General features: G+C 39.7%; 4 protein-coding genes, 1 long non-coding RNA gene and 1 pseudogene across 13 annotated transcripts; 4 read left to right on the forward strand and 2 right to left on the reverse strand.

Annotated features, from left to right (window-relative positions):
- Positions 1-36,745: 36,745 nt before the first annotated feature.
- DCBLD1 (discoidin, CUB and LCCL domain containing 1) lies at positions 36,746-93,350 on the forward strand. Of its 2 annotated transcripts, XM_042987063.1 has the most exons (16): positions 36,746-37,063; positions 38,018-38,197; positions 48,036-48,248; positions 64,202-64,336; positions 65,775-65,826; positions 68,200-68,272; positions 75,396-75,529; positions 81,230-81,270; positions 82,622-82,831; positions 83,446-83,570; positions 83,843-83,990; positions 84,091-84,198; positions 86,339-86,423; positions 86,659-86,708; positions 87,590-87,709; positions 90,648-93,350. In XM_042987063.1, exons 2-16 carry the CDS (start codon positions 38,077-38,079, stop codon positions 91,136-91,138), a joined length of 2,106 nt encoding a protein of 701 aa, XP_042842997.1. In that variant the 5' UTR covers positions 36,746-37,063; positions 38,018-38,076; the 3' UTR covers positions 91,139-93,350. The 2 variants fall into 2 exon arrangements, with proteins under 2 accessions (XP_042842997.1, XP_042842998.1); XM_042987064.1 differs by lacking the exons at positions 36,746-37,063; positions 38,018-38,197 and having other exon boundaries at positions 48,161-48,248; positions 64,186-64,336.
- Positions 93,351-95,913: 2,563 nt separating this feature from the next.
- Positions 95,914-103,648, reverse strand: LOC122238721. The gene is made up of 3 exons (XR_006217835.1): positions 103,340-103,648; positions 99,368-99,533; positions 95,914-96,292 (listed from the first exon to the last, which is right to left on the reverse strand). It is a non-coding gene; the product is annotated as an uncharacterized LOC122238721 (long non-coding RNA).
- Positions 103,649-105,096: 1,448 nt separating this feature from the next.
- Positions 105,097-145,115, reverse strand: GOPC (golgi associated PDZ and coiled-coil motif containing). Of its 2 annotated transcripts, XM_015536011.2 has the most exons (9): positions 144,633-145,115; positions 125,099-125,263; positions 123,537-123,560; positions 120,185-120,360; positions 118,988-119,153; positions 115,801-115,896; positions 113,833-113,997; positions 111,473-111,653; positions 105,097-108,137 (listed from the first exon to the last, which is right to left on the reverse strand). In XM_015536011.2, exons 1-9 carry the CDS (start codon positions 144,918-144,920, stop codon positions 108,007-108,009), a joined length of 1,392 nt encoding a protein of 463 aa, XP_015391497.2. In that variant the 5' UTR covers positions 144,921-145,115; the 3' UTR covers positions 105,097-108,006. The 2 variants fall into 2 exon arrangements, with proteins under 2 accessions (XP_015391497.2, XP_042843008.1); XM_042987074.1 differs by lacking the exon at positions 123,537-123,560.
- Positions 128,501-129,772, forward strand: LOC107179305 (annotated as a pseudogene).
- An 80-nt stretch (positions 145,116-145,195) lies between the features above and the next one.
- LOC102970014 (nephrocan-like) lies at positions 145,196-175,072 on the forward strand. Of its 7 annotated transcripts, none has more exons than XM_042987069.1 (6): positions 145,196-145,386; positions 145,768-145,797; positions 152,352-152,497; positions 153,054-153,341; positions 163,782-164,683; positions 174,173-175,072. In XM_042987069.1, exons 4-6 carry the CDS (start codon positions 153,153-153,155, stop codon positions 174,618-174,620), a joined length of 1,539 nt encoding a protein of 512 aa, XP_042843003.1. In that variant the 5' UTR covers positions 145,196-145,386; positions 145,768-145,797; positions 152,352-152,497; positions 153,054-153,152; the 3' UTR covers positions 174,621-175,072. The 7 variants fall into 7 exon arrangements, with proteins under 7 accessions (XP_042843003.1, XP_042843001.1, XP_042843000.1 ...); XM_042987067.1 differs by having other exon boundaries at positions 152,355-152,497; XM_042987066.1 differs by lacking the exon at positions 145,768-145,797 and having other exon boundaries at positions 145,196-145,550; positions 152,355-152,497.
- Positions 175,073-185,426: 10,354 nt separating this feature from the next.
- NUS1 (NUS1 dehydrodolichyl diphosphate synthase subunit) lies at positions 185,427-215,811 on the forward strand. Its single transcript, XM_042987075.1, has 5 exons — positions 185,427-185,981; positions 202,763-202,888; positions 203,803-203,952; positions 210,347-210,446; positions 214,255-215,811. Exons 1-5 carry the CDS (start codon positions 185,567-185,569, stop codon positions 214,343-214,345), a joined length of 882 nt encoding a protein of 293 aa, XP_042843009.1. The 5' UTR covers positions 185,427-185,566; the 3' UTR covers positions 214,346-215,811.
- The last annotated feature ends 72,547 nt before the right edge of the window (positions 215,812-288,358 follow it).

Below are 288,358 nucleotides of genomic sequence, written 5' to 3' on the forward strand. Positions count from 1 at the left end.
TTTCTTCCTGTTTAAGAATTTTGTCACCTGAGATACTCTGGTTGGTCCAGTTGAAATGGTCATAATGATTTGTTAAATGAATACTCGACAGTTACTGGGTACTTACTATTTGCCAAAGAATCTGCAAGGCACTATGAAGACAACAGTAAACCAAACAGATCAAAATCCTTGCCCTTATTTGGATAGGGGCCAGAGAAGGACAAAACAGATGTACACAGGTAAAACGTGTGCACAGTTGTTATATGGTAATAAATTCTAAAGAGAAAAAGGACAGGTTTGCAGGAATAGAGGGCTAAGTTTGCAGGTTGCTAGTTTAGATATTATAGCATTATGTGAACTCTACATAAGTTTGTTTATTATTAAGTGAGATATAAATTTGTTATTTTAATTGGAATGGTGAACTAGCCTTTGCTGATATAAAATGGGTTATCTGCTCACAAATTATGAACGTTTGCACATTGTTTTCTTTAGCTATTTATATAACTCAAAAGGTTTCTCAATCTCCTCAACTACTTTCAAAGAGAGTACTTTGACCACTTACAAGTCAAGATTACAGCTGAGAGCCAAGTGCTTTCTTTCAGAAGCTCTCACGGCTGCTAGGATGATATAGGCAGTTTAAACTCAGGGAGGATGAAGAAACAGGAAACCATGACTTCAGATTTAGTTCTTCATTAAATCACCTGATCTGCATTTGCAAATATTGCACAAGTCTGTCAGACAAAGTTTCCAATTGTATCCTTCACTACAAAGAAAGAAAGTTTACAATGCAAAATGATTGCAAACCCCTTCTAAAAGGGGGGTTTATAATAATACAACTTACATTTAAAATAATTAATATTTATTGGGGCGCCTGGGTGGCTCAGTCGGTTAAGCATTTGACTTCAGCTCAGGTCATGATCTCACAGTTTGTGGGTTTGAACCCTGCATCATGCTCTGCACTCAGTGTGGAGCCTGCTTGGGATTCTCTCTCTCTCTCTCTCTCTCTCTCTCTCTCTCTCTCTCCCTGGCTCTCTGCTCCTCCCCCCACCTGCACTCTTTTTCTCTCTCTCTCAAAATAAATAAATAGACTTTAAAAAAATAAACAAAATAATTCATATTTATATAAATTGCTGTTATCTGTAAATCATTATGTTTAAATTCTTAATTCTTATATTTAAATTGTTGAATTTTGAGTTGAATTGTTGAATTGTTTAATTATTACTAAAATATAATTTATGATATATTATTTTAACTCAATAATATAATATATAATATACTCAAATATTATTAAATATATTAAATAGTACAATTTAGAATTACTAAAAATATATTTCACAACATAATTTAGACCACCACGTTCCCAAGATCTCCATGCCCTGTGTTTTTTAATCTTCTCCCTGGGAGAACCCTGATAGCAAAGCAGAATTAATGAGTTAAGTGGGGGATAATGGCCATCACTGGACTTAAGCTTTGAGTTTTGAGCTTCTTATGAGCTCAAATTTTCTTTGTATCTCCAATTTTGGTTTTAAAATTCATGTCAAATTAGCATTTTACTCCATAACATGTTTTAATATAAACAGCAGTGAAAAATTGAGGGAACACTGGACCTACCTAGTTGCAGATTTCTTCAAGCGAGATCATATTTGTGTTAAGACATTTTCAGTTTTCAGTTTCTTATTCTGATTCTTAGTCAAGAGCTTCTAAACTGATACAGTGTAATAAAAGTCAGAATGTAGGGGTGCCTGGGTGGCTCAGTCGGTTAAGCGGCCGACTTCGGCTTGGGTCATGATCTCGCGGTCCGTGGGTTCGAGCCCCATGTCAGGCTCTGTGCTGACAGCTCAGAGCCTGGAGCCTGTTTCAGATTCTGTGTCTCCCTCTCTCTGACCCTCCCCTGTTCATGCTCTGTCTCTCCCTGTCTCAAAAATAAAACGTTAAAAAAATTAAAAAAAAAAAAGTCAGAATGTAAACTGATAACAGATAATATGAAACCCTCGCTCCACTCACATCTTGCAGGTGATACAGAAATGTTTGTGGGTGATGACTATGGGTATCAAACGGGAAAAGTTTTGATGTCAAAAATTCACAGTAAGAACTCAGTATTTTCCCTGGTAGTTTGTTCCACCCACATGGGAAGGATGGGTCCTAATTAAGCCTCAGGAGCACAGGGCTGTTATTTACTAGTAAGATTTGTTCCAGATATTAAACATTCTTATCCAACACAGTGCACCATATTCAGCCAAGATGGCCGTGTGTTCTAATATTACAGGTAGTGTGATTGCACAAAGCAGAGCAGCTCCTGTAGGCATTATTGTGCTTTTCCAGTTGCTTTCATATCTGCCTTGAATTCTCACTGAAATAGTCACTCCAAAACCCCGACCCAGATGTTTTCAGGGTTCTGCTCAAGAGCCCAGCAATCCACTCCAAGCGATTTATTTCAAGCGTGTCACAAAAGAACTGTGATGTCTTCCTTATGCAACCTCCATTCCGAATCTCTACTTCCATCTGTTCCTCTGGAAACTGAATAGTCAGAGTTGCTCAGAGGAACCAGAAAGCCAGTAAATGAATCTCAAGTGACCCAGCTGGGAGGGCTGTGGTAAGAAAGCTGCCTCCCTGTTCACCAGGACAAGTGCTGCCCTGGTCAGGAGCGGACAGTCTGCCTGGAGGAACAGGTGCACAGCTTCTCTACTCCCGACATGTGGGTCGCCGGATGCCAGTTCAGACTTCAGACACTTCAGTCTGTTCAGATCTTATTGCAGCACTTGGAAATGTGGACAAGACAGTCTACTGAAAACTAATTCTATACCAATACGCAGTGTAAAACTCTGTTGCTCCCCTGCTTACGTCACTTTGGTGCCTTCCCATTTCCCTTGGGATTGTTAAATTAATTGAATAAGAAAGCCATTAGACTGAAGTGGCTCTAAGGCTTTAGTTGCTTAAATAAGCAAACCAAAACCAAAGCCTGTAAATGCCTCAAGTTTAAGAAACTGAAACCTAGGAGCAACCAGTCACGAACGAACGGCCGGCTAGTCTTTTCCCAAATAAGGCAACTGTTTAATCAGATAATTTCCTTGCTTTGCTCCTACACCTTCTCTACATAAGGACTTTCCCTAACTCCTGTTGGCAGAGTGCTCCTACCTGCTTCCAGCTCAGCACGGCCTGATTAGAATCTATATTTACTCCAATAAACTCTTAAAATTGTTGATATGCCTCAGTTTACCTTTTGATAGTTCCAGGTTTAAAGTCCCTAAAATGTACGTGTTAGCAAAGATCTCCTCAGTCTACCTGCTCAGCTTTTCTCCCTCTGCTTTCCTTCTCCTACCTCACCCTCCAAGTAGCCAGAACTCCTTCTGGTTTCTTCTCTTTCCCTTGGGCCTTCCCTCATCAGTCTTCACTGCCCAGGAGACCCATACCTGTCTCCATCGGACTTATCCCACCCATCCTTCCATATCACTTTCCCAGGGGCACCTTCACTGACCCCTGAGACTAGGTTTGATTTCTTCATTTAACAGGCCTGTGGCTCCTTGTATGTTTTTGGTTTATTTTTGGTTTTGTTTTGTTTTTGTGGGGTTTTTTTTCTTCTTCTTTTTTTTTTTTTTTTTTTTTTTTTTTTTTTTGCTTAGAGTCGACACACGTGTAGTTATTTGTTGACTGATTACTCTTTATTTGTATAAAGGTTGTATTCCATAGTAGATTATAAATCCCTTGAGGGTAGGAGAGTTTTTTTTTTTGTTTTGTTTTGTTTTGTTTTGTTTTGTTTTGTTTTTGTTTTCACTGCTGATTCCTTGAACAATTTTAACCATAGGTTCAACCATGTGGAATGGCTGATATTTGAATATTTTGACCTTAAAAAAATACCAGTTTCAGTTGCTTCAATCTAGTACCTGTTCAATAAATATTTATTTAAAACTGTGTCAAAAAGGCCTCCATGTGAGGGGCACCTGGATGACTCAGTCGATTAAGCGTCCCGCTCTTAATTTTGGCTCAGGTGATGATCTCACAGTTTGTGGGACTGAGCTCCGCATCGGGCTCTGTGCTGACAGTGAGAAGCCTGCTTGGGATTCTCTCTCTCCCTCTCTCTCTGCCCCTTCCCCTTCAAAAATAAAGAAATAAACTTAAAAAGACTTTTTAAAGTGATTCATGTGTTTTTTAGGCTCTGTGTGTGTGTGTGTGTGTGTGTGTGTGTGTGTGTGTGTGACAGAGACAGATATGAGAGAGAGAGAGAGAGAGAGAGATCAGCTATTAGTATAACTGTTACTAGAAGAATCTTTTAAGTACCACTATTTTTAAAAAATTTCATTGGGTTTTACAGAGATTTTTCAAAGATAAATATAATAACAAATTCCAAAAATGGGTCCTATTTGAAATACAATTTCAGCAGTTTCCCTCTGCCGCTTTGATCTTAGGTCAATTTTCTATTTGCCTAAATTTTTCCCCTTCCGTGAGTTCAAACTCCCAACAGTCATCACTTGAGCTCCCTGGAGCCTCGTAGGTGAGTTCTGTGTGATTTCCTCCTGACCTGTGGAAGACGACCCAGGACCAGATGGAGATTTTTCACTGCCCTCCCCAACTCCCATGCTGAGCCTCAGGACAGATGGTAGGGCCAGAAGCCCTACTTCATTGTCCCCTCCTGAAATTGAACTGTTTAAATCCGTGACTGGTTCTCCCACACGGGAGCTCCCCTCCAGAAACGCCTTATAAATCCCCGTAACATTTATAACTCTCCAGAATGCCTCTGGTTCAAGCACAACAACAAAAAATTAGTGGCACAGTAACACCAAGTCTAAGGCATCTGAGTTAAAGTCACTCTAAGGCATTTTTAAAAATATTCAGTTTTATTCCCCTCATAAATTCACCACCTCAGAGACTCTGGATAAGGGGAATTTTGAGGGAAGAAATCATTGAGGAGAATGAAAAAAGGCAGTAACAGGGGACATGACAAATACTGCATAGAAGCCTGTCCCCCAGCCCAAAGGCCCATCGTTGTAAATTAAACGGTTTGTTCATCTCAAGTAAGCATTCAAGAGCTTACTCTTGCCAGCTCTGTGATAGTCGGTGCTTTAGAGGCACTGGCTTCCTGCCTTATGAATAAATCTTCCTGAAGGAGCTGCTTCCTTCTGCTTACAATAATTTGTTATTCCTTCATCTTTGTTTTCTTGTAAACAGCCACTAGTGTTATTTTATGATTTATACCACTATCTTTTGCCTTATATTTAAAATGAGATTGTTTCTCTCAGGAGCTACTCCTCCAGGAGCTCTTTCTCACAGAAAGTTTGGGACGAACAGCTGTCTTCAGTGGCAATCTACTGATTTGAACTTTTTATTTTTATTTTTTTTATTTTGAGAGAGAGCGCAAGCAGGGAAGGGGCAGAGAGGAAGAGAGAGAATCCCAAGCAGGCTCTGCACTGTTAGTGCAAAGCCCGATGTGGGGCTTGAACTCATGAACTGCAAGATCATGACCTGAGCTGAAATCAAGAGTTGGGCCCTTAAATGGGGCGCCTGGGTGGCTCAGTCCGTTAAGCGTCTGACTTCAGCTCAGGTCATGATTTCACAGTTTGTGAGTTCTAGCCCCACATCGGGCTCTGTGCTGACAGCTCGGAGCCTGGAGCCTGCTTCAGATTCTGTCTCCCTCTCTCTCTGCCCCTCCCCTGCTTATGCTCTCTCTGTCTCTCACAGATACATAAACATTAAAAATTTTTTTTTTAAGAGTTGGGCACTTAACTGACTGAGCCACCCAGGCGCCCCATTGATTTGAATTTCTGATGAATGGCAACTCTGAGGAGCTTATCAACATACTCAGACCACAGCCATCCACCCCCTTAAAGGACAAAAGCCCTGTGTGGCCTGAAAGGGGAGGCTTTCCTGCCTTCCCCAAGACTCAGCACTTGGTTGCACCTGGGGTGACAACAACAGTAGGAAAGGTAGGATGATCGTAAAAGACAGCCGTGAGAATCCCGCCTCAGGAGGTCAACCACCTCACTCAACACCCACACTTCTTTACTCCTCACAGCTCAACTTGGTGAACATGTTGTATCTGATGCTAAATCTCCAAATTTCCACACAGGTAAAGGTTGCATCTGAAATTGATGGCTTCTTTACTCTCTTAAACCATTTAAAAGCTCATCGATTCCATAGTTTATAGACCTGAAAGGAGTTAATCATGGAAACTTACATATAAATTGGGTTTTCGTGTTTCCAAACCACTCATCATACTTTTTGCCAACAGTCTACTGCAGTAGAGCCCTGACACCAAGGATCTATTTACTTTTTTCAAAAAACAGCTTTACTGAAATATGATTCACCTACCATGCAACTCGCCCATTTAAAGTGTGCTATTGAATGGCTTTTAGTATATTTACAGAACTGTGCTATCATTACCACTATCTAATCTGAGAACATTTTATTATCCAAAAAAGAAACTCCTATCTTTTTTCCCTTCATTCTCCCTGCCTCCAGCCCCCAGCAACCACTGATCTACCTTCTATTTCTATGGATTTGCCTAGTCTGAATATTTCATATAAATGGAAATAATACATGTGGCTTTTTGTGACCGTTTTTATTGACTTAGAATCCTGTCTTCAAGGTTTATCCATTTTGTAACATGTATCAGTAGTTCATTACTTTTATTGCTGAGTAATATTCCATTGTATGAATATAACACATTCATTTATCCACTCAGCAGCTGACAGACTTTTGGATTGCTTCCACTTTGGGGCAATTGTGAATAATGCTTCTCAAGACATTGGCCCTATTTACTTTTAATTCATCAGAATCTCCTTTTACCCTAAAGAGGGCACTGTGAACTCCCATAATTCTGTGACAAATAGCTAGAAACAAAGAAGACTGCAATCCTTAGGCAAGACAGCAATCTGTGTGTCATACTTAGTGTGATCCATTCTTCCTGGTTTCTCTAGAACTTTCCCAGTTTTAGCGCTGAATGTACTGTGATCCGGGAAAACTTTTAGTCGCAAGCAAACCAGGACAGTTGGTCTTCCTAGACTGGAACTTAGTCAGAAGGCAATTCTAGAAAAGCCCATCTTTGAGTTTTATGGTTTCTGGTGAAGGTATAGTTATATTTTTAAAAACTGGCTCATGCAGTATCTCTTTACAGAGTTTCATTTTAGTGAGAAACAATTATTGTTTTATTTCCTACATAATAAACAATGTCTGAAATTTCACATATATTAATTTTAAGCTTAAAGCATACATATATTATGTATTAAGTTTAAAGCATATATGAAGCACATTTATATACATTATATATAATGCATTATATATAATGCAGGGTGTGTGTGTGTGTGTGTGTGTGTGGGCATACGATATTTTTAAGACTTTGTGTTTTGGAGCCATTTTAGGTTCACAGCAAAATTAAGTGGAAGGTACAGAGATTTCTCATATACTGTCTGCCCACACACATGTATTGCCTCCCACATTATCAAAATCCCCAACCAGAGCGGTACATTTGTTACAATGCATAAGCCCTGCCTATGTTTTAGATGGAGTACTAGTTAATTATGAAGACCTCCCTAGAAGCTGAAAAGTCTCATGTCCACAGGGTGGCAGTGTGACACCCATAAACCCAAATAGAATTGGCGTAAAAGCTGTGTTCATAAAACCTAATCTTTGGTTGGAACTATGTAGTTTGATAGGAAAATGAGTAAGTCCAACCAACTACTTGTGAGATCTATGGCTTTGGTTTATACTGGTGAACAGCCTCACATGGTTTAACCATCGATGTCTCCAAACCATAAGTTTAAGATAAAAAATGCAAATTCAATCAAATAGTTCAAAGGCTATTGATTCCAGCATTCTTTAAAGTTTTTTTAATTGCAGCTGAAAGAAGTATAGAATAGGAGCCTTAGAAATCACAAGATTCAATGTTTTATGCATTTTTCCACTGAAAAATTGAACAGGTCACATTTTCAGATACTATGCCTATGGTATTTTTCATGGAATGTAACTTTACCCCTTTTCCTCCTCTTCAGCAAGGTATTTAAAATTCAGGTGAGTGATAGGAATGTAATAAGGATAATATCAAATCTCCTTTTTAAGTCATTCACTAGCTTCAATACTTGATTTTTAGAAATAAATTACTTTAACATGCTCTACACCCCATCTGGACACATGAGTGTGTTAAAATTCTTAAACTGAAAAAATGTGATTCTAGTACGACCTTTCATTGAATGCTGAACTTGTCTTCCAGAATGTTCTTAACCGTTACCTATCTGGGAAATAGGCACATTTAACTTGCATTGGCTTCCTTAACAAAATCCCACTGTTTACAGGCCTGATATTCATAAATTATATGTGTTTCTGCATTCATATTAAAAAAGGAAAATGAAGAAAATATATAATTTTTCCTACAAAAAAACAACAGACTTGGAATTTGGAAACTGTCTTCTTTATTCACATCATTAAAGGTGAGGGTACAGGGAAGTGTGGGCTAGTTTCTTTTCCATGAAAATAAAGGACACTTTCTCCTTCATGAAAATATTGAAATTGCTGTGAAAAACAGCTTTCCTGTTACAGGTTCTAACTGGCACATTAGGCCAGTGTTCACCTTCTTCTGTTAATAAGGAGGCATTATAGACTCAACAGCTGAGTAAAGATAAATTAGCAAAGGAGGAAAAAAGAAAATGCAGTCTCCATATGAATCTAGTGACATATATACATAGTTTCTTCTTTTTTGATGTCAGGTCACAATATCTATGGAACAAAAAACAGTCTGATCTCCAAGTGCTATTCATGCTGGAATCTGTCTTTTTCTAGGAGTCTTTGGTCTAATCTTAGTTGTTTGTCTTCTGTCTGTCCATGTTGACTCAGCCATTTATCATGGTATTGCTGAAGTTCAAATATGTAGACAGTAAGACTCTAATCTAAGAGAGAATAAGATAGCATATGTTTAAATTCTTATCCTGTTCTATGAACTTTTGTTTTGAGATTCTAAATGCCCACTTCTACGACTTTTCTAAACACAACCACTGAATAATTGTAATTAGATTGAACAGTCATTTTTGTTTGTTTGTAATATTATTTTTAGTATTAACAAGTGCCCTCCAGGACTGCAATCCACTTGTTGCAGAGGATCTTTGGGACATAAAATGTATACCTAGGATGTGAAAAGTGCTTTCCTGAAAAAATAAATGTATTGTCTGCACTAAATGATATATTCTCTACATCGTATTGCCTGATGCATGTGAAGTGATGGATTGCTATTTAGTTGACCCAATTACTCTCTCTTCTATAAGAGGCCAGGAACTTCCTTCTTACAGAGTTAGTTTCCCAATAGATCCTGAAGTTTATATAGTAACTTCCTGTTTGATAGACTAGGAGGTACAAGCACTCTTCTGATATGAATGATGCTTTGGAGAGCTATGTCTTTGAAGTTTCTTACAGGGATGGTTGCCCACCTTCATAACAGATTTCAAAGGCCCATTAAGACACTTTGCCTGCTAAGATAATTTGGTTGCTCTGAAATGCAAAGCCAGCCTTCTGAGCTCATGTGGGTTTGTCCCCAGGAACCCTCCCTGGCATTGCCTGTTCCCACCACTAAGAATCTGTGTTGCATTTAGAGAGACCCTCGATGTCAAACTAGAATTGCCTGAAGGTGTCAGTCATAATAGCTACCACTTATTGAATTCTTTATTAACAAGGCTAGCCTTCTAATCCTCCAAGCACTGAAAAGCAGATATTACCCACAGGTGCAGATGAAGAAATTGAGACTTGGAGACTCAGTAACCTACCCAGTGCAGAATGTGGATTGACCCAATCCTAATTCTCCTGTAGCACATGGCTGTCCTGGGACTCCTCACACCAGGGGTGATGGCCACTTATATCTCTACCCCAAGAGGCAGCATGGCAGAGTGACATAGGTCCTACCTCCCAAGGTGGAGTAGCCTCAGCCCTGAGATACTAAGACAGAACACTTGCCCTCCATTAAAATAAAATCATTGGGGATTTTTTGTTGTTGTTTTAAGGTATCTGGGTTTCACTTATTTACCTTTTTATGGCGGTAACATAAAATTGACCATCTTAACTGCTTGTAAGTGAACAGTGCAGTAGTGTTATCTGTTGTGCAACAGACCTCTAGCATTTTTTCATCTTGCAGAACTGAAACTCTGTACCCATTAAACAACAACTTCCCTTTCCTTTTCTGCCCCAACCCCTGGCAGCCACCATTGCACTTTCTGTTTCGAAGAATTTGACTACTTTAGATACCCCATATAATAGAATCATACAGTATTTGTCTTTTTGTAGCTGGTTTATTTCACTTAGCATAATGTCCTCAAGGTCCATCTATGTTGTAATATATGATAGGATTTTCTTCTTTTTAAAGGCTGAATAATATGCTATTGTATGATTATCCCACATTTTCTTTTTTTTTTAATTGAGATATAATTGACACATAACATGGTATTTAATTGACATCACAAGGTGTACACAACATGTTGATTTGATACGTTTATACGTTGCAGTATGATTTCCATCATAGTGTTAGCTAACATCTCTTTCATGTCACATTTTCTTTATCTAGTCATCTGTCGATGGACATTTAGGTTGCTTCCACCTCTTGGCTGTTGGGAATGATGCTGCCATGAACATGGGTGTGCAACTATCTCTTCAAGATCCTGTTTTCAATTCTTTTGGGTACGTACCCAGAAGTGGGATTGCTGGATCACACGGTAATTCTGGTTTTTTATTTTCTGAAGAAACTCCATACTGCTTATGGAGCAGTGGCTCCACCATTTTGCATTTCTATCAACAGGGCACAAGGATTCCAATTTCTCCACATCCTCACCCAAACTTGTTATTTTTTTGTTGTTGTTGTTCTTTTTTTTTTTAACGTTTATTTATTTTTGAGACAGAGAAAGACAGAGCATGAACGGGGGAGGGGCAGAGAGAGAGGGAGACACAGAATCGGAAGCAGGCTCCAGGCTCTGAGCCATCAGCCCAGAGCCCGACACGGGGCTCGAACTCACGGACCGCGAGCTCACGGACCGAGAGATCGTGACCTGAGCTGAAGTCGGACGCTTAACCGACTGAGCCACCCAGGCGCCCCTGTTCTTGTTCTTTATAGTAGCCATATTATTTTTTCTTATGGATATCCCTGACTCATCCTTTTCTAACTCTGCCCTATTTCAAGGCTCTTTCTACTTTATTCATTTCTATGTTGTTGTTCGAATTTTTATAAATCTATTGCTTTTATATTTTTAAGGCAGTAAAGATACTTTTTTAAAAAACGTGTTGCAAGAAGCTTGGCCAAAACCAACTTAAAGTGGTGTTTGTTAGTTTTAAGTATAATATATGTCACCAAATACTGAGAGAAGTGATGGCATTGAATTGTGGATTTTCTGAACAGTCTGGAACTAAGGGATCAGAGTGTGGTCCAGATATCCCTCCCACCATCATCCATCTTCTCTATATCCAATCCAGTAAGGTAACCATTGTTAGTAAGGCAGGCATTGGAATGCCAAATGAAAATTAGAGTGGCTTCCTTTGTGAAGCAGACAAATACATTCATTAATTGAAGGTAAATAAAAATATTGTGACTTAAAAAGTGAAATAGTGGAATGTGAGATGTAGCCTATTGGAGAGATAAGAGAGTTCCCACAGAATGAGGGCCATTCTTGGAGAAGCAAGTGTGGTCAACATTACTAGTGCTGGTCACGTGTTCTGGCAGCAAGTGCCTAAGCCCCACCCACACCAGCTCCTCACTGATCTTGACACCAGGGTGATTCAGGCATAGGATGAGCCCCAAGTCTGTTGTACAAATCATTTAAAAATAAGAACAGATAGGGGCGCCTGGGTGGCTCAGTCGGTTGAGCGTGGGACTTCAGCTCAGGTCATGATCTCGCGGTCCGTGAGTTCGAGCCCTGTGTCGGGCTCTGTGCAGACCGCTCAGAGCCTGGAGCCTGTTTCAGATTCTGTGTCTCCCTCTCTCTCTCTGCCCCTCCCCCATTCATGCTCTGTCTCTCTCTGTCTCAAAAATAAATAAACGTTAAAAAATTAAAAAATAAATAAATTAAAAAAATAATAAAAATAAGAACAGATAAAAGTTGAGTAATGTAGTTTTTAGAATTCTAAGATGGCCCCATGTCAAATCAACTTATGTCAAACTATCATATGCCCCTGCCACCAACAGGCTCTGTGACTTTGACCAAGTGACTTTAACCTGTCTATACTACTTCCTGTTCCAAAAATGGGGAGGTTAGAATGGATAACCGTGCATTTTCTTCTAGAACTAATGTTCTGGGATTTTAAAGTGTCCTTTCAAAATGTCCATGGGCTCTCAAGATTACTGACAGGATCAGCCTCAAAAGGATCATGAGCATAATACTATCCAGGGTAAGAACAACTCCATTCAAGATACCACTCCACACCATCTCATAGTATCCACTCCCGGTTTCTCACCCCACATCTCTGCACCTCCTCTCTCCTCTGCCCATCCTTCCCCTCACTCCACACTTGAATCAAATAAAAAGGATTGTTACATATGAATTTATCTTGACTCATGAAAATTGACTATTCACCTTAGAGCAGAATGCCATTAGCACTTAGCAGTGTTTGCAAAAACTGAGAAAAACTCTCTATACCTCTGAACATATTTTTACCTCATTGACATATATTAATAGTCACTAACACCTTACAACTGTATCACACTTTGGAATTGCAGAGGCTCTCATGTGCAGTATCTCACTTAATATTCCTGAATAAGCTTTGGCAGGTAGGTTTCATTGTATCTCTATTATCGATGAGAAATACAGCATTGAAAAATAGAGCAGTCTGATCAAGAACTCATAGTGATTGGCAGATTCAGACCTATTTAATCAAGATCTCCCAGGGTGGGGTATACATTTCTACCTCTTATTTTAGTTCCTGAGGCAATTCTCTTCCGGCCTATATAAATCCATTTTTTTGACCTTTTTTTTTTTTTTTTTTTTAGAAACATTACCCAAAAATCCACTCGAAGAATTTTAACTAGAATGTTGATGTTTAGCTTTTTGGGGATGCCATTGACGTTTTATGTGATTTTTTTTGTCTGTTATTTAATTCCCTCACAAGGTCATCTCCAGAGAAGGTGTTCAAAAAGTATGTTTTGAGAAGATGGTAGATGGACAGATGGATAGATGGATGAATGGTTGGATGCTCTAACAAAACAACAACTGAGTGAATGAATGAATGAATGAATGAACTTAGAACCATTTGTCTTTTTGATTGTTGATGAGAAAATATTATAACATCCTTGTTAGAACCATTTATTTATTGATTCATTTAATGAGCACTTTCATCCATTTATTATTTTCTCACTTCAATTAAGCGTTGATAATTAGAAATTGAAAATTGAAAACTACTGTCCTACTTATATGTACCCATCCCCATTTGATATGCCAAGAATTTTGGTTACAAATCAACAGAGATCGATTATCTACCTCGTTAATCCACTGGAAAGTATAATATGGCAAACTGTTGAGGTTTTGTTATCTATCCAGGACAAAAAGAACTAACCATCCTCAAAGCTTTTCTTACTTTGACAAAAGCAGCTATTGCTTTCATCAAAGTTTAAATAACCAGAACCTATACTAGCTCACGCTTTTCCTACACATTACAGAAGTCAACAAGTAGCTTATCTTAGAATTATTAAAAGTAAAAGCATTCAGGTAGTGCAAAAGTAAGTTTTAACTGGGTGTATAACAATTTTGCGCAAAGCTGGATTGAGCCAGTGAGACTGTGGGAACCGAGAAAAACAGGCCTAACCAGCTCTTCTTGTAGAAAAGAATGGGATCCAAAATGATTCAAGTCTAATGCTATAAAATGATTCCTCAAAGTCTTGTTCATAACTTTACACATGTTACATCAAATTTATCAACATTTAGAAAGTTTACCTATCAGGTGGTCAATAGAGTCATGATATAATAACCATACTTAAATAGCCACGTTCCTGTGGCAAAATGAAGGCTCAATTTTGGAAGTTCTGAAGGAGTCCGAAAATGTCACCATGGTTATCTGGTGAGGAAAAGAAATTAAAAAGACAGAAAACATTCTGTCTTATGCTTCTGAAATGTTTTATCTTTTTATAATAATCGCATATTGCATTTTAAGCAGAAAAAAATAATCTAAAATTTTGTTTATGTTTGGCTTCTGGAGTTTATGTGACAAATCGCTCCCAGAAGATTTCTAGTCTATAGTATAAAGATGATTATTCATATTCATATCAATTCCTTCTAATTCAGTGTGCAGAAAGACGTGAGCATCTCAGCTGATATCAGAGCACAGACGCTACAAGATGTATGTTTTTACCATACTAGAAATATTACTGCCAGCCAAAGATTCATAAAGCCACAGTTCCCTCAAACTGGAGCTGTAGAAGTTAAAAGTCATTATTATTCTAAGTTGCGAAGAAATTCTGGGAACCTAGCTATATGTGTAATACAAATTTATTACAGATTACTATTTCACTGTGTTTCTGACCAGTCTGCAATTACATACTACAAAACACACACACTGCAAATTCCCAACATTCTGTCAGGCAATAGAGTATTCAAAATAATGGCTTGAGTTGAAGACACTTCTTTGTTTGAAGCACTTAACCTGTTTAACTAGTTTTAGAAAAGACCTTGGAACTCATAATAATAACTTGGGTTTATTGCTTAGATAACTGCAGAGAGGAATAAGGTGCACATTTTTAAAGAGTACAAGAAATAGACTTTGTAAATATACTAATTATTTTTAAATAGTAATATCGAATCATAACTCATTTATTGAACAACACTGGAGAATTGGGTGTGACGCATTAGTGATTTTTTAAACGGCTGTGGTTAACCATTTTAAATGTTTTTTATTTTTAATGACAACCTATTAAAATTGCATCAGATATGTTCTCACCTAGTTGAACAGAATATATGGAGCAGATATCACCTTTGTCCCGAGATTCAGGGACATCAGTCATTGCAGTGCATGAGGCACTTCACAATTACTAAGGTATTTGTATGCTACCTCCTTTGCGATCTGTTTTTCCCAGCATGCCTGCAGCCCCCTTTCCATTTTTTTCTAAAATACCACACCCTAGGAACTTAGTAATAATTGAAAGTAACCAGTGAGACCTGATAAGCAAGCTTGCTTAATCTGTACCCTTCATTTTACACACAAACCGCAGTCAAAAGGCTCTGATAGGAAACTCTGATAATGACTTCATTCCACTCCGATGGTTTACTTTTACTCCTCAAGTCAGTATGCTACTCTGCCAAAGTCCAGTCTCTACCTTGATCTAGGCAAGTAATATAGAAGGAAAATTGGTTGCCAAATAATAAAAACAACACAGTCCAGGCTATTTGTGCATCTGTGACAGCTGCAGCCACCTAGAGTGACCTCAATAAATTGTACCCCTCTCCCCTCCGGTTTTAAACAATTTGAGTAATAAAGTAAACATGGAACCATTACCAGTAGACTTTGGTTGGAAGTGTGAGACCTAACTGGGTCTACTAACTAAACGACAGTATTAGGAAGATTTTCCCACTTGATCCTTGACAGCCCTGAACCTGAGCAGACCTTTGGGATAAGGGCTCCCTCCTAAGAAAAAAGGAAAGTGCTGAGCTGTGCATTCCTTAATGTGTTTTTGTTTTTTTAATTTACCAGTTCCACTAAGCTGATGCTTACAGCTCTCAATTTCATGTACCACCAGCCTTCTATTACTTCCTCATCTCGGCTTCTTTAGTTACCTCAGGTACAGAAGATTGAACTCTGTACTACTCATTTCAAGGCATAATCTCATCAATGTCAAGAGTCTATACAAAGCCCCTTTTTGCTTATTTATTTACACACTACCCCTGTTTTCTTTCTCACCCCAGGCAATAACACAAATGTAGTTTATAGTTTTCTTGAGTTTGTATACAACGTTGTAGAAAATATTGTTGTTGGAGTGTATATTTTAAAACTTTATATAAATGTGTATACTCATGGTCCCATTCTATAACTTACTTTTCTTACTCAATATCATGTTTGTAAGATCTGTCTGTGCTATTATATGTAGCATTATAGGTAGTATTATTATATTACTATTATAGAATACATATATATTACATATATAATACATTACATACTATTATATGTAGTATTGTATGAACTTGATGTATATCAACTTCATCGCTTCCAAATGTTGCACAGTGCTCCAAGATGTGCAACCATCACATTCCACTTCTCATTCCCCCAAGTGATGGACATTCTGATTCCTCTACATCCTCATGAATACCCATTATGGTCCTGGCGGGATCATTGAGCTGTGAGTACCTAATTTGGTTGAGCACAGCCAAATCATTGTCTGGTTGGTTGTACCAATCTACATTCCCTCTAGCAATACAAGAGGGCTCATGTTACCCAAAATTCCCACCAAATTTTATATTATCTTTCTATTTTTGCCGTTCTCATGGGTATAAACTGGTATCTCATTGATTTAAAATTCACATTTCTCTCCAATTACTAATAAGTTTGGACAGCTCTTTATATATGTGTTAGCCATTAAGGCTTCTGTAAGTAGAATGTCATATCCTTTGCTCATCTTCTGTACATTCCCTGGAATTTTCTGAGTGATTTGTAAACACAAATGTATTCCAAATGTTCGTTCCTTGTCTGTTTAGTTTAGTAAACTAACAGTTTAGTCTGTTTAGTAGTTGCAAATATCTTCCTTTAGTCCTTCATCTACCTCTACATTTTGTTCAGTATGTCCTTTGCAAAATAGAAATCTTTCTCTTTTTTTTCAATCAAATTCTTAAATCATTTTGCCTCATGGTTGTCCTTTTGTTCTCTCTGACATCTAAATGAACCCATACTTCTTCTTATGACAGTTTAGGGGAAGCTGCTCACAGGTATTGTTTCCCACACAATCAAGTTGAAAAGATTCATATGACCTATTTTATCTATATATAAAGATCACTTTTTGCTTCCAATCAAAGTTGTTTTGTTTTAGTACTGGGTGGTGTGGGCCAACAGATTTATTAACAATATAAATTGAACAAAAACATTCCTCTAATCCTACAGTGAATATAAACCAAATTCTCTGGGCAGTAGACTAGTAAATGGGAAGAGAGGAAGTGGGATGTCTAGAACTGTCCAAAAACTCACACATTCAAGCCACCCCTAAATAAGCCTAAGCCAAAATCTTGAATGTGAGGGTCCAAACTGATTTATACAGTTGGCATGGAAGTCAAAAGTTCCTTTACTGTGGACCTGCTTTATTGCGGACTTTTGGCGCAGTTTATATCCTCAATAGTTTGTTGTTTTTTTTTTTTTCACTTTTTGAGATAGTTGTGGATTCACATATGGTTGTAAGGAAAAATACAGAGAGATCTGGTATACTCTTTTCCCAGCATTCCCTAATGGTAACAACTTGTACAACTACAGTGTAATATCACAATCAGGATATTAACTTTGATTCTATGTATGTATGTCAGTGTGCTCTCCATTTCTATAATTTTGTCATTTCAAGAATGTTATATTAATGAAATCATACAACATGTGACCTTTTGAGCTTGCATTTTTTCACTTAGAATAATCTGCAATGAATATGGAGATCCATCCCAGTTGTTGTGTATATCGATAGTCTCTTCCCTTTTCTTGCTGAACAATATTTCATGGTACAGAAGTAGACTGTTTAACCATTCATTCACTGCAAGACACCTGGGTTGTTTTTAGTTTTTGACTATTATAAATCAAGCTAGTATAAGCATTTGTGTATGGGTTTTCGTGTGGTCATAAGTCTTCATTTCTCTGGGAAATGTGATTAGTAAGTTGCATAGTGGTTGTATATTTAGTACATTAAGAAATTTGCAAATGATTTTCCAGAGTGGCCATACCACATCCCACCAGGAATGGATGGGGGATTCAGTTCTTCTATTTCCTCACCTGTGTTTGGTGTTGTCACTATTTTTATTTTAGCTATTCTGATAGGCGTGTACTGATAGCTCATAGTTTTAACTTGCATTTCCCTAATAGCTAATGATGTTGAATATCTTCTCAAGTGCTTATTTATTATCCAAATATTGTGCTTGGTGAACGTCTCTTCATGTCTTTCTCATTTTCTAATTGGAGTGTTTGGGTTTTATACTTTTTTTTAAAGTTTATTTATTTATTTGGGGGGGAGGGGCAGAGAGAGAGGGAGAGAGAATTCCAAGTAGTCTCCGCACTGTCAGATGCGGGGCTTGAACCCTGAACTGTGAGATCATAACCTGAGCTAAAGTCAAGACTTGGACGCTTTTTTTTAAATTTTTTTTTTTTAACATTTGTTTATTTTTGGGAGACAGAGAATGAGTGGGGGAAGAACAGAGAGAAAGGGAGACACAGAATCCAAAGCAGGCTCCAGGCTCGGAGCTGTCAGCCCAGAGCTGGACACAGGGCTTGAATGCAAGAACTGTAAGATCATGACCCGAGCTGAAGTCGGACACTTAACCAACTGAGCCACCCTGGGTTGTATACTGTTAAATATTAAGAGTTCTTTATTCATTCTAGATACTAGTCCTTTGTCAGATGCGTGGTTTGCAAATATGTTCTTCTACTCTGTAACATATGTTTTCATTCTCTTAGCTGTTTTTTTACCCCCAGAACAAAAGGTTTTAATTTTAAAGTAGTTTAACTTATCAGGTTTTCCTTTTATAGATTGTGCTTTTAGTGCCAAGTATAAGAACTTGCTACCTAGCCCTACATTCAAAAGGTTTTCTCTTTTATTTTTTCCTAAGGCTTCATAGTTTTTATGTTTGATATTTAAGACCATGATCCATTTTGAGTTAATTTTTAATTTTCATATAAGATGTAAAACTTGGATTTAGGTTCTCTTTTTTCCCTGTGGATGTTTAGTTGCCCCAGCACATCATTTGTTGGATTCTCCACTTATTTAGATCCCCTTTTTGATTTCGTTTATCAGTGTTTTTGTAATTTTCAGCATACGGGTCATATACATGTTTTAATAGATTTACCCCATGTATTTCATTTTTGAGCAACTGTAAATTGTATTTTACTTTATTTTTAATTATTTTAACATTTATTTATTTTTGAGAGACAGACAGAGCATGAGCAGGGGAGGGGCGGAGAGAGAGGGAGACAGAACCTGAAGCAGGCTCCAGGCTCTGACCTGTCAGCACAGAGCCCAATACAGGGCTTGAACTCACAAACCACAAGATCATGACCTGAGCCGAAGTTGGACACTTAACTGATTGAGCTACCCAGGCACCCCAATGGAATTTTATTTTTAATTTTGACATCCACATTCACTGCTAGTATATAGAAACACAACTGATTTTTGTATGTTTATATTGCATTCTGCAATCTCGCTAACCTTGATATGTTGTAAAAGTTTTGGTAGATTTCTTGGGACTTTCTATATAGACAGTCATATCATCTACAAACAGAAACAGTTTTAATTCTTCCTTTCTGATCTGTATGTCCTTTATTTCCTTTTTTTGAGGGGACGGTTCCTTATTGAATTGACTATAATTTTCAGCATTATGTTGAATAAAAATGGAAGAGCAGGGAGAGCAGACATTCTTACCTGTTTCCAATGTCAGTGGGAAAGCATCAGGGTTTCACGTTAACTATGATGTTAGCTGTAGGTTTTTACTAGATGTTCCTTATAAAGTTGAGGAACTTTCTATTTCTATTTTCCAGTTGTTTTCATGAATGACTGCTGAATTTTGCCAAGTGTTTTCTCTGCATCAATTAATGGATAGTATGTAATTCAAAGTCTTACTGTTAATGAGGAAGAGAGTTGAGTATGTTCCAGTTTTCAGGGTATATATACCTCAGGAATAAAGCCAACTGGGTTTACCTTCAAGAAGGGACAGAAAACATTGGCCTGAGAAAGTGGAGCTGAAGTTGTTTTTCAATAGCCCCTCTGCTATGGACTGACAAATAGGGACAGGGTAGAAAGGGTAGAAACTGTTTAGCTAATATTTCAACCAAAGTCTGCGAAACCTGTAGTCTTAAAGATTTCATTTGGCACGTTTGAGAAGGCAGCAGAGTGGCTAAGAGCAGGGAGGGGGCGAGGAGGGGAAAGACGAGACAGCCTGGTGTCAGACTGCTGGGCTCTCTATGGGAGTTCTGCTAACAAAGTAGCAAGTCTTTTGGATTCCTTTTAACCTGCCTCTCAATCTCCTCATTCTATGTTCTCTATTCAAATAAAAATTCCATTAACTAAGAGAATTGTTGTCTAAATAAAGACTTCAGAATCAAACCCATAAAAGCCTCTCTGTGTACTTAGAAATTTCTGTGCTAAGAAAAGATTACTCAACTTCTTAATTTCAAGATTTTTATCTCTCTTTTTTTCCAACCTATGATCATCTCCATGTGGTCTGGAATCATGATTTTTTTTTTTTAAGTCATATGACATAAACATTCAGATCTTTTAGGGAAAATGGAAAACATCCTCTTTGAAAAGGCAAAGTCTGTCTCTTAAACAAGCCGAAATTCTATCCTTCACTTGTTTAACTAAATGAAGACCTTTTCTTGAGATGAAGCCCATGAAGTAGGAGATAAAAGGCTGTAGAAAAGAAAAGCAGATTCTAGTTTTTAATAGTAGTCTCATTTCCTACTCATCGTTAGGACTTTTTATTTTAAATTTCACTGAGTTTCTGCATTCAAGATGTTTATTAGGATACAAATTAGTAGGTTTGTATGGAATTTACAAACCCCTGTTTGGAGACAGAGCTGAGGGGATCTTAGGGATGGCCAGCCACCTCGGTCAAGGTCTTCCTCCTCCAACACTTATCCTGTTGCTGAAGAGAAATGCATCTCCTGCTTAAATGGACTGGTGACTGCAATGGTCTTTGTTTTCTTCAAAATATAAAGTCAAATCATGTGTAGGGATGTGGGGGAAGGAACGAAGATAAAAATCAGTACCTAATCTCTTAGCAGAAGCTGAGATAAATGGCCCAGGCTTTTGGATGGAGAGCCCTCATTTTTCCCAAGCTTCATGATTTCCCTCACTGTCAGCACAGGTGAGGTGTTTGTGGATGCTCTACTCCATCCACAGCAGATGTCTGTTTTACGAAACCCTCAGCCCTCAGGTATATGAGAATCACATGGGCAGCCCAAGGGATGGGGTCAATTCTCCTTTAAAGTTTTTGTTTGTTTTCAGCTTCCAAGAATGCTTTCCAGAGAGCCCAAGGGATCACCTCCACTCTCCCAATGGCTCACATTAACATCAAGACAGTATCCTGGATGTCTAAGCAGGAAGTATCACAGACTGTCTGGTCCTCTGAGCTCCATTTTTCAACTAGGTCTTACCGTTGGGCTCTCTTCTGCCTGCCAAGTCAGTTTAGGGAGAATCCTCCACCATATTGGACCACCTTGGATCTTCCTCACCCTTGAAACTTGATCAAGTTTCTCATCCTCCACCTTTAATGTAGGAGTCCTTGACCTGTCTTAACCCTGTTAAGTGAGTTTAGCAAGAATGCCCCTATTCTTGATGTCTCCTCTTAATTATTTTCCATCTATGCCCCCCTTACCCTGTTCATCCTGGAAATCCCAGGATGTCTTTGCTGTATTCAGAGTTAAGCCTGATCTCTCTTCCCTCTTGCCATAGTCTTGACCCCTGTTGCAATATTCCCATAGAAAGTCTTCCTTACTGAGTGTCAGAATATATATATATATTTTTTACTTTAATAGGGATGAGGAATGGGAATGATCCCGCACTCCTACTTGTTGCCTTCACACATGAGAACCACTAAAATAATCAGCCTTGTTTTTCTTCCATGTTTATCTAATAACCTCTGCTGGTTTCTACCTTCCTAAGTTGTTTTAAAGCTGAAGAAAATATCCCTCACCATTTTATAGTTCTCAGTGTCAATAAATTGACATTGGTGCTGTCTTTTATAATTCCTGTGATTAAGTTAATTATAGAGCAGTATCCCAAGTTCAAAGAAATTGACAAAAATCAACTTTCTGGAGCTGCAAAAGGGAGGACCAGAATGTGAGATCTGACCACAGTGAGCTACAACATTTAAGAATCCATGCTAGATCTTAGATGACACAGCTACCTACCGAACACCAGCAACCAAAAGTCAATAGGGAGTTAGAGAGGAGGAAAGAACGTGTGTGATGCAAACTATCTGGGCTGTTGCATTCAGAATTTAATCTTCCTTCTCCCTCAATGCCTACACCTAAGACTCACCTGTTTCTAATGTCTATCTTTCAGATCTACCAATGGCTTTATCCTGACCTGGAGATCTTACTAAAATGCAGATTCTGCTCAGAGGTCTAGGCAGAGGTGTGGACAGGAGTCTGCATTTCTAAAAAGCTCACAGGTGTTTTGATGCTGCTGGTCCAGTGGTCCCCTGCCCCTTTGAGCACAAGAGGCAGGTGCCATCATCCCTAGGCTTGGAGTATTGCCACAAACTCCTAATTGGTCTCTCTGTCTCTTTCCAATCCATTTCCCGCCCCACAGCCAGTGTGCTCTTCCAAAAATCAAATCTGAACAAGTTCCTCCACTTTCCTTGCTTCCCATTGCCCTGGGCACCCTCAGATCCACCCCTGCCTCCTGCCACAACTTCAGGCGCCTACTCCTGTCTCACGCTCACTGTTCCAGCCACAATGAATTCGGCTCAGTTCCTATGAGCACCCTATGATCTCTATCTCTGAGCTTTCTCACAAATTCTTCTCATTTGACAAACAATATTTCCCTTCTAATTCCCATCTTCACTCCTCCCAACTCTTCCAGGCTTTTGAAACCCCAGCTATATACCTTTCCTTCCTTGGTGATTCTCTAACACTCTGGACTTTTCCCATCATTGTACTTATGAGCCCATGTAATTACTTTTCTCAAGTTTCTACCATTGTATTATGAATGGAGAGAGAGAAGCACCTGTATTTGTTTTCATTGTATCTCCATCAGATTGTTTTGCATACAGAAAAGTTCAAAATGTATTTCTAGGGTTGAGTTTATTGAATAACTGAAAAAGAGGGAGCATTCAGGAAGTAGCAGCCTACTTGGGTTTCAAATTTATATCCCATTTGGTCTTCTTCATAGATCACAACAGGGTTACCAAATGTTAAGGATACAATTGATGAGGTTGTCAAATTGAAGCGCAATCTAAAGCTTTCTAAATACTTTAGAATAATAGGCTTGCAGTTCTGTTTAAGTTCTGTCTTGCCTAAGCAATACAGAATACATATTATGTATGCAAAACAAGGCATCTCTGACCAGCTAGCTGCCCCCTAGTTTTACAGAAGAGCTGGCAAATGTAAACATAAACTGCAGTAAGATATGCAAAATATGGAAAGACTGGATGGTAAATGAGGAGACAGGTTAAATGTGGAGTTGCTCTGTGAGAAACCCTTCCAGAGAGGTTTCACATGATAAGCAGTTCTTTCATCTTAATATGTGAGATGCTATACGTGGATCCTAAGAATTATAACTTCAATAGAATCTCCAAACTTTAAGTTCTGAGATTCCACGATGCATTATTTAAAAAATCATAGTGGAATCTTCTCAAGAGTAAAACAGACACACATGCTGAACATGAAAGTCTATATGATTGAAGTAGATCAATTTGGTAAGGTCTATGTATTTCATTACATACAAAACTATAATTGACTATCTGTTGTATTTTCATAGTTTTCTTTCATTATGCTTTGCTTCTATTTTTTCAAGAAAAGCATGGCATAATGAAAGCCCTAGGATCTAGTTGGCCTTCTTGTCTGGTCATCGTTACCAGATCCTAAACCTCGCCTCTGATCTGGCTCAGGATTCTGTTGTAGAATAGATTAATTCATTCCCATGAAAGTATTACCTGAGATGGAAACGGTCACCTCTGGGAGCCCACCTGGCTCACCCTGTGAATTCCTCACTTGTAAACAATACTCTCATTGTCTTCATTCATTGCTCACAGATCCTCACCTGTTGGAGGGCAGCAGCAGCTGCCCCAACTCACTTCCTTAGAAGGAATGAAGAGAAAAAAGAAACAGGGAAAGCCGGAGTTAGGGGGTAATTCAATGTTTTAAAGTATCCTTTTTGTTTATTGTGTGAGAATATTCAACATTTTCATGGGTGTGAAGTTACTTTTAAATATATATTTTTTAATATTTATTTTGAGAGAGAGAGCACAGGAGCAGGGAAGGGGCAGAGAGAGGGAGGGAGAGAATCCCAAGCAGGCTCCCTGCTGTCAGCAAGGAGACCCACGCTGTGGGGGTGGGAGCTGGATCTCACAAATGTGAGATTATAACCTGAGCCAAAATCCAGAGCCCCTTGCTTAACTGACTGAGCCACCAAGGTACCCCTGAATTTACTTTTAATACCAATGTGATAAACCTATTTATTGAGTACTTCTTACATGCTAGAACTGTATATACATACTTTATGTCCTCACTGTGACAGCCAGGACAATTACGTATTCTATTCCCCCAAAAAACTGAGGCCCAGAGAGGATCAATCCTAGTCAGTGGCTGATCCGGGATTCAGGCTTGGACCAGCCTCATTTCTAAAGTCCAAGCTCTTTCCCGTAGGCTCTAAGTCCAAGCTCTTTCCCGTAGGCTCTGCCGTCTTTGAGAAAGCAAAGCCCAAAGACAAACTCATTGGAAATTTCAACAGGGTTTTTACCTGGTTAAAAAATAATGACAGACGAAAAAATGAATGCATGTATAAACAGAGTCTAGCTGGGTATCCAAAGAGCATGCGGCTGGCGAATATTGGACCTCAGCGGGGACTAGCAGGTGTTAACTATGGCTGCGTGTTACCTAGGAAAATTGCAGGGTGCAGCAGTGGAGGAAGCACGGGAGACCTGCAAGCAGGCTGAAGATATCACAGTCTTTAAAATATGTATTTAATCTGTCCACGTTCATTTGCACTGCCACTTCCCCATTCAACTACTCGGTAATAGCCTTGTAAATCTCCACTCTTCATGCTTGCCCTCCCCCAGCCCCGCCCCAGCCCTTCTCCACACCCCCGGAGAATCAGTTCGCTCGTCCGAACCTTCCGTGGCTGCTCTCTAGTCCGAGGGTCAAGTTAAACAGCCTTTACGTGGCCTTCCATGCCCTCCACGTTCTGGCGCCTGCTGCGTGCACGGGCTTCCACCTCTTGCCATGTAACCACCTGTGCACCCTGCTCCAGACACCCTGGCCTCTTCCTCCCTCAGTTCCTTCGCACTCTGCGGCTGTCTTCCAGTCCCCCGCCCTCTGCTTTCCCAAATCCCACTCAGTCTCAGTTTAGAAGCCACTTTTTAAGTGAGGCCTCTCCTGGCTGATTGCTCCCCCGCGGTCTCTTCACCCGCCATCTAATTAGATCTTCCTGAATGTGCTCCCCAAGTAGTCTTCATGTTACCTATTGCAATTTGCATTATACACTTGCCTGATTATTTTTAACGTCTGCAAGTGTCACAAGGGTTTATTTAGCACTGTGCCTGCCTGCCACACTGCTGGAACTTAATAACTTTTGAATGAATGAATGGAGGGACTTGAATTACATTTTAATTGTCACCATCATCAGCCTATCAAACAACATTTCGAGTTCTCCAGTGCTGCTCTCCTGGCTTTCCCGCCCCCGTGGGGTTGGCAAAGCCCTGGTGGAGAGCAGCCTTTCTGACGCACCCACCGCGCGCTCCGGAACTCTGGGGAGGACCTAGGCACAGCGGGGCTCAGGGCAGGTCCTCAGGCCAGGTGTCCCTCTGTCTCCCAGGTTCACGTGCATTGGGGGAAGAGCGGCGGAAGAAAAGGGGAGAGTGAAGCGAGGAGCGCCGGGTACCTACTGGAGACCGCGGGCCGAGTCTGGTGCGCCTCCGGCCTCTCGGCCAGCAGCCGCCAGGGAGCTCGACTTCCTCCTTTGGGGGCCGGCGCGCGGGGCTGGGCTGGGCTGGGCTGGGCGGGGCGGGCGACGCCCCCGCCGGGCTGGGCTCCCAGCCGCCCCAATGGGATTCGGTGCGGGGCCGCGGCTGCGCCCAGTCCCGGCGGCGCGCTCGGCCGCGGAGGAGGCGGCCCGGCCGGGGCAGCGGAGCCTCTGCGCCCGCGGAGGGGAGGCCGAGCGAGCCAGGCTGGCGCCCGGGGGGGCCATGGTGGCGGGCGCCCGCGGTCTCCTGGCCCTCCTGCTTGTGGTCTCCGCCCCGCTCCGGCTGCAGGCGGGCGAGCTGGGTGAGTGGAGCGCGGCCGGCGGGGGTGGGCCGGGCCGGGCCTGGAGGGACCAGGCGCGGGAGGAAGTGGGGTCTCCGCCTGCACCCCGAGGAGTCCTGCCCTTTCTGGCCGACGGCGGCTCGAGTATAAAATAGTTACTGAATTTCGGATCGTCCCCCCACCCAACTCCTTCCTTCTCCACTCAACGAGAGAAGCAACTCGACGCCTGCCCGCGTTCGCTCTTCTTGCCCCGAAGCCGGGCTCACTCGGCTCCCAGACTTCCTGACTCCGCCGGCCCCGGGAGAAGTGACATGGCCCCGAGGTGGCGACCCCGGCCGCCACAGGGGAGAGCCGTGTATGGGGACGCTGCGCCCAAGCCTCCCTTGACAAGGCTGCCGAGCTGCTGGGCGGCCGGGGCGCTCCGTGCGCGGCTGCGATCCTAGCGGGTGCGTTCGCGGCTTGTAGGAACCGGGGGCAGATGTTTCCCCGGGGTTGTGGCCAGGGGGCCGGCGGGCCGCCCTGCCGCTCCTCACTCGTGTGCCGCCTGCGCCCCAAGTTGGAGTCCTGTGGCTCCTTCTTGGGTGTTTGAGCGAGTCGACTCCCGACCAGGCTGCTCTTTCTGTGGACCTGGTCCTTGGTTTCAGGTTGGACGTAATTAATTAATCCACAGCCCAGTTTGCCTCTGCGCATCCACCTGATTAAAACAGTAAGCCGTTTCACCAGCCCTAGACAAATCCTTGTTAATTAGTTCTTTCCTGATAGGGCAGCTTTCTGCGGCTTTGCAGTTCATGTTTCTTTCCTTCCCTACTTCTGCCCCTATACAACCGAGGTTATTGAATAGCACTAACCATCTAGAATATTTTGACAGCTCTCCCACCCCCACCCGTGTTTTCTAATGAAGCAAGTTTCACTGCTAAACCAAATGCTGGCGCTTTTTTTTTCCCCCACTGAACCACATATCCATTCCCAGTCTGAAGCATGGCTACTTAAGATGTGACTGGTGGTTCCTAAGTTTGCTTACATACCAATTTATTTGTTTCAAAGCTGAAGTTTAGACAAAATATGCCTTGGCACTAATAGAATGCTATGCATATCCTAAAAATTTAATAAATATGTACGCTTTGGGGGCGCCTGGGTGCCTTAGTCGGTTAAGGGTTGGACTTTGGCTCAGGTCATGATCTCACGGTTGGTGGGTTCCAGACCCAAGTCTGGTTCTGTGCTGACAGCTCTGAGCCTGGAGCCTGCTTCAGATTCTGTGTCTCCCTCTCTCTGCCCCACCCACTCTCACACTCTGTCTCTCAAAAATGAATAAACGTTATAAAATTTAAAAAACATGGGGGCGCCTGGGTGGCTCAGTCGGTTAAGCGTCCGACTTCGGCTCAGGTCATGATCTCACGGTCCGTGAGTTCCAGCCCCGCGTCCGGCTCTGTGCTGACGGCTCAGAGCCTGGAGCCTCTTTCCGATTCTGTGTCTCCCTCTCTCTCTGACCCTCCCCCGTTCATGCTCTGTCACTCTCTGTCTCAAAAATAAATAAACATTAAAAAAAAATTTTTTTTTTTAAATTTAAAAAACATGTATGCTTTTATTGAATATGTAGAATTTTGATCACAGGTATCTTTAGCACTTAAAAAATGTTTCTCATCACTGTTTGAAGATGCAACTTTCTCTTTTTAAGTTTATTTATTTATTTTAGAGAGAGAGAGAGAGGGAAAGAGTGGGAGAGGGATAGAGAGAGAGAAAGAGAGAAAGAGAATCCCAAGCAGGCTCCACCCAGCAGGGAGCTGGATCCTGGGCTTGATCTTACCAACCATGAGATCGGGTCCTGAGCGCCAAAAATCAAGAGTCAGTTGCTGAACCAACAGAGCCACCCAGGTGCTTCCCGAAGATGCAACTTTAATACTGCAGGTCTGTGAATCCCTGTGACACTGTGGCCCTGTACTAATCTGGCCAAAACTGCCATCCATCTTTACAAAGAAGTTTCAGATGTGCAAGATCATCCAGGCTGGTGAACAGGTGCTTGGTTCTCAGGGAACAAGTGTGATTGCTTAGATTTTTTATTGAGCTTCAAATTTGAGATTTTATAGCAGTTGACTGGTGGAAGATGATGGTGTCATTCGAGTTTCCATGAAACATCCTATATGTTTAGGATGTTAAAAGAACCAGTAAAGGCATACGTATTCAATCACACAAAAAAAGCAAAACTTAGATTTGGGACATTTACTAAAAAAAAAAAAAAAATCTCCTAGGAACTCTGGTTCTGATACCTCTTGAATGAAGCAATAATCAGTGATTTTTTTTTTTTTTGATTATTTCTCACATCTGTGATGTTCCCAATTAGCCCTGGGTCACCTGTTTGGCAAGTGTCCCTAAGTTTAAGCAGGCACACCCATTTGGTCTTGAGATACACTACTGGCTGTGGTTGGATGGTGGTCATAGGTGTGATTAGCCATCTTCATGTTTACAAGAGGGCAGCCCTGGCATAACGGTCTGTTTTTGATGAGAAGAGGACCGTTTATTCCATTTTACCTTCATTATTCTGGGAGTCAGCCTAGTCTGGTGCTTCTCGGGTCCCAACCTGCCTGATCACGACTGTCTCGGGAAGTTTTGTAAAGCCCCAGCTCCGGATTGTGAATCAGAATCGCCCATGGGGTGGGGCCTGGGAATATGCACTTACAAAAAAATTCCCCCAGGTAATTCTGATTCAAATCAGCTTTGAGATGGCGGAAACATTTTATAATGTAAGGATGATGATAAATGGCTACCATCTGTGTCATGGACAATTTAATATTACACTTTCATTCATTGTGTTCTGTTTCAGGAAACGAATGTGATGCTTTAATCTGAATATTTATAAGCCTAGTCAGTGAAATTATTCCAGTTTTTTATGTCAGAGTCTGGAGAAGCTATACTGGTTCCTTTGTAGGGCTGACGCTTGCCTATCTGGTGCTTTTGCTCTATTTATTTATTTATTTATTTATTTTTTTTTTAAGTGGCCACATGTTTATAGCCTGCCAGGCCCCAGACAGTAGGACTTGATGAGCAACATTTGGTCTGACGTCTGCTGCTGCTTCTGCCCTGCTCCTCTGGACCTAGTTAACTAAATTGAGATATTTATACAGATTGTTTCACATGGTTTTTGAACTTCATAACACCACATATAAGTTAATCTTTAGTATTGATTCAATTATTATAAATCTGTAGGCTTAGACTTAAGTCTTCTTACCTTTATTATAATTTTTGAGAATAAAATACCCTAATTCATGTGAAGATTTTGTGCTAACTAAACATCCCTGATTCTCCCTTCCCCAAAATATTTGGAGATGTGTATGAGAAAGATTTCCTTTTTGTGATCGAAGTGTTAGTGAAGAGTAAAAATAAGCAGTGTCTAAGGAAACTTGTAAGCATAGAACTGGATACTTAAAAATTGCCTTAAAAATTCTGCCCAACTCTTATTTGTTACTATTGGAAGGTTTATTCTTAAGTCATCACTTGTGTATATTTGGTTAGAGATGGGACAGCAGATGTCTGATGTTCTAGGTGAGTGGCTTCTTAAAAGGTAAGCACAAGTTTATTTGGGTAGCTTCTGTATCAGTGTTTGCATCCACCCCAGACTTTCCATCATCTCTGAGGTCTGGGGTTCTGTCTGCCCTTTAGTCTGTAAGTTCTTGAGGGAGTGACTGGGATTGTCGTCATCATCCTGGCACCTGACAGAGGTGCTCAGTAAATGTTTCTTGGGTTGAACTGAACAATCTCTTCATGTTTAGGAGATTATCTTCAAATTGTTTCCTAATTAGTAGAAACTAAGTAATAGAGAATCTACTGAAGTTCTTTATGAAGGTTCATCTGGTGCTTCCATTAATTAATTTGGTTAGCAAGCCCAGCCCCCTTGGAATGCTTTATTTCTGTATGTAAGGATGCCTTTTTTTTTTTAATGTTTATTTATTTATTTTTGAGAGAAAGAGAGCACAAGCACAGGTGGGGGGTGGGGGCAGAGAGAGAGGGAGACAGAATCTAAAGCAGAGAATCTGAAGCAGGCTCCAGGCTCTGAGCTGTCAGCACAGAGCCCGATGTGGGACTCAAACCCACAAATCGTAAGACCATGAGCTGAGCCAAAGTTGGACACTTAACCAACTGAGGCACCCAGATGCCCTGTCAGCTGGGTGGCAAGGATGCCTTTTAAATGAAAGAACATCAGAAAGAAGGGAACATGCCAGCAGAACATAGACGGTGCCTTTTGGCTACAGTAGATGTAATTTGTACCACTCAGAAACATTAAGTTGCACCATATAGTTCAGAAAGGAAGTTGTGTTAAAGGATTCATTAAACCAAAGGATGCTATTATGATTTGAACTCTGAATAGTGTCCTGAACTGTATTTATTAACTTTTTATTTTATAAGTTGAACTCCTTAAACTTGTGGTACTGAAACAGACTTGAAAATCACATACAAAACATAACTTGGAAATAGGCTAGACATCTGACATTTATAAGGAATTATGTTTTTATTTTTAAGACGCATGGGAAAGTGAAATTAACTGCACCATTTATCAAAGGTTTTAGTCATGTTAAGGCAGAAAGAACAAAACAAAACCAAAAAAGCTTGTTCAGGGAAATATGGAAATATTTCCTGTAAAGTTTTGGATTTACTGCTATGTGTGTCCTATAGCATAAAGTCTACCCTATACATATTAGAGTAACAAATTTCGTGTTTTTTAAGGAGATAATAACATAACCTCTCCGGAGTTGCACTTAGCACATGGTAAAAGCTCAATGAATGCCAGCTATCTTACTTTTCATTTCTGTTTATTACTACTAATTTGACAAATATGGGGTCCCTTTGTTCTGCCTCCCCCACTGCTTCTAGGACCTCATTTTCTTCCATGCTCCCCCATACTCCCAGCCATACTGGATTTCTTGCCATTTTTCAAAGATAGCAGACATTCTTCTGCCTCAGAGCCTTCGCACATGTTGCCTAAAATAGGCCTGCCCCAAATATCTACATCACTCCCTCCCCCTTCAGTCTTTGTTCAGATGTTCCTTTCTCAGGGAGAATGTCCCTAATCACCTGTAACCCTCCTGCCATCCCCCAGGACTCCTTCTCCCCACCTTCCCTGCTTTCATTTTTCTTGGGAGCACTACCATCTTCCAACAGAATATGTCATTTACCCTTTTATTTAATTTGTCTGACTTCCCCCTAGAAGAATGTCAGGTCTGGGAGGAACTTTGTGCTTTGAACAGTGGCCACCACATGATGGGGCTCAGGAGGGGATGTGTGCTCCCTGAGGACAGGGCGGGTGGGGGGGAGAATGCAGTGGAAACACAGTTCCTGCCCTGTTGTTAAAGACTCAAAGCTGTGACTCTAGCTGAGACTCAAAACCAGAACAAGACAAAGTAATAAAATTCTATGTCTAGTCCCATTGTTATTTATAGACAAAAAGTCTGAAATATGGGTTTAAAATAGAAGAATTCATTCTGGTATATTTGAAGTTTGGCTTTGAGGATAAACCCATAAATATCACCAGACCTTCAGATTTCTTTTTTCTTTAGACTATGGCGTAATCTTGTCTTTTTGCAACTGAAGAGTCATGTTGATGTCATTTTCCAGATGTTCCCTGCTTTGTATATATATAAAAAAATAGTTGTTTGCCGTGGGGGTAGGGAAGTGGGAGAGACTTAATTGTTGGGAAAAACCCACATGGCGATTTCTAGCCCAATGTAGAAATAAATTTTAACTGTGAGCTCTAGTATGCTGAATCCAGACCAACTGTCAAACTTGCCTTTCAGTTGGATTGAAGAGAGTTTATTTTTGTTTTTTGGTTTTGTTGTTGTTTGTTTTTTGGCCAGGGGTAAGGGGGAGGGGAGGATAATAGGGGAGAGTAGAGATGAAAGGAGCTTTTTATAGTCTCCAGCAGCACCTGGTACAGTTCCTGTTAGAGAAGGGGTTCCAGATAACTATTTCCTAGTCGGTGCATGAATGGTGTGGCTGAGGTTTGAGAGAATGAAGTGAATGGTGATATTCACTAAGTTGTTGTAAACAGAATTGCATACATGACTATTGTGATGACTTAGGAAACACTCTGAACGTATTCAAGAAAATAATTAAATTCAACTCTGAAAAGGTTTGAGAATCTTTGAGACTCCTTTACAGGCAGCACCAGGAAAGCTTCCATGAGTTAGGCACTGGCAGTCTTAAGAATATTGCAGCAGGTGGTATTGGAGCAGGTGAGTCGGAGGTCCCCAAGATCTCCAGATGCTTATACATTGAGGGCATCAGGGGCCTATTTTACCTTGAAAATCACTGGGACAGTGTTTAGACATTTGTGACATTATCACTGTACTAAACCACATTGTTACGTATGCCTTGAGTGTTTACTGCCATTTCAACTTGATCTATTAATCTAGCCTTTGTGAACTATCTCTCTGGGAGCTTTTATGCTGTGTGAAATTGTACCTAATATGTGCAGAAATGTCTTGTGTCTTATGTGTGGTAATTTTAGCTTAGATGGATTTTTTTGTAAGAAAAGCTGCAAAGAATAACCTTGAAACAAGGTATTAGCTAAGTGGTTTTATTTTACCCCATTTCTCCCTTTTTATAAAGCTACACTGGAGCTTCACCCCCCCCCCGAAAAAACCCACAAAAAACAAAATCAAAAACAAACAAAAAACTTTCTCTTAGGATGGGACTTTCTTTCCTGACTGCTTTCCCAAACATATTCCCCAATGCTTACAAGGCACAACAGTTGTGGAATAAAGCAGGGTGTCGATAAATAATATTGTACCGACATACTGTAATCCTGCAAGGAAACTGTTACACAGAGAACCAGTAAGGACAAGTTTTTGGCGCACACACACACACACACACACATAAATACAAATATATATCCCCACAACCAATGTACATATGCACACACACACTTATATACTATCTACTTTTTTTTTTTTTTACTATAAATTGGGTAATAAAATTTCATCTATAAATATGTGTAAGGTGTAAAGAACAACAATAAAACTAATACCTGGGTACTCATTCTACTACCTGGTCTGTACGTGCTTTTATAATCTGCTTCTTTTTCAACTTCACATTTTATTAAAAGCTTTCACCATACTGTTTGGGGAAAAAATTCTAAGTTTATATTTAGAATTAGCCTTCAGGGAAACCAAAAATTCATTTTCAAGTCCTTTACTGCTACTGAGGAATATCTAATGGGAAAATGGAATTTTTGTCTTGTCCAATCAGCTATGGGTCTTGTCCAGATTTTTGTCTTTTGTGTGTTTCAAATAATCTTCTTTGCTTTTGGAGTCAGAAGAAATTTGCCCATACTATATTTGAGAAAATTATTACTCTGAATGTAGTAAGTATCAGAAAGGTAAGATTTCTTGGTCCTTCCTGGATGAGATTCTTAATTCATACTTAAAGGACTCAACTTTGTCAATGATTAGACTATTTGGAGTTTATCTTTACTGATAACCACATTTGTTTTATATGGTTTTATATTCATTTTCCAACTCAAATTACAACCACTATTATGGCCTTTTAATTCAGTGGCCAACATATTTACATTTTACAGGACGGGAAAAGAACAGTCTCTTTCATCACAAAATTAAAATCCTTGGAAATTAGTACTAATCTAGTTCCATTTCATGATTAAGTCTGTTTAGTGGATATGCCTAAAAGTTGTGTATGAATTATTTTTTAAAGAGCACTCTTATTCTTGAAAAAAGGGAAAGAAAACTATATTTTGCTATTCTGTCAAAGTACAAGGCCAATGGATATTAAAAGTTAAGAAGTACAGTAAATTTGAATTACTAGTGCATAAAACTTCCTACAGGAAATGTAGGTAAAATCTCTGTGAGACTCACTTAATTTTTAAATGGCTGAATGGATTTAATTCAGCCTTCTTATGGCTCTTCACAAAAGCAAGCTTGCCTCATATTGAAATGTGGTTGATTTCAGCCCAGAAGAAGAAACTTTTGAGACTTAATAGTCCATAGGACCACTGAAACATGAGAGCTGTTTATTGAATTACTCCCATTCTGAGGAGTTTAGAACAGAGGCTGCTTATTTTGAGAATTACATGGACCATGATTTGCCTTTTTTCCCCCTGAAAAAGCCCTTGCTTTGCCAAGAGACTAAAATTGAAGATAGCCTCCAGATAGAGAAATGCCCCAGTATCTACTGTTGCTCCTAGCTCCCTAGGGTCTAAAAATCTATGAAACCGTCTTGCCTTGTGGGTAGGAAATTCTTTTCTCTTTTGGTTTTTCATCTTCTTCCCCCCCCCCCCCTTTTTCATCCTCTTTGCTACAGTTGCTGTGCTGTATTACTAAGATCTTAACAGAAACACTTCCCCTCCCTGAGGTATTTGACATCTGTTAAAGACCAAATGGCATTTCTCTCCCAAATATTTCATTTGCGTTTCTAAATAGTCTCTTATATTACTACAGTGCACTGAACACCCCTAAAAATATTGATGGTGCCGTCTTAATATCATCTAATAGTCAAATCATATTCAAATTTACCCAGTTGATCTAAACATGTCTTTTTACTGCTGCTTTATACGAAGAAAGACCCAAACGAGGTCCACACATTACAGTTATTCTATCTCTTAAGTCACTTTTTAGGTACCAGTGACCGCTACACACATGTGTTTTGTTTTCCTGCAAGGAAATCAGGTTCAGCTATTTTGTGACACAGATCAATCTTAAATTAGACCAACTGGCTTCTGAGTTTTGTGTTTTTTACTTGGTGCGCTAGCCACTGTAATTCTCTATAACCTTGAAATTAGACCTAAAGACTTGATTAGATTAATGCTAAGTGTTTTTGGTGAAAGTACCACAAAGGTGTCATGTGCTGCTGATTGTGTCTCAAGATGCATACATTATTATTGTTATTATTGTCCCACTTTCTATCATGCTAAAAATGATCAGTGACTTCAGGAAGTGACAGCTTGATCCCTCCCTTGTGAAGCTGCCTTTTTCCTTTATGACCTGTAAATAGTCTGTGAAATGATAGTTTCTTACTCAGGAAAATTACTCTTCCCCATCAACATTTCATTTGGTGGTGTAAGCATCCATCGATCATTGCTTTTCCATGTAGATTTTTTTATGTCAATAAAAATTTAAAACCCTACCTTCATAGGTATGTTGATTTATCAAGTGGTTTTTGCATCTAATTGCATCCCAACAGTTCTGAGAGCTATGAAAGAAAGGAACTGAGATCAGAAAGATTGAATCATTTACCCCAGGCACACTCACTTTTTTAAAAAAATTTTTTTTTAACTTTTATTCAGCTTTTGAGAGAGAGAGAGAGACAGAGTGAGAACAGGGGAAGGACAGAGAGAGAGGGAGACACAGAATCCAAAGCAGGCTTCAGGCTCCAAGCTGTTAGAGCCCAACATGGGGCTCGAACTCACAAATGATGAGATCATGACTTGAGCCAAAGTCGGATGCCTAACTGACCGCCTGAGCCACCCAGGCTTCCCGAGACACACTCACTTTGAGTGTCCATAATGGGATACAGGTGCATGTCCTACAATCCTAGATACCTTAGGATGGTCTCCTGTCCTTCATCTTCTAGGAAAGCTCTTGTCCTGGGGAGATCAAGTTAAAGAAGTCTTAGAGAAATATATTTTCAGGAAGCTATTTATGCAATAAATCTTTAATAGTCTTTGGTTTCTCTTAGAGGTGATCACATTTGCCCCAGAAATATTAAGACTTTTTCAAGTCTCAATTAGTAGTTAACCATGTGTTTTTATTGCATTGTGATAAAGTCTGTGGTACAAGATGTGGAATGTACAAAGGCAGTATACTTTTTGGGGACTGCGCAATGTGATATGAGCTTGTAAAGTTTATTTTTTCCTCCATCAACTCTTAATGTTTCATACTTCAGTAGATGTATGATAAGATACCATTTCTTTCCTAACTGAGATTTGCTATTTTCTGGTCAGTTAACATTGATTGCTTTTTACTTCTATATGGTACATATGTGTATGTTCCTATAAAATTTCTCATCCTATTTCTTTGTGTATTTTCTACCATATGCTCAAATAATTTCTTTAAAAAAATTTTTTTAATGTTTATTTTTGAGAGAGAGAGAGAGAGAGAGACAGAGACAGAGACAGAGAGCAAGCAGGGAAGGGGCAAAGAGAGAGGGAGACATAGAATCAGAAGCAGGCACCAAGCTCTGAGCTGTCAGCACAGAGCCTGACGTGGGACTCGAACTCTCATACTATGAGGTCATGACCTGAGCTGAAGTTGGTCTCTTAACAGACTGAACCACCCAGTTACCCCTAAATAATTTCTAAATTGACACTTTTTTCCAGGTGTCAGAAATGTCACCCTGGCTTAAATGTAGATCCTGAAATTTATTATTGCCTGTTCTAGACTTACAAATGAAATCATGAAAATAAGTGTCAAAGAGTTAAGAATATAGACTTGTTCCAATTTTAGGAATAGATATTAAAATAAAACCATATAAAACTGGTATCTCAAGAATTTTTCATTTTTGAAAAGGTTCACTGCAAGATCCCTATCTATTTTTTTTTTAATTTTTTAACATTTTTGAGAGATAGAGTGTGAGCGGGGGAGGGGCAGAGAGAGGGAGACACAAAATCCGAAGCAGTCTCCAGGCTGCGAGCTGTCAGCACAGAACCAGACGTGGGGCTCAAACCCACCAACTGTGTGATCCTGACCTAAGCTAAAGTCTGATGCTTAACTGACTGAGCCATCCAGGAACCCCTGGTCCCTATCTATTAATAGGAATTAATTAATAAGGGCTCTTTAAGTCTCTTGCTATTCAGAGTATATCTTTCAGGCATCAGCAAAATAGTCATTACCAAGAACCTTTTGAACGCACAGAATTTCCAGGCCCTGCCTATTACCCAGATCCCAAGATGACTGGTGTGCCCACAGAAGGTTAAGAAGCAGCACTTTGATCCACTGAAAACTTCATTTACAGAGCATCTTTTAGGAGCCACCTTGGTGCTAAGAAAAGTGAACAACCTTTGTTGGAGGTAAAATAGTCACCTCTCATTAGACTGTCCCTTAATAGTGTGGTAAAAAGTACTTGCTTAAATAATTAAAGAGAGAGGGTGATAGAGTTTCTCATAAGTTTTACAAGAATCCCTGAATTAACCATGGCTACTTTCCTCATGTTAATTTTGAGACAAGAAGAGTAAGACTATAAAAGAATAATGTGGGTTTTAATACTAATTGTGCTGCTCAGCAGTAATGTGAGCATGGGCAAGTCTTAAGTCTGTCTGCCTCAGTTTCCTCACCTCCACATTGGGTGACTTTAGCAGCTGCAGCCTTAAAGCGCAGGGACTGAGGTCCGTGGTTTCTGGAATTCAGGAGAGGTTCAGGTGCCAGCTCAGCCACCTGGGCCAAGTTACCCGGCTTCTCAGAGCCTCTTCTTCACACATAGAACAGGGGCAATAACAAGAGGGGTGTGGGATGGAAAAGGGGTGTTGGGGTCTTCAGTTGTGCTCTATTGGAAATGGCCTATCTTACAAGCTATGGGGTATATTCTTGGATGTTTGAGATATTACTTTCTATATGTCTGTATGTGTATGTATGAAATGTTTCATAATTTTAAAAAGGGAACTAATATTTATTATCGGTAGAATACACTTATAAGAAGATTCAGTAACATAAAGTCCTGTAGAATACTCTATCTGCCACATTTTATAATAAATGTTTAGTAAATGCCAGGTGTTATTAGCATTTTCACAATATTATGGCGATTTTTTTTTAACTATTCCAATAACATTTTGGTTCTTGCTGAGGTTTTGAAAAATGTATCTGGAAAAGTGACAACGTGTGTGTGTACGTGTGTGTGTGTGTGTGTGTGTGTGTGTGTGAGAGAGAGAGAGAGAGAGAGAGAGAGAAAGAGATGTTTATAGTTTTAATGAAATGAGATTAACTTTATCCACACTTGGTATACTGGATTTTTTTTTTTTTTACTCCAGAGAGAAAATTCAATGTCCATTTACACTTTATCTGAATATTGGCGGTGTGTATATTTAACATGGAACCAAGGTTAGAAAATATAGCGCGTGGTAGAGACAGGAAAGATTTCCCGCGTTTATCTTCACCCCCAGCAATTGCAACTTGGACATTACATCAACATCCTGACATTATTGGTAAAGGTCAGCAGCTGCTTTTCTCTAACTTCCTTATCCTAAGCATCTATTCAACAGAGATAAAATAGTTGTCTTAGACTTGTTTTGCTGTACAAACAAGTTTTTTCCCCTTTTTATCTCTGAAATTAAGCAACTTCTCCTAAAGAATGCATCCAATTTGTTACAAATTTCCCCCACAGCACTTGTGAGTTCACAACAGTGGGAAAATTCTTCCTTTTGAATTATCAGATTCACATAGTATAATTTTAGTATTGTTCTTTAAAGTCTCAAGGCCAGAATCCACTTCTCTGCATCTCAGCCTTAATCCCAGAAGCCCCATCATGGAATCCCAGTGTGCATCCCATTTTTGAGAGCCTAGCCCAGGAGTTGGCTGGCCATGTGCCCTATGGAACACTACATCAGGAGACACCCACTGAGGAAGGGGTTCCCTGAGAATATTCCAACCTGTGTCTGCTGTGAGAACGTCACTGTGCACTCTAAGGGCTGTGAGATGGCCCGTGGCAAAGAAAAAGGTAAAATTCTACTGGTGAAATTTATCTTGCAGATCTTTTTTGGAGATGAAGGCTTGACCTCCTTTTAAGTTTCCCAAGGACTCAAAAGCATACAGTGCCCACTTTGGGAGACGCTGTCCTAGCAGTCAGTGGGGCCCTGGATACATAATGGGGCAGGGAGCATTCTAATTAGAGCTTCTGACAGACTCTAACCCTTAACACAGGCTCACTCATCTTTACCATGCCCAATTGTGGTCAGGCTCTTTTTTAATGTTTATTTATTTAGAGAGGAAGAGAGAGAATCCAAAGCAGGCTCCACGCTCAGTGTGGAGCCTGACATGGGGCTTGATCTCATAACTGTGAGATCATAACCTGAGCTGAAATCAAGAGTCGGACGCTTAACTGACTAAGCCACCCAGGCACATATGTGGTTAGGCTTTTCAAAGATGAGGAAAACTGATACACAAAAAAATGGTAATTTCTTAAGATCATGGAGCCAGTGAGTGAGGGAATTTGGACAAAGTCAGCGAACCCAAAGCAATATTCTTGCTACTTTAATATGTGTGGTAGTTTTAAATAAAAATATGGCAGTTAAAATATTTTGAATTCTTACTGTATGCTAGCCTTTATGCTTAATACTTTACTACCATTATCTCACTTAATGCTCATGATAACCCTGTGTGTCGAGGGAGGGGGACGCTATCATTGTCTCTATGATGATGAATTGTAGCTCTTTAAGAGAGGTAAAGGGACTTATCTAAGGTCAAACAGCCAGTACTGGGCAGGAGCCCAGTGTCCTAACCATTGTCATCTGTCACCTCTTAAGTGTATGGAAATAATTTATGAAATTAGAAAAGCAATAGGTGTGCAAGCCCTCTTCCCCCACACCCACACCCCTTCTGTGATCTTTAACTTTCCCTTGGGAATCACAGAACAGGAGAGTGACCAAGAACTATGCAGTTCTTGCAGTTCTATGTGGTTTTACTTATAGCACATTAAAGGGTAGCATTAAATTAGGTTTTGAATTTTTTTTTTTTTTTACTGTTAGGTATGCTTCTTATGTGAACACTTAAAATTTTTGATGCCCTTGCACCCTGATGGAAACAGCCTCACATTATGTAAGGAGTCTTGGATAGGACCTCTTGAAATGACTCGTTTCGGGGCGCCTGGGTGGCTCAGTCGGTTAAGCGTCCGACTTCAGCTCAGGTCATGATCTCGTGGTCTGTGAGTTCGAGCCCCGCATCGGGCTCGGTGCTGACAGCTCGGAGCCTGGAGCCTGTTTCGGATTCTGTGTCTCCCTCTCTCTCTGACCCTCCCTTGTTCATGCTCTCTCTCTGTCTCAAAAATAAATAAATGTTAAAAAAAAAAAATTAAAAAAAAAAAAAAGAAATGACTCGTTTCACTTTCATGCATTCAAATTGATTTATTTTAAGTGGTTCTTTCAGCTGATAGGAAACACCATCTTGGGAGTTTACATGGAGAGACTTTTTGACAATATGTACCTTGTGTTTCCTTTTATTTTACTGCCAAATGTCTTTCATCTGCTGAGGCAAAAGTATCATCTTCTTTAGATCATTAGTCCTATCATTAGCTTCCATTATTATACTTGGTGGCAATAAGGTCTAAAGAGATTCTAAAACAGTTTTGCAGAACTCGGTCCTGTGCTTCTAATCTATAGCTGTGTCTTCTGTCAGCATAGTATTATCCATTTTCCTTTCAGTAAAATGAAAAATTTTGAATAATTGAAGTCACCATCACAACTTCATTCTTACTAGCTTTATTCTCACATAACCACTTAGACCCTCCTGCTCTTATTTTTCCATTCCAGGCAACACACAACATAAAAAAGTTAAACACAGCTGAAAAGAGCAAAATTTATGAGAGAGTATGGCTGACAATGAAATTAGTAATACCTTGGGAAATCTGTTCACATTGCCATCAGACAAAGAACTCTGTAATAATTGCAAACTCCCCTTTGTGGTTGAAAAGATTGTAGTCATCAAGAGCTCACTTGATCTTAGACATGGGAAAAGATGTTCTCACACCCACACACAGGTGATTGTATATGGGTTGAGACCTGTTATAACTTGAATATTAGAAGAGCAATGATACAACAGGAATGAAATCATGTTTCTAGAAATGGTTTCACTCTTGTGATATTTTAGAGCACTATTTCTCAAATTGCAGGTGGTGACCCATTAGTAGGCAATAAAATTAATTCAGTTGACACAACCAGCATGCTTTCAATTTAAAAAAATGAAGTGGAATAGGAAAATCATAATGCATTACATACGCTAAAAAGAATTGTAACGTTAGACTTCTGTTTGTTTCTACGTGTGTGTATGTGTGCTTACTTAGATTGTAATGAAAAATCTTTTTTTTTTTTTAATGTTTATTCATTCTTGAGAGAGAGAGTGACAGAGACAGAGACAGACAGAGCACAAGTGGGGGAGGGGCAGAGAGAGAGGGAGACACAGAATCCAAAGCAGATTCCAGGCTCTGAGCTGTCAGCACAGAGCCTGATGCAGGGCTTCAACTCACAAACTGTGAGATCATGACCTGAGCCGAAGTTGGATGCCCAACTGACTGAGCCCCCTGAGCACCCCAAAAAATCTATGTTCTAACTATGGGTCATAAATTTTTTAAATGTTTGAGGTCTGTTGTTTTCTTGTATGGATTAGTTAATAATTAATCTTAAAGGAATTTTTGCGTTATGTATTTTATGTCATCCAATTTTCCACAAGTGCAATTCAGTTGAAAGTTTTCTTCTGAAGCCTAATTCTTGCTTTGTAGTATTACAGAACTTAGTTCATACTAGGTATGTCTTAATTTCACTTTTCTGTTAGTGGAACGTGATTTCTTATCAAAGGGAAATAGTCTTTTAAGGAAGTTATTGTTTTCCTTTCTTAGTGGGTGGAATTAGAGTAGACTAAATAAACAGTTGACGCGTGTAGACAAGCATCTGGGATTTGTTTTAAGCTTATTTAGAAAATACCCTGTATATCCATACTTCCAGAACAGCTGATATTAAAAGCATAGAGACATATGCATTCATTTCAGGCATTTGGAGAATAGATATTGAGCCCATACCTCTGGGAGCTGTCACTATACTCTCAGGAATTACTTGTTAGCACACCCCTCTCCTCTTGCCTGTGAGCTCCTTCAAGTGAGATCTGCATTATTCTAAATTCCTAGCTGTTGAGTGAGTTTTTAATGACAGTCTGTGCGTATTGGTTTAAAGAGACTTCTTTCAGTCTGTACCTTAAGGCTAATGCTAAAAGTAGCTTATGTTACACAGAATATTAGGTAAATTTGGTATCTTTCATTATACTATTTTTCTGATATCTACATTATGCTTTCATATTGTAGAGAATTTAGAAAATAAATGTATCAATAAAGTGAAAATCACTTGTAATCCTACATCGTAACACTTCAAACGTTTTCCCTTTATATCTGTTAGTACACTATATCGCGTTTTTAAGTTAAAGAGAATTCTAAACCATGACTTTAACTTTTCCTTATTACCACATGGCTTGGAGATATAGTTTGACCATCCTTTTCTAATTTAGATTGTTTCCAAATGTTCACAAATCAAATACTTAAATTTTGTGTAGAGGTCACTTGGGGATCTATAAACTACTGAGTACTTAGCAGCTTTTTCCAAAATCTCAACTTCATCCAGTTTTGTTTTTTAAGTTGTTTTGAGAAGGGGTTTGATCAGTCTCACAAGTCGGCTATGGCTCCAAGCAAACCCCAGGTTTTAGGCCCATCATGGAGTGACCACTCTTCACATATTCTGCAGAGGAGAGGAGGAAATGACGGATAGTTTAGTCATCATGTGCTTTGGCCATTAAATTACAGTTCAAAGGAAGAAAAAGATAAACACTGGGTGGTAGCCACTTTTGAAGACTAGACAAGTTCCCTGTGGCAAAGCTTCCTCCTTCCCCTTTATTTCCATGTCCCCCCCCCCCCCCCCGTTTGATGTTAGGTAGGTGACACTTGAACCTAGCGGTCTCACCCCACACTCCTGTATCACTGTGGCTCACTACCCATCAGGCCTCCCAACAGCATATGGAGCTTAATCCTCAAAACCAAGGTGATATTTTTTCCCCTAAAGACTGACCTTCATTTCTTTTCATTTCAGTTTTTTTTTTTAAACCAAACCCTCATCCATAGCAGCCATCAACCTTCCCCCATCTCTTTTTTCTTATCCTGCTTCCTCCCTTTTTTTACTCGAGTATTTTAAGGCAAATCCCAGACTTCATGTTATCATGCCATTTCAGCCCAAATATGTCAGTAGGCCTCCCTAAAAAAAGACATTTCTTACACAGCCTCAACATCATTATCACACCTAATAAAATGAATAATACTTTCCTGATATCAGTACCCCACTTACCTTCTTGAAACAGTTTTATAAGGTTGGTATTTCAAATCAGGATCCAAATGAGATTCACTGGGTTGCTGTGGTTCTTCAGTTTCCTTTAGTTTAAAATAAATACATTCTTTTATGCCTCTTTATACAATTCATTGTTGAAGAAACTAGGTCAGTTGCACTAGCATATTCCAGCCTAGATTTGGCTAATGGCTTCCTTACGGTGTCCATAAACTTGTGCATTTCCTGTAGCCTGGAAGTTAGGTGTAAAGGCTTGGTGAGATTTGGAGTCAATTATTGATTCACGTTTTGCTTTTTGGCAAGAGTGCTTCATAGGTGTTGGTGCACAGAGCACATTTTATCCAACCTGGAGACACCTAGTATCTGATTGCCTTACTTGTAGTCATGCTGGGATCCATCAGTGAGTTTAGATGGTAACACATCTGGCACTTAAATTTTGAAGTTCTTCCTCAACCTTCTACCCAATGGTTTTCCATCTGTTTATGACTTGCAGGAGTCAGCTTTCTCTTATTAGGGAACTGTTCATTTTAATAAGAGGGTGTCATCAAAGTATCCAAAGGAAGGTCTGATAGGGCAGCAGTTCAGATGTTTTTTAAAGATTAAGCATAAGTATTTGTTACAAAATCAAAGAAGAGAGACAAAAATGTTTTTTAAAATCCTAGAGCCATTGCTAAATCACCTGGGAATTGCAGTCTGGGATCCACCATCAGTAAAGCAGCCTTAAGGAAAGTCAGTGTACATTGTGTTTTCTCATCTGTAAACTGGAACATGTATAGCCCCCCCCCCCGCCGCCGCAGACATAACACCCCATGATTCTTAGACAAATATGAGGAAGATGGATAATGAATTTGTTACAGAAAGATTTTCAAATAAAAGTGGCCTCCTTTATTGGTTGGCATTCCATATATACTTTTTCAATGTAAATTTGTATATTTTATTTAAGCATAGTTTAAATGGGAGAAACATACAGAATAACAAAACCAAATAGTGTAGAAAAGTATAAAGTAGAAAATGAAAGCCCCCTCATTTTCACCCTCATCAGCCAAAATTAACTACACTGACAGATTTTTTTTCAATTTTTTTAATGAAACTTTTTCTGAGATAACTGTAGATTATATACAATTGCAAGAAATAACACAGAGAAATGTCCTGTACCCTTTACCTAGTTACCCTCAATGATAACATCTTGCAAATCACAACCAGGAAATTGACATTGACACACAAGAAATGGAACAAAGACTGATAGATTTTTAAATAATTTTTGTTGTCTTCCCTGTCAGTGATTCTTAACTACAGTCAGGTGATGAGTTAAACTACCAGAGTGTTAGGATGAGGTCATGGGAATATTGCTTCTCTATTGTTGATTATTTGCATGAATCTACCTTATACAATCCATGATATGGTAGCCATTTTCTCTCCCTACCAGTTCTCTATTCTCCCCTTTGGCATATTTCTAGTGCTTTTTTCCTCCAGCTTTATTGAGATATAATCGATATATGACATTGTGTTAGTTCAAATCTACAATGTATTGACTTGACACACTTCCATATTGCAAAATTATTACCACGACAACGTTAGCTAACCCCTCCGTCCCCTCACAAAATTACCATTTCTTTTTTTGTGGTGAGAACATTTAACATCTACTCTCTCATCCGCTTTCAAGTATGTATTACAGTATTATTATTCTATCTAGTTTTCTTAATCACGCTATGGGAGGACAATAGGGTGAAAATTCCTGATGTAGTTAATACCCTGGGATAAATGTATTATATTAGTGTTTGCCACAGAAAACTCTAGAAATAGTCTCTGTCCACAGGCAGAGGTGAAATTACAACTTCTAATGACAGCTTGCTTTTTAACGAATTAGGACTCAGCAGCTCCTTTCAGGGGTTTTTTTTTGTTTTTTTTTTGTTTTTTTTTGTTTTTTGGCAGAACAAAGACTCCTAGAGTTTCATTCTGATAGTTAATGGAAAAGAGAAATTTTTCCAAGGAGGCACAGATCCCCCAGGCAGAATAACAGGGGAGTGTTGGAGACAAACCTGCTCACTTTCTGCCCCGTATCACCCGGTAAAATTAGCTTCCTCTTGGGCTTTAGAGTGAAAGTGATTGGTAAGAAATGTAATTACAGGGTTGGATAAACGTGATACCCTGGGATTTTCCTTTGTCATGACATGTCACTTAAAATCAAGAATACAATAATGATATGAAAGTTGATTCACATATAATTACCCTTCATTTTATATTTTTTAGTTGTGTTTTCCAAAAGAGTTTGCTTTTTCTTTTCTTATTAAAGCAGAGAATTTCATAGTAATAAAAGGCATTGACATGTTTGACCAGGTGAACTCTTGGCGGCATAGAGAGGGTTAGTTATGTGTGTAATTGTATGCATGATTTTTTGTACACTAGCTTCCCTAGTGTTGCCCTAGCAGCATGCTCAAAATCATTGCCTCCCAAGGTGGGACGTGTCATAGAAATGAGCAGTCAGGGTCTGGTGGGGAGCTAGGGCACCTGTCTCCTTTAAAGGGGCAGCCACTGTGTCACTAGCCCCATAAGAATGCCTGCTGGCATGATTGCCATGTCTTTCCAGTTTTCAAGAGAAACTGTAAATTGGATTTTTAAACTGATTTTGTATGTTTATTTTTGAGAGACAGAGTGCCAGTGGGGGAGGCACAGAGAGAGAGAGAGAGAGAGAGTGGGGGGGTGGGGAGAGGGACAGAGAATCCCAGGCAGGCTCTGAGCTGACAGTAGAGAGCCGGACACGGGGCTTGAACTCCCAAACCGCAAGATCATGACCTGAGCTGAACTTGAACGCTTACCCGACTAAGCCCCCCAGGCTCCCCAAAATTGGATTTTTTAAACCAAAGCCTTTACAAGCAGGCAAATAATTCAAATTTTAAGTCAAAGCCCTGTTCACTATGTGCTTCTGCACCACATGCTTCATTCTAGTATAATTTTCATTTAATTTTTAACTATTTTGTGCTCACTGCCAGAGATGTCAAGAAATAGAGCTGTCACCTCAGCCTTAACCAGACTTACAACGTCTGCCCCCAGACCTGCTCACTCGCTCTCTCTCTCTCTGGGCTTCTCTTTCTATTTATATTAGCCTCAGTGTTCCAGTCATTTCTAGACTCACAATCTCAGTGGTTGTTTTTTTTTTTCTCCCTCCTCTTGTCTTTCCCACTATAAGTAGCCAAGACCCAAGTCCAGTAATTTTTTTTTTCTTGTGAATATCTGTTTTTCTTTCCCTTCCCTTTCTAGCTGCCCCATTCCTAGCCTTTGTCCTGCTCCTCTGATCCAGATTCTCTTTACATCCTAATTCCTGTAGCATTGCCAAACCAGACTATCTTTTTTACAAATACTTCTTTCATTATCTCCTTTCTCAAAAACTTGTATGGGTCTCTATCATCTTCCAGATAAATTGCACAGTTTCTCCCTAGGTGCCCAGGTTTCATAGTAGTTTATCTTGGTGTCCACCTGTGTTTCTGTTGGTTTTCTCTGACCCATCGCTTGGTAAGGTTAATTCTTCTCTCCCCATCCATCCGCCTGTCTGGGGCCCTGGGAATTTTGTGGCAGTTTCTGGATTATGGGTGGATCTTCTCCTTAGACTTGTCTGCTGATAATGGAGTAGATTCTGGAGTTCTGTGCCTCCCCCTCTTTCCCCCCCCCCCCCCCCCCCCCCGCTTTATTTTATTTTATTTTATTTTTAACTAAGCCTCCATTATCATTTAGGCTGGGAGCCTCAGGGTCAGAAGAGAGTGGGATAAACGAAGGCCCCAGGCCAATCCTTCTCTAGCTCAGGAAGAGGCTAGAGGAGGAAGAAGGCTGCTCAAGTTGGGGCTTCTCTGTGGGAGACTTTGGGATGCAGAGGCCTCGTTTTATTACTACTCCGAGAATTCTTTCTTCAGTCAATTTCTGCTTTCTCTCTCTCCAGCTAAGGGCAGAAATTCTTGCTTTTATGTGAAGCCAAACTAACCACAGGAATTTTGCAATTTGAATGCAATGTATGCTAATTTAACTTGCAACCCACCCAATTGTGCATGCACTTAGATATCTGAGTGAATGATTTAGTCTTTTTCATCTACTGGAGCAACGAGTTGGTCAATTGATGTTTTTTCCTACTCAGAAAAGTCTTAAGAAAATTTATTTTAGTGAAGTGTGATAATTCACTGAAATCGATTCTCTCCTACCTTCCTCAGCACTTTAAGTTCCCGATATGGCACATAGCACCTAGTATTATATTAGTTGAACATGTGACCGTCTCCCGTTTTGCTCTTAGTTCTGCGAAGCTGCCCTTGCTGCTTTTTTTGTGTCTCTGTCAATACCAGGTCTGGTTACATGGCAAGCGCTCAGTGCACTAGACCCTCGACAATCTCTAATGACACATCCTGGGTCTATCAGGAACCTTCACAACTGTGACTGCCATTAACTGAGATACGAATGTCAAATGGCTGCTAGCCTCCTACAGGTTCTCACTCTCCTCTCAGCCTGGGTCTCAGATTCTACCAGCAGCATGTGGCGCACATTTTCTTGTGTAGCAGTATGATGACCCTCTAAAGCGTGTCAGATTATTTTCTCCATCACAAATTATTGCGTGGCGTTGCCACAAATGGCAAATGTGTGAGTGTCGAGGGCCTACTCTGCCAGTTTCAGTGAGTAGATAAATAGATGGTTAGAAAAAGTAGTGTGATTAAATGATGTGTTTGCCAAGGGCTTTCCATTCTAGTATCGGAAACATTTTGATCAATATTCAGAATATTAAACTGGGAAACCAGATGAAATACCCTGAAATAATAAATAATTTCTTCTTCTTCTTCTTCTTTTTTTTTTTTTTTTTTTTTTTTTTTAGCTTTTCTCTCTCTGCAAAGAAGGAATAAATACATGACTTGGAGATTGTACTAGACTCTCTCAATGCTCAATAAGAATTAATTTCACTTCTTTCATTCTTTTTTTTCTTTACCAGGTGATGGCTGTGGGCACATAGTGACCTATCAGGACAGCGGCACAATGACGTCTAAGAATTATCCAGGGACTTACCCCAATCACACTGTTTGTGAAAAGACTATCAGAGTACCAAAGGGGAAGAGACTGATTCTGAGGTTAGGAGATTTGGATATTGAATCCCAGACCTGTGCCTCTGACTACCTTCTCTTCACCACCAATTCCGATCAGTATGGTAAGAAAGATATCTAGGTTTCTGTGAGCATGAAATGATTTGAAACTTGGGAGGGAGGGCAAGTTGTGTGTTCATTAGTATTATAGCCTGGGAAGATTAGAAGAGAAGCTTGCTTTTTATAAATTCTTAGCGTAGCTCATATGGATACACTTGCTTTGTAAGTTGCAACAAAGACATCTAAGGAGATTTAGTGTTAGCCTTACATGTATTCCAGGAGCTTTGTTTGCATTTATATCTTGCTGGGAAGAGAATTGGAGATGTATGGCATTTGGCTGAAACATCTACAAGTCATTCATTCATGTGGCAAATATTTATTGAACAGTAATGGGGTATTCACGAACTCTGTGGGATATAGCAGTGAAAAAACAAAGTTCCTCCTTTCATGGAGCTTGCATTGCTGGGGAGGGGAGGTGGAAAATCAAATGCATCTATAATATGAGAGGTAGGGAGAAAGAAAAATAAGAATAAGAGGGGAGCCTGGGTGGCTCAGTCAATTGAGCATCCAACTCTTGGTTTTGGCTCGGGTCATGATCTCATAGTTCATGAGTTCAAGCCTGGCATCGGGCTTGGTACTTACAACACAGAGCCTACTTGGGATGCTTGCTCTCCCTCTCTCTCTCTGCCCCTCCCCTGCTCATTCTCCATCTCTCCCTCAAATAAACTTAAAAAAAGATTTTTTTTAAAGAAAAATAAGAGTAAGAAAAATAAGGCATCCTAAGGTGATACAGGGCCTGTTTTTGAGTGGGTTTCTACTACTTCACAAGGGACGGTCAGGAAGATTTCTCCAGTAAGAGAACATTTGACCAGAGACCCAAGTGACTCGAGGGGATGGACCGTGCATGTCTGAGGTCAGAGTTTTCAGGGTAACGGAACGGCAAAAGCAAAGGACAGTTTTCAAAACAATCTTTTGAAACTAAGCTTTTTTTGTGCTTTGTGGTGTGCGGTTAGTACATTGGAGTCTGCAGTCACTGTAACAGTGACCCTGTGATCCTGAGCCCAAGGAAACAGCGTGGATTTAGACAATTCAAAAACAAAGACAGAATCTTATGTACAGGGTCTATTGAGGTTAGAGGTTTTCTGAAATTCCCTATGCATACAACTCCAAAAATGATGCAAGTTTTGTCTACCTCCTAGCTCTATAGGCAACGTCTCAAACACACACAACTTTCAATGTTGTATTTACCTTTGCACACAGATGTGTTTCCTCTCTCCTGGCTTCTCCTCCCAGCGTGGAGGCCCAGACTAGCCTGGAGACCATTCAGATATGTGTGTTTATCTAACCCCCATGGGGGGAAGAAAAATCCAAGATTTTTGTATCCCTGGGAATATTATGTCTATTTTAATGATGACTGAATTGCTCTGACAGAGTAAAGATAGTTGATTTCATGTGATTGGTTGCAACTTTTTAACTCCACAGTTTGATTCAAATGGGAAAAATGAGAATTCCAGGGTTGCTTAAGGCCCCTGGGAACACTTACTGGTGACCAAATGTGTATTATTTTTTGGAAGCACTCTTCAGGGAAACCCTCATTAGCCAGGAAATTTCATTCACATTCAGAGGAGAGGGTTGAGTGTCAGAGCTCTCCTGTAAAATATGAGGCAAAGCACTGCAGGGCCAGAATCAGCTTTTCCACACTGGTGTCTCCAGGGGAACATCTACTTTCTTGAAAGGTGAGCAGTTAATTCCACCTGCTGATAGAGCAGCAGAGTAGTCCTGTCCTCTGTTGTTTTGGGGCTCTCTCAAATCAGAGGCGAGGTGAGAAGAACTAGAAAGGGGAGCAAATCATTCCGGAGCAGGATTGGACAGTGGAAGTGGCTTTCCCACACTGTGACTTTACTTCATCATCTCCTATGTGTATTCGCGAATATACAGAAAGGAGGAAAAGCATGGGATGAACTACATATTAGGAGGTAGATTCCCAGGTGCTCATGGTCAGCTTCTGGGCACCGACCTCTACATTTCTAGACTCTTGAATTTTCAAGACTAGACCCTTCACTAGGAAATGAGTAATGCCTTACAATTCACCTGTAGCAGTAAAGCCAAGTAAATAAAATTTTCTCTTTATGTTTTATTATATATGGTTAGGTTTATCTTTTTTTTTTTTAATTTTTTTTAACGTTTTATTTATTTTTGAGACAGGGAGAGACAGAGCAAGAACATGGGAGGGTCAGAGAGAGGGAGACACAGAATCCGAAACAGGCTCCAGGATCTGAGCTGTCAGCACAGAGCCCGACGCGGGGCTTGAACTCACAGACCGCGAGATCATGACCTGAGCCGAAGTCGGCCGCTTAACCGACTGAGCCACCCAGGCGCCCCTAGGTTTATCTTTTAAAAACAGAATATATGCTCATTGTGGAAATAAGCATATTCAGTGTCTGTTGTGTGCCAGGCACATGCTTGACCTTTACATAGGTTTTCTAGAACGCTTACATCCACCTTGGAGGTAAATGTTATTTTCTTACCTCCTTTCTACAAGTAGGGAAACTGAAGCACAATGAGTTGGGGTTTTTTGCTGGATTTTTGTTTTCTGTTTTTGACTAACATGCCAAAAATCACACAGCTCAGTAAGGGATGAGAGGAGGATTTATATCGATGTCTTTGTGGCTCTAAGACCTCCGTTTCCAGATGTCTGCTTCTCTGTTCCAGGACCACCCCTCAGAGAAAACCACAACAAAGTCTCAGCCCAGTATTACATCATACAGCAGTTTTGTCTGACATGCAGGTGTAGTTAATGTTTTTGGCTAGGGATTTTTTTTAATCTTTATTTATTTTTGAGAAAGAGAGACAGAATGTGAATGGGAGAGGAGCAGAGAGAGAGGGAGACAGAATCCGAAGCAGGCTCCAGGCTCCAAGCTGTCAGCACAGAGCCCGATGCAGGGCTCCAACTCACGAACCACGAGATCGTGACCTGAGCCAAAGTTGGAGGCTTAACTGACTGAGCCACCCAGGCGCCCAAATTGGCTAGGGATGTTCTTAAGATGAAACATTTAAAGATGCTCAGTATTTTTCTTCTGTGGCTACTTTAGAGATTTCCTGATCAGTCGTGCTAAGGCAAACCCAGTAGACAAGGATTACAGAAATCAGCAATAAAAGAAATACCTGGAAAGAAAATTAGGATATTTCCATCCTGTAAGAATATTTTTTTTTAAATTAAATGCTTAGGGCCACATATAGAAAGTGTAGACATGCATATGCTATATGTGTTGTGTGCATGTTTGTATCTTTTGTAGTTTTGAAAAGCATTCTGAGAGGAGCCACTGACTCCTATCTATGTGCTTATAATATTGAATCCAGTGACGTGAATGTAGTAGATCGACTCAGTGAATCAATGATTTTTTTAAAAGTGAATCAACAAGTTCAATGATAAGGAACCAGTTCACTAAGACATGTTACAGTTAGTTGGCATATTAAACACATATTTGTTTAAAAGACTATTAATATGGGAAGATGCTTATGATATACTATTAGGTAAAATATGAATATACACTAATATTATATCAATTGGGAAAAAAAACCTTCGCATCAACTAAGACAACATAACTTCAGGAGAATCTTTTTTTTCTTAAGTTTATTTCTTACGTTTATTATTATGTCTGAGAGAGACAGAGTGTGAGCAGGGTAGGGGCTGAGAGAGTGGGAGACATAGAATCCGAAGCAGGCTCCAGGCTCCGACCTGTCAGCACAGAGCCTGACACGGGCCTTGAACTCACAAACCGCAAGATCATGACCTGAGGTGAAGTTGGACACTTAACCAACTGAGCCACCCAGGGGCCCAAACTTCTAGAGAATCTTAAAGTGAGACTTTAGAAGTTTTAACTATGGGTATTGTTATATCTTCTCTCCACTTTCTATTTTTTCTTTAACAATCAGATGTTAATATGTTAATAAACAATAGATTTCCTTTGACCAAAAATACTAACTAGACCAATATTTTAACTTAGTTAAAATAGTCCCCTGGTCAGTTTGAACTTCCCTAAGGAGTGCAGGCATCTGCAAAGGAGGAGGAGGAGGAGGAGGAGGGGGAGGAGGAGGAGGAGGAGGAGGAAGGAAGGGAGGGAGGGACGGACGGACGGACAAGTGCTTTGTCATCCTGTGTCCAGCTGGGGGTGGGCATTCCTGTGGGGCTGTTGCCCAGGTCCCTGGGAGAGTGGGAGGTTACTCTGCAGCCAGTGTAGCTACAGGACCTGGCATGACCATGGAGGGAGAGCCCTAGTAGTGCAGGGTCTCCAGGATCCATAACACTTGTCTGGGCTGGTGGTGATGGCACAAAGTGCCTGCCCAAGGGCAGCAGTGGAGAATGTATGTTCTGGAATACCTCTTTGAAATCCCCATATATGACAGCTCTAACAATTACATGCGTGACTGAAATAGCTGAGTAGTTTTCGTTTATCCAACTCAGTTTTTTTCATTAACCAATGAATTGTTAAAACCCATGCCAAGAGATTTTAAGGCTCAACACTATCAGAATTTTGAATGTGGAGTTAATGTTTTGAAAAAGAATAATGTTTTCTGGCATTAGTGTTAGTAAGCTTTGCCAAGAATGGAAGTACTTGGAAAGCCGATTGCATTAACAATTGTGAGTATGCTGAAGTTCTGCACTTTTAATCATGATGCAGTTCATTTTTAATATGCCAATTTTGTTTTAAATGTTTGGTTCATATACTTTGGGCACTTTTGTAATCCATACTCATGGTAGTAAAATGCATTGTAAACAAGTGTAAACCACACCAACTATCACAGTAATCAGGCAAAACATGCACTTGATCTCATTGCTTTTAAAAGGCCTAATAGAGACAAGGTGGGATTATTCTTCTTCTGTTTGTCACATATTATAATTATAGTTGATATTTCAGGTTCAATATCAGTTAGAAGAATTCCATATGTATTTATCACTGAATTAAGACACTGATTATTCCTTTCAAAATACCCTTGAAACAGCCAGGATGCAGCAAAATTGACAAAGTAAAGGTATATCAACCTTTTTTTGGGAAAACAAATTTTAAGGGCAAAATAAGTTTTTAAAGATATCTTTAGGGGCGCCTGGGTGGCTCAGTCGGTTAAGCGGCCGACTTTGGCTCAGGTCATGATCTCTCGGTCCGTGAGTTCAAGCCCCACGTTGGGCTCTGTGCTGACAGCTCAGAGCCTGGAGCCTGTTTCAGATTCTGTGTCTCCCTCTCTCTGACCCTCCCCCGTTCATGCTCAGTCTCTCTCTGTCTCAAAAATAAATAAACGTTAAAAAAATTAAAAAAAAAAAAAAAAAAAAGATATCTTTTTTTTTTTTTTTAAAGATATATTTAAATACAAGTTTTGCTTTTAAACTTACAAAGCATTTGGATCTAAAATATATATATATACACTGACTTTCAAGATCATGTGTGCTAATATCCTGACCACGCCCCCACCCCCCCCCCCCCAAAGTAACAAGTATAGTTTGCTTAGTAGAGGTTGTTTTCACTCTAACTGTGGAAATTCTGGGTTTCTGTTCAAGAGACCAAAGAAACTGAGACTACCTTCCAAAGAAACACGATCGTCTCATGAGCATCTCTTTTCTGTTCCAGGATTCAGCTAGGGTCACAAAGCATTCAGTTATCATGACTCCTCCATCTGCTTTAATCTGGGAAAGTTCCTCAGTCTTACTTTGTCCTTGTCCAGTTTTGAAGAGTTCCAGCTACTTATTCTGTAGAATGTTGATTTGGGTTGGTTTGTTGTTCCTTCATGATTGAAGTCAGATTATGCATTTTTGGCAAATATAACATTATACCTTTTTAAAGTGATCTTTGAGGGGCACCTGGGTGGCTCATTCGGTATGAGTGCCCAACTTCAGCTCAGGTCAGGATCTCCCAGTTGGAGAATTCGAGCCCCACATCGCGTGGGGTCTGCTTCAGAATCTGTCTTCCTATCTCTCTGCCCTTCCTTCACTCGCCCTCTCAAAAATAAATAAACACTTTTTAAAAACTGAAATAAAATGATCTTTGAAAGGCCTGTTTGCAAAAACTTCCAGCATTAGAAATTGTGAGGTCATATGTTCCCCCCCTCCCCAGGAATGCAAACTAAGACTGCATTGTTTTCTTTGTTTCTTTTCACAGCTCTTTGTCAGGTGGGCTCTTTTTGGCATTCAAAACTACATTCATTTAAGTATTTCTAGTGTCTTCCCAAAACAATTCGATTCCTTGTTGTTCAAAGAGGTCAGTGTACTAGGAGACTTTGAAAAACACAAATCTAAGGTGGCACCTTTTCAGAGGAAACTCATCTTATATTTGGGCACATAAGACCACAGAACCTTCACTGAGGTAGCCAACACTGCTCTAGGGTTGAACAGGTTCACTTTTAAGCCTGGATTTGAAGATTAAAACAGAGAGTCTATTTAAATAATATATCTTAAAATTTAGAATTGTTTCATAGTACAGTTCAGAGTGCTGCTTTGGTACTGATTCTCCATCTCTGGACTTTTATATTCACAATGTAAAAAAATAATAGAGGTTAATTATATAAAACATTAAAATATCTTGAACTTTGGGAAAACGTAGATGCTGCTTCAGATACTGTGTTATACCAAAATACCTACATTTAAAGTATGAAATATCTAACTTTTATTTATGACACTAAAGAGGGAGGGCTGTGAATGCATACTAAAGGTCATTATTCTCAACTTTAAAACTCTTCATGACTCATCCGATGGCTAAGTTCCATTTCCGGTCTTGCTGACCAGAAAGGACCTGGAGATTTGAATTCACTCAAGAGTTTTGTTTCTGCTGCCACTGCCCTCAGGGACCCCAGAGGAATTGTCATTTCTGTTTTCCTGATGTTTCAGGAAGATTGACTGGGTCCCAGTTTCCCTTGAAATTTGGCCTTCCCTGGATGTGTGAAGTTTAGGGTTGTTCTTGGACAATGGACTTGCTGGAAGAATCTGGGTGGAAACCAGATAGTGGCTCCTCAGGATCTCAAATGACCTTGCTCTGATGGAGTCTCATAGGCTTCCCCACCCGGGTCACTGTGGATCAATAAAACCAGGCTGGCCTTCAGCATTGATTGAGATTAAGGCTGTCATTTCTGCCTAGATTTCTCACTTGTGCTGAAGAGTGTGGACTCTGGAATTAGACTGCCTGCCTTCACATTCCTGCCATACTGCTTATTTTTTAATTGCTTAACCTTGAGCAAGTTATGTAGTCTTTCTCTGTCTCTATCCCCCATGTTTAAAATGGGCAAAACAGTACTATCTAGCTGTATATGGGTAATCGAGGCACATATGTATAACTTAAACAAATGAGGCCTGGCACACAGGAAGCACTCAGCAGGTGTGAGCCATCATCCTCATCGCTCCCACCGGGCCACTCTCAGCACCCTGAATACTCCCCTTCCACCCAGTAGAGGCTGAGCTGCCGCACCCTACCCTCCTGGTGCATTCCTGGTCAAATCATTTTGCCCAAAGCATTCCAAGCACGTGACAAGGGTTCCCCAAGCCAGAAACAGCTCCCTCTACAGATTTTCTCCATCCAGCCTTGTGAGATGAACCAAGAACACATATTCTGCAAGCCCACAGTTGGTTGTGTTTCTGTTTGGCTTTTTTATTCTCACTGCCAGGCTACATCTTTGTTTCTTGTGGAAAGAGCCTCCCCATGTTTCCCTCTCTCCTTTCACCAGCCTCTCTTCCCTCCAGGCTAGCCAAGCTATCTTGTTGAATAGAATTATAATTTCTTTCTTTCCGTATTTTGAAAGTTATTAATTGTATCCCCCTGGTGACAGAAACTTGTCAGGGTGGCATTCAAGGCTCACTCACTCTCTTCCCCACCTTCATTTCCAGCTCATTTCTGGGTCTCCCCATGTCTGTGTCTTTTCCACATCACATTGTACACATCACATTGTACAACTTTATGCCATTGTACATTTGTTGACGGTGTTCCTTCTATGGGTCTCCTTTCCTTCCCCTGTGTTTCCCACCCCTTCTAACACACACATACACACATGCGCATGCATACGAACTAAATCCAATGCAATTTACCCGACAGCCTTCTCAGATGTCCAATAGCCCCGCTTACTCTCTCTCTGAGGCTTGTGTTGATTTTCTAAGCCTTTACTAGAGCACGAATCTCAGATTGAGATCATTATGTTAGCTTCTTTACACAAGGTACAGGGTTCCTTGAGCAAGAAATTGCATTATATTCTTTTTTTTTTTTTTTTTCAGTAGCCCTGATACTTAACATAGTCTTGCAATTGCTGATGCTTATTGAACATTTAATGAATCTGACTGCATGTAGCTTGGTTTTGGCAAACATATATTTAAAAATCTGGATTTTTACAAAAGCTCTGCAAATATCCCCTCTGCATTTTCAAAAAGACTCGATTTACATAAAATTTTAGGACTCTGCTTATTATATAGAAAAGACCATAAAGTACTGTAGAAGGTGCTTACACGTGAACATTCAGTTATATGCTGTACCCTGGGCTTAGTTCTTTAGAGTCACTATCCTCTTTCACTGTCATGATGGCCCTAAGGACAGGGCCTATTATTAACATCCACAGTTAAGAAAACTGAAGCTCAAAGACCTCAAGTAACTCGCTTATCACTCTACTAGATCTGGGTGGGATTCAAGTCTGGGCATCTGATTACAGAGACTCCACTCTTAAACCCTGTAATGTCCCAATTCTGCATGACAAAAACCATCCGATCCAGTGGTTTGTGTAGAAGAAAACCTGAGCTGTAGTTTTGTCATTTGCTGGAAGAGATGGAAACTTCTCCAGGCCTCCCCATAGAGGTATCCTGAGGAGAAGACGGAGTTCTGAGAAATCACTCACAGAGTACCAGTATAAAGTTAAGGTTTAAACGAAAATGCTTCCTAGTCAGCATGCTTAAGGAGGCATTGTGGTTAGAGGTAGAAAGAAACCAGCTTACCACAGGAGCCTCACGGTAAATTGATTAAATCAGTTGTGGTCTGCTAAATGATTTGCGATATAGAAAAACTCAGAACCCCAAGAATTGTTCTCTTACATTTCTGGCACTTCCACCTCCACTCCCAATATTTTTTTTAACCGTTGTCCGTGATCTAGAAGTACAGTGATGGGAAGCCAACTGGTAATATTTATATTACACTAGGAACAAGAGAAACGGGAAAAGTGGGAAATGATACTAAGCGTTTTAATTCCTAACTGCAACACAACTTCTATGATAATTTTTAGAAAGATACACATCTGGCATACTGCATTATACCCTGTCTGTTGATTTTTTAAAAATCCTAAATAGGGAGAAAGCACAAGATTAGTAACTTCTATTTTATAAATGGTTTATGTCTCCCAGCCAATATTATGAAGCATGCAAAACTCTTACAACTTTTGAAAATAAAACAAAAGCCTTCGAAGAAATTTCTAGCTTGTGCAAAGTTGTTTTGGGCTTCAAGTCTATTTTGTTCTGATTGGGTCTGCGTTTTGGACATTCTTGGGAAAGACTACTTTTTGTTTATTTGTTTTTTTATTTTGTTTGTCTTTTATGCCATGATAGAATTCAAAAAGAAACTTATTAAGAAAGGTTATATTGGGGTACCTTCCACACAAGGTACCTCATTGACATAACTGTAAGCCTCAGGGAGAAAAAGCTATGGGCCTCCTCCTCCTCCTTTTCCCCAGATCCTTCTTCCCTGGAGACACTGTGATGAGTTTCAGTAACTGCCATCTTTTGTTGGGAGAGAGGGAATGGCCTAGGTGGGTTGTGAGCCCTGGTGTTCCAGCATCTCTTGACCTGCGTCTCATAGCCCCAAGGAAAGCTGCACCTTTGTCTTGGAATCTGCCTGGTTCATTTATCATCTGTCACTGATTTTTGTCTGGGAACCAGAGACCAAAACTCTCCAGGGATACGTATCCACTTACATTCTTACGTGACTATGGTTTTAATAGCATAGTCCAGGAATATCCTTTTTTATGCTAATTTCTCTCCTTTTCAAAGAAAATGGCCCTGAAAATTCTGTAATTTTGTACGATGACCCTACTGCAATTGGCAGGCGAGGACAACCGTGCCATCTGACTGCACTGAAAAAGCAAACGGAAACCGGTCGCAAGTGTGAAGGCGTTTGCAGCTTCAGCATTTCTAGAGGTTGCTTTATCAGCACGCCTCCGAGCACAAATCCGCCGCTCCAGCTACCACCTTCCTGGCAGCCAGCAGCGTATGATGTGGCTGGCTCCTCCCGTGACACTCCCTTGGAAGGGTCACTTCGACTCATCGGCATGTTCTTATCTGTCATGAGAAATTAAATGTGTGTTTCAGAGGGTGTTCATCAGGTTAATGAAAGTTTTCAGGAGGTTGTTTTGTTGTTGCTTAATTTGATTTATGACAGAGCTCTCAGGAGTTAGGTTTCTCTTTGGTCTCTGGTTTTTGTATGGTTATGGGTGGGCAGGAGTCTTTTTTTTTTTTTTAATGGCATACCCACCATTTTTAAAACACACCCTTTCACAGAGGAAACAAAAGCTTAGTTTCATCAGTTTCAAAGTGAAATGCATATGCCCACCCAAAATGGCTTGGAGCAGTTATCAACCACACTATTATTGCCTTGTAATGTAGAGTCCCAGACAGTCCTCAGAGAATGTAGCAGTAGCATAAATTGTAGTACAGAACAGATTGTCAGATTGCCAGACAAGCAAGAGGATTCTGGGCTTGGCTCGGGGCAGTTTATTCTTCCTTGTAGGACAGTTTTCTTTTATTCACACGAGGAAAGATAAAGGGTTTCCCTCTCAGCTGCTCATGGAACAGTAGCTCCAGACAAGGGATGTGTTGAGAGGAACTGGCCTACTGTGCTCAATGAAGGCAGCTCCTACGGTTCCTGGCCTTTTATCCTTTTGTCCAAGAAATCAGCCCATTGTCTGCCAGGTCTTGGTCTCCTGTCTGGTGCCAGATGCCACGGTGCTATTCCGTTTGGTGTCACTGATAGCCCTTCCCACCATCCAGGGCTACCAATTCAGTTTCACAAAAGGGAGAGGTGTTTATCTTTCCTGATTTGTCTGCCTACTTGATGAACTAACTGCTTTTCTGCTGTGCCCCAGTCTGGTGGGAACTGGGGATGGCGAAGTAAGAAATCTGCTTCGCCGACAAGGTCAGAGGTGAGGGAGAGTGGGAGCTACCAAGTCCAAGGGCTGCAAAGCACACAGCACCGCCGCTTGTGAAGCAAACGCCCGTGCAGAACTGTGAGTCCTATATGGAGGTCTGCTCATGTTCTTAAGACCCCCTCAAGAAAGACTAGTTCAGTCTGTGAACTGAGACAGGTTTACCAGTCCAGGAACACTGCCCAGGACAGAGACGGTAACCATGGACAGAGTCACCACGCTTTCATTTGGGTTTCCATTGGAATTGTCTTTGTGAATGTTTAAGTATAGGCGTAGACCCTTTTTAAATTTTTTTTTCAACGTTTTTTATTTATTTTTGGGACAGAGAGAGACAGAGCATGAACGGGGGAGGGGCAGAGAGAGAGGGAGACACAGAATCGGAAACAGGCTCCAGGCTCCGAGCCATCAGCCCAGAGCCCGATGCGGGGCTCGAACCCACGGACCGCGAGATCGTGACCTGGCTGAAGTCGGATGCCTAACCGACTACGCCACCCAGGCGCCCCTGTAGACCCTTTTTAAAAGTCGGGATGGAGACTACTAACAGTGACATATATTGTCTGGCCAGCTGAGGGTGGAGACAGGCTTTTTCATAAGAAAAGGTATAATCCTCCACAGAGTTTGGCTGAGAACTGAAAACATTGCTTGGCACAAACTGGTAGGACCCTTCAGTGCTTTCCCATTATTTTTCCCTCTCACAGCCAGTCACATTTTTTCTGTTTTCATCTCTTTCCCCTTTTAACTCTAGGAATGCAGTTGTTAACTTTCATTCTGTGAAAGGCAATCTATCTGTCAGGCCTTCAGACAGGAAATAATGTGGATGTTTTGCCATAGGCAGTACCACCGTCAGTATTCCACTTCCAGCCTCCACGCGGGACTGAAGCTGCCTTCTGCTGTTGTGAGGGTTGTGCTGTGATGAACCCATCAAAATAACTTCTAATGCTGTGCTCGCTTCGGCAGCACATATACTAAAATAACTTCTAATGCTGCGTTGATAGAGGGAGGGTCCATTCCATCCCCTGTAGGTCTTAGTTGCATTTTTGCAATCCATCCGTAAGAAGAGGAGAAGGTCTGGAGCCTGGGGGGCACAGGTGATTAAAGGAATGTATGTGTTTACATTTTATCTTTGAACTTCTCCCAACTCACATTCCTATCATGACTTTGGGAGGATACAACCGAATTAGAGTTTTACTGTATTTATGTGTTTTTTTGGTGTAGGAAATGATACACATTGCGCGACAGCTTAGCATGATGATATACGCTCTTTTCTCTGTAAAATATATGCAGTGTTGCAACCGTTACTTTCAACTGTTCCATAAAAATCTGAAAAAAAAAAATCCAGTTGTTGAGGCAAGAGAAAGGACATCCTGCCATTTGCAACTACATGGATGGACCAGGAGCACATTATGCTAAGTGGGATAAATCAGACAGAGAAAGACAAGTACTATAAGATATTGCTTATATATGGAATCTAAAAAAGCCAAGCTCATAAAAACAGAGTAAAATGGCATGGGTACCAGGGGATGGGGATGGGGTGGGGTGGATAAGCCAGATGTTGTTTAAGGGTACAAGCTTGTAACAAGTAGTAAATAAACCCTAATCTAATTCACAGTATAGTGAGTATAGGCAACAGTATTGAATTAAAGTTGACCCTTGAGCAATGCAGGTTTGAATTATGCAGATCACTTACATATGAATTGTTTTTTTAATACGGTACTGTAAATGTGTTTTCATGATTTTCTTAATACTTTCTTTTCTTTAGCTTTATTATAAAATATAGTATGTAATACATATAAAATATGTGTTCATTGGCTCTTTATATTATTGGTAAGGCTTCTGATCAACAGTAGGTATTAGTATGAAAATTAAAAAAAACAGGCTATTAGTAGTCAACTTTTTGGAGACTCAAAAGGTACACACAGGTTTTCAGCTGCACAGGGGTTGGCGCCCCTAACCACTACATGGTTCAAGGGTCCACTGTATAATCACCAAACTTTCTAAGAGACTAATAATTCCAGTTATGTAACATGATGGAAGTGCTAATTATCTTTCCAGTGACAATCACATTAAAGTACATAAATATATCAAATGAATATATAGTATACCTTAGATTTAGAGTGTTATATATCAAATATATTTCAACTAAAAAGAATTCAAACAAATTCTCATTGATGATCAATTTAGACTTGCTTGCCTCACTGTTTTTATTAGGACTCATTGGAATGCTATAGAAATTTGAGAGATCAGTATCATTATCACCATTTGGAGAGGAGGATATACGTTCTTATTTTGTATTGGAAAAGATAAGTTTGGTTAGAAAAATACTCTCATTTATGAGTAGCAAGAAGTTACTAGTTATTTCATTGTTATTAGATTTGCAAAGCAAGTCTCTTCACTCATCTGCACAAAAAAGGAATTTCAAGTATATGTGAACTAAGAAAGAGTTGCAAAAGTGAAGCACAATAACCTGACTCACTTTAATTTTTAAAAAATGTTCATCCTTCAACTTTATTATACAAAAATGGATTTAGTGTAAATTGCTTATCTACCATGCTGTGAGCACTATTAAAGTTCATAAACATCTATATATTTATTACACGAATGATTTTCTTTCCTCCCTTGCTTTTCCACATTTCTTTTCCTGACCTTTTCATGATATTTTAAAATGCCAGGATTAGGGGTGCCTGGGTGGCTCAGACAGTTAAGCCCCAGACTTTGGCTCAGGTCATGATCTCATGGTTCATGGGTTCGAACCCTGTGTCAGGCTCTGTGCTGACAGCTCAGAGCCTGGAGCCTGCTTGGGATTCTGTTTCTCCCTCTCTCTCTCTGCCCCTCCCCTGCTCACACTCGCTCTTGTGCATTCTCTCTCTCTCTCTCAAAAATAAACATTAAAAAATATTTTTAATGCCAGGATTAAATCTTTTATGCATCTTTATAATCAGGTGTGGCTTTTAAAAACTGTTGCAAATAAAAGAACATTTAGGGGGCGCCTGGGTGGCTCAGTCGGTTGGGCGGCTGATTTCGGCTCAGGTCATGATCTCACAGCTCGTGAGTTCAAGCCCCGCGTCGGGCTCTGTGCTGACAGCTCAGAGCCTGGAGCCTGCTTCAGATTCTGTGTCTCCCTCTCTCTCTACCCCTCCCACGCTCATGCTCTGTCTCTCTTTCTCTCAAAAATAAATAAACATTAAAAAAAAAAAATAAAAGAACATTTAGCTTCATTTCAATTCTAACAATATTTGGAAGGCCACCACGTGCCAGGTATTGTACAAGCTGCTGGATAGAAAAAGTGATGGGATAGAAAAGTTTCTAACTCCATGGGACGTAGTCTAAAAGGAAAACAAGCATTGTTTATTTGTTTTAATAGATTTATTTATTTACTCACTACTAACTATGAAGTACTTCTATAGCCCTCATGCGAGGTACTGTTCTAAGCAGTTTGCTAGTATTAACTCATGTATAAGTAATTATATATGATGATTGTCTCTAAGTAACCTTTTTCTATTTGGATTTCACTCTCATTCAATAATAGGGAATAACAGAGATTCGAGGCACAAAGGTAAACACATAGCATTTCTCTTTTATTCTGTTACATCTTCTGAAGCTGAAACCTGGAAGGACAGTGGAGAAATCTGGTCCCTTATGGCAGGAGAGGAGTGCCTAGTTGGGTTCATGATCCTTTCCTGGACCTTTTTCTTTCCTTCCTCCTCCTTCCTTACCTGATGTTGGCACTGCTGTCTCTTGCCTATTACCTGATGTTGCTGTCGACTCTTCCCATCCTGTTTTATTTGGTTAATGAAGAATACCTGTTGTCAAAATTGGCTTTTGCTAATCCCTATTTTCTTAGGATTATTATGTCTTGCATACGTGACTTAAAATTTTTTTTATGTTTATTTATTTTTGAGACCGAGAGAGACAGAGCATGAGTTGGGGAGGGGCAGAGAGAGAGGGAGACACAGAATATGAAGCAGGCTCCGGGCTCCAGGCTCCGAGCTGTCAGCACAGAGCCCGATGCAGGGCTCGAACCCACGAGCTGTGAGATCATGACTTGAGCTGAAGTCGGTCGTTTCACTGACTCTGCCACTCAGGTGCCCCAACATACATGACTTTTAAGATGACCGTTTACAAGCTAAACTTGAACTTGAGTAGCCTTATGAAGATCTGTTTTTCTTGTTCAGTTCAAAATCTAATTTTGTCCTTTGAGAGTTCATTGAGCTTCCTATTGCTTTTCAAGCAACTCAATCTAGAAAACAGTGTGTTATGTTCTAATTGCATAACTTATACTATGGTATTTCAAAAGCCTTTAGAGATTCCTCTGCCTTTTTATAAACTTCATTTTGCAAATCAAAATAAATTATATGGGTTAACCATAAGGTACTGTAAGAGAGAGATAAATGTGTAAATTGCATGAAAACAAGATTGTTACCACGCATTGGCAGTCTTTTAGTTCTGGAACCTTCTTTTAGTTCTGGAACCTCCTTGGAAAAATATTTGTGAGTTTCTTTGAGCAAATTTAGGAGGTCCCTAGAACATCACTTTTATGATAACATTTTCTTCACTACCTAATGTGTTTAACCTTTGTTAGTCGTCTTTTACAAAAACTAGAACCTATCTCTTGGGTTGTTCACAATTAACTGGGTCTAGCCTATTGCTTATCTGGAGTTAGCCACTTCCCCCCTTGGCTTGTCAGTACAATCAAGTCCACATTCAGGCACTAATCAGCAGTTCCACTATTAAGCAAAACTTCAGTTGGGTGAAGATTACCATCTCATATATGTGTTGTCTGCTAAATTTCACCTTTAAGGAAAGAAATATGCCCATTCTTTGTGCTGGCCTAAATTTTGAATGTGCCAAAAGTGTGCTTTGTTTTTAGGACCATATTGTGGAAGTATGCCTGTTCCCAAAGAACTCCTACTGAACACAAACGAAGTCACTGTTCACTTTGAGAGTGGATCCCACATTTCCGGGCGGGGATTTTTGCTGACCTATGCCAGCAGCGACCATCCAGGTATAGCAAAAGAATCAACACAAATCTGTAAACGTGTGTCTGTCTATGAATTCCTCTTGCTACTTATAACCGTCTCTGGATAGAATTGTGACCTCAGGTACCGAGTATGTGTAGGAAGAGAAGAATGTTATGTCCTTGTAAGCAGTTAGATCTGAACTCAGAATACTTGTATCAAGCTTGTTAGATTGATCAGCTGACCTATATGAGAAAGGGTTGATCTCGTTTTCCTAGAAACCTTGGATGGTACATTTTCAGGTCTATTTTAAGGTCTGGCTGCTAAGGTCTGCCTATTCTCTGGAGCCCTCCACCAACCCTTCTTAGCTTAGGGGACACACTATTTAACCAGCGGCACCTCTGCCCTCTGCCCCACCCTCATTCGCATATACCAGTACACCAGCATAGAAGAGGCATGTGAGTGTGAGTCACATGTGGAGTCACTGTCACAGTGTGCCTTAACCATGGAGCTGATACTTGAGCAGGAGAGAAGGGAGCATGAATACTGACAAGGGAGGAAAGCATGGCCTCCTGTCCAGGCCTCTCGTGCCCCGGAGTGATGACTATGCAGTGCACTCCACGTCTGCCCAGGGTCACAGACGTGCCCAGAGTTTCTGCGCTCAGTCCCGTCTGGCCAGAAATGCTCTGGGAAGGGGGTGCACCATTCATTTCCCTCTCAGCCAATCAAATCTGGCCAATCCCAGCATGGCTAGTGTTCACCATATGTTGTTCCCTAAGAACTATTGAAAATATTAAGGAAAGAAAGAACTATTGCAGCAAGTGTGGAATATTGTGGAAACTATACTAGGTTGAACTAAATGCATCAAAATCCACAGTACCTTAACATCTCTGTTGCTGAGTGTCCATTCAGTTCTATACTCCAAAAGAAAAGAACATCCTCTTTTTAAGTCCTTGGTCCTGACTGATCAAAGTGAAATGTTGTATTCTCAGTAAACATGAGGTTCCATGGTCACTCAGATGCCACTAGCTAAATTGCTAAATTAAAATGTTCCCGAATCTTCTCTGTGAACTAAGTCAGGCTTTTGAAATTGTTTTCCTCCTGCCAAGAGAGGTTATGCACATGATCTTTGTAGGCATTTGGTAGACAGTAATGAGTCAATGTTGGTTTTTCTGTTTGAAATAGTTTCTGTTATCATCCATTGGGCAGTTGCTGAAAAACCATCGTTGGTGGTAGAAAAGCGAAATGGAGGAGACTGATTAAATCCTGAAGATAGTGTTCTCAGTGTTAATTTATTTTTAAATGGAAAAAATTCAGATAATAACTAGATAGTGGATAAACACTTTTTAAAAGTTCTTTTTTATTTAAAATTATTAAATTCTTTTATTTAAAATTCTTTCAAGTTCTTTATTATTTTTTTTTTTTAGCATGAGTGTCCTAACTTCCATTCAGGCTCCTAATTGCAATTACCTTTATTTACGACAGATTTAATAACATGTTTGGAACGAGCTAACCATTATTTGAAGCCAGAATACAGGTAAGTACAGTGTCCTAGCTGTGCTGCAGTCCTATGTTGCTGAACATTTTGTTTTCCTTCACATTAAACCAGATAAAGTACCTTATTTGTATTTAATTTTTTTACAGCATTTATGTTCTTTTTTTTTTTTTTTTAATTTATTTATTTTGAGAGAGAGAGAGAGAGAGCAAATGCAAGTGAGCAGAGTAGGGGCAGAGAGAGAGGGAGAGAGAGAATACCAAGTAGACTCCACACTGTCAGTGCAGACCGCAGCACGGGGCTCAGTCTCACAAATTGTGAGATCATGACCTGAGCTGAAGTCAGGAGTCCCATGCTCAACCTACTGAGGCACCCAAGCACCCATACAGTGTTAATATTCTAACTAATGAGGAATACTTGAAATGATTTCTTATATAGCAGAGATCAGCAGACCTTTTGTCCAGGGCCAGATAGTAAATATTTTAGATTGTGCAGGTCATCCAGTCTCTTTTGCATCCATTTATAGTTTCTGTTGTTGCTGTAATGCAAAAGCAGTCATAGACAATATGTAAACAAATGTGTAAATAAAACTTTATTTACAAAAAGAAGCAGCAGCACAGATTTGGCCCATGAGCCACAGTTTGCTGACTCCTGAGCTCTACTTTGATACCAATGAGCATAATGGAGCCCAGAGTGTGTATTTTTTTAACCCGGCCAGCATTTGCAAGTGACTTTTAGAATTTCTTCACTTTCAGAGGGAGCTGATCTTGTCTTTCCCACAGAGGAGAAACCTACTGAGAATAGGAGATGAAATATTTGATCCCAGCTTTACTTTAACTGGAAAAATTATTCAATCTCTTTGATGTACCTTTCCTCATCTATAAAGTAAGAGTCTAGAGCAGGATTTCTCAGCCTTGGCACTATGGTGTTTTGGGTTAGACGATTCTTTGTTGTGGAGAGCTGTTCTGTGCATTGTTGGATATTTACCAGTATCCCTGCCCTCTACCCTGTACGTTCAAGTTGTGATAACCAAAAATGTTTCTAGACATTGCCAGATGTCTTCCAGGGTGGGCAAAATTCACTCCCTGTTGCGAACCAATGTTCTAGAGAGGATTGTCAACAACACTAACTCCAGCTATAACTCCTTTGAGTGCTTTGTTAATGCCAGTCATAGCTCCCTGGCCTTTGCATATATAACTCATGTGAATGTTCCAGCATCCCTGCGAGGTAGGTTCTGTTAGATCCTGCAAATAGAGGCACAAACTAGTGAAGTAGCTTGCCCAGGGAGGCCCAAGGGTCTATGGTCCTGACCATCTTAGACATTCTAATAAATAAGATTATTTTATATGCAGAATCTGTTCTAGTGTTATCTATTATTAAGTCTAGTAGAGAAACAAAAATGAAAATGGTCAATAATTTAAATAATTAGAAAACAAAATTGAAAAAAAAACAGTAATTAATTACAGCTGCCCTGTAAGGTTGCCATTCATTCAATATAAACACATGCCAGCATTCTCTGAGATCTTTCCAGCTGTACCTATAGAGTCCCAGTGGTGAGAGGGCCTGTAGGCATCAATGTTCATTTCCTGTCCTACAGAAAAGAATACATTCGGGCCTACAGAGTGACGTTATGGTGCCAGATCATCTAGGCTGTAACTCAGTTGTTTTGTAGTATTTAAAGATGAGGTATGGTGATATACACGTCCACACTCCCTCACCTATAATCGTGAAATGTAGAAAGCTTTGAAAGTCAAAAGGTTTTTGTAACTCATTTGGTGGCAGTACCTGATTAGTGTGACCTTAAATTCATTTGACAGCAAAACTGAACTAAATTAACGAGTCTATTCAGTCTTTGTGTTGACTTAATATGACTATTCATGTATTTGATACAGAGATATTAATGTTTTTGATTAATGTATGCAGCCATAAGATGAATCTAATGTGTAACCTGACTACGCTGACAGCGCTATATTATATAATTAAAATTTGCTGAGAGTAGAACTTAAATGTTCTCACCAAAAATATATGCATTACATACATTTTAAATGTTTATATATTTAGATATTACAATATGTGAGGTGATGGATATGCTAATTTACTAGTTGGGAAACATAAATCATCACGATATACACTTGAAATACCTTACAGTTTCTTAATTATACCACAATGAATTACTTCCAATTGCAAAAGTAATCTGTAACTAATGTAGACCGTCACTGTCCAATACTAGCCATGTGTGAATATTAAGCACTTAGGCTGTGGCTAGTCCAAATTTAGATGTGCTATCAGTATCAAATAAACAGCATAATTCCCTCCTGCATGTTCTATAGAGGAGAAATATGTTTAAGTGTAATTTATACTTTTTAGTTTAATTATAATTCAATAAAATACAAATTCTTTATTTTATTTTTCCAGTAAATTCTGCCCGGCTGGTTGTAGAGACATAGCAGGAGACATTTCTGGGAATCTGGTGGATGGATACAGAGATGTAAGTACCTGAGAGTAATTATAGGGCATGGTAGAAATTGAGAAGTACTTATTGCTCTGCCTAAATGCATCCTGAAGTAAAGTCAAATAAGATCTCAAACCCCATAGATAAATGTACAAGTTTCTATTTTCTGAAAATAAATGAAATAATGAGTATAAAAACCAAGGTTATTCATGCATTCATTCCTGTTTTTCCATGCATTTCCACTTAAGCATGCTGTAAATGAAATGGTAAACAAAGCCCTTTTCAACCCTAAGAGTATAATTCCATCTATTTTCTTTATTTTAATGCTCCAGCTGATTCATATAGCATAGCCAAGGACATGAACATTCACATCACAGGATAACAACATTGTGTCTGGGAGCAGTGAAGCCATCTGCCCTGCACTTACATAGTATTCCTTCCTTCCTCACACCCCAGTTTCTTATGCAGAATGAGACTCTCTGGTTACACACATTGTTCCCAGAGAAAAATAAATTCACAAGACATTTTCCCTAAAGTATATGTCCTGTCTCCATATACACAGTCCTTTATTTCTTATTATTTGCAGATCTCTATCCTGGAAATTTGATATCTGATTTTTGAATATTAACATTGCTATTTAAAATAGTTTCATTCAGGAGCTGGGTGGTTCAGTCGGTTAAGCATCCAACTCTTGGTTTCGGCTCAGGTCATGATCTCACAGTTTGTGAGATTGAGCCCCACACCCGGCTCTGTGCTGTCAGCACAGAATAGAAATGCTGACAGCACAGAGCCTGCTTGGGATTCTCTTTTTCTCTCTCTCTCTCTCTCTCTGCCCTTCCTTCTCTCCCTCTCTCTCTCTCTCTCCCTCAAAAATAAATAAATATTAAAAAAATAAAATAGTTGAGTTTACAGCATCTGGGAATTGGCTTCAGTTATGAAATGTGAAAATCTGTGTAGTGTTGGAACTTTCCTGAGAGTTACTGACATGTGTCTTCAAGCATGGAAAAAACCATACATGTTCCAGGTGATTGATAATTTTATCTCTAGCAGGGGAAAAACAAACTTGGCTTTAATTTTTGCTTTTAGTATATCCTGATTCTGGAAGCAGCAGATTGTGCTCTTTGTTTTCCTTTATCGTGTAGTGTCTTTATTTACAAGATTGGCATAGGATATTCATTTGGCCTATAAATTGTTTGAATCTTAAAATGTTTTACAATACCTCGATTTAAGATATACTTGGCACAGGCTATTTCTAAATGACTTCAGGAGATTGAGAGAAACAAACAGTCGAAGTGTAGTGTTTCCCTCAGCAATAAAGAGTTTCTATTTGTTATTTTAACATCCCATGCAAGAAACTTCAGAATTATGTGCAGTAAGAGAGAGAGCATCACTTATTTTCTTATTTTAGTTGTTTATCTTTCTCCTCTTGACAGAGTTCTGTTTTTAGTATAACAGGTAAATGGTTTCTTATCGATCTGAGTACGCCAACTTTAGGTGCTTGCACACAGGTGGCCTATTTGACTCTGTAGCTAGTTTCATATCATTTGCTTTTAGGATGACTTCATCTGGAGGGAAAATTTATATTTTGAAAACTCTTCAAAGAAGTCTTATCAGTGCCTTTTTGGTATATGTTGATCTCGTGGGTGTATTCCATATCTATTGCTACATAACAATATTACTACCAATTTAAAAGATTAAAACAACACATGTGTTACCTCTCGTGTTCTCTGGGTTTGGGCACAGCTTAGCCGAGTTCTCTGCTTCAGGATCTCACAGGGGTGCATCCAAGCTGTCAGCTGGGGCTGCATTTCATCTGAGGCTCAACTTGGCTTTGAAGCTCACATGGTGTGGGCCGCATTCAGTTACACATGGATTGTTGAACAGAACACCTCAGTTTCTTCCTGGATTTTGGCTGGAGGCTCTCCTCAGCTCCTTGCCATTCAGGCCTATCTGACATCACTGCTTTCTTCTTCAAACCCACCCAGGGAGAATTTCCCGACAAAGGAGTCTCCTAGTAAGACAGGTTACAACCTTGTGTAATGTTATCATGGGAGTAGCATCCTACCACTTTTGCTATTGTTCTCTTAATTAGAAGAAGGCCACAGCTCCCACCTAAACCCAGAGGGATTATGCAGTGGGGGAATGCCAGGAGGCAGAGATCCTGGAGGTTATCATAGAGTCTGTCCTCCGTGGTGCCTTCATCTTAGGGAATGTGTTCAGTTGTAGCAAGTTCTTCCTAGAAGGGTCTTTGCAAAACCGAAGCATATTTTGTAGGTCAGGACAACAGAATCTGTAAAACAAGTTACAAGAGAAAATGTTGAAGAAACAGGTTCTCCGCGTCAGAAAAGAAGTATGTTGTCTTAAAGAACAATTACAGAAAAGGAACTGGTTCATTCTATGTTGTTCCCGAAGGCAGAACTAGGGTCAGAGGGTGAAAGTTACAGAGTACCCGGTTTTAGTTACATGTAAGGAATAATTGAGCAGTGCAAAATGGAGTCGGGTGTCTCAAGAAATGGTGAGCCCTAGTCCCAGGAAGTGTCAGGTGTAGGCGTTAAACCATTTGTCAGACATGGCCTATGTATGTGTAGGAAGGTGCTGTGGGGCGGAGAAAGTGACAGTCTGTCAGGAAGTATCAGCGGAGAACTTTAAAGGTCTTTTTGAATTCTTAAGGTTCTGTGAATCTGTCTCCTTGACTGATGAATTAAGGCATCTGTATTGGTATATGCTTACCACGCTAGCTAAGTAGGATGAGCTTCTCTTTGAGATCTGCTTTACCCAGAAACCAGAAATAAAAAAGCCCTAGAATAGTTTCTCTCTTGGCACCTTCTCCCAAGTCTGCTGACTATACCATCTGCTTTTAAGACATCACTTAATAACTTGTTTCAGTAAATTCTCCATACCCCCAGAATATTCAAGAAAGACTGTAGAATAATGGAAGACAGTATATGCAGTGCACCCCTGGTTTAGGAGGAGACGGGGAGAAACCAGGCCTTTGTACACACCCACAAAAAGCCATTACACAGGGAAATACATTATAATAGCGTGTGATTGTTTCCAGGTGATGGCAAGCAGTGTGAGTGATTTTTTTCATATTTTCCAACATTTCTAAAATGAATTCAAATAACTTTTGCAAAGAAAATGTTGCCGGGGTGCATGGGTGGCTCAGTTGGTTAAGCGTCTAACTTTGACTCAGGTCATGATCTCGTGTTTCATGTGTTCAAGCCCCACATTCGGCTCTGTGCTGACAGCCTGGAGCCTGCTTCGAATTCTGTGTCTTCCTCTCTCTCTCTGCCCCTCCCCTGCTCGTGTTCTGTCTCTCAAAAATAAATAAACATTAAAAAAAAAAATAAGAAAATGTTGCCAATATGGTAATTACGAAGACTGTACCAACATAGGAACAATTCATAGGATAGACCGTGGAACATATATATTTAACATTTTACTATCATTTTAAAACATGAGCTTTATTCATGTTTTATTAAATTCAATATGAAGCGTTTACTTTTTTTAAAGTTTTCTTTATTTTGAGAGAGAGAAAGAGCATGAGCAGGGGAGGGACAAAGAGAGAGAAAGAGTGGGGGGAGAGAGAGAGGGAGAGAGGGAGGGAGGAAGAAAGGGAGAGAGAGAGGAAGGGAGGAAGGGAGAGACAGAGAGAGAGAAAGAGAATCCCAAGCCCCAAGGCAGGGCTCAAACTCATAAACCATGAGATCATGTCCTGAGTCAAAATCAAGAGTTGGACGCATAACTGACTGAGCCACCAAGCACCCCTGAAGTGTTTACTTTTATATTAAATTTTATTTTAATACTTTGTCAATACTTTCCAGTACAAGATGACTTTTCCTAAAGGAAGACATAAGAAAATACTCCAATTCTGGCATGATTTGATAATCACTTTGAAAGTTGATGTAGTCTTGACATTGTCTTGAGACTGTACACTCACAAGCTCTCTCTCTCTCTCTCTCTCTCTCAAAATAAATAAACATTAAAAAAAAAAGGTTGACGTAGTCTTCATGCTGATCTATTTAGCCATGTTTTATGGTTTAATGAACTTTAGAAATGTTTGATACCATCACCTGCAATTTTGTGAGCCATGTAGGTGTTCTCAGATGTCTGAGAAAATGTAAATGAAAAATTAGGTTTAAATTATTCTGTTTGAGTTGAAGCCAGTTCACCATTTAACATAGGCCAGTGATGTGACTTTCCTATATTTACATTTCAGTGAGGCTTAGACTTTGAAAATTGCTAGAAAATCAAAGTATAAATTTCCTCTTCCAAAGGAAATTTATAAAAATCAAGTTCAGTGAAAGTAAAAATTTAAAATCAACACCCAAAAGCCCCAATTTAAGTAAACATTTATTTAAGTTGATTGAGTGAGCGAGTAATTTTGTTTTTCTTAAAGAAAATAATCCTGTGATAATTTTATAAAAATGTAACAGCCAGATTTGGTGGTTATTCTCCTGGAGTTGTATCCTGTGGCCTGCATTGAATATCATGGAAAAATGTGAGCTGCAGTTGAATAAATTCCATAAAATGGGTATATACTGCTGGGGTCCCTCAACGCTGATTACTATGGAAAATGGGAATGTATGTTGGCCAATGATGCTGGTAGGTTCTATTGCTAATTGACCTGTGAACCTGTTCTCTTGTAACCAAGGAGTCCTTGGGACATGCCAAGTCCAGTGAGAGCTCTCCACTAGGCAGCTCTTGGGATAAAGACTACCCCATCCACCGAACAAATTCCAAGGAACAAACTTCAAATGATCTCAGGGACAGGGGATTATCTACCCAGTAGACCACTGAACCAATTGCTTTTCATCTTGGGGCTGAGAGACCTAGGCAGGCCGGCAGGGATGTCATAGTAGGTACATAGGGTGCCTATTAGAATCACAAGGTAATAGGCCATTAGAAAAGATACTAGACATCATGCAGTCCAGGTTTTTCATTGTACAGAGGAATTGGGGAGCTGGATCCACAGCAGTGACATGACTTACGCACACCTAGTAGAGTTAGACACAAAGCCAAGACGATGAGCTAAATTGCCAAATTTAAATTCAAGGCTTTTCTGTTATAACTGGCTGCTCCATTTTGTGCTCCAAGAATCTACAACAATGATAACAAACCTTTTTAAAGAAGGAACATTCAGAAAAAATAAAAACACAAGCTGCCTATTTAATTTAAAGATCACTATCTTGGGGGCACCTTGTTGACTCAGCTCGTTGAACATCTGACTCTTGCTTTGGGCTCAGATCATGATCCCAGGGTGGTAGGATCAAGCCCTTCATTGGGCTCTGTGCTAAGAGTGGAGCCTGCTTCAGATTCTCTCTGTCCTTCTGCCTGTCCCCAGCTCGCACTCACTCCCTCTTTCTAAAAATTAATAAATAAAATAGGGGCTCCTGGGTGGCTCAGTCAGTTAAGCGTCTGACTCTTGATTTTGGCTCAGGTCATGATCTCGCAGTTCCTGAATTTGAGCCCCGCATCAGGCTCTGTGCTGACAGTGTGGAGCCTGCTTAGGATTCTCTCTCCATCTCTGCCCCTCCTGCACTCTCTCTCTCCCTCTCTCTCTCTCAAATAAATAAACTTAAAAAGAATAAAAACAAAATAAAATAAAACACTGTCTTTTTCTCATCTTCTAGTATTTCTGTTTTTGTCCAAAATCAAGGAGGGCAATAACCACATCTGTCTTTCAACATTCTCTTATTTCTTCTCTGTCAGGAACTGTCCTTCTCTTTTGTTTCTGAGAGCCATTATTGCAAGACTGACTCATTTTCCCAAATCTAACCTAGTTTGGGAAATATGCACTCTCTAAATTAAAGATCACAGAAGTTCTCAATTTTATTGCAACCACAATTATTATAAAATATTGTTGGTCTGCTTGGTCCCCCAGATATTGTAACCAAAATCCAAGAAATTTTTTCCACTGACAATAAAGTAACAATGTTGTCAACACAAAGAGAAATTCCCAAGTCCGGTTATCGAGACATAATTTCATGAGCTGCTCTTCCCATGTTGGCATTAGCCATCATGGAGAAGTGGGGCATTGCTAAAGATGATTTGGAAAATGATGTTTCTCAGCCCCTCAGTCCTGGGCTCACTGCCTAACCACCCTCCCAGGCAGGTCTGTGCCCATGGGGACCTAAGAGCCTGGGCACCCGATGGAAAAGTTTCAGTCCTTCCTCCAGCCCCACTTATGTGCCAGTGCCAATCCCAAGGCCACCTGCTAATCAGCCAGTCAGGTGGTCCTGCTCAGTCTGTCACTCCAGGCAGCAGACTTGGAGGCCTGGGCAGGTGCCAGCTGTCTGACCCTCCCAGAGGAGACTCAGGAAATGAGGTGGAGGCTGTGGGCCCTGGGTTGCTCATCGTCATTGCCCTAAGACCTTTATGAAGTCTTTTGTTCCATTTCATATTCTGTTCTGTTTTTAATGCCTTGTTCAGTCTCTAAATCAATTGTAAAATGAAGCTATGGTATAGAAGATTCACCTTCTCAAAGGATCCTTAGTATGTGTATCTGCTAAAGCAGATGTAAGAAACTGATTAGTTATTTCTATTTCTGTTTGAAAAGCCACCCCCAAATTGAGTGGCTTAAAATAACAACCGTTTTATTTGCTGATGAGTTTGAGGGTCAGCATTTGGGCTAGTCAGTTCTTAATCTCCCTTTGCCTAGAATAGCCCCTGTAACCATGTGGGGGATCATCTGGGGGCAGAGTGTCGAAGGTGGCCACGGTGACATGTGTGGCGGTTGGTTGTGCCATGTTCTCTGCAGCAGAACAAACAAGCTACCTGGCCCAGTGCAGTCAGTAGGAGGTGCCTACACAAGGGCATGACCATGGGGAGGCGTTTGTTATTCACTGGGGGGTCGCCACTACTAAATTACCTACTTCCTCTCTAGTGGATGGGTTCCCAAGTTAGCATAAAATTGGTGACTCTGATGTCATTTTGAGATCTGCTGCAGAGAACATGGCCCAACCAACTGCTACACATGTCACACGTGTCATAGTTATGTAATAATTTTCCCCTCCTCTTTTTATTTAATAAGTTACAGTGTAGCAATGTCATGGGTCAACTAGGGATCCTGACCACGTGTTATAACAAAATGGAAACTCCCACCATATTTTAAACGTGTTCTTGAGTAGCTGTGAGTGATGATGTTGCTGTATTTCAGACCTCTGTATTGTGCAAAGCCGCCATCCATGCAGGAATAATTGCAGATGAGTTGGGAGGTCAGATCAGCGTGCTTCAGCTCAAAGGGATAAGTCGATATGAAGGAATCCTTGCCAATGGTGTGCTTTCAAAAGAGTAAGTACTTTGTTTTCTGTTTTGAGTGGAAGGTAACCCCAAAAGCATAATTTATCACCCCCAGTTTTGAAAGGACAGTGGGTGTATGATACCAAGGGTTTGTCAGCTGGGAAGAATGTGTGTGAATGCTTAAAGCAGCATTTATGGTGTGTTTGTAGAAGATAAATGCAGCAATGTAAGAGCTCACTGGTTATGCTGACAAGTAAATTAAAATTAAAATGGCACGCATCTGAAGTTCTAGGACAGAGGAGTGTTTCTACTCTCAGGTGCTTTAGTAGGAGAGGACAAAGCCTGTTCCTTTTCAGTTTTTCCAATTGTAAATTACCTGTTATCTCCAATGTTACCAAAGGTACTGAAGGAGACAGAGAACTGAAATAAGCCCCCATAGAACCACCAAGCTCCCCTAGAAGATCCTTGGAGAGAAGCTCTTAGTGATGAGTAATAGTTGGGAAGTGAAGGAAGGTTGTTAATTAGCATTAACCTCTCTGTTCGCTGTTATCCTCTGCTCTTTTAGCTTTATGAGAAAAAAGTATGTCAGTTGTTCAATTGTTTAAACATTCAACCTGGGCTTTTAATGCGTTTAGGTTTCTTCAGCTTCTGGAGTGGAAAACAAGAGCTAAATATAAGCCCCCCTTGTGGTCCAGGTGTCCATGCATTGAAACAGGCAGCTTGGAGTGGGCCAGAGGGAGGCTTTCCTTGGGTGGATGCCTTATGAGAAAGTGATCCTCAAGCCACGTGTTTATCTCTTGCTTCCTCCCTCCCTGTCTGCCTCAGAAATGTCTTCCTGCTACCATGACCCTGTGTTTTTGGGACAGGTTGTCACATAGTCTTGGCTCAAGGATATGGCACAGGACAGAGACTGCAGACATTTCAGGATCCAAAAGTAGGAAAAAGTAGGTTATGGCCTGTATTGTCTACTCCTCCCTAGTGTGTATGTGGATCCCCCCGGCCCTGTCCTGCCATTTTGGTGTGGTCCCTGCTTGTGTGAAGCAAGAACATGATCATCATACTTCCCTGTTCTGTTCTCCCAGTGGATGTAGACCATTTCATCTGGTTAAAAACATAAGGGGGTAGATAGCTTCCCTAGTTAGCATAAATATAGTACCTCTGATGTCATGTTGAAAAAGTTATGCAATAATTTTTTCTCTTCCCCTCCTACTTTTTATTTACATGTATTCTAGCTTAGTTTAGCTATCTTGTGCTTCACATAGGGATTCTGACCACAAGTTATAGTATTATTTTTATAGGAAAAAGTATCTTAAGTTCCAAAGAACCAATCGATGAACTCACAAGTAAACTTAAAGAGACTAAAACTCACTTCTGGATTGAAGCGTTGGCCTAAGCTCACAAGGGAGGGGATTTAGAAGCAGTGACTGAAGTTGGTTAGGTCACCTTCATGAAGGAAGCAAACCTTGGGTTTGGTGGAAGGCAGGAACAAAGCATCTGGGGACCTGGGAGCAGAGCCAAGGCCCAGGGAGGGACACCAGAGGAGTTGTGGTCAGCTCACCATGCTCATGTCCAGGGCCCTGGCTGGTGGGTGGCTGAGGAGAAAAGGCAGAGCCCCCACTGGTAATTCCGAGTCGGGGATGCAGGTGGGGGTAACCAGAAAGGGTGTTTGGTCCAAGTCTTTCACAGGCAATGCAAGTGACCCTGTATGCAATCTGTAAAAGGCAGTCATCCTCACACCCTGATGTGCAGGCTCACCGCAGTGTTTGTGCTCTCTGCTTGCTATGGATAAGACTTCCCTCTACTTTCCCTCTGGATAGGACTTGTAACTTTGACAGGCCCCAAAGTGTTCTTTTAATATTGTTTGAATATTCAAAGGCAAATTACACCCAAATTTGTGCCACAGTTTAAGATCTAAAAGCTTAGTAACAGAGTGCCTTTAGAAACTAAAATCCTTAAATAAATAACATATATATACATGTGTCATAAATTCATTTTTATGTATGCACACACATGTATTTTATACATGCATATATGTACACACACATGTACTATATGTAAATAAAAGTATATACATGTATTGTGTGTGTGTATATATATATGTATGTATGTATATACATTTTTTTTCACTTATGTATTTGCCTCAGACTTTTTGGAACATAAATATTATACCTGATTTATAGTAAAAGTGATGCTTATGCAATCACATGGAGACCTGAGAAATCTCCTGGTGATTCTACTCCAAGAACATCCCATGGGGTAGCCATGGCATCTCGCCATTGGATCACCACCACCATTTGTCCTACACTTGACTCTCAGAAAGGACACCCTCTCCTACAGTTCCTCAAGCTCCCCCTTCACTATGTTGTACAACTCTTTTTCAAACCCAACCTTCTATTGCTTGCATGTTGACTTTTTCAAGGCCTTCCACAATATGTTGACTCCTCTGGGCTCCAAGTCATTCCCCAAAAGGTTCAGGTTAAACAGGTTTTAATGCTTTTGAGAACAGAGGAGAGATACTGGCAGCAAGCAGGCGTCAGATTGCGTGTCTCCAGCCCGAGTATGTTCAATGCACAATTTGGATGCTTTAGGACCTCACACAGGTGTTTCACTCCATCCTCCTGAACATCATTGCCCCCGATATCCAATATTTCACGTTATGATTGTGCTTGAGGGCATTAGCAAGCTCCTGACAGCCCTCCGCTGTGAAAGAACAATCTGGCAAATCCAGGTTCTGGAGGCTGCAGTCTGGACAACCCAGGGCCTTACACAGAAACTTCACTCCCTCATCTCTCAGGTTATTCCTCCTCAGGTTCAGGTGGGTCAATCTCGTGTTCTCAAGGAGCAATCTGACAGGTACTGCAACTGGGTACACCGAGCTGGCAGCACCAGAGCACCAATCTCTCCAAGGCACACAGTAAGCACAGTGATCAAAAACCAGCATGATCTTGACCCTTGAGGATCTGTTTCTGTTGACATTTTTTATGGTTTGATGCTACTTCAGGAAGGTATTAGGCTGTGGCCCAGATTTGTTGGGTGCTACATCTCCAAATCGGAGTGAAGAATTAACCTCTGGTGTTAAATCTGCTTTTTGGACTCTCTTGCCTATGTTTGTATACATTGCAGTGCTTCCTTTGTAGAAGAATGGGACTGCAAAAAGTTTAACTTGTACTACCAGGGTTTTATTTTACTGTTGAAAAAAAAAAAATTTAAACTGTTGCACAAAAGTAGACATGTTCTGAGTTACTTCTGGGCTGAATATAGATGAAGTCGCTTTATGGTCATCTGAAATTAGACGTTGATGCAAAGATAAGAGTAGGGAAATCGAAACCATTAATGGCTTAGGAAGAGTTTCGTTCCGCATTCCATGTAGTTATTGGAACACATTGTCCGATTTTTGTTTTGGTGCGAATAGATAGAAAGTCCAGAATTATATCAAGGTCCCTTCTTTCTAGCTCTGATTTTGCTTTGACTTTTGGTACTGAGCAGAGAAGAGTCCACCACATGCGAATACATCTCCTCCACTCATTTCGATTCCCAAATCTTCAGGGAGCAGTTGTTTTCATCTGCGCTGTTTTGCTGTTGGGGAACCACTGTACGTGTGGTCATTGAACTTCTGTTCCCACACATGATTGTTTGGTGTTCAGGAAAAAACACAGAAGGAAGCAGTACAGCTGAGGAAGGAGTCCCTAAAGTAAATATCTAAGGTTCTTCTGGGATTCATCCGGGTCAGGTCACTTCCTTGATTTGAGGAGACCAGAATGGAATCAGGAAGAGAAGCTGACCTCATACAGAGGGCGAAGGCTCAGACCATCAGCGGGGAAGGCTTTTCTTTCAGTTTGCATCAGACTGTTCTCGATTGCTTCTCTAGTTCTCTGGGAAGGCTGGCAGTACTTATAATCTGATGGAATTCGTGCACCCTGATGTGTGACTGCCTCAGAACTCCAGCCTCCTGGGGTGTTTTCATTTTTGAAAGAGGAGGCTCATTTACCAATAGAATTCTCTAAGTGATTGTGTTTAGTTAGTTTACTAGAGTGAAATGGAAAAGCATATTCCAGCTGGTAATGGAGAAAAGCCAGGCAGAGGGCCGTTAGGAGCAGCGCCTCCCCTGGCGGCATCTTCCTGGGGTTAACTCCAGTTATCCTTCTTTCCGTAACTTCTCTTTTTCAGCAACGGCGAAATAAATATTTTAGTGTCTCATGACAGTGGGAGTGAGTTTAGGTCCTCTGGGTTGCCGCAGCATTTTATGCACTTCTTTGGGTAAAATTTCAAGTGTAATACTTAGTGCAGGAACATTATAAAAAAAAAAGGAAAAAATCAAATAGAGGCTCTAAATACATTAATAAAACTTTAAATTGTGAATTGCAACAATGTGCATCTTTTTTTTCAAAGTTAGGAGAGCTGGATTTTCACCCAGGCTTGGCCACCCACTGAATTCAGGCAAGTCCTGCGACCCCAGTGGGTCTGCATTTTCATGTCAGAAATGATCGGTGCCTGCATTATATTCAGGATATCGCAGAACCTTTATGTGGAATAGCAGGGCTGTGAAGTCTGCTTGAGAGTGGACAAAGAATGTGAAAGAAAAAGTCCATTCCAGGGAATTTGACTACCTGCTACTTCTAATCAACAACAGCAACCAAGCTTTGATGGAAAGATTCTTATACTCGTGTCCAGTCTGGGTTTTCTGTGGATTTCACAGCTCAGTAGTCTCTCTGTCCATTGTTGCCACATATAATGCAGACTTAAACATTTAAAATTATAAGCAGTACTCTCAGATTGTAAAATAATTGAACACAAAAGTGACATCTATCTCTGTGTGTTTATCTCTAGTATCTAATATAATACTATGCACATAAGATTAATCTTGAGAACTCTAGATTTTCTATTTATTCTATGTATTTTTACACTGCCAGGTTGGTAAGGGATTTATAGAGGGTAAATATGGTCTCAGGCCTTCGGAATCTCTTCTCCACTGAAGGAGAGAAGTGCGGAGCGAGGTTGATGTGATAAGTTTGCCTGTGTGAATAATACAAGCTGTGAGAGCACTAGAGTCCACAGGCCCAGGGATGAATGCCAGATCAGCAGTGACGCCCAGGCCAGGGCCAGCTCAGTGAGATGTTATGAGTTTTCTCCAGCTGTACCTTGTCATCCGGACGCAGGAGCTGGTTCACGGCTTGGCCTTAGTTGCTACAGTAGGTAGGAGTGTGACTGGGAGAGAGAATGAGCTGAGGCTGTCCCCAGAGCAGTAGTGCTGGGGCAGAAGCCGTGGTCATTTTTCTAAAAGTGGCCAGTCTTCTTCATGTCTCTCAGTGGTCCTTGATGATCGACAACGATTGGGATGCTTTAAGGTGACTACTGAAGCAAAGGGAATATTCAGGGCAGTCATTCCTTCTGCTTCCGTTGCTGGGTATCAGTTAGTTGGGATTTCAGGCTGCTCCTAAGACGGTGTATGTGCACTTTCCTTCCCAACACAGTGTGGCATGATGGAATCCACACAAGATTTTGATCCAACAGCAGTGACTCAGAGTCCTGGCCACTTGTCACCTGGGTGACTTGAGGAAAGTTGCTCACCTTCAGTGGGCCTGAGTTCTTGATCTAGAAAACACCAGTGACAAAGATAATAACAGCCTTGCTGGGGTGCTGTGAGGATCAGATGAGGTGAGGGGAGGCTCTGAACCCTGTGCTTGGTGCTGTGTCAGTCATTAAGATCCAGGTAAGCAACTCACCTCCTCATGTTTGTGTTTATTATTTCAGTGGTTCCCTGTCAGACAAGCGATTTCTCTTTACCTCCGATGGTAAGGATCACATTTTCCTTAAGAACTTGATATTTTAGGGGCACCGGGGTGGCTCAGTCAGTGGCTAAGTGTCTGACTTGATTTCCGCTCAGGTCGTGATCTCATGGTCATGAGATCAAGCCCTGCATCAGGCTCCACGCTCAGTGTGGAGCCTGCTTGGGATTCTTTCTCTCTCCCTCTGTCTCTGCCCCTCCCCTGCTCTCAATCTGTCTCTCTCTCTTTTTCTTTCTCTTTCAAAATAAATAAATACACATTAAAAAAGAGAATTTGTGGGGCACCTGGGTGGCTTAGTCAGTTAGGCATCCGACTCTGTCTCAGGTCATGATCTCTCGGTTTGTAAGTTCGAGCCCCACATCAGGTGAGCTCGAGCCCTGCTTCGGGCTCCCCACTCTCTCTCCCTTTCTCTCTGCCCCTTATGGGATTCTCTCTCTCTCTCTCTCTCTCTCTCTCTCTCTCTGCCCCTTGCTCACGCTCTCTCTCCAAAACTAAAAATAAATAATAAAAAAAAAGAATTTGATATTTTAAAATCTTCAGTGCTAGTTTATTCTTCCATACCCCTCCAATGATGTAGTTTAAAGGATTTTCTTTTTCTTTTTCCACAGGTCAGGCAGCACCAAGTATGCTGTGACTTAAAAATACCCAATATTAAAAATACAAAATAGTTCAATTATCATTAAGCAGAAAATATTTTTCTTTATAATCTAAGCTATCTCAAACTTTTGCCAGAAAAGAATGAAAATTTGAAATGACACTTATTTTAAGATAAATTCCTTCATGTTAGATTTTAACAGAAAAACCTTTTGAATATTACAGTTTAATTTGTGGGGTTTTTTGAATAAAGTGATTAAACAGAAGTATGTAAAATAAAGGCTTTTTAGTCCCTCTGTCATGAAATACATTCTACGTAAATATTCTCTCAGCATAAAGGAAAGTATTTCAAGGAGAACAGTCTGTGTCTGTCCTCTTTGTCCAGGGAGAGGATTGTGGCCTTTATTTGCTAATGTCCATATTGCCTTTACAACACATATCACTTTGCTGAAATGAGGGTGAATTTAGAAGTTTAGAAAGGAAAAGCTGTGGTGGGAACAAGGATGTCATTTGTAGGGGAAGTGACTTCACTGAAGTCCATTAAAAAAAGAAACCAATAATTTCAAGATACTGCAGTACAAATGAATCAAATGAGAGTCTGAGTCATTAAAATACTAGTAATTAAGCAGTCAATTTGATATCAGAATGGTAAATAAATCAACTGAATAATTCTAGGCGAGGTGAAGTACTACTTTTTTTTTTTTTGCTTTCATTTCGTGTTTATATCTAAAGGACTTTTTCTGGCTTTTTTTTTTTTTTTAAGGTTGCAGCAGATCATTGAGTTTGGAGCCTGATACGCAAATCAGAACTACTTGGCAGTGGGTCAGTGAGATGGGAGAACAGCTTCATTGGTCTCCTGGCCAAGCCCAGCTTCAGGACCAAGACCTATCATGGGCTTCGGGGGACAGCAGCAAGAACCGCAAACAGCGAGAATGGCTGGAGACCGATTTGGGAGAGAAAAAGAAAATAACAGGTGATGACACAGTGCAGTTTTACAAATGCACAATGACTTGCTGTTCAGATTATGTTTTTGAGTTACATAGGTGCCGCTCTCTCTTCCTCAAAGTACTCTGTCTTTTCTAAAAGTAACTACCAAACCTTCTCATTGTCTCTATGGGCAGAACCTGTGTGCAGATTGTAAGTATGGATATACGGAGTAGAAAGCCCACACAGCGGGGTGCCTGGGTAGCTCAGTTGCTTAGGTTAAGCGTCTGACTCTTGATTTTGGCTCAGGTCATGATCCCAGGGTCATGGGATCGAGCCCCACATAGGGCTCTGCACTGATAATAGCACGTAGTCTGCTTGAGATTTTCCCTCTCTCTCTCTGCCCTTCCCCCACTCATACTCTCTCTCACTCAGAAATAAATAAACTAAAAAAAAAATCCACACTGCAATGAGGAAACCTTTGTATGGTATATTGTCAGTGTGGAAACACTCATGTGTGATCAGGTTTCTAAATGCAAATAAGGAAATTTGGCTTGTAAAATGATTTGAGATTTCAAGTGAGAAAAGGAAAAGAAACCTAAGATTATAATACATGCTATATATATTTTAAAAACTAACCTGTCAATAATATTTTCTTACCAGGAATTATGACCACAGGATCCACACAGTCGAATTTCAACTTTTACGTTAAGAGTTTTGTGATGAAGTTCAAAAACAACAACTCCAAGTGGAGGACCTATAAAGGAATTGCAAATAATAAAGAGAAGGTAAGAGAAACTTTGGAGGAAAGAACTGAGTAGGAGAGCAGGTCTCTAGCTATTCTTATCACTGCGTTTCCAGAAAGCAGATTCGCAGCACCGCCTTAGGTAACTCAGCCGTGGTTGGCAAAACCTTGTAAATTCACTCTCAAGTATGTCTACAAAACTACAACAGACATAGAATCCTGGCTTTGGTGTCATATATCCAGGTATGAGTGGGTGGAGAAAGACCTAGGAACTAACTAGTAGCACCTTCAGGTAAAAGTTCTTTGTTTCCACAGGTGTTTCAGGGCAACTCTAATTTTCGGGATCCAGTGAGGAATAATTTTATCCCTCCCATCGTGGCCAGATACGTGCGGGTTGTCCCCCAGACATGGCACCAGAGGATCGCCTTGAACGTGGAGCTCTTTGGTTGCCAGATTACACAAGGTAGGACTCAGGGCAAGTCAGCGAGTTATTTGATTCTGATCGTGTCCTTTCACAAATTGTTGTTACTAATGTGGTTTTTCCAATATCTCCTCTACCTCAGATAATGATTCACTGGTGTGGCGCAAAACAAGTCCAAATACTGTTAGTTCAACTAAAAGAGAAGATGAGATCATCACAAGCTCCATCCCCTCAGAAGAAATCCCCACAGGTAGAGCAGTTTGCTGTTTCGTGCTTTCCTAAGGAGTATGACCGGACTCCATGTGATATTACAGTGACTTCGACGAAAACTTTTCTCTGTCATATCAATGTCTGAAGTCAGATGGTTCAGAGGTAGCTGGATATGTGTTAAAGGATGTATATCTGCAACTATTAATTGCAATATTGTAAGTAGAAAAAGTAGCATTTGCCCTTCAAACACTGAGTGAATGTTTTATGGAAAAATAATAGCACATGCATGAATTAGAATACCCTGGGGCGCCTGGGTGGCTCAGTCGGTTAAGCCTCCGACTTCAGCTCAGGTCACAATCTCACGGTCCGTGAGTTCGAGCCCCGCATCGGGCTCTGGGCTGATGGCCTGGAGCCTGCTTCCGATTCTGTGTCTCCCTCTCTCTCTGCCCCTCCCCCATTCATGCTCTGTCTCTCTCTGTCTCAAAAATAAATAAACGTTAAAAAAAAATTAAAAAAAAAAAAAAAAGAATACCCTGCAGCCATGAAAAAGAAACGTGTTTGTAATATAGGAAGCTCTCGGAGATGTACTGACAAACTTAAAAAAATAAGCAAGGTATAGGACAGTCTGTATAGCCTACCATGTGTGTAAAAAATGAGGAATAAAGAATGAATATATATGTATAATCATTCCAGCATCTCCAGAAGAATGTCAAGAAATATAATTTGGCTTCCTCTAGAGAAGGAACAGAGGTAGGAGGGAGGCTTTTTTATACTTTTTGAAGTTTGAACATGTAAATGTATCGTCAGTTCAAGCAATAAACATTAAAAGTACATTTACTTTTTCAGAATATAAAATAATATACATATTAATTTTATAAAATTCAGTAAGATTAGAGATAAATAAGAAAATAAAAAGCCATAAATCAGCATTTGTAGATAATCACCATATCCCACTATATCCAGTCAACTATATTTATGTAAATCACCTTGAGGAAAACCTGTAATTTGTTCTGTAGCAAGTATTTTTCACTTAACATTGTATTATGATGATCTTCCAAGGTTATTAAATCATTGCAAAACACAATTGTTAATATCTTTATAATATTTTCTCATACGGCTATACCATCATTTAGTTAACCATTCCCCTATTGTTGGATGTTTAAATTGTTAGATTTTTCCCAAATTTCCACTCTTGTAAATAACACCAGTGTTAGTCACATAACTTTTGTTCCTTTCTAAGGTCCTTATCTCCCCCTTTCACAAACTGCACATTTCCACTACCGATCATCCCGTTGTTTTCTTCCCAGGGATCAAAGATAAAGAAGGGTGAAGAACAAATCTTTCTCCTTTAGTTTGCCTAGTTTCTACAAACTTGGGGCCTGCTTTAGCGGCCGTTCAAGTGATTTCCTTTTTTAAAGTAGGAAGACACGGTGTTCCGTGCGGCAGAGTGGAAGTGCTGTTTGAGGTCATCAGGCTGCATTTCCTCTCGGTCCACAGCTCCAAAGCCCTGGTAACGGGAAGCATGGGGCTTCTCTTCCCTTCCCCCTCCCCAGCTGCTGTTATTGTACAAGTGCAAACGTGCCCACCATCTGGGGGAGACTGGGTACTTGAGCTCCACCCTGTGCTTAAGTCCTTCACCTCTCTGAGTAGCTCCTGTAAACCTTCCCCCTCAATTCTGATTTGGGAGTCTAATATCGTCCAAACAACAAGCTTAGAGTAAGTGTTAATCCCTGAGGACCATCAAAAATCGCCTTTTTGGGAAAAAAAAATTTTATTTTCTTTAACTTTCGCCATGATTTTATTTTATTTATTTATTTATTTTTTTAAATGTTATCTATTTTGAGAGCGGGAGAGGGAGAGAGAAAAATTCCCAAACAGGCTCTGCGCTTGTCAGCACAGAGCCCGATGCAGGCAGGGCTCGATCTCATGAACCGTGAGATCACAACCTGAGCCGAAATCAAGAGTAGATGCTTAACCGACTGAGCCACCCAGGCGCCCCTTTAGCCAGGATTTGGAAATCCTCTCTTTTTGCTGTCTGACATCAGTAAATGCCTAGCACATATTCATTTTCCCCGTGTATTAAACTGTGGAAGACCTTTCAAATCAGTGTTCAGTTTTAGATTGAGCAATTCGGTTGCACTTCCTTTCTGTTGTAATGTGTGGCTTTTCCCCCTTCTCAGGAATAAATGTCACAACTGTTGTTATTCCACTGGTGCTCCTGGCTCTGCTGGTTGCTGGAATGGGAATCGTTGCCGCCTTTAGAAAGTATGTGACTTGACATTTTTAAATTTCTCCTCTAATCATGCAACTAATTACAAAACCAAAATGTTTGCTTTTCAGATGCTCATGCATAGAAAAGCAGCATTACTTTGGCCAAGATAAAATGCTAATTTATGTGTTAAAAACAAGTTGTGTAGAGGTAGAAAGTATCAAGTATTATTTTATAAACAGTACTCCTCACTTAGAAACCTTTTCAAGTAGGATTTTTTTGTTTCTGTAGGAGGAAGAAGAAAGGAAATCCATATGGATCAGCTCAGGCCCAGAAAACAGGTTGGTTGACAGAAAACTCCACAGTTTTATTCTGTCTTCGAGAAGGGACAGGGTCTGCTGGTTAAAATTATGTGGCTCACACTTACATCGTCAAAAAATGAAGATATGCAGCCTTTAAGTTAGCAAGTCTAAAAGGAATGGAATATTGTGGCCTATCTCTTTATTTTAATGGAGAGTTCTCATGGCCAGTGACCTTTACTTTTGTTCAGCATTATCCCATCACAACATTCTTTTTTTTTTTTTTTTTTTTTTTTTTGGCCACTGGAGTTTAAGCCACCACACTGCTTGTCATCCGGGAGAAGTTATAAAAGCTGCATCTGTGAACTGAACTTTGTCCGGTACTGCTCTGCATCTCCAGGCTTCCACTGTATTTTCCACTCCGGGAGAGCGAAGGAAGAACCGGGCAGGGTTCATGTTCAGGTTTCAGAGAATCCTTAGGACACAGGGTACCCCAAGCAATGAGTCAGCTGTAGTCCAGAGAGGGCAGCAGGGCAGGACCCCTCAGAATCTCAGGGGCAGCTTGGGACCCCACCTGCACAGGGTCTCAGCAGCCAGCTGTGTTGACTCCTCTGAGACATGAATGCTGTATCTGTGTAGATTACGGAAAACCATGCCCAGGTGGTGTAACAGAGGCATAATCTGGGACCTGCCCTGGTGGCAACCTAGATACAAGTGGAAAACATGCATGGAACAGTGTTTGCTGTTGTCCTAACAACCTCAGCATGCTGTTTCCCTACACATAATCTGGGAGCCATGCCACACACTCATCACGGTCAGCCGGCAAAAGGCGGCCTGACGTCCAGCCCATCGAGGAACACGTCAGAGACTATGTGCGTTACACTTCTGAGATACATGTTGGTTTCGTGTTATCTTTATTCCAGACTGTTGGAAGCAGATCAAGTATCCCTTTGCCAGACACCAGTCGGCTGAATTTACCATCAGCTATGATAATGAAAAGGAGGTGACACAAAAGTTAGATCTCATCACAAGTGATATGGCAGGTACGTGTCAGGCCTCTGTGACGGTGTTACGAGGCAGCAAGTGCTGCCCATGGGAGTGAGGAGACCAGGAGGGAAATATGACTAAAACCTGGTGTGGAGATGGGGCCCAAGGAATCAGCAATGTGTACGGTCCTCTCTTTCCTCTGCAAAGTGTTACAAATGAACACTGAGAGAGCTACAGCATAGCTATAGCAATGGCCCTGAGGGACCACGAAAATCTGGAAGCCCTTAAATAATCTGTTGCTAAGATTTTGGTTAAGGCACTAAGGAAGGGAGACTGGAAAGATGAATTAAGCCCAGTTCCTGCCCTTGAGAAAAGAGGAGACAGGAGATGAAAGAACCTGTCCAGTGTTCGAATGACCTCTGTGTTCCTGATAAGCCATCACTGAGGGTCAGGCTTCTCAAACTGTCTGTGGAGAGGGATCCATTTTTTGCCTTTGAAAAAATTATTTCTAATCTGTCAGAAACCACTGCTTTTGTAAAATACAATGCAGTTGACCCTTGAACAACAAGGGGTTTAAGGATGCCCACCCCCTGCACAAAAATCCATGTATAACTTGACTCCCCCAAAGCTTAACTACTAACAGCCTATTGCTGACCAAAACAACCACTGTTGCCTCCACCCTTACCAGTAACATAAACAGTGGGTCGACACACATTTTGCATGTGATTTGCATTATACATTATATTCTTACAATAAAGTAAGTTAGAGAAAATGTTACTAAGAAAATCCTAAGGAAGAGGGCCACTTGGGTGGCTCAGTCAGTTGAGTGTCTGACTCTTGATTTCAGCTCAGGTCATGACCTCCCGATTCATGGGATCCAGCCATGAGTTGGGCTCTGTGCTGACAGCACGGAGCCTGCTTGGGATTCTCTATCTCCCTCTCTCTCTTTCTGCCCCGCCCCTGCCTGCATGCATACGTGCACATGCTCTCTTTCACTCTCTCTCAACATAAAGAAAAAAGAAAATCACAGGAAGGAGAAAAATATGTTTCCAGTACTATATACTATATTGAAAAAAACTCACCTATAAGTGGACACACACCGTTCCACCCCTTTGTTTAAGGGTCAGTTGTATAAAGTGGAAGTAATGACATTTTATTTTTTGTTTTTATTTTTTTTTAATTTTTTTTTTAACGTTTATTTATTTTTGAGACAGAGAGAGACAGAACATGAACGGGGGAGGGGCGGAGAGAGGGAGACACAGAATCGGAAGCAGGCTCCAGGCTCTGAGCCATCAGCCCAGAGCCCGATGCGGGGCTCGAACTCACCGACCGTGAGATCGTGACCTGAGCTGAAGTCGGACGCTTAACCGACTGAGCCACCCAGGCACCCCAGTAATGACATTTTAAAAAAGACATACAAAATACAAAGCTCTAATTCTTTTATTAGATTCAACGGACATAAGTATACTCTCTCAAGCTGCTGGGAGTTGCTAAACACTTGCTCTCAATTTGTGTGCTTGTCTTTTTGCAGACCTGTCTCGGTTCTCAGATACATAGGCATCTGTGGACCACACTCTGGGTCGCCCCACTTAGCTTCTCATGACCCAGAGTGCATTCTGAGGACCAGAAGCATCAGGGAACTTGCTAGAAGTGTGGGCTTTCAGGCCATGCCCCAGGCCTACTGACCCAGAAGTTCATGAATATATCAAAGTCAGAAAGCTACCAGTGGAAAGGTTGCTTGAGCTGCTGCAGAACAAAGAGCATCTCTCCACCCAAAATCCATCCTCTTAATTCCTTTCCTGCTGACAGTCTAGTGCTGCCTTGCAGACAAAACAGGGGAGAAAAGGCCCCCATGTCTATCCTTTTCTTCCTTTCTTTTTTCTTTAGCTTCTGGTGCAGCATGCCCTCCTTCCCCACTGTGTGGTCCTTCTCCAACACCTTGACTGTGTAAGGCCCCCCTAGGGTCTCGCTCTTGCCCTCACTCAGCCACAGTCTCTCTCCTCAGTAGCTGCACCCACCCTGCTCCAGAGCTCCCAATAGAGAGCCCTTCTTTGCACTTTGTCTGCTAAGCCCAGACTTCCCTCCCTGTCCCTGAGAAGTCATTCTCACCTGCTAGACACCTCTGCCTGTCAGTGTCACCAGTTCCTCAGTGTGTCCAAAATTGAACCTGTTGTTCCTAACCCTCCCCAAGAACGCTCCATATGTTTCCTCTCCCAAGTGGCTTCCGGACTGTGAATCCCAGGCTTCTGGGCTTAACATCCGGGAAGGGACCTTGGTTCCCCTCTAGCCTCATGACTGACATCGTTGGTAATAACTTTCTCTGATTCCTGTCTCCAAAGTGTGACCTTTCCAAGGCTGCTGCCAGACCCCTAGTGTGTGACTGCTTGATTTTGTTTGTTTCTCATTTTTCCATCTTTACTTTTTTTTTTTAAGTTTATTGGCGGGGGGGGGGGGGTGGACTGGGGAGGGACAGAGAGAGGGAGAGAGAATTGCAAGCAGGCCCAGGGCTGTCTACGCAGAACCCCACTGGTGGGCTCTATCTCTCCAAAGATGAGATCATGACCAGAGCAGAAATCAAGAGTCCAAGCTACACCCACTGAGCCACCCAGGCGCCCCTCTTTCCAGGTTATTTAATCACTGTTGCCTTTTCTCACAGCAACCACCACCCCCCCCCCAAATTTGGCATTTCAAGGGCCAGTTTAAGAGCTCCAGGAGGTATTTCCCCTCTCATTCCCTAGGTGTGGGGAAGCGTAATCTCTGTCTTCTCCGGGTTCTAGTGACCCACCGAGGCTTCCTAAAGCAGCAGTATGGTTGCGCAAGTCCGTGTGTGTGCCATGTACGTCTTTCCCATTCTCGGGCTTTCTCATCCTGCCTGCTACCGGTTAGGCGCTCAGCCGAGTTGGTTCCGCAGAGCACCTCCGTCTGCAAACAACCGGCTTGCCCTCGCATCCGTGTGACACACACGTGGTGTGTCTCCTGCGCTTTTGATTGCAGATTACCAGCCTCCGCTCATGATTGGCACCGGGACGGTGGCGAGGAAGGGCTCCACCTTCCGTCCCATGGACACGGAGGAGGAGACCCCGCCTAGCGCCGAAGCCTGCGGCCACTACGACCGCCCCCTGCTGGCCGGCCGCCACGAGTACGCCCTGCCCTTGACCAACCCCGAGCCCGAGTACGCCACGCCCATCGTAGAGCGCCACGCGGCGCGCGCGCACACTTTCTCCGGCTACAGGGTGCCCGGGCCCCGGCCGGCGCACACGCACTCGCTATCTTCCGGCGGCGCGCCCTACCAGAGGCCGCCTCACCCCGCGCCCGCAGCCGCACGCCCGGGCTACGATCGGCCCACGGCCGGCGGCCAGGCCGCGGACCGCGCCCACCCCGACTACCAGGAGCCGCGGGCAAAGCCAGCCGCCAGCGCCGCCTACGCGGCCCCCAGAGACTGCCTCCGACCCCTCAGCCCCACGGCCATGACCGCTCTTTTGTGAGCACACTGTGAAAGCAACCTGCTGCGGTACCGAGCGGCGGGCTGTGTGCGGCCCTGGAAGAGGGGAGATGTTCAAGTGCGCGTGTGTGAGCGTGTGTGTGAGCGTGTGTGTGTGTGTGATTTCATAGGATCCTGCGGTGGAGTCCGAGGGACCACCTCTCCTACTGTTTACAAAGTGGTGCATCTGGTGTTGTTCTGACCCTTAGGGCAGGGGTCTGTTGGTTTTTGTTGGGCTAGAAAAATGAAAATTTCCAGATAGCATTTTCATTTGTCTGTGATATTGAGCTGCTTTGGTATAAAATGTGCAATCTGTACAGAGTTGTATTTAACATGAATTAAAGTAACTTAAGTTCGCTTTATCAGAGTTTTAGTTCTGCACAGTGGTTAAGTGGGAGAATGCAGCTGTTGCGAAATCGTATATAATAGTATGTTCACTTTTTAAGTATATTTTATCCGATACTGTGTTAGCAGCAGGTCTGTTTAAACTGAATCTTGTTATTGTGGCTCATTTCCTCTCCTTTGGTGACTAGAACTAAAAGCATTGCTAACATTCTTCCGGAAGGAATGAAATTACTTGAAGCATGAGAAGCGCACCAGGGTGGTGGTTAGCAATTAGGATTGTAGATTAAAACGGAACACAACACAGCCACCTCAGCAGCTGCCTGTTCCTTAGACTCCACTTCAGATGGGACTTGTGGAGGCCAGTAGGGGCGCGCTAGGAGCAGGAGGTCTCTGTGGCCCCCAGGGGGCCTCCCTGCCCGAGTGGGACAAAGGCCAGGTCCCACTTTGCCTCTTCCTCACCTCAGGCCTAGCAGATACTGTGCAGCTTTCACGTGCAAATCCACCTCTTGAAACTCTGCAAAGCCAAGTGCTGAGACCTAACAACAACCAAAACTGCTCTCCCCACAAACTGAACGAAGGCAGCACAGCGATTGTAGTCTGAATTACTGTGACAGATGCTTTTGTACCTCAGATCGAAAATACGGCTGAGGTCAGATGCCCACACTTTTCATGACTTTCTTTAGAAACAGCACATTGTACTCTGAAGCACAAAGTTATTTAAAGTGTGTTCTTACGAAAGTGACAAAGGCAAAATCCGTGTTGAGCTTTTCTACTGAGATGGTTGGGAAGTGAACTGATTTTGTAAGAAACCGTGTTTCCCTTGAGTGTGTGTCTCTAATTCCAGATTAGTCCGGACCTCAGCTGTACCTCATGTTCAGTGCTTTTTGTCTGTTTGCTTTGGGTTCCCTGGGGCAGGGGGGGAGTTGACCTCTTTTGCCAAAGAGGAAAGTGTGTGCTTAACAAAATGTGGACCAAAAAATCCTTGACCTAAAAAACGTATTATAATCCTATTTGTATGACTATGACTCTCTGTGAAAGTATAAATATTAAAATAGTGAGGGTGCTGGAAGTTCACGGCAGACTTTTTGGTTATTTTAGGGGATAAACCGTTTACTTTGTGGAGTTTACATGGTTTTATATGCATACTAAGTGTAAAAATAAACTATGCCAAATCACAGAGCCCTGCCCCTTATTGGTGCCCTGCCTGCCAGGCTATTGAAGGCATTTGAGAGGCTCAGCCTCCACAAAAGAGCAAGTGGTACGGTGGAAAGAGGCTGGGTTTGGAGTCAGGTAGATCTTGGTTCCAGGCCCTGATCTGCCACGATAGCGGAGTTATTTTGGAAATAAGTGAAGCCCGACCAAACCAGCAGAGTCTGTTCAAGCTTGCTATAGCAGGGGAGTCGACCACCATCACTTGCCTTTTGGCCGAGAGAGACTGAAAGGCAGCAGAGGGGGGTGCAAAGCTTTATCATGGAAAAGAAAGGAGGGAGGCTGATGACCTAGGGAAGCTGTTGGATGGATTAACTAGATCATTGGTTAGGGATGCGTATTTGGCTTTCTCGGGTTGGCCCTAAGTTGGAAGTGGGGACAGAAATTATGGAGGCTGTCAGCTATTAATCAAAACTTAGTGATCCGGGGTTGATGTAGGCATTATTGCTTGGCTTCCTGGATTGTTAACTAGAAGTAGCGGTCTGACCTCCTACAAGTCTGACTTAACAGCAAGACTGGCTTTCTGGGCTGGTTACTGTGGATAAAATGGGTTGCTTTTCTGCACTTAACGGCTGTGGGTTGTGAGTCAGAGTTCAGTTTTTATTTACCCATTTGTATATTCAGTCTGTTCCATATAACCCTTGGCTTCAGTTTCCTCGTGTGTAAAAATATTAATGCAGGGCACCTGGGTGGCTCAGTCAGTTACGTGTCTGACTTCGGTTCAGGTCATGATTTCATGGTTCATGAGTTCGAGCCCTGCATCGGGCTCTGCACCGACAGTGTGGAGCCTGCTTGGGATTCTCCCTCCCTCCATCTCTCTCTCTCTCTCTCTCTCTCTCTCAAATATATAAAACAAATGTTATTGAAGACTTACAAGTAAGAATTAATTGGGACAACATTTATCAAAGTGTTTGTTCTACATGTAGGCCATTTTTCTAATCCAGGCTCTCAGCGGGCTGCATATAGCCTTCTAACATTAAAATATTAGTCCATAAGAATAGAATTCTTTACATTTTCCTCCCTCACACTTCTTCCCTGTACTCGTGATGTAATCACAACAGAAAGAGAACGGGACTTTGTTTTGGGACAGCACTTCCTCCGGGTGGCCTCACTGTGTAGACCGGGTGGGTTGAGTGGAAAGGTCTGATAAAAACCCTACACTGCCCACCTTAAACTAAAGGATAAGAGGAGGAAAATAGTATGCCTTTCTTTTTCAGTGTTTTGCAACATTGGCACATGTGATAAGGTGAGAATGAGATCATTCTAATTGTCTGGTGTCTTCTATGTTATCAAATCCTATTGGGAGACAAAGATTGCATTCTATCATGTACAGCTGTGGCTGCAACACATCTCCAACAAACAAGACGACACAGACCACAGAAGCTGCTGAAACTTTCCTCTGGGCTTTATTACGATCGAAACTTTCATTAATGTTTATAATCAGCCTAGAAAACCTCTAGACAGAACGTGAGAGATTGTTCTGTGTTTATTACACTTGCTCTCAAGTCTTAGAAAATGCAATCACAATTAGAGACACAACTGTAGACACCATGAATAGCCTTTCGTAAGTATATCGCTGTAAGGCCTTCTATAAATACATCAGTTCAGTAGCCCAAGTGTAGGCACCACGTTGGCCTCACTTTTCTCAAAACGCCTCGCTTTCATTCATTCATGCACCAAACAGTTCCCAGGATTCACCCTGTACTTACTTGAAAGAGCGTGTACTCGAGACAGCATACCTAAGCTCGCTGCAACCTTGGGACAATGGAGTGCGCTAATGGGAAGCTAGGATTGAATACAATCCTGCTAGTGGTCTTTGCTGCAAACAGCCCAGCCCAGCCCCTCACCCAGCGCTCTCCCTGCACCCACACTACTGTGCGCACCGCCAGCCCCCAGATCTCTCCTCTCCCACTCTACAGGTCTCTTTCCCAGCCTCCCGGTTCTACAAATAAATTCCCCTCGCGGCTTTAAAGATGTCTGCTCTGTTTCTTGGTATTCTGCGGTCTTAACTACTATGTGTTCAACTGTGAATTCTGTGAATTCATTTGTATTCACGTTACTTGGGACTCCTGCGTCTTGAATGCTAGGATTCGTCTTTCTCAACCATGACAAATTCTCAGCTATCCTGTTTGCCTCTGCTGTTTTCTTTTCTCACTCCTGGAACTCCTATTGGATTCATTGGACCTTCTCATCCCATCCCCCCAGGTCTCTTAGCCCCTCTTCTTTTCCGGCTCTTTGTCTTCTGTGCTGCGTTCTGGGTCAGTTCCTTAGGTACAATATGGCATAGTGGTTGGGTGCACAGACTTGGGATTGCCTGGACAAGGAGCCATAGTCTCTCGGTGCCTGTTTCCATGCTTGTTATGTGGGGAGAAAATACTATCCACCTGCCCATGCCTGCTGTGAAGATTAAACGAAGATTCTCAAGCATCGCGTGGCTCACATGAAACACTGTGTAAGATTCCACGTTATATTCCAGTTTACTAATTCCTTCTCCTGCTATCTAATCTGCTTCATTTAGCCATTGCGGTTTTAATTTCAATTTTTAAAAAATTTCTATGTTGATTCTTTTTCAAATATGCCTTTTTTTTAAAACACTTGCGGTATTTTCTTGGGCTTTGATTCCTTCGTTTAATCATTTGAAACACTAATTTCATATCCTCTTTCTGATTGTCTTGTTTCCTTCATCTCTGAGTAAGAGCCACAGTGTACGATGATTTATAAGGCTCGGTCAGTGCCGTGCAGTAGAACTTTCATAATGAAGGAAACATTCTCTGAGTCGTTCAGTGTGGTTCTCGTTAACTACACATGGCCATCGAGCACTTGAATGTGGCTGGACTGAGTGAGGAAGACATTTTTGGTTTCCTTGAACTTCAGTTTATTTGAATGTAAATAGCCGCATGTGGCTACCGGCTGCTGTATTGGACAGGACACGTCTGTGACATGCACCCCCCCCACCCCATCATGTTGCCACCCGTCAGACCTTATCTCCTACTTCTTTGTTCGCCCCACTCCAGCCACACAGGCCTCTTAGCTGTCACTGGAACATACCAGGGACACACCAGTCCTGAAACCTTTGCATGTGCTGCTCTCTCTTCCTGGAAAGCTCTTCCCCCAGATATCTGCATGCATTCACTTCCTGCTAGTCTGCACTCAGACATAATCTCCATGGGGTCCTCTTCCCCCCCCCCCCCCCCCGCCGTGTAAAAACTACAGAGTTCTCCCCCGCACAGTTCGTATCTCCCTTCCTGCTTTACTTTTCTTCCGAACATTTATCGCTGTCTAACACAGTGCACATTTGTGTTTATTGTTCTCAGTCTCCTGCACCAGGTGATATCCCGTGAGGGACAGGAGTTTTGTTTTGTTCCCTGCAAGTCCCCAGCACCTAGAACAGTGCCCGATAAATATTTGCTCAATGAACGAATGAGAATTCTTGAGGCTCTGTCCTGTTGTTCCTACTGATCTCGTTCATGATGGTTTCTGTCTTTGGTTTCACGTTTCTTCTTGTGACCCTTCCCGTAGCAGGGCTTTTTCCTCCTTGTGAAAAACCTCATGATACTGTCCTGGCTGGGTGGTTTTGCATCTCTGGCAGGTACACAGGGTGGGGCTGCCAGATAAAATACAGGATATCCAGTTAAATTTGAATTTCAGAGAAACAACAAACAATTTTTTAGTGTATGTTCTGTGTAATATTTGGGGCATATCTATACTAAAAATTATTCATGTCCTGTACTTAAAACAATTTTTTTTAACGTTTATTTTTGAGAAAGAAAGAGTGCGGGCAAGGGAGGGGCAGAGAGAGGAGACACAGAATCTGAAGCAGGCTCCCGGCTCCAGCCCCCTACGCGGGGCTCGAACCCAGGAACCGTGAGATTATAACCTGAGCCAAAGTCGGACGCTTAACCGACTGAACCACCCAGGTGCCCCACGTGTCCTGTATTCTTATTTGCTAAATCTGCCAACACTAACACCAGGAATATCAACCCTGCACCAGTTTTTAGTTTAACTTTTGGGTTGGTGGTTCCTAGACTGTGCCAAAAACTTAGACCCAAACCTGTGTGAGGCACAGGCCCTGGGTTTTAGTCTCTCAGAGTAGACTTCCTTGTCCTCCAGGGCCATTCATCCTTTGTTGTCTGTTTTATCGGGCAGATTTTTTTAGGTTCACCCTTTCACTGTTCCAACTCCTGTCATGCCTAACCCCAAATCTTGTCTGCTATCCCTTCAAGGAGGTTAAATAGCACCTGACTGACCAAAAACCTCCCACCATCTGGGGATGTCCAGAGCCTCCACTCCAGTGTTTGTCACTCTGTTTTAAAGTTTCTTCTCTGAGTAATTCCCTTCTTTCTTTTCCTTTTCTCCTTTTCCTTTTTTTCCCTTCCTTCCTTCCTTTCTTCCTTCCTCCCTCCCTTCCTTCCTTTCTTCCTTCCAGGTTTATTTATTTTGAGAGAGAGAGAAAAAGCATGAGTGGGGGAGGGGCAGAAACAGAGAGAGAGAGAGAGAGAGAATCCCCAGCAGGCTCCGCACTGTCAGCTCAGAGCCCAGTGTGGGGCTCGAACTCAGGCACCGTGAGATCATGACCTGTGCCGAAATCAAGAGTTGGCCGCTTAACCAACTGAGCCATCCAAGGCAGCGTCCCCTTATTTTTAAAAATTAGCTGGACCTTCTAGAGAATTTTGGTTTTCTTTTCTCTAACATCCCTAGGAACTTATAGACAGGTTTTCATCTCATCTTGCTTGGAATGATGCCTCCCCAACAGGTAGGGAATACCATGTTTATTTCAAACAGTACAGGATTTAGAACTCAGGTCTAACCTGGGATTTAATCTTTTTAACCACATGATTTCAAGCGCATTTTTGGTGCTCTGTTGAACAAGCCCATTAGTGAGGTGGCTGTAATGCTATGGTGGCCTACGTATGCAAACCAAAGTCTAAACCTGTAAGTGCCCCAAGGTTTCAAAATCAAATGCTAAGGACAACCGGTGACGAGCAGCCAACTAAGATGTAAGCTACAGCCAATGAAATAATGTCCTTTCTTTGCTCCCACACGTCCTCTCGGTCTTTCCCCTGGTTTCTTTGGTGGAGTGCTCCTAAGCACTCCTGGTTTGGCACCCCCCCGACCAGCAGCTAGAAATGATCAAACTTAAAATTTTTAGTGGGGCCCCAGTTCACCTCTTAACATTTGTGATTTCTGAACCCACTTCTTAATCCCAAAGTAGAAATGATGACACAAGGGCTGCCGGGAAGACTAATTTATGTCGGTCTTTTGCGTACAGCAGGTGATCAATACCTATTAACTCCTTTCTCCCCACCCAATTTGAAGCCTAAATGCCCTCCGACACCATTTCCCTTAGAGTCCTTTTCAAGCGGAGGTCACCTTGTCTCCTCAACAGTTGGCTGCACTCGCTGTGGCCAGGGGGCATTACATGCCTTCCTCTGACACCCACTTCCGATCCATTCACCCTCTCTCTCCGGCGTGCAAAATCCTCTCCCTTTGTGACACCCATGCCCCCCAGCTCTGCCACCTTCTTCCCTCCCCCCCCACCCCCCCGCTGTGGCATCTAATATCTTCCAAACCAGGTGCCCCATTCACTGAGGACTTTTGCCTCGCTCACGGTCTTCCCCGCTCCTTCCCTATAGTCACACTGAGAGGTCAGTGTCCAGCATGGTCACTTGCATGGTTTTCTGACGTCTCCTCTAGTAACCTCCACTCCATTGAAACTACCTCCACACATGTCCACACTCTTGTTGTCGGATCTGAACTCTTACTAATTCTGTCTGCCCCAAATCTCCTATTCTTCGGATTCCTCACCTTTCCTCCTACTTATTCGTGGACCTCATGAAGATATTGGATGCCCAGATATCATTTGCCTCTGGTTGTTAAACTTTTTTTTAATATTTATTTTTGAGAGAGAGAGAACATAAGTAGGGGAGGGGCAGAGAGAAAGGGAGACAGAGGATCCAAAGTGGGCTCTGTGCTGACAGCAGAGAGCCCAGACCGATGAGGGGCTCGAACTCACAAACTTGAGATTGTGACCTGAGCCGAAGTCAGACGCTCAACTGAGCCACCCAGGCGCCCCTGGTTGTTAAACTTTTTAAGTTGCATTTCCTTTCCATCCGTCACTTGAACTGTTCTGTCTTAGCATTTTCACTCTGTTGTCTTCCCAGAAACCCCAATCCTTCAGGACCCCTCAACATACCATCCCCACATGTCCACAGCAGCAGGAAAAGATTCGCACGGACTCTTACCAACTCCTAGTTTCCTCAACCTTATCCAACTGATCTTTGATCCGCTTTTCCCATCCCCCTCAGCAACTGTTCCAAAGCAGTGCCACTCTCCGCACCTTCCCCTTACTGAGGCCTCGCCACGCTCCTTCACCTAGTGGCCATTAAAATCTGATCCTATAACTGCCTCTCCATCCCTCCTCCCACAGAAAACTGCGTCCAATCCAGTCCTTTTCTTCTCCCCTCCGTGTCCACGGGAAAGGCGTTCAAAACCTTCACCGGTGACCTAATCCCCATTGCCTTCTCCCTCACCTCAGACTTTGCTCCAGTTATCTATCCCCCTTTCCCTTGTCTTCATCTTCTCCCTCTCAACCGATGACTTCCTCTTGGCCTATAAACTTGTTCAAATCTCTCTCAAGTGTAAAGCATTCTCCCTTAACATCCCAAGCCCATTTCATTACCTGTCCCCTTTCTTCCCAGAATGATCTCTTTGACTTAGAATTTCCATGTGTCTCAGCTTCATTCATTCTTCATCTGATGTAATCGTTGGCCACACACGGCTATACACTGGTTATATGTCCAAAACGTAGTAATCTTGTCCATTTGTCCAAGGCTTCTTTTGCATCCCTTCGGGGCATTTTAAATGGTTCTCATGTAAGTACTGCACACTTTTTGTTTAAATTATGTTCAGGTGATTTTTGTTGTCGTTACCATCGTGAATGGTAGCACGCCCCTCCTTTTATAGATCGAGGACCAATATGGCTTTAGAGGGGAAAAGTATGAATTCTGGAACTGGACTGCCTGCGTTCAAATTCTGCTGTAGTTATATGACCAAGAAAGCATTATTTTACCTGTCTCTGACTCCATATCCTTATTTCTAAATGGAGATGGTAATAGAATATACCCCCATGGAGTTGTGAAGATTACACTGGTTCTTACATGTAAAACCCTGAAAACAGTGCCTGACCCATAGTAGGCACCATGTTGGTATTAGCTATTGTATATATATGGGTATTTTTTTAATTAAAAATACCTTAAATTATTAATTTTTTTTCTTCCTCTGATATTTTTTAACATTAAAAATTTTTTTTTTCATAGTGCGAGCAGGGGAGAGGGGCAGAGAGACAGAGAGAGAGAGAGAGAGAGAGAGAGAGAGAGAGAGAGAGAGGGAGAATCTCAAGCAGGCTCCATGCTCAGCACAAAGCCCGACACAGGGCTCCATCCCATGACCCTGGGATCGTGACCTGAGCTGAAATCAAGAGTCAGATGCTCAACCAACTGAGCCACCCAGGTGTCCCATGATTTCTGCTTATATTCTCCTTTACTAAATTTCCTTGTTTCCAGTAGTATTTAGCTAATGCTCTTTGTTTTTCTGGGAATGTGATCACATTTGCCAATAGGGTTATTGCAGCCTCCTTTACAACATGACATGTACACTTAGTTCCATTGGCAATACCTCCCCTACCATGATATTCAATGCTTCTAGTATCTCCCTACTCGGTATGATGCTGGCTTAGGGGTAGTAATAGATGATGTTGAGGTGTATATTAAAAATGCATCCATTCATTCCTTTTTTTCCTCACCAAGAATTCGTGTCGGATTTTTATCAATGACTTTTTGGCATCTATGGAATTGGAAGCAAATGATTTTCTTGCCTAGAATCCCTTTCTAGATGCAGCCATATGATTAATTATATCATTGGATGTCCTACATAGTTATGGCATGTGTGTCTATGCTGAATTCACATCGGTAACATTTTATTTAGGATTTTTACATGAATGTTCTTTTGAGAGATGGGTCTTCTCATTTTCTTTGTATCAAGCTTTATCGGGTTTTATTAGCTTGACAAAAACAATTTCATTTTCTTCTTTTAGGTTCTTCTCTTGCTAGGCACTGAAATTATCTGCTCTTCAAACATTTGGTAGCATTGCCCCATGAAACCATATATTTGTGGTACTGGGGGGAGGCAAGCACTGACCATTTTTTTCCACGGAGATCTGTTTAGATTTTAAAACTTCGGTTTTGGAGAATGATAAATCACACTATCTTAGAAAAATTTTCAAATTTGTTCATGTGGAATTGAACAAAATAGTTTTTTATTATCTTTTCATTTTCTGCTTTTGTTATGGTGATTTCTCCCTTCCTATTTTGTACATTTGCCTTTACTCTCTTTTTGCATTATTAGTTTAGCCAGCAGTTCATCTATTTGTCTTTTTCCCTGGAAAATTCGTTTTTGATTTTTTTTTTTTTAGTTCTATTTTTCTGCTTTCAGAAGCAGACAACTCATTTGTTACAGCCCTAGGCAGATGTAAAAATGCCCTTAACAATGGTGAGAATGACACAAATTGTCACAAATACCCTGTTGCCACCTTGCTCCCTAGAGATGGTGGGAACCCTGTGCAGAAGAGCAAAGAGCAGGGGAGGAAATGCTGGAGTCTGAAGGGTCTGTGGCTCTGCTGTGTAATGTGAGGATTTCCTGCATTCTAACAGCCACTCAACTGCAGAAAAGCTATTTCTAGTGAAATTCAAATCCAGTTCAACCATCACTCTTAAAAATCAAAACTGAATCAATCCTGGGCTCCATCAAACCTTGCACCATTTTTAAAAAATAGAAATAGGGGCCCCTGGGTGCCTCAGTCAGTTAAGCATCTGACTTTGCTCAGGTCATGATCTCCATGAGTTCAAGCCCCACATCCAGCTCTCTGCTGTCTGCACACAGCCTGCTTTGGATCCTTTGTCTCCTCTCTCACTCTCTCTCTGTCTTCCCCTCTCCTGCTCATGTTCTCTCTCGAAAACAAATAAACACTTTTTAAAAAGAAGAAATAATTATTGGGGGAGAAAGACTGAAAAGCCAACAATTTTACCTGTATTTCCCTTTCTCCCTTTCCACGTGGCCTATTAAATTAGAATCAAGAGAGGGGTTTGCCTCTGACCCTTACTAGCTATATAACCCTGCACAAATAATATAACTTCTCTAGTTCTCACTTTATTCATCCTCCCAAGAGTATTTTATTTGGCAATCTTCATAAAGCCTTCCAGCTCTAATAGGCAGTAGAATATCACATTTGGAATCTGCTGCCCCCTGCTGGCATTTTGACAAATTGCAGCCTTTACCGTTCCAAGGCATAGAATCCCAAGTTTGTGTCTATGTAGTTTACACTTCGTGGATCTAATTTTCTTTCTTACAGTTCCATTCATTCATCTCCCTACTTATAAGCCAGAAGTCTTTTACAATCACATAGTGTCTTAACTTGAACTTTAAAACAATCTTGTTACTTTTGCTGTTCAAATCTTACTTCCTTCCTGAATTCTTTGGAAGTTTTGTTGCAACCTCCCACTGCTGTGATGGCTTTTTAGAATTTTCTAGTGGTTGTTAATTTTTGTTTTATATATTTTGAGGCATTTTTAAATTTGTATATACAAGTTAGAATTATTTTAACTTTGTACTGAGAGTTGATTCTTTAAGAATTTAAGTAGATTTCTCTATCACTGATAATGCTTTTTGTTCCCTTGAAGCCTATTTTCTCTGATATGAATAATTATCTAAACTGGCCTCTGGAATATATGCCCAGTGTTATCTTCTTGATCATTTCACTTTCAAATGTTCCGTATCCTTATGTTTTAGGTGTGGATTATTTTTTTCAATTTGAATTCTTTTAACAGTTTAGTCTTTGATCAAGCAGTCTCAAAATCCAACCCCAGTAGCACATCCTTGGCACCTGCCAGTATATGCGAGCTAATTCCTACACTTTTGATTTCTAGTCTCTTTTCTCCCTTACCAGACCCAGCACATCCACAGCCAGGCTATGCTAGGATTTAAGCCTGTTACTGACCAAGCAGCCAAGAGTAACAGTTACGGTCTGAGGGGGAGGGGGCGCTTAGAGGGGCCCACAGCACTAAGCATGGAACTACACTCGCAACTATATTACAAAGAAAGAACACCAACCAAAATCAGCAAAGGGAAAAGGCATATGAACAAAGTCCAGAGGAAACCAGGCACAGGCTCCAAGAATCTCCTTCCAGTTAAGTCACGCAGGATGAGCTTAATTCTCCAGCAGTGACATGTAACACATAAAATACTGTCCATCAGGGAAGCTTACCTGAGCCTGGGCATGGAGTCCAGGGTTTTTATTTGGCTCAGTTACATAGGCACTGCCTAGCATGTATCAAAATTCCAGATTCCCAGAAGGAAAGCTGGTGTTCAACCTAAGTCTTATTGTTTGTATAAAGGTTTCAGGCACAGTTCTTACCAGTTACGGAATGGGGGTGAAAGTGGGGGGTACGCTCCTGAAATCCAAATTGCTGGACACTAGCCAAAGGTGAACTTTGCAGGTAGGCCTTTCTAAGGATAACAGGTTCAGGCACACCATCTAAGAAATACTTAGTAACTGAGCCATGACCTCATGCCAAGGACTATATGTAGCCCCACTTACCGAGCAGGTCATTCTCTTCATCCTCTGGGTGGGAGATGAGCCAGTTCCTAATCTATTAGCCTGTTTCCTCAGATCTCACTCCTGGTCCACTTGTGTTAGCCGGGGGTCCTCCAAGAAGCAGACACCAAGACCAAGAAGGGGTCCACTGTGTAACAGATTAGGGGCAACACTGGTGAGAAAAACTAGAACAGAAGCTGGGTTTAGGGGGAAGCTGGAAGCAACTAGACTCTGATGCAGTTATGAGCTCAACTGAATGAAAGGAAGGAAGGAAGGAAGGTTGGGTGAAAGCAATTCAGGGGCACCTGGGTGGCTCAGTCGGTTAAGCATCCAACTTCGGCTCAGGTCATGGTCTTGCGGTTTGTTGAGTTCGAGTCCCACATAGGGCTCCATGCTGACAGCTCAGAGCCTGGAGCCTGCTTCAGATTCTGTGTCTCCCCCCTCTCTGCCCCTACCCTGCTCATGCTCTGTCTCAAAAATAAACAAACATTAAAAAAAATTAAAAAAAAAAAAAAAAGCACTTCAGATGATCATGTAATTCCACAGGAGTCTGGCAAGACCGTCAGGGAGTCCTCAAGCCAAAGTCAAGGGCTCATGATACCGGCGTCATGGCAGCAGCTGGAGAAGCGGGAGTCTCGGTGTTAAGGCAGGACTGGATTTCAGAGCCCAGCAGCCGGCAGGGCGGCCTGGAGTCGCTGTGCTCCTCTTGCTGGAGATCCAGGAGACACATTCTCCTGGCTGCCATCACAGGGCTACAGCTCTCCAAATACACCTGAAAAAGATTTATCATCAAATATTTAGCACCAACAGCACATGGTAACTAGCAACACTTTCAGTTTAAAAAAAAAAGTTGTAAAACCACCTAGAATAGAACACTGGTTAAGAATGAAAAGGTAAATAATCTTTTACCTTTCATAAACTAAACATGCTATGCAGATGAATTCTGGGGAAAAGACTTCCAAACTGCTTAGTGAACTGGGAGTTTAAGCTGACAGACAGCGTATTGTATTAGAACTAAATCAAGGTTAGTCAACGACCAAAAATACGTATTTCCAAATGTTCATAACTCAAGTAATTTTCCGAAATATGATTTGTATTCATTAACACTTAGAGGAAAATATCATTTGTAAGTTTATCTTCCTGATTGACCTCAAAAACCCTTTAGCAAAGAAAAGGTATTTTACCCCCAGTTCTTAGGCTGACTGTAAGCGACCACATGTAAAACTTCTGAGACAAGGAAACGGAATAATGTTTCCAGAGGTTTCTAAAGGTTATTTTACACATAATTTGGGAACTTCCAAACCTGTAGGCTCAGGTGATAAAATGGAAGACTGTCCTCTTACATGGTGTATCTAAGAGGATTGGTTTTCTAGTTTGTTTCAATGTTATCCTCTGAGATAACCGTTGACTATCAAGATTTGCAACACAAAACTAACCCAAGGAGGCTGGAGTATTTGCCATCTGCTAAGTTTCAACAAAACACTGGTCCCACAGTTGCTCTGACAGATCTGACAGATCCTGCCAACCAACATGTTTTTAACTAAGCCAGAGTAAACAGTTCCTAAGATCAAACAGTTAACTACTACAAAAAGAAAAAAGAAAAAAAAAAACATTTCAATATAGGAACTGGGTTTCATCCTTTACATGGACTTTAGGACCTCTTGGTGCAAATGACAGAAGTTACTAGAAGTAAAGAAACCAAAATATTGAATGTGAAAGAAACTTAAAATGTTTATTTTTTTAAAAATGAGATCAACACATTTTAATGTAGAAGATGCCATCTTTATTTACAGGCTAATAAAAAAATATTAAACTCAACTTAACTAGATATAATACATTTGTCATAAATCCTATAGATCTGAGGCCAACCGTAAGTGGAAGACTGAACAGGTGGAATAGTGGATTACATAATAAAGATGTCAAATAATGTGCGGCTTACACACGAATCAATATATTTTGTTTTTAACAGGAAAACAAAGTAAGTCCACCGTGTGGGGAATAAAACCAGCACCAGGCACAGGCTGTGTTACCTTGTGACAACTATTCAGTTGTAATTACCGAGACTCACAACGTTTTCATCTCTCTTAAACCTGCTTTAACAAGCCTCAAGACCCAAATGGTTTTGCTCCATCATATTCACAACAGATACCACCGAAGAGAATTTTAGAGGCGAAAGTGTAAACATATATACGCACATACACACAAGCCTCACGTTCTGTCGAACATTTTTTCTCAGCTATTCCGCTTGTGAATGTGTATATTTTTCTTTTTCCTTTTAACCGTGATGGCTTTGCAACAGTTCTTTTCTGTTTGGTTTTGCCCTAGAAACTTGAGTGTTAGAGATTTCTTCCCTATAAATGTGAAAATATAAAAGCCGCTTCTCATTAGTTTATAATTCTTAGCTCACCCCCCAGAGACCATATATTCTAAAATGAACTTTTAACTGGGTACTTTCTAAACACCTGCCAGGAAGCTCACGATAGCATCTGAGCAACAGGGCTCTCACGTAGACTTTGCAAACCAAGGTGAAGCAGGAATGAAAAGGGACGGACTTGTGCAATTTTAAACTATCGGGGAAAATTTTCATTCTGCTCTTCAATCCTTGAAAGGAGTTTATGTCATAACCACCCCATAGGATTCCTATTAAGCAGCGTCTAAGTAGAAATGTCAATTGAAGGTTCTTAGAAAAACTCTTTGTGGACTTTCTAGATTGTTCTTGAAAATCAAAAGGTTTCAGCTAATATATCCTAAGGATTCTACCTAGTGGATAAAGGATATTCTCCAAAAAAAATGCCATGGTCATCCCATCCCAGGCTGCATTTTAAAAAAATAAGAATATGGTTTTGAGTCACAACAAAAATGTTTTCAGATACGCTACAATGTAATTTTTTTTGGCTAAATGAATATACCGGCTGAAATCTAGTTTGCAGATCCCATGTCAGTCCTGGGGTATGTGTTTGGTACAGGGGGAAATGCATAAGGGAAAAACTCTTCTTCTTTTAAGAGGCCTAGCCTGTCAGGAACAAACAATAACATATAGCTTGCTTATTTGGTTGTACAATTAAATACTAGCTTCCGCTTGGAGGCAACGTTACACTATAAGGTATTTTAATATTAGTAACAACATACACTAGGAAGTGCATTTCTATTATAAACTAACATGGTGATATACAGATGAACAAAACCACCCAAAACAAACCATAAAGGAGCAATAGTTAAAACATCAAATTTATAAATAGCAAAACCACCAAATAAAGTATATACATTGTAAAGATTTACCTATGAACAAATATATAGTGCATCTAGGAAAGAAAAAAAAATGTGTTTTACATCACATAACATCTGACTATTAGACATGAAGGTACTGATAATACTCTAAAGCCTGCAGGCTTTCCTCCACTTAATATTCCCTTAAACATACATCCTTTAAAACTGTGATATTGGCAAAACTATCACCTCTTTAAATGCAATGTTTTCACTTTCCCCAGCAAGGTACAGTGTGGCCTCCAAGAGCAGTAACTAAGAGAACAGGCCCTCCATGCTTAATCCTGGGATAAGAGAAACAAATCTGTAGTTTGCATATGAGAGCACTTCAGTCAAACACTGAGATGAAAAGCCAACCAAAACAATTCCGGTATTGAAATGTCTTCGCCTTATCTTGCCCACCAGTGCCTTGGCTTTTTAGATGACTGGCAAATTAGTTACTCTGAGAGAAAACTGCTGTTTGAATGAAATGCACTTCACGGACAAATAAATTTGAGCTTTTACTGCCAGAAAAATGTATCTGTAAGTGCCAAGACTATTACAACAAGACAAACTTTATGAACAACTCAAAATGTAGAAAACTGTCTTTCGTGGATTCCAGAAAAAAAAAAAATCTGACTCTAAACATTAATAATGTAATGCTCCAATACCATGCACACAGATCAACATAATTGAGAACAGATATTTTATACTCATCTGCATTTCTTTTAAAAACCAGGAAAAGTACAATGTACAATAACTTTTCAGGAAGTATTTCTAGTGCAGCATTGATTGATAAAGGATTGCTTAAAGAAAACTATTTTGTACTGCATTGAATAAAGCTGAAAGGCAAACTCATTACAATAAATGATCATTAAGAACTGATTTAGATATCAGGATGCACAATAAATTAAATAAAAAAACTAAAACCATTCTTCTAGTTTAAAAAAAAATTAAGTCAAGCCTACATTTCTGCAATTCATTGAGTTAAGTTCTGTCCTCTGAAATACCACACTTAACATTCTGGAATATATAATATGGATTCATTTATTCTTGTATTTAAAGGCTATTTCTTATAAATGCCGGTTAGCACGGTCCTTCTACTAACTAGAAAAGGAGCCAAATAAAACAGTAGTGCTTCATTTGGTACTTAAGAGCCTAGTAATATCCCTTTGGGAAACACATGCTTTGGTGCTTTACAATTTTAGGAAAATCAAAATCGCTTTACATGCAATAGCTAATTATGGTATACCACAGAAAACAGGAGTTTTATGCATTTAGAATTGTTCACATGAAGCCCTGAGGTACCCGCCTTTCATTTAGGCTACAAGCCTCCCTTGATCTTGTATAGTCTCTGTCACCGTCTTCCCTAGTGCCCCAAACTCAGAAGAGTCTGATTAAGAATCTTGTCTGGAGAGACAGTCAATTTAGTAAGATTTTTTGTGATACAGACTGTGCAGATCGTCTAGTTTAGAAGCACTGTCTTCTACAGGAGGTTCACTTGAAGTTCCTAGATCTCCATTTTCATGTCCATCAGTTACTGCCTTCTTATTAAATCCTGAAAGAAAGAGAAAAAAAAAAAAAAAAGATAGAAACTTTCTATCTAATCTGAAAGGAGTCTTGCAATTTTACTGAGCAAAAACAAAGGAGTACCCACTATAACTAGTAATAGTAATGAGGTAAATAATGGGGCCTAAATTAGTCAAGTTAGCAATTTCTGACAGAGGGATTCTTTCTTCTTACAGCAGATATCAAACACTGTACAGATTTTGCATATTATTTATTGGACCTATCAAAAAATTGTATAAAATGTCCTACCAGAATTTCCGTGAAACTTGGAAATGATACAAACAATTGTAAAATTCAGTTAATTCCACTTATACAAATATATATTGAACAGTAAGTTATATGTTTCTTTTACATTTTGCTTTCAGATTATTTAACTACAGTGCACTAAGGCACAGGCTAGCCTACTGCTAAAAATCTAGGTTGTTGGCAAGACAACGTCCAGATAACATTTAAAACAAATTTTGGTAAATCTAAAAAATACATACTTGGCTTGCAAATAAATCAGAGTTGATTATGTCATCTACTTAGTGAGCTATGAAGTCTGGACATGTGCTAAACAGTAACCAATGGATATATTTTGTGGTTTGAGTCCGTTAATAGTAATATATCATAAGAGCATACATTTTAGTTATATGAGTCACATTTTCAGTGGTCTGCAATTCACACAGGTGACAGAGAAGTCTTTTAGCCTCAGCTGCAAAAAAGGGAGGGACAAAGCCTTCTAATCCCAACAGATAGTAGAAAGGATAAAAGACAATGAAATCATAGGGAAAGCAGACCAACAGTGTAAAGTTTTGACATACTGCCACAATAGTTTTGATCAAGATGCACGGGGAGAACACAACTGCTACTGCTGTGTCCACGTAGAGAATTCACAAGATCCAGGCTTATCAGAAGGGCATCCGTTCATCAGTTCACTACAGAACTCTATACCAGACGTTCTCAATTTTTTCTTGGTGTTAGGATGCCTTTCCACTCTTAATAGGTCCTGAGGGCTCCAAAGACTTTTGTTCATGTGGTTTATTAATGTTATGTGGGTTAATAGCGTTTACCATATTAGTAATTAAAACTGAGAAATCTAAAAAAATTATTACTTTGTTAAAAATGAAAATAAGCCCAACAAATGTTAACATGAACAGCATTTGCCTTAGGGAAAATAACTCCATTTTCTAAAAATTCAGTCAGAAGAGGAGCATAATTTTCAATTCTACAAATATCGTTAAAGTCTGGCTTTCTAGAAGCTGGACTTTCTTATTTGCCTCTGTTCCATCTGTAACAAGTGTATAAAAAGTTCATCCTCACACAGATATATAGCTGGAAGAGAAGACTAGGTTTGGTTTTTTTTAATGTTTGTTTATTTTTGAAAGAGAGAGACAGAGCATGAGTGGGGGAGGGGCAGAGAGAGGGGGAGACACAATACGAAGCAGGTTCCAGGCTCTGAGCCCAACGCAGAACTCAAACCCACAAACTGCGAGATCATGACCTGAGCTGAAGTCGGACGCTTAACCAACTAAGCCACACAGGCACCTGGAGAAGACTAGTTTTAATAGCCTTTTCAGATAACTGTCAATATTCTTTGATATTATACCAAAATTTGACACCATAGACTTGAAACCATATCAGTAAACTGTTCACATTCTGTTACATCAAAATCCATTGGTCTATCTTGCAATTTGAATGGCTTTTACCCATGCAGGATTTTGTAACATCATACACTGGTCATTTGAGAAATATTAGATCACTGAGTCATGTAGCAATTCTAAAGGTTGACAAATTTCATTTCACTATATCAAAAAAAAATCACATTTATTAACATTACCACCAATCTTACTTTACAAGTTAAGCACTGGAAAGCTATCAAGCTTATGGTGGGGTGATGCATGTTTTACAAAATTCTAATTGTCACTTGAAAGCTGACATTTTATCATTGGCAATAAATACTGTCAGCTGTTTTCCCTGAAGTGATGGACTCGCTTTGTTCCTTTGAAAGAAAATGGCTGCCAAATAGCCTGAACAACCATAATTTATCATTCTTCAAGTAAAAAATCATCTTCCATGAAATAAATGGCTACTTCAGCTAGCTACTTAATCACTAAGTGCTCTTCTTTGAGACCAGCATCCTAGTTCAGCGTGCAGACTCGGTGCTTTATGCATCCTTCCCATCTTGTAACACATGGTATTAAAAAAGACATGTACTCAAGGGTCAAGATTTAATAAAATGAACAGTTAATTTTACTATTTCATGAAACTGTCACTGTCTTTTTTTTTTTCTTACTCAGAGTAGATGGCAAGGAAGAAAACGATTCCTATAGTAGTAGAACCACTGCCTTGATTCGTACTAAGGCAAAAGTAGCTTTACTCCCATTGCTTTTGCACCATCAGTGCAAATATCGATTCAAAAAACCCACAAATAATGTTTTAGCATTATTATTAACAGTTTTTATCTCACGAATCCCCTAGAAGGGTCTCGGGGACCCCCAGAGATCCATGGATCACAATTTAAGAACCACTGCTCTACGTAAAAAAAAAAAAAGAAAAAAATTCTCTATGTAGAATTTTTCTTTAAAATATGTGTAAATAATAGCAAAGGAATTAACCCAAAAATCCTCAAGATCACATATCTGGATTCTAATAACAATCACCACAGTCTAATAACATATTCATATTTAGTCTATAAATCACTGTATTATGAGAGAAGAATCTGCATTAAGACAGCAAGATGACACTAAGATAAATCTATTCTAAAAGGCATATTGGTTTTTACTTCAGTCCCGAAAACTTGAATTTTTTTTATTTTTCCAGGATCTCATGTAGTTCAGTAACTGGTAATACACTTGTCTTAAAGTCCAAAAAGAATCCAGAAGAACTTCTATGTAAATAAAATTTTGGCATAGTGACCAGTGTACAATAAAACTATAAGCAAAGTTTCTGTTTGCTTATAGTTTTCTGTTCATTCTGTTCATTCATTCATTCTGTTAATGATGGCTTCCCCATCATTAAAACAGTGTTACCAAAGAAATCTAAAATCTGTATTTTAAAAGTTTATTAATAATAGGGATGCCTGGGTGGCTCAGTCGGTTAAGTGTCCGACTTTGGCTCAGGTCATGATCTCATGAACCGTGGGTTCAAGCCCCACATCGGGCTCTGTGCTGAAAGCTCGAAGCCTGGAGCCTGCTGCGGATTCTGTGTCTCCTTCTCTCTCTCTCTCTGCTCCTTTCCCACTTGTGCTCTCTCTCTCTTTCAAAAATAAGTAAACATTTAAAAAACTTATTTAAGTTTACTAACAATAAATATATTAAAAATAACTTTTAGAGTAATTTTTACCTTGCAACACTTTGATTTCCCCGCTTGTGTCCTTGCAACTAGCACCAGGATTACTACCTCCCTCTAATTCATCAAGGTACAAACGGTAGCGATGTCCACTCTCATCTTCGTACTCTACATTTTCATCATCAGAATCCACTTCAGGAGCCACATAAACTACTTCAAATTCAATCTCTCCTCTCTAAAATGAGGAAAGAAAATGAGGAAGTTATTTTAATTGTACTCAAAAAGGATTTCCAAATTCCTTGGGGTAACAGGCATGAGGAGAAAGAGAGTTCAGATGTAGCTCCCTTTCAAGACAACAAATAATGAAATTCTAGACTCTCAAGAGGTGGAAGAGAACACAGAGGTCATCATGTCCAGACCAACCCCGTGAATCCTAAGTAATTTCCTTTTAATATTACAGTAGCTCTTTTTACTGATGACAGTATTTTTGCTAACAGATCTAAACTAAAAAAAGGATGCTGAACTACTCAACTTACAAAATTCTGGAACAAATATTCACCTGAATAGTCATTTTGCCATATTGTACTTTACACAGCAATTTGGCAAATCCATCTAAGTAGGCAGATAGTAAAGTTGCAGTTAAGGGCATCACACAAACTTTTCCTTGACTAATTCAAGAAACCTTTACATGACGATTTCCTGGTTGTTACTGAACAGGTCTTGAACCTTTTCTTAACTTTCACTGAGTACCAAAGTGTTAAGGTAATCTGGTCACTAATAATAGTAATTATCATATTTATTATACGAAACTATATCCTTCAATCTTCAGAATAACCCTATTGTAGTATAGTCTCCTTTACATGAATGAGAAACCTGAGTGAGTCTGGAAAGAGCAGATAATTCTCCCAATATGATGAACAAGTAAAACAAAAAATAGAAATTTGACTCCAAAGTCCTTGCTTTTTCTACTAGACTAAATGTGTAATATCTGTACCCCTATTCTTGAATAAAACCTTGCATATGAGAAAAAGTTACAGATTATTTTATGTTTAAAAAACATTCCAAGTCATTTAATAAGAGACTATAACCACTATACGCAAGTCTGGTATTTGCAATTCTGAAAATTATGTCCTGCCTTTGCTCCAAAGAAAGTATGTCATTTTTTACTGCCACTCACTAAGTCAGTCTCTTTGGTTCTCCTCTTAATTATAGTCTTAATATAGTCTTAATATAGTCTTAATAATAATCTCCTGCTTCAGAATTTTAAAATGTGCTTGGCATTTCCTTAAAAGTTTATGACTGCCTGTCTGTATTTCCTTTATCACAGCTGCCATTCATCTCATTCTTACACTACTGGATATAGCCAAGTTTGGTTAAGAAAACACTAACAAAGAGGATAGGGTTGCATTCTTAGATCTCTCTTAGCAGATAAGCTTTAAAAATACCATTTTCGGAGGATAGATGGGTAATTCAGTGGTCTTCAGTAAAGTTCTAGATTAAAGAATTAGGTCTGTGCATAATAGTCATGAAAATGGATTCTAGGCTTAATATGAGGAAGAGCTTTCTAAAAATCAGCAATATACAGCAACAGAATGGACTACTTTATCATCAATAGGTCCCCCTCTAATGTAAATATTCGATTAGTGATATCATAGAAATTTACACCACATGTATGGTTGGACCAAACAAGCTATAAATTCACTTTCAACTTTCAGATTCAATTCCGTACTGATGACCCAACAAAAATCTCAATGTACTGTCAACACCTAATTTCTTCAGCTCTATTCTTGAAGGAAAAAACAGAACAACAACAACAACAACAACCCACCTTAAATTAACCTGGTAACAAATATGACTTGTGGATATGAATCCAAAGTCTACAATTTATTTGCTCTGCAACCTTGAGCAAATTATTTAAATCCTAAGAACCTTAGTTTACTCATTTTAAATAAGAGGGATAGGCTAAATGATTTCTAAGGACTCTTTCAGTTCTAACATTTATGACTGTGAAACCAATCTATGTCTAGCATATTGTTTTTTCTATAATACCTTCTATTTGTATAGTGTTTTTTAGTCATTAATGATGTTTTGCTTCCTAAGTACCAGGTCCTATTCTGAGCATCCTAAATGAATCAACATACTTAATCCTGACAGTTCTCAGATAAGGACACTGCAGCAGGGGACTTAACAAACTTGCTAAAAGTTACACAACTGTGGAAAAAGGCAAATAAAAGCTTTTTATTCAGTAAATCTGGATGAATGTGTTCTATAAAAGGCCCAAAGCAAAGGAACCTAGTATCCATATATGAACACTTTTATGACTGGAGAAGCCTCCTAAGGAAGTACAAAATATTCAATAGATTCAAAAGGAACCAATTGATAGATCCAATTTTCATTACATAAAGGGAACTTACCTGCTGGGAAAGAATGGTTACAGCTTCTTTATGCTTTGTGTCCCTTAGGTTGACTCCATTAACAGCCAGAATAGCATCTCCAACATGCAGCCCTCCACATCTATCAGCAGGTTGCCCTGGGTGGATCTCAGAAATGAGGATTGGAACACCATGTTCTTTCCCACCCTGGCCAAAAAAAAAAAAAAAGCGGGGGGGTGGGTGGTGAAGGGCAGTCAATTAGTTTACTCTTTGTATAGTCACATACCATTCTAACAATAAAATATCTTCTTAAAAATGCATTTCAATAAGTATACTGTATAAATGCTGAGTGAAATATTACTTGCTACTAGCACTCTCAACAATAGCCAAATTATGGAAAGAGCCTAAATGTCCATCAACTGATGAATGGATAAAGAAATTGTGGTTTATATACACAATGGAATACTACGTGGCAATGAGAAAGAATGAAATATGGCCTTTTGTAGCAACGTGGATGGAACTGGAGAGTGTGATGCTAAGTGAAATAAGCCATACAGAGAAAGACAGATACCATATGGTTTCACTCTTATGTGGATCCTGAGAAACTTAACAGAAACCCATGGGGGAGGGGAAGGGAAGAAAAAAAAAAAAGAGGTTAAGAGTGGGAGAGAGCCAAAGCATAGGAGACTGTTAAAAACTGAGAACAAACTGAGGGTTGATGGGGGGTGGGAGGGAGGGGAGGGTGGGGGATGGGTATTGAGGAGGGCACCTTTTGGGATGAGCACTGGGTGTTGTATGGAAACCAATTTGACAATAAATTTCATATATTGAAAAAAAAAATATTACTTGCTACTTAGGTAATGGTAAATATATTATTACAAGTATCAAAAAGTTTTCTCTGAATAAAACAGTAACATGCATGTGGTTTCTTAAACACATTCCAAAGCCAAAATATTGGCTAAACTCTTTTAAACATAAATAAAAATATTCTATGTATTAATATTCCACAGCACTGTTAGATTTTATCAACTCTACATCACTATGAATGGTAAGACATACCATTATTTTATGTACTACAAAAATCATTCTAAGAGTGTAATCTCAATTTCAGAGATACTAAAATGTGAAAAAAATATGCAACAAAGAATTGATGAAATGCAGTTATTTGGTGCCTTTCATTTTCTAGCTTATTGTGTGTGTATGTATATATATGTATTATATTTGTATATATGTGTATTACTTCTCCTAAAATTTATGCTCTTTGAGGGCAGTGCATTCAAAAAGGTAGGTAGGTAATCAATAAATCCTTAACAGATAAACTTGTTATTATAAAAATAATTTCTACATTAAGCAATACCAAAAAGCAAATGAACTTATATAGTTCTAAGTGTCTAAGTATTATACAGTGCCTAAGTATTACCAAATCAAAGATAGTTGTAAAGCCATCTTATTCATTCATCTGGAACAAAGCACTAAACAACAGCAAATGACTCCAAATATATTACTTTTTCCTAACAGGTTGCTCTCAGAAATGTTGCCCAAGATAAATGTTTGTAAAGGCATCAGATTTAGAAAGGATATTTGGACCCAAGAGCCAGTGAAATCTGACAGCAAAGAAATGAGACAAGAGAAAGATAACACATACACTCCAGAGAAAAGAACAATACAATATGGAGCCATTTAACACAGAAGAAAACAGATCCATTCCCAAAGGCTCCTAGAGGCAATAATAGGATATTGTATAGAACTATGACCCAAGGCATAATGAAAATGTTAAATTACACTGAAAAAAGTAATAATTTTACTAAAGTAGTACTTAATGGTCATTAGGAAGATTTACATACCAAAAAAAAAAAAAAAAGTTTACACAAAAGTGTTGGTGCCCAGGGGGATAAACTTATTTACTTAGAGAATATATCCAGAACGCTTTGTTTCCCAAGGATGTCCAACACAGAAGCATGATTAGACTACATAACTATAGAAAAGGAGACTGGAAGCACTACTTCTTACTGTAATTGAAATGCCAAGGCCTTCATGATCTTCCTTAAGGAGGAGAACTTTTCTAATTGGACCAACGCCTTGGCTTTTCTTTAAAGAGTCTTGATCCTTATTAGGGGAAAAAAAGAAGAAAAATTAGTACTATTTAAAAGATATATCAAATAGAATAAACCCATGCTATATAAGTTGCTTTTAGAAATCTTTATTAATTTCTTGGAATGGATACACAGTAAAGTGTTAAGAAATTAATTACTAGGTAAAATGGGAAAATGAAAACAGTTGTTCTGTTAATATAGTGAAATGTATAGATGATTTTCTCACTCTTAGGGTAATTTTTTTATACTGCTCATCTTTTATTTTTTTATTTTATTTTATTTTTTTTTAACGTTTTATTTATTTTTGAGATAGAGAGAGACAGAGCATAAACCGGGGAGGGGCAGAGAGAGAGGGAGACACAGAATCGGAAGCAGGCTCCAGGCTCTGAGCCATCAGCCCAGAGCCCGACGCGGGGCTCGAACTCACGGACCGCGAGATCGTGACCTGAGCTGAAGTCGGACGCTTAACCGACTGAGCCACCCAGGCGCCCCTACACTGCTCATCTTTTAAATGGTAGGACATTACAAAGGAAACTATTGCCAGGAATGAACTGATGAGCACATATCTTCAAGAAATAAAAGTTGATAAAATGTTTATTTTCATTATAAAAATATCATAAAGATCTACAACCATTTTAACTAATGGTTCCTCACTGACAGTGCGGAGCCTGCTTGGGATTCTCTCCCTCTCCCTCTCTCTCTGCCCTTCCCACTCTCTCTCAAAATAAATAAATAAACTTAAAATATATTGGAAAAAGAAAGAAAAGACAAGAAAAGAAAAAGAATAGGAGGCCAAGGATGGAAAGAAACTTTTATGGAGTGAGGGAAAGAAATGGATCATTTAAAGGGAGGATTCTGAGATGGACCTGAAGAACTGAAAAACAAATTCCTAATTGGTTCACTAATTACTTTTCCATTCTACTGAGCTCTGGAGTCTACTTCTTAAATAAAGGACTTTACTCCATTAATAATTCTTTCTCTGGTACCTTTATTCTTTCCTTTCTGTTAAGCTCCAGCCCTGTTCTGCATATAAACAAATTCTAAGCCTTTTCCAGCTTTAAAACACTATCCACGTAAAAACATGAAACAAAACAAAATAAAAACCCTGCAATCACCTATTATTTTTATTATCTGCCTTCCATCTTTCCTTAACCTTCACACGAAGTCAAACCTAACTACATCTACTTCCTTGCCTCTCACATTCACTATTCCAGTCACTGTAATTAGGGTTTTGCCCCCACCTGCTCCATTAATTAAAACTGTCTTCTCTACAGTCACTGGCAACCAACATGGCTATATCTAATAATGCACACTTTTTAGTTACTACCCTACTTAAACCTTGCACAAAATTGATACTGTTCATCACCCTACCTCCTTGGAACCCTCTTTTCCTTGGTTTCTATTATAGTACTTTCCCAGATGGCTTATATCTGACAGGTCCATCTCAGAATCCTCCCTTTAAATGATCCATTTCTTTCCCTCACTCCATAAAAGTTTCTTTCCATCCTTGGCCTTCTATTCTTTTTCTTTTCTTGTCTTTTCTTTCTTTTTCCAATATATTTTAAGTTTATTTATTTATTTTGAGAGAGAGTGGGAAGGGCAGAGAGAGAGGGAGAGGGAGAGAATCCCAAGCAGGCTCCACACTGTCAGTGAGGAACCCTATATGTGGGGCTCGAGCTCATGAACTGTGAGATCATGACCTGAGCCAAAATCAAGAGTCGGGCGCTTAACCGAATGAGCCACCCAAGAACCCCTATTCTTTTTATTTTCCACACATTTCCCTGGGTTAATCAATTCCATTGTTTTGATTATAACAGATAGATGATTTCCCTCATATTTCTTCAACTCAGACTTCTCCTAAATTCCAGAGTCATATATCCAATGGGACACATTTTGTTTGACCCAATAGGACCTCAAACACTACATGCTAAAACAAATCTCATCATATTTCCCCCCAAATCTTCCTTTCTTCTGTTTGCTTTATTAAACGAATGCCATCATCTCACTGAACTGCCCACACCAAATACCTAGACTACTCTTCCTTCTCATTCACCTACTTAACCAAAAGCAGTTAATCACCAAGTCCTCTTGATGCTATTTCTCTCAAACCTGTCCTTCCTCTCAAATACACTTCCTCTTTGTCCATCACTCTCTCCTCAGCTTACTAAAGTATCTTCCTAACGTATCTCCTCGACTCTAATTAGGCCCTCTCCCGGTATATCCTCTTCACTATACCAAAGTAATTTGTCAAAATAATGTTAAATCTTCAGTCCACCATTTTATTAAAAAATCCCATGTTTATCAGATTAAATTTCATAAGCCTTTATTTAGCATAATTTTTGTCATTTGGCCACTGCCTAGAAGTTAATGGTCCCCAATGTCTGACATTGTAATTCTCACTCTTTGCCCACCAAGTTCACGTACATATCAATTCTTCTTATGATAATCTTTGCAGAGGCAACAAATACTTTAACTGTTTAAGGCCATGCTTTATCTGGTATGAAGATATGCAAGCCATTGGGTAGGAGTCAGACATGCATAAATTTTATTATGGTAAGGCTTTTATTATCAGGCAGCTGTAGTAATGAAATTTAATAAAGATTTATCCAGATAGAAAAGCTCTTGTACAATGGTAGCTACAGAAACAGACGATTGGACACAGATCTCAAATTCCACCTTAATTCAAGACCAAACAGGTGTAAATGTTAGTTCAAAAACTACAGTTAAATCTAGTTACCAAAAACTATTTTATAAACCACCCCCCAAATACTTGCCAATTTATTAATACGACCACAAGTTCTCTGCTAAGCTTGAAAAACAAACTTAAACATGCCTAATTATGATCCAGGAAAACTCTGAAATATGAGCCAAAGTAAAAGTAATATATATTTGCTAGCAACAGTTAAGTTTTCAGAAACATCACTTTTAGGGCATTTCAGGATAAGTCAGAAAAGAACTATATGTATCTGCTCTAAGTAAGTTTAATTCCGCTTTTACTTTTTAAGTAATGGTTTTAAATACTACTAGAATAAAAAAAAATGGAAAGGATTTCTGACTAAAGAAAAGAAGAGGCTAAGTAAGAAACAGGAACAGAGCAAACATACGTGGCCTGGAGGAGCTTGCATTGGTCGTTTCAGATCATTACGTCCTCTACAGGCTCTGATCACAGTTTTGTGACGATGCAAATGTATTTCGGCTTCCAACTGGTTCCAAAGCTTATCATGAGCTGGTCCCTTCATATCTCGTCCTAGTAATTGTATTTGTTGGACCCTTTATATTGGGAAAAGAGTTAATTCAGTTAGTTTTTCATTACTATAATTTTTATTACAGAGAGAATTCACAAGAATTACTGAATGCAAGTAGCTTTTACATATACCTAAGTTAGTATTAAAACTACTATTCAGGAACCTCCTGATGGCTTTCAGATTTGTAAAATATGAAAACTCTGAAAAGAACAGATGTCTTCAAGGGAAAACCAGTTTTAAAAACAAAGAATGAATGAGACCTTTTCTAATCACATACTTCATTCAAATGCATCTAAAAAACAACTTTTGAGACTAATGTCAGTGAACATGTTTCATGTCTTGCGTGCAGTCAGGGCAGGGCAATAAAATCAGATACTACTGACTACTAGTCTTCACATGAAACTAACCGTACAAAAACATTTCTTTTAATGATAGCTTCTTTTTACAAAATGATTATTTTAAATATGGTAAAAGTTACTAGAAAATCTTCAACATGACAGAAATTATTTTTATTTGCTCCACATCAGTTCTTAACATGATATCAAAACAAGGAGTAAAAAATTATTTACCAACAATAATAAATCACCAAAGTTTGTGAGTAGTTATTTGTAAAAAAATTAATGCAAGCAGAACTGTTTTATTATAATAAAATCACTGCCATTCAAACATGTTTTAAAGGGTCAAGAAAGACTGGGTTTCAACGATCACAGAAAAAATTTCTTATGGAAGTCATGCTGTATATGTGAACATCATCTTTTATGGTTTCAAGGCACGAAATGGCTGAAAAGTGCAGATCTGGAGTTATTAGCATTTCATAGTAAGTTCCTATCAAGTGTGTGTGTGTGCGTGTAAACCAGAAATATTTATGTAGTACAGTGAAATAAATCTGCAATTTTTAATGCTATCAATATTAAGTTAACAGTAAGCTATAACAAACTGTAAAATAAGTCTTAAGGTAAAGATTAATGTTTCATTTATCACAAGAGGTTAAGAGTCAACCTCATTAAATACCCAATTCATTACCTAAGAATATAAGGATACCCGTTTTTTACACACCTTCCTGCCAGTTCCTTATCTAAGTACTTGGCAGCCAGTCTTGCCCCATAAACTTCAGCCTGGAGAACAGCTATATGTCTACGAAGGGCTTCATTCTCTTTTCTCAACAACTTCACTTCAGCTTCAAGTTGAGCTTCTTTCATTTTTTCTTTTTTGTTTGCTTCAAGCTCTCTCTCCTAATTAAAAAAATAAAAAAACCAGCACAATGTAATGAAAATACACTTAAGGCTTTTTAACAACAGACCAATTTCCTCAGAATACATAAAAGCGCACAATCTACAATACCAACAATGAAAGCATATGGTAAAAGTTACCACTTTGTTTCTGTAAAATGGAACAAAGATTTGGACACAGTTCTTTTTAACTAGTACCAGAAGGTACTGGGACCACTTCCACATAAGATAATTGCATGCCTTGGAGTACTTTGACACTGAGGATACTAAGAGAGTTAGTCTTCTCTAAGCTAATATCATATACTAATAGGAGTGGTTTCAATGAATAATTGAATCTGCTCTCTATTTACTTTCTAAGAATGATGCAAGAACCTAGACTAAAATAAGAATAGTCACACTGGTGGTTGTACCCAAACATTTATTTAACTTTAATGCAACAATTCTATAAACAAGTCAAAATCCTTCAGCGGTGGAATAGATTCCACAGCTAATTTACCTGAGAGGACTACAAGAAAGTTGCACTGCTTAAATTAGAACACATATTCTAATTTTTTAAAGAACATTTGATGGAAAAAATAAATAAATAAAGAACATTTGGTGGTCATGGAAAAATGCTGGTAACAACTGCATTGAAACATACGTTAAAAAATTTCTCTACATAAGCATATGTATGGTACAGATTATCACTGAATTGGGGGATCTGACTCATCTATTTGTCCATATGTTAAAGTGAATGAAGAACTGTTTGCTGAGGAAAACAGGGCCCCACTTGCCTATTATGAGGTAGGACGGACATCCATTTTTAGCTCTCATAAAAGGATACCATCGTATGCTCCACTTGGTAAACAGCCCATATATGTGAATTACAAGTGTTAGCCAGAGTATAAAACCTCAAGATCTTTGCCATCAAATTTTTATCACAAGCTCACATGTGAGAAATAATGTTCAATTTACCTTAAAATTATATAAAGTACAGTATGTCTATTCCTATAAATCAGGAGTTACTAATGTAAATGCCTTCAGGACCCAAACACAAAACAGACAGGCCGATACAAAACAAAGTAGAATGGAAAACAGAAGGTACAAAATCTAAAGGCAGTCAAGTTCAAATACACACACAAACTCTGTGGCCAAACAAAACTCTTCTGAGAGTTTAATAATGGCCCTGATAGATATTTTAAGTGTTACTTTTGGATCAAGAAAACTATCCAAACACTGTAAACTTCCATTTATTTATCCTAAGTAGAAGTGTTTTTACTGCCTTACAGAACTGTTTTTACCAACTCACTGATTCACAGAATCAGTGACAATGTGGCTATATTTGTTGACGAGCTGTGAAGACACTGTTTACTATGTCCCCTTTGTGAGACTTAAAAATCTAGGGGCACCTGGGCGGTCCAGTCAGTTAAGCATCTGACTCTTGATTTCAGCTCAGGTCACGATCTCACGGTTATGACATCAAGCCTCACGTCGGGCTCTTCGAGGAGTACAGAGCCTCTCTCCACACCCCCTCTCTCTGCCCCTCCCCATGCACGCGTGCACTCTCTCTCTCTCTGAAAATAAACTTAAAAAAAAAATCTTATTAAAAAAAAAATCTACCTCAGCACCAGAAAGATTTTTATCTTGAGCAAATGGCAAGTGATAGTTTCTACTGTATGGGTACTGATTATTGTAATTATTTCCCTTTTTATTCTGGATATTAAGAAGCTGAGAAATAAATTCTAAAAACTTTTAACAACTCATGGAATATATTTTGGTACTAATTTAACTGTCTGCTTTGGTCAACTGTTCTGACAATAGTATATCAATAAATGATATAAACATCACTATATGATATATTCAAATACAAGGCTGTGAGTACCACAAACTTAAAACACAAAAACATAATATACAAGCTAAAATGAGTAACTACCAAATGTTGGATATACTTATCACGTCTTTGATTAAAAATACTTGTTATTATTATAAACAGAAGAAAATTAATTAGCAGCCTTTTTCAGCTTCTGTAAAAAAAAAAATGTAACCATTAAAACCTAACTTCCAGATACTGTTTTTAAAGAATTTGAAGAATAATCTAGAATCCTCCTTTTATAACAACTTTGGAATTACTAAAATTGCAATTTATTTCAGAACCTATTTCCTAAAAGGCAAGTATCAATTCCAAAAAACCCCCCAAAGTTTGGATAACATGAACAAAAATCTTTTTTATGACATTTACTGGGGTTAATGCTGTTTGTGTCAGAAAAAAGAGTTCTTAGAAGACCAGGTACTCTTTGGTTTATGGGCTAAATAAACTTTATGTTAAGAATTACCTACTTAACAATTACTTCAATGATCTATTTACATAATATTTATTGAATGTGAGAAACACATATTAAGCCACCACTTTGTCTTCACAATTCAAACACCTAATGAATCTGGCAAACTCTTAGGCCTAAAAATAACATTTGCAAGCATGAAAAGGACAAAGAAAACTGAAGTTAATCACTTTTAGATTTAAAAAAAAAAAAAAAATTTTTGTTAGCCTGTTTATTATTAGGTAACAACCAAGAAACTCATGTTGTATTTAGATAGTCAAACACTGTATTTTGAAAAGAAATAAAACCATAAGATAAATTGGAGGCTGATTAGATTGGGAGAGTGGGAAAAATATTAAGAACTTACATATTGTTATTTTCTAAAATAAATTCTGACAAGGAGTTTCAAAATTCAGTTGTTTCAAAGGCCACACAATTATTCCAAGACTACTAAAAGGTTATGGCACATGCAGTAGATGAGTAAGAAACCAACATGCACATTCTTTTCCTGGGGATAAACTCAAATAGAAGAAGAGGAAAAAGCTATTTCTGCTTAATGTATCTTTGAAATATTCAAGTGAGGAAACCAACTGCTCTTTTGAAGTAGAGGTTTGAGCAAGTTACAAGGCTCAGGAGTTGTCAAACATTGATGGGCTCTGCAAATAATGGTTATAAAATTACAAACAAAAGAAAAATCTTTAACAACATGTAGCGAAAAAGAACGAAGGGCCACCAACTGAACTTTTCAGGTACTGGCACATGAAAAAATCACCATCATGACCATCGTTTTCAAATACAAAATGACAACACTCAATATGCAAATAAGACACTAAGAACACTTCAGCATGACATATTAAAGCAAAACAGAAACGGGACACTTACCAGCTCCTCCACAGAGGGGACAGACTTAAGATATAAGAAAAAAGTTTCATAATTAGAAAAATGTCAAACAAATGAATTTATCTAGCGGTATAATCATTATAAGGAAAATTCCCATATGTTGAATATCATTTGGATGAAGTTCATTAGAACAAATATATTTGCAAATCCATAAGCAATAGTAACTATATAGCATTAAAATTTTTTGTTTTACCAAAATTAGTCAACTCAACTAGTTCAGTGACTTTTGACTATAGCACCCTGATTAAGATCTAATGTTAACACTTCAATTCTTTTCTACTGAAAATGTACATTGTTGCTCAATGTTAATATCAAACATCCCAAAGAAGCAGTTACAAATCTAAGTCACTTCAGTTAAACAAAACAAGACTACCAACTTAGATCCATAGAATTTCTGAATTGTAAAGGTTTAAGGAGCATGTAAACATTCATTTAAATAAATTCTAACCCATCAGTATTAGAAACTAATCAACCAATCAAATGGAATTAACTGAAAACAGGGAAAACTTAAAAATGTATTACTATCATCATCCCATTTCACCTCTCCCAAGCTGTACCTGTCTTACTGCTGTGTCCCCTGTGGTCAACAAAGTGGCACATAGTGCACACTTAATATATGAGAGATTAAGCCGACATGAGACTTAAAAAAATTTTTCTATTTAAACAACCTATATTATGAAGGCAAAGGTTAATTATGGAAAATTTATGTAATGAGTATTATACAAACATTACAAAACGTTTAGTGACAGGAAAAGTGCTTCTATGAAGAGCAACAGAAAAAATGTGCCACTGGTTGGCACCCAATTCCATTTTCCCCTTCATCCTTATTAACAGAACTCCAGTTTTACTGGAGGGGGTCATGTGACCAAATAAGAGGCCGAAATGCAAGTCTCAATAGCCAACGAGATGGCTAAACTGATTGGCAAAAATCGCTGAGGAGGGTTTCATGAAGAGTTCCTTAAAGAAGGCTAATGAAGCCTGGAAGCATCCTTTTGCCCTTTTCTTAGATTCTTCCTTCTTCCTGCCTGGAATAAAGAAATCCTAAAGATGGAAACTATGAGCTAAAAATGGCAGAACACAAGAGTAAAAAGAACCTGGACACCCAGTCTCTGTAGAGCTATCATACCAGCTCTAGACTACCTACCTCGGGGCTTGAGAGAAAACAGTTTGTACTATTCAAGAATAATCCTAGTGTTACTTGGATTTCTGTTATATGCAGCTGAACTTAATCCTAACTGATCCAACAGGGGAAAAAAATGTTTATGTGTTATAATCACAAATATCTTTTAAATGTATGTACACAGAGATTTTTCAAAGAAGAAAACAAAATCCTATTCTAAGTATCAGTTGCTTACTGATGTTATCACTTATCACCCCCAGGTGATGAGACAGTGGATGATCACGAAGATCTTTACATCTCCTGTGTTTTCTGAATTTCCCACCATGAGCACATATTACCTTTTATAGTCAAAAGCCTCATTAAAAACCGTGCTCTTTGCCCTCTAAAATATATGTAAGTATATGTTACCTTCTAAACTACTTACCAGTTTTGCCTTAATGGTACCAGAGTCAACACTCTGGCCAGTTTGAGCATGAAGCTGCAGCTGAATAGAGTGCAACTGTAAAAGCTGATCGTGGACTTCCTTCTCCAGCACGACTTTTTCTGCCTGGGTCTCTGTCAGTTCAGATTTCAGATCTACCAACTGTGCCTTATGAAACAACAACAAAAAACATCAAGTAAGCTTAATTTTATTTTGACTCAAATAATAATTATTCAAAAAGGACACAGGCTACCTGTAAAATGAACAGAGGAACACCAGAATGAAGAGATGAAGTGACTGAGCTCTAAGACATCCATCTAAATAGTCATAAATGCAATAGCACAGGTAAGATACTGGAGTGGTAAGAGAACTAACTCTACCATCAACAGCATCTTCTTTTATTTTATTTTTTTTTTCAGTAATCTCGACACCCAACGTGGGACTCAAACTCACAACTCCAAGATCAAGAGTTACATGTTCTTCTGACGGAGCCAGCCAGGTGCTCCCATAAACAGTATCTTCCAATACAGAATGTTACTTCCATTTTACTTTGCTTACTTTAAGAGGGCTTTTCACTGTTTCACCTTTACCTACAAAGTTTATGAAAATATAAAGGTATGGGATGGCTCATCATCCTTAGCGATAACATGTTTTACAGTGGTTCACTAACATTAATGGTGTATTAGAGGAGAGACCAGGAAGTAGCCACCCCAGAGAATACTAGCTCATATGAGCCCATCCACTATCTATCTAGTAATTATTTTAGGTGCTGAGGTGTGAACCACTGAGGTCACAATGGGCCTAAATATCAGAGTTAACTATAAGCTACAGTTAACTGTTACAACGTAGCAGAACAACCCCTCAAAACCACTTATTCATTCAAGTTGGAAGTTTTTCATTTTTTACACTTAAATGTTTTATAGTTGTGCACGGGATGTCTCGTGTGTCTGATCTTCCCAATCACCAGTAGATCAAAGATTAAGAAAAAGGCCTTAGTTTTCTATTTAATTCAACGTAACTGTACTAAGCATCAAGGGGCTCAGAACTATATTAGCTCAAGGAGAAAAAAATTGTGGAAAATACTTTTAGAATTATAGATTATAATTATTTATGTCTTGGAGAAGCTTTCTTATTTATTAACTGAGGTAATATATATGCAAACCAACTAAAGAAAAATGTGGCAAGTTACGGGCGTATTTAGAATCGGTCATCCCAAGGAATTCAAAGCAAAGGAAGATTTAAAGAGGGTTAGTGAAGGAAAAAGAGTCTAGAGGTGCTTTGAAGTTAAGTGACAAGGACAAAATTGTAGTAGTAAAACAGTCTAGAGATGGAACGACCAGAAGAGGCAGAAAGAGACCAGAAGCAACTGAGGGAAATTCTCTGGGTATAAGCGACCAAAGGACTAATATACATCTCTACACCCCAACTGCACCAATCAGTGCCTAGGACATAAAAGATGCTCAATAAATATCTTTAAGTTGAGATGAATTCTAATACTGTAGAAGTGCTCTTGCATGCACACTCTCTCTCTCTCCCCTTCCCTCCAAACATACACATATACACACAGGCGCACTTCTTATCGTGAGTAGGAGAATGGGCACAAAGGGGTAAAGGGGACTGGAAGCTACAGGCTTTTAGTTACAGAATTTAAGTAAGTCATGGGATGGAAGGTACAGAATAGGGAACATAATCAATTGGTATTACCATAGCAATGTATGGTGAGAGATGATAGCTACACTTGTGATGAGCATAGCACATAAGAGTTGTTCAATCACTACACCTGATACTAATGTAATATAGTGTGACAACTATACTCCCATTAAAAGAAAAATTTAAATGCGAGGCACCTGGGTGGCTCAGTCGGTTAAGCGTCCAACTTCAGCTCAGGTCATGATCTTGCAGTCTGTGAGTTCAAGCCCAGCATCGGACTCTGTGCTGACAGCTCAGAGCTCGGAGCCTGTTTCAGATTTTGTGTCTCCCTCTCTCTCTGTCCCTCCCCCCTTTGTGCTCTGTCTCTCTTGCTCTCAAAAATAAATAAAACATTAAAAAAAAATTTTTAATGTAAATGCTAAAAGAAATAATTACATTAGTAGTTGACTCTGTTCTTTAAATGTAATGAACATATACAAGAGATTACAGAAGAACTTCATTTCCATTGCCTTCTAAAAGAGTGTGTAATACTTTTACAAATACTCCTAATTGAAAAACGTAGAAAAAAAAAACCTTACATGTATGATAAATGTGTTACAGATCTTCTTCCCTTTAACAAAAAAAAATGCCCACCAAAGAAAATTATAAACATTTATAATCACCTCTTACCAGACAATGTTCAGTACATTTTGAAGACTGCTCCTTTAAAGTACAACTAAGTCTTGCCTAAAAAGTTCTTCTTAGTCAAAACAAAACAACCTACAGGTTTTTACAGTGTTTGAAACAAGATAACCATAAAAGGAAAACAAAGATTTGAATAATATGCACTCTTTTTAAGCAATATGAAACTTATGCTAGAGTGAACCTATATGCAGAAAAGGTTTAACATAAGTCATTTACTCTATAACAACCCTCACCTATTTTTTCATTACATTCACTTTCAGTCTGCATTTACCTTATTATAATATACTCCTCTATTCCTTACATTTCCTATAAACTGGAAGTTAGATCTAAAGGTTTAATTAGAGGCACCTGGCTGGCTCAGTCAGTAACACATGGGGCTCTCAATCTTGGAGTTAGAAAGTCAAGCCCCACGTTGGGTATAGAGAATACTTAAAAATTAAAAAAAAAAAAATCTTTAAAGGTTTAATTAGATTTACTTACTAATTAAATCTTTGTGGCAAGGGATATACTGTATGTTTCAAAAGGCATACACTGCCTGGTAGTCCCACAATGATTTACCTTTCAAATCAAATATCTCATGAATCATTAACAATGGAGTAAAACTTCTGGAGTTAAGAGATTGAAGAGGCATAAGTGGTATTCATTAATTAATTCGGCAGATTAATATTCAAGTCAAAAATGATTTTAGGGGTGCCTGAGTGGCTCAGTCGGTTGAGCCTCCGACTTCAGCTCAGATCATGATCTCACGGTTCGTGAGTTCAAGCCCCACATCGGGCTCTGCGCTGACAGCTCAGAGCCTAGAGGCTGCTTCGGATTCTGTGTCTCCCTCTCTCTGCCCCTTCCTCGCTCATGCTCTATCTTTGTCTCTCAAAGATGAATAAACGTTAAAAAAAATTTTTTTTAATGATTTTATTCTAAAAGGGAAAACAAAAACAAAAACAGGGTAGTACACAGGTTTTTTGAATGTGGCCCATTACAAATATGGACTCTTCATTAAGTCCGTTAATTTCTCAAGAGGTTGCTCAACTTAAAAAGTAAGAAAAAATTCTTTACAAGGAGAACATGCAGATATTAAAATTCGAAGCCCAGTTTCTCTGTTCCTCCTTGTTCAACTAACAGTCACATCTCCTTGTGCAGTGCCAGCCAGATCCCTGAGAAAGGATGGTTAAGGTCAGAGAAAATGGATTTGGCCACATAGGACACCTGGTCACCAGGGCGGCTTTTAACTCTGGCAAAGTTAATATTGTTGACATCAATGACCCCTTCACTGACCTCAAATACATGGTCTACATGTTCCAGTATGATTCCACCCATGCAAATTCAATGGCACAGTCAAGGCTGGAAACAGAAAACCTGTCATCAGTGGAAAGCCTATCTCCATCTTCCTGGAGGGAGATCCTTCCAGCATCAAACAAGGTGATGCTGGTGCTGAATATGTTGTAGAATCCACTGGTTTCTTCCCTACCATGGAGAAGACTAGGGCTCACTGGAGGGTGGGGCCAAGAGGATCATCATCTCTACCCCTTTTGCTGATACCCCCATGTCTGTGATGGGCATGAACCATGAGAAGTATGACAACTCCTTCAAGATTGTCAGCAATGCCTCCTGTACCACCAACTGTTCAGCTCCTTCAGCCAAGATCATCCATGAAAACTTTGGAATCATGAAAATACTAATGACACAGTCCAGGCCATCAATGACACCCAGAAGACTTTAGGTGGCCCCAATGGGAAGCTGTGGCATGATGGTTAAGGGGCTGCCCAGGTCATCATCTTTGCTTCTACAGCCAAGGATGTGGGCAAAGTCATCCAAGAGCTGAACAGGAAACTCACTAGTTTGGCCTTCCATGACCCTACCGTCAATGTGTCAGCCATGGACACCAGACCTGCTGCCTAAAGAAAGCTGCCAAACATGATGACATCAAGAAGATGGTGAAGCAGGCATTAGAGGTCCCCCTCAAGAGCATTCTGGGCTCCACTGGGGACCAGGCTGTCTCCTGTAACTTTAACAGTGATACCCACTCTTCCACCTTTGATACCTGCGCTGGCACCGCCCTCAATGACCACTGTATCAAGCTCATTTCCTGGTATGACAATGAATTTGGCTATAGCAACCAGGCAATAGATTTTATGTTCCATATGGCCTCCAAGAAATAAGAGTCCCCTGGACCAGCCCCATTGAAAGCATAAGAGAGAGAGGGAAGCCCTCATCTGCTAACGAGTCCTTGCCACAAATCATCCCCTAACACAACAAGACCCCTCTTGACCTTGACACAGTTTCCATCCCAGACCCTCTGAAGAAGAAGGGCTTAGGGAGCCCCATTTTGTCATCCACATCAATAAAGTACACTGTATCCTCCCAACAAAACAAATAAATACAGTAAAATTAAATTAAATTAAATTAAAAGCCAATCTTATTTTTAAAACAAGTGTTTCAAATTTACTTTAAATTTTGTAATAGTTAAGTAACTCTTTTCTAGTCCATGATATAAGCATTTTAGCTAAGAAAACTTAGTCACTGATAAATTTTATGTCAAAATTAGAAATTTACATATTTTATATAATGGTTATCTTTCTAATACCACCAAATTTTAGAATTCAAAGAGAACATAAAGACTACAATTATGACAGTTACTATTTACATAATGAAACCAAGGCCAATCAAAGTTGCTTTTATATCCAGGGCTACCCCACTGGTCAGCAGCAAAACAGCACTTTGAACCCAATTACTCCCAGAACAAGGTAGTGGAAGTGTTATCAAGCAGCTGGTCATAAGGAAAATAAAACTGTTTCTATAGCGACAATACATATGTTTAACTTACTAACAATATTCACAGCTACCACAAAGCAAGCATCTATATACCATATGGCAGGTATATACACACCACACATGATCTGTAATTCTTACCATACTCTCCAACTTTTTCTTAATAGTTAAGGAAACTGGAACTCATAGTTTAAGCAATTTACCAGAATCACACAGCTAGTAAGTAATAGACTCCAAATCGTTCTGACCATAGAAAAAGCCTAAGCATCTTTTACCTCGCTGTCTTACCCTGGCCACACTGTAACTCGTAAAGAGCCAAAGTTTAAAGGAAACAGGTGATTTCAACCTTCAACTCTTATTTAAATTTTCAAGTGATATACCAAAAATGTTTTTTTTTTTTTAATATTTTTATCTTAGAGAGATAGCATGAGTGCACAAGCTGGGAGAGGGGAAGAAGGAGAGACAGAGAGAATATTAAGCAGGTTGCACATGCAGCGCAGAGCCCCACACGGGGCTAGATCCCACGACCCAGGGATCACAACCTGAGTGGATTCAAAAGTTGATGCGCAATTGACTGAGCCACCCAGGCACCCCCAAAAGTATTTTAAAAAGCAAAACCAAAATAGTTAAAAACCATGTTACATACAGACTTAATTTGGGATACGATCTTTTCCCCTTCCTGCACTTGATCTTGGGAGATTCATTTAGAGAAAAAATAAAACAAAAGCTGATCATCAAGATACTCTATCCCTACACAGTAAGGAAAAAACGATCTCATTCTAGGAGGGTCTCTGGGTCTTAAGACCATAGCCTTGGGGCACCTGGGTGGCTCAGTCAGTTAAGCATCCAACTCTTAATTCAGCTCAGGTCATGATCTCATGGTGAGATCGAGCCCTCTGTGGGGCTCTGTGCTGTTTGCAGGGAGCCTGTTTGGGATTCTCTTTCTCTCTCTCTGTCCCTCCCCAGCTCATTCCCCCTCTCTCTCTCTCTCTCTCTCTCTCAAAATAAACACATAAACATTAAAACAAATAAACATGGGGGCACCTGGGTGGCTCAGTCAGTTGAACGGGCGATTCTCGATTTTGGCTCCAGTCACAATCTCACAGTTTGTGAGTATGGCCTTCACTTCACGTGAACCAAGCCATTTAAATCAACCACTGGTGAGATTTTCTAAAGCAGTGATTCTTAGCATGTGGTCCAGCTGGAATGGAGTCTGGAGATAGATGAAAATTTGAGGCATATTTTGCAAAGTAGGAATGAAGTATTCCCCAAAATGAAAAAGACAGGCAGTCTATCTAAATAACACTAGAGTATTATCATCACCACTTATTTGTATTTAATGCAGCCATTACTACTCTATTCTCATCTCATACTCTTTCGAAACATCCAAACTTTTCCAACAAGGTAATTCCTTTCTAAAATAATCCTTTATTACTAGATTCCACTGTGCAGCACCAAAACCAAAGGAATTTTTTGTTCAGTTTCCATTTTGTCCAGACCTTAATCCTCTATGTTATCTGCTAAAAATACACAACACTTGCATTTTTCTTTCTAAACATAAGCTAATTTTTATTTAACAGTCTTATGGAGAAAAATGACAATTACTTTAACTTAAGCACCCTTCAAAAACCTCTTTGGGAGAGGATCAGACTAAGACAAGAAATTAGCAAACATCAAGTTGTATGGCAGGGAACTTGGATGTAGCTCAGTCATTCGTTTCAGTACATCATTCAGCTCTTTTAGTAACATTTTAAAAGGGCCAATCTAGGAACCTAAAAAACCCTGGTAAAATATCTTTATTTTGCACATGAGGAAACTGAGGCTCAAAGATATTGAGTGGCCCCAAATTACAAATCGCATGGCATTAAAACTCAGACCTCCTGACATCTTTTGTAATCCGGCAGTAATAGGGACATGGTGACCAAGCAGTCCAGGGCCCCCAAATAAGATCACATCCCCAGACCTCAGACAGGGCTTTAAGCAAGAGACTCAGAACATTCCTCATCTAGCTAGCAACTCCTTCCCCGCGCCCAACAGTGGAACTCATGTGTGTGCACAGATAGACACACATGCAGGAACAGAGACACGCATACACATAAAAACATACATTCCCCAAATTGTTTAAGAATTACAAAAAAAAATAGCTGACTCCAAATAGCAGTTGACCTGTAATGAACTGTAGCACAGAAAGCTGCTGATAAAGTAAATATAATCTCACCTACAAATTTACCTACAAATGTTTCTACACATTCTGTTTTAAAGTACGTGCACAAAAGGTAATCACTTCACTAAAAAGAAACAAGTATGCTTTTAAAAGTCTGTATGTTTTTTTATGTTTGAAAATGCAGTTTAGGATGAAAGTACAGATTAGAATTTAAATCTCTAGCAATTATACCATTTAATGTCAATATCTAAGACTTATCATCTATACCCACCTATTTCCCGAAAGGCTGTAAAGCTCACAAGATAAATAAAAGAAATGTAAAAAATAAAAAAAGGCTGTAAAGCTCACAAGATAAATAAAAGAAATGTAAAAAATAAAAAATAAAAATGTAAAAAAAAAAAAACTGCGCCTGGGTGGCTCAGTTGGTTAAGTGTCCGACTTCGGCTCAGGTCATAATCTCGCGGTTCATGAGTTCAAGCTCCATATCCGGCTTGCTGCTGTTAGCATGGAGCCTGCTTCGGATCCTCTGTTCCTCCTCTCTCTGCCCTTCCCCCATGCTCTCTCTTTCTCTCTCTGTTTCTCTCTCTCTCTCAAAAATAAACAGTCAAAAAATAAAAATAAAAACATATAGAGATGGCAAGGTTTCACTAAAAAAATCCACCTCAATACAGTTTATTGTGTATTAAATTTAATACTGAGTTTCCTATCAATAGGAAAACCTTTATATATTATATAATTCTCCTTGACTCATTAAAAGAAGCAATGCCATTTTATCTGGTGAGACTCCTTCTTTCCTGGAACTAAACTTTTAAAAAAAAGTATCATAGGAATTGTTATATATATAGGATCCTGAGCGACAGCAAAAGCAGAACAGAGCCATTCCTCACAGGGACTTTTCTCCTGTGAAAAAAAGTCACAGGGAAAATGCAACTCATGAAAGCATTTTGATCCATTCCGTTTTTTCCTTCTACTCCTTCAACAGAGCAGAACAACGTCTCAGCCCTAATCTGAGTTAACCCATACCTCTTATAAAGAATCTCCCTCTGCCTTCCTGTTCCCCACTGTGCCTGAAGTACTTAGCATTGCTCCAACCACCCAAGAGTACAGAAAGACAACAGATCCGATTCTAAAACAAAGACTGTGACCAAACAGAAAATATGTTCAGAGGTCAAATATAAAAACCTCTGCCACCCCTCAAGATAGGAAATAATATTCCTCGTTATTACAAGTCAGCTCCTGAAAGAGCCTGCACATCTGGCTTACAAAAGTTCTGTGAGAAAACTGCCTATTCGCTCCAATTCCCTCTATACAAGCATAAAAGACCACTAACTTCATCTGTCATCATTCTTCTCCAAACTGCTCTGCAGTTTAAGACCAGCAAACTTGTTTTTGTTTCTAAACTACATTCATTCAGCAAGTATTTATCAACTACCAACCACATGCCAGGCACAGGCTGGGCTCTAGGGAGACACTGGTAGGTGAAACAAATGGGGATCCCGGCCTGCAAAGCGTGTAGTAGCCTTGTGCAGGAGGCGGCTTGTGAAGAAAATGAGTGGCATATGTAACAGCACTAATGGCATTATATGCCAGGTACTTTTTGGAACATATTCATACTTTAATTGTCTTAATCCTCATGATAATCCTCTGAGAGACACATTTTTTGTACAGAGAAGGAAACTGAGGTGCAGAGAAGTCAGGTAACTTGTCCAAGGTCATTACAAAGCAAGTAACATAATATATACTTACCAAGTGTAAGCTGTATGAAAGAAACTAAAAGAAGGGGATTCGTGGGGTGGGAGAGTACACTTACTCTTCTGAGAAGTGTTCCAGTTGTTGTCAGAGCAGCAATTCTCACAGGCCTGTGGGACCTTTTCAGGGCATCCACAAGGTCAAAACTATTTTAATACTAATAAAGCATTATTTGCCTTTTTCACCATGATGACATTTGTACTGAAGGTGCAAAAAGCAATGAGTAAAATGTGTTTGCAGTTAAAGAACAAAAAGCTCATTTAAGAATGCCCGTGATGAAGCAATAAAAATTATAAATTTTGGGGGGACGCCTGGGTGGCTCAGTCAGTTAAGTGTCCGACTTCAGCCCAGGTCATGATCTCACAGTTCGTGAGTTCCAGCCCCGCGTCAGGCTCTGTGCTGACAGCTTGGAGCCTGGAGCCTGCTTGGGATTCTGTGTCTCCCTCTCTCTCTGCCCCTCCCCAGCTCATGCTCACACTCTGTCTCTGTCAAAAGTAAGTAAACTTTAAAAAAAAAATTATAAATTTTTAAAAATCTCAACCCTTGAGTACTTCCTTTTAATATTCTGTGTGATGAAATGGGAAGTGTGCATAAAGCATACATGCTACATATCAAATCATGTTGTCCCAAGAAAAAGCACTTACGCAATTGCTTGAGTTGCAAAACCAAACTGTTTGCATGGAACACCATTTTTACATGAAAGAAGAACAGGGATCCTTGGGTGGCTCAGTTGGTTAAGTGTCCAACTTGAGTTCAGGTCATGAGCTCGCCTTTCGTGAGTCTGAGCCCTGCATGGGGCTCTGTGCTGACAGCTTGGAGCCTGGAGCCTGTTTCAAATTCTGTGTCTCCCTCTCTCTCTGCTCCTCACCTGCTCGTGTTTTGTCTCTCTCTCTCAAAAATAAATAAACATTAAAAATTTTTAAAAAAGAAAGAAGAACAAATACATTACTATTGGTAGACATATTCTTGACAACGATTAAGTGAATCTGTTACTTCAAGGCAAACAACTGAGAGTATTATTGCCAATGATAAGAATTTGTGTTTTCAAATGAAAATTAGAATTCTGGAAAAACTGAAGCTTGACAGCTTCCAAACACTTAAAGGATTTTCTGATGAGGCTAGTGATATTAACAAATAGGACTTAAAAAAAAATTTTTTTTAATGTTTATTTATTTTTGAGACAGAGAGCAAGCAGGGGAGAGGCAGAGAGAGAGGGAGACACAGAATCCAAAGTAGTTCCAGATTCTGAGCGGTGAGCACAGAGCCTGACACAGGGCTCAACCCCAGGAACCATGAGATCATGACCTGAGTCAAAGTCGGACCCTTAACTGACTGAGTCACCCAGGCACCCCAACAAATGTGTTTTTTTTAAATATTGTACAATGTGGTGTACCCACATTTAGAAAATCTGCATAACTCAGCAAACCAGTATTTTCAAATGACCAATCCATAATGTTAACATCAGGACTCAGTAAGAGATCCATTCAATGACTACATACATAGACCAATGTATTTTACTTTAACAGTGGATGAAAACTTCATTGATTAGAGTTTCAGACTCCACATTGTAACTAACCTTTAAGAAATTACTTTTTAAAAAAAAAAAAAAAGTTTATTTATTTTGAGAGAGAGTGAGGGCACAAGCAGGGGAGGGGCAGAAAGAAAAAGAGAGAAAATCCCAAGCAGGCTCCACACTATTAGTGTGGAGCCCGAAGTAGGGCTCAAACTCATGAGCTGTGAGATCATGATCTGAGTTGAAACCAAGAGCCAGACACTTAACTGACTGAGCCACCCAGGCACCCCAAGAAATTACCTTTTAATATCAAAGAAAAATCTCCACAACTATCTGAAAAGGTTATTAAGATACTCCTCCCTTCTCTAACTATATATCTCTGTGAGGTCAAACTTTCTAGGCTACAACCCACGCCTCATATCACAAATGTTTGAATGCAGAAGCAGATGTAAGAATCCAGCTGTCTTTTAGTAAGCCAGATATTTAAAGATTATTCTTAAATGTAAAACAGGGCTACTTTTTTTTGGAAAGTTATTTTCTCATTAAAAATGATATCTATATGAACATATAATAGACTTACTGTTACTATTTTCAGCTGATACAGGAAATATTTAAAGTTTTCTCAGTTTTAATTTCTAATACAGTAAATGCCTATAGACCTAATCCACATTTTGGGGACTTCATAATTTGTAGAGTGGAAAGGGGTCCTGAGACCAAAAGCTTGTTGTCTTGAAGTGTGAAGGGAGGCCCATGTGGCTGCACCATATACAAAAGAGAAAAGAATGGTAAGATATGTCATTGAAGAGATATCCAGAGGTCAGATCATACAGCTTGACAGCCATAAGAAGTTTGAATTTTACTCATAGTATAATTGAGGCATTTTAAGCAAAATGACATGATCAAATTTATGTTTTAAAAAAGGGCAGCTGTGTATAATACAGGAAACAAAGTGAATGAATTATGACTGGAGGACTTTCAAAAAGAAACGGATAAATCTGTGATGTATTTTTGAAAGTTAAATTACTTTGATGTTAAGCTCAAAATGAAGTTCCAAGCAACATAAAATGTTTCCTGTTTCCATTTGCATGTTAACGCAGTTGGTTCTATGATCAAACTGGAGGTAGGGTGAAGAGAATCAAGCTACCCTATATTCTAGAAATGTCACAAGTACACTAAGTCCATACACGATATGAATGCTTACACGATATGAATGTTTAATGTTACTTTTAGTCACAGTTTCAAATTTTTCTTAAAATGGAATACCATGAAATATTAACTTACAAATCCTATCCTTGTGGATCACATACCAGGGGAAAAAATGAACCTGCAGATTTAGTCATTCAACAATGTAGTGGACACTGTGTTAGATACCACGGATATAGACAGAAACCATCCCAGCCCTCCTGAAACTTGTATTATAGAATGATTACTGGTAATCTTTGAGGATTCATGGTAGAACACTAAAAGTGTTTCAAATAATTTATTCATTTAAATAAATATTTATTGAGTACACACTGTGTGCCAGGATCTGGAGACAAAAAAGATGAGTAAGACATGGATTCTGCCCTTCAGAATTTCACTGTCTGGTAAAAAGAGACAAAATTACACTTCCAATTATGACAGGGAGTGTCATAAGCACTGTTATAGAGCCCATGTGTGATGTACCAATTCAAAATGGAGTGAAAAAAAAAAAAAGGAAGCGAAAGTCTGGGTGATGTATGGAAGTGCTGAATCACTATCATCTACACCTGAAGCCAGTATTCCACTGTATGTTAACTCCCTGGAATTTATATAAAAACTTTAAAAAAAAAAGCAGTGAAAAAGTCAGTCAGAAAGGAGAAATTTACCTGAGTACTAAAGAGATCAGCTAATATATAAAGTCTGAGAAGTGAAAATCCCTTGCAAGTGAGACAGGGATGTAAATAGAGCAGAAAGGTTGGTATTTAATGTGTGAGTTTCAAATTTCCAATTTTAAAAAGGGGCCAAACAACAATTCTATAATCCACATATCCGTCAACTGGATATCCATACTCAAAGGAATTGCTCACTACTCGATAAAGTTTGAAAGCACTATAGAGAAAAAAATTACCAACCAATTCCTAGAGACCAAAATGAGTTCACAAAGAGATAATATTCCCCCCACCTAAAGTCCGCTTTCCACAAAGCACTTGATATTATTTCACCTAAGACATAGTCTTGACCCTCCAAGAGATTGCCTTCCAGAGGCAGAGAGATGTGGCAGCCACTAATGACAGAACAACGTAACAAATTTAACAGTCCAAGTGAGTTAAAGGTGTTATGACCGGCTCTGCCTATATAGAGCAGAGAGAAAAGGGGTGAGGAAAGCCTTCACAGAGATGGTGAGGTAAGTGGTATCTTGAAAGATGAGTGGGTGTTTGATACTGTAGACAAAGGGGACAGAGAAGGCACTATACACAAAAGCCTGTGTTAAAGCAGTGATGCCATGCAAAGCCTACTTACAGAGCTGCAAATAGACCAGTTTTATTGAGAGGCAAAAGGAGCTAAGAAGGGGTGACAAGAGATAAAGACAGACACACTGGGCATTGATCACTATGCTAGAGTTTGAATTTTACCCAGTTAGTAAAAGAAAAGTATAAGTGAAAGAAGAGTGACCAGAATCAGAGTTGCCCTTTTTTGATATGAACAATTAAACTGAAATGTTTTAGAATGACTCTGACAGTGAGGGGCACCTGGGTGGCTCAGTCGTTTGAGCGTCCACTCTTGATTTCAGTTCAGGTCATGAGTTCACAGTTTGTGAGATTGAGCCCCACGATTGGCTCTGCGCTGACAGCACAGAGCCTGCTTGGGATGCTGTCTCCCTCTCACTGCCCCTCCCCCCACTCACACGCGTGCTCTCTCTCTCAAAAATAAATGAACATTTTAAAAAATACTTAAAAAAAAAAGAATGATTTTGAAAATGAAAAGATGGTTTGGAGGGGGTAAGAAGCAATTAGGAGACTATGTTAGGAATATACAAGAAAGGATAAGAAACTTAACTACATACAATCTCCTAAACTCAACTCATCTTTCCTGCCAAACCTGCTCCTTCTCCTGGATTCTTTACTTCAGTAAATGGTGTAAGTCTCCTAGGGCTGTCATAACAAATCACTACAAACTTGATGGCTTAAAAGAACAAAAATTTATTCTCTCACAGTTCAGGATGCCAAGAGCTCAAAACCAAGCTATTGGCAGGCCTGTTTCCTTCTGGATACCCTGAAGGAGAAACTGTTCCATGTATGTCTCCTAGCTTCTGACAGCAATCAGGATTGACAGCAATCCTGGGCATTTCTCAAGACTGTTGACATGTCACCCCAATCTCTGATTCTTCCTCCACATAGCCTTCTTCTCCGTGTCTCTGTGTGTCCTGAGTGTCTCTTACCAGGACAATCTCATTAGATTTAGGGTCCACTCTAATCTGCTATGATCTTATTTCCACCCTTGAATTATTACATCTGCAAAGACCTTATCTCCAAATAAGGTCACATTCTGAGGTTCTGGGTGTATATGAATTTGGGGGGAGACTACTATACTCAAACAGCTACCACCTAATCCATTTCTCAAACAGAAATGTGGTGGCATCCTTAACCCCTCCTTGTCCTCATCCTCTGCACATACATAATTATTAAATCCTGTTTCTGCTTCTTTAATTGAAGGTTATTCCTTTTCTTCATCCCCATTACCATTTTCATTTCAATAACGCTCTTGTCAACACAGCAAACTCCTTGCTACAACACTGGATTATTACTCACATTACTGTGCTTGTTACTAAACAAGTATTGTTGGAGAAAGTCACACAACAAGGCAGACTGGCTGTATCATGAATTTATGATAACTAACTCCAAATAAGTCTCCAACATTGCCTGGAGGTCCCTCTATTTCTCTGGCCAACTGGCTCTTCCATTCTTCCATAACTATTTCAAATCTTTTCACTCTCTCCAAGCTCTTACTCTCACCCACTTTCAGCAGTTGTCCCCAGCTCCAATTTCACAGAGAACAAAGAAGCCATCAGACAAACACTCTCAACCTCCCACCTCCTGCTCTCACAGTCTCCCTCTCCCTCCAAGTGTAACAGCTGGCCTTTCAATGTGAGGCCATTCTCTCTACATGTATCTTAGATCTCCTCTTCATTCAGAAATCTTACTACTACTACTACTTACCCTTGTCTTTTGCTAGAATATTCAGCTTCCCTCTCAACTAGATGCTTCTCATTGGCTTATACACATTTATTGGCTTATACATGCAATACCCCCCTGGAATTCTACACTCCTCCTTCCTGCTACCTATCCAGCCACACTCACTCTTTCTGCCTGCTTTTCTCTCTACTTCCTCCTTCCCCCACCAGGCATAAATATGTGCTTTGGGAGAAACTGGTTTCTCTAGTTCTAGAGCTTTGGTCCCCTTACTTAATCCTGGTAAAATGGGAATAATAATAGTAAACCTATCACACAGGACTGTTGTGAGAATTACATGACTGAATATATGCAAAACACTAAAAGCAGAGCCTGACCAATATTAACTGATCAGTAAGGTTAACAACATAACTATTAATAATAACTCATGTCCATCTATCTGTTCAGCCAACTGACATCTTGGAGTCATCCTAAATTCCCTCATCTCTCCATTCCAATCCATTTCTAGACTTTATTTTTACCTCCCAAGTCTCTCTTGTTCTGTCACCTCCATCTCACTATCCTACCCTGCACGATCATCCTCTCATATGGATCAAAATAAGAATCTTCTAAAGGAGTTCCTGCATTCATTCTTGTCATTATCCCAAACTCTCTCCTTAACCCTAGCCTCAGTGAGCTATGCTAATCTCCTATCTGAGGTTACCATCCAGTTTTAAACATCTCCCACTGGTATGATAGAGCCCCCAAATCTACTGCATGGCCTATAAAATCATGTAGATATCGTCCCTAACTACCTGTTCAAACTTATCTTGCATCTCACTCCTTGGGCCATCTGCTCTTATAACACATACCAACTCTCTGTCAGTTCTTCAAGTGCATTATGCACTTGACCATCACAGGGTGTTCCACTTTCTGTTCTCTCAACTGGAATGTTGAATGATATTCCTGTTTCTCTTGGCCTAATTAATTCCTACTTATGCTTTATGTCTTAACTCAATGGCCACTTCCAGAAGGAAGCCTTCCTTGATCCCCCAGAACAAGCTCCCATTACACTATGTACCTTTCATAATACTCATCAAAGTTGGAATTTCACACTTACGTGATAATTATTCCAATTAACTCCCCAACAGAATTCAAACCTTGTAACAGCAATAACTATGTCCATTTTGGTCTCCATTGTATCCCAAGTACCCAATACAGCATCTGGCACAGAATTAGTCCTCAATAAATACAGAGTGAATCAATATTAACCTTCAAGTTCAACGCTGCAAAATGGCCTTACCACTTGTTTAAAAACAGAACAGTGTTAAAGCAGTAAAAGGACAGTACATCATCAGTTCATCATAAACATGGCTCTAAACCAAAAGTTTCTCTTCTGATGGTTGTGAACAGTAAATCACTTTAAAAAGATATACTGATTCAGGGGGGCCTGGGTGGCTCAGTCAGTTGAGTGTCTGACTTCGGCTCGGGTCATGATCTCACAGTTCTTGAGTTCAAGCCCTGTGCTGACAGCTTGGAGCCTGGAGCCTGCTTCCGATTCTGTGTCTCCCTCTCTCTCTGCCCCTCCCCCGCTCATGCTCGCTCTCTCTCTCTCTCTCTCTCTCTCTCTCAAAAATAAGTAAACATTAAAAAAAATTTTTTTTAATAAAAAAAAAGATATACTGATTCAGCAATTGTTGGGGGAGGGAAAGGAAGATGTGACAGAAGATATATTGTTTTGCTGTTATTTTATTTTTATTATTATTATTTTTTTAAGTAGGCTCTATACCCAGCACGGAGCTCAATGTGGGACTCAAACTCACAACCCTGAGATCAAGACCTGAGCTGAGAGCCAGTCAGATGCTTAACCAACTGAGCCACCCAGGTGCCTCATGTTTTGCTGTTATTTTAGAGAAGGGGTAAATAGGCAGAAAATTGCATTTCCAGATAGACAGGTGGGTTTTTCTAAAGTATTGGTTCTCAATCTTTGTACTACTCTAACACACTACTATAACTATTACTATTACTACTGCTCTTACTATTGTCCCAATCAATACCTGTGACTCCAGCACAGCTGTCACCAAGTGGCTCACTAAAGCAGGAATTCTCATGCATGTGGGAAGTATAAGAGAGAGGTGAGTAACCTGAAATATCTCAATATATTCTGATATTCTTTGTCCTCCCCTTCCCCTTATATATAGCCCTCTCCCTACGGCAAGCAGCAGTCACACAGGCGTCATTTATATTTACTTTTTATTTTATTTTACTTTTTTAAATTCTATTTGAGAGAGAGAGAGAGAGAGAGACACAGAGAGAGAGGGACCGTACACATGTGTGTGAGTGGGGGAGAAGGACAGGGAGAGAATCTCAAGCAGACTGGGGGACTTGATCCCACGGCCCTGGGATCATGACTTGAGCCGAAATCAAGAGGCTCAACCAACTGAGTCATCCAGGCACACCATTTAGTATTTAATTTTAAATATAACCTCTGACTTTTTTTGCAGCAAAATTGTTTTAACTACTATATTGATATTGAACATGGTATTACCTAAAGGCACAATAAGTAAGGCAGAAGAAAGAGCAATCTGGAAAGATACTCAAGACCAATTAAATGTAAGTTACCTACACTGGAAGTATCTGTGTCTTGATTATAAAAATGTTTTATAACGGTAATATAGTTTAAGGTATTAATCTCTAAAAACACCGAACTTTGGTGCACACCTGTTATATCACACTATAAATGGCCTCAAATGTTGAATCTTAATGCCCATATCCTTAAAACAATAGAAGTAATTCAATCCACTTACTAAGAAATAAAACAGGGCAAGAAAGTATGGAAATCTTTTCTAAAGATTTCAAGATCTCAGATTAATAACAGTATATGAACCTCTGAAATTCTGCAAATAATCCAACAGCAGGTCTGCTTTGAAAGGCACTGCTGACAACGAACCTCTCTCCTCAAAAACACACAACCGGTTCCATGAAAACCGTAAAAACTGCTAAATGTAGAAAGATTAACCCACAAATAGGTAAGTTAACTGTAACAGAAAAACACACAAACAAAATGTCCCTTCCCCATTTTCTAAGATCTTTAAGTCAAGGGTTTCAAAGTATGTTGAAGAAACATGCTCACATCACAACAGGCTAGCATTTCTTATTTTGAGAAATAACGCCACCTCCTAAGCCAGGATATGGAGTCAGAATATGTAATTACAATTTCTGAGAAAAAGGATATACATAATTTATTATAGCTCTGAATACTCATCTAAAATATTTAAAGATGAAAAAGACTGAGTACCACATCCTACTCACAGAATCATCCTTTCTCCAAAATTAGATTTTATATCCGACATCAAAATATCACTGTTCAAAGAGTCCTCTGGTCATTTAAAAAATTAGATATTGTTTCACTTTTTAAAAGCTGTTTATCCTCAGTAGGTACTCGCAGTTGGAAATGATATGAAAGTTCTCATGAGGCAAAAGCTACTCTTGCTCTGTCATTTAAAGCTAAAGCACTATTTCTAAAATCCATTAAATGCATTTTTACTACCCGAAAAATTAACTACCTTCTAGAAGTAAGCAGCAATCAAGAAATAAAAAATCATTTTCATATACCTAGAACAAGACGTGATTAGCTTCACATCAGCTCTTCCATTGGAAACTCTTCAAAAAGGATGGAAGAGATGAACAGTCCTTTCAGTGGAGAAGAAACAAAATCTCTGATTTGCATCTGTGCTAATCACAGATGAATTAGACCACCTTTTCTGTGGCTGACAGGAAAGAGGAAGACTGCTAACCACTAATCAAGGAGAGGATACATACCTGATATTCATATTGATTTGGATCTAAGGGGCACTCTCAATCATTGTAACTGACAGCAATGATGCTTTCCGGGGTAACTTCATGTTCAAAGAGCTTTGCACATCTCTGATTATCCTATTTTTATGTACTTTAAAATGAAAGACCCATTCTGTTAAATTATCTAGTTAGAGAAAGCTCTTTATGTAATAATGTCAACGTGCCATGTTTCTAAATATTGTAATAATGCATTAATTTAACTTTCTGCACAACGTGGTAGGTTTTTGGGTTTTTTTTTTTTTTTGGAACCACCACTACTCCACTCCACCCACACCCACACCCACACACAAGATTAGAGACTAAAGCAAATGATCATTCTTCACATACTCTCACAAATAAATCCAGACTTTGGGAAATATAGTAAAGGACAAACAAAACTTCACTCAATGTTATAAGTCTTTTGAAAAATTGTAGACAACTTGCGGTGTCTGCCTGTAATTTAAAGACCAACTATAAACCAAGAAGGACACTGATACTATCCTGTTTATCCCACTAAATTTTCCTAAGAGCTTTGATAGAATTCCCCTAAATAGTTCATGCATTCAGGGAATAGTATGTCTGTGTGAAACAAGACACGATGGTCTGAAATAGTTAAAAAAACCATCAACACTGTATCAGTCTGGTCATATACAAACCTAGTTCGTCAATGTCAAAATCGATATGAGAGAACTCAAATGTTGAAAGGTGGGCTAAGGTATTCTGACAATCTTTGAGCTTAAATCTTAGGTTTATTAATGATGCATGTACAAGTAGGCTGGAGGAACTAGTTCCTGTTTCCTCCGCATAGAAATACTAGGAAGGTGGGTGACAGGACTCCAGGACACCCACACGTCGATCTACACCCCCTTTTCCTACTCCAACCTCACCTCACTCCTTTGCTTTACACATATACACACGCACTCTCCTGTCGCATCTGAGCCCAGGTGCCCTGGTAGGTAGTTTTCTAGGGTCGTTTCACCAGTGCGTAAAATGGGATCTGATGCCTAGGGCTGAATGCCACCTCCTCCAGGGCCCACAGCTCACCTCCAGCTTGTGGTTAATTTGGGACACAGTCTGGGCTTTATGGCAAAGCTGCGCAAAGCAGGAACTCAGGCTGGTCATCTTCTGTCGCCCCTCATAAGTGATGTCCGCCTGGTCCGGATCGATCTCACCCAGGAGCAGATCCACATCCACGAAGGCCTTGTCGAACTCCTTCTCCAGCACCTCCAGCCATCGGAACATGGATACCCCGCCGGGGGAGACCCCCACGGCGCAGGAGGCGCCCCCGGGGCCCCCTCCGGCTCCTGCCGGGCACGGGCCGCCCGCCGACATGGCGCCGTCTAGGGCCTCCCCCGACTGCTGCTGACCCCCGCCGCCCACCCCGCGCGAGAGGAACTGCTGGGACTGCGGGGACCCCCGCGCACGCACGCTCCGTCGGTCCCCTCCCTTCCCCTCGCGCGGCTAACGCCGGCAATGCACCCCTGAGTGGCAAGAGCAGTGAAGCTGAGGCGGCGACGGTGGCACACGGAAGAATCCGGCCGTCCCACCTCCCGGCCCGCCCCCGCTGCGCATGCGTAGCGAAGACTTAGGCCGACGCAGCCTGGAGGGACGAAGTGGGCGGGGCTAGGATGAGACCTTGGCCTATGAAAAGCCTCTACTTGGGACCTGCCCGTCAGCGGCCATATTGACAACTGGCAAACTCTAGCTTGAATCCCCGAGAAACAGGCACGCATCGTGTCGGCTTCCAAGTTGGAAAGGCCGGAGGAAGAGAACGGTGTCCACGTCGCAGAGACGAACAGTTTCCGCCCGCTTGACTTCACAGTGGGCGGGAGCCGTTCTCAAGACCTCCGGGACAGTTGCTGCGGCGACGTCCAGGGCGGGGAAGGGAATGTGAGGACGGGCGGTGTAAGCATGCGCAAGGGCCACGTTTTACCTTTCCTTACGGTTCCTGTAGAGGGTGAGGTGGGTGGACATACGGGCTCTTCTTGCTAAACCAGGCCCTCAACTCCGAGTGAAAACTGCTTGGAGCGGCGACTTGAAGGACAGCGGCCGCCCGGGTTTTGCTGAATTCACACGGGACCTTTTGTCTTGCCTTTAATAGGCAGCCCTGAGTTCGAATCTTGCACCCTGTCATATTAGCTGTCCTGTTTAGTTGTGTTCTTTAACCTTGAAGCCTTAGTGTCTAAAGTTTACTTCGCTCAGTACTGAGGTAAGATGCTTAACTTCAGTGCCTTCATCCTGATTATTAGCCCCCAGGTCATACGTTTCCGAAGAAACTATTTTTAAAAGTACTTATTTCAACAACTACGGTGTTCCCACAGTGACCTTTCATAAAAACAAAATTATGAAGATACATATCTTCATAAATATATTGAATGCAGAGCCCTGTTGAGGCACTGGGGACACAAAAACGAGTGAGACGAGCCTCACGCAAGCCGAGCTCGTAGGCTAGTGAGTCTAATCCTAATAGCTACTACTTCGATTTGAATTTTGTAGTACCTTTGGGAGTGTTGACAAACTGCCCTTTACCATTAGCCCTATTTGCGCTCAACTCCTTTCCACTTCTAGACTAGCCCAGTCTTAAGAAAGGAGAAATCAGATATTGGGTTAGGCTGGTGAGAACTGTCTCTTTTGCATTGCGTAAGGGAATACTTTACTAGCCCACCCCAGACTCCTGTGATATGGAACAGACTCTTCCAATTGATCACCACCAAAGCCTGCCCCGTGCACCTCTCGCCAACGCAATGCCATTGAGGAGTAAGAAAGCTTAGCTCTAGTTTGCTCTCTGGATAGTGCAGGGCAGGCTAGCTGCCATCGATAAGTCCTTTGGCTTCAGCGAACTTAGTTAAGCAAAACTATGAGATCTTTGCCTTGAACTTAAATAGGCACCTTCACATAGGTTTTAATACACAATAAGTAACATAAACCTAAAATATCCGTCTTTCCTCATTCCCTTCCAAATTAACTTTATTTTCATATGCAGTACTTGCAAGAACATCATACTACAGTTACCAAGGCCCCAGCCCCTTTCTTTGTATTATAGTTAGCAATGCATTTTAAGGAATTTGAAGTAAATAATTTAGAATTGGAAGGGTGAACATACATGGAATCACATTAAGAACAGCTTTCAATTGTTGAAAACATACCATGTGTAAAGCACTGTGCTATTTAATTTTTTGACCCTCACAAAATCATAAGAGGTAGCTATTACCACTTTTTTTTTTAATTTTTTTTTTTTTAGCGTTTATTTATTTTTGAGACAGAGACAGAGCATGAACGGGGGAGGGGCAGAGAGAGAGGGAGACACAGAATTGGAAGCAGGCTCCAGGCTCTGAGCCGTCAGCCCAGAGCCCGATGCGGGGCTCGAACTCACGGGACCGTTAGATGGTGACCTGAGCTGGTCGGGGGCTTAACAAACTGAGCCACCCAGGTGCCCCTATTACCACTTTTTAATAGATAATTCACAAAGAGCTAAAGTATCTTGGTAAAGTCATACAGCTAAAAATCAAATGAGGTGAGATTTCAATCTAGGTATCTTTTTCTCCAAAGTCTTAACCTATTAACCAGGAAATATAGAAGGATGAAGAAATCCATTTCTTTTTGTATAAGTTACCGGCATAATAAATTGGCAAATCAGTCCAAAAGTTTTTCTTTTTAAAAAAATGTTTTTAATTATTTTACATTTGTTTTTGAGAGACAGAGACAGAGCACAAGAGAGGGAGGGGCAGGGAGAGAATGAGACAGAATCTGAAGCAGGCCTCAGGCTCTGAGCTATCAGCACAAAACCCCCTGATGTGGGGCTTGAACTCCTGAACCATGAGATCATGACCTGAGCCAAAGTCTGAGGCTTAACCAACTGATCCACCCAGGCACCCCAATCCGAAAGTTTTTCTAAAAAAATAATTTATTCCCAGTTTTTTTTTTGTTTTTTTTTTTCAACGTTTTTTATTTATTTTTGGGACAGAGAGAGACAGAGCATGAACGGGGGAGGGGCAGAGAGAGAGGGAGACAGAATCGGAAACAGGCTCCAGGCTCCGAGCCATCAGCCCAGAGCCCGATGCGGGGCTTGAACTCACAGACCGTGAGATCGTGACCTGGCTGAAGTCGGACGCTTAACTGACTGCGCCACCCAGGCGCCCCTACTCATACTTCTTTTAAGAAGCCTTCTTAAAACTGGGAATTTTAATGCAGTGATTAAAGATTAGCTCAGACACCTCTTTCAGGAAAACTTCCTTTTTTCTTCTCATGTGGAGCTATGGCTACCATCACCATTTAGTTTCCTGCAAATACCTGCTACAGCGCTGACCATATTTTTGGAGCCCCTCAGACCGTGAGCTCCTTGCAGCAATAACCATATATTACTTAATCTTTGAATGCCAGGTCCTAACACAGAACACAGAACATGGTAGAAATGATGTAAGTATTTGTGGAATCAGTTTAATATTTAAAATATTACAACAGTCTACTTAGAAATCTAAAAACTGTCACTTTTCAAAACATACCTTTGATACCTGCCGGAGAGCATAGCTAAACATTTTTTATAATGTTCAATGTTTCATAGCTCAAGAGTTAGGAATATCTACAAAATACATGTCAACCTTTAAAATCTAAGGAATATTTTTTCCCAACCTAAAGAGAAATGTTTATTTAACAATAATCTGGTTGACTTGACTAATAATAAATCCAGTATAATTTAAGCTTTGAGAGTTATTTTACCTATTCCATAGTTAAAATTTAAGACCTACTACATTTTTGTGTGGTGTACACAAACCTAAAGACAAAACATAATGGGGCACCTGGGTGGCTTAGTTGGTTAAGCATACGACTCTTGGTTCCAGCTCAGGTCATGATCTCATGTTTTCATGGGTTCGAGCCCTCCATTGTGCTCTGAGCTGGCAGCTCAGAGCCGGCCTCTCATTCTCTGTCTCCCTCTCTCTCTCTCTCTGCCCTTCTCCCACTTGCACCATCTCTGTCGCTCTCAGTATAAATAAGCTTAAAAAAAAAAAAAATAACAAAAAGCAATTTTCAAAATCTCTATCACTGTGTTTTTTCCTTACACTCTCAACGACCAACTACAACTGCTTTTCCACTGTTACCTGATTTACATTCTTTATTTACCCTTTCCCACAACTCCAGGTTTGATTCAGCATTATCTAAAACCACCATTTAGCAACAATGGTATCAGAGTTTACTAATCATTGATTCTTCCTCTTTCATCACTGTCAAGTCACTGTTTATTTCTCAGATTGTCAGACTTTACAGATCAAACACAGACTTCCCCCTCATCAGCCCCTGTCATTTATGTTTCTTGTAGATTAATTCCACAAGGGGCCCCAAACAATTGCATTCTGAACGCTGTTAAACATTAGTTATCTTTTTTTTTTTTTTGCACTTAGACTAAAACTATAAGAATACCTTTAAGTATCTTTTTTAGAATTTTCACAGTCTTTCAAAGAAACAAGTCAGAAAGTGTGGGGAAACAATTACACAAAAGCCAAGTCACAAGCATTGTTGGACAAAGAATTTGGCCCCATTTGACTGTAACTCACTCAAAGTTCATTTGGCTTTTGTGGCCATGGTAAGCAGAGGGAGTGGGGATGAAAAGATTTTTATAGTGGATATTTGTCACTATAAATGCAGGACTGCCCATATTTAAGCCCCCCCTCCTCTATTTAGGGAATTCCCTACCTTACGTAACTTGAATATGATAAACTGACTCTTCTTCCCATAATGGACTGAAAACGTCAGACAAGCCCACTCCCCAACTCTTGACAGCGGGAGCACAGGCATATGATCTGGGGTCAGCTAACCAAAATAATCCACCTGGAATTTTTACCTTGGAGACAGTAAGGCAAGCTTGGGGTAATTCTTCCTAGTAGGGAGGAGAGATGGGAGTGGGGGTAGCAACATCCTTTTTGAGTAGTAGCGGGGCCAGCAAGTGGCACACAATTTCCAGTTCAGTGGTGCAGGCCAGGGCATCCGTGTTCTGTGGTGACACCAGACTGAAGTGTGATTTTGCCTGTGATTCTGGCTACAAAGGCTTGCTTTTATTCTTGCCATTTCCAAATCTGGTTCTGTAGGTTTTCACAATTCTGTATGCTACCCAATTGTCAATAATTCCTCTTCTGCTTAAATTAGCCAGATTTTTTTTTTTCATTGCTTGTAACTAATAATCCAAACCAATACAACTATCATGTATTGAGACTCCCTTTTCACCCATGGACTTGACATGCCTTAGTTCATGTCATCTATTCCTTTCTGTAGAGTGGACATTATTTCCTCACATTTTATCTTCACGTATAGAAGAAAACATTAAGATTTAGAGAGGTTAAACAGTAGAAAAAGTATTTTTTTGTCTTACTTCAAAGTTACACTTTTTCTGCAACATTTTCAAGAAGGAAATAAAAGTTAAAAAGAATCATATTCATAATTTTTTGAGTCTTTAAAATTTCTTTTCTTTTACCTCAAAAGGAGATTTTCATAAATTAAAGCTTCTTTCTCACTTTTGGCTGATCAGTTTTATAATAGGAATCACAAGCCAGTGCTTACAGACCCAAGTGAGGAAGATTGTGGGTTAGTCAGCTTCTTCTCTGGAATTCAGTTTCCTGTCTACAATGGGAACTAGACCTTTGCTTTTAATAAACCAAGGAAGGCCAATATCCATTGCATTGAGACGCATGTTTGTATTTATTGTGGGGTTTCCTGACAAGGCACTATTGACATTTTGGACTAGAGACTTCTTTCTTGTGGGGCAGTCCTTTCTGTTGTAGAGTGTTTAGTAGTATCCCTCACCATTACTCTCTAGATACTCATAACACTGCCTATCCTCTCCTGACCATTACCACCATTTATTGTCATAAAAAATGTCTTCAGACATCGCCAAATTGTCCCTGGTTGAGAACCCCTGGGTTATAGAAAGGAAGAAAGGAAGGGAGGCGAGGAGGGGGCATAAAGATAAAGAAGATAAGAAAGCAAGTCAAGGAGAATCCTGGCTTGAGAATCTAAACAAAGACATAAATCTAATTCAATCCAAATTCAAATGCAAAGCATATTCCTTGAGATTGCAATCCTCCTTGTGCTGAAAGATTAAACCTAGATTCTGGGGTATATTTTGAACAGTTGCTGGGTGAGTCATTTGAGTTTCCATTCTTGAGAAAGGCACCCATGCTTCTTTATTAGGTTTCTTCTCGCCCAAAGAAGCCAAGCAATAATGATGAGATAAGGTGTTAAATCTTTTCAGAGAAAAGAACAGTCTATCTCACACTTAGCCTTAGGAACCCATAAACTCAAGACCTAAAAACTCAATCTAGGGAATTTTACACTCAGGGCCCTTAGTCAACATGTGAAAATTCCAAAAGTCAGCAGAAAGTATGCCAGAAGCTGACCAGTGATGGCCATTTTGTGGCTGCGGCTTAGCACAGCATGACTGCAGAGGGGGACTGTCGCCTCCAGCGCAGGTACAAGAAGACATGCATGTCCTTCAAGCACCCAGGCTGTACCTTTGTACTATACTTTCTCTGCAGTTTATGGTATCAATAAGACTTTGCCTTCTACCTGGAAAAAAAAAAGACTTCTCAGCTTAACTCTAACTAAATAGGTGTGGTCTAGGGGAACAAATGGAGCTTTTATTCTTCAAAACATTTTCAACTTTTTATGATCAAAACTATTTATATTTGTAATATTAAAACCAGGAAACAACTTAAAACTCCAACACTTAGTAGTTAATCAAATCTGGACAATATTCTTGAAAGTCTATTAGACATTAAAATTTATGTTTATGGAAACTATAAAATAATATGAAAAATATAATAGTAAAAGGTACAGAATATAAATTATGTAAGTAGGTTTACAATTGATAAAATAAAAAAATAAAACAAAACTATTTACTATTGTAAAATAGTAACATCTTAGAGATAATGTCAACATTACAGGAAAGCTATAGAAATACCATGGAAGAAAAAAATATTATACAGTGTAATTTCAGGGCTCAAAGAAAAGGGTATACTGCAGTGACCAACAGAGGGTAGAAAATGAAATCCATCGCTATGCTGCATTAACAGAAAAATCAGCTGCCTCTAATGGCAGATGACACCAAAGGATTTTGTAGACATTTCATTTTAATTAACTATGAATTTACTCTCTCCATTTTAATTAACTATGAATTAACACAGAAGAAAAAAAAGTGTTCCATGAGTATTTCTCTTGGTTTTTTAAAAGCCTAGGCAGAGAAAAGAAACCAGAAACGTGTTTGATTTGGGGACAAGACTAACACTGATTTTTTTTCCCCTCCTTGCTCTTTTTTTCCAAATTTTCTTTTCTTGAACATTACTTTCCTATCTGAAAATTCTAAAAATTAAAAAAAAAATAATTCTCTTGTTGAGAAATTAGTAATAAAGTTTGTTGAAAATCAGAATATTGATAGAAAAGAAATCCCTTATCATTCCTTATCTCAGATAGTAAAAGAAAAGAGGACTTAAAAAAAATCAAAAGAGAGGAGTAGAAAAGTCTTTTGGGAAAAGCATACAGAAATCCTTACTTACTCTGGAAATAGATTATCAGAGCAAAGGAAATTTGGCTTCAAAATGAAAACTGCAGCAGAGAGGTAGGTTGAAGGGGACATCAGAAAAGCTTTTCAATATTAGAAAGCGTTTCTTTGGAGCGATGGGCTCAGGCCAACCAGCATAGGGAAATTCAGGTCTTCCATTGGGGAGGAGAGAACTTCTCTATATAATCTTTTGCTTAAAATGCTTTTAAATTCCTCAGCAGGGATGAGCACAGCAAGTAAAAGAGCCTCAACAAAAGCGTGCCTGGGACAAATGAAGCCTTCCCTCTGCAGTCAGGTTTCAGAACACACAAGTTCCTCTGAAGACACTTGAGGCCTTTTCTTCCATTATTACAAATAGACGAAGGTAACTGACCCATTTTGATGTTTTGTTCTCATCCAAGTCAACAATATTTTTGAATGACAAAAATATTGTCCAAATTTGATATTTGAGTGGACCAAGTGATAGATGAGTTGAACAATTTATCTCTGGCTCTAAACCCCTCTTCTTGGTAGCCCATTGTTTCCCTAGCCATAAAATGTTACTGAAACAACAATAATAAAGAGAAAACCTGCTCATTTTCCCATACTAGTTAATGGGAGAAGAAAACACCTGCCTGCTGCAGTCCTACAAAAATCGTTGTAATATAGGGTCACAGAAAATCCAAAGGTTTATAGCCCACTATAAAACAGCTCTTTGTCTTTCCCCACTAATTCCCTAGTGTCACATTTAACAAAACAAGGAAACTACAGATAATAGACGTGTTTGCAGATTAGCCTTCCAAGCCATAAATAACAGAGGGGTTTGCTCACCTACAAATATTAAGGCAGCTTATCAATGTTTAAGCCCTTTGTAATGGTTGCTAACATTTTAACCCAGACAAAATTGGAATTTTTTCTTCCCTGTCTCCTTACATTGACAGAGCACACATTCATAAGATTCTATGATCAGATTTCATGGTATAAAGAGTGAGACATCATCTAAACACTTGGCTGCTGCCTGAGAGGCTCTGTTTTGGAAGATGCATCTGCTTTATGCCTTCCTTGCTTTGCTCTCTCTTACCTCTGGTTTCCATCCTAACTGTCCTGGGAGATGTAGCTGCGATTCAGTGCACTCGGTACAATGCTACAGGCTAACGGAGGTACCGTCAGGCCTTCCTTCCACCACCAAGAAGCTCTACATTAGCCACAGCAAAATTCAGCACCTCCAGGTAACCATTCTACAGTCAGGTTGCTGCAATTTTATTTTTTGAGGCAGGGTGAGGGGCAAGTGTGGGGCTGTTGACGTTTAATTTAAATAATCCAAACTCAGAACTAGTGATTATCAAGTTTGCGTAGCGGCACTATCATTTTGCCTTCTACTGCAGAGATGGGTGTATGCCTCTGGATATTTCTTTGGTCAAAAAAAAAATCTGAATCTATAATTAATGATATTTTATTTGTTTTTATTTTTAACAAATGTAATTATACTGTTGCAAAGTAAAAGAAGTGGCTCTCTCTCTCTCTTTAATGTTTATTTTTGAGAGAGAGAGAGAGCAGGCAGAGGAGGGGCAGAGAGAGGAGGACAGAGGGTCCAGAGGCAGTGAGCCTGATGTGGCACAAATCATGAGATCATGACCTGAGCCAAAGTCTGACACTCAACCCACTGAGCCACCCAGGTGCCCCAGGAAGTGGCTCTCTCTTAACAAAAAGAGTTTGAGAGCAAATGGCTACTTCCTGTTCCCAGGATTAAGAATAAGTGCTTTCAGGGCCACCTGAGTGGCTCAGTCGGTTGAGCATCTGACTTCGGCCCAGGTCATGGTCTCACAGCTCATGAGTTTGAGTTGCTCGTTGGGCCCTGTGCTCAGAGCCTGGAACCTGCTTCAGATTCTGTCTCCGTCTCTCTCTCTCCCTCTCTGTCTCTCTCAAGTATAAATAAACATTAAAAAAAAGAAGTGCTTTCAGGGGAAAGGGGAAAAAGTAGTTTTGTTTGTGCCATAAAAAAACAGATGACACTTAGAGCATCATAAGACCATCAAGATGAACCCAAGCATTTGAGAATTATTTATACAAATCCTACAAACATGCCAGGCCTCAGTGTCTTTGTGGACACCTCTACAGAGGAAATACATGTTTATGTTTGGGCACATTACTGCCGTTCTCGTTCTATGCACTTTTAATTCTAACGTTTTTATTTATGCCTACCTATTCAGAGTGCTGTAAAGAATGCTATAGATTTGCCTGGCTTTTGTAATATGAAGGAACTTTTTGGCCTTTGGTATTTCGAAAGGTATCAAGAGATAAGGGTTCTCATCTTCATTTTCTCCCTAGCTAGAGATATAATCATCTTAAACAAGCAGTTAAAAAAATCTCCAGGCCTCACTTTTTACCTTTGTGAAGTAAGAAGCCTGGGTGTGATGGTGATCCCAGGCTCCTTTTCCCTGGCAGATTCCATGGCTCTCTGGTTTTGTTTTTACTAGTCACTGCTTCTCCCTCATAGGCCAAATCCTGAGATAAGGAAATACCTCTCTGTGATCCAGGCACAGACAGTCAGCAGGTGAATGTACTTTCCCTTCAAAAGAGTCACCATCCCCTTTCATTTGGTTAAGACATTTTAACGTACGTGTGCCTAAGCAGGGAGACTTTCAAATATGTGGCATGGTATTTATTTCAAGGCTCAATAAGCAAAATTGCCTAGTCGTCATGTTTACTTTGCTCTTGTAATCCAGTAGTGCCTAATGCCAGAGAGCAAGTCTGACCTTGTCAGGTCTCAGCATTTAAGCGGGACAGCTGGTTAAAGGGCGAGATGCTTAAATATTTGTTCTGAGGGCCTGAGACGCCAAGAGCTGAAGTGTCAGCTAAGCCGGATAATGATCCCACACTGTTGCCTTGCAGCTGATAAGATGAAATTATCCCTCTCATCAAATTCAGTTATTGAATGAGTGCATTTGTCGTGGGTTTAGGTTCACTGAACAGCAATATTGCCTCTTCCCCGAATTTAACCCAGTTAACCGTCTCTTGGAAGGACGGTTCCCAGCAGAAACGTTGATGAAAGACATGATTGTTTTGCGAAAGTAATAAAAAGCTCTAAGCAATAATACTTCTATTTTAAAAACCCTTAGGTTTTAAATTGACCGTATTTCACGAATGTGAGCTGTATCTTGTGAATATGCTGTATGTTCTGTCCATTTGGTTGGAACTACAGAATCGGGTGCCTGTATTTCAAGAAAAAAATACCTTGAAAATACCTTCAGATTAATAGCAATAGAAATTACATATGCACACACATATGTGTATCTACACATATATACAACATACATGTATGTGCACACACACCGCATATGCATGGATGTGTACGACATACATATATCCATGCATAAAAGTAAAAATGTTTCTATTACTTATCCATATGTTTTGTGTTTCGGTTTGTGAATGCTGTGTTTGAGACTAGGGATATAATATGAAAAATTCACAGTTCTTGCCCTCACAGGATGAAGGCCTTTATTTATGCGTGCATCTGTAAAAATCTCTCCTTATTTGAGGCACATCCATCAGACTGTAACACTCCCCATTTGTTCTTTGCTTGCCTCGTACTGTGCCTTGGCCCCTTCCCTCCTGGCTCCTGGTCGTCCTCTCCATCCTGAGTCCTGCATCTCCTTTGTGCCTTCAGTGTCCGATGTGTAAGCCTCATGAGCTCACAAGAAAGTGTGTATCTACATTCCTACTTCACCACAGCCGTCTGCCCTCTTGGTCATATCATAATCATTATACCCAAAATGCCTCCACTCAGAAATCTCGAATTCCTCCACTCCCTGGTCATTATCTTCTTTCGTCTCACCCGCCACCCTCTCTACTTCTCTTCCATCCACCCCATGGAGACTTTGAACCCTAGATCTGCCCATGTTTTCTCAGATAATTAGTTCATTTCTTATCCATCTTCTTTCCCTATCCCTGCCTTTTTTGCATCCCAAAATTAATGATCTCAACACCTATCCAGCAAAGCCTCAGTCTTAGATTAGGGTGATCATTTTCCTTTTTCTCCTATGCCTGGATACCCAGATGCTGCTGGAGATGGTCACACAACCTCTCTGCACACGTGCATATGTATGTGTGGTTTGCAACAACCACAAATCCATAGAACCACCACAAGTTTAAGGTCTCCGGCCTCATCTGGGTCTTCAGCGTCACCCATCTGCCCTTTCAGTTCTTCTTCCTGTGTTCCCTTGACATCTTCAAAACTTCAGTGCAGCATTGGGCTGCTTTCACAATCCCCGCCATCCTTGCTCTCCTATCACCAACGATTGGTCTTCCCTTTTATTGACTATTCTTGACAAAACTGAGGCCATTAGTCTTGATCTCCCTCAACTCCTTCTCCCTGTGTACTAACTTGTCTCCATTCAATTCTGCAAACTCTTTCCTCCAGACAGAGAGGATGAGATCTCCCTCTGTCTGCTCAAGGCAACCTCACACCCATGCCCTGGAGTCCACCTTCCTCACCTCTCCCTGGAGCTTGCTTCATCATCTTCCCCATACCCGTATCTCCAGTGGCTCTTTCTTTATAAGGGCCCTGTTCTAGCTTAGAAATAGGCTCCTTTCATTACAATAAAAATAACATTATTTTAAGTCTGTGTGTAAAAAAAAAAAAAGGTAATCTGTACTTACTGTTTCTACTTCTTTACCTCTTTTTTTTTCTTTTTGAGAGAGAGAGAGAGAGTGAAAGCTGCAGAGAGGGGCAGAGAGAGAGAGAGAGAGAGAGCAAGCGAGAGAGAGAATATTAAGCAGGCTCCACACTCAACACTGAGCCCAATTCAGGGCTTGATCCCAAAACTTGGGGATCATGACCTGAGCCAAAATCAAGACAGATGCTCAACTGACTGAGCCACCCAGGCACCCATCTTTATCTACCATTTATTCTTTAATTCACTACTGTCTGCTTTCTACCCACTTCATACAGTTAAAAACTGTTCTCTCCAGGATGTTGGCTCCCTCCTATTTCTTGAAATTCTCTCTTTTGCCTTCCGTGGCACCATACTTTTGTGTCCTCATTACTCCTCTCTGATAGTTCTTTTCTGCCATTTTTGTAGGTTTCTTTTCCTCCACTGCCCCTTCTTTTTTTGTCATCTCCAGAGAGTCTCAATCCTTGGTCATTCCATTTCTTACTATGTATACTCTCCTTAGGAGAGTGTACTTTAAGGAAGTGATGATGGCTCCCATAACTGAATTTTGGATTCATGCCTTACCCCTGTGTTTCAGACTTATCCAGCTTCCTCCTAGACCTCTTCATTTTGGTCTATGATCTCAAAATAACATGCCCAAACTGTAGTCAATCTTTCTCCCTAAACCTGTGGTCTTTTGTCATTGGCTTCTCTTACTTAAAATAATGTCCTTAAGGTTCATCCATGTTATAACATATGTCAGAATATCCTTCCTTTTAAAGACTGAATATTTCATTGTATGCATATACCATTTTGTTTATCCATTCATCAGTTGATGAACACTTGGATGGCTTCCTTTTTTTGGCTGTTATGCTCCAAAGAACATTCATGTACAAGTTTTTGTGTGCCCATATATTTTCATCTGTCTTGGGCATATACTTAAGAGTGGGATTTCTGGGTAATATGGAAACTATGTTTAACATTTTGAGGAACTGCTGGACTGTTTTCCAAAGTGGCTCCATTGTTTTACATCCCTATATGTATGACAGTTCCAGTTTCTCCACATTCTTGCTAACATTTCTAATCTTTTGTTGGATCATAACCATCCTAGTGAGTGTCAGTTAGTATCTCATTATGGTTTGACTTTTTTTTTTAATTTTTTAATGTTTATTTATTTTTGAGAGAGAGAGAGACAGAGCACAAGCAGGAACGGAGCAGAGAGAGAGGGAGACACAGAATCTGAAGCAGGCTCCAGGCTCTGAACTGTCAGCACAGAGCCTGATGCTGGACTCGAACCCATGAACCATGAGATCATGACCTGCACTGAAGTTGGACACTTAACCGACTGAGCCACCCAGGCACCTCATCATTATGGTTTGACTTTCATGTCACTAGTGGTTAATGATGTTGAGCATCTTTTTGTGTGCTGATTGAACATTTGCATATCTTTTTTGGAGAAATGTCTATATGAATCCTTTGCCCATTTTTTTTATTGGGTTATTTGTCTTTTAATTATTGAGTTGTAAGCGTCCTTTATATATTCTAAATACAAATCTCCTATCAGATACATGATTTGAGAAAATTTTCTCCCATTCTATGGTTGTTTTTGTTGTCATTGTCATTGCTGTTGTTCATTGTCTTACTGATGTCCTTTGAAGCACAGAAGTTCCTAATTTTGAGTAAGTCCAATTTCCCTGTTTTGTGGATGTGTTGTCACTTTTGCTTTTGGTGTCATATCTAAGATAGCTTTTACCAAACCCAAGGTGATGAAAAGTTATGCCTGTATTTTCTTCTAAGAGTTTTATAGTTTTAGCTCTTACATTTAGAGAACAAATAGGAGTGTCTTTATGACAGTAGCCAATTAAAATGATTGTGCAGGGACATCTGGGTGGCTCGGTTGGTTAAGCGTCTGACTTCAGCTCAGGTCATGATCTCGTGGCTCATGGGTACGAACACCACATTGGGCTCTCTGCTCTCAGCACATAGCCTGCTTTGGATCCTCTGTCCTCTTCTCTGTCTGCCCCTCCTCAGCTCGCTCTCTTTCTCTCTCTCTTTCTCTCTCTCTCTCTCTCAAAATAAATAAACTTAAAAAAATAGATAAAATGATTGCTCTTTACATATTTTGTGGAAGGGAAGAAGCTATGTCAAATTCCTCTGGGGTAAGAAGTATATAAACAGAGTTTATCACCAAGTGGGGGGATTATGGATTATTTTTATATTCGTTCCATACTTTCCAGAAGTTTAAAATTGTTTACAGAGAACAAGTGTTGCTTTGATGATCAGAAAAATAATTCCAACATTGTTTTACAAAACTTTTACTGGCTTAGTTCACACATGTCTGAGGCTGTAACTAATATTTCAATTTCATGTGTACATTGGACCTATAAGGAACCCAAGAAAGGTCTGTGGCCCTCCAATGCTTGGAGCAAGGTCTGCCCAAAGGAAACCAGAAACAAAGCCTCTTATTGGGAAACCAGCAGAAGTTGTTTCTTTGCTCTACTTCATTTTACTTGCTTTGCTTTTTTAAAAAATTTTCATATTTTATTGTAACTTTTATCTACATATATATTAGGTTCACTAAACTGTAAGACTGTATGGCAGGAATTATATTTAGCTAAACTTCCTATGCCTAATTTTTAACACCAAGCCATACTTGCCTTGTTTTTTAAGCAACATTGAAAAATCAGCAGCCTCAAAACCTTAAAAACAACAACAACAACAACAACAACAACAACAACAAAACCAAAGGGTGAGGGGGACACCTGTGTGGCTCAGTGAGTTAAAGGTCCAAATTTGGCTCAGATCATGATCTTATGGTTTGTGAGTTTGAACCCCACGTCAGGCTCTGTACTGGTGATGTGGAGCCTGCTTGGGATTCTCTCTCTCTCACTTCTCTCTCTGCCCCTTCCCCACTTGCACGCTTTCTCTCTCAAAATACATAAATAAATAAAAACTTAAAAAAGGAAAGAAAGAAGAAGCAGTAGCATCAAGTTAGCTCAAGGGCAAAAGCATCTCTTTTTACATCTCTGGAGCACACCTCGGCTTAGTCCAGGAAAATGGAAAAACTAGCCTCGCAGAATTATTTTCCTTTGTCAGCTCTGTAAATCAACGGAAAAGTTGAAAATCAGTGGGCATCTTCTTCACTGTTTGTGGTACCAGAATTCTATATTCTTCTGCTAAATTCATGTTATAGCAGTAAAGTTAAAATAAAAATATGTGTGTTGGGGTAAGATAAACCTGGGTGGGAAGCTCAACTTTTACACTTGCTACCAAGATATACTTGGACTGGTTATTTTACCTTCTTGAGCCTTAGTTTCCCTTTCTGAAAAGGTAATAATCATGCTTGCACACAAGGCTTTATAAACATAGTAAATACTTAGACAATGCTAACCATTTTTTAAAAAGATTTTATTTTTAAGTAATCTCTATACTCAACGTGGGGCTCAAACTCAGAACCTCAAGATCAAGAGTCACATGCTCCACTGACTGAATCAGCCAGGCATCCCTAGAAAATGGTAGCCATTTTAATTAATAATAATCAAGAGTAATCGGCATTGACTGACAAAAAGGAGAAAGAAAGGTCTCTGTGCTTCAGCTACCCACTGGATTTGCTTAGGAACATGAACAGTCTACTTAGGCCAGTCTGTACACTTCATGAATAGAAATGAAGACAAATGAAGAGGCTCTGATACCACACTTTGCCTAGTCCCCAGATAAATTGCCCATTCAGAGCCGTGTCATCTCTGAGCCTTGCTACATAAACAGTAATCTTTTAGGGTTTATGGTCAGTCAGATAAATGTAGAAGTACTAATAACACCAAGTTCTTTTGGGAGATCAACAATCTAAGAAATGAAGATCTATGTCTAGAATCACACATGACTTTATATGAAGGAAAGTCTAGAAAGGACACTTCAGGATGAAAAGTATTTCAGGAACAGTCTTGAGCAGGTCATTAAAAAAAATTTTTTTTTTTTTTTTGCCTGAAATTCTAATGGGAGATTTGAACTAGGTAACCTCTAAAGTTTCTGATTATCTTTTTTAAAAATTTTTCTTTTAATGTTTATTTTTATTTTTGAGAGAGACAGGAAGAGCGTGAGCGGGGGAGGGGCAGAGAGAGAGGGAAACAGAATCCGAAGCAGGCCCCAGGCTCTGAGCTGTTACCACAGACCCCCAACTCGGGGCTCAAACTCACACTGTAAGATCATGACCTGAGCCAAAGTCAGATGCTTAACTGACTGAGCCACCCAGGTACCCCTAAAATTTCTGCTTTTCTAAAACTCTCTGATTTGTGTCTAGATCTTATCTTTTTTGGAAAACCATTAACTGTAGACTAAATGCAATAGAGAATGGTAAGTTGAAGAAGAAAGGGCTGTAGAGTCCAATAGACCTTGTTGAAATTCTCAACTCTCAAAAGTTTGATAATAGCAAATTTGCTAGTTATTAGAAGAACTAATGATAATATGTTGTTAAAACACAAAATGCAACTGAGTACATTTGAAGATCTAATAATAAGTGATGCATGAATCAGGCAACATCTCATCTAGCAAGCAGAGATGCTCTGAGAAGTTGTACCAAATGGGAGGATTCATAGGCAGGAGGGTAGAGCAAAGGAGTTATTAACAAAACATAAGTAAGGATGGTTTCAGGCAGGTCAAGTTTCTTTGGGGAAGAAGGGACGGAAAGCGTTTTTATCATGGTGATTGCCTCACTAATGCTGATGAAGAAATTTCAGATTGACTCTTAAAAAGTCACATTTAAAAAAATTTTTTTTGATGTTTATTAATTTATTTTTGAGTGAGAGACAGAGAAAGAACGAGCTGGGGAGGGGCAGAGAAAGAGGGAGAGAGAGAACCCCAAGCAGGCTCCGCACTGTCAGCACAGAGCCCGATGTGGGACTCTATCTCATGAACTGTGAGAGCATGACCTGAGCTGAAATCAAGAGTCTGAGGCTTGACTGACTGAGCCACCCAGATGCCCCTAAAAAGTCACATTTTTAGGAGAGGTCAAAACTATAATTAAGTCTTGATTTGCCATCATGGGTGGGGAGCAAATGACTCCATTTGGGGCTTATGTTTTTTTTTTTTTTTTTTAAATATAAAAAAGTACTTGGCACTTGTAGATGTTCAATAAATGCAAGAAAAAAATTATGATTATTACTGGGACTAGGACTAATTAATACATCTGATTAATCATTAAGAAAATATCACATGTTAGCAGCCGCCAAAACTATTATGATTAGAAACATCTGTTATGGAAATTTTAACATGAGGTTTTTCTAACAGAGTATCATATTAGGAGAAGCTTTGAAATATACCATGATTCGGTGCCTGGGTAGCTCAGTCAATTAAGTGTCTGACTCTTGATTTTGGCTCAGGTGAAGATCTCTCGGTCATGAAATCAAGTCCCGCGTCGAGCTCCACACTGGGCATGGAGTCTGCTTGGGTTTCTCTCTCCCTCTCCCCAACTCCTTAAGAAAATTAAAATAAAATAAAATCTACCATAATTCACATCACATGTCTTCCCGGGATAAATAAATATATGGTACAAAATCAACCCACTTTGAAAGTGTTAATCATGCAATTGTTATTACAAAAGGGCTCAACTGCATAATTAAATCAAACATTTAAAACCTGTAGCTAGTAAGGCATAAAATTTTGCCCTGAAAATTTTAGCAATTGAATTCTAAAGCAGATTGAAAATTTTTGTGAAGTTTTACCAAGCTGAAGAAAATCTGGAACAATTCCTCTTTCTGCCTAGAGATGATCTTACTCTAAGAACAAAATACCAAGAATTACATCATTCAGAAGAAGACCTAGATGGCAAGCTAGGAGGTTGACAGATATGCGGAGAGGAGAGGGGTACTTGAACTTGCAACCTATGGAGAAAGCATATCAGATTTGATCATTTCTAAAATCTAGGACAAGAGTAGCATTAGATCTGGGGTATATGTGTGAATGGAATCTTTGTTCTACAGAGATCGAGACACGTGTATCCTGTTTGTTTCTTCATGGATCTTTTGCATCAATGAAGTACAGTTTGAACAATAGGGGAATATGGAGGCTAGTGTTTCAAATTATAACATAGTTGAAATGTTTCTCTAATAGGCCCATCTTAGTGATAGCAGTGTCTAGGACATTTAAAATTTTTATGTTTAATGCTTAAAATTTTTTAATGTAATTTATAACTTAAAAATATATAAACAATGCAAAATGAAGATAATGAAAACCTCTAGTAATCTTGCACTGTAGAGTTAGCAGCTGCTAATAGTTTGGTGAAAGATTTCCAGATTGTTCCCATTCGGGGCTATTATAAGATGATGCCACAAAGAACATCCTGCTTCATAAATCATTGTGCAACTAGTAAGTACTTCTGGCTAGAAATAAGCTTGCTGGTCAGAGAATGTACAGCAAAAGTTGACCAATATAAAAAAAATTTTTTTAATGTTTATTTTTGAAGGAGAGAGAGAGAGAGAGAGAGAGAGAGACAGACAGAGCATGAGTGGAAGAGGGGCAGAGAGAGAGAGAGGGAGACACAGAATCCAAAGCAGGCTCCAAGCTCCAAGCTGTTAGCACAGAGCCTGATGCAGGGCTCAAACCCACGAGCTGTGAGATCATGACCTGAACTGAGGTCAAGACACCGAACCAACTGAGCCACCGAAGCACTCCAAAAAGTTGGCTAGTATTATGTCTACCAATAGTGTGTAAAAGTGCTTAACATATTTTTAATATCCTTCATGTTAGCAATCATGAATAAAACTAGTCAGGACCTGGGGTGCATGCCTGGCTCAGGAGGAGGAGCATGTGACTCTTGATCTTGGGGTTGTAAGTTTGAGCCCCACGTTGGGAGCAGAAATTACTTAAAAATAAAATCTTCAAAAAAAAGTAGTCAGAACCTGAGTTTCCATCCTTTTCTAAAAAATAATTTTAAAGAGGTCCTGAAGGGAAATCTGAAGTATCATTAGTATTGAATGACAACTGCATTTCATTGTGTACGGTTTTTTTTTTTTTTTTTTGTAGCTGTCTAGCTTCACCCGAATGTTGGCTCTAGAAGATTTTATTCTGCTGGCCAGTGGAACAGAGTCAGTAGAAAATGACACTTTCAAAACTCTGAGTACCTTGAAGACCTTGGAACTCTGGAAAAATAAGTTAAGACGAGTCCCCAGGGTTCTGCCAGCCAGTCTTGAAGTGTTAAAACTAAATGAGAATTCAATAAATGTCCTACACGGATCTGATTTTGAAGGACTGAAGAAATTAAAAATCCTTGAACTTAAAAACAATCTGATCTCTTCTCTCTCTCCCAGCACACTCTCTTCTTTGATCAGTTTGCAGAGTTTGATGTTGGATGGCAACATTATCGAATCTGTAGCTGGACCACTGGTACTTCCCCACCTGAAAAGTATGAGCCTGGAGAATAATAAACTGCATCTTATACCAGCTAGCTTCTTTGCTTCTCTTCAGGCTTTGCAATTTCTCAGTGTCAGTGGTAATTTTCTGACTAAAATTCCTATTAATCTGCCCAAATCCCTGCTCTCTTTAAAAATGGAGAGAAACCAGCTCAAAGTGGTAAGGTTTCGAGACATGAGACACTTGGAGAATCTTTCCCACCTTTATCTGTCAGAAAACTCACTCTCCTCCATTGATGGGGCACAGATCCTTGCCAATTTAACTACTCTTGAGTTGTCCCAAAACCAGGTTCAAACGTTGCCCCTTAAACTACCAGCAAGGCTACAAAAACTAGATATTAGCAATAATCTGATTCAGAGAGTTACAGCCCAAGACTTCCAGGACCTCCGAGACCTGAAACACTTGTTTCTGGACAACAACATTGTCAGCTTGTTCGAAGCTGGAGCCCTGCAGATGTGTTCCCAGCTCTCCAACCTGGCCCTGGAACAGAACCTGCTGTTGTCTATACCTCTAAGGTAAGGGAGAGTTCTCACTTATGTTGACTCCTTTTAACGTTTTCTGAAGATTGGGGCAATTAAGCACAGCATACAAGCAAGAAAAACAGAGCAAACATAAATGATCTGATCAAGGCTATCCAAGGGTTCCAGGGTAGAGGTTTTAGACGGGCTTTTGGAATCCCCAGCCCTCTAACTGAATCTGCACTAACTTAATTGCTCTCACCTGTCAGACAAGACACCAACAGGGGCGATCTGTATTTGAAAATATACGACGCCACTTTGGCGGAGTATGCTAACAAACATAATATGGGGATGGTATTTGTAAAAATGTATTTTGGTTTTTAAGCATGTGGCCTGAGATCCAGCAACAGGTACACAGCCACTAGCGAAGCAAGGATATGTAAAAGAAATGAGAGGGAAGTTTAGTAAAATATTTTTAAAAGCATTGAAATAGTAGCTATGAAAAAAATCAGAAGTGTATAATCTCATCTTGTATTTACTTGGAATTCTGTTTTTGGGAGACTTGTTTTCTTCTCAGGGCTGTGATCTTTAAAGGACTTAATCCTGGTTCTGCTTCTATCTGTGTCTGCCTGTGGGTGTGTGAGTCCATTTGGGGTGTCTTACCTTGTGTTCTCGGTTGTCTCCTCAGTTCTCTCTCTCACAAACATGCATACACACACACTCCTGCACATATGGACACAAACACATACATATCCTCATACTCTGACACTTAATTTCTCTTTCCAAATATCCCTCCCTCTGTGCCCAACCCACCATCCTGTTCCCCCACCCAGTCATAACTATGACTAATGTACATGTTGACATTAATTGATGCTTTTTATGTAAACTTTATTACATGTTCTACATTTGTAAAGTAGATAATAAAGTAGAAGAATAAAGCCCTATTATTCTCGTAAAAAGATGTTATGTTATTTATTATATGTGCCTATCAGTGGACTCGTTTTCCTTTTGGTGCTTTATAGGAAAAAAAGGCATCTTGCTCTGTTGATTATCATTATCAAATTGCTTGTAATTAATATACCAACTTCTGGCTTCTGTAAGACCCTATGGCACTCAATTTACTTATCTGCATTGCTAGTTACAATAAACAACTTTTTTTATGAATGAAAAAGGGAAAAATTATCTTTGATATGTACAGATGTTCATTTTTTCTTTAAAAAGATTTTTTTAATGTTCATTTTTGAGAGAGAGAAAGACAGACAGAGTGAGCACGAGTGGGAGAGGGGCAGAGAGAGAGGAAGTCACAGAATCCGAAGCAGGCTCTAGGCTCCGAGCTGTCAGCACAGAGTCCGACACGGGGCTTGAACTCACAGACTGTGAGATCATGACCTGAGCCGAAGTCAGACACTTAACCGACTAGCCACCCAGGCTCCCCCAGATGTTCATTTTTTCTAGTTGAAAAAAAGAAGTTTGTTATATAGTATGGTAACTGTACCCAATGCAAAACATGAAAAAATGATTTATCCAATGGAAATCAAGATTTTAAAATACATATTCAGGGTTATTTGAAATTAAGCAATTTCTTTTAATGTATAAGCATATGCATACATACAATTAATTAACTTCAACAAATAAGTTTTGAGTGTTTTCCTTGTGCCAGGCACTTTACCAGGCACTTGAGATACACCAGTGCAACAAAAATAAAACTTCTTGTTCTATACAGCTTAAATTCTAGCAGGGAAAGAGTAACCATAAACACAAGGTGTACGTATATAACATTTACATGGTGTTAGGTGTTATAGTTAGCAACAACAAAAAAGGGTGGCTGGTTGCCATTTGAAATAGGGTAAGCATGGTAACCCTCACAAAAATGTAAGCTTTGAGCAAAGACTGGAAGGAGGTGAGGGATTTAGCTGTGAAGCTGTTTGGGGGTGGGGGTGGGGGAGGAAAGTGTTCTAGACAGAAGAGCTGATACAAAAGCCATAAAGAACATGCCTGCAGTGTGTCAAGACTCTAATACTTGTAATTTCAGTCATTTCTCTACTGTATTTCAAGCCTTACTTTCTATCACTATATGCCCCTTTTCCAAGAAAAAACAAATCACATATAGACTAAAAACTCATGAAAGAGATTGGGGAATGACTCTCTTGTCAAGGATTCTCAGTGGGCTGTAACAGCCATGGCAAAACTGTGAATCCAGGGGACTTCTCTATTCAGGTAGCTTTTAGAAAGCATTTGGCTAAGTAATCCTGCTAAGTTTAATGAGTGAAAAGTAGCTTAATTATTTACTCCCGCCAGGGCATTTGTGTGTTTAATAAGTGACTACAGAAAGCACAACGCTTTTACCCAATGGAGTGTGTAATAGAATTGCAAGCCTGAGCTAGCCATAATTCTTGAATCAGACTCCACATTACAATTATCTGAAGAACTTTAAAAAAGCATACTTAGGCCCAGACCTCACTTCAAGCCAATTAAAGCAGATACCCAAGAGTTTTTGCCCAGGCATCAGCATTTTTAAAAAGCTCCCAAGATCAATTTAATGTGCAGCCAGGGTTGAGAAGTAATGGGCAAGAATAATGGGGCAAAGGACATGAGATGAGACTGGGCTTTTCCTATGAGGATTAACTTAAGCATCACAGCTATCTACTTTGTCAAAGAACTTGGCCAGCTGTGAGAGCAATCTGCTTCTTGTGGAAAGTGATTTTTAAATTCTCCATCACCCCCCACCTCCCCAGCTTTTCTTTGAATTGGAAAGTGTGAATGACCCAGAAAAGGTTCTCTGTGGTTTTCCTCCCATAAAGCATTAAAACACAGTACGATCTGTTGTTTTTGTTTTTTTTTTAATTTCTGAATGTTAAGACTTTTATCCACAAGCTTAAAACAGGACACTTTTTATTTTCATGGGTTTTATTCATACACAAAATTGTACTTTAAAATTCAGTTTTGTATTAATAAACTATAAACACAGGCAACCTGTTACTAGTTGCTAACCTAACCTAATTTGTTGCTTAGTTGCTAGCTATGTATCCTACCACAAATCACAAACCCCTTCTTTTGCCGACCATCCTCCATTCTACATTGTACCAAGGAAGTAACAGTGGATGTTTTCAGGTGCACATATATTCAAATATCTACTACTTTTGCCTCAATACATTATTCGAAATAGAAAATAATACCTAGGGGCTTCTGGGTGGCTCATTCAAACATCCAACATCTGCTCAGATCATGATCCCACGATTCGTGAGTTCAAGCTCCACGATGGGCTCCAAGCTGACAGCTTAGAGCCTGGAGCCTGCTTCAGATTGTGTCTCCCTCTCTCTCTGCCCCTCCCCCACTTGTGATCTCTCTCTCTCTCTCTCTCTCTCTCTCTCTCTTTCAAAAACAAATTAATAACCATTTAAAAAAAAGAAAAAATAATACCTAACATAACATTAAGTACTGACTAAACCAGCAGTGAGTTCATATATGCATGTTATTTCCGATTACTCTTTACAACAAACCTGCGAATGTACGTACATTTTTTAAACTATTATTTCACAGATTACAACATTAAGGTTAGGAGGTATCAAGAAACTTGCTCAAAATCGCATCGTCAGTAAGTGGTGGAGTCAAGATCAAACACAGTAGTCTAACTCCAGAGTCAGGGAATTTTAGCCACCACGCGAGATTTACCCACCTCTGAGATTTACTCTGCTATAAACAATATATTATACTACTTAAAACTTAGAATGCCCAAGACCTGGGTCTCACTTTTGCTGCTTTTCATTTCACCAATCTGTAGCTCAGTGAACAAATATAAGTCACATCACCTTTTCTTTATCCACAATTTGGATAATTCAAATCCAGAATAGCTTTCTACAACCTAACACAGGCATAGCATTTTACCTTACTTACACTCAGGTGCCATCTACTGGTAAAATGGGGTGTACCCCTTTTTACTTTAAAAAGCCACAGACCCAAAGAACACACAGCATTTTTAGAAACATGTTTGTCTTAAAATCAGGGAAACTTTTTGAGCATAAATCAGACTTATAAAGACAAAGTATATCAAAGCAATAAATGACTGCCCTAAGTTCACAAAATCAGGACATTAGTGATTTCTCTTACAGTGTCATTTTGGTTATAATGTCCATAGAAACACAGAAGAAAAAAAAAAAGGAAGAGCAGGTATAAGTTTTAGATACCCACCCTAGAACTGTTCATTATATTTGTTTAAAAGAAAACTTGGCTTTCTCATTTTCATTAGCTAACATTTATTATGTGACTTCCGTGTACTAGGCACTTTCATCTATAGGGTGGAAAATCAGAAACTTTAAGCCAAATAACTTACCTGAAGTTGCGTACTGGTAAAAAGAATGGCCAAAGTTAGAACTCAAGTCTTAATTAGTAGACTGGACTCTTTGGTTTACTTTATCATATCTTTCCTCAATTTCTCTCCCTTGTACTCTGAAGGGTAATAGTGTCTTGCTTACTGCTACACCATCTGCTAATAGTCCATATTTCCTTGGGGGAAAAAAGCTATACGTAAGATTTTCTGTATAACTTTTAGGGATGTACCTTATGTCAGTTGGTATGTACATAAAATACATTGTCTTGGGGACTGACTTCAAATTAAATTTAACTATCAAACTGTTGGCGCTCCTGGGTGGTGCAGCCAGTTAAGCGTCAGACTCTTTTTTTTTTTTCCCAATATATGAAATTTATTGTCAAATTGGTTTCCATACAACACCCAGTGCTCATCCCAATAAGCGTCCGACTCTTGATCTCAACTCAGGTTCCTGAGTGCAAGCCCCGCATTGGGCTCTGCACTGATGGCCCAGAGCCTACTTGGGATTCTGTCTCTCCTTCTCTCTGCCCCTCCCCCACTTGTTCCTCTCTCTCTCTCTCTCTCTCTCTGTCTCTCTCAAAATACATAAAATTTAAATAAAATAAAAAATAAATGTTATATAAATTTAACTATCAACCGTTAAAATGAAAGAAGTGATTTTTCCCTGGTAAGTTCATCTACTTTTTAAGGTAAACTTTATTCCAACTAAGGCGACAACACCTTAAATAAATAATCAAAATCACAAATACTTATATATGTATATTCACTGTACAGTTTAGGATATTAACATAAAATATACAATCATCATATAACCGGGACCACCACAGTAAATGTCACTGAATACTAAAAGACATGAGTGCACACTCAGGGGGTTCACACTCTATGGAAATAGCATCTGGAAATAGGAGAATATGAAGCTGTTGAGTAGCAGAAAAATTTTCAGGTTCACAATTGGGCTTCTGTTTTGTTTTTTTTTTTTACTTTTTATCAATAAGCATTAGCATGACATTTTTCACATTGGTATCCACAGTGAAAAACTTTTTTTTTTCCTGATTATAGAGCAGTACCTGTTCAAGACTGAAAACTTCATCTGTTGAAAAATGAAATATCATCCAAGAATTGCTCAACAAGAGCCTATGTCTAGACATAATTTGTTTTTATGTATTTGAGATCATTTAATTTTGTTTTTTTTTTCTATTTTTTCCATTGAACATTATAGAGTATTTTTCTCTCCCTTTACCCTTTCTACTTTTTCTGAGTATCACTATGGACCTAAGGAATCTTAATTTTTTCAGTGTGTTATGATCATTTCAAGTTGCTAGTCTCTTTTGATTCTCAAATTGCTCCAAATTTGTCTAGTGGGTGCCCCTCCAAGGTGGTCCCTGTGTTCATGAGACCCGATTCCATTATTTCTCTTAAAAATTTTTTTAATGTTTATTTATTTTTGAGAGAGAGAGCTGGTGAGTGAGTGAGTACATGTGTGCCTGAGAGCTAGGGAAGGGCAGAGAGAGAGGGAGAGAGAGAATCCCAAGTAGGCTGTGCACTGTCAGGGCAGAGCCGAATGCAGAGCTTGATCCCACAAACCGTGAGATCATGACCTGAGATGAAATCAAGTGTCTGGTGGTGCTCCTCCATTATTTCTCTTTTTTAAAAATTGAGGTCAAATACACATACAACTTGCTTAACCATTTTTAACTGTCCAGTTCAGTAAAATACCTTCTTATTGTTATGTAATTGGTCTCCAGAACTTTTTCATTTTGCAAAACTGAAACTCCACACTCATTAAGCAACTCCCTGTTTCCCCCTCTCCCAGCCTCTGACAACCACCATTATACTTTCTGTTTCTATGAATTTGACTTCCCTAGAAATCTCATATAAGTGGAACTATAGTAGTTGTCTTTTTTGTGCTAGGCTTTTTTCGCTTAGCATAACGTCCTCAAGGTTTATCCATGTTGTAGAATGTATCAGAATTGCCTTCGGTTTTTTTGTTTTGTTTTGTTTTGTTTGTTTTTTGTTTTGGGTTTTTTTCATTTTTTAGTTTGTTTTTTAATGTTTTTTAATGTTTGTTTATTTTTGAGAGAGAGAGACAGAGTGTGAGCGGGGGAAGGACAGAGAGAGGGCGACAGGATCCAAAGCAGGCTCCTGGCTCTGAGCTGTCAGCACAGAGCCTGACACGGGGCTTGAATTCATGAACTGAGCTCAAGTCAGGGCACTTAACCTACAGAGCCACCCAGGTGCCCCGGAATTTCCTTCCTTTGTAAGGCTGACTATTCCATTGTATGTACATCTTATATTTTGCCTATCAATTCATGGTCAATGTACATTTGGATTGCTTCCACATTTTAGCTATTGTGAATTTAATATGGGTGAATAACACGTAAATAATGTACAAGATTATTTAATATGTAAATATCTCTTTGAGACCAATCATGCTTTCAATTCTTTTGAGTATGTACCCAGAAATGGAATTGCTGGATCATGGGGTAATTCTATTTTTAATTTTGGGGGGGAAGCACCATACTGTTTTCCATAGCGACTACACCATTTTACATTGCCTCCTACAGTGCACAAAGGTTCTAATTTCTCCATATCCTCATCAACACTTGTTATATTCTAGATTTTTGATAGCAGCCATGCTGATGGATATTGCTTATCTTTGAATATGTCATTGCATTCTGGCTCAGATGTTCTAGCTTACCTTGCTCCAGACATAGAATAAGCCATTTCTCTAAGAAGCCTTGCTTCTTTTAAGTGGAAACTGGAATTCTGAAATTAAGATCTGGGTGTTCAGTGTGCTATGCTATTGGAATAGCATTACCATTAGAGTGTAACTTTATTTCTAGATCCTTCCAGTATGCAGAATTAGGAAATATGTATTTTTAAGCTATGAATTCATATTAAAATCTCCAATTCACATTTAACATTAGAGGGTTTTTCTTATTTTATATTTGCATATCTTCTTTTACAATGAAATCTTGGTTCCTAATGATATGAATACACTTACTGATTTGTTTTGTATTAGAGCATTCATTTAAAAAGTTTCAAAATTTCATTACTAGGTGGTGTTAATAATAAGCATGCTAAGAGAAGTTTCCTTGCAGATCCTTTTGTCCCTAGTGTCTAAGGCTTAGATATATCCACCAAGGATATTTAGTCAGAGTACTTTTTCTTTCCTTTATGGGTTATACACCAACATAAACATTGATTAATTAGATATGTTTGTTTCTGTTTGTATTCAGTTTTAGGGCTTGTTTTTGCTTTACCATTTTTGTTTTGTGAACATGTAAAACATTAACATGATTCAAAAGTTAAAACCATATGCAAACACTTCCTATAAGTAACCAGTTTTATTCACTTCTGGTTTATCATTCTTTTTTCCCCCAAACATAAGCAAATATATGGACATGTATTTTTATTTCCCTCTTACACATACTGTACATACTATTCTACTTTTTGCTTTTTCCCCTTAACCATACTTTCTGGAAATCATTTTGTAGTAATTCATAGGAATGAGTCCCTTCCTTTTTAAAGACTGCATAGTAGTTTTTTACTGTTGTATTTGGTTGTTTCCAATCATTTTGTATTATAAGTAATACCATAATAAACACATATATGCTGTTTTATATTTGTGAACCGTATATGTAGAAGTGAGATTTCTGGGTTGAAGGGTGAATACACAGGTTATTTCTTTAGGCTTTGCTGAATTCTCCTACATAGGGGCTATGCTACTTTAGTCTCTGTGTATGAGAATGTCTGTTCCTTCACAGCTTTGCCCACAGAATGTGTTGCTAGAAATTAAGATTTTTACCAATCTGGTAGGTGAGAAATGGCATCTCTCTGTGGTTTTATTTTTCATTTCTCTATTTTGAGTATGGTTGAAGACTTCAGGGCTTTGCTTTTCTGTGGTTTGGTTTTTCTTTTAATTTATTTTGAGAGAGAGAGAGAGCTCATATGGGCTAGAGGTAGAGAGAGAGGGAGACACAGAATCTGAAGCAGGCTCCAGGCTCTGAGCTGTCAGCACAGAAACCGATACAGGATTTGAATTCACAAGCTATGAGATCATGACCTGAGCTGAAGTTGGACACTTAACCGACTGACCCACCAGGTGCCACACTTTGTCTGGGTTTTAAGGTGCAGATATTTTCCCCCAGTTTATAATTTATCTTCTGACTTTGCATATGTCTTTTGCTATACACAATTTCTTTTTTTTTAATTATGTTTAATGTCATTGATTCATTGATCTTTTATAGCTTCTGGATTTTCAAGCCATAGTTAGAAAAGCTTTCTCATAGAATTAGTACTTCAAAAATGATTTAAGTATATGATTTTTATTGTCACATAAGTTTATTATCTCTTAATTTACATATTAGGAGATATTAGTCTATCCTTTTTTTGCTGTTATAAGTATAATTAAATATGTGACAAACATGTTTGCAAATAAATCTGTTTGCTTCTGTTATCTCCTAGTTGAAAGGTATGACATTATTTAAATTTGATACATAGTACCAAATTGTTTCCAAAATGGTACCAATTTAAACTCCCACCAATAGAGTTTAAGTTCTTACCTTACAACCTCTTCAGCAGCAATAAATATAAAAATTTAAAACCAGGGTGCCTGGGTGACTCTGTTGGTTAAGCACCTGGGTCTTGATGATCTTTTGATTTTGGCTCAGGTCATGATCTTATGGTTTCATGAGTTTGAGCCCCACGTCGGGCTCCTCACTGTGGGTGCCCACCCTCTCTCTCAAAATAAATACACATTAAAAAAAAATTAACCAAAGCCATGTTCTAATTTCATACATAAAACATTGCATCACTTTTTCATTGCCTTTTATATTCATGAAGAACAACACTTTTTCATGTTTTTATTCAATACTTTTTTTCTCTTATAAATTATGGATTCGTGGCCTTTGCCACCTAAAAAATTGGGAACTTTTTTTCTTATCAATTTGTTTCTGTGATCCTATTTGACAACAAAAGAAATTAAAGAGTTTTATGGCTAGGAACCAGAAAACTCAGAGGGTTAGAAAACAAGACCTATGAGAAAGGGTTAAAGACCTATACATAAGACTTAATTTTTCAAAACAAGTCTTGTTTTCTAGCTTCAAACAGGACATGGTGGTACAGAAAAGGCTGGTGTTGCTCAGTCCGGGTTGCCTAGGTAGTTATGGAATGTTGATCATGGCTTCCTCTCACATCCTGTTTCCATACTTTTGCAGGCTTCCAGGGACCTTAGCCAGGCTGGACCTCAAAGGCAATGCCATCCAGGATATTACTGAGAGGGACCTCAAGGATCTGAAGCAGCTTCAGGTTCTAAACCTTAGGAATAACAAGATTTCTGCCTTAGACCTCAAAGCCTTGGAGGGGTTGCCTCGCCTCAGACATCTGTATCTGGATGGAAATCCGTGGAATTGTACCTGTAGTCTCATAAGAGCGAGGGAGATCCTGAAGGCCAAGGGCACAGATGTGAAGGGGGGACAATGTGCTGCACCAGCAGAACGACAAGGGGAAAGCTGGATGTCCTCCAAGAAGATCATGAGACAATGTGAGCATCAACTACATCTAACTGAGAAAAACAAAGAAACCAAAAAGAAATCAAAACCAGAAGAGCACTCCAGCATCAGAATCAACATGGATGATGATTATTATGATTATGAAATAGATTAAGTATGAGCTTTGCCTACAGGTTAGAAAAAAATTTTTTTCTAATAGACTTCATTTTAGAGCAATTTTAGGTTCATAGTGTAGTTGAGACCAAGATATAGAGAGTTCCCATATACCCCCTATCTCCACACATGTATAGACTCCCCCATTGCAAAATCCCACTTCAAAGTGGAACATTTATTACAATTGATGAACCTACATTGACACATCATCATCAACTGAAGTCCATAGTTTACGTGAGGGTTCACTCTTGGAGGCATACATTCTGGGGACCTGGACAAATGTATGACAACATGTGTCCATCATAAGAGTGGCAGAGTAGTTTCACTGACTTAAAAATGCTCTGTGCTCCAGATGAAGTTTTATAGCGTTCAATCTCTTAAGCAGAAATATACAATAAATTTAGATACGCAAGAGTCTTTTTTGTAAGTTTTTTTTTTTTTAAAAGAATGAAATCAGAGGGGCACCTGGGTGGCTCAGTCAGTTAAGCGTCTGACTTAGCTCAGGTCATGATCTCACGGTCCGTGAGTTCGAGCCCCGTGTGGGGCTCTGTGCTGAGGCTCAGAGCCTGTGCTCAGAGCCTGGAGCCTGCTTTGGATTCTGTGTCTCCCTCTCTTTCTGACCCTCCCCCATTCATGCTCTGTCTCTCTCTGTCTCAAAAATAAATAAACATTAAAAAAAAAATAAAAAAAAAAAAGAATGAAATCAGAGTTGAAGTAAATTGAGGTGGGGGGAGGAAAGGAGAAAGGGACAATGGTAAGAAGATATAAGATTCCTTCCACTTAAAAGGTAATTAGTGTTTTATACTGAAATCTACACAAATAATAATGCCAAATAAATTGCCATCTCACTAACTTCCTGCAAATAGAGTAGCTCATTTTTTCACATAAGATGTTGACTTTTGTATATGAAGCTGATGCCTGCAGGTCTACACTACTGGCTTTTGACTGTAAGCAATAGAGACATACTCCAACTCAAGCAAGCAAGAAAGTATTAGAAAGATTGGGAATAGCCCACAGAATCAAAGGAAAACTGAAGAATCTGGGAAGAACGGGGATCAGAACTGCTCCAGGGCCCCAGACAGAATGATGTAATGGAGAGGCCCTCAGCTTGTTCGAGGTTCTCTGTGCAGAATGAAGAGCTCTTGCTATTACCAGTGTTCGCTTCCCTCTTCTCAAGAGTCATATCCTCAGAAGGAGAGGCTAATTGGCTTAACTTGGGTCACATGTTCATCCCTGCTAAGGGACAGTAGGTCTTGTGGGACAGTCTTATCAAGACCAAAGGGAAACCAAAAAAAGGGAAAGATAAACTGGCACCTTAAATATTACAGATGTCCCTATAATGGCCTCCCTGAAAAGAGTTGTGTTTTGAGTTACAGTCTGTTTTCCCTGAGTTGACCACAATCCCACACTGCCTTCCTTTTGATGAACTGCATACTTTTGAGAATTGCCTGTCTGGTCACAGAGGTGTGACTATAGAATAATTTTTTCAATCAGTATTTTTTCTATCAATCTACTAGCAATCTTTTTCTATCAATCTACTTGTAAATAAAATCTACAGGCATATAAATCTGAAACCCCATCTAAATTGGCTCCTTTCCTAATTAGTAAGATTTACCTATTGCAGCATTTTACAAAGACTTCCATCAAAATGCTTCTAAAGGCAGAGAAAGGAAATAGTAGAGATTGAGTGGATGAGTAATATGCCCACCAGAAGCTTGAACTTTCACCAAAGTGTCATGTTTTAAAATTTTGTGCAGAATTTGTATTACTTGCTTTATGTCCACATTTTCTTCTCCCAAAATCTTTATGAAATTGACATTCCTTGGAAAAGAGCCCTATTTTTATTGTGGCTTCTAGAACTCCTTGGCATAGTGACAGGTTTCCCAACAACATAAAGCACAGAAGTACAGAAATAAAGGAACTCTTACGTGATTTTCCTTGTTATGGTGTGGGTTTCAACTCTTGTGATGTGTCTGACCTATAATTCTAAGAAAAACCAGTGATTTGTGATATGTAATAATATATAACCCCTACCATTGCCTGGGTATTAATAATCAGAATTTCCAAGCTATGAGGGCCTTGAGAAAGAATCTTAGCCTTTTACAGATGTGAGAGCCAGTCTCATAGGGGTGAAGTCACCGTCAGGTTCACAAACATAGAAACTGGCAGAACTAGGGGTGTGCCTGGGTGGCTCAGTCAGTTAAGCTTCTGAGATTTCGGCTCAGGTCATCATCTCATGGTTCTTGGGATTGAGCCCCGCATTGGGCTCTGAACTGACAGAGAGGAGCCTGCTTGGGATTCTCTCTCTCTCCCTCTCTCTCTGCCCCTCCCCCACTCTCTCCATCAAAATAAATAAATAAACTTAGAAAAAAGAAAGTGGGAGAACTGGAACTTGATTGCACCTGGGTTTTTTGTTTTTGTTTGTTTTGTTTTTTTACTTCCATTCAATACTCTTACTACAGAATTTGCTATAAGATTCACTTAGGACACACTTTACTCACAATGTCCAGAATAGTAAAATGTTCCATAAAGTATGTGTATTTATTTGCTCTGGTGGCCATAACAAAATACTATGGCTAGGTGGCTTAAACAACAGAAATTCATTTTCTCACAATTCTGGAGGTTTAGAAAGCCCAAGATTAAGATGTCATCAGGGTTGATTTCTAGTGAGGCCTCTCTTCCTACGTTGTAGACCACTGTCTTCTTGCTGTGTGCACACACATGGAAAAAGATCTTTCCTGTCTCTTCTTCTTGTAAGGATACTGGTCCTATTGGATTAGGGCCCCACCCTTAAGACCTCATTTAATGTTAATTATCTCCCTAAAAGTCCTATCTCCAAATCCAATCATATTGGGGGTTAGGGCTTAACATAAGGATCTTGGGGGACACAATTTAGTCCATAACAGTATATATATATATATATATATATACCTATTTACCTATACTATCTATCTCAGTTTGGGGTTCTTGATTAAGTTTATTGATATCTTTACAGAAAAAAGAAAAAGAAATAAGAAAAAGGAAAGAGTGGGGAGAACAAAGTAGAAAAGGATCAGGAAATTTTAAGGCCCAATTATTGCACATTTATACTTACGTAGAGATTTTTAAAAATCAGATATTTAGTGGCTAATCTGAGAAGACAGCTAGCGGGCAAGGTTGAGATATAAGGCAAGTGAAACTTAGAAAGAAGAGTGAAATATAGATTGTGAGATAATGCTTCATGATCCTGGAAGACAGGTGTAGGTTGAGTGTTTTGGATTTGGAGAAGGGGCAGTCATCCTGGGCACAAGGGTACATTTAATATCTGAAAAAAGGGATTACTTTGTGGTAGATAAGGAAAAGGGGAGATTAATGTCCAGAGACTAGTTTTTCCGCCACTGTTTCCTCATCTGTAAAATGGGGATTGTAGTATACCTCCTAGCATTCTTTTGAATTAAACCTATATGGAAGAAAAACATTTCCTTAATTGACCCCATAATTTGCAAATCCTCTTGTCTCTCCAAATGGAGACATTGTTCTATACCTCAGAGGCCAATCACACAGTAGCATATGCAAATGCCTCCCCCCCCCCCCCAACCGCCAAGGTTATGCAGTGGATAGCATGTGTCCATACTGAAGGCACTTTTCTTCTCTCACTGCTTTCCTTCTCCCTTTTCAAATCATGCCTGCTTAGACCTTCCAAGAGTCAGAACCAAGCCACTGCCTGGTCAATACTCTCCTACTGTGACTGTTCTCTTGGTAATACAAATCCTGGTTGAAGCCTTTAAATTGCCCCCTGCAAGGGCTTGATTGTTCTTTGATGAAAGACTAGTCTTCTACTCACCCTTGGAAAAGGGAGTGAGAAAAACGGAAATGAATAAATAGCTGAAATGAATGATCTGAAAAGAAGGCACTGAAGCTCCTTTCTAGAACATGCACATGGTCACATGCAAATGTACTACTTTTATCAGAGCTGATATTCTCATTCAGGAGCATACTTAGTTTCTACTTAGAAATACTCAGAATTTACCAACTTTGAAGAGTTTTTCCTCACAGACTTTATAACTTTCTGTTACACAATATGTGCAATAGCAAGAACTTTGGACTTGCCTTCTTGTGATGTGTAGGCTTTCTGTTAATGTCTTTGCAAAGGGGCTCACAAGGTTCAAATTTTCTGCTTTGTTGCACCTCTGAATCTCTTCCCTTACTTCATGGTTCATGGATGTTCTGGTTTTAGATGACAAAGATGTCTCTAAGGCCAATGCTCAGAAAACTCTCCTTTCTCTAAAGAAGTTCTTTTTTTTAATAGTTGTTCACTATGTCCCCTTATCAAATAATGCTCTGATATTGAGGCTGTAGCCAAAAATTCTGGTAAAACAACCATGCGGGGGTGGGGGTGGGGAAGGTTGGAAGAGGGTCGGTTGACATTTAATGCTTTCATCCCTTTTAATTTTTTCATTTCTTTTAAATACAGGTTATACAGATTTCACCAGCCCTGAGAAACAGAATAATCAGTATGTTTTTAAAGCTCTACTTTGCCAGAGGTCACGGTTCAGTTATATCACCCATCATTTAGTTAATTAGACATTTTGCTCTTAGCTGAATTTGCTTAAACAAATTTGCACACAAATGAAAAACTACTATCTTTACAAATCAACCAAAAACTCAATGTTTCTCCATCATATAATTGTGTAGTGAATGTTAAAACTTGGATTCTTGCCAGCTTATTAGTCTGAAACCTCAGGGAATGTGTAAAAGTGCTCCCAAAGCGCAATTTTGTAAGAATGAACTTCGTGGAACTTCCTGGTATCATTCCAGTAATAATAATGGATTATCTTAACAGTTTGATTTTGTAACATTACTAGCATCGTCTCTGAGCTCAAGGATTACCTTTATTCCAGATGGTATCTGTTTTTGACAGGGAAGAGCTCCAATGATGGATTTCTTTATGTTTTTCCTCTAAGGTAGAATACTGTTCCAATATTCTCTATAGGCTGTCACAAAACACTGTTTTTAGGAACCCAATACAGAGGATTTTATTTAATAGCCATTATTCAACTTCTAAAACTGTCACTGACCATTGCCTCTCAAGTATTTGCATCCCAGTCTATCTTGGTTTCATAAAATACCTAGTGTATCATCATTCCTTCCCACCTGCTCTCTCCCCACAACACAAACTCCCCACAGGCTGCCCCACCCAGTGTTGGATCATTGTTATTCAGACTTCTAGTACTCATTTCTGCTTTAGGATTAACTTATCAACCACTTTTTTTAAAAGAATCACAAATGCCAGGGCGCCTGGGTGGCTCAGTCGGTTAAGTGTCTGACTTCAGCTTAGGTCATGACCTCACGGCTTGTGGGTTCAAGCCCCGCATCAGGCTCTGTGCTGACAGCTCAGAGCCTGGAGCCTGCTTTGGATTCTGTGTCTCCCTCTCTCTCTGTCCCTCTCCCACTCGTGCTCTGTCTCTCTCTCTCTCAAAAATAAACAAACATTTAAAAAAATTAAAAAAAAAAGAATCACAAATGCCACTGAAAATAAAACTGTCTGACAGACAATAAAGGTCCATGTATTACATGAAAAGTAATCCATGATAATTCTTCCCTTGGAAATGTGATGGAATTTCAAAATGGGATTCCTGTGTTAAAGGTTATGTGTATTTTTAATTATAATCGATAATATCAGATCATTTTACAAATATTACCTCCTCCAAATGTATCAACTCATCAGCAATGTTTTTAGATACCTGTTTCTGCCTGGTCATCATCATTTACCCTCAGTCTTTACTTTTTGCCCAACTGATGAATGAAAAAACAGTACCTCATTGTTTTGATTTTCACTTTACTGACTACTTGTGAGGTTGAGCATATTTTTATATGTTTGTTAGCCTTTGCATTTCCTCTTCTGTTGGTGATCTGTTCACTGTGCCCATTTTATTTTTTAATATGTATTTATTTTCAAGAGAGAGTGAGAGATCAAGCAGGGGAGGGGCAGATAGAGAAGGAGACACATAACGTGAAGCAAGCTCCAGGCTCTGAGCTATCAGCACAGAGCCCAATGTGGGGCTTGAACCATGAACCGCAAGATCATGACCTGAGCCAAAGTCAGATGCTGAACCCACCGAGCCACCCAGGCACTCCAGGTTGGTCAACTTTTAAGGTAAATGACCTAAGAGTACATATTTGTACAATTCATGCACAAATGAATGTGGCCGTGTTCTAATAACTTTTTAAAAACTCATAGTTGACTTATAGTTTATGATTCACCATGTAAGGAGCTTGGAAGTTGTCAATCTGTTGCAACCACAAATAAAAAAGCTGAATGAACTGAAAATCAACAACTCTTTTTTGATCCAGAAGAGAAAGTGAGATCCCAATTAGAGAGCCAGGTGAATGCAGAGAATCACAGGAGCAGAAAGCCCTGAGCAGAGGCCTCTGCAGGAACCTGTGCTATGGCAGAAAAATCTGACCTGTGATGGATAATTGCTAGAGGCTCAGAGTGGACAAGTCTGAGAATTAAAAGCTCTGGAGGGGCTGGCAGACACAGGAGGTCCCCCACACTTAGGTAAGCTTCACCTTCAGGAACTCAACCAGGTTCTCCAGTGAATATTAGGGGGAAAAAAATCTCCTCATGCTTCTGACAGCAGGAGGAGAAAAAGAGCCATTTTGAAAAATGCCAGAGCATTCTGTTCTTCTTAACAGGGGTACTCTCAAGAGAAACTATTTTACCACAGTCTAAATTATTGGGGTTTTATCCAATCTAGGGGGAAGGGAAATACCCAACGCCAGCCCTGTCTAGTCATCCTGGCCCACATAAGACGGGGGGTGGATTAGGGAACTGAAAAATACTTGCGAGTTCACAGACCAGAGGCACAAGGCTCACTAAAAGACTGAGATCTGATCATAGGATTGCAGAACGCTTCCCACCCTCTGCACCTTGACACCACATTACTAAAGGACTGTTCCTTCCACCCAGTACATCATGTCCAATCACCAAATAAAAATTACAAGGCATTCTAAATGGCAAACAAAAACAAAAACAAAAACCCAAAAAACAGTTTGAAGAGAGAGAGCAAGCATCAGAACCTGACTGAGATATAACGAGGATGTCGAGGTGACATATCAAAATGTCATACACTTGGAATCACAGCATGCTTGTCCCCATAATGTTTGAGACTTACCATATTTCTGAGGCTGTAGAATTCTTTCTGCATTTATCTGTCCCTGGTAGAACTTGGGTGGTGGGAATTATGCTTAAGAAGTTCAAAATTTATATTACACTTTATTTATATGAACACCTAGCATTCCTAAAAGTGCCACATTCATTGCTTTTTTTCTTTTTTTTTGCAAGTGACAAAATTAGAAATTCTTTTTTTTTTTAATTTTTTTTTTTAACGTTTATTTATCTTTGGGACAGAGAGAGACAGAGCATGAATGGGGGAGGGGCAGAGAGAGAGGGAGACACAGAATCGAAGCAGGCTCCAGGCTCTGAGCCATCAGCCCAGAGCCCGACACAGGGCTCGAACTCACGGACTGCAAGATCGTGACCTGAGCTGAAGTCGGACGCCCAACCGACTGAGCCACCCAGGTGCCCCAGAAATTCTTTAGAAAAGAGACAAGTCCTTAAGCTTTGGATTGAATGGATATACATAATAAGATAATATGTTTTCCTATTGTTCCAGAATTGTGGCAGAAAACAACAGGCATCAAATCAAACCTCCTACTTTTTTATTTTTAATTTTTTTCAGCTTATTTATTTTAAGAGAGACTGAGACAGTGCGTGCAGGGGAGGGGCAGAGAAAGAGGGAGAGAGAGACTCCCAAGCAGATGCTGCACCGCAGTGCAGAGCCAGACGCAGAGCTCGCACTCACAAAAATGAGATCACGACCTGAGCCGAAACCAAGAGTCGGATGCTCAACCAACCGAGCCACCCTGGTGCCCCCAAATCCAGCTCCTTCTAAGGGCAGAGAGGTAGCTGGAATTTGACACTTCCATTCTCAGCCTACTGAAAGATGGCAAAGAAGAAAAGGGGGGAGCCCCTGCCTATCTCCTTTCAGGAGGCTGAACATTTTGAAGTCAAGAGACCTGTTACCCTACCTACGGTTACTCTTGGAGGAAAAAAACAAACAATTGAGGACAGGAGGCAGGGTCTGCATGTTGGGGGTGGTGGTGGTGGGATACTGTCAGACAGAAATGGAGCTAGAACCCCTTTGCTTAAGTTTGCAATTCAAGGAAGTACAAAAGTTGCAGCCTGCATGTGCCTGCAGACCTGAGAGCTGACCATGGAGAGATGAGACTGATGCCTCTAGTCTTGCCAGAAGTGGCAAACATTGGGGCGTAGAGGTAAGTAGAACAGAGAAATGTAGCCGTGTGTGTGTGTGTGTGTGTGTGTGTGTGTGTGTGTAGGGGGCTGTCCCTTGGAATACACAGCCAAATTTCAGAAGGATGCTGGTGCCTGAAGAGCTTCCTTAGCAGAGCATCCCGTAGTCACATAAATGGCAATGGCTAGTGAGGAAGAAGACTGCAGGCTTTCCTGGTCACCACCTTTCCTCTCTCCCTCCTCTTTGTCCATCACCAGACAGAGGGACCAGAGAGATGTAGAAGGGAGTGAAGGGCGTGCCTGGTGCTTAGCCCTTACTTCCCCTGGCTGAACTGCCAAAGGGAGAAAAACTTTGACATGGACATGAGATTCCAGTTTCTTTTTTCAACGTTTATTTTTGAGAGACAGAGAGAGAGAGAGACAGAGCATGAGCAGGGGAGGGGCAGAGAGAGAGGAAGACATAGAATCTGAAGCTGGCTACAGGCTCTGAGCTGTCAGCACAGAGTCCGATATGGGGCTTGAACCCATGAACAGGTTCGAATTCACGAATCATGAGATCATGACCTGAGCCGAAGTCGGACGCTTAACCGACTGAGCCACCCAGGTGCCCCTCCAGTTTCAAAATAAAGTGAAGTGATGGGAGCCTGGATGGTTCAGTCGGTTGTGTCCCACTTCATCTCAGGTCATGATCTCACGGCTTGTGAGTTTGAGCCCCGTGTCGGGCTCTGTACTGACAGCTCAGAGCCTGGAGCCTGCTTTGGATTCTGTCTCTCTCTCTCTCTCTCCAAAATAAATGAACATTAAAACTCTCAAACATCTCTTAAAAATAAATAAATAAAATGAAGTGAGTCTTGGACAATGAGACTAGTCCAAAAAGTGACAATGACTGAAACACTAAGGTATGTGGCCAAGAAGTTAACAGATGTTTCCCGTGGGAAAAAGGGCTTGAGAGAACAAAGACTAGGTAGGCATTACAAAAACGCAATTATTTTATACATGCTATATGCAACATGCAATATTATATATATAAATATATATCTATATTTTTATATATATTTATATATATATTCACATTGAACAACCCAGGTTTAGCTGTGCAGGTTCACTCCTACTGGATTTTTTTTTGATACATTTTTTTGATAAATGTATTTTCTCTTCTTTATGATTTTCTTAATAACATTTTCTTTTTCTCTAGCTTACTTTATTATGAGAATAAGGGATATGATACATATAACATACAAAATATGTGTTAATCCAGTGTTTGTACTACTGGTAGGGCTTCTGGTCAACAGTATGCTGTTAATAGGTTTTGGGGGAGTCAAAAGTTATATGAGGATTTTTGACTGAGGGGAGGGGAGTTTTGGCAGCCTAACCCACTATATTCCTCAAGGGTAAACTGAATATGAAAATGGAAAGTGTAATAAGTAGAGCCATGAAATTTGCAAAAGTGGTGAGATTTACAAGGAAGAAATGACTTCAGGCTAGGAGATCAAGAGAATTTTCACTGAGGACGTGGCCTGTACGATGATGCTCGGGAAATGGGTTGGGGCTCGGGCAACACCTACTTGGGAAACAGGGATTAAGGAGAAGGCAAGAGAGCAAAGGGGGCAAAAAAGGTACAGAACTCCTGCAGGTACGGAATTGGCCTGGAGGAATACTTTGTGGTCCAGATGGGCTGGAACAGGAGCCTGTGTGAAGGGGATGATGTCACTGCATGGGCAATTTCCACCAGAGAGAGGTGGTTACTCAGGTCGCTCATGCTGGTAGTCGGCGATCGCGTGCTGAACGAACAAAACAATAAACTGACTGGATTGCCAGGCCGTGGAACCCCCTTTTCTGTATTAAGCAATGGACAGCCAGTAAAGATTCCACTTAGAGGGGGAGGACATGGGCAGAACTATGTTTCAAGAGCACTCCTAAAGATCCTCATTCACATTTTGGGAAGAATTAGCCTCAGGTACAAGGTTTGACTAAAGAACAGGAGCAGGACCTCCGTAAGGCGCACGCTTCTGTCTTCCGTACCCCTCCTTTCCAGGACCCTCGTTGACCCCCAACATCAGCACTTGCTGAAGGCTACCTTCTGTTCCTAGGTTCTTTCTGGCGTTTGCGATGTAATGTAATCCAGTTGGGCCACTTTTATCCCTTAGAAACCGTTTCTGGCGGGGCCGTGCGAGGAGACAGGCAGTAGAAGACGCCCAAGGCCTCGAGGGACGCGGAGTGCCTGAGGTGGCCCATTCCAACCTTGAAGACAAGTGCCTTTCTGTCGAGTCCTGCGGGCAAGGGTTGGCGGCGTCTGTTCCTCGTTCTCCACACGACTAGGGGGCGCCCTCGGTCCCCAACCCGCTTAGTTCCCAGGAGCTCGCTCTCCTTCGCGGCGTCTGGTTAGGCCACATCCTCGGACTCAGAAGTCGCGTCAGAGTTCCGCATCGACCAATCAGAACTGTCCATGTACTAGTGGGGGCGGGGCTGCCGAGGCAGGAGGAAGATGGCGGCGGGGGCGAGGTGAGGTGTTGGCAGTGGAAAGGGGTTCAGGCGTGGGGGGCGGGGGAACGTGGAGTGATGGCCCGCGCCGGCCGCAGGGCTGGATAAGAAGCCGTCGCACCGCGGGTGTGGGAGGGCGGGAGGAGAGGGCGCCTGGACGCCACGGGAGTATGACGGGGCTGTACGAGTTGGTGTGGCGGGTGCTGCACGCTCTGCTCTGCCTGCACCGCACGCTCACCTCCTGGCTCCGCGTTCGGTTCGGCACCTGGAACTGGATCTGGCGGCGCTGCTGCCGCGCCGCCTCTGCCGCGGTCCTAGCGCCGCTCGGCTTCACGCTCCGCAAGCCCCCGGCTGTCGGCAGGAACCGCCGTCACCACCGGCATCCGCGAGGGAGGCCGGGCCCGGCCGCCGCCCACCCCCGGCTGCGCTGGCGCGCGGACGGCCGTTCCCTGGAGAAGCTGCCAGTGCACATGGGCTTGGTGGTCACCGAAGAGGAGCAGGAGCCCAGCTTCACGGACATCGCGAGCCTCGTGGTGTGGTGTATGGCTGTGGGCATCTCCTACATTAGCGTCTACGACCACCAAGGTGAGGTCCGGCGCGGGTAGGGGGACCCGGGCGTCTCCGACCGGGGGGGGGGGGGGGACCGCACATCCGGCAGGTGTATCCGCGGCGCGCCGCGCACCGCAGCGCTCCCTGCTCTTCCAGTTGCCCCATCCCACGGCCCTTCAGGGCAAATTACGGTGCTAGCGCTTTCGAGGAAGGGAGATAAGCTTTATTGAACACAAACACCAACATCTGAGCTTCTCCACGTATTTGCCCTCCGCCCCAACCTTTTTTGTTGTTTGTGTTTTTTACTACACTGTTTCTTCAGAGAGATTCAAGGCACTGCTCTTAAATCATTGCTAGTCTGTGAAGGCGCATAAGCTGAGTGGTTGGGGGCAGGTAGCGTTTGAACTGGGCTTACAAAAAGTATGTGAGAGTCTGGATAGGCAAAATGAAAATAGTCACGTGTGTCTTCAGAGGTCTGGGATAGTGTGCAATCCTTGATCCTTAGTGGCTAACACAGTACTTGATATAGTAATTGCCGTTTTTTAAGGTTCGATTGAGGGAATGCATTTAACCATGGGGAATTTTTTAAGTACGAGAATTCACCATTTATTGGGTGGCTACAAACCTTAAGCACTGTGCTAATAAACACATTCCTTGTAATCTTACTTTTAACTCCATGGATTCTCAGGTTTAGGGGAGTAGATACATAAGTAACTTGTTGGTGAATAGCAAGAAGTGTTGGGAGTAAGTAACCACGATGAGAACGGGGGAGAGGAATTCTGAATTGGAGGAATTTGAGAAGTTCATGCAGAGGAAATGGGCTTTCCTTTGGACTGAAATGATGACTAGGAGGTCAGGTTGAGGAAGGCTCTAAATGGCAGGTTTGGATTTCAGTCAGATCCTGAAAGTAGTGTCATTTCCTTTCCTTAGATATAAAGATGTGACGATAACAATGATTTAGGTGTATGGGTATGAAGGAAAGAAAACTAACGTTTTCTTCTCTGTTCAGTAACGTAAATTACTGGTATGCTCCACAGAGGCTACGGTTTGATTTTTTTTTTTTTTTTCCTTTAAATCTTTGTCACATAGGCAGGTGTAAGTGCAGGGTTTTGTCCGAAAGGGTACGTCAAGGTCAGACAGGAACTCTTGCAGGGTATTAGAGTAATCTTTGACTGACCTGTCACCTTCCGTGCAGTCAGCAAGGAATATAGTGACTCAGTAGTCTGTCATTATCAACTGATGATATAACCTGTAGGGTAAAGTTTAATAGGGGCTGACATTTTATGGAACTTGCCAAAGAACTGAGCAGACCAATAGAAATACAGGACTGTTAGGAAGCAACCCAGTCTTTGCTTAAACCAATGCAACAGAAACACTGTGTGGGGAAAGAAACAAGTGAAGCAGAAATGGAAATCAGTTAAAGCCATTAAACAATAGGGTGAATTAACTTATAAGTGAATCCCTTATATACAGGTGATTCTTTTAAAGCAAGTACCTTTACGTTCTAGTAGGAAATGCAGATGTATATAGCTACATAGTTTAACTTGGTGACTGTGCCTACAGATTGTAATATTGCAACACTTTCTTCTTCTGATAATTCCTGTTCTTGAATTGCTGATATGGTTCAGAAATATCTTGTGCCATATTTGCTAAAAGAAAAGTGATTGTTGATGAACAGGGAGAAGTCAAGCTAACCAGGTATTGACTGAAAACCTGAAGGAGTTTTAAGGTCATTTCCAGGGAATTGACATAGGGCACTTTGTGCCCAACTGTAAAAGCAGTTTTAATTATTTTTAAGGGGATAATTTCATTGTTTGAAACAAGAGACTTTTTTTTTTAATTTTTTTTTTAATGTTTTATTTATTTTTGAGACAGAGAGAGACAGAGCATGAATGGGGGAGGGTCAGAGAGAGAGGGAGACACAGAATCTGAAGCAGGCTCCAGGCTCTGAGCTGTCAGCACAGAGCCCGATGCAGGGCTTGAACTCACGGACCATGAGATCATGACCTGAGCTGAAGTCGGACGCTCAACCAACTGAGCCACCCAGGCGCCCCTGAAACAAGAGACTTTTGACGTACCCATTCTTGGTGTTCATTCATTCATTCAACAGTGACAGTTGGCTGTCTATTAACTATCAGGTATTCGTTTGGGCATGGGGTACACCAGTGCACAAAACAGACAAAAATCCCTATGCTCATGGAACTTACGCTTTAGTGGAAGCCTGACAAATATTATATAAGAGTAAAAGAGTGGTAAATTAGATCATAAGTGAAATGAGGAAAAATGAAACAGGGAATGGGAATGTTGAAAGGCAATGGTGGGGTGCAGCGTTAAGTAGGGTGGGCAAGGAAAGCCTCGTTGACTTTTGAGTATTGACCTGAAAGAGGTGAGGAAACGACCTGTGGATATGTGAGAAAAGTTGTCCTTTTCAGGGGAGGTATAGCTGCTTACGCTTTATTTAGTTTTCCCAAACAAACTTTTATTTAAACCCATCTCTTTATAAGTTAAAAAAAGTCCCATTGACATATTCACAAATGCCACATCTATTGAGTACCTTATGGTGTGAAGCACTGAGATACAAAGGGATACAAGAACTTGTGTTTCTTAAGAAAGTTAAAGTATCTCAAGGATGTCTACTAAAAATTAATACAAGCTAATATATAAATGCTAAGTGAGTGGCAGAGACTTTATTTAAGGAAAGAAAAATCCCTGCAAAGCAGGGTCACCCCCATATGCCCCTGATAAGGAAGGAGGTGACACTTGAGCTAGGCTTTGCCAAAGTAGGTAGAATTTGGATTAGCACGAACAGCAGTGTTCTCTCTCCCTCCCTGCTCTGTATGTGACTAGGGAATTCCCTTTTGGTGGCATTCCTACCAGACAAGCCTTAACAACGGTGCTGAGGACTGTGGGGAGCCGTAAATATAAGCAAGTTCTTATAAAGAAAACTTGAGAAATGAGGTAGGGTGAAGGTTTCCGTGACTGTTCCAGTTATTTACCCCGGGGCATAGTGTTTTAAAACAACAGCTTATATGTTGACTCAATTCAGTTGGTCATTTCTTTTTGGGGGTTGGTCACTCATAAGGTTGTGGTCAGATAGTGGCCAGGACATAAAAATTTCTTGTCATGAGTCTGATACCTGGTTCGTAATGGCTGGAATCGATGAGGGCAGGTTGGTCATCTGTCTTCACACAGTCTTTCTACCTGACGTGCTTAGGCTTCCTCATTAACAGTGGCCTCAGGGTAGTCAGATGATAGAGTTGGCTTCTCCCAGAAAAAGTTCTCAAAGACCTAGCCAAAGGCCAAAGCTTACACGGTTTCTTTGACTTAGCTTAGGAAACCATGCAGTGTTACTTTTGCTGTACTCTCTTGGTTTGAGACATCACAGGTCTGGCCCAAATCAAGAAAATGGTGAAATAGACTTTACCTCTCATTGAGAAAATAGCTTATCCAGAAAGGTGCAAGGGAGACAAGTGTGGGAAGGATGGGGGTCAGGCAGGGGGATCGATGGCAGGGATCTCGGAGACGAGCTACTGTACCTCCTTACATCTTTCCCTGTCCTGTACCCTGTCACTTAAGAATTGGAGTTTACGTAAGTATTCATTCTAATTAATTATAATTGAATCTAGATTATATTTTATTCTTGGACTTAAAAAACCCCTTGATATTTACTTTGGTTTGATTGCCAGCAAACTGAACTTTTTATTTTCATTTACCTGCCATATTTCTTGATTGTAATAATTTCTGCCAGTAATTCTTTCACATATTAGAAATTGGAGTTGTTTTCTCAGGATTTCTTAAGCCCAGAATTCTAGTAAAGAGGTTCGCCCAATTTGTCTCCATGATTATAATTGAAGAAATGACCATAATTGGGATGGCACAAAACCTGGAGTTCAGGGACTTTTGGTATTACCACCTTAGGGGTGTTGTGCTGGCCTGGATCTCACTTGAAGTATGCTGGGTTCCACATTATCTGGGTATGTATTATTCATCTTCAATGATGAAGCCTGTTCTTCAGCCCAGTTATATTGGTGCCATGTTGGGGACCTAGCTGTAGGGCAGTATTTTTCAAAATGTGGCCTGTGGACCATGTGAGAAGGAGTTTCTGGGAATACTTGTAAAAACTACAGATTCAACACAATTATTGATCAGACTGAATTAGGGGAGTGGGACCTGAGCATCTCTTTTTACCCAACTGCCTATATACTGCCTTTGTGCCTTGAAGTTTGACCCTAACACAAATTGAGGGATACTCTGCTGCTTGCCTTGCTTCAAAGTATTCATTCTTCATGTTCCTTGTCATGAATGAGGAAATCTGGGTAGGGTTTTAGTATTGCTCGTTATAAATTGGAGTGATCTAGGATAAGACATTGCCTTCCGTGTGAGGATCCAGCAACAAGCAAACAGAAATCTTTCATGATGCTCTTTCTAGTGTTACTTCCGTAGTTGTATTAACAACTACTAATGTGTAGTACACATTAGTGTACTAGGTGTCTTCTGAAATTAGTTTTGGGTACAGATTTCTCACACTGGCATTAAAAATGTCTGTCCAGTGTACTCACAGCTTCCCTAACCTACTTCTCACATTTTATATACCTTTTGCCTCATCCACATTTAGGTTACTTGATGTTCCCCTCCCCGGAATGGCTCTTCTCCTTTTCCTGACAAATGGCTGTCTCCCTGTCAGAAGGCTGTCATTGATCCTTGTAAGTCTATCCTGTCAACTCTCTTGACTGTAAGTCTCTCTTGACTGTTCCATTCCTAATCTTGCTCTTTTCTTGAATCTCCTCAGAACTTTGCATCTTGAAAGGTATTTGGATTTTCTAAAATAGTAATCATGTATATGTGCCTCAATTTTCTTACTAGATTTAAGCTCCCCAGATACTGTCCATCCTTCTCATCTTTGCTTCTCCTACAGCGTGTAGGTAGCTTGGTGTTCTCCGTGTAATTTGTTTCTGAGCACAAGTACCCAGGAACCTTAGAATAATGGAAGGAAACGAACATAGTTTCCCCTAGTTACATATTTGGCACACTGACGGAGATGCTGTTGGGAAGCATGGTCTTACTAAATACTTCTTCTTCTCCTTATGTTGAAATACAGAGTTGGAAGGAGGGTTGAAAATCCAGTTGTACTGTGATTACATGTTGACACAACGAGCAGTACAAACTAGGCTACTTGTCTTCCCTCATGTGGAAACTCATGGAAGGCAACATCTGTTCCTAATCTTCACCTTTGTGTAGTTCACATCTTGTACATAATTTCACATATATCCTAGCATCCTGGAACGTCTTCTTCATTTTGTGCCAGAGAGTTAGCTACCTGTCAAAAGGCTATCATCAATTCTTGTAACGTCCGTTCTATTACTTCCTAGGTAACCTCTTGACTTATTATTCCATCCCCAGTTTTGCTGACTTTGAAAAGCTTTATTCTGCTTTTGGCAACTTTTGAAATGACCTTCTCTTGAGTACCCTTCTGGTTAACCATAGTACTGGATCTATTTATGAAAATAAACCTTTACTTAATGGGAATAATTAGTCTTTGTTGAATTCTTTCTGTGCAAAGAAGTCCGTTAAACCCTTAGCAGTTTTACAAATTAAGAAACTGAGACTGAGAAAGCTAAGAACCTTTATCTGGTAAGGAACAGGTCTAGAATTTGAACTAAATCTTATTCCAAAGCTTTTATACTTAACCATTTTGCTATACTGACTTACACTCCTAAGAGAATGGGACTACAATAGTCACTTTTAGTACTGTTCCTAATTATGTTAGGTCATCTGAAAGCCTCGGTAAAGTGGTTCTTATCTACAGGTGATAGAAATGATTTGTAACATAATATGAAGGCAAATAGAATTTTCTTCCTACCACTAATATAAACGTTCATCCTGTGACTGATAGGACACTTTTTTTATTTTTTTTTAATTTTTAAAAAAATTTTTCATTTTTTTGAGAGAGAGAGAAAGAGACAGAGCACAAATAGGGGAGGGGCAGAAAGAGAGGGAAATAGAATCTGAAGCAGGCTCCAGTCTCCGAGCTGTCAGCACAGAGCCCAACGCGGGGCTTGAACCCACAAACCGCGAGATCATGACCTGAGCCAAAGTCAGACGCCCAACCGACTGAGCCACCCAGGCGCCCCATAGGACGCTTTTTTAATCAACTAAATGTAATATCATGGTATTCCTGCTCTGTACTGAACTGTTTCTTTGTCAGGTGAGCAGAGTCTGTGAAGATACTCTCATTTTTAAAATGTGTACCCAGGGGCTGAGAGAGGCCACATGGCTTGTTAATTTTACACATCTATCCTGCTGAAGAGCTGGGACTTGAAACACAACACTCGTTCCATTATGCTGTGCCACCATCACACACATACCTTCCCTGCTACAACACGCTGATTCCTAATCCTGGGGCTCTCTCTTGAAATAAAACTGTTTAATGGTGTATAAGATTTATTTTTTTTAGGACTGCTTGAGTCATATAAAATTTTAATGGTAGTTTTTTTTTTCTTAATTTTAAATAATTGCTCCATAAGTATTATATTTTCTTCACTGAAGATTGCCTCTGATAGTGTTGTAAATGGATTGTTAGAGAAATTAAATGAAGGTAGCCACTAGGTAACTTACTTAAGTGTCTAGTTTAAAAGGAAAAAAGGTAGGCCATTTTGAAGGACAGGCATTTATTTTTAAAGAAGTATTACATTAATTCCATAGCTGATGAGATGCTTTATAACTAGGAGAGATTGTTTTAGTGTTTATCTCACTTTTCTGTCTTCCCTTCCTGTAGCCTTATAAATACTTGATGTTAGTTATATCTTAAAGTCTGTTTCTGTAGAAAGGAGGGAATAACCATGGTAAAAATTCTAATTTCAGTTAATTTTTTTTTAATGTTTGTGTATTTTGGGGGGAGAGAGGCAGAGAGAGAAGGAGACACAGAATCTGGAGCAGGCTCCAGGCCTTCAGCTGTCAGCACAAAGCCTGATATGGGGCTTGAACTCATGAACCACAAGATCATGACCCGAGCTGAAGTCAGATGCTCAACTGACTGAGCCACCTAATGCCCTGTAATTTCATATTTAAAAGAAAATATGTTAAATATGTGCTTTAAAAGTCTCATTTTATGGAATTGATTATTCATTTCACATAAATTTTAGAAGAAGCAGGATTTAAGGAATAGAGATAAGATTTGCTGACTGAATATTTGTCTAATTAAACTCCTTACTTGGTTTCCTGAATTTGAAAAAAGTATGTATGTCATGGGTGTATTAGCCAGTTAACGTGTACATGAGTTGAGTGAAAGAGTAGACTATATTGAAACCTATAATTCTAAAATGTCATTTTGATTGGTATAGTAAAGATTTCAAAGGACTCCAGTAAGGTACCTGAATATAGCATATAATCGAATGGGTGGATAGAGCATGCTTAATTCGCCTCTCTTTGAAACGTACGTATGCTTGGATTTCTTCCTGTCTTGCTATATGTTCCTTCTGAGCCTCGTTTTTTTCACTTCTAAATTTTGGGGGGTCCTAGAGTATTGTGCTGCATATATGCCTTTGTCCTTCTGTTGTTCTTGCTATCTCCTAGGTCAAGGGTCAACAACTTTTTCTTAAAGGGCCAGCTAGTAAATATTTTAGGTTAGTGGGTTATGGGTTTCTGTTAAAACTACTCAACTCTGCCAATGAGGCCAAAAAGCAGCCATAAAAGAATGGATGTGGCTGTGTTCCCATAGCAGTAGTTTGCTGACTCCTGTCCCAGATGATTTCTCTAACCTTATCATTTTAAAAGTCCTTTAAATGCTCATACCCAGATTTGTATCTCCAGTCCTTATCTCTCCCATAATTCCAGATTCCATATCTAATTCACTGCCTAACAGATTTACTTTTATTAGGCATCTCAGGTACTTAACATGTCCAAACCATGTCTTGAATTTCACTCTCCTCAGACCTCTCTCACAGTTTTTCCCATCTTAAAACATACTAGTAAGTGCTCAAGCTAAAAACTTAGATGTCTTCTGTGAGTCTCTTACATTACATTCCACCTATAATCTACCAACAGGCCTCCCTGGCCCTACTTCTAGAATATGTTCCAAATTGGATACTTGTTTTGGTTTTTCATTGTAGCCACCTCAGTTTGAGTTATCATTATCTTTCACCTGGATTATTGCTGTAGCCACCTGATTGGTCTTCGTTTATATTCTGGCCCCTGTATAATCCATTCTTTACTCACCAGCAAAGTGATCTTTCTTGATAACATCATTTAAGCTCTGAGTAAAACCTTCCAACGGCTTCCGTTGTACTTGGAATGTTTTCTCAGCTCATTACCAAGGCCCACAGACCCCTTTGTATTACCCCTTTGCCTGGCCTCATATGATGGCCTTCATTCCACTTAATTTCTATGTTCACCAATTATATTGGCAATATATTTTCTTTTCCTTGAATATGATGAAAACCTAAATGCTGAAAGAATATGCAATAGCTCTAGTAGTAATCTTAATCCTGGGAGTATTAATTTTTATATTTTGAGAGCTGGAACGAATCAGCAAAGGCTTTTCTGTTAAATAATGCAATTGTTGTAATAATCATGAGATTAGCACCAAGGAAGAATACATGTTATATAAATGGAAAAAGCAGGATATAAAATTGCATAATCATATAGGCCAGTATTATACATGGGTGGGAACAAAGACTAGGAATAGGAAACACTAAAAACTGGAAGTGTTATGGTGATGAGGTTAGGGAATATTCAGTTTAGGATGAATGGTTACCTTATTGTCTAAATGTTGAGCATCTTAAGTAGTTTTTAATACTAGAATTCAAAATAGATATTTCTTAGAATATGAGAAGTTTACATTTGGCCCCCAAAGTGTGTAGCTAATGTTTGTCAAGAAATACTAAAAACATTGTAGTCTTTCTGAGGTCCAATTTTTCTGGCATAATATTTTATTTATTTTTTTACAGAAATTGTAGATGTTTGTGTGTGTGTGTGTGCATGTGCGTGTTTTAAAAGATAGTTCTTTTATATATATTATACACACACACACACACACACACACATACAGTTTACACTTAGGAAATTGAGAATACATGAGGTATAGTTGTAGAGCAACAAAATATAAAATTCTTGAAATCATTATTGCAAACTCTTATGTTTTCTTTTTCCTTTTAATAAAACTTTTTTTAATGTTTATTTGTTTTTGAGAGAGAGAGAGAGAGAGAGGAGCGTGAGCAGGGGAGGGGCAGAGAGAGAGGGAGACACAGAATCCTAAGCAAGATCCAGGCTCTGAGCTGTCAGCACAGAGTCCGACACGGGGCTCAAACTCACAAATGTGAGATCATGACCTGAGCTGAAGTTGGACACTTAACTGACTGAGCCACCCAGGTACCCCAAACTTATTTTTTCTTAATTCAAATAATTGTCAGCCCTGTGAAACCTCCTTAAGAGTCTTTTCAAAAAGGGCTCTGGTTTTAGTTTTTTCAAAAGATACTGCTTATTTGTAAAAAGGCCAGTTTTATATATTTAATAGAGTTCAACTTTTAGGGAGGGGAATTCAGAATTTAATGGGTGTATTAGTAAAGTGGGTTTAGCATCATTTGTTTATCAATGTTAGAAATAGTTACTGACCTGAATAATTAGAATCCAGGAGACCTGGATTCCAGGCCAAAATCTTAGACTCTTGGCCAAGGACAGTTGCTTGACCTTTTTGGGTCTCTTTCCTCATCTGTGAAAGGATGGTTTAAAATAATTATTTCAGCTTATTACTGTATAATTCTGTAAATTACGATTTTCTGAAAAATGTATTTACAAATGTTTTTCCCTTAGGTCAGTTATTTCTGAGCGAATGTAGTCTCAACTTCCTTTTACATAAAATGACTTTTGTCACAGTTTCTTTTATTACACCATTTTGGCGTTAGTTTAGATTCTGTGAAGGCAAACAAGATGAAATGTGATATGAGAAAAAGAGCTCTGCAAGTATGAATACTTGCCTAATACCATACTATGATATTAGTGGAGGAATTGCCTATCAGAGACAAAGGCACTCATATCTTTCTGCATTTCTTGTGTATCGTGAGAAGTATGTATGTGTAGACTTTGAATCCTGAAGAAAATTTTAAGATGATAGTATTGCCTATGGGTAAGTGAGATAGGCAGCATAGCATATAATCAGATTTCTGGAAGGGGCAAGCGTGAGTGATCAGAAATCATCTTGCTGATACTCTGTTTTATCTATACACTTCTCAGAAACTATACTTGTGCATTTAATTTCTCCATCCAAATTAGCTGAGACAAAGGTTGTGTTTAAAATAACTTTATGAACTTCTTTATGAAAGATACTTTGTAACTGTGGCTCTGTGTATTCTTCCTTTTTAACAGAATTTCTGCCTGTATGCAATAAGGAAGTGCCTGTTTTTATTGTGAGAGGTTCCTGGAAACTTCTTAAAAATTCCACTTAGTGACCTATCCATTTAGGTTTTGTTGTTAGGTGGCACTTTGTGCACTGATTAATTCAGTTTATTAAATAAACATTGAACTCCTGCTATGTGGAAGGTACCTTAGGGGAAAAGAAATGAGTAAGCCACAAGTTCACAAGGAAGACTACAGTTCAGTAGGGGGATTAAGCTGTAATTATGGTACAAAGTAGAATCTCGTTTATTATGGAGTTTGAACAAAATGTGTGTATTTGGAGGAGGTAAGGGTGAGTCAGAGGAGGAATGGGGCATATCTGGCTGGGGGATTGGGAAGAGTCTCTTAAGAGTAAGTGACATTTTAGCTGGTCTGTGAAGAGTTTGTAGGTGTGGGGCTGGGGAGGTAACATAAAGGATGGAGGTTAGGCTCATGTCATATGTTTTGAGGGGAATATACGACAGTTCTAATTTGCTGGGGACAGAGTACTACAGAGAAATAAATTCATTTGTTTCATAAACATTATTTCCACCCACCAAGTGTGGAAGCGTAGGCTGGAATCTTAATGCTGATCTGAGCAGTTTGTTCTTAGTATATTAAGCATTTTGGGAGCCATTGAAGATCCTAAATTGGAATATGTCAGGATTAAAGATGAACCCAAAGATTAATCTGGTTGTCAATCTAGTGATACATGCTAGAAGGGGCAAGAAGACCCATTGGAAGATCATGTGATTGTAATATTTTAATGAAAAAGAAAAACTTGAAACAGTTGGGGACAATAGACAAATGGAAATGGATAGGGGAAATATTGCTGGGTTTAGCATGTTAATAGGGCATTGGAAGTGGTAGTGAAAATACTAGAGTGGAGAAGATGTTTGGGTGACTGGGCAGGTAGTGATGCCTTTATTAGAAATAGAACAACATGGGGCAACTGGATGGCTCAATTGGTTAAGTGTCTGACTTCGGCTCAGGTCATGATTTCATGGTTCCTGGATTTGAGCCCTGCATTGGGCTCTCTGCTGTTAGCACAGAGCCTGCTTCAGATCCCTTGTCCCCTTCTCTCTCTGCTCCTTCCCCACTTACATCACTTACATGCACACATAAACTCTCTCTCTCTCTCTCTCTCTCTCTCTCTCTCTCAAAAATAAACTTTAAAAAAAAAGGAACTCAAACAACAAAAAAGGCTGGTTTTTTTTTTCTTTTTAATTATATAGTTTTACCCCAATTACCATTTTAAATCCCCTGTTGTCCTATCACCCTTATACATTCACTGTTGTCATATAGCCTATTCCCTTCCAAGCTTGGTTCCTAAGTGCGTATAAATTTTACAGTTATGGTACTGCTCCATTTTTTTGGTAAACTAGATATAGGGGTACCTGGGTGGCTCAGTTGGTTAAGCATCTGAGTTTGGTTCAGGTCTTGATTTCACAGTTCATGGGTTTGAGCCCTGCGTCAGGCTCTGTGCTGATAGCTCAGAGCCTGGAGCCTGTTTCTGATTCTGTGTCTCCCTCTCTTTCTGCCCTTCCCCTGCTTGCGCTCTGTGTCTCTCTCAAAAATAAACATTTAAGAAAATTAAAAAAAAAAAAACTTGATATAAGTGTTTGAGAGCTAGTTTTATTTAAAAAAATTTTTTAAGTTTGTTTGTTATTTTGAGAGAGGGAGAGAGACAGTATGAGCAGGGGAGGGGCAGAGAGAGAGGGAGAGAGAGAGAATCGCAGCAAGCTCTGCATTGTCAGCACGAGACCAGAGCTGGGGTTCGAATTCATGAACTGTGAGATCATGATCTGAGCCGAAGTCGGACACTTAATCAACTGAGCCACCCAGGCTCCCTGAGAACTAGCTTTAAGAGATCAGCTGCTATGTTTTTTAGGTATGTTTCAGATGCTTACAGAACTTCTGGGTAGAATGAACTGGAATTTTCTTTTTTTTTTTTTAATGTTTATTTATTTTTGAGAGAGGAAGAGACAGAGCATGAGCAGGGGAGGGGCAGAGAGAGAGGAAGACAGAATCCAAAGCAGGCTCCAGCTGTCAGCACAGAAGCGGGGCTGGAACTCACGAACCGTGAGATCATGACCTGAACTGAAGTAGAAGGCTTAACAAACTGAGCCACCCAGGCGCCCCTGAACTGGAATTATTAAATGCTGATCCTTGTTTTTACTTAAAATTTTAATGTTTTGTTCATCATGGGATGTTTTTGCATTAAGTTGTTGAAGATAATGCGTTATTCTTTATCTTAGAGTTTTTTGATGCCAACTTAAGTTTTGCTTCACTTATCTCACCCTTGTCCTGGCCCTGAGTGGTTTTAAAGTCCCATGAGTGACTAGACTCAGAGAAAGAGGAGCACATGGACAGAAGGAGAAGGCTGAGATAGCAACTCTAGGAGTAATCTTCCAGTTAGAAGTGGGAAGAGGGAAAGGATTCAGTGCAAAGGGAGAAGGGGCCATTCAAGGCGCAGGCTGGGAGTAGAACCAAGAAAGGGAGTTTAGACAAGTTGTGGTAAGGATGGAATTTTGAGAATGGAGCAGCTTGGTCATTAATGGTAACACTTCAGAAAGATTGAGAAGGAAAGGATACAGATTGAAAAGAGGTAGTGACCATTTTGGTGACAAAGAATGTCATCCATTGATTTGGAGAGAGCAAGAGTTCCTGAAATGTGTTCCTATTTTAATCTGGAAGCTAAGGCAGAGATGAGTGAATTAGCGAGCACTGAAGCATAGGTCTTTGGAGTATTGAAGGAAGGGATCAGTGTCCTGTAAATAGACAAAAGCAAGGGTTCCTAGTGGTGGGTTACTATTAAAATGAATCTACATTCTAGTAAGTTCATATGTTCTAGCAGTGTTGTAGAGATTTTACATTGTTTTTGAAATTCATATGCCTTCCATAATTTATTATTTTATTTTATTTTATTTTTTGAATTTACATCCAAATTAGTTAACATATAGTACAACAATGATTTCAGGAGTAGCTTCCTTAGTGCCCCTTACCCATTTAGCCCATCCCCCCCCCACACCCCTTCCAGTAACCCTCTGTTTGTTCTCCATATTTATGAGTCTCTTATGTTTTGTCCCCCTCCCTGTTTTTATATTATTTTTGTTTCCCTTATGTTCATCTGTTTTGTCACTTAATGTCCTCATATGAGTGAAGTCATATGATATTTGTCTTTCTTTGACTGATTTCGCTTAGCATAATACCCTCCAGTTCCATCCATGTAGTTGCAAATGGCAAGATTTCATTCTTTCTGATTGCCGAGTAATACTCCAGTGTATGTGTGTGTACACACACACACCATATCTTCTTTATCCATTCATCCATCCATGGACATTTGAGCTTTTTCCATACTTTGGCTATTGTTGATAGTGCCGCTATAAACATTAGGGTGCATGTGTCCCTTCAAAACAGCACACCTGTATCCCTTGGATAAATGCCTAGTAGTGCAATTGCTGGGTTGTAGGTTAGTTCTAGTTCTATCTAGTTTTTTGAGGAACCTCCATCCTGTTTTCCAGAGTGGCTGCACCAGCTTGCATTTGCATGCCTTCCATGATTTATATCTATGATATAGACCAAAGTGTGGTCTAAATCATTTTTTATTTTTTACTTGCATAAACAACTGGAAGTCTTATAACATTAATAAGCCTATATCACGTAGCTGTCTTATAGTACATGCTTTTGTGTCATACATGTGAATTTTATGACTGACTTGAACATAATGTTAATATCCTACACATCTGTATTGTTGCACAAGTATTGCTGTCCTCAACATTGTTATTCCAATAGCTTCTGATATTAATCACCTTCCTTTAAAATTTTTGTTTGTCTTTGGGACTATGTATTTTTTGTTGCTTTGCATATGGGTACTACACAGTGTTCACTTTTATACTTCCTAGCTTTTGGTCTCATGACTGTGGGCTTTCATAAGGTGCCACAGCCTTAGCCCCCTGCTCTTCTTCACGTATGCTTCTTTACCTTTGCAGATCTTATTTTTCACTTCTTGTGTGTCTGTTTGGCTTCACCTTAAGGATGGTGACTCCCAAATGTGTGTCTGTATCCCCATCTTTTGTTATGTTACCTTCCCAGCCTTACCCCTGTAGAATTCTCCTAATTCTCCATGGGCTAGATGAAATGTCACTTACCCTAAAGAGGTCTTTTTAAGTCCCCTAGACAGTCTCTGACTGTTGCCTTCTTTCGGCAGACATTTATTTGCTGAGTGTCTGTTCTGTGCCAGGCACTGTGCTAGCCCCTGGTGAGCAAACACAGTTAAGATCTCTACCCACGTGGTGCTTATATCACCTCTTTTGGTTTTTTGTTTTTTTTTGTTTAAGTACGCTCCACACCCAGTGTGGGGCTTGAACTCATGACCGTGAGATCAAGAGTTTGATGCTCTATGGACTGAGCCACCCAGGCGTCTCTATGTGACCTTTTTTGAATGTCCTTCCTTCATGTGTCTTAATCACTTTTTCAGTACCCCTGCCCAAATATTCTATCATCAGGTGTCTAAAACTTAAGCTTATGTTTTCCTTCAAACCAGTTCTCTGCTAGAAATTCCACACTTTAAACAAAAGTTATTATTTTCTTTTAGCTAGGATTAATGCCATGGAATTTTCTCTGTTCACCTCTCATTAAGTCATGCTTTTCATTCTCTCAGTTCTTTTGTAATGAACTCCTTCCATTGTTTCATCAAATTACGAATGGACTATTGCAGTATTCTGCTGCCTGACCTTCTCTATACCGTTGCCAGGTTAGTTTTCCTAAAGTTATAAATTTCCACCTTCCCACATGGCTTAGAAATTGTTGGTTACCCACTTGGTAGGCAACATGAAATGAAAACTAGGTCCGTCCCCTTTTCTCAAATCCTTTGCACCAGCAACATTTGTCTGTCTTTTGAGTATTCAGTGTTTTTTTCTTAAACATTTTCCCAAACTAAATATCCTCTCCATCATCTTTAACTTTCTAAGGTTGAAGCTCAGTTTTCTACCTTCCGAAAGCTCAGCTCAAGTCTTGCTTATTTTACAAAGCTTTCCCTACCAAAGGAGAATTTTTTTTTAACCTTTGAACTGCTATTACACATGGACTAGCAACGTAATGTGTATACAGCATAGTCACCAGATTGTGTTATTTTATATATTTTTAACTATATTCTCTTTCCCAGTTAATCTTTGAAGTACTTTAAAGTCAGATCTGACTGAGAGTACAGAGTAGGAACACTTGGTAAAGATCGAAAAGGCAATGACCAGTAAAAAAGCTGCCCCTCTGAAAATAGCTAAATAGTTGTCACTTGTTTTTAGTTAGAACTCTCTTCATTAGTTTCATGTTAAATTTATGCCACATAGTTACTTCATCTTTTTCAATGACATAATAGTCGTTAAAAATTTTAGCTTTTTTTGTGCATGGTTGAAGGATCAAAAACAGTTTTAGGTAGAGTATTTCCATGCTTTGCTGGAATTCACTAAATTTTGATTTTGCTACTTTTGTGTATTCTATTTTCTACATAATTCTCTTTTTAAAAAATTTTTTTAATGTTTATTTTTGAGAGAGAGAGAGAGAGAGAGAGAGAGAGAGCATGAGCGGGGGAGGGGCAAAGAGAGAGAGGGGACACACAGAATCCAAAGCAGGCTCCAGGCTCTGAACTGTCAGCACAGAGCCCAACGCAGGGCTTGACTCAAGAACCTTGAGATCATGACCTGAATCGAAGTCAGATGCTCAACCGACTGAGCCACCCAGGCGTCCCTACATAATTCTTAATAGTTCCTCTTACCATTAAAACAACGAATCAGGGCGCCTGGGTGGCTCAGTCGGTTGAGCGTCCGATTTCGGCTCACGTCATGATCTTACAGCTCATGAGTTTGAGCCCCAGTCAGGCTCTTTGCTGACAGCTCATGCTGTCTCTCTCTGTCTCGCAAAAATAAATAAACATTAAAAAAATAAAAAATAAATAAAACAACGAATCAAATAGAAGTAATAATATTGAATGCACGTAGTGGGTCTGCAAGGAAAGTGCATCAGACTGGGAGTCCACAAGATAAGGGCTCTGGGCCACTGCCACAGTTACAGATTCTTGAACAAGTCTCTTAAGGACTCTGGGTCCCAGTTTCTTAATCTGTAAATGAAAATTTCAAGTAAAAGATAGCTTAAAATTTCCTTCTAGGTGTAAATTTTTTTCATACTCATATTGGCTCCAAGTAGTCACCTCTATCCTTTTTTTTTTTTTTTTTTTTTTTTTTTTTTTTTATGTTAGCCTGACTCCATACTCTTATGTTAACAGAGTTTTGTTTTGTTTTTCTTTTAGACTCCGGTTGAGGCATAGTCAGCAATGCTTCATGTGGAGGTTGTTCAGTTCTGGGTGCAGTGATGTTTTCACAGCAAATATCCATTAATTGTTGAAGAGGATAAATTAACCTAGTTGGGATTTACTTGCTTTTTTTCTTTTTAAGGTATTTTCAAAAGAAATAATTCCAGATTAATGGATGAAATTTTAAAACAACAGCAGGAACTTCTCGGTTTAGATTGTTCCAAATATTCACCAGAGTTTGCGAATAGTAATGACAAAGACGATCAAGGTAAGCGTGAGTAGCAAATTGAGTATCTAACTTACACAGATGTATTTTGTGTTTCAAGGCAGGTCCTGTCACTCATTCATTCATTTTGCGCTGTTAGTCTTTATTGTCACGCTTCTTTTATCATCAGATTTAGACTTTTCTTTCTTCATCTTCTTCAAAGAATTTTCAGAAAAAGATAAAATCGTGACTTTCATAGATATTAAAAAATACACACATGTTAAAGATTTTATTTAACTAATGAATAACCAGGAACCAGGCAGATTTTGTAACCAGTTCAAAGAGAGTCCAAAGAATGGACACACTTACAGGTAAGTAATATTGCAATGAATATGTAAATGGAGGCAAAACTGGTTTTTCTGTTGGGTTAGAGGGAAGGTAATTGAACCTCTACCAGACAAGAAAGAATTTGCATTCTTGTCTATAGACAAGAATTTGGCATTCCTGTCAGGTACCTAGAATCCTGTCAATTATAAAATAGCTCCCACAGAATCAGATTCTGATAAGGTAGACAGTACCTGTTTCATTGAAACACATTTTTTCCCCTATATTCTTCATTTTTATCTTTTGTGTTACTGCTAACCGTACTATGATTGTAGATGGCATTTTAGGTGAGTGAAAATTGTAAACTAGCGTATGATTCCTATTTTCTAGAGGATTTATTCAGAGATACAAGGTCTTTGAGTACTTTGAGAGGAAGGTACTATATAAATATACACACAGATGTGTGGGTCCTTTCAGAGGGGAGTAGATAAGTATGTTTTGATATTCGGTTTGAAGGACTTAAATGATCCATGTTTACTATAAGAACTATGCTTTTATTTTAGTCTGAACTTAATATTTCTTGAAACAGATTTTGAAATGTGTCTGGAACAGGATTTTTTTTTTTTTTAATAACTTGTTTTTTTTTTTTTCAGTTTTAAATTGCCAATCGGCAGTGAAGGTGCTCTCCCCAGAAGATGGAAAAGCAGATATTGTGAGAGCTGCTCAGGACTTTTGCCAGTTAGTAGCCCAGCAGCAAAAGAGATCCACAGATTTGGATGTAGATATGTTTGGCAGTTTACTTAGTAAGTCATATATAGACAAATATATATGTTTTCAGTTGTGTCCTACAACTGTACGTGGTTTACGAGGGTACACTATGAAGGAGAGCATCTGGGTTCCTTTTGCACCATAAAGCCTGATTTTGTTGTTGTTGTTGTTACACTTGTAATGTTTCTGAAATTTTGAAGCCCCACATGTTGAAAATGATTTTGAGATAATGAGATTTGTAGTCAGCTCTGTAGTCAGCTCACTTGCAAGAGAACTTACTGGTAAAGGAGAGGATATAAGAGGATTTTGTGGGGGGCTGAAGAATGTTCTTGAATATCGGACTTCTGCTTGTCAGCCTTCCTGTGGGATGTTTTCCTACACCGTGAGTTTTCCAATTCTCCAGACACCACATGGGCGTCCAGCAGTTCAATTCACTTCTGACACTAACCACCCAGAGATAGTGTTTGACTCTGTAGGTTGAAGGGCTCAGTCACACAAAACGGCCCCCACTTCAGATGCCAGTTGCAGTTTTCAGGCCGCCTGTACAGGCCACCTGATCAACTACCTATAACTAGGAGGTCCCTATGACTCTCTCCTAAGGTTTGCTAATTTGCTAGAATGGCTCCCAGAACTCAGGAAGGAACTTGACTAAACTTTATGTTTACCAGTTGATTATAAAGGACACAACTCAGGAACCGTCCAGCGTAAGAGGCATACGGGGCCAGGTATCGCCAGGGGATGCAGTCATCTTCCGTGACCTCTCTGGGCTCATCACCCTCTCAGCACCTCAGTGCATTCACCAACCTGGAAGCTTTAGGAACCCTGTCATTTAGGGGATTTTGTGGAAGTTCCTTTATGTTAGCATGATTGATGAAATCATTGACTATTAGGGATTGAACTCAGTCTCCAGCTCTTCTCCCCTACCTGCAGGTTGAAAGGTAGGGCCGGAAGTTGCAGCCCTCTAATCACATGACTGGTTTCCCCAGCAACTAGCTCCCATCCTAAAGCTATCCAGAGGCCTGCCCAGAGTCACCATTAACAGAAACTCAGCTGTGGTGGAAGGGGGCTTATTATGAATAACACAAGATACTCCTCTCACTCCTATCATTCAGGAAATTCCAAGGATTTTAGGAGCTCTGTGCTTGGAGCCTGGACAGAGACCAAACACGTATTTTTTTTATTATAATATCGCACTCCTCTTACTGTTTCTTTTTAGTTTGAACTATCTGTTAAGTTTGAATTTAACAGCTATTTAGGAGGCAGTCCCAAGAATATAATCTTATTAGCATTCGTCACTTTATTTTTAGTGTTCTTTCTGTTATGTGATATGAAGTATACTCACTGTATTTGTCATGTTATACCAAATATAACATTATAGGGTTTTTTTCCTTCAACTATTTATAAAAGCCTTTAATTTGTTTATTCTCTGTAGAGCCTCCTAGGAACCTTTTGCTTCAACTTTATGGTCCTTCTGCTTACTGGCATTATCCTTGATCCTTTTGTTTTTTGTTTTTTGGGTTATTTCTTTTGTTTGGGAGTGGGCAGAAGGGTAGGAGAGATGGGGTGAGGGGAGGCTCGTAAGTAGGCTGCTTGCCCAGCACAACCCCTGATGCAGGGTTCGATCTCAGGACTCGTACGTCATGACCTGAGCCAAAATCAAGAGTCAGATGCTTAACCAACTGAGCCACCCAGGAACCCCATCCTTGATCTTTTGAAGAAAGGCAGTGCTTCTAACAAGTTCATGTCCATTAATAGCTTCTATAGCTATGCAATTTCAGACATACATTTTTGTTCATTCAAATAGAGTCTCCATTTACCTTATTTATTAATCATGCATTTTTTTTTTTTGTCTAACTCAGTCATTTACTTGACTCTCCATTCTTGTTTCTTCCACATTGACACATGTTCATCATACAGCACATTTGCTCTCTGGCCTCCGGTCTCACCAACTCCTGTCTTTCACTGACTACTCATTTCTTCCCCTACTCTGGTATTCTCTCTCATTGCCTGGCTGTATTTAGGCTGAATGAATAGACTTAAAGTAGACCATTGTAGGGACTCATTGTAGGTTACTGGATGTTGACTGTTTCCTGGATTCTGTAAGGCCCCAACCATAGAGTAATTTATGACGGTGTCCTAAAAGTGATAGAGGGACCAAAGGTGGTCCTTCAGGGAGCCTATGGAGAAGTGCCAAAGTTTTGAGACCAGGTGTTGCCTTCAGGGGTGGCAAACTCACGATAAGTGAAAAAGTACACAGTCCATAAGTTAACTTACTAATCTGACAGAAGCAGACCGCCTGAATACTGTTACCCCCAAAAGTTCGCTTATGATTGCGAACTTCACCATTCCTACTTGCATACAAGGCAACTACATATCTGCTTTTTTTCTTTTACTATACTTTTATCTTTTCTAGAAATGTTATATAAATGAAATCATATAAAATAATCTTTAATGTCTTGTTTTCTTTCCTCAGCATATTATTGAGGTTCATCCATGTTGCATGTATTAGTAGTTCATTGCTTTCTGTTGGTGAATAGTATTCAGTTCTGTGGATGTACATTTCGTTTATCCATTCACCAGTTGATGTGCATTAGGTTTGTTTGAATAATGCTGCTGTGACTATTCACATATGAGTCTTTGTGCAGACATGTTTTCCTTTCTTTGGTAGATGACTAATAATGGAATTGCTAGGTTGTGTTGGTTGAGTGAATGTTTAACTTTTAAGAAACTGCCAAACTTTTCCAAAGAGGCTATAGTATTGTTATATTCTACCAGTAATGTAGAGGAGTCTAGATTCTTCACGTCCTTGCCAAGACATAGTATTGTCAGTTTTTTGTCTTTGTTTCTTAATTTTAGCCATTCTAGTGGGGATGTAATAGTATCTTATTGTGGTTTTAATTAACATCTTCCTAATGACTAATGTCATTGAGCTTTTTTCATGTGCTAATTTGTCATCTGTATCTTCTTTGGTGAAATATCTGTTCAAGACATTCTGCCTACTTTTAATGGGTTGTTTGTCTTAGTTTTAAGAGGTCTTTATATATTTGGGGTACAGATCTTTTTTTCAGTAGTAAGATATGACTTAGGAATATTTTCTCACAATCCATGGCTTACTTTTTTTTCCTTAAAGTATTTCATCTTTGGGTGACTGGGTGGCTCAGTTGGTTAAGTGTCTGACTCCGGATTTCAGCTCACATCATGATCTCACAGTTCAAGATTGAGCCCTGCCTTGATCTCTGCACTGAACAATGCAAAGCCTGCTTGGGACTTTCTCTCTCTCCTCTCTCTCCCTGCCTCTCCCTCTCTTCCCCGCAAAATAAATAAATAAAAACTTAAAACAAAAAGTATTTAATCTTTATGAAATCCAGTTTATCATTTTTTTCTTTTGTGGATCATGCATTTGGTGTCATATCCAAGAAATCTTTGCCTAACCCAAAGTCACCATTATTTCCTTCTAGAATTTTTATCACTTAACCTGTTCCGTTTAAATCTGTAAGCTATGTTGACTGACTTTTTGTGAATGGTGTGAGGCAGACAAACTGAGTTGTTCTTCTGCCACCATTTTTTTCTCCCTTGAATTACTGTGACTCCTGTGTTGAAATCCAATTTACTATAAATCTTTGAATTTATTTCTGGACTTCTTACTCTCTGCCATTGGTCTGTACTGCCTGTCCCTTCAAATGCCCCAAGGTCTTGATTACCGTAGTGCCTACTAATGATAAACTTTGAAATCATGTCCTTAAAGTCCTTCAACTTTGATTTTCTTTTTTGAAGTGAAACAACTTTGGCTAGTCAGGAACATTTCATTTTCATGTAAATTTTAGAATCAGCTTCACCAACCCCAAAGCACCTGGTTTTGGTAGGGACTGAATTGCATCTGTAGCTCAGTTTGGGGAGATTGACCATCTTAACAATATTGAGTCTTCTAATCCATGAACATAGCATGTCTCCATATTTGGGTCCTAATTTTTCTTTTAACAGTGTTTTATAATTTCAGGATTTGGGATTTCTGCTTCTTTTGTTAAATTTATTCCCAAGTATTTTATGCTTTTGGATGCTGTTATTAATGAGATTGTTTGCTTAGTTTTGCTTTTAGATTGTTTGTTGATAATATATGGAAATATAGTTTTGGGTTTTTTTTAATATTAATTTTGTATTTTGCCACCTTGCTAAAATTCACTTACTAGTTCTGATAGTTCATTTGCAGAGTCTTAAGATTTTTTTTTTAATGTTTATTTATTGTGAAAGAGACTGGGGGAGGGGCAGAGAGAGGGAGAGAGAGTCCCAAGCAGGCTCCGCGCTGTCAGATGTCACAAACCATGAGATCATGACCTGAGCTGAAACCAAGAGTTGGACACTCAACTGACTGAGCCACTCAGGTGCCCCTTAAGATTTTTTTTTTTTTTAATGTTCATTTATTTTTGAGAGACAGAGACAGAGTGTGAGCGGTTGAGGGGCAGAGAGAGAGGGAGACACAGAATCTGAAGCAGGCTCCAGGCTCCAAGCTGTCAGCACAGAGTCCAACGCGGGGCTTGAATTCACAAACTGTGTGAGATCATGACCTGAGCGAAGTCAGACACTTAACCAGCTGAGCCACCCAGGCACCCTGCCCCTTAAGATTTTTTAAATACACAATTGCGTTGCCTATATATATATAAAGATGACACCCGTTGCCTCTTCTCAAATTTTCTATTTTTAATTTTATGTTTTAGTCTCACTTCTTGTGTCTGTCTAGTTTTATGTGTCAGACTGTCATTTGCACACTGGTTGTGCTCTAACAGCTTGAGTTTGGAAGGCTCCCCTGATCTGTATGATGTTGGCTGCTGGGTTCAGAGTTCCCACCAGTTCTCAAGTCTTCTTGGTTACTTTTCCTTGGTTACTTTCCTCCTTTGCATGTATGCAGTTTCCTCATCAGCTATGGGTATGTGGAGGGCTTAGCTGAGCCCTTATTTTCAGGATCTGCCTGGTAAATTTCTGACCATTAGACTGCTTGCCCTAACTGGGACCACAACATCAAGCCAACAAGCTGTGTGTTTTCCTCATTTATTTCCTTTTGAGTTTGCCGCTTGGTGCTTTTAACTGGCAAAACCCTGGGCTTTCATCGTTGCCCCCTCCTGCCCACAATCTCCAGTTCCAAATTGAGTTCGTATCTTTTGGCCACAGGCAACAAATCTACCAATTTTGCCATCAGCCCCATGCTGGTAAACGTATAATTTTTTCCATTTGATTGGGGGTAGAGGCATGGGAGTTAGGACCATTCCCAGGCAGGAAAGACAAAGACCCTTACCGTTCTTACCTGAAGCCCTAGCTGGTGTTTCATTTTTTTGTTATTAAAAGAATAATTGTCTGCTTCTGGCCAGTATCCGGTGCCCTTAAATGTTTGGTTTTGTCAGTTTAATACATATTTTTGGGGGGAGGATTCATCACCTTCTTCACACTACTCTTAGCCAGAAATTCCTTCTTGCCATTTTTTATTTAATTTTTTTTTTTAACTAAAGATAATTTGCTCTTTAGCAGTTAGAGGAATATATATTCTTCTTAGTCCACGCACTTTTACCAATATGGACTTTAAAGAGACTTTTTTATGGAAATAATTCGTAATTACTGCTGGATGAGCCTGTCTAATCTAGTCTCCTTATTTAACAAGTGAAACGACTAAGCCCTGGAGAGGTTGTGCGACCGAAAGTTAATGGCAGAATTGAGGTTATTAGAAACTGTTGCAGCCTGGGTTTCTTGGATAATAGCATCTTTTCTGTTCTACCAGTGACTCTGTTAATATTTATTTTACTTTATTTTTTAAGCAGTTGAACTATCCTCATCCCCTTTTTTTCTCAAACCAGGTCTTGTATGGAAACCAGTTTGTGAGACTGAATGAATGGCCATGCCTTTGTTGAGGCAGGTGTCTGGTCTTTTCCCTCCCTAGGCTGGAGCTCTGGAGAAAACATTTATACTAGATAGCTAGGAGTTGGGTTTTTTTGTTCTCAGCTATAAAATAAGGGGTAGTGGGGAAGGAAGGGTTGTAGTTACTTTTATGGTTCCTTTTCATCTCTGAAGTTCTGTGATTCTATGGCCAGAATAAGCATTTGTGCCCCTAAAACAGTATGGTTCTCAGGGTGCCAGGAGAACTTTGGAGCCTTGAAAGATGGATGGGATTTGGGGGCTGTCTGGTTTAGGATGGGAGTGGGGTACCTTCTTATCAGGTAATCCATTCAGTCAAATGGTCTTTAGAGAAAGCGTTCACATTTGGAAATAACATAGATACTAAAGTATATGTTGGGCAGGGGGGTGGTGGTATGGAAACATACGAGTGAAGTTTGTGAAGAAAACAGATAAAGCACAAAAAGCCAATTTGATGAACAGATTTTGCCCTTGGTCATTTTATTTGTGAGCAATGCATGTTAAATTCCTGTGTATTTTTTTCTTTATAAGGTTCAAATGGTTTCCCCGATCCTGATTTAGTACTGAAGTTTGGTCCTGTGGACAGCACATTAGGCTTTCTTCCCTGGCACATCAGATTGACTGAGATTGTGTAAGTAATTAAAAGTGTACTGACTTTGATTGAATTCAGCAAGTGTTTCTTGAGCCTAGCACTGTACTAGGTATGGTGAGAATTCCCAAAGACTTATAATACTGGTTCTTTGCCTCAGGTATTTCACAGTATCAGTGGTAAGCTAAAGACTCAGACACAAGAGAGAGTGCTTGTGCAAATATCTGGCATTAATACAAATTGTCATAGGAGACGAGTGAGAGAGATATGCCTGTGGGTCAGGGTTGCTGATTTTATTGTGTTGTACTGTGTTTTTTTTGTTTTTTTTTTTAATGTTTATTTTTAAGAGATGGAGAGACAGAGTGTGAGTGGGAAAGGGGCAGAGAGAGAATGAGAGAGAGATACAGAATCTGAAGCAGGCTCCAGGCTCTGAACTGTCAGCACAGAGCCCCATGTGGGGCTTGAACCCATCAGCTGTGAGATCATGACCTGAGCCGAAGTCGGATGCTTCACCAACTGAGCCACCCAGGTGCCCCCATAGTTGCTGATTTTAAAGAAAAGGTCTGACATACTCCAGGGCATGTAAAATGGATAGAATTTTTGTAATTACAGAAAGGGTGAGAAGTATAGGGGATGATGGACAAGGAAAAAAGAAAAGCTGGGAAGTGAGGAGTGAACATCTCATTTTAGAGAAATCGTGAGGGAACCAGCCCTACCAGAGCACAGAGATTTGGCATTATGACATTAGATGGTAGTACACTTGACCCTGGAACAATGTGGGCATTAGGGGTGTGGACCCCCTGTGCAGTCCAAAATCTGTATATAACTTTTGACTCCTCAAAAACTTAATAGCCTACTTTTGACCAGAAGCCTAACTTAATACATATTTTATGTGTTATATGTATTATATTCTGTATTCTTACAATAAAGTAAGCTAGAGAAAAGAACGTTATTAAGAAAATTATAGGGAACAGAAAATACATTTATAGTACTGTACTGTATCAAAAAAACCAAAGCTGCGTACAGATGGACTCATGCAGTTCAGACCCATGTTGTTGAAGGGTCAGCTCTGTAAGATGAAAACAAATAATTTGGGTGTATTGATGCTGGGAAGGTTTTAAGTACCAGCACTAAAAACATGCATAACGGTTTAGACAGGAAGTAGGAAACCACTGAGCCTGTAGATAGTGTGGAAATGGTGATTTTAGAAGATTTGTTTGGTACCTGTGTACTAGAGTAGATTGGATTTGGGAAAGAACCTGGTAAAGAGACAAGTGAAGAACCCTTGGCTATGATTTAGGGCATAATACAGCGCGGAGAATGAAGTTGCTTATCTAGAGCAGAGTTGGGTAAACTTTTTATATAAAGGTAAGATGGTAAGTATTTTTGGCGAATGTGTGATCCATACAGTCTCTTTGCAGCTACCCCTCAGCATTGGCAGTATAGCTGAGCAGCCACAGACAGCGCAGAACAAATGTGGGTGACTGTGTCGTAATAAAACGTCATTAAAAAAAAAAACAGGTGGCAGGCTCATGGGCTGTATTTGCTGACCCCTGATTTTAAAGAGACTTAGTAGCCTTAAAATATATTTAAATTCTGAGTCTTAGGAGGAACATTCTATAAATTCTGTCTCTAATGAGAATTATTTATCAAGCATAATTACAACTGTGCTAAAAGTCCAAGAAGAAGTGAAATGACTCCTAAGCTGTTAAGCCTAATTATGACGTTACTGAGAGAAACTACAAAGTCAAGGGAGCATTGATTTTGAAAAAAAAAAAGGTTGATTTCAAGGATAAGATGATTTCAAAGCCATAGTCTGTTTCGTGGAAACACTTACAAGGGCAGATGAAGATGCAGAATTGGTCCATGGATGAGAAGTCAAGGGGCTAAAAAATGTATATTTAGAGTTTGACAGTACTTAGAAGTAGTAGTAGTTGAGTCTGTGAGAATAGAGGAACTTTCTCAAGTGTATATAGAAGAGCACAGTATCAAGGGATCTTTTGGCCTTTTAATAAATGCTCCAAGTTCAGGGGCAAGACAGGGTAAAGGTGTCAAATAAAAAGGCAGAAAAGAACCCGTAGCATTGTAGAGTCAGAAAGGGCTGTAGATCATATGGTCCTGCCTCCTCATTTTGTAGGCGTGAGGAAAATGGGGAGGAGACGTAGCTCTTACTATTGCTTGTAGTAAAGTGGAATTAGAACCCACATCTCCACAAACTCTGGCTTTCCTATGATGGGTGTATGTTTCTCTTGTTTCTTTTTCTCCAGGGGTTTTCTGAGTTAATTTCAGGTGCCTTGTGCATTGGGCTCCAAGGAAGGTAGCAGTGCTGCTTTGTGAGGTTGAGAGTAGTTTGAAGGGAAGAGTGTGTTTTAGAACAGATACATCTCAGTTTGAATCTTGGTGATGCTTTTCAGTAACATGACTTTGGATAGCTTTTAAACTTCTCTGTATTTGTAAAATGGGTATTTTAATAAGAAGTTGAGGATTTAAGTCAGATAACGGACATCAGATACCGAGCACATAATAAGCTTTCCTGTGGATCTTTGTACATATGTCTGTCATGGCCCTATCACGTTATATTAAGGTTTGCTTTGGATTTGTCTACTGCCCACCAGACCGTAAGCACCTGATGTCTTAACGTCTTAATCATAACATGGAGGAGTAGAAGGGTGGAGCCCTAACAGAACAGACAGGAATGGCAAGACCACTTTGGGGGCAGTGAGGAGGTAGTGGCGCTAAGTGCTTCTTGAGTGATAGGAGACGAAGCTATTGATGAAGAGGATAAAATGGGAAGACTTAGTCAAGTGGGTTGTTTGAGGAGGACATCTGAATGAAGCAAGCTTCAGCAAGAAGAGTGTCGTTGACTTGTTGTTTGAGGATATCTTGTGAGGGTATCGCTGCAGTGGAGTGAGTAAGATAAAAGGTTGATGGCAGGATTAATAAGAGAAGGAAATGGAGGAAAAGGAGACTTGTTTCAGAATTTTTGGCAGTTGAAGGAAAAAGCTTATAAGTCAATTATATTTCAGTAAAGCTAGGGAGGGGAAAAGGAAGGACAAAGAAAGCCTAGCTACGAGAACCAGCACATGGTCAGACAGGAGTCTGTTTGTGGTAAGTTTGTTCAGTCTTTTTTTTGTGATGTATGTGCCTGGAGCTCCCAGTGCGACTTGTACTCTGACCAGGTGTTTGGCTCTGATACAGTTTGGAATTCCCAAAGCCTCACAAGAAAGCTGTGTACGTTAGAGAATTGTTTATGTCAATTATGGAAAATTATTCTAAGTATTTAAAACACCTAACAGGGAACCTTCTGGCTGTACATTCATTCTGCCCTTAAAGTGTCTTCACATCGCACTGTGATTGCCGCCTTGAGCGAATGGAAATGGTAGAGATGAACGTTCATTTGTTGGTTGCTCACCGCGTGGCTTCGACATGCAGTCGCATGAGGGTGCTGTGCTGCTCTGCCAGTGCTAAGCCTGGCTTTCATAGACCACTTCACGCAGTGTGGGCTTCTCTCTGGCAGAGAGGACTTCCTAACGTGAACGTGAATGAGATCCTTACAAATAGGTCTCCAGTTCTGCATTGATTTAGACTTCGGCTGATACAGGTTCTGAATCTCTGTCTTGCTACAAGTTGCTTTTCTCTCCTTAGGGAAAGAAGGAGAGATTATTTTGTACTTGCGCTGTTTCCCAGTGAGTTTAGCTGTCATTTAGTAGAAATGGTTTGACATACTCTGTGTTTATCATTTACTTTCTTCTGTCCTTAATGTCTTTTGGGGTATTTTTCTTCTGGTTCCCCCCTCCACATTACAGTGTATCATCTAATTGCTTTTTTTCCCCCTGTGCTTTCTTTTCAGCTCTTTGCCTTCCCACCTAAACATCAGTTATGAGGACTTTTTCTCTGCCCTTCGTCAATATGCAGCCTGTGAACAGCGTCTGGGAAAGTAGTGATCCCTGGTTGTGTAATTTGATTTCAGGCTTTTGGAGAAAAGGACCCAAGTGACTCTGATGTTTACAAAGCACCTATGAAACCCTGTACACACCTAGTTCATAATCCTCATAATTTATCAACAAACACAAAAAAGTGTCTTACTTGAGAGTAAGGGTATGTGTGAATATGTGTGTGTGTGTGCGCGCGCGTGTGTGTGTGTGTGTGTGTAAATAAATTTATAAATGGGGGAAGTATTGGAGAAGGAAATACATAGATCTGCAACTTTGAGCAAATAGCAGCAGTGTTTTAGGAGCTGAAATTTCAGATTTAAAGACTTCAGCCTCAACTACTTCCCTATTTTTGTGGGGAGAGGAGGGGGTAACTAGAGCTATTTGGTTGTTTTGAGCGGAGGGGAATCGTTTTTGTTCAGTCTTTCCTAGTGACCAAACTTAATTTTTAAGAATAATGTATTGACTTATTAAATGGAACCGTTTTGAGTTTGAGGGATCTCCGGAAGGATGGAGTTCTGTGTTGGTCACATGTTAAAAGTTTGCTCACCTTTGGAGTAGAGGGAATACCTATTTTCAGATATCCGTCCATTTTCATCTCATTATAGTTAAACAATGTGACTTGTGAGTGTTGCTCTGATGTCTGTGTTCTGGGTTGTGAAAATTATTTGAAAAAGAACTCTTACTACATTGAAATGTAGAATTTAAAAAATTTAAATATCAGTCAAAAAAAGGTGAAAAAGTTATAATCTTAAAGGATTATAAGTTGGAAAATTTCCTAAAATAGGAAATAAAGTTTGATTCCCTTTTTTATTTGGTGGGCAGTATGTACCCAAAGTTGGTTTAAAAAAAAGATTCCCATTAACTTTCTATTTAAAAGAGCATTTGAGGAAAGTTCTCAAGGCAGCTTTTTTCCCCTAAAGTAGTAACCTATTACTCTTTGGAATAGCACATTTAGGTCTATGTTAGTTCCCAGGATTTTTACTCAGTAAATCCTGATGGTGGGGGACTTTGCCTAAAAGATCTTTAAGTAAGATTGAGGCCTGTGTAGGTAATAAAATATTACCAAAGTCTACAAAAGTAATTTAAGTTAACCTTACATGTTCTCTTTCATGACAGAGAACAGCACTGGTTCTGTTATTTTTTAAATGAATAAATGATTTTTTGATGTTTAGTATTTCTTCCCTCACTACTGATCCTTGGACAGAAACCATTCTTTATACTTGATGGACTGTTTTCAGAAAAATCTTAAGTGTACAATAGTTGTCTAAAATTGTACATTTAGAATGGAGTAGCTTAAATACTAGGTCTCAGAAGTCTAAAAAATAGCAAGGAAGACTGGGCTTGGAAAGCAAGGTCTAAAGTTGCTTGTCATATTCTAAAGCTCTGAGGAGGAATAAATGTTTGGACTTTGGACTATAAGACCCCATTTATGATTTTAAAAACTACACTTGAAATAAAATGATTAAACTAAATTTTGGTTCAGTGACATTACTTTGCACTTCATAGTCCTTTGTACATTGTAAGACTTTTTTTAAGTCTTAATTTATTGCTACAAGTTTTGTGTGAAACTAGAGCATATCCCTGAACTTTACCAATTTCTGATTTCTGTTCCCCTGTACTGTGATCCATGTTCAGTTGAGGGTTTTTTGCCTTAGTTTGAGACTGAATTTATGTCTTTTATAAACATGGTATGTGTCTTTTATAAACATTCTGGAATATGTATGGCTTCAATGAATAAATTTAATGGGTCTGGTTGAAGTGAAGGGATTTAATTTTGGTAAAATGAAGTTAATCAAACATTGCCCACTGGGATGTAGCCAAAGTCTCTAAAAGTTTAATGGTTAAGCCTCTGTACTTTTATTTTATCCTTCCATTTCATAGCAGTGTAGTATTACACATCAAAGTAAATCTGTAACCTGTGACTTGAGTCTGTTATAGTCCTAGAAAGAGACCCTTAACACAAGTTGCTGAGGATTCTGAATTCAGATATAAGCATTCCAGATCCTTCTCCTCATGAGTTTAACTGCTTGTATGGTCTCCACAACTTGAATGGCATTGGTCATTCTGGAATTCCTGCCAAAATCATCACAAGTTCCACATCATCAGGGCTCCCTGGGTACTCCCAAGAAGAACTGATATTCTTAAAGTTTAAACAAACTGTTACCTTTAGGTGTACTCAAGGTATTTGTCTTTAAATTGTTTCTTCTTGACACCCCTGACAATGGAAAAATTATCAAAGTAAACCTACTCTAAGGATGGCAGGTTGGAGCATAGCAAAAAGTCTGCGTGTTTGAATCCATTCCCAATTCTGGTTGTATTTTGTTTCTTACAACTGATTACTGTTACAATAGAGTTTGAAAGCTGCTTTTGACGTGAATAAAAGAAATCCTGGTATGTTGGGACTAAAGCTTAAGAATACTTGTCTCTGAGAAGAAGGTGTTCTAATGTTAAGGAAACAGTGCCAAATACACTGTGCGTATCTACAGTTTAATCTTTGAATGTATGTTATTTGATTAGCTCCCTCCTGTGTGATGGCACCATGCATAGAGTCAAATCTTTGTGATGTTTTGTATGGCTGTAGACTTTGGCAACATGTACATAATGTGTAAAGCAAGTTTTTATGATTGAGGAATCAAATTTATTGAATTTTATTATTGAAAGTTGAAACAACATGTATGTACAAAAACAATAAAAGAATATACTCTTTTCATGGACTATAGTATTATGTGAATGCTACATTTATTCTAAACATTTAGGGCCTGCAGAAATGTACTGAGAAACTCATGGCTAGATAGCAATACTGGTTTTTTTTCCCCGATGGTATGTTTTTGATTGAAATATATTCTCATTTTAACCAGGTTAAGCATTTGGAATCTTAATGGTATTTACTTTTTGCTAGATAACGGCAAGATAAAACTCAGCTTTGCCATTGCTAGAGTTGACAAAATTCCACAGTAATTAAGATCAAATTGATTTTTACTGAACATGGAATGCCAAGTTAAAAATGTATGTGTGTACTCTTTTAAGAAATTTGACAGTCCTTATCAAACTAGGAAATAGAATGGTAAGAACCATGGTTTGTCTTACATTGCATAGAATATTCGTTTTCTATGTATCTAATTGCAAGACAGATTTTCATCTGAAATCAGGTTTTTCAAAGGGCACATTTTTAATTTTGGTTAATAGGAAATGCACTTAACAAAAATTAGGAAGAGTTCAGTATAGTTTGAAATAAAACCCAGGAACCAAGAGTAATGTAAGCACTTGTCCAAAAATCCTACTTGATAGGCCACAAACTGTGATAAAATTGGTGGGGAAAGGGAGTGCAGAAAGAATTTGCTTGTGGTTTTATTTATTTATTTATTTTTATTTTTTATTTTTTGCTTGTGGTTTTAAAGAATACTCATTATAGAAAAAAATAGAAAATTTAGAGATGCTACAGTAAAGGAAAATAATTTCTAATACCATCATTCATTGGTTACATTTTTGGTGACAATCAAATTTTTTTGTACTTCTATTTGAAAAAATGAATTCTGTAACAGGTTTAATAAAGAGATTCTTTTTAAGCTACAAACTATAAATTGAGAGTCTTGCATTCTGTTTTGTATTTAATTATTGTGTCCCGATATAAACAGTCACATGAGCACATGAAAATAAAATGGGAGAAATTACAGTCCACGTTCAGTTACCCTTAATGAGTATTTAACCTTAGTCCAAATTCTTCAAGTAATTTTGTACTCCTCTTTTTTTCCCTCCATCTGTCTTGTAGAGATTTGGGAACTATACATAAATTTTAGCATCTAGATTCATACATCCGGAAGAATGCAAAAGATAAAAATTAGATCTACTCCGAGGTCAGACTATTTGGATTACCTGCTACTGGCCATGTTTATACTTCCCATCATTAGTAGTTTTAATCATCATTTAAATTTTAATGAGGACCAGGAAAACAGGATGTTTGGCTCAGAGAAGGAAAACCTGAGCAAAATGAAAAGATCTGAAGGTAGGGCAGTCATAACAGCATAGTTCTACTTGTATAGAGTATCTAATATTTCCATTCTGATAAAGATTGATTTCAACTGCTCTATCTTTAATGGATCTGGTTCTATGAAGCCTTCCTTTCTTTTTAGTAAATGTATATTTTGCAAGGTTATTCCTCAGTAACAGTTACTCATAACTGCCTTAAATTTCTTATTTTTACAAAATTTAATGGAAAGTAAATAGATAATGGGAATAGTAACCAACTGTTTTAACCAGAGAGGAATCAATATTTTAATTAGATTTCAGATAATTAAACAATGGAACATCAAGAAAAACATGGAAGTTACTTGACAGATGTTTGACAGCATTCGTCTAGAGCAGTGGTTCTCAACTGGAGTGATGACACCCCTCAGTGGACATGTGAAAACATTGGGAGACATTATTATTTGTCACAACAGGGGGCATACTACTGGTATCCAGTGGAAAGAGGCCAAGCTAGGGGTGGTGATGGATAGTGCCTAAAATATGCTGTAGCATAACTTTAAAAAGCAAATCAAGTTTACTTGAATCTATAGTTCATGGTTTAAAGATGAAATACACATTTGCTTGTATATGCATATTTTAATTCTGTGAAATGATACGTTAGCTTCTTTCCATGCACGAGTTCTCATTATTTTCACATTTTTCCTTGATGTTTTGAAACACCAGTTTCCCCAAGCCTGTCAGTTTGTTGTCTAAGCTTATTTGAAAGAAAGCAGTGTTTTTTGAAAGATGGTAATGCTTTACCCATGTATGATGTTATAAGAAATTCCATGCTTCAATTACCTGTTGTATAAACATCAAATTAGCAAATTTTCCCCCTTAATCTGCATGTAGTTGATTTCCACATTATAACCACCTAATAATGTTCTTAAAAATGCTTGTTGTAACATCCTGTGCTTGTTTTTGAGATCATATTTCCAAGAATAATGATTAAGCATTGTTATTTTTTTATAATTTTTTTTTTAATGTTTATTTTTAAGAGAGACAGAGACAGAGTGCAAGCTGGGGAGGGGCAGAAAGAGAGAGGGAGACACAGAATCTGAAGCAGGCTCCAGGCTCTGAGCTGTCAGCACAGAGCCTGACGTGGGGCTCAAGCCCACGAACTGAGATCATGACCTGAGCTGAAGTCGGACGCTTAACCGACTGAGTCACCCCGGTGCCCCCTTTTTTATTTTTAAGTAATTTATCTGGTGGCCTTTTTTAGTCTTCTGAAAGTGATATTCAAGTGGCTTCAATCTAATGTGATTTTCCTAAATATTACCTGTAATTCAAATAAGTAATTGGCGTGCTTCTCATAAAGAGTTTTTTCTTGGCCTGGAGAAAGATGACTTCTCTGAGGGAAAATTACAGAGAAATAAGCCTGCTTTCATTCAGGTGTACACGGGATACATATGTGTACGTAGAAATAGTCCCGCCAAGTCTGTCACTGGCTTGGGAGTGTGAGATGCAACACCAAATATAAAGCATTCGGGAGATGAATAGGAATACACAAAGCATCTCCAGGCAAATGATTTCATTAAATATTAATTTATGAGTTACTTGGAAGCAGAAGCTCATCTATACGTAAATATGCAGAATACCTAATTACTTGCAAAATCAGACGCTATCAGATGTATTCTGAGGTCCTCAGCGTATCAGGTGGAGAAGACCAGCCATGATGCTCACAGAATATCAATTGGTGATGCTTTTAATTAATTTAGAAGAAAATCATCGCTGACCTGCTGCCTACTCATGAGGGCCCAGGCAGGGGAAAAGAGAAGTTAAATAAATGAGTACGTGTGCTTTGGAATGTGAGTTTTTGTCATCATAAAAAAAGAAACAGATATCACACAAAAACTAGTACTACTTGAATCCTGAACTGGTGATTATGTCCAAGAATTCTCTGGAATTCTAGTATTTTCTAATCTAGCATGTTGTCCGAAAAGATGAACCTGAAACTTGCTAGTTAGGCCTGGTTTGAAGAGGGCTTCTCCAACCTAGATGTCAGCATCATTCCTTTTTACCTCAAAATCTCTGTCTGTCTGCAAGCTGTGTGAGGAAAGGACGTTTCTTCGCGTCACAACTAATCCTCACACTGTACCTCTGATACCATCTCTTCCTCTCTTCAGGACCTTTGCGTTTTCCTTCCCATTTTCAGTCTCTGTCTGCTAAATACAGGGGATTCTTTCCCTGAGTTACAAATGTTACATTTCTAGTTTCTGGGATTCTATACTCTCCTGTATACTTGGAGTTTATGATTCATTTGTTTTCCTAAGAAATGAATTCTAGAAAGACCCAGTATTAGTTCCCTAACCTGTTTTTGTTGTTTAATTTAAAAATCTGCAGACCAGGGTGCTTGGGGTGGCCCAGAGGCTTAAGTGTTGACTCTTGGTTTCGGCTCAGGTCATGATCTCCGGGTTTGTGAGTTCGAGCCCTGAGTTGGGCTCTGTGCTGACAACAGGGAGCCTGTTTGCAATTCTCTCTCTCCCTCTCTCTCTGCCCTTCTGCTTGCTTACTCTCTCTCTCTCTCAAAATAAATAAATAAGCTTAAAAAAAAACTTGCCAACCATTATGGCCATCTTTTTAAAAAAATGTTTACTTATTATTATTTTTTAATCTTTATTTTTGAGAGAGAGAGAGAGAGCAGGGGAGGGGCAGAGAGAGAGGGAGACACAGAATCTGAAGGAGGCTCCAGGCTCCGAACTGTCAGCACAGAGCCCGACGCGGGGCTCGAACTCACAAACTGTGAGATTATGACCTGAGCCAAAGTTGGACGCTTAACTGACTGAGCCACCGAGGCACCCCGTATGTGTATTTATTTTTAAGACAGTGCGAGTCGGGGAGGGGCAGAGAGAGAGGGAGACACAGAATCCAAAGCAGGCTGCTCTGCGCTGACAGCAGGAAGCCCGATGTGGGGCTCGAACCCACCAACCGTGAGATCGTGACCTGAGCCGAAGTCGGATGCTCAACCAACTGAGCCACCCAGGTGCCCCATGGCCATCTCTTTCATTCCAGGTATTATGCTAGATACTGAGGGTATGAAGACAAATGACAAAGACCCCACCTTAGCACATACAGTGTGAGATTAGTCTTGATAAGGAGGAACACTTTTACCCCAGAGACAGGTCAAGATATAACTCGCGGGAAATGGGTACCTAAGTGGATCATCAGGCTGCAGTGTGATAAGCAAAATCATGGTCACTTTACCATTTTGGAGTAAGGATGTCTACTCCAGGGCAGTGGTTGGAAGGACAGGAAAGGATTCAGGAAAGGAGTCTGAGCTGCATAAGAATTGCTTATTGACAGTGAAGGCAGCTGGGGTACGTCCAGCATCTCAGGAAAGCAAGACGTGAGCATGGGAACCAACAGCTGACACTGGAATATAAAGTGTGAGACAGAAAGTAATAACAGGGAGGCTCCAGAAGGGCCCGGTCTTGAATGCAGAGTTTAAAAGCTTGAACCCTGGCTGTAGTAGGCAGTAGGTGAGGGAGTGAAACGGTCAGAATCGCACCTTGCATAGTTCTGGCAGCCATGGAAAGGAGTCCTGGGAGGGATGATACAGAGACAGAGCACTTTGGGGACAAGGAAACCAGCCTTCAAGCCCCTCTCATGTCCACGTGCATTCCTCCAACAATCTCACCCATTCTCACGGTTCCCACTACCTCTTTACATAAATAGCTCAACCTATATTTTACCCACCATCACTACTGACTCACTGATGCCTAATTCTACCACATGTTGAACATCTTCACATGGAGGTTTTCCGGACACCTTACACCTCTCACCCCGTTTTCCCTTATTCCCCTTCCCCCATGGACTTTCTGATGCCTCTCTCTGCTAGTTCATCTTAAATCCACCCAGACTCCCTCTCTTTACATTTGTAATACCTATTTCTTTGCCCCCCAATTCACTTAACTGTCCAATTTTTATCGATTCTTCATGCCCCAAACTTCTGGCTTTTTTTTTTTTTTCCAGTTTCCATGCTCAAGACTTTAGCTAAATTGTTATGTCCTCTTACTAAACCATCACGCTAATCTCCCAATAACTATCCAGCTTTATATCTCCCTTCTGATGTCTTCTATAGACTAGTATAAGAAGAATTTCCTAAAACATAGTTTTGCTTTCTTTGTTCCCCAAGTTAGGTCCTCCTATTTTCTAACCAGTAAATTCAACTGTTACACTGCCGTTCAAGAATCCTATATATGAGTCCAGGCATTATGTTTAGCTATATTTCCTCTTACTTTTTAAAAAAAACACCCAATAGTCCAGCCATGAGGTACCACTTCCTATCTCTTAACTTAATAATCTCCTGCTTCCTTTCATTTGCTCGAATTGTTGCTTTTAATTGGAATGCTCCCCTTCTGTTTCTGCCTGCCACAGCAGTTTTCATTCTTCAAAACCCATCTCACCAGTGCTACTCCTTCCATGATGTCTTTTCCATCTCTTCAAACTAGATATAGTGTTGTCCTCATCTGACCACCTCCCCCAGAGCATTTCCCCCTTTTTGATGGACTTACATCACAATGATATAGTAATTTATATATCCCTTTGGTCCTGTACAAATGTAAGCTTCATGAGAGCTGGGACATTATCTATCTTGCTTAACCCCATACTTGGCACATACTAGGTTCTCAATAAATATTTTTTAATGTTTTAAAGATTTTGTGAACAGAAATTTAATGCTATTATTATTTTTTTCATCTCCCGCCATATACAACATGGTGCTTGGCATGAAGTAAGAGGTAAATAAACTGTTCGAAATAACTCGATGTCTTGGGATCTCCTATGTACGTATTACCATATTCACCTTTCTAAAACGTTCTTTTCATATCACTTTCCTACCCACAGACCTTCCTCTAATCTATGACATAAAGGCAGACTCTTAAAACAGACATCCAAAATCCAGGACACCTAAGTCCAAGTACTCAATCTCTTCTGAAAAGTTACTCTATTCATTGATGACAACCATCATTGTCTGTTGGGGGCTGGTCTCTTCCTTGCTGCCTAAATAAGCCATGGCCAACATCATGACTAGGATGCCACAACATCTCCAAACCCATGCCCTTCCAAATTCTATCCATCTCCAAAGTTGCACCCAACTCAAGTTTTATCTCAGTTATATTGTCTTGCCTCACCATTGTAGGCTCTTTCTCTTCTTCAGTATGGTTTAGTAGAAATAGCAGGGACTCTGGACTCAGTTAAACCAAGGTTTGAAAACCAATTTTACTGTATGATTGTGGGCAAGTTACCTAACCTCTACGACACTCCTTTCTTATCTGTGCAGGAACAACAAAGTGGTCACAAAGTGTGGCTATGGGTTTAGGTGAAATACTATACCTAAACCATCCTGGCACTTAATACATGCTAATTTGTCCCCTTCTTTTTTCAGTCATTCTTGAGAATGGACATTATTGTATTATTGATCATCTTTTTATTTTTTTGAGAGCAAAAACTTTCCCCCATTATTAAAAAAATATTTTTTTAAGTTTACTTACTTTGAGAGAAAGTGTGCATGTGCGCACATGCACGTTGGGAAGGGGCAGAGAGAGGGGGAGAGAGAGAGAATCCCAAGTAGGCTCCACACTCAGTTCAGAGCCTGATGCAGGGCTCAATCTCTCAACCATGAGATAACAACCTGAACCAACATCAGGAGTCAGATGCTTAACCGACTAAGCCACCAGCTTGGTACTAACAACATCAGGAGTCAGATGCTTAACCGACTAAGCCACCAGCTTGGTACTAAATACTTTCTTTTTTTTTTTTTTTTTTAATTTTTTTTTTAACGTTTATTTATTTTTGAGACAGAGAGAGAGACAGAGCATGAACAGGGGAGGAGCAGAGAGAGAGGGAGACACAGAATAGGAAGCAGGCTCCAGGCTCTGAGCCATCAGCCCAGAGCCCGATGCGGGGCTCGAACTCACGGACCGCGAGATCGCGAGATCGTGACCTGAGCTGAAGTCGGACGCTCAACCGACTGAGCCACCCAGGCGTCCCGGTACTAAATACTTTCAATACAAGTTTTCAAACTTTAAAAATGTTGAAAGAATGGTACAACAAACATCCATATACTTTCCATTTAGATCCAACAATTGTTAAATATATTCCAGTATGTAATTTATCTATGTATCCATCTTATGTGTATATAGATAGATGTATAGTTAGATGTATGTATACATACCTACACTGTATATATACATGTGTGTGTGTGTGTGTGTGTGTGTGTGCCCATGTGTGTGTATACAAGTGTATATAGTAGTCCCTCCTTGTCTGTGGAGGATTCATTCTAAGACCCCCAGCAGATTCTTGAAACTGCAGATGGTACTGAATCCTATATATGCTATGTACTTTCCTATACCTACAAACCTATGGTAAAGTTTAATTATAAATTAGGCACAATAAGAGATTAACAACAATAACTAATAATAAAATAGGACAATTATAACAATATACTGTAATAAAAGTTATGTTAATGTGGTCTCTCTCTCAAAATATCGTATTGTATTCTACTGAGCCTCCTTCTTTGATGATATGTAAGATAATAAAATGCCTAGGTGAGGTGAATGATGTAGGCACTGTAATGTAGTGTTAGGCTACTATTGACTTTGTGATCATATGTCAGAAGGACTACCTGTTTCCAAATGGGACAACTGTAGTTTCTTTTGGTGAATAATTTGAGAGTAACCTGCAGACATAAGACACTATACGCCTAAATACTTCAGCAAGTATGTCCTAAGAATGAAGACATTTCCCCACATAATCATATTGTTCTTTTTTTTAATGTTTATTTATTTTTGAGAGATACAGAGACAGAATGCAAGTGGGTTAGGGTCAGAGAGAGAGGGAGACACAGAATCTGAGACAGGCTCCAGGCTCTGAGCTGTCAGCACAGAGTCCAACGTGAGGCTCGAACTCATGAGCTGTGAGATCATGACCTGAGCCGAAGTCGGATGCTCAACCGACTGAGCCACCCAGGCACCCCAATCATATTATTCTATTTCCCTGATCCATACCCAGAATGCCTCTTTTAGTGGACATGGTATTTAGAAACCAAGAAATGGACAAGAGGTGTGCTTATTATTACTGTCATTGCTTCTAGGTCCTTTCACGGAACAGAGGTAGAAAATAAGTTTTGTTTTTTTTTTTAACCACAAGGCAAAATTGATATTTCCAATATCAGTGGGTTTGTTCTGCATCTTACTATTTTTACTTATACCGGAAATATTTCTTTGCTATGACATAAAAATCTTCCTAATTATGGCTACATGGTACTGTGTTGTTTGGATGTTCCATAGGTTATTTCAGTAGCCCTATTATTTGGATTGTCTAGTTCTTTGCTATTACAAATAATACCACATATATTCTTGTGTGCAAGAATTTTATTTATAGAGGTAGAAGTAGGGTTATGATTGCTGTGTCAAAGTGTAATTATTGCTAAATCCCCTTTATGGGACCTTTCACTTGCAATATATAAGAGTGCCTATTTCTTCAGAGTCTATGAGCAACTTCTAGATTTTTGCCAGTTTGATGGAGGGGAAATTTTTTGTAGTTTTAATTTGCATTTTATGGTAGATTGTGTTTCCAAGGATGGCTGTTAACAATTCCCACCCCCATGCTTTTTTTTTTTTTTTGACAATGTTACCTTGCCAATTTTCCATAAGGAAGTACAATCTGTTCCCCCTTTCCTTGACACTGGGCTGACCAGTGTGACTATGATTAATCACCAGAAGTGACACTGTGCAACTTGCAAGCCTGAACCTTAAAGATCTTGCTTCATTTTCCTTGCTCTTGGAGCCCTGAACTGTCACATAATGAGGTCTACCTTACTGGAGAGGTCACATGAAAAGAGAGAGAGCGAGGGCAAGAGAGAGAGAAAAAGAAAGAGAGAGAGAGGGAGGGAAGGTGCTAACTCAGTCAGCTCTCAGGTTGTTCTAGCCATCCCAGACAGGTGGGTGAAGGCTTCTGGGATATTTCAGTACCAGCAGAACCCAGCTGATGTGGTCTCAGGAGTGCCCCCAGGCCACGTGGAGCAGAATTATCCAGCTGAGCCTTGCTTAAGTGTCTAACCAATAGAATCATGAGCAAATAAAATGGCTGTTATTTTAAGCCAGTGAGTTTGGGGACAATAGAAAACCAAAACACATTTCTCTTATTACAAATAAGGCTGACAATTTTTCATAGGTTTATAAAACCATATCCTTTCTTTTTATCTGTAAATGTACATGTCTTTGTTCATTTTTAATTCTGTTTTCTAGTATATGTTTTCCTCTTTTTTATGAGCTCTTTACAAATTAGGGACGTTTGTCCTTTGTCTGTAATATGAATTGCAAACCCTTTCATTCCAGTTTATCATTTACCTTTTGATCCTGTTTTTAGCTTTATCTTTTACATGCAAACATTTTTTTTATTTTTATGTTGTTTAATTTATCAATCTTTTTTAGGTTCTAAATTTTGATTTATAGTTAGGCAATATTTCCCCACTTACAGGTTATAGAAAAATTCACCCCTATTTTCTTCTAGTATTTCTATAGTTTCTTGCCCTCCCTCCCTCCCTCTTTTTCCAAATGGCTAACCAATTGTTACATTTTTCCCAGGTCCATTTTTTGTCCAGTGATTTGAGATGCCATGTTTATTGTACAGTAAATTTTGATTTGTCTTTGGATCCATTTTTGTACTTTTTAGGTTCCATTAGTCTGTTTACCCATGCACCAATACCACACAGTTTTGATTGTACTGTCTTTAATATTTGATAAGGTTTGGCATCCCTACTGTCCTTTTTCAGGATTTCTGAGCTATTTTTGCTTACTTACATAATTAACTTTAGACTAAGCTTATTTACTTCCAGAAAATAACTTGTGTTTCTTTGTTATTTTTGTTGTAGTTTAAATTTATACAACTTGGAGAGAATTGACTTTTTTATGATGTGGAACGGACTTTCCAAGAAGAGGAGACATCATTCCATTTGTTCAAGTTTACTCATGAGTTTTTCAGTCCTTCACACTTGTTTAAAATTTTTATTCCAGGGGTGCCTGGATAGCTCAGTGGGTTGATTGTCTGACTTTGGCTGAGGTCATGATCTCACGGTTTGTGGGTTCAAGCCCCGCGTAAGGCTCTGTGCTGACAGCTCAGAGCCTGGAGCCTGCATCTAATTCTGTCTCCCTCTCTCTCTGTCACTCATGCTCTGTCTCTCTCTCAAAAATAAACATTAAAAATTAAAAAAAAAAAAAGGGGGCACCTGGGTGGCTCAGTCAGTTAAGCGTCCGACTTCGGCTCAGGTCATGATCTCACGGTTCGTGAGTTCAAGCCCCACATCAGGCTCTGTGCTGATGGCTCAGAGCCTGGAGCCTGTTTCAGATTCTGTGTCTCCCTCTCTCTCTGACCCTCCCCCATTCATTCTCTGTCTCTCTCTGTCTCAAAAATAAATAAACATTAAAAAAAATTTTTTTTAATTAAAAAAAATTTTTTTTTAATTTTAAAAAAAATTTAAAAAAAATTTTTTTAAATAAAATAAAACAAAAAAAATTTTATTCCACGTATTTCAAATTTATAAGTTTATTTTTGTAAGTATTTAATTTTATTTTTTTCCTTTTTTTTATTTTTATGTTTATTTTATATTCTACTACCTTACTGAATTTTCATATTGTTTATATTAGTTTTGCTTTTGTTTTTCTTAGGTTTTCTAGGTATTCTATCACATAGTAAGCAAATAGAGATAATTTTACCTCTTCCTTTCCAATATTTGTCTTTAGCTGTTTGTTTGTTTTCTGTTCTAATTTTGTTGGCTAATATCCTGAATATAAAGAGTGGGGGAGATAATGGTAATACATTTATTGACACAATTTCCCAGTAAGTCTGTGCACTGCAATGGAGAGAGTCTGCCTAAGACTTCCAAATTCATGTTCGAACGACCCACCTAAGCAGTTTATAGCTCTGTAGCACTGCTACATATTTCACTTTTCTAAACAAAATTCTCAGTGCTGATGACACTTTCTAGTTTTCATTTGCTCTAATATCATAAGTAAGAATTATTTGGCAGCTTTATCAAAAGAATATGGCCACCCTAGCCAACAATTTAAAAATGTAGCTGGGTGCCTGGATGGCTCAGTCAGTTAAGCATCCGACTTTGGCTCAGGTCATGACGATTGGTGAGTTCCAGCCTTGCATCTGGCTCGATGCTATCAGCACAGAGGCTGCTTCAGATCCTCTGTTCCCCTCTCTTTGCCTCTCCCCTGCTCTCTCTGTCTCAAAAATAAATAAACATTAAAAAAATATTTTTCAGAGCTCCTGGGTGGCTCAGTCAGTTAGGTGTTGGACTCTTGGTTTCAGTTCAGGTCATGATCTCAAGGTTCCTGAGTTTGGGCCTGCATTGGTCCCTGCTCTGACAGCGCGGAGCATGCTTGGGATTCTCCCTCTCTCCCTCTCTCTCTGCCCCTCCCCAGCTCACACACTCTCTCAAAATAAATAAACTTAAAAAAAAATGTAGTTTCAAAATTACTTAAGAGCAAAATGACAAGCTTTCGAATAGGAATATTGTATTTTTATTATACAAACAAGTTCTAATGACCAGGCAGCATGATCTAATGATCAGGCCTGCTAAAGCAGCATGTTTTAGGAGGAAACTACCAGAGACAGACTAAATAATATTCAAGGGATCCCATGCTCCATTCAGTCTAGAGAAATGCACAGAGCTAAATATATGAATGCAGGGCTAAATATTCTATTCCAGGAGGACAGTTGGATTATTTTGCTGCTAGGCTGCATGAATAAGAACGTACTGGGCTTCCTGCTGTGATCAGGGCCAAGGAGAATGTTGACATCAGTCTTATTCTAATAGCTCAGACTTTGAGTCCAGGTATATTTATGAGGGTGTGGGTTGAAGTATCTCTCCTTTTGTGTGTTCAGGGACTGGGTCCAAGTCCTATGTGGTAAGCTAATAGCAAGATTTACCCATCTCTGTCGTGGTATAACCAGAACACAGGGGTCCAAGATTTGGGGTTGACTGGGAATGATTCCCTTAAGTACAAGACATAGCCTATGTCTGTGGAATTTTTCATATTCCAATTCCGTCTCTGGGAACCAGTCTTTAGGAAATCAATACTAGACAAACTAACAATTAGTCCTCAATTTCCATCACAGAAAGACCATTATGTTGTCATTTCATATGTATTTCACTATATATTTATATAAAAATCTGTAAACATTTGAAATGGTTTCCACTGATAAGTCACCATATTATGATTTGAACCCAGTCAATTGTGAGAAAGTTACTTTTGACTGTAACACTTAAATTTGGATGTTTTTAGTATGGAAAAAGAGAAAAATACAAGTTATCTTTAAAAGGAAGTAAGTGCTTTGAATATAAAATTTGCTTCCCTGAGGGCAAAACGTAGTTTGCTTACTGCAAATAATTTTCAGGCTACAATATGCTTCTGCAAAATTTCTAAACCTAGTTTTTATTATAATTCAATTGATCTAACAAACAGCAGTAGGCAAAACAATTTTGATATATTATTAAGCTATAAACTGATTCAGAATAGGAAATCAGAAAGGAAGAAACTTTGGGGATCTGTGAAGATGGTTTTTTAATTAATTTCTTCATATATTTGAAAGTAAAATATAAGTAACTGAAAAAATGAAATATTGATAATCGTTTTGTTTCATGCTTCCTAAGCTTTCATAATTTATATTATTTTTTTTATTAAGGAACCTATATAGTAAGAATATTTTATATTAAAAGAGCCAGAGTTTTATATTTTCTGTGTATGGCATTATTTTGTTACTTATATAGATTTTTTTTTTAATTTTAAAATGTTCTATATGATTTTGCATTTTTCTTTGATTAACCATTAAAAAACTCAAATGTGTTTGGTATTTTCATTGACTACAAAAAAATAAATTTCTGTTGGTTTAAGCCGCCAAATCTGTAATTTATTGCAATAGCCACAGAAAACTAATACAGATGGAAAATATGGAAAAGTTATTAAAGTGATTATTAAATTGATCATGGTGGTAGAAAATAGCCTGACTGGTTAATGTAGATGTGTCAACTGATGTGGGTATGTCAAATAAATTTACAAATAACCAATTTTTCTTTCTATGTAATTAATATTTAAAATATTCATGTAATCTGTAACTATTTGTCTATATAATCTCTGAATTGATTCTAAGTATTGTGCTAATATAGACTTAAAAGTTTTTAAGACAAATTGCTTAAAAGGCAGAGTTCATTTAAGGCTGAGGGCAGTGTGAATTTGGCTTTCTCAGTAGGTCATTGAATGGACAGCATGAAAATTACTTTTTCTTCTTTTTTGATTTTTATTTATTTTTGAGACAGCACAAGTTGGGGAGGGGCAGAGAGAAGGACACAGAGGATCCGAAGCCAGCTCTGCATCAACAGACTGATCAGCAGTGAGGCTCAAACTCACAAAACTGCAAGATCATGACCTGAGCTGAAGTTGGATGCTCAACTGAGCCACCCAGAGCCCTGAATATTACTTTTTGAACAAATAGTTATAAGGTGGATGCCAGTCTCATGTTGCTATGTCTAACAGTTCAAAGATGTATTGGATAGTCAGCATTTCTTTTTTTTTTTTTAATATATTTTTTAATGTTTATTTTTGAGAGAGAGAGAGCACAAGCAGGGGAGGGGCAGAGAGAGAGGGAGTCACAGAATCTGAAGCAGGCTCTAGGCTCTGAGCTGTCAGCACAGAGCCCAACATGGGGTTCGCTCAGGAACCACAAGACCATGACCTGAGCCAAAGTCAGACGCTTAACAGACTGAGCCACCCAGGCACCCCGCATAGCCAGCATTTCTATGGCATTTCCAAACTTTCACTCCTGTTAACTCACCGTTGGTCTCGATAGAACACAGGGTCCTACCTCCCATTATAGTAACCACAATGGCCTGATTCTCTTTCTCCTCTCCTAGGAGCCAGGACATGGTCACGTTACTTGGGTTTGGTTAAACACTCCCACCCAGGACTCTGACTCTTTGGTGACTGATGTTTACATAGAGACAGGCGTAATTCATAACAGCAGGGGCAGTTATTTCTGCCAAAAGCTTCCTTTTTCTGCCCTTTAACACTGCATTGGTGTTGGCCATATTCCAAGTTTGGTCTTCCAGAAGCCCACTAATGACATCAACTCCTAATATTCTTTGATAAATCCCATTTACTCAAGAGAACTGGTGTCAGTTCTGTTATTTTTGCTTTGGAGGTTTCTAATACGTATAACAGTCTTTCCTAGTATTTTAGTATCTATCTTCAGATTTTCTTTTTTTTTTTTTTAAGTTTATTTATTTATTTTGAGAGAGAGAGAGAGAGAGAGAAAGAGAGAAAGTGGGAGAGGGGCAGAGAGAGAGGGAGAGAGAGAGAGAATCCCAAGCAGGCTGTGCACTGACCGCACAGAGCCAGATGTGGGGCTCAAACGCACAAATCTTAAGATCACGATCTGAGCTGAAACTGACTCCAATGCTTACCTGACTGAGCCATCCATGCGCCCCATATCTTAATATTTTCTTAGGAGTTCAGGCTTCAGTAATCCAATAGGATTTCTAACTCAGAGATTGTGAAGGTGAGCCATCATGTACAGCCCTAAAATTGTTAATGTTGATTACCTTTTCGAGACATACCAAAATGTATAAAGTAATTGAAACATCTATGCAGGTCTTTGTGACAATGTAGCAAGTGTTTTAGCATCCCCATGATCTGTCAGGATAACTAAAATTCTGCTTGATATTTAATTTGTATAAGATAAAAGTGATAAGGTATTTTGGTTGATTAACAATATGGTGCAGACTGGAAACAATATAATAAAATTTATTATTGAATGCGCACTTCATGCCAGTCATTGTCTGAAGCATTAAACACATACTATCTTATTTAATCCTCATAATAATCTTATGAGCCAGGTACCATTAAAATTCTCCAAGGAATAGAGACACCGGCAAAAGATAAAAGAGGGGAGGAGTCAAGAGTTCTGTTATTTCCCATTGTTCACAACTTTAACCACTATTAATGAGTCATTTCTGTAAGACTTTCTGACTTCTCAAGTGCAATCAGGTCTAGAAATTCAGTCAATGCAAGACTTAATGTGTCCTTTTACCGACAACTTAAGCATGGCTCTCAAAAAAGCACCATCTACAGATGGTGTGGCTGGAGTGGCAGATATAGATTGAAGCCATCTGCAGAAATTCAAAAATAAATCTGTAGTTTAATTTGCTACAGATGTAATGATTATAGAGAGGTAATAGCTGTGTGCTATCTTAATGTTTAATTTTTTTTAATAAACACCTCTTTATTTAGGAAATCATTTGGTGGCACAAAAACAGACACTCAGATCAATGGAACAGAATAGAGAACCCAGAAATGGACCCACAAACGCATGGCCAACTAATCTTTGACAAAGCAGGAAAGAATATCCAATGGAATAAAAACAGTGTCTTCAGCAAGTTGTGCTGGGAAAACTGGGCAGTGACATGCAGAAGAATTAACCTGGACCACTTTCTTACACCATACACAAAATAAACTCAAAATGGATGAAAGACCTCAATGTAAGACAGGAAGCCATCAAAATCCTCGAGAAGAAAGCAGGAAAAAACCTCTCTGATCTTGGCCGCAGCAACTTCTTAACACGTCTCTGGAGACAAGGGAAACAAAAGCAAAAATGAACTACTGGGACCTCATCAAAATAAAAAACTTCTGCACAGTGAAGGGAACAATCAGCAGAACTAAAAGGCAACCGACAGAATGGGAATGGTGGCTAACAGGTACATGAAAAAATGCTCAACATCACTCATCATCAGGGAAACACAAATCAAAACCACAATGAGATACCACCTGTCAGAATGGCTAACATTAACAACTCAGGCAACTGACACATGTTGGCAAGGATGAGGAGAAAGAGGGACCCTTTTGCACTGCTGGTGGGAACGCAAACTGGTGCAGCCGCTCTGGAAAACAGTATGGAGGTTCCTCAAAAACTTAAAAATAGAACTACTCTATGACTCAGCAATTGTACTACTAGGTATTTATCCAAGGGATATAGGTATGCTGTTTCGAAGGGACACATGCACCCCCATGTTTATAGCAGCACTGTCAACAATAGCCAAAGTATGGAAAGAGCCCAACCAAATGTCCATTGATGGATGAATGGATAAAGAAGATGTGGTATATATATATATATATATATATATATATACACACACACACACACACACACACACACACACACACACACATTGGAGTATTACTCAGCAATCAAAAAGAATGAAATCTTGCCATTTGCAACTATGTGGATAGAACTAGAGGGTATTATGCTAAGCGAAATCAGTCAGAGAAAGACAAAAATCACATGACTTCACTTGTATGAGGACTTTAAGACACAGACCAGATGAACATAAAGGGAAGGGAAACAAAAATAATATAAAAACAAAAGTAATATTAAAAATATATAAAAAATAACATAAAAAATATACAAATACAAAACATAAGAGACTCTTAAATATGGAGGACAAACAGAGGGTTACTGGAGGGGTTGTGGGGGGGGGGGATGGGCTAAATGGGTAAGGGACACTAAGGAATCTAGTCCTGAAATCATTGTTGGACTTATGCTAGCTAATTTGGATGTAAATTTAAAAAATAAAATTTAAAAAATTAGTTAATTAAAAAATACAACTTCAGGACATATGAATACATTGTTAACTTTTACTCATTACTGTACCATAGGGAGATATTAAGTAAACTATGCAAACTTAGATTGTTTTGGATATGGAAAATATTACTCAATTCTTGGACTATAATTATAAAACTCTGTTGTCAATATTCTGGGGTAAATAAGTAACAGGTAGAATTTTATTGAATCTGAGTTTTTTATTTAATTTTTCTTAAGTTCTTTAACTGAAACAAATATTTATTGTTCCAGAAAACCATTTGGGATTGCTTAAGGCAATCTCAATTTTGTAGCTCACTGAAAACCTCATGGAGAATCTTGATATAGAGGTGTAGACTAAAAATAACTTTTAAAGTAGTCAATGTGGCTTAGGTTTCATGGTCAAACTGGTAGAAACAGCTGGCTTTTAAGTCTGTTCTGTTTTCATCCCATACTTTTACCCAATGATAGTTTACCTCTTTATTGCGGTGGGCTGAAGGCCATCATATACATGGGATGGATTGTCTGAAGCACGTCTATGATTCAGGCATCCTCCTGCTTCCTCTGGATCATATATACGCCTCAATTTCCTTTGTTCTTTCATCTTCTATTCATTCTCAAACAGCTTCTTACCTCCTTCTCCTCCTGGCCCCAACTTTCCCTCTGCAGCTTATTCCATTAGGTGTGTTTCAGTTATTTACTGCTGTATAACAAAGTACCCAAGATTTACTGGTGGAAAACAAGAACTGTTTTGTTATTTCTCACCATTCTGTGGGGTAGGAATTCAGACAGGGAATAGCAGAGATGACTTTTCTCTGCTCCATGTCATGTCTGCTGGAGCTACCATGTCTAAGCAGTTTCCTAACTTGCATGTCTCATGCCTCTATTTGGAAGTTGTCAGTGGTAAGGGCTTGAATGACTCTGCTGGGGTCATGTTTAGTGCCTTGTTCTTCTTGTTGGCTGGGTTCCCCAGTTCTTCTCCATATAATCTTATGACCTTTCCTCTCCCAATGTTGTCTCCATATGGCCTCTATATGTAATTTCTTCAGTAGGGTAGACAGACTTCTTACATGGAAGGTCAGGGGACTTCTGCCTTACTTTTGGTTACAATAGGTCATGGGATTGGCTCGGATTTATGGGGAGGAGATTACACAAGGACTCCTTTGAGAGTCACCAAAGAAATACACCAAGTGTACCAGTGATGTAACGGTAGCATTTCAGCTGCCTTTTGTACCCAACCATTATGTGCAGAAACATGCAACAAAAGCTTTTTTTCCACTCTTGCATCAGTTCAAATCAGTATTATCTACTCACAGATGCAAAAATAATTACTTCACATACTATTCTTTTAATGCTGTCATTGCTTCTTCGGGTTAGGTCAGATTTATAATAGCTTTGGTCAGAGGTTAATACAGAATTTAGAACAATGAGTTGTGCCTTAAATTCACAATAAAGGTCAGATCAGGGAAAAGGGAAAACGAATTTCTAAGAAAAGGAATACGTAAATCCTATGGGTTGATTTTATTAAACTGACATTCTTAAAGTATAATTTATGTAATATAATTTAAAGTATAATTAATAAAAACAAAATATATAGATCCTGAGTTTTGACAATATCATCACATATATAAACGTTACCTAAAACAAGACAGATCATTTCTATTACCACAGAATGTGTTCTCATGCTCCTTTCCAGTCAGTTCCCTCTTACCTCCCAAAGCAGCAATTGTTCATATTTTTATTACCACAAATTAGTTTTGCTGGTTCCTGAATTTCATGTAAATGGCATAGATAATGCAACCTTTGTGCTTAGATTTGTTTACTTACCATGGTGTTTTGAACTTTATCTGTTTAGTTGGTGTATAAGCAGTTGGTTCTTTTATTATCTGTTCCTTTCTTAACGAGTAATTTTCCACTTATGGATATACGACATTTTGTTTATCCATGCTCCTATTGAACTGGTAGACATTTTGTTTGTTTCCAGTTTTTGGCTACTATAAACAATGATGCTATACCCATTCTTGTACCTCTCCCCAACCCCTTCTCTCACACAGATCCACATACTTGCAGAGTCAAAGAGTAACTTATGATAAAGTATGTGAAGTATATATTCTGATACAAGCCCTATGTGTTAAAATTATTTTTATTCCCAGACTATGGATCCTTATTCATTTTCTTAATGATATCTTTTGATGAGCAAAAACGTTTAATTTTGATTAAATCCATGTTATAAATTTTTAATTTTATGGTTAGTGCTTTTTTGTTTTGTCTAAAAATATTTTAACAGTCTAATATCACAAAAGGTATTTTTCCAAGTTTTTTGGTAGATACTCTATGATTTTAGCTTTATATTTAGGTCGAGTTCCATTTAGGCTAATTTTTGAACTTCCATTTGAATTAATATAGTGTGAAATAAATGCTGAGGTCCATTTTTTTATATTTTTCTCCTATTGAATTACCTTGGCACTTTGGTCAAAATAATTATATATATATATATAGCTTCTTGTCTAACGTCTTTGTTCTGCTTCACTGACCTATTTATTTATTTATTTATTTTTTTTTTTTCACTGACCTATTTAAGCTCATACCAATGTCACACTCTCTTGATTAATGTACTTTATATTAAGTCTTAAAATCATAGGATATAATTCCCTCAACTTTGTTCTTCTTCTTCATGTTTGTTCTTCTTCAAGTTTGTTTTGGCCATTCTGGACCTTTGTCTTTTCCTTTTCTTTTCTTTTTTTGTTAATTAAAAAATATTTTTAAATTTAATTTTTATTTTGTAATGTATATTTTTAAAAAGTTTATTTATTTTGAGAGCTAGAGAAAGTGAATACGAGTCGAAGAGGGACAGAGAGAGGGAGAGAAGGAGAGAGAGAGAGAATCCCAAGCAGTTTCCACACTGACAGCTGGGCTGGCATACATGACTTTGAGATCATGACCTGAGCTGAATTCAAGAATTGGCTGCTTAATCGACTGAGCCACCCAGTCGCCTCAAGACCTTTTGCTTTTTCATATAAAGTTTAGAATCAGCTCTTCAGTTTCTGACAGAGTTTCTTGGAATTATGATTGAGATTGCATTGAATCTACAGATCAATTTGGGAAGAATTCAAATCTTAAAATTTGAGAGTCTATCAATCTATGTACATGGCATATCTCTCTATATAGATTTTCATGAATTTCTCTCTGCAATGCTTTGTGTGTGTGTGTGTCTGTGTGTGTGTGTGTGTGTGTGTGTTCAGATTTGCACATCTATTAAGTTTGTAGATAATTTTTTTGATATCCTGTAATATGGGTAATTTCACTATTAATTTATTAGTTTTTATAGATGCTATAGTATTTTCTTTATAAACAATGATGTCACTTGTGATTAAGGATAGTTTTACTTATTTCCCTCTCATATTTATGCTTCTTATTTCTTTTTCTTGCTTTATCAAACTAGCTAGGGCTTCCACTATAATGTTAGAGAGAGTACACATCTTTTTGTTTTCTCCAGTCTTAATGGACATACAGCAGTATTTCACCATTAAATATGATGTGGGCTGTGTATCATATTAAGAGTCACCCTCTATTTCTTGTTTGCTGCAAGTTTTTATTTTTTAATTCATTAATTGGTATTCAAACTTATTTTGTTGTTATTCTCTATCCCAATTGTTATATAACTTTTCTTCTTATTGTTTTATGTGATGAATTACATTGATTGATTTTCAAATATTAAACTAATCTTACATTTCTGGGACAGAATCCACTTGGCCATGATATGTCATACTTTTTATATGTGTCTGGAATCAGTTTGCTAATTTTTGTTAAGGAGTTTTAAAATATGTGCTTATGAGGGATATTGATAGTGTGCTTTTCATTTATTGTAATGTATTTAGTTTTGGTATGAAGGATATGCTGGCCTCATAAAACAAGTTAGGAAATGTTCCTTCTTCCTTTATTTTATAAAAGCATTTACGACAGGTATTATTTCTTCCTTAAATGCCTGATGGAATTCATTGGGAAAGCCATCTGAGCCTGAAGTGGTTTTTTTGTTGTTGTTGTTGTTGTTGTTTTGTTAATGTTTGTTTATTTTTGAGAGAGAGAGTGAGACAGAGTGTGAGCTGAGGAGGGTCAGAGAGAGGGAGACACAGAATCAGAAGCAGACTCCAGGCTCTGAGCTGTCAGCGCAGAGCCTGATGCAGGGCTTGAACCATGAACCATGGGAACATGACCTGAGCCAAAGTAGGACACCCAACTGACTGAGCCACCCAGGCACCCCTGAGCCTGAAGTTTTCTTTGTGGGAAAGACTTTGATTACAACATCACTTTCATAGATGTACATCTATTCGGGATATTTATTTGTTTTCTCCTAAGCGGGTTTTGGCAGTTTGTATTTTTCAGAAGATTTATCCTCTTCATCTAGCTGGTTGAATTGTACTGGCATAAAGCTGTGTGTAATATTCCTTTATAATTCTTTTAATATCTGTAAGATCTATAGTAATGCCCTCTTTTTTATTTGTGATACTGATAATTTACATATTCTCTCTTTTCTTGGTAAGCCTTTCAAGAGATTTATCAATTTTACTACTATTTCTCAGGAATCAGAAGAAGCAGTCCCTAGTTCTAGTTTGGCAACTGAAGATAAGTTATTTAAGTTTTTCAAAGCTTAACATATGGTGCAATGTTAGTGTCAGGTGTAGAATTTAGTGATTTATCATTTCCATATAACACCTCGTGCTCATCACAATAAGTGCCCTCCTCAATACCCATCACCCATTTAACCCATTCCTCTGCCCCCCTCCCCTCCAGTAATCACCAGTTTGTTCTCTATAGTTAAGAGTCTGTTTCTTGGTTTGCCTCTCCCTCACCTCCTGTATTCATTTGTTTCGTTTCTTAAATTCCACATATGAGTGAAATCATGTGGTATTTGTCTTTCTCTGAGTGACTTATTTTTTTCTAAGTTTTTATTTAAATTCCAGCTAGTCAACATACAAACAAATAAACATAGGGGTAAAAAAAAAAAAAAGAGAGAGGCATTAACATGCACCGTATGTTAACTAGCTTGAATTTAAATAAAAACTTGGAAAAAAAGTTTTTCAGGTCTTGATTTGCTCATTTGTTAGAGTCGCTCTAAATCAGTTTTCAAATCTTATTTTAAAGCAGTAGAGCTCCCTTTTCCATCAAAAATCCAAGTCCTAAATATGAAGCAGATAAAAAAGAAACTTCTCCGATTAAAAATTCCTTATGTAAAAGGCTGAATAATATCCCATTGAATGGATCTATCACGTTTTCTCTATCCATAGAGGAATGCAATGGGTTTGGCCTGGAAGCTGGGACCACAGGATACAGTCTGGAGCCTGGGTCCATGGAGGGTGGCCTGGCACCAGGGGTCACTAGGGAATACTTGGTTCTTGGATTCACCATGAACTGGGTGCTCATTTCACTCTCCTTACCCCACTGGGAGGCTGTCTCTGTCTGTGCTGGGCTGGCTTGGTTTGAAGGAGGAGTGATGGGGGAATCATGTGAAACTGTTTTTCCTACCCTCCTCAATGCATCTGTTCTTGTTTCTGTTCTCTATCTGGGTGCTGTAGTCTCTTACCTGGAATCCTTAGCTCTTGTGAAGGTGTTTTCATGAGTAGATAGTTGTTCAAAATGGTATCTTTTTTTTTTTAAGTTTATTTAGAGAGAGAGAGAGCAGGGGAAGGGGCAGAGAGAGGGAGAGGGAGAGAGCATCCCAAGCAGGCCCCGCACTCTCAGGGCTGAGCCTGACACAGGACTCCAACTCAGGAACCATGAGATCATGACCTGAGTCAAAACCAAGAGTCAGATGCTTAACCCCAAGGCATCTGGGTGACTGAGACACCCAGGTGCCCCCAAAATGATATTTCTGTGAGGGGACAAGCACTGGAAACACCTATTGTACCACCTTGCTGATGTTACTCCAAACTATTTTAAAACTGGACACAATAAGGGCCATTTTTTTGATGGAGTAATCTCGTTGCTATCCCTGTCTTAGTGTTATAAATCTCATTTCTCAAAAAGAGTTGCAACATCAGCAAATTTTGACAAATTAGTTATTAAGTATATTGGCTCTGATGAAGGCAGATTTGTTTCCTAATGATCTTTAGCATACCGAAAACAGTAAGTCTTGTGTATGTTAGTTTTTGTGCAGTGAATATTAATGTTCTCTTTATTTTTCCCGGTGATATAATATCAAATAGCTTTTGACAAAATCAGTCAACTGAAACAAAATTCTGAGGTCACCTTAATGCCTGATCATTTCATTTGGGGTAGAGTTATATGCATTGTGTTTATTTTTCTTGTTTTATTTTCATGGCAAGACACATGATTTCAGGGCAATGTACCTGGAGAAATCACATTTCTATTACATATATTACATGAAATAGGAAGGAGAATTCTGCCATCAGAGTATAGGAATTGATTATCTACCTATCATCACCTATTATCTATCTCTAAATATATCCTACCTCGTAGGAGAGAAGATGCCTTTGGTGTCTCTAGAGAATATTCAGGTATGGGGCTTCTGGAAAGAATTTGTTGTACTTCTGAGTTACTAGTGGATGTTTCTTCTATCAACAGTATTCATCTTCATCCAATAGGTCCTGTTTCTCCCTTTGCATCGGCTACTAGGGTAGCACCAAATGAGTATTCTACTTTTATTGAGTACTCTCATTATTAATTCTGCCTTCATATTATAATTTTTAGCTTTAGTTTTCATTAAGCCCAGTTTTCTCATTTGCTTATTTTAGTTTTTGAAAAGTTTAACTTGCCATATCCAGGTTGTCCTAAAAAAGTGGATATTACCTCTGCTCACATTAAATCAAAAAGTATTGGCAATGGGGTGAGGGTGTTATCAGGCTTGAACAACTGGAGGAATTAGTCCCATCAACAAAGATAGCCCAAGTCTCGCTGGCTCTTGTCCTTGGACTTCTCTCCACTGGACTCTGAGACCTGTGCACCTGGTGACAGATATGTGCCCTCTGCTTCCCTTTCTCCTTTCCCAGGAGCACAACCTCTGGAGGCAGATGTTCTCCACCCATTCTCTCTCCTCCAGGCAACTCATGCAAATAGATTTCACAGACTTGCAAATGCACTACTTCATTAAAATTCCTGAAATGCTTTAGCTCAATCTAGATCCATACTATAGGTTTATCCAACCCGGAGGCCACAAAATGTACCACAGAGCACAGTAAAATCACCAGACTTGCTCTATTGTCTTTTTTTTTTTTAATTTTTTTAACGTTAATTTATTATTGAGAGACAGAGAGAGACAGAACATGAGCATGGGAGGGACAGAGAGAGAGGGAGACTCAGAATCCGAAGCAGGCTCCAGGCTCTGAGCTGTCAGCACAGAGCCCTATGCAAGGCTCAGACTCACAAACCATGAGATCACGACCTGAGCCGAAGTCGGACGCTTAACCAACTGAGCCACCCAGGCGCCCCAGACTTGGTCTATTTTCTTTCCCTCTGGTTTATTTCTCTTCAACCCCAGAGCTATGTTCCCATTCCAGGTAGTCCAGACACTCACCGCTCCCTCTCCTACCATTACTAGGTCACGGTGTCTCTGCCATTTACACCCATGTTGGTCATGGCCTCTCACATAGTCTTACCCTTTATGATTTTTTAAAAAATTTCAACTCTGACTTACATGCTATTGGATATAGATGGAAATAGCTCAGTGAATTTCCTGACACTTGGATGAATATGTGATTCTTGAGAAAAACAGTGTGCGCTGATAATCTATTGGGAGAAGTCCAAGGGTCCTATGCCCTTTACAGATTCAAAGAAAAGAACATTGACTAAGGAAATTATTCCCCTCTTTTTTATTTGAGTCCTTCCAAGTTAGATTTTCTTCCCATTCATGAATTATTCTCTTTAGCTATTTGATTCAAGTTTGTTCAATTAAATATTGAACTATATGTAAAGCAGAGTTATAAGCTATAAAATAAATAAGGCACTACTCCTATTCATACGAAATTTTAGAGTAATACATTTTTTTTCTAACCTCTGGCTGCAAAGAAGAATCACTTGGGGAGGACATAAAAATACTGATGCCAACAGTCTATCTGCAGGAACTCTGATTTAAATGATTTGGTGTGGGGTCTAGGACATTTCTTTCAGGTGATATGCATGTGCAGCTAGAGGTGAGGACCACTAAGGCCAGCATGTGGCCTGTGCACAAAATACCTGTGCTACAAAGCAGAATATAATTGAACGGTGATAAGACCAGACACCATTGTTAAGATAAAGTCCCTACTCCCCATGACTTTTCATAAGCACCTGCCCCTCTCTCCCACTGTATTCTGGGTTAGTTGCCCCGCCAATCTTTTTTCATAAATCCCTACAGTTACTGCAGACATAGCATTTATCACTAACCTTTTCTCCCCCATTTATCTATAACCAATGTTTTTGTTTAGATCAGGGCCCAAGGTCTGCAGTCAGATTAATGTGATTTCCCGTCTGGGCAGCTCATGATATAGGCAAGTTACTTAACCTGCTATGCATCCTAGTTCTTTATGTGTAAAACGTCAATAATAATAGGGTCTAGGTGAGAGGGTTGACATGAAGATATAATAAAATACTGCCTATAAAGCATTTAGTTCAGTGCTTGTAACATAATGAGTGAGCCACTCGTTAGCTATTGTTATTACTTGTCTCTCTGACCTCAGAATCCTGCATGCTGATTTGTACTTGTTAAGTATTTAATACATAAAAATACCACTATACTTGACTTCACAGGCCAGATTTATTAAGTTCCGATGAGTGTTTAAATACTTCTTTAACAAAGGCAGGCTGCTGTTTGTCCACACTGTGCCTCTGTGCAACTTAGGAAAAGGACCCCATGCTGGTTTTTCTCTTTTTGTTTGTTTTGTTTTGTTTTGCTTTTTTTTTTTTTTTTTTTTTTTCTGAGATCAATCTGTTTTCCACACTTCCCTGTCATGGTGCCTGACCATTCGTGACTACATCACGTGGGCTCCCTTGCCAACAGACTTGGGCTCTGCCAATGGGAAAGTAAAAGGGCAGAAGGAGAGTTGGGATCTTTACTCCTGCTCCCTGCTTGGGGCTGCATCTCTGGCAGTGGCTGACATCTATCCACAGGGCTAGAGCTCCAGTTTTCACTGGATTCTGAGAACACCATTTCCTTCTATGCTCTCAGGTTTAGGAATGGTGATGCCTTCCCGTTCTTGCCAGTCTCCAAGTGCAATATCTCTTACTGGTCTCCTTAGCTTGGTCCACACATGGAAAGGGTGGGGAGGCAATCTCTTCATTGAAGTCTTTTGAATGGAGTTGGAAAAGCAGGTGCCTACCACCTGCTTTTTCCTCATGACATTTTACTGCCCTCTGCTGGAAACTTGTGGTAAGCAATATGCATTTCTTAAGTCTCCAAAGGGAATGCTCCCACTTAGATGTGGGTTGAAGTAAACTCAAAGCACGGCAAAGTCAGAGGCACATTGATGGCTTACTATACCTATCCAGCCATCTTGTACCTCAGGACGAGACCCCAAAGCCTCTACAGTTAGTTATCCAGGGTGTCACCTGTGAATGCTTCTTCATTCTGTTTCTCTCTTCAGCCTCTTTCATAATAATTATTATTTGGTGGGGGGCACACTTATATGAAAAAGTATTCATTGTTTATCTGAAGTTTAAAATTTAACTGGTCATCCTGTATCTTTATATACCTAATCTGGCAACTACTCCTTGGACCATTAGCAGCACAAACATTGTTCTAGGGCCAAAAACAAAAGAGAAATGTAGTTGATTCAGGGTCACACTTCTACAGGGCAGGTCTGATTCGTCCTACCATATGCCTTCCCACTGCTTGTTTGTCCCTTGAAGAAACTTCTCTTTATCAGTACTGGTGTGCTCCTTCCAAGTGCAGCTGAGTCCTTTCTGGGATGTGAAAAGAACAAATGTCACCACTTAGAGTTGGAATGTAGCTTTATTGTTTCTATAAGATCCAGATAGTGAGCAACATGGAAAATAAAGGGGGAAGTTTTGTTATGTTTGCATAATTTTCAGTCTCAACTTTAATGTCTTAATATTATTTATTGATGATTAATAATAAAGGGTCCTTTAAACACCTCATTTTTAATTACTTTGACATATTGCTGATATTGCCCTGGTATAAATGTTAATATATCATCATTTATCTCAAATGCCTTATTAAAATACTACTAGTTATTCAGTTTTGACCAGATCAAAACATTATAAAAATACCAAACATACCAAACATACCTAACTGGGCCTTCTCTATGGTACATGTGTCTCTTTGCTATGTTTACACTTACTTTTCATTCACCAACACATATTTTTAATATATAGAATGAAAATGACATTTTTTTAAAGTTTATTTTTGAGAGAGAGGGAGAGAGAAAGAGAGGGAGACCGTGAACAGGGAAAGAGAGAGGGAGAGAGAGAATCCCAAGCAGGGTCCACGTTGTTAGCACAGAGTCCCATGTGGGGCTCAATCCCACAAAGGATGAGGTCATGACCCGAGCCGACATCAAGTGTTGGATGCTCAACCCACTGAGCCACCCAGGCGTCCCAGATATTTGATAGGCACAGTGTGCAAACAGTGTAAGGCCCCCTCACTGGCTCTCAACTTCATACTTCGACAAGGGCACCACAAATACTTGGTGGTTTATATTAGTTACTCCTATATAACGAATTAATCCAAGTCTTAGTGGTTTGAAACAACAGCATTCATAGCTCACAGTTTCTGTAAAAATGTTCCAAATATTTAGTGTTATCTTTTTTTTTTTTTTTTTGCCTCTGCCTTGAACCTCATAACTGTCCCTCCTGTCCCACCGCTGCCATCCTGGGTGGAGCCAGCCATCTCTCTCCGCTGGATCACCACCAGAGCCTCCCCTCATAGCCACTCCTGCCCCTCCAACATCGTCTACACAGCAGGAGATGATCTTAAAACCAAACCATACCGCTGCCTTCTCCGGACCCACCCAAAGTCTTATGCATTTATACCCCACGGAATCTGGGGGCACAGCTTAACTGGGTCCTCGTACCCCACGGAATCTGGGTGCACAGCTTAGCGCGGTCCTTTGCTCCAGTCTCAGAGTCTGCGGTCCAGGATGGCCAGGGCTACGGTCACACCTCAAAGCTTGAGTGGGGAAAGAGTTGCTCTCAGCTCACTCAAGCTTATTGGCAGGATTCAGTTCCGAAAGGATTGTTGGGCTGAGGGCCTTAGTTCCTCACTGGCTGGCATGTGCTCTCAGTTTCTTTTCAGTTGTTTCTTTTCCCAGAGGCCTCTCTACACTGCAGCACAGAACATGGCAGCCAGTTTCTACCAGAGCAAGGAAGCAAGAGGGCCAGGGAGTGCCAGCAGGAAGTCACAGTCTTTTGTAACTTAATCATTAAAGTTACACCCTCATACTTTTGCTATGTTGTTTGTTAAAATGAAGTCTTGAAGTCCAGCCCTTAGGAGAAATTAATTTTAAGAGCAAAAACTAAAGTCACCTTTAATATACTTTAATTTCTGGTTTTGTTTTCTAAAAAGTCTGAGCTCATTGAAGTGATTACCTTGACAGAGAAGAATAGAGGGGAATGGTTTTTAAAGTAAGGATGGGTGAGTGGGGGGGGGGGGGCGGGCGGGCGGTGGGGTGGGAGTGGCAGGAGAGATTTCCCGAGGAAAGAAATTTGCAGCCAAGGAACCTGTTGAGAGCTACTGCCTTCTGGCTGAGTGGGAGGAGGGATCCGCGTTGGTTTTAGCCGGATTTAAAGACAATAAGTGCGTATTTCTCCCACACCCACGTAGATTTGTGGACTGAGAGTCATAGTCACTTCTGATATTTGTTAATGTTTATTCACTTTAAAAGCAGACACATGGTGGAGAGGGGCAGACGCCCAATGCCTTGAACTAATTGCATAGTCATTTTATGGGTTCAAATCTTGGCGTGTATAATTTAAATTGGTTGTTTGTAGAATTCTGTAAAGCCTATATGAAATCATGCTAGGTAGAATTAGTTCCAGAGCAATTATTGATGCTTCCACTAGGCTTAATATTCCTTTTCATAATTATTTTCCAATACATGAAATCCTGAAAAAAAGACCAGAACAAATGAGTTTTTGCTCATTTAACTTACTATCTTTAGTTATCAGAATATAATGTTTATTGGACTTGGAAGATAAAAATGTTACAAACATTTCTGAGTTAGAGATAAAATCTCAGTTAAATGAACAAAAATAATGATACATTCCATGTCTCATTCTTAATTCTATTGCTTCTTCCATTTGGGGTGGGAGAGTGCAGGGTGGGGGAAGAGGCAAAAGCATTCGCTTCAGTAAAAGAATAAAAAATTCATATAATGGATGCCGCCATTGTATCACTAGAGTTTCAATGTAAAAATGTCCCTCCACCCCGCAAAACATAAACCTGTTTCAAACAAATGTATAGTTTTTGGGGTTTTTTTAAGGGTATTTTTCTCTTTTGGCACAAGAAAGCTACAGAGAATAAATGACATACCATGCGTCCTGTAATTGCTTAGCTAATTGTAATACTATGTAAAATTATGAGAGCAAACATTATTCCTCAAGAAAAAAAAATCAAACATTTAGTGTCACTTCTTGTTCTTCTATCTGGGACCTCAGCAGTCAGATCACACGACTCCCTTCTCAAGACCTACCCAAAGCTTCTCATCCAGCTTTGAATAAAGCACAAACTGTTCAGCTCTCCCTAGCCAGCTTCTCCAACATCAACCCTACTCTCCTCCATCCTTTGTTTCTGTCCTCATACTTACTAAATTCTGGAGCCTAATTTAGATGAGTGAAGCATGCTGAAAAACAAACAGATGAATAAACAAAAAGTAAATCTGCTGGAGGTAGTCAAAGTATGCACACTGATTATTTTCAATGGATAGGTTTCCCATGAGCTTTTGCCTGGATCCATTCATGTTCTGTCTCATGGTAGAGCCTCTAGTTCATTCTGTCAAATGACTGAATATAATTGAGGACTTAGTGTGGGAAGCAGATTAACCCAGCCTTCTTTGCCATTACTCTCCAAGGTGAGTGAAAATGGCCTGCTTGGCTTTTGGCGAATCTTTTATTTTTTTATTTTTTCCTTTTTAAAATTTACATCCAAATTTGTTAGCATATAGTTCAACAATGATATCAGGAGTAGATTCCTTAGTGCCCCTTACCCATTTAGCCCATACCCCCCCCACAACCCCTCCAGTAACCCTCAGTTTGTCCTCCATATTTATGAGTCTCTTATGTTTTGTCCCCCTCCCTGTTTTTATATTATTTTTGTTTCCCTTCCCTTATGTTCATCTGTTCTGTGTCTTAAAGTCCTCATATGAGTGAAGTCATGTGATTTTTGTCTTTCTCTGACTAATCTCACTTAGCATAATACCCTCCAGTTCTATCCACGTAGTTGCAAATGGCAAGATTTCATTCTTTTTGATTGTTGAGTAATTCTCCATTGTATATATATACCACATCTTCTTTATCCATTCATCCATTGATGGACATTTGGGCTCTTTCCATCCTTTGACTATTGTTGATAGTGCTGCTATAAACATTGGGGTGCATGTGTCCCTTCAAAACAGCACACCTGTATCCCTTGGATAAATACCTAGTAGTGCAATTGCTGAGTCGTAGGGTAGTTCTATTTTTAAGTTTTTGAGGAACCTCCATACCTTTTTCCAGAATGGCTGCACCAGTTTGCATCCCCACCAGCAGTGCAAAAGGGTCCCTCTTTCTCTGCATCCTTGCCAACATGTGTCAGTTGCCTGAGTTGTTAAGGTTAGCCATTCTGACAGGTGTAAGGTGGTATGTCATTGTGGATTTGATTTGTATTTCCCTGATGATGAGTGATGTTGAGCATTTTTTCATGTACCTGTTAGCCACCTAGATGTCTTCCTTGGAGAAGTGTCTATTCATGTCTTTGCCCATTTCTTCACTGGATTGTTTGTTTTTTTGGTGTTGAGTTTGATAAGTTCTTTATAGATTTTGGATATTAACCCTTTATCTCATATGTCATTTGCAAATATCTTCTCCCATTCTGTCGGTTGCCTTTTAGTTTTGCTGATTGTTTCCTTTGCTGTGCAGAAGCTTTTTGTTTGATGAGGTCCCAGTAGTTCATTTTTGCATTTGTTTCCCTTGTCTCCAGAGACGTGTTGAGTAAGAAGTTGCTGCGGCCAAGATCAGAGAGGTTTTTGCCTGCTTTCTCCTTGAGGATTTTGATGGCTTCCTGTCTTACATTGAGGTCTTTCATCCATTTTGAGTTTATCTTTGTGTCCGGTGTAAGAAAGTGGTCCAGGTTCATTCTTCTGCATGTCGCTGTCCAGCTTTGCCAGCACTGCTTGCTGAAGACACTGTCTTTATTCCATTGGATATTCTTTCCTGCTTTGCCAAAGATTAGTTGGCCATGCGTTTGTGGGTCCATTTCTGGGTTCTCTATTCTGTTCCATTGATCTGAGTGTCTGTTCTTGTGCCAGTACCATACTGTCTTGATGATTACAGCTTTGTAGTATAGCTTGAAGTCTGGGATTGTGATGCCTCCTGCTTTGGTTTTGTTTTTCAAGATTGCTTTGGCTATTCGGGGTCTTTTCTGGCTCCATACAAATTTTAGGATTATTTGTTCGAGCTCTGTGAAGAATGCTGGTGTTACTTTGATAGGGATTGCATTGAATATGTAGATTGCTTTGGGTAGACATTTTAACAATATTTGTTCTTCCTATCCAGGAGCATGGAATCTTTTTTCATTTTTATGTGTGTCTTCTTCAATTTCTTTCATAAGCTTTCTATAGTTTTCAGTGTAAATATTTTTCACCTCTTTGGTTAGATTTATTCCTGGGTATTTTATGTTTTTTGGTGCAACTGTAAATGGGATCGATTCCTTGATTTCTCTTTCTGTTGCTTCATTGTTGGTGTATAGGAATGCAACCGATTTCTGTGCATTGATCTTATATCCTGCAACTTTGCTGAATTCATGAATCAATTCTAGCAGTTTTTTGGTGGAATCTTTTGGGTTTCTATATAGAGTATCATGTCGTCTGCGAAGAGTGAAAGTTTGACCTCCTCTTGGCTGATTTGGATGCCTTTTATTTCTTTGTGTTGTCTGATTGCAGAGGCTAACACTTCCAATACTATGTTGAATAACAGTGGCAAGGGTGAACATCCCTGTCTCGTTCCTGACCTTAGGAGGAAAGCTCTCAGTTTTTTCTCATTGAGGATGATATTAGCGTTGGGTTGTTTATATATGGCTTTTATGATCTTGAGGTATGCTCCTTCTATTCCTACTTTCTTGAGGGTTTTTATCAAGAAAGGATGCTGTATTTTGTCAAATGCTTTCTCTGCATCTATTGAGAGGATCATATGGTTCTTGTCCTTTCTTTTATTGATGTGATGAATCACGTTGTTTTGCAGATATTGAACCAGCCCTGCATCCCAGGCATAAATCCTGCTTGATCTTGGTGAATAATTTTTTTTAATGTATTGTTGGATCCGGTTGGCTAATATCTTGTTGAGGATTTTTGCATACATGTTCATCAGGGAAATTGGCCTATAGTTCTCCTTTTTAGTGGGGTCTCTGTCTGGTTTTGGAATCAAGACAATGCTGGCTTCATAGAAAGAGTTTGGAAATTTTCCTTCCATTTCTATTTTTGGAACTGTTTCAAGAGAATAGGTGTCAACTCTTCCTTAAATGTTTGGTAGAATTCCCCTGGAAAGCCTTCTGGCCCTGGACTCTTGCTCTTTGGCAGATTTTTGATTACTAATTTGATTTCCTTACTGGTTATGGGTCTGTTCAAATTTTCTATTTCTTCCTGTTTCAGTTTTGGTAGTGTATATCTTTTTAGGAATTTGTCCATTTCTTCCAGATTACCCACTTTATTGGCATATAATTGCTCATAATATTCTCTTATTATTGTTTTTATTTCTGTTGTGTTGGTTGTGATCTTTCCTCTTTCATTCTTGATTTTATTTATTTGGGTCCTTTCCTTTTTCTTTTTGATCAAACTGGCTGGTGGTTTATCAATTTTGTTAATTCTTTCAAAGAACAAGCTTCTGGTTTCATCGATCTGTTCTACTGTTTTTTTTTTTGGTTTCAATAGCATTAATTTCTGCTCTAATCTTTATTATTTTCTGTCTTCTGCAGGTTTTGGGTTTTATTTGCTTTTCTTTTTCCAGCTCCTTAAGGAGTAAGGTTAGGTTGTGTATCTGAGATCTTTCTTCCTTCTTTAGGAAGGCCTGGATTGCTATATACTTCCCTCTTATGACCGCCTTTGCTGCATCCCAGAGGTTTTGGGTTGTGTTGTTATCATTTTCATTGACTTCCATATACTTCTTAATTTCCTTTGTAACTTTTTAACTTGGTTAGCCCATTCATTCTTTAGTAGGATGTTCTTCAGTCTCCAAGTATTTGTTACCTTTCCAATTTTTTTCTTGTGGTTGATTTTGAGTTTCATAGCATTGTGATCTGAAAATATGCACAGTATGATCTCGATCTTTTTGTACTTACTTGGGGCTGATTTGTGTCCCAGAATACGGTCTATTCTGGAGAACGTTCCATGTGCCCTGGAGAAGAATGTATATTCTGCTGCTTTAGGATGAAATGTTCTGAATATATCTGTTAAGTCCATCTGGTCCAGTGTGTCATTCAAAGCCATTGTTTCCTTGTTGATTTTTTTATTAGATATCTGTCTATTGCTGTGAGTGGGGAGTTGAAGTCTCCTACTATTATAGTATTACTATCGATGAGTTTCTTTATGTTTGTAATTAATTGATTCATACATTTGGGTGCTTTCTCATTTGGAACATAAATGTTTACAATTGTTAGGTCTTCTTGGTGGCTAGACCCCTTGATTATGATATAATGCCCTTCTGCATCTGTTGTTACAGTCTTTATTTTAAAGTCTAGATTGTCTGATGTAAGTATGGCTACTCTGGCTTTCTTTTGTTGACCATTAGCATGATAGATGGTTCTCCATCCCCTTATTTTCAATCTGAAGGTGTCTTTAGGTCTAAAGTGGGTCTCTTGTAAACAGCATATAGACGGATCTTGTTTTCTTATCCATTCTGTTACCCTATGTCTTTTGATTGGAGCATTGAGTCCATTGACATTGAGAGTGAGTACTGAAAGATATGGATTTATTGTCATTATGATGCTTGTAGAGTTGGAATTTCTGGTATGTTCTCTGATACTTTTTAATCTTCGTGGCTTTTGGTATTTATTTATTTTTATATATATATTTTCATCTTTTCTCCCCTCAGAAAGTCCCCCTTAAAATTTCTTGCAGGGCTGGTTTAGTGGTCATAAACTCCTTTAATTTTTGTTTGTCTGGGGAACTTTTTACCTCTCCTTCTATTTTGAATGACAGCCTTGCTGGATAAAGAATTCTTGGCTGCATATTTTTCTGATTCAACACACTGAATATATCCCGCCACTCCTTCCTGGCCTGCCAAGTTTCTGTGGATAGGTCTGCTGCAAACCTGACCTGTCTTCTCTTGTAGGTTAGGGACTTTTTTTCCCTTGCTGCTTTCACGATTCTCTCCTTGCCTGAGTATTTTGTGAATTTGACTATGATATGCCTTGTTGATGGTCGTTTTTTGTTGAATCTAATGGGGGGTCCTCTGTGCTTCCTGGATTTTGATGTCTGTGTCTTTCCCCGGGTTAGGAAAGTTTTCTGCTATGATTTGCTCACATAACCCTTCTACCCCTCTTTCTCTCTCTTCCTCTTCTGGGACCCTTATGATTCGATGTTGTTCCTTTTTGATGAGTCACTGATTTCTCTAATTCTTAAATTGTGCTCTTTTGCTTTAATTGCCCTCTTTTTTTCTGCTTCGTTATTCTCTATAAATTTGTCCTCTACATCGCTGATTCTCTGTTCTGCCTCATCCATCCTTGCCGCCGCTGCATCCATCTGTGATTGCAGCTCACTTACAGCATTTTTAATTTCACTCTGGCTAGTTTTTACTTCTTTTATCTCTGCAGAAAGGGATTCTAATCTATTTTTGACTCCAGCTAGTATTCTTATTATTGTGATTCTAAATTCTGGTTCAGACATCTTGCTTGTATCTGTGTTGGTTAAATCTCTGGCTGTCGTTTCTTCGTGCTCTTTCTTTTGGGGTGAATTCCTTCATCTTGTCATTTTGAAAGGAGAAAAGGAATTAATGCGGTAGAAGAATTGAAATTTTAAAAAATTAAAATTACAAAAATATTAAAATTAAAAATTAAAAACACACACACACACACAAATCGAATAGATGATGCTAGATCCTAGGTGTGTTTTGGTCTGGATGTTGAAAGTGGTTTGACAGATTAGAGAAAAAAAAGGGGGGAGAAAAAAAGGAAATCATTTGAGAATTTGAAAAAATGAATACACTGAAGTAGACTAAAATGAGATGATGGGGGTAAAATAGAGTTTGAAAAAATATACACAAAAGTAAAGAATATAGTAGAAAAAAGTGAAAGAAAAATATTTTTAATAAAAATTAAAAATAAGTATGAATTTTTTCTTTTCCTGTGTTTAAGAAAAAAAGAAAAGAACAAAAAAGAGAAGAAAGAAAAAAAGAAATTGGTTGAAATTTTGAAAAAGTGAATATACTGTAGTGGACTAAAATAAAATGGTGGAAGTAAAATAGAATTTGAAAAAATTTACATAAAGGCAAAAAATATAGTAATAAAAATATTTTTAATAGAAATTTAAAGTAAAAATTAAGTTTTTCTCTCTCTGCATTCAAGAAAAAGAAAAGAAATGAAAAAGGGAAAAAAGAAAAAGAAAGAAAAAAGGAAATTGTTTGAAAATTTAAAAAGGTGAATATACTGAAGTAGACTAAAATAAAATGATGGAAGTAAAATAGAATTTGAAAAAATTTACACAAAAGTAAAACATATAGTTATAAAAATTAAAGACAAAGATTTTTAATAAAAATTGAAAATAAAAATGAATTTTTTCTCTTTCTGTATTCAAGAAAAAAAAAAGAATTGTAAAAGAAAAAAAAAAAAGAAAATTGAATAGATGAACCTGCTAACAGATTGAAGTAGGACTGAAATTGCTTTGTTTTCCCCTAGAAGTCAGTCTATGTAGCTCTTTATAGTCTATAAATTAAGCCAGCGGTGAGACTTGTGTTCTTGAAGACTGAAGTTTGCCCAGTTGTGCAGGGCGAAGTGTAACAGCTCCGCTCTCCACTAGATGGCGCTGCTAGCCTACTGGGGTGGATTGTTGCGGTGCTCGTAGGTGCGTATACGCATGCGCGGGAGCGGTGAAAATGGTGCCACCCAGCTACCCAGTCTGTTCTCCTGGATCAGCAATCGTGCAGTGGTCCTCTCTTTTCAGGTTTCGTCCACTCCCCACTTTTTCATTCTCTGTGACCAGGCCCCAGGCAGTACCTCTCTCCCAAGTTTTGTCTCAGATGTGGCTGTTTTCCCCTGCCCCTTACTTCTGAAGGACTGCGGCTTTGACCCACTCCGCCCCTCTACGGGAGGGTCTCACTGAGCAATGGCCGAATGAGCAATGGCCGAATATTGGCTGTACCCAGGAACTCCTGCTGGACCCTGCTGCTGCCAGTGTCCCAAGACTGAGGCCAGTTGCCAGCCTGCCCCAGAAAATGTTCGCGAGATAGTGTAGCAGCAGCTTTTCAGGGATTATGGAAAATCACAACACACATCTGGCACCAGGCTTCACCCTTAACGACCTCGTTCCAGCACCAGTGAATGTGGCCGTTTTTCTGGGGTCTGCTGGGACCAGGTGGCTTCAACAGTCTCTACCAAATGTCCTTCCAGCAGTGGAACTGCTTTTCCCTGTGTGGCCCAAGAACCTCCTGGACCCCACTCTGTTCCTGGGGATTTGCCCTTCCCACCAGAGCACCGCCAGGTATCGAGCTGCAGAGTTGCAGCCTTTGTGCTCCCCTTGTTTACAGTCTTAATGGAAGTTAAACCCTCTCCTTTCTCCTTTCTCCCTTTTTAGTTTAGTCCCTGTGGCTGTTTCCAATTTTCCACTTTCTCTCCAGCTGCTTTTGGGGAGGGGTGCTTTTCCCGTATTCTCCCTCCCTCCCCAGTCTCTGTCCTCTTTCCTCATGCAAAAGCGGTTCCCTACCTGTCACAGCTTCTCACTCCCCAAGTTCAGCTCTCCATACCGCGTACCTGCTGAATTCTGTGGTTCAGGTTGTGCAGATTGTTGTGTTAATCCTGTAATCAGTTTTCTAGGTGTGTAGGATGGTTTAGTGTTGGTCTGAATGTATTTCATGGATGCAAGACACACAAAAAACTTTCATGCTGGCTCCTTCTCCGCTTTTGGCTAATCATTTGAGGAGGGTTAAAAGATTCATAATGTATCTGTTTGATGAAGTTGAGCAGTAGTATCTGTGGGCCAGATATTTCATGGTATTTAGAGACTAGGCAGTGGATTGTGAGCTTGGGGCAAATTTATTTGTTATTAATTCTTTTTCCTTCAGCTCACCTCATGAGCAGATATATAGTTTTCAAAAATAACCTGTCAACAACTTTGGAATCTCCCAGTTGGGTAGGTCCTTAGAGAGGAGATAGATTTTCTTGATTAAACAATGTACCACCTCACTAGACAGGCTTGAAAGAGATGGAAAAAATGGAGTTATTAACCATCTCAGTGCTCTTCAGAAAATGCAATTTCTATTTCAGCAAGGCAAATAATTTCTCTTTGGGTAAATAACAAAAGTGGACTGTAAAGTCTCCTTCCCTTTGTGCTATGCCTGAGAACTCAGGTCTGTAAAGATTCCACAGGTTCACTTCCTTCTCCCAGTTGTCTGTGCATGGTGGACAGAGTTGAGGCCTGGAAATGTTATGTTATGACTTTTAGAACTCTCGCAGAGCACATCCTGCCTACTGGGCTTCAAGTTCTCAAAAGAAAATATAAGATGTTGTGCAAACCGTATATTAACAAGATGATGAAAACAAAACACAAGATGGTACATTAAAAGCATTCATCGTTTCCTCCAGAGATTCAAAGACATGCCTATCAGGCACCTATAATATGCTTAGTAATTGGTTAGGATGAACAAGCCATTTATTGGGCATTCAGTAATGACATATACACGATGAATACTAGGAGTCAAATATAGCATGATAGAAGACAAAATCAGATACCGTAAGGACCAAAAGGATGGTGGTCAAGAAAACTGAGATAATCAGCAAAACCTTTAAGAGTCTTCACTAGTGAGAATGATTTGCCTAGTAGCCAAAGCCTTCATTGTTTTCCTTATGGAGCCAACATGATACATTCCCTGATTGTTTTTTATCAGCTAACATTCCATGCCCTCAGAAATGTGATCATTTAGGCCACAGCAGGCTTCTTCTACAGAGGCCTAAGTCCTCCTGAGTTCTTCTATTTATCTGGGGACTCCAGAAATTTGCAGTGTATGGTCAGGCTTATGAACCATATGGTCGAGGAGCCCCTCAAAGGGCAGCTGGGCTTCAGAGACATGCCCAAGGGTGAGCCTTTGGAAGAGATACTCAGCCAAGCCAACCTATGGGCCAACGAGCCTGCAGATCTTAGTCAGGTGTTTCCCCATATCCTTGATGAGTTTTACCTCTACATCCAGAAAGTGGTTCTCCAGGAAGTCACAGACATGGGAGTCTACTCAGGCAGAACCCAGGGCATGCATATCTAAAAGGGCCTCGTTCAGGTTCTTTTCCAGAACCAGGTGGCTTCCGAGGTGTCCAGGGTTTTACCTATGCATCCTGGGACAGCTTCTGCATGTTCTAGAAGAGGGTGTGGCTGCTGCACTGGTTTTGCATCTTCAAGAGAAGCTCAGTGCCCTCCAGCCTCTCCTCAGCCAACCACAGAAGTGCCCCCTTCCTCACCCCCCAGCCACATCCTTGCAGTGGAAATAGAAGCCAAGAGAGAGGTAGGTGTAGAAGGCCCTCAGATGCATGTTGACGATGAGGTTTTTGGCAACCTCCACCTCAGTGTAATATTTCTAACTAATCTGGGAGCTCGTGGTAGATTGGTAATTAGGAGCTAAGTTGGAAAGAAAGTATTGGTTGGTCCCAGAGGCAGATGGTGGCCAAGAAGATGGCTCTGGTTGCCACTGGCAAAAAGGTTAGAGGGTGGTCAGAGGCTAGTAGAGGGGGCATTCCTGGGTCTGTTCTGTCCAAATACTGTTGAAGCAAAAGACAGATCCCTGGAACCGCTGGGCACACCGCCTCACTGCCCCCGTCTTCTTCTCAAGCCTTACTGTTATTTTTTTTCATGTTTATTTATTTTTGAGAGAGAGAGAGACAGAGAGAGAGAGAGAGAGAGAGAGAACAAGCAGGGGAGGCACAGAGAGAGAGGAAGACAGAGGATCCAAAGTGGTCTCTGTGCTGACAGAGGCTTGATCTCACAAACTGTGAGATCATGACCTGAGCTGAAGTCCCACTCTCAACCAACTGAGCCACCCAGGTGCTCCTCAAGCCCCACCATTATTGAAGGGGCACAGACCTTGGAATCAAAGCAAACTGGGCTTGAGGGGTGCCTGGGTGGCTCAGCCAGTTAAGCGTCCGACTTTGGCTCAGGTCATGATCTCACGGTTTGTGAGTTTGAGCCCCTCATCAGGCTCTGTGCTGACAGCTCAGAGCCTGGAGCCTGCTTAGGATTCTGGATACCTCATAGCATTCGGAATTGCCCCTCCAGTGAAATCCTAAAGATCTACATTTTTTACATTACCTTTTCATATCATTCTAACTCTCTTATTTCTATACTCATACCTATTCTCCAATTTTTTCTTGATTCTCCATTCATCCTTGTTCTTCCTCTCCTTTCTTGTGTCTCAAAGTATAGGCATGACTAATAACACTCTTTGACAACTTTCTTGTTTCCTCATCTAGCCTCATTTAGCAGCAAAACTCCACTGCTAAATCAAACCACATGATTACCTCTTCTGTTTTTATACCCAGTCTCTAGAGAGCTATTAGAAAAACAAGATTAAACTTTGGTGAGTATTTTTAAGTATACTTTTTCCAGCCCAGCTCTGGTGAAGTTCCTCTGAGCTCTTCACATTTCAAAACACAACATTCTCCTTGGGTTTCCTACATATCACCTCTCTGAAATCTCCCAGCTGAAACTCTAGCCATGTACATCATGAGAGGAACTTCCCTATCTTTTCTGCTACTTCCCCTCTCTCAATCGTTTCCCAGTTCCTCCCCCTATAATTACATAGATCCACATAGTAGAAGGTTCTGTACTTATCTTTTCCTATTTACTTTAGGACGTCATTCTATTGTTCACCCCTCTCTCTTCTGTTGCTTTACTCTTCATCCACGTACTTTCTTTCTCTCTCAAATTGAAATATGTCCAGGGTCTTCTCTCCTTCATATGCTCCCCTTCCCCAGACACTATCTTTTCTTTAATATTTATTTATTTATTTATTTATTTATTTATTTATTTATTTTGAGAGAGAGAGAGAGAGAGAGAGAGAGAGAAAGTGTGCATGTGAGTGGGGAAGGGACAGAGAGAGAGAGAGAGAGAGAGAGAGAGAGAATCCCAAGCAGGCTCTGCACTCTCAGCACAGAGCCTGACTCAGGTCTCCATCTCACAAATCATGAGATGACGACCTGAGCCAAGACGAAGAGTCGGGACGCCTAACCGACTGAGCCGTGTAAGTGCCCCTCCCCAGACACTATTAACTCTCAGTTTGAAACATTCCTACTGGTCTTTGCTGTTATAAATCTCCTACCTCTCCTTCCTCCTCCTCTTTCTCCCCCTCTTCTTCCTCCTCCTCCCCCTTCATCTTTGGTCTTCCAGTAAATACATGAACACTTTGTAGAGTTCTATCTTCAACCCTTTCCTACCGTCATTCTGGATCATCTCATATGGAGATTCTGGTCACAATATTTAATAACTGGCAAAGGTGGGCATGGACAAATAGAAACAGATTCTGGCCATAAGCATCTGACAGAGCCATGCCAGAGCATCACAGCTGAGCATTAGCCCTGCCTCCACGGCATCCACAGTCACCTGTTCCCCAATCTGTACCACCACCCTGAACCTCTTCCGTAAATCAAAGTGGACACATTCACTGGGACATAGAACAGGCACCATAAGTTTAACATTTCCTAAACTGAGCTCTTCTTTCCCTCTTTCTTCCAAATGTGTCTTCTCCTGCACTGTCTGCACTTCTAGGGAGTACAGAGAGGGGAATGGCATCCTATTCTATGTGGAGTAAAACTGTTTCACCGTTGTGATCTTAGGTGCATTTTCTACCTTTGCTGCAGTGAGAAGAATACAAATCTTGAACTGTGAACTTCCCTGCTAAAATCCTACAATGGCTTTGAACTGCTTTGAGGATAACAATCATACTCCTTAGGGCATCCAACGCTCTTGCAGACTTGGCTTCCACTTACCTGTTGACATGATTGACCTCTCAGCATGTCTCAGCACCCTTAACCCTTCATGCCCTCCACTTTATGCTAGATGTAGCCCCCAATATCAGTCCCCAAAGATTGTGCTAGTTTTTCCTTGTGCCTTTCCACAGCACCTCTTGGCTACCTGGGCCATCGTTATCACCACCAACTCACCCTGACTTCTTTGTTAGAATAGCTCCTACTTAACTTTAAAAACCTAATATCTAGTTTTAAAAAACACAAAAAACAAACAACAACAACAATAACAACAACAACAACAAACCTAGTCAGAGATGTCATTCCTTTTAGGAAGACTTCTTGAGCTCCCCACTTTCCAGTTTGGGTTAAATACACTCCCCTACTCATGACACCTCACGGTTACCTCTTCCATTCCACTTATTAGAAATTAATGCATCTCTCTATTTACCTGTTTGCTCTTCACCGCGATGTGAAGTCCTTAAAAGCAGTTGGATTAGTGGCTGGCACACAGTAGGAGCTCAAGAGTTTATGGATTAAGGGGCTAATTGCACCAAGCAGGAAGATCATAAATGAACACCAACATGTGACATCCTGGTGTCTGTTCTTTGTTGGTAAAAAGGTTTGTTTATCATTTGAAAAAGGCTTGAAACACTGCCTGGTCTTTGTTCAGTGTTTGGAAAAACTATCAAGACACACGAAGTGTCCCTCAGGAGTTTCTGAGAATCTAAAACTGATGACAGGGCTCCGTGAGCACTTCCTGCCCCCCTGTGGGCACCACAAGTGCCTAATGAATCTTGACTGACTAACTCTACCTCTCCCGGTGCTTTGCCAAAACGCCTAGAAGGCTTTAGGTTAGTTTCATTTATCGTCCTTCTTTCTAGATTTTTCTCTCATAGAGTAGAAATGGTAACCAAATGGACATAAGTAATAACTTTGCTTTGTATTTTGGGTCTTTCTCAAATCCTGTCTCTATTTTAATCATTTCAGTAGAGCTAAATAATTTATCTTGTAATGTTTCTCTGTTGCCCTGTAATTTTGTCACATCAAAGTCTGTTCCAGACACAAATTGTGATTTAGTATGTATTGTTCTGGATCCTGTATTGCCTGCAGCTATTTGATTTAAAATTCTAGAGAGAGGTGTTGAGCTTACTAGAGGCTGAGCCACTGTGTCTGGGTGAGGGTGGGGTGGGGTGGTAAATATGTGGAGAAAAAGCAAGTCTGTGAGCAGGGAAGGAAGAGGTCACCTTTAGTCATTACAGCAGGCAAAGTAATTGGGAACAGATTAACTGCACGGTGGTAAAGGTCTCCTTCTTCAGAATCATCTTATAAATTGTTTTCCAAATTGTGGTTAAAACATTCCCTCACTTGCCCTTCCCATCCTCATCTCTTACTGCCCAACCGCCCCCCCTCCAAGGGAAATTAGCAAAAAGTGGACAAAATTAATTTCTCAAATTCTTAAGTAGAAAGAAGTTCAAACCAATTATATCAGAGCATTTTATCCTTCTTGTGCAGATGCTGTTGATGATAATTTGAATTTTGCTTATGATTGAAATGCAAAGTAACTTCTTCCATTTGTGATTCTTCCTGGGGCTTCCTGATCTTATTGTCTGTCTCAGACCATTCTCAGTTTCTTTCCTTCCAAGGCTAACCACCACAGGGCCTTGTGTTGTCTTCTGAATGTCCAAATGGCAAGGCTGGTGTTTCTTAATTCCACATTAGCATTAAGGAATGTAAGGGAATTAGCATTTATTGATCACACAGGATGTGCTAGCACAGTGCTGGGTGCTTACAGATGCTATCTCCTCTAATTCTCACCGTAATCTAGCGATGAAGAGATTATTTTCAGCCTGTTAGATAAGTACATTGTTGATTTGACCAACAGAACACAGATTGTGGGGGAGCCTGGACTCGAATCCAATTAAGATTGATTCTGAAAGCTCATTATCATTCTGTTGCAAAGGTTACATCCTGCTATGACCATGGAGTTTCACAAATTTAGCATTTAATTTCTGTTATTCTTAATTGAGTTTTTCTCTTAAACATTTCATTGTGGTTCTTTAAAAAATATTTTGTAATGTTTATTTATTTTTGAGAGACAGAGCACGAATGGAGGAGGGGCAGAGAAAGGGGGAGACCCAGAATCCAAATCAATCTCCAGGCTCCAAGCTGTCAGCACTGAGCTTGACATGGGGCTCGAACTCAAAAACTGCGAGATCATGACCTGAGCTGAAATTGGATGCTTAATCGGCTGAGCCACCCAGGTGCCCCCTCATTATGGTTCTTAATGAATTCTCTATGTCTCTTATAAGGTGCTTCAGAGGATACTGTGCATGTGCACATACGTGATATGCATTAGAAATTAGAGATAGTTCTGTTTATACATTAGGATATTTAGCCAATAGCATTTTCTTTTTTTTTTTAATTTTTTTTTAATGTTTATTTATTTTTGAGACAGAGAGAGACAGAGCATGAATGGGGGAGAGGCAGAGAGAGAGGGAGACACAGGATCGGAAGCAGGCTCCAGGCTCTGAGCCATCAGCCCAGAGCCCGACGCGGGGCTCAAACTCACGAACCGCGAGATCATGACCTGAGCTGAAGTCGGAGGCTCAACCGACTGAGCCACCCAGGCGCCCCAGCCAATAGCATTTTCTATTGAGAATTCTTCCGTTTTCTATACTTCCCAAATTGAGAGTTTTATACAATGACCTATAAATGTGAAGGGCTTCTCTGCACAAATTTTGGAGTAGTTGACATAGTCCAAGTTCTTTTGCTCTTCTCTATCTGCTCTCATCACCTCCCAACCTCATTTTCATTTGCTTGCGTTGTGTTCCCTCGCAACCTGACCTCAGTTGATATCAATTCCCAGCAGCCTACTCCACTCCTTTGTCCCCTTCTCTTTTTCTGAGCTGGTGTGTCCTTTTTTATGAAACCTTTCTCTGTCTACTCTCATCTTTGAGTTCTTCTTAGTCAGAAAAACCCGCTTGAAACAGTGAGATAAAGGATAAGTAATTGTTCGCAGTATTTCTACAACTAAATGAAAAGAACAAGGGCATTGGTTTATGATTTTTTTTTTCTTTTTAAAACTCGTCCACAGTGGTTGGACAATGCTGGTATATGGTGAGCCCTCAACAAATATTTCCAGGTGTTGGTCAGGGATGCCTATGAGGCGATAAAAATACAGGGGCTATTTAAAATGGCTTTTTTTTTTTTTAACTTTACTTTGAGAGAGAGAGGGGAAGCATGTGGGGGAGGGGCAGAAAGAGAATCCCAAGCAGGCTCCACACTGTCAGCACACAGAACCCAATGTAGGGCTCAAACTCACAAACCCGTGACATCATGGCATGAGCCAAAATCAAGAGTCAGATGCTTAACTAACTGAGCCTCCCAGGCGCCACCAAAATGGCATACTTTAACTGTTGTTGGTTTCCATGTCACAAACTCTGAAAGTGACCAACCCAGTGAATGAGGCGAGGCCTTACCATCTGCCAGGTACATCTAGAGTAAAAAGTCTTAGGAAAGGATCCTTAATACAAGGAATACGTTGGCATTATTTAAGGGCCGAGTTAATTAGATGTTGTGATATACACTATAAACAGAGTCTCACATGACCCAATCTTTCTAGCCTTGTCGTTCTGTCCTAAACATACTCAGGGCTTTGGCTTCCTCACACCTGCTTTGTGCCATCAGCCCCAGTCACCAGCTTTTCTCCATTTTCACTCACGGAAGTTCCTTAAGGCCCACGTGTGCTTCCAGAGCATCCCATACTCCTGCTAGCAAAGCACTTACAACAATTTAAATTATCTGTGTGGCTGGGTAACGTATCATGACCTCCCTGTGAGGCTATTATATGCTCATTGCTTCAGAGGAATAATGTGGAGAGCAGAGAGCAAAAGGCTCCTTCAACATTTTGGAGGGAGAAGGGCGTCCCCCTGTGGCAGAATTTGCTATCATGGAACAGAAGAGTGGTTCCATTTGTATCAATGGTGGCTGTGGGGAAATAACTTCACATCAGTAAGAGCAAAGAACAGGTTGGGTGAGCCTTCTGTTGGGGGATTTGTCCTTTGCTTCTCAAGACCAAAAAGCTAAATGTCACTGAATCTATTTCCAGGAGGACAACATGAGCTACTTGAAATAATAATTACCAATGGCAGAAGACTATCACTGTTGTGAAGGCTCACTCTCATCCGTGTTTAACTGTTAGGGTGCCAAGCCATAGCAGGCTTCCACTGTGATAGTTGATTTGTAAAACATGAGCTTATGCATTTCACATGCTGTGTCCTCATGACTTTGATTTCAGTCATAATGAGCACGAGCAGATATCAATAGTGTTTTGTTTATTTACATATTTTTTTCTAGTGAAAAAAAATTTTAATATAATTTATTGTCAAATCGGCTTCCATACAACACCCAGTGCTCATCCCAACAGGTGCCCTCCTCCATGCCCATCACCCACTCTCCCCTTCCCCAAGCCCCCATCCACCCTCAGTTTGCTCTCTGTATTTAAGAGTCTCTTGTGGGTTGCCTCCCTTCCTCTCTGTAACTATTTTTCCCCCTGCCCTTCCCGCATAGTCTTCTGTTAAGTTTCTCAAGATCCACATATGAGTGAAAACATGATATCTGTTTTTCTCTGACTGACTTCTTTCACTTAGCATAATACCCTCCAGTTCAATAGTGTTTTTATATGAGCCAGAAATACATTTGTTCATGACTTGAGAGTAGTTATTTTTGATATACGATGATGTAAGATAATTTCAATACTGGATTTTCATTTCACAGGGTAATTATAACCACAGCAATAATTACCAACATTGTCATGATGGGGACCATTTGTTGAGTGCTTACTTGGAATACCAGTTGTTCTAAGAATAATTTTGAACCTGTGGTTTAACTTTTTTTTTTTTAATTTATTTTTGCGAGAGAGAAAGCATGTGCACACAAGCAGGGGAGGGGCAGCAGAGATGGGGACAGAGTTTTCCAGTGAGCTCTGCACTGCCAGCAAAGAGCCCAATGCAGGGCTCAAACTCACAAGCCCACGCCATGAGATCATGACTTGCACTGAAGTCAGACCTTAACTGCATGAACCACCCAGGTACCTTGGTCTAACTGGTTTTGAATCTAGGCCTAAAAAAGAAGGAGGTATCCTTCTCCTGTCCTTCTTGGGACCACATCTTGAGAGCCTTATGGGAGCAGCAGAAACTCCCAGAGTGGCCTAGGGGAAACAGAGTATGGGAGACTGGAATCTCACCTTCTTTTTTTTTTTTTTTTTTTTTTTTAATTTTTTTTTCAATGTTTTTTATTTTTATTTTTGGGACAGAGAGAGACAGAGCATGAACGGGGGAGGGGCAGAGAGAGAGGGAGACACAGAATCCGAAACAGGCTCCAGGCTCTGAGCCATCAGCCCAGAGCCTGACGCGGGGCTCGAACTCACGGACCGCGAGATTGTGACCTGGCTGAAGTCGGACGCTTAACCGACTATGCCACCCAGGTGCCCCGGAATCTCACCTTCTTGAATATAGCTTGGGGATTGCCAAGACTAAGAGAGTCTCTGAGTTCCGGATGGTAGAGGGTTGAATTATGGGCTCCAAGGGATACATCCACCCAGAAGATCAGAATGTGACCTTATTTAGAATAAAGGCCTTTCTGATGAAGTTAAGGTAAAGATCTTGAAATGATATCATCCAGGATTAGATTGGACCTTAATGATATCACCCAGGGTTAGGCTGGATCCAGTGATGAGCATCCTTATTAGAGATAGAAGGAGATACAGAGAGAAGAAGGCCTGTGAAGAGGAGGGCAGAAATTGGACTTAGGCAGCCTTAAGCCAAAGAACGCCAAGGGTTGCCAGTGGCCACCAGAAGTTTGAGAGAGTCTCAGAACAGATTCTTCTTTAGATCCTCCAGAAGGAGCCATCCCTGCAACACCTTGATTTCAGATTTCTGGCCTCCAGGACTATGAAAGGATAAGTTTCTGTTGTTTTGTGACCCCCAGTTTGTGATAATTTGTTACAGCAGCCCTAGGAAACTAACGCAAGAGCACCAATAGTCAGGCATGGGCCTGAAAACAGTCTTCCAGACACAATTTGCAAATCATCACATAGAGAGCCCCTGACTGTCCCAGCTCAAGGGGTTGTTCTCCAGCATACAGCTGGAGCAGCCCAGAAGAGATCTCAGGCCAGGATAAGAGGACAAGGGAGGATAAGAGCGTGGATTGGTTGTCTATTAAGTTGTAAAAGTTCTTTATATATTCTAGAAAAAATCCTCCATTGGACATATGCTTTGGCAATTTTTTTCCCCAAGTGTGTGGCTTGGCTTTTCATTTTTCATAACTGTGTCGTTGGACGAACAAAGTATAATTTTGATGATGGCGAGGCCTGCAACTTTTGTCTGTATAGATCTAGGAGAGGCACTGTGACTCTGGTCCCAACAGTTGTAGATGCAGTGGTTTCTCCTACCTAGGGTCGGAGAATCCTGGAGCTAAAAGCTACAGAAACTGTTCCCTGTCCCCCTAATATGCTGGTCTTTTGCCTATTTGCTTACACTTCACCCTGCCTTACTGTGGTCTGTGTGCGTCAGGGCAAGCTCCCTTTGCAGATTCCCTCCCCAGTGGGTGTCTGGTTATGTTTGGCCAGTGGGTGGCGATGTCAGGAGACTGGCAAGGCAGGTATAGAGAAGTGAATTCTGTCCTTCTTCCAGCATTTGGAGGAATAGTGGTGAGGGCTACAGTGGCTGAGGCTGCACCAGCAATAACAGTAGCTGGAGTACGGGCTCTGGTTTCTGCACAGGCAGCTCAGGTCCAACGGGAAGCTCAGCAGCACATTGAGCCCTGGCTACGAGTAATGCTATTTTCCCTTTCTGCTCCTCCAACTACGGCCGGTAGTGGTTTCCCACAAATACGGATCCCCAAGGAATGTTATTTTTCTTCTTTTGTCTTTCCAGCTGTTCCAACACCCTTGCAACCAATGCGTGTATTAAATTTCCTCTGTTGGAAATTGAGAGAAGTGTTTTTCCCCCTATCCCGATTGAACTTGACTGATATATTTTACTTCCAAATGTGGCAGAGAATCCTGTTCACTAGCAGGCCAGCTCTGCAGAATTGTTCTAGGAAGTATTGTTGAAGGCTCTCCGTAAAGGCTCTCCCCCTGCCCTTCTCAATTATTCAGGAGGCTCTCCCCCTGCCCTTCTCAATTATTCAGGAAACATCCTGTACACCCATCTCTCTGATCTAGCTTGGGGCTGTGGTCAGGAAGTCACACATACGATGTGGTGACCAGAGATCCAGCATCTCTTGAGTGTCGTAAGAGTGAGTGCTGATTGCTAGCAAGAACACGGTGTGGACAGGTTGGGAGTGTTTGTGGATTTCACTTTGTTGGGTATTTGTGACCACAGTGATCAGTTGTATGATGCCTTGTAGGTGTTTTGTTTTTGTTTTTGTCTTTTTTGTTGTTGCTGTTTGGGGTCTTCTTTTCTTTTCTTTTCTTTTCTTTTCTTTCTTTTTTTTTTTTTTTTGCACACATTGACAATAAAAGTGTGGCAGATATGCACACAAGTTTTAATTAGACAGATCTGAGTGAATCCAACTCTTCCCCCTTATGGCCTGTAGGTTAATGTCACACAGTCTCTGTTTTCTCACTGAGGGTAAAATGTCAGCAACAGCCTTCTAAGATTTTGTACAAGATTAAGTGACATTACCTGTGGATATATATGTAAAGCACTCAGCTTAGAGTTTGGCATATAGGTAAGTATTCAGTAAAAAAATAGCTATTAAATTCCTGGATTTGCAACATGGTTTTTTTGCCTGTAGGTATACCTTTTAAGGACGTGAAGGTACAAATTACCAATTTTAGCAAATCCACCAACTTGGGAGACTGCCTGGGCCGGGGCCAATTTGTGTCACTGGATGCTGTGCCTTCTCCTGAGACACAAACCCAGAGGTCTGCTTTGAGGAGATGGGAAAATGGCTACTTACTCCTGCCAGCCACAGTGATGGTGGATCGTTCAAGATAGAGCATGAGAGGAGCACACTAGGAGGAGTCCAGGTAAACTCCCAGCTGGTTTCCTTCACAGACCTTTCCTAAGAGGCAAATGTAGTCACCACCATTTCATAGAAGTCTGCAAAAGGCTGCTGATGAATGTGTTCCACTTTCTCAGTAGAGTGCAAGTTTTGAGATTGGGGACAATTTTTTGATGTCTTAACTCATCAGCAACTAAAAAAAAATTTTTTTTTAAAGTTTATTTGAGAGACAGAGACAGAGCATGAGTGAGGAAGGGGCAGAGAGAGAGAGAGAGAGAGAGGGAGACACAGAATCTGAAGCAGGCTCCAGGCTCTGAGCTGTCAGCACAGAGACCGGCATGGGGCTCAAACCCACAAATGGTGAGGTCATGACCTGAGCCCAAGTCAGAGGCTTAACTGACTGAGCCACCCAGGTGTCCCACTCATCAACAATTTTGTTAAGAAAGTCTCCCTAAAACAAAGGCCGTTTCTGGGGATATGCCTTACAGACCTCCATGAATGATTCTGGGGAGGAAACCTGTAGAGAAAATTTAGCCACGGACATAAGAAATCAACTGGGGGATTCTAGGAAAGATCTTCCGGGCTGCAGGAGACTCATCCCATCTTTCCTGCTTTGGAACTTATCAACATTGTCAGAAGTTGTGATGCTTGGTGCTATTGCAGCCATCTTGCAACCATAAGGTCACGAGAATCACAGAGATGCACAGGTAGCACTCTTACATTATGTCCCCACCCCGTAAGTGCCTACTCTATTGTGTTGCTTTGACCCTGATTCGGTCTGGGCGCAGTATGATGTCCAGTTGGAGTTTGATAATATCTACTGGTTGGTAATATCTACTTGAGTGTTGCTCCCAAATTTTTCTCATTATACTTTCTGTACCGGACTATACTTTAGAATATATGGCAAAGGAGTCTGACTCTGTTGGTAGAGACTTTCTGTCTCTGAATCAATCTGGTACAGAGAAGATTATGTAGTGTGGCCGCTCCTCATCCTGGTGTCTCTGGTAAACAGGCTTACACACACAATTTTGTCAGGGCAGCAGAGATTTCCATACTGAGAGACCTTCAGTTATATTAGTGCTGTTTGGCTGTAGACAGGCTCATGCTTGCTGTCATAACCTCGGTAACTGATTCTACAAGTAACCCCTCCAACCCCCACATCAACTGAAGCAATACATTCCTGATGGTTATATTTCTTTATTTTTTATAGCGGCTCTTATACAACATTTTTGTGTCATCTTCTTTTGCTTTTTATGTTTTTTGGTTGTTTTGTTTTTGTTTTTGCTCATGCTTGCTGTCATAACCTCGGTAACTGATTCTACAAGTAACCCCTCCAACCCCCACATCAACTGAAGCAATACATTCCTGATGGTTATATTTCTTTATTTTTTATAGCGGCTCTTATACAACATTTTTGTGTCATCTTCTTTTGCTTTTTATGTTTTTTGGTTGTTTTGTTTTTGTTTTTGTTTTGCTTTTTTAATTCTTGAATCCTTGAAATTTTTGTGTTTGGCACCAAAAATGTGTTTTGCTTGCCCTAATGGCTAATTACTTGAGGTGGGAAAAAATCTGAGCTACAGACTGATTAACAACATAAGCTTGGAAGTTACCACCCACATGTGGAGCCACTCTTTTTCAATGAAAATATCTCACAGACTTACATGAATCCATAAAGAAGCTTAAACCATATATTTTGGGAGAAGAGGAAGCAGGCTTCCCTTGGAAAGGCTCTTGTGACCTCTATTTAATCACAACAGAGACCTATTTGTATGGTTATAGCCCTGGCATATTTTAGAGTCAAGAACAGGCATTGAAATTGCTAGCAATTTTGCTCAAATAACTTGACTGGATATACATGTTTAATAAGAAGTTTTAGAAAAAGTTATTATTCCAATAATTTCCATAAGATATAATATTTATACATAATACCATTTCAATAACATTCTGTAAACTTGAAAAAGAGCATCCCTTCTTTTAAGAGAGCTATCTTGGTTTCGTTTTGATTGTAAGAGTAACACATGCTCTGTGACAAAAATTCAAACTACATATTCAAATGTTCAAACGTATAGTGTGGAGGTTCCCTGTAAGCTCATCTCCCAGAGACAACCACCGCTAACTCTTTAGTGCATAGACTTCCAGTTTTTCATGCATACATAATATATTTATATAAATGGGATCTTACTCAACATACAGTTGTATAAAGTGCTTTTGTCACTTAAAAAATATATCTTGGGGTGTCTGGGTGGCTCAGTCGGTTAAGCGTCCAACTTCGGCTCAGGTCATCTCACAGTTAATGAGTTCGAGCCCCGCATCAGGCTCTGTGCTGACAGCTCAGAGCCTGGAGCCTATTTCGCATTCTGTGTCTCGCCCGATCTCTGCCCCTCCCCCCCCTTCTCCCTCTCTCTCTCTCAAAAATAAACGTTAAAAAGTTAATATAGATATAGGTATAGATATAGATATAGATATACCTATAGATATATCTATATATATCTATCTTGGATATCTTTTCACTTAAAAAATGTATCTTGAGCATCTTTTCAAGTTAAAAGTTACCTACTTCAGCTTTTAAAACAGATGCAAACTGGTGCAGCCACTCTGGAAAAAAGTATGGAGGTTCCTCAAAAAAGTAAAAATAGAACTACCCTAACGACCCATTAATTGCATTTCTAGGTATTTATCCAAAGGATATAAAAATGCTGATTCAAAGGGGCACATGTATCCCAATTTTATAACAGCATTTTTAACAGTAGCCAAATTATGGAAAGAGACCAAATGTCCATTGACTGATGAATGGATAAAGATGTGGTATATATGTACAATGGAATGCCACTTGGTGATGAAAAATGGTGAAATCTTGCTATTTGCAGCAAAGTGGATGGAGCTAGAATGTATTATGCTAAGTGAAATAAGCCAGTCAGAGAAAGACAAATACTGTATGATTTCACTCATTTGTGGAATTTAAGAAACAAAACATGAATATGGGGGAAGGGAAGGAAAAATAAGATAAAAACAGAGAGGGAGACAAACCGTAAGAGACTCCTAAATACAGAGAACAAAAACTGAGGGTTGCTGGAGGGGAGTTAAGTGGGGAGATGGGCTAAATGGGTGATGGGCATTAAAGAAGGCTCTTGCTGAGATGAGCACTGGGTATTATATGTAAGTGATGAATTACTGAATTCTACTCCTGAAACCAATACTACATTGTATGTTAACTAACTGAAATTTAAATAAATTAACTTAAAAAACAGATGCATAATAGCATAATGAGTAACTATACTATATTTTATGTAATCAAATAAATAAACATTTAAAAACGTTTTTTTTTTACTGTTTTAAATAAATCTACAGGTAACACCTGCATCCGGATATACTTTGATTATTTTTCTGAGGATATATTCTAAGAAATTGAATGACTTATTAAAGAATAGTTTAAAATTTTACACAATTTGCCAAATTTCTCTAGAAAAGTTATCTCTTTTTGCATTCTTGCACACAATGAATAATTCCTTTACCAATATCTTTACCATTGCAAGCAGTAACAATTGTTTGAATGCTTGTCAAACTGAAAGATAATATCACTGATGTTTTGTTCTTTAACTAATGACTGGTGTGGTTGAACATCTTTTCATTGGTTTATTGGCCACTTGCATTTTATACTTTGTTAATCGCTTGAGCATATCCTTTGCCTTGGTCAATAAGAGGGTTAATCTCTTACACATGAGAGTTTCTACAGATTAGAGGCTTCAACTGTTTATGTTTGTAGAGGTTACTTACTGGAGATTATTTATCTAGTTTATGGAAGGTTAGTCACGTATATGGCCCCAGTCTTCCTGGGAAACGAGTTGGTTCCTCCTCTTTGTTTTGTGCACTTCAGACATGCATTCACTAGAACACTTGTCACTCAGTACTGACTCGTTCATTAGACATGTAGCTCATGAAACACAGGGAAAATCCTTGTTCATCTTTGTGCCTTAGTATGAGCATGACACTATGAGAAACTCACCGAAAGTGGTAACCAAAGCAAAGCCTTTTGGGTTTCCTTTTTTCCTCCATCTTCCAAAGTGCAGCTCAGGTTGAATCTGCATAGTAATAGGGCATGCAGGTTCTCTCTCTCCAGCCCAGTGTTGAGCACTTTCTGGGTGCCAACATTAGAGCAGAGGCAGGTGATGACCAGAAAAGGACTAGATCCTCTTAGTCATTTGCCTATTTTTCAGTTCAAGGGAACTCTCTCCCAAATTTGGAAAGTAAGGGCCAAACTGTCTGTATATGTGATACTGTATATGAACGGAGAATGGAAACAAAATGACAGATGCTGGCAAGATTTAGCCTTAAAAATGCCTCAAAAATGATAGCTATAGATAGGACAATGACTACATTTTGAACCACAATTAAGTATTTACTCATTTATTTCTAGATGCAAATGTATCCAGCTTTTGTAAATTCATTTTGCAGCTTATTCTCTTTTTAGTGATCATGCTGATAACTGAAATTTCTGAAGAGCTGTTGCTAAGCAATGTAACTTGAAGCATGTAATGAAGCTTTCTGGTGACTGCTTAAATGTAAGAAAGTCCTATCGTAAGTTTACTACTTCGTTATCAATCTACTTTTAATGTTTGTATGATTGTATCATTCCTTCTTACTTAATTAAAAATTTTTTTGCAGTCATCTAAAACTGATCTAATAAGGCAACTGAAGACTAAGGGGGAAATCTCTTTCAGAGAAAAATATTTATATAGTGACAAGGAGATAAGACTTTGGTATTCAACATTGGGTTAACTGTCATTATCTAGCTGGGTGACTTTGAGCACCCAGTCCCTCCCTCTTTCTAACTCAAGACTTTACTGGAAGTCTCAGCCAATGTGATAAGACAAAGGACATGGAATATAAGCAAGGGGAAAAGACAACATTTTCTGAATAGGTTGTAGTCTATTGTACATGTTGAAACTCCAAATGACTTTATGAACAAGTTATTAGATAAAATAGTTCAGCAAGTTTTCTGTATAAAAGATTGACATATGGAGTACCTGGGTGGCTCAGTGGGTTAAATTTCTGACTTCAGCTCAGGCTATGATCTTGCAACCTGTGAGTTTGAGCTCCGTGTCAGGCTCTGACAGCTCAGAGCCTGGAGTCTGCCTTGGATTCTGTGTCTCCCTCTCTCTCTGCCCCTCCCCCGCCGGCACTCTGTCTCTGTCTCTGTCTCTGTCTCTCCAAAATAAATAAACACCAAAAAAAAAAAAAAGATCACCATACAAAAATCATTTGTATTGCCATATCAGAAATAAATAAGAATAAAAAATGAAAGAAAGATGTCATTCCAAGAGCACCAAAAACCCAAAGGTAACCTAGAAGTAAATGTATGTGAGTTATCCATGGAGAATATTAAAATACATTACTAAAGGACCTAAGGAAAAAATCTGAACAAGTAGAGGTATATACTATGTTAATAGATGAAAAGAATTGATATTGTTGTTATTAAAATACTTGATGTTATTTCTTCCCCCAAAAACTTACAAACTCAATAACATTCCAATAAAATCTCAATAGAGTTTTTCATGGAACTTGACAAATTGACCCTGAAATTCATATGAAAAAGGCCAAGAGGCATCTCATATAAGGGCCAGAAGGAGCTAAAACAATTTTGAAGAAGGCAAGGAGGGGAGGCTCACCCTTCAGATATGAAGATAAATTATAAAACTATAGTAACATAAGATTGTGCTTTTTTCCCCCAGAGATAAAGATTAATGGAACAGATTGGTACAAAATAGAGCTCAGCAAAAGCCCAAACTCATATGAGCATTTGACACTTGCCAAGGAGACCTCTATAAATCAGTAGAAAAAGCATGGGCCTTATTAGTGACAGTACAATTTAATAGCATTAGATAAATTTAAAAATAAATTCCAGGCAGATTAGAGAATTAAATATGAAAGACAGAATTTTAAATCTCTTAGAAGAGAATACTGATGACTATCTTCATAATATCTGTTAGGGAAGTATTTCTTAAATATAAAGTCATGAAAAAGGATAAACAAAAAGTTTGATAAATTTGAATATATAGACACTGAAAAGTTCTTTGGTTATAAAAGATATTTAAAAGGTTCATTTGCAACTAACAGACTGGGTAAGATATTTGAAATAAATATTATTTGGGACACCTGGCTGGTTCAGTCTGTAGAGCATGTGACTCTTGATCTCAGGGTTGTGAGTTCAAGCCCCATGTTGGGGGAAGAGGTTACTTAAAAAATAATAATAATTAAAAAAAAACTGCCAGCTTTTTTTTTTTTTTTTAAAGAAAAGAAGTGTAATTGACAGAATTAGTATCTAGGATGTGTAGAAAAGACCTACGAATCAATGGGAAAAAAAAGCAAACAGCCCATTATAAAAATGGGCCAAAGATACATGTGAACAGGCAATCACAGTAGAAGAGAACACCTGAATGGCCAATGAACATATGGAAAACAGCTCAACTTCTAGTTGGGAAAGCGAAAATAAAAGCAATCATGAAATAACATCTCACATACACAAGATTGGCAGAAATGGAAAAGCTTGATAGTATTAAGTGTTGCAAGACTTTGGAGGAATGAGAACTCTCTTCTAGGACCTTTGGAGGCCAAAGAGAAGAGAGCTTAGTGTTTACTAGTGCAGACTCTGGAGCTATGTGACATACTTCAAATACCCAGACTTCTGCTTCCTTGTCTACAAAACACTAATAACAATAATAAAAATAATTTAAAAAATGATAATAATAATAACCACACTTAAACAGAGCTTCCTGAGACTGGGAGGTATCTGTTCTAAGGTACCTCATAGGGTTTGTGCGACGATTCAATGAAAACAGTGCCTTGTCCCAGTGCTTAATTCATGAGAGTTAATACTGTGCAAGTGTCAGGTTTTTTCTTTTTTAAGTTTATTTATTTATATTGAGAGAGAGAGTTAAAGAGAGCACATGTGAGCCACAAAGAGGCAGAAAGAGTGACAGTTCAGAGCCCAACATGGAGTCCGAACTCCCGAACCCTAAGATCATGACGTGAGCTGAAATCAAGGGTCAGATGCTTAATCGATTGAACTACCCAGATGCCCCAAGTGTTAGGCGATTTTATTTGTTATTACCTAGTAAAGCTAAAGCTGTCCATACACTTCAATCTGATGATTTCAGTTTGAAGTGCAGACTCTTGCACATGTGCTTCAGGGAATTTATAATATGTATTGCCGTGTTGTTTATTACAGCAGAAAGTAAAACGGCCCAAATGTGTAGGAGAAAAGTAGATAAGTAAATTGTGGTACTTTCATTCAATCTTGTAGGAGCTCCATAGAGTTGCATGAGTAAGTGTCAAAAATATAATTTTTTCCCAAAAATGTAATGTTAACTGTAAAGCAATACATAGATTGATACATGTGATAAGGTACCATTTATTTAAAGTTTAAACACGTGCAAAACACGATGTGTTTAAGAACAGCTGTAAGTGTGGCAAAAGTATAAAACCAGTTACGAAGGACCCTACCAACTTCAAGATAATGGTTACATGAAGGTCAGAGAGGGGCATCAGGAATCAGGGGAATCAGGGATCCAGGCTGATGGGAACACAGTCATATCATGGTTGCATCATCTGGAACACAAAACCTCTTCTGTTGCTGCAGAAGCAGACCAGCAAGACAGGAAGGGCACTAAAGAGCTTTCTACAAGCTCAGCCGGGAAATGACAGAGGTTATTTCTGCTCACATTTCACTAGCTAGAACTAGTCACATGATCCCACCTGTCTGTAAAGGACTGGGAAGGGCATATTTTGACAAGCACTATTGATGTTTGCCCACGCTTGGCCTGTAAACTGTCTTTTTTTTTTTTTCCTCTTGGTCTGAAACTCCTCAATAATTCACTCTCTCTGGATCCCTTGATCATTGGATCTTCAGGACTAGATCTGTCGTCAAATGCCTCGAATGCCTTCATAGATACTAACTGTTCATTTTACAGAATCACCAGATGGGAGCAGAGGTTACCAGGATTTTCTCTGACAGTGACTCAAAAAGAAAGTCTGCAGTGGTTCCCAATCTTTTGGAGGTTTTGTACAAGTATCTAGAATATTTTGGTTAAAAAAGTAAATGTTAAATAGTAGTTGTTTATAATTATCCTTTTAAAATAATTTAGGATAACTCCTTAGTGACTTAATAAAGCTCTTTGATTAGAGTCTTTGAATGAGGTACATGCTGACTGGTGGATCATCCATGAGCTTGGGAAGCTTTGAAAGGCTCATTCATCAAAGCCAGCAGTTTTGGCAAACTCTGAGCTACAGCTTTAATTAGCATTATGTTGCTTTCTTCAGTTTGGATTTTGCATAAGTTAAAGCAGCCAGGGAAACATTTTACTCAAATCCACATGCTCACTCAGCATCACCTACCGCTTTGGTTTTCCATAAATAGCTCAGGATGAAGAGTTGACAGTCTACTTGTTTCCGTACTCACAGCTTGGGTGCCTCAACTGAACATATGGAAAGGTAGATTTCAGGGGCTTTGTGACTCTTTCTGAGCCAGGGAAGTGGGTACCTGAGGCTGTTTTTTTAGTGCCTTCCTTGATCCCCATCTGGCTTTTAGGTTTGGAGCTGGCCTTATAATTAAGTCAGAGCTCTAGCTGGCTTTGATGTTGCCTTGGCGTGATCTTCTACTTTTTCTGACTACCTTCAGAAACCAGCGCTCTCATAAGTCACTCTCAGAACTGCCTAGATCCTTGTAGACACCTGTGTCAATGTGACTCATAATTCAGTGTAAGTGTTAAATAATTTGGGTCTACCATTAGGCCAATTTCTATAAACATACTATTGGAAGAGAACAAAAACCTCTCTGTGGGATATACTGTATTTTACAGTTAGTTCTCCCTACTATTGGTATATTCTTCACTCATTTCTAATTGAATAGTGTATGAGTTTTGAGCATTTGTCTCCAGCACTGGATGGGACAGGAAGAGGAACATGGATGAAGGTGTGCCGATTATAATGGGGCTAGCCATTCACCATGCTAGGAGATTGCTTAATGCTTTCTGGCAGGTTGGTGGAATCTCTTTGTCCTCCTTTGCTTCTGGAAATGGATACCTGACTATAGATAGATCCCATATCTCACAGAGTTTATTGATCCCCTTTGAACCAGTTGAGCACTTTCAGTGCCTTCCAGGATAAAAAGGGAAGTGGATCTTTTCTTTCTGCATTCCATATTCTTCTATGAGCAGATGAGCATGAGAGTTCACTTAATGTAAGCAAGAGTGTGTTGAACATGGAGATACATCTCCTAGATTCTTTCCAGTGGAGAATTTACTGCAAGCCTCTCACCGCTCCTTCAGCGTCAGCTGCCTCACTCAAGGGCTCAACTGGTCAAGATGGGGGTATAAAGGCCTGGACATTTGGGCCTGATGTGGGCCAACTTTGATGGGCAATATTTGCCTCTGAGGTCCCCCCTGGGATCGGCTGAGGCTTTATCATGCTGCATTATAGACTTTTCCCTCCACCCAGTACTGCTCTTTCCTCTCCCTTCCGTAGGTGCTGATCCTTCATAATTCCCTCCATTCCCACTGTGTCTCTGCATCTGGTTTTGGATAACTGTACCTGCAATACAAAACAAGGCTCTTTCCTTTTCAGCCAACCACATATGCCACACTCAGCTGTGACTTCTCTATATCCAAGAGCAGTGGCCCGTGGTGGTGGGGGGAGGAGTATAGAATCCAGTTGGGCCATGAAATTATGGATTCCAAAGATACTGATAAGCAAGGGCGTGGGTGCTTTGAGTTCATCGAGTCCAGATTTTCTGAAATCATATTCTGAGGAAGATGTTAAAGAGCATTCCCTGCAACAAAGTTCCCAGGGTGGAAACATTTAGGAACTACAGCACATTACATTTCTCTTTGGAGACTTGTCATGCATATTAATGCAAAATTCTGTTGTAAAGAACATAATTTAACTTTAGCTTAATGATCATTATCCAAATTTATTTGATTTTGGAATCCTTTTATTCCCATGAAACAACTATTAGCAGCCCACAGTGCTACAATTCTTTTGATGGCCCTTTGGGAAGCTTCAATGAAGACATATGTAGAAATTGAATCTTGAATAGACACAGTAACTCCCAATAGTGGCAGAATTAATTCTTGGTAGAATCAGGACTAGAACGTGGGGCTCTTGATTTTTTTAAAATATTTTTTAAACATTTATTCATTTTTGAGACAGAGAGAGACAGAGAATGAGCAGGGAAGGGGCAGAGAGAGGGAGACAGAGAATCCGAAGCAGGCTCCAGGCTCTGAGCTGGCAGCACAGAGCCTGATGCACAGAACTCACGAACTGCGAGATCATGACCTGAGCCGAAGTCGAAGTCGGACGCTCAACTGACTAAAGCCACCCAGGTGACCCAGGGCTTTTGATTGTTTTCCCAGTACTCTACCTGTGAGGTCCAGCTGCCTCTCTTACGTAATCCTAAGGGGATGTTAAATTGTTTGGTCTCATTTTCAGCTGAGGTTCAAAGCCGGTAAGAGCAAACTTCTCCCATATTCCAAATTATGGTGTTAGACCTCTAAGCAAGACTCCCCACATGATGAGGCAGACCACTTGGAGCCAGCTCTCACTAAGAGGCTGAAGTGGGAAACTGGACAGTTGTCTTAAGAGAGTGGTCATTATATAATGACATAAGGGGTGTTACCTTGCCCTTCAAGTACAGTGACAGTGGCTTCCAGGGACTCCCCCAAGGGCTACTTTGCATCTCCTGCCCAAAGGGAGGCTAGAAATCAGCCTGCAGCTGCAGATCAAAGAGCTATGCTTTAGGAAATAACCACAGTCCTACCAGTGATGGGACAAAAAGGACATTTTCCCACAGTGGGTTCATGAGAGAGTTGACCTGGAGTCCTCAAAAAGGGCTTGGTACAGGAGTAGCTTCCTGGAGTAGAGATCAAAACAGAAAAATGATTGTGAAGGTGGATTACTGAGTTTCAGAGCCAAAGAAGGGTTTCAAAAAGCTACTCGGAAGACACAGGAGGAGTGTCATCCGGTGACTGGGGGTTGTCCAAGAGCTCACAGAGTCTGCCACAGAGACCCAGTCAGGTTTAAACACTAGTGTGGCCAGGGTGAGCTAATGCTGGCTCAATGTAGGAGGTATTGGCCCCCAGTTCTCCCTTACCTACTTTCTTTTCCTTCAACATCATGGTAGCTGCTCATGGGAGAACTGGAGGAACTGGCAGGCTGAATGAAGAAGCAGCCAACCAGGACCCCTCTCCTGGAGCAACACCCACAACGGCCGTTAGCTGAGAAGTGCTAGGTGCTAAGTACTAAGTGCTAGGAGATGCTTGTTCAGAGCTTTACGAGTTAATATTACATTGGACTTCATCTATTATTTACCTAATGGTGACGGTTCTGATGCCTCCAAGTTACTTGAAGACTTTTATTCTCTAGAAGAAAGGCTGTGAGATGCCCAGGATTTCATTCAGGGAGGGAGTGGGGTACAGGTTATCTAGACAAAGGAGCTGACAACAGATTTGCAGAGGCAGTGCTGAGAAAGAAACATCACTGGATGAATCCACGAGAACACTATAGTCGTGAAGAGCAGGGGCTGTGGAGCCAGATCATCTCAGTTCACACCCTACACGTTGCTGTTTCCAAGTTACTTAAATTCTCTGTTCCTCTGTTTCCTCATCTGTAAAATGGGAATAATAATAGAAACTACCTCATAAAGTTATTTTGAGAATTAAATTGGTTAACGCATAGCAAACACATAGATTAGTGCCAGACATCATAATAAATGCTTTATAAATATTGGCTATTATGGGTCTAGCACTTTTGTTACCTGTTACATAAGCACGAATGTTACAAAGCAAGAATGACTGTTTCAGAGTTGATGGTAAACCAAAAACCAAGTTATTAAGTGAATTTTCTCCCCTCTTGAACTACTTTCTGTAGTTCAGGGATTGGTCTGTGTCCCATGATAATGAGGTAAGCTCATTACCATTCTATTGATAGTTCCACAGATTTCCTTTCTAGGAAAAGGTATGATGTATGCACAGCTGGCTGTGTAGACTCTGGCATAACTCCCTAGCCTTCCAGTCTTCCCTGAGGCCTCTGCACCAGGCCTTACTGTTGAAGGCAGATTTCATCTGCACGTCAGCAGGAAGTGCTGTCCCCGGGCCAATCTGGCAGAATTGGAACATGCCATTCAGCATTCATGACCTTGTGCCCTAAAGTGAATGTTTAGCATCGTCTGAAAAAGATTTCAAGTCTGATTTGTTGAGTCACATGAATTCCAGCATCCCCTAATAGAAAACCTTTTTAGTTCCTTGCCCGTGACTTCAATCTGTACCTTTGCCAAGGAGGAAGGGGTAGAAACTCAGATTTTTTTCCCATCTCTTGGAAAATGAGATGTTTGAGGTTTGAAATCTGCCTAGTAGTTTCCAACTATTCAAAGCAGAATTTAAAACAGGAAATTGAAGAGAATTTGACATTTAATTTCTATATTAATGAGTCATGTCACTTGTTCTTAACTATGATCTACACACTTAGCATTTAAAATCAGCAATCCATTTTGCACCATATGCAGTTGAGTTAAATAATAGTCACATATGAACAAGAAGGTCAAAGATGTATTTTTTAGTTTTATGTTCCCAGTTCGCTTGTCTCTGTTTTGTATTTATTTTTTCTCTTGTCACATAAACGATCTGAAACGTGATATTCCAGCACTAGGGAAATGACTGAGACTATATCAATATGATGACTTCATATATGGTCTAACTAAATTATTATGAATACAGAATAGATATTACCTTGTCAGTGTGGAACTTACAGACACACACATAAATTAATTGGAGGTGCATTGTTTAGATTTCTTATGTATCTTTATCTGTGTGACAAACCTTTGACTTCTTAAAAAATATAACTGAAGTCAATGACTACTAATTTTGACCCTATATTGGCCTTTGAAACCAAGAGCCATTTAGTTAGTTCTGTCTTCCTAAGATCATTGTCTCCTCACTGGAAACCTCTGAAGGAGATTTTGCCTGGATAGGGGTATGTCGGAAACAGTGCTTCAGCCAACTGTCATCTAGAATGACTGGACCACTCTGCAAAGTTAATTTTATGGCAGTTTATTTTATTTTGTCATGTACTTATTAGAAGGAATAACTTGTCTAAAGTTCTATTTATGGTAGGAGAAAGTTTGTCGTGTAGCAGTGACGGAACATTCAATGGCTCTATGATGTTGGTTTCATAAGATGCAATTGACCCCTACACAGTGTGAGAATATGTGTTTCCTTTAATGTGAATTCAAATTTTCTAAAACTCCAAATCTCTTATACACATTAAGTATTAAAATCCAAATAGCTCTTACTAATCATATATATTCCAGGTAAGAGAGAGACCCCAAGCAATTAATTGGTTCCAGAAGAAGCAATCATTAATCTTATGTGATTTAACAGAGCGTAAGTATACCTGAACCTAGCAACAGATCTGCTCTGGCATTAAATATAATACATTTAGCCCATTGTGGGTCATAGGTTTTTTTATAAGCTCTCTGGGTGCATCTCAACCAGAAATGGAGCTAATTGGTGAGTCAATTGCTATGGATTCTAACGCACCTCTCAAGGGAGAGTGAAGTCAGATAGGAATGTTGCTAGCCCAAAAGTTGAACCCTTAGCCAGAAGAAGACTGGAGGAAATTTGCTCTTTAGGGCTTATTAGGATTTATGTCAGTCCAGTTAAATGTGTGAATTAGATATCCATAAGAAGCCAGAACTAACCAGAAGAAACTCATGACTCCGTGAAGTAGGAATACACTGCTTTTCCATTATTGCCTGGTAAACTTTTGATAAAAGCCAAGGAGGGAGACCAAACCAAGAGCTTCATAGCCATTAAGGACAATAGGGTAAAAAGAGGTTTAGGAACAAAGGAAAATTCTCTTTAGTTTGAAGGACAGCTGAAAACTTACTTGTGTGTGTTTTTTTCTCTGTTTCATCTTTTATTGATGGCATATGTGTAGAGGTTATAAAGTTATTATAAAGTGAGAACTGTTTATTCCTGAACACTTTAATGAATTGTCTTAATCTGAGTTATAGCAACTCTTAAAGAATTTTCTTCACCGGGGATTAGTTATCGGCAACTCATTAACAACCCACCAAAGACATTAAAAAGTTTCAGGGATCAAAATATGCCACTCTACTCATTCTACTTGTGAATTCAGTGAAAAAGAATTCATCCAGTTTTGGTCAATTTTCCATTACTACCTGATATTTTCAGATTTGTCTCAAATGCTGTAAAGGTAAGACTCATCCAGTTAATAAATGGTAAAAAGAGGACTACATTTGTGCATATCAGAAGGGTTCCCTGGATCAGACTACATGTGTGACTACTACAATTGAGCTAGAACTTGGCTGTGAGTGGCCTCACATGGGAGATAGCATGACATAGTTGAAATCGTGGTGACCTTGGTTTAGGCAGACTCCTTAGCGAAGACTTCAAAGCCATTGGAATCTTAAGAATCAAGGCCTGAGTTAGGGTTGGAGAGATGGTACCAGGTCATGCTGTTTGGCTCAGGCCTAACTTTCTTCATACTAAGGACATCTTTTCCAGACTTTGATGTCATTTCCAAATCAACCTGCCAAATATCACAGTTACAGCATTGAAAAATGACATTTATCACCAACTTCCATTCCTGTCCCCTTCCCAGACCACAATGACTATAGTGGACTATGAATTAATAGTCTCTTGTAGGTGTTTTATGTTAAAGGATTATTAAATGTAAACATTCAAAATATACAGAAAATTGGTGACATTTTATTTTTAATATAATGGTAGCCTTTTTAAAAAATGGAAGTAGCTTTGTCTCTATTATATTGTATGTAATTCACCATCTACTTAAAAGTCATTAGTTAGCATTTGAAAAATCATAGTCAGGAATCCAAACTCCAGAGCTAGCTAGTTAAATATTGTTATCTAAATCTGCAAGAGAGGGTTTTGTTATTTAGACAAAGGGGTGTTACAAATAATTCTTCACTGGAGGAATGAGTAGTGTTCAGGGTAAATAGTCGACTGGAAAGATTGAACAGGCATTTTTATCCTTTTATATATATATATATAAAAGTGACCCAGCAAAAGCCAATAAATATAGCGGCATGAAATGTGTGGAGGTGAAATGTGCACATGAAATGTGCTAAGGTGTGGACACCTTAGCTCTAGAACTCCCTTTGGTCATTTGTGTCTCCCGTACTGGAAATCTAAAAGGCTTATTGATCCTATCTTCAAAATATCATTAGATCTGCTTTGGAATTTCCTACAGCATGCTTTTTAGAGCCAAGAGTTGTCTTAGCTCAGGCTGCAATAACAGACACTTACTTCTTACAGTTCTAGAGGCTGAGAAGTCCAAGATCAAGTTGCTATCATGGCTCAGTTCTGACGAGAACATTTTTCTTGACTTGTAGGTGGTTGCCTTCATGCTATATCCTCACATAATGGAGAAACAGAGAGAAAGAATGAGAGAGAGAGAGAGAGAGAGAGAGAGGGAGAGAGAGAGAGGGAGCACTCTGGAGTCTGAGTCTTCTTATGAGGGAGCCTACTTCCATCATAGAGGGTTAACTCTCATGACTTTAGTGAAGCCTAATTACCTCCCAAAGATCCCACCTTCAAATACTATCACACTGGGGGTTAGGGCTTCGACTATGGATTTGGGGTGAGGTACAGACATTCAGTCCATAACAGGGGTACTCTGAGGGAAGACTTTATTAAGCTTATGGGAACTGGTTGCTGGTTCTGTACCTGCTTGTAAAGACATGTTTGCATGTGTGGCACAATTCAATCTGACTTATTTTCATTTAACATACACTCTGGCAGCCAGGTGGTGGGGAGGAGACGCATAGTCCTGTTCTCTAATTGTCGCTGTCAACCTTGGGAGGTCATGCTCTGAATATAACAACTTCATTCTGTAGCTTTCATTAACCTTTCAGACTGGAGGAGCAGTTCTCAACTGGATTGTATTTTTTCATCAACAAACCCAAACCATGTAAATAATGTGAAATCATATGAATGAACTATGTATGTAAAGAATTTCAAACATGATCTGGAGATATTTCTTCATGCAAAGAAATCATTCCTTATTACTCTGAGTCCTGAACCAGAGAGATAGTTCAAGAGGATCACAGCAGAAAGGTATGAGGCACTGAAAACTGTCCTTAGGGATAAGCAGAAGGAATGGGGCAATCACTCGATTATTTAATTTCAGTGACTCAGATTCTTTCCAGATTCTTCCATTAACTGTGGAAGTCTATTTAATTTTTCATGTTTCTAGTCTACAAGTCAGAAAGGCATTCTTTTCATTTTTAATCAAAAAAAATTTTTTTAATTATAGTTGACACACAATGGTACATTAGTTTCAGGTATAGAAAGGCATGATTTTAGTGCAAGTATTGCACTCAAGTATTGCACTATGGGCAATGCCCATAGAAAACAAGTTATTTAGGGGTGCTTGGGTGGCTCAGTCAGTTAAGCATCCGACTTCAGCTCAGGTCATGATCCCACAGTTCGTGAGTTCAAGGCCCAAGTGGGGCTCCAAGCTGACATCTCAGAGCCTGGAGCCTGCTTCAGATTCTGTGTCTTCCTCTCTCTCTACCCTTCCCCTGCTTATGCCCTGTCTCTGTCTCTGTCTCGCTCTCAAAAATAAACATTAGGAAAAAAGAAAGCAAATTATTTATTTGGAATTTACTTTTATCTTTTCTTCTTATTAAGCTACTCCATTAAGTGTTATTTATAGGCTTACGCTTTTATTTTTTTATTTATTTGTTTTATTGCTTTTTTAAATGTTTATTTATTTTTGACAGAGTTCGAGTGCGGAAGGGGCAGAGAGAGAGGGAGACATAGAATCCAAAGCAGGCTCCAGGTTCCGAGCTGTCAGCACAGAGCCCAACACAGGGCTCAAAGTCACTAATGGCGAGATCGTGACTTGAGCTGAAGTCGGATGCTTAACTCACTGTGTCACCAGGCACCTCAATAGGCTTATAATTTTAAAAGTGTGACCATTTGAATCTCTTTGCAAGGGTGACAATGTGTTATTTTTAGAACGATTGCAGATACTTTATTGACACTATTTGCTCAGGGATGAAGTATTTGGAGTGTGGAGTTTGAAGTAGAAATTCAAAAATGAAGGAAGGACTGAATAGATAAAAAATTCAAGGCTCAGATTGGTGACAAATTAGTGTAATATGCCTTAAGGATTTGCTTATGCTAGATTAAGAGCCTTGTCCATTAAAATCACTGTATATGTAGAGCCTAGTAAAATAACATGTGCAATTAGGAAATTAGTACATTTTTATTTGACCAGAGTTTGGGAAAGCACTCTGAGGCATTAAATCAGGCATGCAGAATTTTGCCTGACAAAAAACAGGTTCCCTCTTCCCACATTGGATGTTTGTGTGTCCAGAGACCCTACTTGCCAGTAAGGAAATGAGACCCACTGACTTTAGAACCCAAGGTATCCCCTGTAATCTTTCATGTGGATGAAGCTTAAGGGCAATCCATCAGACCCCCAGCCATGAGGTCTTGTGAAATACAAGTTTCATTATGTCATTGACTCTACAATTAAACTTTTGCGTTTCTTCAAAAGTTTAGCACAGATTATTATTTTTTTCTATCTCTAACTTACTTCCTAGTTTCTTCTGATTAGGTATAGGGTATCAGCATGTTTATTATTATTTTTCAATATAATATCTTTGATCTCTTTGTTTCAAAAGGCAATTTGAAAGTGGAAATCTTCCTTTTTCTAAAGTAAAGACCAAAAAGGATATCTAATAAATCCACTTTATTTATTTAAAAAAATTTTTGTTAACTGTATTTTGAGACAGAGCATGAGCTGGGGAGGGTGGAAAAAGAGAGCCTGATGTGGAGCTTGAGCTCATGAAACCTTGATATCATGACCTGAGCTGAAATCAGAAGCTGGACGCTTAACCGACTGAGCCACCCAGGTGCTCCAAATGAATCCACTTAAAAAAAAAACAGAGATCTTCACGTTCTAGGTGCTGTGTTAAATGCTCTAAACAACAACCAAAGACACGTTGCTTTTGCCTTTAAATCTACTGATTGCATGCTTTGTTCTGTAATTATGAAACATTCCCTCAGAATTTGAACCTGGTTGTCGCTCTTGAAATTTTAAAAACACATTTTCACTCCTTTGCAAAACTGTCCTTGAATTTCTTCTTTTGGAATCTGCATAATTTCTGGTTTTTCCTTAATTTCTTGTTTGAATTTGCTTCTTCTCCTTTCTTTAGCCATTTTTCTGTTTTAAAAGGATGCTTGGTTCTTCATAATACTCTTCCACCCCCAACCCCAGGTCTCATTTTGTGCTTTGGCTGATATTTATTCAAGGACTTTGAGAAGTTGTATTGTTATTTCCAGGCTTCTTGGGGGCTTCAAAGCCTCCTGTTCTAAAAGTGAATTATTTGTCCTTATACTAACTTTGTTTTTCAATCTCTTATGATGAAATAAAAATTCTCCATTATTATTATTATTATTATTATCTGACTTATTACTTCTTCTCAAGGTACTATAGCTTTTGGGTCAGTTGCATTTTCCAGTCCAAGTTAATTTTGTCAAGCACAGAACCACCCACAGAGGTTCTGTAGTTTCTTACTTAAAAAAAAAATGTTTATTCATTTATTTTTGAGAAAGAGACAGCATGAGTGGGGGAGGGGCAGAGAGCAAGGTGGGCAGAAAAGATCCCAAGTGGGCTTTGTGCTGACAGCAATGAACCCAAAACAGGGCTTGAACTCATGAACTGTGAGATCATGACCTGAGTGGAAATCCAGAGCTGGATGCTTAACTGACCGAGCCACCCAGGCGCCCCTGTAGTTTGTTTTTTGTCCAGTAAATTGTTTTTGTAAGATTTCTATGCTTTTTTCATGGATACAGTCCATTTTAGTCCCCCTTTTACATGTATTTGTACCCTTTAGAATTCTTGGCTCCGCTGAATTCCATTGACTGTCCTCATGTCTTCAAGGACCTAAGATGCTGTTTTAGTCAGCTTGAGCTGCTCTAACAAAATACCATAGCCTGGGAGGCTTAAACAGCAGACATTTATTTCTCACAGTTCTAGAGGTCCGGAAATCTAAGATCAAGGCGCTGGCAGATTCTGTGTCTGGTAGGGAAATTCTTCCTGGTTTGCAAATGACTGCCTTCTTGCTGTATCCTCACTCGGTAGAGAGAAAGGACCCTTCCCCTTCTTATGAGGACGCTAATCCCACCCTGAAGTCTCCACCTCCATGACTTCATCTAAACCTAGTCGCTTCCCAAATGTTTCATCTCCAAATATCATCATATTGGAGTTTAAGGCTTCAACATATGAATTCGAGGGGAGCAGAAGTATTCAGGCCATAGCAGGTACTTATTATATATGAAAGCCCTTGATTGTTTTTTTCCACGGAAAGCTTTAGTAATACACACGCGCACGTGCACGCACACACACACACGCACAGTTTTTTAAAAGAAAAAGTTTATGAATAAAACCATCTGATTATGATGATCATTAATGTTGGATAAGATCACACCATATAAATTTTAAGATAAAAATTATCTTAAAATAAGACATCTTTGATCAGTAGATCCTTGGAAGTAAGAGATCATTGCAGTGTATGTATGCTAATGGTATTAGGATTAGTCTATAATATAAATGTAATCAATATTTAATCAACTCTTCAATGGAATAAATTATTTGTTCTCTCATGGATAGATTTATAAAGAATCACAGTTTCAGCTGTGATATTTGAAACACAAACTGGAGTAAGAGGAAAGTCAGAAGCTGTTGGTGAATTTACATATCGTTGCTGCATTTATTTTTTAAGGGAACACAAATATCTTGGGAGGGGCAGGAAGAAGCAACACTTTTATGTCCTGCCACCACAGCCAAATGCAAGGTCTTTACTTTTTTTTAAACATTATGTATTCATGCCTGATCTTATGAAGTTATGAAGACAATTGAGCCTTTGATTATTTAAAAATATTAGAAATGATGGTACAAAACATAAGGTTTTCTGGGGTTCACTTTTATAAACGTTTAGAAAAATAATAAGTAAGAGGAAAATGTATTCTTTTTGGTGACATTTCTTTAAAACTTTAAAAAGAAATTTTTTAATGTTTCTTCATTTTTGAGAAAGAGACAGAGAGAGAGAGAGAGAGAGGGAAAGTATGAGCAGGGAAGGGGCTGAGAGACAGGGAGACACAGATTCCAAAGCAGGTTCCAGACTCTGAGCTGTCAGCACAGAACCTGACATGGGGCTTGAACTCATGAACCATGAGATCATAACCTGAGCTGAAGTCTGACGCTTAACAGACTGAGCCACCCAGGCGCCCATTTTTGGTAACATTTCTAACACCGTATGTTTTAGTTTGAAAAAATGTAATTCAGAGTGCCTGGGTGGCTCAGTCGGTTGAGCAGTTTGAGCGACTGACTTTTGGTTTTGGCTCAGGTGCTGATCTCATAGCTGTGGGCTCAAGCCAGGAGACAGGCTCAGAGCTGACAGCACAGAGCCTGCTTGGGATTGTCTCTCTCCCTCTTTCTCTGTTCCTCCCACACTTGCATGCACTTTATCTCTCTCTCTCTCACTCTCGCTCTCCCTCCCTCAACATAAATAAATAAACTTAAAGAAAAGAAAAAAGTAATTCGGCATCATAAGGAGTAACAATATAAATAGCCAAAATATGTCAGGAAGTAAATTCTTGAGTATTTCTCCTGAACCAAATTTTTTTCTGAGAAAATTCTGTCTTCCAATACCAATTCTGAATTGTTCAGTGGATGGCTCTGTTCTCTGCTTCCTGGCATTAGAACTAGGCTGTCCTATTAGGTGATAAAGATATTCTAATACTGATATTTAATGGTTCATACACAAATACTTTTTAGTAGGGTTTATAAACTCTAGATTTTTGTGATTTTGTCCACGTAAAGTTCTGCCAACAAGTCATTTAATCAACATTATCAATAAAATCAGCTAAAATTGGTGAAACTGATTGAGTTTACTTTCATTAATTCAATAAATTTTTATTGAGCTCTTACTATGTGCCAGATGCTGTTCTAATCAGAGTAAACCAAACAAACCTCCTTGGCCTCAAGAAGCTTAGTAGGGAAAACACACAAAAATAAATAAATATGTAACCATACATACATATAGAGAGAGATCTAGAATAATGACTGGCATGTAATAGGCATTCAGTAGCTTTTACAAAAATAGTTTTTATTGAAGTAAAATTCTCGTAAAATGTGGTAGGTAAGACAATGGCCTCCCAAAGATTTCCATGTCCTAATCCCTGGAACCTGTGAATGTTACTTGATGAGGAGAATTAAAGTATAGATGGGATTAAGATTGCTAATGAACTGACTTTAAGGGAAGGAAATTATCCTGGATTATCTGGATTGGTCCAATGCAGTCACAAAGGTCCTTCAGGTGTGGAAGAGTCAGTGTGAGAGTAATGCAGTGTGGAAGGACTTGAATAGCTATTGCTGGCTTTATAGATGGAAAGAAAGAAAGAGCCAAGGAATTCCGGCAGCCCCTAGAGGGTGGAAAAGGCAAAAAAATGCATTTTCCCTTAGAGCCTCCAGAAGGAACCAGCCTATTGACACCTTGATTTCAGACCACTGAGACACATTTCAGACTTCTGACCTACAGAATTGTGAGATAATACATTTGTATTGTTTTAAGCCACTAAGCTTGTGTAATTTGTTGCAGCAAAGATGGGTAAGTAACTAATATATACAGTAAAATTTACACATCTTCAGTGTATCATTTGATAAATCTTAACAAGTATCTTTACATATGTAACCAACCGTGTTACAGACATTTCCATCATCAAGAAACTTTTATCATTAGCTCCTTCTAGTCATACCAATCTCCCCCCAGATAGAAGGAATTAACTGATTTATTTTTTTATTAAAATTTTTTTGTTTAATTTTTAAAAAATCTGTTTATTTTAAGAGAGAGAGTGAGAGACAGAAAACATGAGTGGGGGAGGGGCAAAGAGAGAGGGAGAGAGAATCCCAAGCAGGTTCTACACTCAGCACAGAGCCTGACATGGGCCCAATCTCAGGAC

The sequence above is a fragment of the Panthera tigris genome, chromosome B2 (genome assembly GCF_018350195.1).
Source record: "Panthera tigris isolate Pti1 chromosome B2, P.tigris_Pti1_mat1.1, whole genome shotgun sequence".
NCBI classification, from domain to species: Eukaryota; Metazoa; Chordata; class Mammalia; order Carnivora; family Felidae; genus Panthera; species Panthera tigris.

Excerpts from the sequence above, each read along its gene's own strand:
- GOPC (XM_015536011.2), bottom strand. The coding sequence starts at position 144,920 with ATGTCGGCGGGCGGCCCGTGCCCGGCAGGAGCCGGAGGGGGCCCCGGG. Across the intron at positions 111,654-113,832 it reads TAACCATTCTTTCCCAGCAG|AGAGGAGAGATTGAATTTGA; the intron begins GTAAGTTCCCTT and ends TCCTCATTTTAG. Across the intron at positions 108,138-111,472 it reads GGAAATCAAAGTGTTGCAAG|GATTTAATAAGAAGGCAGTA; the intron begins GTAAAAATTACT and ends TCTTTCTTTCAG.
- LOC102970014 (XM_042987066.1), top strand. The coding sequence starts at position 153,153 with ATGCATCTGCTTTATGCCTTCCTTGCTTTGCTCTCTCTTACCTCTGGT. Across the intron at positions 153,342-163,781 it reads GCAAAATTCAGCACCTCCAG|CTGTCTAGCTTCACCCGAAT; the intron begins GTAACCATTCTA and ends TTTTTTTTGTAG. Across the intron at positions 164,684-174,172 it reads CTGTTGTCTATACCTCTAAG|GCTTCCAGGGACCTTAGCCA; the intron begins GTAAGGGAGAGT and ends ATACTTTTGCAG.
- NUS1 (XM_042987075.1), top strand. The coding sequence starts at position 185,567 with ATGACGGGGCTGTACGAGTTGGTGTGGCGGGTGCTGCACGCTCTGCTC. Across the intron at positions 202,889-203,802 it reads TAATGACAAAGACGATCAAG|TTTTAAATTGCCAATCGGCA; the intron begins GTAAGCGTGAGT and ends TTTTTTTTTCAG. Across the intron at positions 210,447-214,254 it reads ATCAGATTGACTGAGATTGT|CTCTTTGCCTTCCCACCTAA; the intron begins GTAAGTAATTAA and ends CTTTCTTTTCAG.
- DCBLD1 (XM_042987063.1), top strand. The coding sequence starts at position 38,077 with ATGGAACCAAGGTTAGAAAATATAGCGCGTGGTAGAGACAGGAAAGAT. Across the intron at positions 83,991-84,090 it reads TGGTTGCCAGATTACACAAG|ATAATGATTCACTGGTGTGG; the intron begins GTAGGACTCAGG and ends CCTCTACCTCAG. Across the intron at positions 87,710-90,647 it reads CATCACAAGTGATATGGCAG|ATTACCAGCCTCCGCTCATG; the intron begins GTACGTGTCAGG and ends TTTTGATTGCAG.